The sequence below is a fragment of the Peromyscus californicus genome, unplaced genomic scaffold (assembly GCF_007827085.1).
Source record: "Peromyscus californicus insignis strain IS unplaced genomic scaffold, ASM782708v3 Scaffold_2__1_contigs__length_46816999, whole genome shotgun sequence".
NCBI lineage: Eukaryota > Metazoa > Chordata > Mammalia > Rodentia > Cricetidae > Peromyscus > Peromyscus californicus.
This window is the reverse complement of record NW_026294540.1, coordinates 4,016,200-4,242,505: the sequence shown is the minus strand read 5'-3', so window position 1 is coordinate 4,242,505 and position 226,306 is coordinate 4,016,200. Positions and strand designations below refer to the sequence as shown.

General features: G+C 51.5%; 6 protein-coding genes and 1 long non-coding RNA gene across 11 annotated transcripts; 3 read left to right on the top strand and 4 right to left on the bottom strand.

The window, feature by feature from the left end:
* Positions 1 to 17,810: 17,810 nt before the first annotated feature.
* Ung (uracil DNA glycosylase) lies at positions 17,811 to 31,129 on the bottom strand. Its single transcript, XM_052755065.1, has 7 exons — positions 30,989 to 31,129; positions 30,319 to 30,525; positions 29,039 to 29,134; positions 25,317 to 25,414; positions 24,902 to 24,990; positions 23,751 to 23,929; positions 17,811 to 22,503 (listed from the first exon to the last, which is right to left on the bottom strand). Exons 1-7 carry the CDS (start codon positions 31,106 to 31,108, stop codon positions 22,363 to 22,365), a joined length of 930 nt encoding a protein of 309 aa, XP_052611025.1. The 5' UTR covers positions 31,109 to 31,129; the 3' UTR covers positions 17,811 to 22,362.
* A 2,109-nt stretch (positions 31,130 to 33,238) lies between these two features.
* On the top strand, positions 33,239 to 38,475 carry Alkbh2 (alkB homolog 2, alpha-ketoglutarate dependent dioxygenase). The gene is made up of 4 exons (XM_052755064.1): positions 33,239 to 33,569; positions 33,652 to 33,951; positions 36,032 to 36,230; positions 38,148 to 38,475. The coding sequence occupies exons 2-4, from the start codon at positions 33,738 to 33,740 to the stop codon at positions 38,452 to 38,454; spliced, it is 720 nt and encodes a 239-aa protein (XP_052611024.1). The 5' UTR covers positions 33,239 to 33,569; positions 33,652 to 33,737; the 3' UTR covers positions 38,455 to 38,475.
* On the bottom strand, positions 36,028 to 38,265 carry LOC128120847 (uncharacterized). The gene is made up of 2 exons (XR_008221961.1): positions 37,178 to 38,265; positions 36,028 to 36,185 (listed from the first exon to the last, which is right to left on the bottom strand). It is a non-coding gene; the product is annotated as an uncharacterized LOC128120847 (long non-coding RNA).
* Positions 38,476 to 38,811: 336 nt separating the features above from the next.
* Positions 38,812 to 67,459, bottom strand: Usp30 (ubiquitin specific peptidase 30). Its single transcript, XM_052755063.1, is given in 14 exon segments — positions 38,812 to 41,010; positions 41,466 to 41,586; positions 44,599 to 44,698; positions 44,701 to 44,820; positions 44,912 to 44,992; positions 46,804 to 46,890; positions 47,675 to 47,734; positions 51,700 to 51,794; positions 54,383 to 54,428; positions 54,940 to 55,038; positions 58,860 to 58,963; positions 63,830 to 64,012; positions 65,361 to 65,470; positions 67,302 to 67,459. Coding segments are annotated over 14 exon segments (1,554 nt in total). The 5' UTR covers positions 67,385 to 67,459; the 3' UTR covers positions 38,812 to 40,745.
* Positions 67,460 to 74,045: 6,586 nt separating this feature from the next.
* On the top strand, positions 74,046 to 139,800 carry Svop (SV2 related protein). 2 transcript variants are annotated; one of them, XM_052755060.1, is made up of 16 exons: positions 74,048 to 74,276; positions 99,081 to 99,241; positions 100,871 to 100,956; positions 102,776 to 102,874; positions 105,690 to 105,761; positions 111,501 to 111,625; positions 120,851 to 120,914; positions 123,623 to 123,748; positions 125,705 to 125,833; positions 126,965 to 127,038; positions 129,964 to 130,040; positions 133,995 to 134,102; positions 134,886 to 134,997; positions 136,111 to 136,192; positions 137,654 to 137,743; positions 138,256 to 139,800. In XM_052755060.1, the coding sequence occupies exons 1-16, from the start codon at positions 74,242 to 74,244 to the stop codon at positions 138,460 to 138,462; spliced, it is 1,647 nt and encodes a 548-aa protein (XP_052611020.1). In that variant the 5' UTR covers positions 74,048 to 74,241; the 3' UTR covers positions 138,463 to 139,800. The 2 variants fall into 2 exon arrangements, with proteins under 2 accessions (XP_052611021.1, XP_052611020.1); XM_052755061.1 differs by lacking the exon at positions 102,776 to 102,874 and having other exon boundaries at positions 74,046 to 74,276.
* A 1,291-nt stretch (positions 139,801 to 141,091) lies between these two features.
* Positions 141,092 to 160,286, bottom strand: Dao (D-amino acid oxidase). Its single transcript, XM_052755062.1, has 11 exons — positions 159,959 to 160,286; positions 155,655 to 155,856; positions 152,834 to 152,948; positions 151,826 to 151,902; positions 150,425 to 150,490; positions 148,371 to 148,425; positions 146,937 to 147,041; positions 145,839 to 145,921; positions 144,472 to 144,589; positions 143,413 to 143,511; positions 141,092 to 142,478 (listed from the first exon to the last, which is right to left on the bottom strand). Exons 2-11 carry the CDS (start codon positions 155,843 to 155,845, stop codon positions 142,347 to 142,349), a joined length of 1,041 nt encoding a protein of 346 aa, XP_052611022.1. The 5' UTR covers positions 155,846 to 155,856; positions 159,959 to 160,286; the 3' UTR covers positions 141,092 to 142,346.
* A 9,099-nt stretch (positions 160,287 to 169,385) lies between these two features.
* Positions 169,386 to 225,963, top strand: Ssh1 (slingshot protein phosphatase 1). 4 transcript variants are annotated; one of them, XM_052755057.1, is made up of 15 exons: positions 169,386 to 169,502; positions 174,047 to 174,087; positions 194,564 to 194,667; positions 198,774 to 198,838; positions 199,216 to 199,337; positions 204,807 to 204,875; positions 206,192 to 206,257; positions 208,129 to 208,323; positions 209,773 to 209,866; positions 211,614 to 211,742; positions 214,042 to 214,088; positions 215,188 to 215,334; positions 216,748 to 216,948; positions 220,454 to 221,006; positions 223,188 to 225,963. In XM_052755057.1, exons 1-15 carry the CDS (start codon positions 169,434 to 169,436, stop codon positions 224,400 to 224,402), a joined length of 3,117 nt encoding a protein of 1,038 aa, XP_052611017.1. In that variant the 5' UTR covers positions 169,386 to 169,433; the 3' UTR covers positions 224,403 to 225,963. The 4 variants fall into 4 exon arrangements, with proteins under 4 accessions (XP_052611017.1, XP_052611016.1, XP_052611018.1 ...); XM_052755056.1 differs by lacking the exons at positions 169,386 to 169,502; positions 174,047 to 174,087 and adding an exon at positions 190,405 to 190,691; XM_052755058.1 differs by lacking the exons at positions 169,386 to 169,502; positions 174,047 to 174,087 and adding an exon at positions 190,760 to 191,520.
* Positions 225,964 to 226,306: the final 343 nt, after the last annotated feature.

Below are 226,306 nucleotides of genomic sequence, written 5' to 3'. Positions count from 1 at the left end.
CCTTTGATCCCAGCACTCCGGAGGCAGAGGCGGGTGAGAGATCTCTGTGAGTTTGAGGCCAGCCTGGTCTACAGAGCGAGTTCCAGGACAGCCAGGGCTACACAGAGAAAACCTGTCTCGAAACAAAGCAAAACTTAACACAAAAACAAAAAAAAACAGGTGGATGGAGAGAAACAACTCCCAGGAAAGTTGTCTTCTGCCCTCCATAGACACACCACGCACACACACCAATAAATAAACCTTTTTAAAAATCTTGACTTGGACATGTCTCCACATCTTTGAACCAAATCTGCCTGATGAGGCTGTAGCTGACGGGCGGGTGCTAGCCTAGCGCATGTTCAGCCTTGGGGTATCCCAAGCACTTGCAAAGAAGAAATAAATGAACCAGCGCTGTCATGGTGATGTCCCAAACACCACAATCGGACGCGTGGCTCAGGCAGATCCCTGTAGAGTTTAAACTGCATCTTCTTTTGTGATTTCAACAAAACGTCCTTTAGGGAAATGGGAAGAGTTCTTAAGCTTTCCTGGAAATGTGGGAACCGTGTAGGAACCTCATGACCTCTTGGCAGCTGGATCCCTGAACTGTTGGCAAGGGTGTAGTTCTGGGTAAGGCACAAACTTGGGTTTTATTTTCTTTCAAGGACATCAAGTTTCTTTTTAAAGAAAAGAGAGCCAAGGGGCCTGGAGAGATGGCTCAGTGGTTAAGAGCCCTGGCTGCTCTTCCAGAGAACCAGGGTTCAATTCCCAGCACCCACATAGCAGCTCACAGCTGTCTATTATCAGTTCCAGGGGATCTGATATCTTCACACCAATGCACATAAACTAAAGTTACATAAATCATTTTTAAAAAAAAAAGAAAGAAAAAGAAAAGCGAGCCAAGAGTGACTCAATGTCAAAACAATGAGTCTCAACTGACACACACACACACACACACACACACACACACACACACACACACACACAAAACAAAAAAAAAACAAAAAACTTGATAAAATCCAAAATTTGTTTTTTTCTGACTAAAAAAAAAAAGACATTTAGAGAACCAGAAACAGAAGGGGGCCTTAAAATAACACTGATGTGCCCCCCTAAGATCAGAAACGAGACTGGGAGAGACACCTGTCCGGGAGTTCTAGCCAGAGCAAGCGCCGACACCAGAGGGGAAGGAGACATAGGCTCTCAGCAGAAGGTTTGCCCCACGGACGGTCCCAAAGATGGGGGGCGGGGGCAACAACAGAGTGAGAGACAGAAGTCCAGCACTACTAGAGGAAGTGAGTTTAATTTGTAGGACCAACAGTCATCCTCCCAGAATTAACCGTGTTCCTCACACCAGCAACCAGCAAGCTGAAATTCAATTAAAAATGACATATAAAGAATAAAGTGCATGGGAAGGAATGTATCCAAGGAGGTGAAAGGCACGTACACGGAGAACTAGAAAACGTCGCTGACAGGAACTCATCAAGTGAACAGAAACACAATATGCTCAAGGATTGGAAAACTCGCTGTGGCTGAGCTAGCCTCCTCCCCACCCACAGTGACACACCGATGGATGAAAAATTGTATCCGATCGGCAAAATAATGCTTCAAAGAGCAAAGGGCTGAGGACGGGGCTCACGGGTGGTGTGTCTGCCTAGCATGCACCAGGCCCTGGGTCCAGTCCCCAGGACCGTGTGAGATTCCATATGGTGGCACAGGTCTAGAATCCATGTGGAAGGCAGAGATCGAGGATCAGAAGTTCAGGATAATCACTGGCCACACGGGGATTTTGATGCCAGCCTGGGCTAATGAGACTTCCTACGGGGCCGGGGAGATAGCTCAGTGAGGAAAGTTGCTGACTGCCGAGCCTGATAAGGTGAGTTCAATTCCCAAAGCCCCTGTGGTGGGAGGAGAGAGCAGACATCACTCTGACCTCCACGTGTACGTGGGTACACACACACACACACACACACACACGCAGATAAACAAATGTAATTCTAAAAATTAAAACCTTTTGTGGAAACTAACAAACAAAACACCCAGATGCCTGTAATGCCTGCAGGGGCGGTGGGGGAGTGGAGCTGAGAGCAAAGGACTGATTTCGTCGTTTTTGTTTTTTCTTTAATTTTGGCATGTGTATGTGCATGTGGTGACGTGTGCCTGTGTACACATGTATTCGTATGTACATGTATGTGGAGGCCCGAGGTTGACACTGCATGCCTTCCCAATCGCCCTCCACCTTACACACCGAGGCAGACTCTTTGGTTTGGTTGGTTGGTTGGTTTTTCGAGACAGGGTTTCTCTGTGTAGCCCTGGCTATCCTGGAACTCACTCTGTAGACCAGGCTGGCCTGGAACTCACAGAGATCCTCCTGGCTCTGCCTCCCGAGTGCTGGGATTAAAAGCGTGTGCCACCACCGCCCAGCTGAGGCAGTCTCTTCCTTGAACCCAAAGCTTGCTGATTCCACCATCTAGCCAAACAGATTTAAATACAAATTCTTCCTGTGCTCCCACCTGCAGGAGTTAAGGCGGGTGCCATGGCAACCAGGCTTGTTTATATAGGTGCTGCGGTGCAAGTCCTCATACTTGCATGACAAATACTCTACCCACTGCACCATCCCCTTGGCCTCAAGGACTGTGAATTCAAGGCCAGTTTAAGCTGTCCGGGGAAATCCTGTCCCAAATAAACCTAAACAAACCCCTAGACCTTATGACTCTCAGTTTACCATTGGGAAACTAGAAAGATAATCCATGAAATAGGAAAAACACCTGAGAACCATATTCTGATGAGAATGAGTGTCCAGAATATATAAAGAGCTCCTACAACTCAACAACAAAGAAGACAGTGGGACTTGAGATGTTTCCCAGAGGAGATGCACCAAATGTCAGACGCCGGACCTCAGGGTCCAAGAGCTGACTCACAGTTAGATCACTCACCCTTGGTGTCAGCCACTGTTCTATTGCTGTATGCAGACACCATCAACAAGGCAGCTGATGGAAGAAAGCGTTTAATTGGGGGGCCTGTGTACAGTTTCAGAGGGTCAGTCCATCATGGCCGCAGGGAGGCAGGGGTGGCGCTGGAGCAGTAGCTGAGAGCTTACATCTGATCCAAGTGTTGGAAGCCAAAAGAGCTAGGCCTGGCCTCGGCTTCTGAAACCCCAAAGCCCACCTGCAGTGACACACCTTCTCCAACAAGACCACACTTCCTAAACCGTCCAACACTGGGAACCCAGTATCCAAATATATGACTCTATGGGGGCCATGCCCATTCACACCACCGTATTGTTCTTGCAGGAAATTCAAGTTCAGGTCCCAGCACCTGTATCAGGCAGATCACAGCTGCCTGTAACTCCAGCTCCAGAGGCTCTGACACCACGCCCCCTTCTGGCCACCATTGGCATTGCACTTAGGTATACACGTATGCACACATATACACACCTACACACCAAATATAACCACAGTAGGACTGGAGAGATGGCTCAGAGGTTAAGAGCAGTGTCTCGTCTTCTAAGGACCCAGGTTCAATTCCCAGAACCCACACGGCAGCTCACAACTGTCTGTGACTCCAGTTCCAGAGGATCCAACACCCTTTTCTGGCCTCTGTGAGCACCAGGCACTCCTGTGGTATAAGACATACATGAAGACAATATGCCCATACATAAAAATAAATAAGTAGCCAGGAGGTGGTGGCGCACGCCTTTAATCCCAGCACTCGGGAGGCAGAGGCAGGCGGATCTCTGTGAGTTCGAGGCCAGCCTGGGCTACCTAGTGAGTTCCAGGAAAGGCGCAAAGCTACACAGAGAAACCCTGTCTAAAATAAATAAATAAATAAATAAATAAATAAATAAATAAGTAAAGTAATAAAAGGAAATAATTTTTAAAACAATCCACAATGACACATCCAATGGGACGGTCCTAACAGGAAGACAGAAAGCACCCATGAGCTCATGCAGCAGTTGGGATGGGTGCTCCCTGTAGGTCCCCAGGGTGGTGCTCCTTAGAATGTGTGGAATCTCCAGGAGGTGGGGCCCAGCAGGAGTCACTGGGTCCCAGGACATGCCCTCCAAGGCCAGCACTTCTTATTTCTGTCCTGGCTGAGGTGAGCAGTGTGCTGCACAGTATGTTCCACGTGCTCTGCTATGACGCTCTCCCTTGTCAGAGGCCTACAGTGGGCTGGGAATGTGATCCAGTGACAGAGCAGGAGGCCTTACATTCTATCCCTACCCTAAAATGACAACAAATAAACCAAAGTGAGCCTCAAAGCAACAGGGACACTCGACGTTGGACTGGTATCTCCAGTGTGTTGAGCCCAAATCAACCTTTTCTCCACACTTGCCTCAGTCAGTTCCTTATAGCAATGGAAAGCGAAATACACAGGGGCGAAATAACAAGTGTGGGTGAGGTGCGTGGCCCGCTGCTGCTGGGAATTTAACGCAGAGCCAATGCTGAGGAAGACTATATGGAGAGGGTCCTTAAAAAGAACACTGCGTAAGGCCTGGAGGGGTGGTACATGGGGAAGCGGGTGAGTCTCTGTGAGTTCAAGGCCAGCCTGGTCCAGGTCAGCTAGGCCTACGTAGAGAGGCCCTGTATAAAAAAACAAAAAGGGAACACAGTGCCAGGCGTGGAGGTGCATGCCTACCTTGCCAGTAAAGGAGAGGTGGAGGCAGGAGGATGAAGAGTTGAAGGTCATTCTCGGCTAAGGTGAGCTGGAGGGCTAGCCCACCTGGGACTCTATCTCAAATACATAAATAAATGAAAGCATTCCAGGCTTCTTCCTGATGCCGGAGCCCCACCCCCAACCCCAACCCCGGGGTTCTCAGTCTTGGTGCCACTGACATTTGAGGTAGTCCCCACAAGACTTTACAGTATACATCCCTGCTCTGCCCAACAGACAACAGTAGCATTAACGCCCTCAGTTGTGACAACCAAAAATATCTCCAGGGCCAGTAAGGTGGTTCCACAGCGAAGGGCAACTGAGGCCACACTTCCTTTGTGTGTGTGTGTGTGTGTGTGTGTGTGTGTGCGTGTGCGTGTGCGTGTGCGTGTGTGCGTGTGTGTGTGTGTGTGTGTGTGTGTGTGTGTGTGTGTGTGTGTTTGAGACAGGGTCTCTCTACATAGTCCTTTCTGTCCTGGAACTCACTATGTAGACCAGGCTGGTCTTGAACTCACAGAGATCCACCTTTGCCTCCTGAGTGCTAGGAATGTGTGTCACCATGCCTGGTTGGGGTTTACTTCTAACACTGTCTTTCCTGTCCTTGGTAAATTGTCAGAAAAGGACAATAAAAACATCGGCAAGGCAGGCTACCATCCCGAAACTGCTGCTTCACACAAGCCCTCAAGCTACGGGCTGCAGGAATATATCATAAGAACTCAGGTGGTTATGGCAGAGCCACTACCTGAAGGGATCAAGGAATTCCATCAGAGGAAGCCAAATTCCAAGGAGTTTTTGGTGTTACTTGGCTTGTTATATATCAGCTGTCTTCTGTTATGAAAATCTTGTGTGTCTTCATAGCTTTCCCAATTGATTATTTCCTAAGAATTGCTAACAGGGTGGACTGATCACTATTTGTACATATACCTTCGAGGTATTTGGAGAATAAACCTTAGGAAAGACTTCCTTCCCTCAGGCCCATCCGTTTCTTCTCCTTTTAGTGCTGGAATCAGATATCTCCCTTAGCCACATTCAAGGACTAACAGGAATAATAGTCCAAACCACCACATAATAAATCTCCTGAATTAAGGCAAATTCCACATGGAGACACTGTCTAGGTCAGGTGGACGTTAAGTAATAGCTTCACACAATTCAGCTCGGACCCTCCTTTTCTTATAGCCTTACTAACTTTATAGACCTCTAACTCCTCACCTAACCACTTCTAGGAATATTTAAATAACCTTCTGCACTGACAGCTATGCTCAGCCCGAACCCCAGTCCAAGCCTCCCTGTAATTATCATCATTGGCAGCATCCGGCCAGGTCCATCCCCAGACGGAGGAAAGTATCATATCAGAAATAACCTCTGTACTCTCTAGAACAGACTTAAGCATCCAGACTACCTGTTTGAGAAGGCCTGGCGGATATGCTAATTAAGCTTAACCTTTTCCTTTCCAAAGTCTTATCTCTAGCTTTAGATCCACCCTTAACAATTAACTCAGAACTAAGGGGTTCCAGCTTACAGGTACATCTAGCTGTGATGGAAGTTGCCTAGCCAAGTTGCCTAGCGATGGAGCACACTCGCCAGAAACGGCAGGAGCAGAGAGAGCTTGGAGAGATAAGGGTCAAAGGGGTAAAAAGGCAGTTTTATTTTCAGAGAAGAGCTTAGAGGTACAAGGAGACAGAGAGGAAGAGAGGAGAGGAGAGCTTGAGGACAGAGAACTGAGAGGGACAAGGAGGATTTTGACCAGAGAGAATGTGTGGACGAGATGGAAGATGGGGAAGAGCCAGATGGGGAAGTACTAGCTGGGTAAGAACGAGATGAGAAGGACCTAGATGAGGCAGAATTAAGAGGAGAGACTTAAGATAGAACTTAGAGGGAACAGTAGATAAAGGTAGAGAGAAATCAGGCAAGAAAGGAGCTGGGCACGAGAACAGAACTGAGGCTGTGTAGACAGGATTTTATCTCAGAGGAATAAAGTAGACGGACAAAGAGCTTGGTGTACTTAGATTTCCCGAAAATAATTCTTGCTGTTTGTAGTTTCTCTCCTGAGCCCCTGGGAAGTGTAATATTAAAGCCAGTCCTTTTAATATTATACAAGACCCTTGGGAGAAGTTCTCCTGGGTCCACCGACAGATAGCTTTGCCAAAAGGTTGCAGAAGCGACCCTGGCGCCCTCAGAGGTCCAACAGGTTCCTCAGGCGGGCGGGTGTGGCAGGGGGTCAAGGGTTCTCCCATCCCTGGCTTCCGCTGAGAGGCCACTCCCACCTCACACACCCTGCTGGCTGCACACTCAAGCACCCTCACAAGCAAGCAGCCATGCTCTCTCTCCCTGTCCCTTTTCTCTCAGGGATCAATCCACCTTTGCCAATGGTCCCGTAGGCACAGATTCCATCCTGATGATCGGGGAGGGGGGTCAAGGATGAAAGATATCTTCATCTTCCTTGACAAGGTGGCCCGCAGGGACATTCACTTACAGATCCTTGTGCCCGGCATGGTACCAAGCATATAGTAGGTGTTTAATAATGGCACTGAATGAATGAACCCATGCACACACTGAGCACCAAGCAATGGCATGAACCACGCTGGACTTGTGCATTTTAGAGGTCTAGCTTCTGCAAGTGCACCTGGGATTGAAGAAATGAGTGGATGTCACCACCACAGCTCTGCAGGAGGAAGCCAGAAAGAGAGAGAGAGACCCTGATACAGGCAAGGGCGCTGTCTGGCAAGTTCCACATGTGTACATATGAAATCGTGTCAAGCTGGAAAAAACGAGCGTGTGAAAAGTATTTAAGTTGTTGCTGAGGAAAGAGCGTGATGGGGGAAAATAATTACCCTGATGGAGTGAACCTTTGGTGAGCTAATGACCACTCTTGGTGCCCATCCCACTGGGAAGCCTGGGAGATGGCGCAAGTGTTGTGTTATGCAAACTCCATGGAACCTGCTTAGGAAATGCTTGCTGCCTGGGAGAACAGTGGCCTGGGACTATGGCTACGCCACCGCTATGCCCCTAAAGGGTAATGTGCTGGGAGTCTATCCCCAGCTGGAAAGATGTTGGTGAGTACAGGGACCTTTAAGAGGTGCAGCCAGTGCAAGCTAATCCACCATGGGGACACGGACCATGAAAGAGACGAGCGCTGGTCTCCAGGTGACTTGTGGGAATGAGGTGCCATAAAAAGAGGGAGCCTGGCTCCTGAATCCCTCTGCCCTCCTGCCTCTCCATATTCGTGTGTCCCATCAGGATGCCGTCTGCCATATTGTGACGTCACTAACTTTGACATCCAGCATCAGGTGCTTTGCCACGGCCACAGAAAGCAAACTGACACAAATGGCGGACACAGCGGTGGCGGGTGACGGCCGTGGTGGGCCAAGCTGCCACACTCAGATCTGGAAACTCTAATGAACAGAAACCAGCCCTTCCCAGGGGCTGGGCTCCTCTCACTTCATAAAGTCAATCCTGTTCTGATAGGAAGGCGTGATTCTAAAGCCAAGCTTTGCCAGGGTTACCCATGTGGAAATCTTCAGGGTCTTTTCCTTATTTAGTGATTTATTTATTTAGAGACAGGGTCTCACTATATAAGCTCTGGCTGTCCTGGAACTATATAGTCCAGGCTGGTCTCAAATTCAGAGATCCGCCTGCCTTTGCCTCCTGAGTGCTGGGATTAAAGGTGTGCACCACCAAGTCCCCCCTCCCCCTGTCTCTCTCTTTCCTTCCTTCTTCCTTCCTTCCCTCCTTCCTTTCTTTCTTATTTATTTATTGATCATAGCATAGGACCCAGAGGTCACCAGGACAGAAGTTTTCCAACTGATTGCAAGAGAGGAACTGTTTGATAAAGCTACCAAGACTCCCTCTGGGCCTGCCCCCGACCCCCATTTAAATGCAGAACCTTCTCCTTGCCCGGGAGTTGCTCTCAGAATGACATCTCCGCACACACTCCGTTTACATACACTTGTGCCTCCTCAGCCAATCCCTCCAATCCCAGAGCATTGCGGTCGCATTAGACTGTCCTTACCTGACTTCCACATCATAGTTTGGACACCTGAGGCTCGGAGCAGCTCAGTCAGTCACTCAGCCCAGCTCAAATCCTGGCCCAGCACCCACACCTCCTTCCCCCGCTCAACACACAGATACAAATAGTTATCACGTGACCCAGGACACTCCAAGTTGTGCTAAGATACCACATCTGGTTGTGCGCCTTTAAGAAGGGGTGGCAGACCAAGGTCTCCACTAACAGCTGCCAGCGAGGGAAGTGGTCTGAGTTTCTGAGCTCGTGAACGACAGAGACTAGAGGAGCCTGCCAAGTGAGCCTCTGTCACCCAAGCGGTTGCCTTCCCCTGAACTGCCGCAGCTGATGCCCAAACCGGATGCCAGCCAAAGTTTTTATTTAGTTCCTTTTCTTTCTTTTGTTCCCCAAGGCTAGACTCAAACCCAGGACCTTGCATGAGTGAGGTAAGTGCTCAGCCACTAAGCCACACACTTAAGCTTATTTTTTTTATTTCTTGCAATTCAAATCCAAGCAACAGCAATCTGGTGCCTGAGCCACGAGCCTCCTGTGACCGGTGCAGGAATAGGCTCCAGCAAGTGGTGGCCGGAAGCCAGCACCACAGTGCAGCAGGTGGAGAGCATGCATGCATTCCGTGCCCCCTCCCCCCAAAAAAGCCCAACACATTCACCACGTCTAGGCGAGGTCTTGGAGGGACAGCAACAGCATGTCGGTGTCCTGAAGTCCCCATGTATACTTGGATTTTTTTTCCTCCTGCCACCGAGTTTCGCTCCCGAGTGTTTGGGGCCACTTACCCACACTGGGGACACAGCCACCAGCTCCATTCTCATCTGAGGCTCACAAGTGCCCACAGGGTGACTAAGGGAACCCAGCCTACCAAGTGTCACCTTTCAGCAGGAGGCTGTGGTGTGCCCGTATCAGGCCACAGGGGAGGGGTTTGGCTGGTGCTCCCGGGCAGAGCGGGGTTGGAATTCCCTTCAGCACACACACCAGCACACCCTTACCTGCCACCACAGTTCTGGCACTGGTTCAGTCCTCACCTGCCTCTCTCCATGATCTGGCGCTTGCCAGAGGACCACCTCCGCTTGGCTTTGCCACACTCCTGTACTTTGAACTCACGGAGATCTGCCTATCTCTGCCTCTGAGTATCGGAATTAAAAGCATGGGCTACCACGTGTGGACATTTCTCTTTTCCTTTTCTTTTTTGGGGGGTGGGGTGGGATAGGGGTAGGGGACAGAGTCTGGCAATGTAACCATGCTGGCTTTGATTTTTTTTTTTTTTTTTTTTTTTTTTTTGGTTTTTCGAGACAGGGTTTCTCTGTGTAGCTTTGTGCCTTTCCTGGAACTCGCTTTGGAGACCAGGCTGGCCTCGAACTCACAGAGATCCGCCTGGCTCTGCCTCCTGAGTGCTGGGATTAAAGGCGTGCGTCACCACCGCCCGGCCCATGCTGGCTTTGAATTAACAGTGGCCTCCTGCCGTAGTCTCCCAAGTACTGAGATTACAGGCATGCGCCATCACACCTAGCTCAAAAAGTATTTTTTTTAAAAAAAGATTTATTTTTAATTCTGTGCATGTGTGTCTGTCTATGCACATGAATGCATTCGCCTGCAGAGACCAGAAGAGGGCATCAGATCCCCCTGGAGCTGAAGTTACAGGCGGCTGTCTGTTGCCTGATGTGGGGTGCTGAGGATCAAACTCCTTTACAAGAGTCAGCACATGCTGAGCCGTCTCTCCAGCCCCTGAAAGTATTATTCTTTCATCATTTTAAAGAAGAGACCCCGACAACCAGAGAGGTGGAGCGGCTTGCCTGTAGTCACACAGCTTGGGGGCACGTGGATGACTTAATACGGAGAGGGACCAGGCTGTGGACTCAGTGATTCGACTGGCTAAGACGAGCCTGAGTGTGGTGGTCCCTGTGTGGCTGAGGCAGATGATTGCAGTGTGCTTGAGCCAGCCTGGGCTTCAGGGTGGGCTCTTGTCCAGGTGGTCCCCAAAGAAAAACAACCCACAAAGAGCAGGAAAAGAGGAGCCAGGATGAGGCCCTGTCAGAGTCAGCGGCTCCCAAACTGAACCCATGCCAGAGGACAGGTCTCCAGAGAAGGCCAGCTGACAGGCCTGGAGCAAGCAGGAAGTAAGCAGGCGCTTGGCTGGTGCCAAGTCCACTGGGTGCTGGAGCACGGGGCGTGCGCGGTGTTGGAGGTATTGGGACGTCGGAAAGGAAAGCGCAACTGAGAAAAACCTGTGCTTCTTAGCCACAAAAGTCTCAGGGGATTGTACATGCCAGGGCACTCTGGGAGAGTTGACTCAGAAAGACACAACCATGGTGCCCATTCATAGGTGCCCAGTGAATGCCAGGCGAGCCCATCTGAACTTCAAGCTGTAGGAGAGTTAAATGCGAGCCTCAACTTCCCTATCTGCAAAACAGGGTCAGGGAGAGCAGCAGCCTCACCAGCCTGTTGGGTGATGGCGCTCACCAGGGTGAACTGCCTACCCTAGCATGAGCACAGTTCATGCCCACAGTGACCGTCATGACAGCTGTACTTTGCTCGCTCACACTGTTCCTCAAGGTAGCGCTGGCTGCCCTGGGAAACCTCACCCGTTGCTTTACCTGGTATCAGCTGGTGGGTGGGGAGCATCTCTTCCACCAAACCAAGTGTGCCAGCTGAAGCCTCCCTCAGGCAGGTCCTGGGGCTGAACTATTGCAACACACATAGCCTGTGTGGAGTGGAGTAACCTCCAGGAGCCAGACCGAGAAGACCCAGGACTTTCCGCCAGCCTCGGAAACTGAGGTATCACGGTCGGTGGGAACTGAGCCCCGCGGCGAACGGTCTCCCTAAGGAGGAACAATCTGTCCCCCAGCTTGCCCTTTCCAGACACAAAACCAAAAGCCGTTCTAGATCCACTTCCTGGGGTCAGAGCTCTGCACCGCTGCCAGCCAGGCAGATTCAGCACTGACTATCTGCAACACAATGTGCGGCAGGCAGCCTTCCTGTGCTGACCTGCCTGCTGTGGGCATGGCAATGGAGCTCGGGAGGGCTGGAGGGTTGTGTAAGTCCAGCACGGTGGCTCCTAAGGCCACTTCAGCTTGGCAAGGTCAGTGATGTGGAAATTCCAGGTACAAGTATGAAGTGTGACCCAAGCCCTCAAACTCCAGCTGGAACCCCTCTTCTACCTCACCAAGTGGGAGCAGGGTGGCCCCACTGAGGGAGCAGGGTCTGTGTCAAAATTTCAAAAATAGGGGCTGATGAAATGGATCAGCGGGTAAAGCCTGACAGACCCGAATTCCATCCTTGGAACCCTCATGGTGTAAGGAGAGAACTGCCCCCCCCAGGTCATCTTCTGAACACACACACACACACACACACACACACACACACACACACACACACACACACGCTGTGGCATGTGTACCTCCTTAATTTGTTTAATGAAAGCATAATAAAAAACAAGAACTCAGCAGGCATGGTGGCACATGCCTATAATCCCAGTCATTAGACCAGAAACCCAGTGCCAGCCTCTGCTATGTCCAAGTCTGAGTCCAGCCTAGGCCACACCAGACTGTCTCAAAGAACCAAACCAAACACCCCAAGAGCCCCTTGGCCGGACGACACATCGCATGGTGTGCCTGGAGGGCCTGGGTTCAAGTGCTTCATCATTCCTGCGCAATCCTGAGTTCTGGCCAAGCTCCTGAATTTTGTTTTCCTCACGTACAAGAGGAGGGTGGATAGCAGAAGAGCTGGCTGACACTAACCGGGTTCACCAGTGCTCCAGGCACCAGGCTAAGCATATAATCTAAGGTCAAGTTCAAGGGGCTGTGAGCCCTTGGGTGTGAGCCCTTGAGTGTGAGCCTTTGAGTGTGAGCCCTTAGAGTGTGAGCCCCTGGGTGTGAGGCCTTGAGTGTGAGCCCTTGGGTGTGAGCCCAAGCCTGTGGCCCATCTCCCTGTCTCCAATCCGGTCCATTGTGCACAGAGGAGCCAAAAATAATCTCCTAACAAAGTTCCAGACCACTGGGTGTGGTGGCAATCCCAGGCACTCCAGAGGTTGGAGCAGGAGGGACTCACAAGAGGCCAGTCTGGGTTATACAGTGAGGCCCTGTCTCAAACACCAGCAACCTCAGAGGAAATTCACAGGTGTGCCTCGTAGCTGAGATACTAAGTCCTTTCCCCACTGAAACAAATGGAGACCCTGCAAGAAATGGCTGGGGCAGAAATGCACATGGTAAGCTAAGATATCTTATCCTGAGTAAGACCAGGGGTTCCCGTGCCAAAGAAAGAGGTGAAAAGAATGATAACTGTGGGTCAAAAGGCGTCACCCATCTTTCCAGAGATCGGGACGTCACGAAAAACGAAAGCGCAGATGATTCCCCATGACTCATTATTCTGAAAAAACTTTCAAAAACCTTTTTGTGAGTGACACGTGAGCATGTGTGTGTGTGACATGCATGAGGTGGTCAGATAACCTTCAGGAGTCATTTCTCTCCTCCCACTGTGGCTTTCTGGGGATGAATGTCAGGCTTTCAAACTTGCATGGCTTGTCCCAGATGGCAGCGGTGTGGGCCACTGTTCTATGTACGTGGATCTCCCAGACTGGAGGGTAAGCTCCGTGAGACCAGACAAGGTTTAAAACCTAGGCCTGCCTCTTCACTACAGAACGTCCGGTTGACGGGCTCTGCCCAGCCCCTTTCTACCAAGATACTTGAAACGCAACTTTGAAAACAATTCCTTTCGCAGGCCGCAAATCCAGTAGCCTCAGAGGCACAGAGCAGACACTCAGGATGCACACAAAGTCCTGCTGATGACCGAGTGCCGACTGCAGGCGTCACTAGCACCTCTCATTCCCCTTTAAACGTCCACAGACACTGACCTCATGCTCCTGACCCCTGTTGCTCATGAGGCCTAGGAGGACCCATCCCCCACTCCCCAAGGAAGGACAGGCTGCAGCATCACAGCAAAATCCACGGATCGTTCTGACTTCTGCCAGCTGCACGGCTGGCCCAGACCCGCTGGAGAACAGCTGCTTTCTCTCCCGAGCCTGAGCCTGGCCAAACTGTAAATAGGTCTGTTTCCTTTACCGGTCCCTGCTTTCCAATGTCTTTTGGAATACAGAGAAACTAAGGCATCAGATCATGGATCTGCATGTTGGTAGCAATGTCCCCAGGCAGTAGGAGAGCTGGGACTGAACGGGGTGAGTGAAACAGCATAGGCCTCCCATCTAATTCTGTTCTGTTCTTCCTGTCCTGATCCAACCAGAGGCCTCGAGGAACGAGCTCCCGCCCACAACCCTCACCCATGCCGCACCCGTCTCCCAGGACCCTGCAGAGAAAGAAGAAAAGCAGGAAACGAAACTGTACAGAGGTCCCCAAGATCCTGTGAGAGGGTCCTCACCTCTGCCATGTCGCATTGTGCAGGATCCCTCAGGATGCTCCATGAGAAGACTGAGAGGTCCTGCCTGGAAGGCTCTGTGCTCCCAGGCTGGTCCACAGCCTGGCTCCACCTTGCTCACCCATTGCCTCAAGCCTGATGGAAGGGTGAAAATGAGACCAACCTTCCTTCGTCAGAGTGAGGAAGACCTGCCAGCCAGGTGACTGCAGTTCCCTACACTTGCCAATCCTGAGCTCAGAATCACCCTTCAACACCACTCTTCTTCATGAACTATTTTCACTTCACAAGACTGAGTGAGGACCGACGACGAGATGGCTCAGCAGGTAAAGAAAGGCACACTTGCTGCCAAGCCTGATGGCCTAGGCTGAGCCCTCTGACCCCACGTGGTGGGAGGGGAGAACCAGCTGACCTCCGCATGTTCCACACCTGCGCAAATACATGAATGTTAAAACGTGTTCAAGGAAGAGAAAAAGATGGATGGATGTCAACCTTGGGTAAGCTAAAGGGACCTTTCCTACAGAGTGGCTTCTCCCATGAACCAGGCACAGGCATGGAGTAGCTAAGAGGCCACCGAGCAGGGCAGAAGCAGGGTGGACCTGGGTGGGACCTTTCCCACCCACCACTTGACTGGCCTGAGCCATCACGGAAATTCTCTGCAGCTTGGCTTTCAGACCTGGGGCCTGGAAGAAGTAGCACCTGGCGCTTCCCCTGCCCTCAGAATCTCGAGGTCATGTCATTGAGCACGCTGCTCGTACCTGCCACGCAGTGAGCAATCCCTCAGCTTCCTGGAGTGCTCAGTCTGGACTCTGGATTCCTAGAATGAAGGTGCAGAGCCTATGGGCCGGGAGCCATCCTGGCCATCCCCCCCCCTCCCCCGGCCACAGTAAGTTCACTGCAGTCAATGCAACAGCTGAAGAGAAGAGAACGTGGAATAGGTGCCCTTTCCAGGTTGCTGCCATTTGGGACTGCTTCCACACTCCACTAGGAACACATGGGTCCACCTTGGAGGTGAAGCTCCTGACTCAAAATTCAGAGGCACTGTTAAGAACAAGAGATAGCCAAGATTCTACGAGAGGAAGATCTGGAGGCCACCTCCATTTCCAAATACTAACATGCTCACATCCCTGCACAGCCGAAAAACTGCATTTGATGTTGCCGTCATTTCCGCATTGGACCGAAACATGATTAAAAAAAAAACCACGAGGTGGTTTGCACAACTCCTGTATATGGACAAACACACCTCCAACACCTTCTGGTTGAAGTCATGGACAAAGGAAGTCCCAGACCTGCCCTTAGGACTCCACGGAAGATTCTGAGGAGCCAGGCTGTTTGTTTGTTTGTTGTTTACAAAAGGCAGGAGGGCTGTAGTGAGTGCAAGGCCAGCCTAGATGACTTCGCAAGTTCCAGGACATCCCGGACCAACAAACACTAACCAAAGACACAATAAAAGATAATTCCGAGTCTCAGGAATTACCCTGTCCTGGACGAGCTGAGATGGCCACCCGCCTCCGTGGAACCCCATTTGTATTTTAAAAGAATAGTAACGGCGGCCATGACATGGGAAAGAGGCATGTACTACGTGAGAGTCCAGAATCAAGACTGGCTTTTATAACTAAGTGTTCAGCAGCTCCCTCGGCGTCCCCTAAAGCTCTCAAGTGGCTGCGTTTGTCTGAGGCAGACACTACACTTCACACACACACACATTCTCTCTCTCTCTCTCTCTCTCACACACACACACACACACACACACACACTCTCTCTCTCACACACACACTCTCTTACACACACACTCTCACACACACACACACACACACACGGGGTGGGCTCACTCACTGCCTTAGCACCTTGGCCTTGCTCTCCCCATAGCTCCCCAGCTGGGTACTCACGGTGACATTTTTCAGGCTCCTTGGTGGCTGAGGCCCGGATCTGAGCTGCTGGCAGCTCACGGCTGTGTCCGTAAATGTCACTTTTAGATTAACCAGCCCCTGCTGTTTAAAAATATCCCCCAGAGCATTTAACCTTCACGGCCCTGACCGGCAACAGTGACCCGGGCAGGGCGGAAAATGATCCTTCAGCCGGGCACCCGGGCTGCACCCGACTCCCGGGGAACTGTCCTACCCTCAACCCCACAGCTCACTTTATTATTTCAGAATTCCCAGAGACTTAAACAGGAGCCATCGCAAGCCCGGGGTGTCATAAGCAATAGGAGAAAGGTCACTCTGGCCTGTGACATTTTGCTGGTCATTAGAGAAGAGAGCCCCCAGCGAGAGGGGAGGGACTCCAAAGATGGTCTGGCACCCCTCCCCAGCAAGGTTTCAGGAGGCCCTCTGCAACCATGCCCTGTTCATGAAATATTTCTAATATTTCCTGGGACTTGGGGATTAAAAAACAAGGCTGCCTTATTTGGGATTAGCTAGCTCGGGATAGAGCTGAGTACAACAGAGGAAGCCAGCCCATGCTGCAGTCACGGAGTGTGCTGAGACATGTGGGCCAAAGGCCACCTCCAGGTCCCAACCAGAACTGGCAGTAACCAAGGAATCGGAAGCCACGTGCCAACACTGTGCTCAGGCAAAGAGGGGACAATAGTAGAGTGGTCCTGAATTCTGATCCCATGACTCTGCTATGCTACAAAGCCCGTGGGGAGCACGGAGTCAGCACAGGAGGGTTCAGGAGGCTCTGCTATGCTACAAAGCCCGTGGGGAGCACCATCAGTACAGGAGGGTTCAGGAGGCTCTGCTATGCTGCAAAGCCCGTGGGGAGTTACGGAGTCAGTACAGGAGGGTTCTGGCTACTCTTGGGACACCTCTTACCCAACCTGCGCTACTTCACTTGTGGGCTTATTTTCCAGTTCGGAAAAGTCAACGAAGACTGGGTTTCTCGCAGGTGGTGGGGTTCTCCAACGGACTTGGGAGCAGGAAGCGGACTTTGAGCCGTTATCTTGTCCTCTTCAAGCTGCGGTGTCACTGGCCATAGACCTGTGCCACAGGCACACAGCTGGGAATGGAGAACGCAGTCGGGGCTAAGTACACCTGACGCTGCAGTAGCCTAGCCTCGTCCTAAACTGTTAAAGGAGCTCACATGCTCCCGAAAGAGGTTCCTTGGAAAGTGCATCTCCTGGAAAGCCGCGTGCGACTGAAGGCATTTCAGATAACCCCCTCAAACACATTCCTTCTCAGGCTGAGGATGCAGCTAGCAACACACAGCTCTTGCTTAGTGTTTCCAGGGCCCTGGGCACTCTCCCCGCCCTCCTCCCTTCCTTCCCGGTGACCTTATAGTTATGATCTAGGCAGGGGGTTGACAGTGACAAGATCATTGAGCTCTGTCATCAGGTTGATGTGAGTTCAATCCTCGCTCAGTTATTCACGACCCTGAGGTTGTGTGTTCTCACCTGCCATTTCACCATGGGGTTGGAAAAAAAAATGATAATGCTAGGCTCCCAGCAAAATGGTTTACTTGTCACCCCACCCCACCCCCGTTGTCTCTGGTGTGCTTTATAGGGACAGAGTTGAGACTGTAGCCCACGCTGAGTGTAACTCACACGGCCCAGGCTGTCCTGGAACCTGTGGAAATCCTCTTCCTCAGCCTCTGTGGTGCTGGATGACAGATGTGAGCCCCACTTGGTTGATCCTTCTAATGAAGAGCACCACTTCCTGTCAGGGATGGTGCCTCACTCCTGTGATCCCAAACAGAGGCCGGAGTGCTGAAGTTTCAGGCAAACCCCAGGTCTACACATTGGGTTCCAGGACAGCCAGAACTACCTCATGAGACCTTGTCTCAAAAAAACAACCAACAGAAGCCAGGCAGTGGTGGCGCACACCTTTAATCCCAGCACTCGGGGGGCAGAGAGGTAGGTGGATCTCTGTGAGTTCGAGGCCAGCCTGGTCTACAGAGTGAAATCCAGGACAGCCAGGGCTACACAGAGAAACCCTGTCTCAAAAACAAAAACAAAAAAACCCTGTGCTGGGCATGGCTAGGGAAGGCGGGTCCGGTGGGGAAACCCGGAGGGAGCGGACTGCGTGGACACAGTGGATTTTCAGAGGGAGCGGACTGTGTGGACACAGTGGATTTTCAGAGCGCAATGGCTGGCCAATGTAGCCAATCAATGAGTTTTAGGTTCAACAGCAGACCCCAACTCAATAAAATAAGATAGAGATAGCCCAGCGGATAAAACATGCGAGCATGAAGACAAAAGTTCTGATTTAAACTGGGTGGCAGCTCTAGTGGCCTTCCTATAATCCTGCAGCTCAGACAGCAGTGGCAGCTAGTGGTAGAGCGGGCTGGGCTACCAGTGAGCTCTGGATATGGCAGCTGACACCTTGCCATAGCGAATATGGTGGAGTGCTATGCAGGAGGGCTCCTGATGCCAACCTTAAACCTCCACACATGTAAACACGCATGCATATACACCACATACCCAGCAAAAAGCACTAGACACATCCAACAACCACCTCAGCCACCCCCCGCCACACACACACTATACACACTGAAAATGTCACAATGAAATCCATTATTTGTACAACTGATATGCTCATGTCTCAAAAGACGTATTTTCTGGAATACAAATGGGATAGCTAATTCTACTGATGGAAAACAAGAATGTTAATAGAGTGTGTTCGTCTCCTCGAAAGTCTCTTAGATTCAGACACACGCGTTCCAAACGGTCGTGAAGGCTAGGTGGCACAGGGAACTAGATACCTTAAGTTCTGAGACCCCAATTGAAAGGCAAGACTCTACAGAGATATCTTCAGTGAAGCTTCCCATCTCTGCTCAGTTTGAGCTGGGAGGTTCTCAAGTTGACTTGGGCCAACTCTTGTCTCTCCGCTGCCCGTCCATCAAGAAGTTTTGGCAAGGCTGAAAAGTCACTGGTACCACATACCCCACCCCCAAGTTCTGCTTCTCCACTGGAACCCGAGACTTTATCCCAGGAGAGGAGTGGAGACAGCAGGGGATTCAGAGAACGGAGAACTCACCAGTAGAACCCACATCCGATTTTGCCCTGCTGGGCTCGGGTCAGAACCAGGGACTTTCACACAATTAGTGTATAACTTGGGGTTCCCAGGATGACATTTGTATAACTGACTTCCTCACCCCAGGGGGAAGTGACAGGAACTGCTTTTTCCAGGCCAGTCTTCCCAGGCCTCCCACACTGCCACACAGAGCCTTCAGATCTTCACACAGAAGGGGCCTCGGCTACCTGGCTGTGTACACGACCAACGTACATGTGTAAAATTGTTCCTCCTGTCTCGCCAGGAAACCTTCCTTCTATCCCCAGCTTGACCAGAACTAGGGGATCACTTCCCCCAGGCATTTCATTCCCACCCCATCAGCAGAGCACACGGGGGTCATCAAGCTGTCCCAGGCAGGCAGTGTCTACATTTATCATGTCGGGGTCGGGGATGCTACTGGGCCACATGGAAATCAGGTTAAATACACATTAGCATCTACGCAGCATCACCGGCTCCCTTACGCTCTCTCAAGACTCCAGCAGTTCCCAGACTGGATGGCGGCAAACTGGAAACACTGAAATCTCCCTGGCCCACCCCATTCTGTTCATTTTCGTACAGTACCGAGGAACAAACCTGCAATGTAGAATCCCCCCAAATACTACTGCCACATTGCTCGTAAAATGAGGCTTTTGCTGTTACATAAAAAATGATGAACTTATGTCGTCTTTTCAGGGGGTGAAGTGGGGAGGGCCATACATCCTTTAAGACGCTCAGTCAGGCATGGTGGCCCACACCTGTAACTCCTGAGCTTGGGAAGCTGAGGCAGGAGGATTGGCATGAGTCTAAGGCCAGTGTGGGGTAGAGAGCAAACTCTCAGCCAGTTCACCTTCCAGAATGTTGTTCTGTTTCCACACCTATTTAACATTATTCTTTGTGGGTTTTTTTTTGAGACAGGGTTGCTCTGGGAAGCTTTGGAGCCTGTCCTGGAACTTGCTTTGTAGACCAGGCTGGCCTTGAAGTCAGAGATCCATCCGCCTGACTCTAGTCACTGTCTGACTTGTGCACTTTCTTAATGACTAATGTGGGAGGCCCAGCTCAGTCCACTGTGGTGCCAGCCCTGGGCTGGTAGTCCTGGGTGCTATATCAAGCCAGCTGAGCGAGTGATTAAGCAGCATGTCCTCATGGCCTCTCCACCAGTTCCTGCGTCCACTCTTCTCTGATTCCCCAGTGTGAGATGAAACAAACCTTTTCTTCCCCAGACTGCCTTTGGTACTTTATCACAGCACAGAAACGAGTGTTTTATCTGCACATGTATGCCCTGGAACTGGAGTTTTATGACCCAGGTCCTCCTTCCTGCAGGGGCAGCCAATGCTTCCAATCACTGAGCCATCTCTGCAGCCCCTGTTAAGAAAGGGTTTCTCTATGCAGCCCTGGCTGCCCTGGGACCCAGACCCACCTGCCTCTGCCAGCCCAAGGTGGTGCCACCACTGCTGGGCCAGCTCTTTAGTTTATTAAAACTCATCAACGGCTGCTCCTTGCCTCTTTGAAGATAGCTCTCCTCTTACAGCCCTGCCCAGGGAGGTGTCACCCTAGCAGGCAGAGATGGAGCATCTCACTTTGCCTTTGAGCAAGGGAGCTAGCTCACTGCAGCTTCTGGGAGGAAGTCCCCTGAAGTCCTCTGGTAAGGCCTTACTCAAGGTCAGCAAGTCTGAGCTTGCTTTACCCGGCAGGGCTGCATAATGGGATGATTTGGCCAAGGGCACAGTTACCAGGTGTTTGGAAGGGTCTACACTCGGTACTTTACACATCGACCTTGAAAGGTCGATGTATAAAAAGCCCACAGTGATTAAACTCTGGTGACTGGGTATTGACCCAGGGCCCTCCCGAAGCTATCCTGTGTCTTTGTTGTGTCTATATTTTTATCTAATACTTCCTCATTCCTCACTCCTCCCCCAAGAACCTTCTGAAAGGTCAGAGCTGGTCTCCAACACTCAAGGAGCTTATTTATGACCCCAAACATGGAATCTTAAAGCCACCTTCTATAGACAAGGAAGGAAGCACCTCCACCCAACTGTGCGTGTAGCTACTCTACACCTTGGGGACTGCGGTGTGCACCCACCCGCACCAAGTAATCCCTGTCCCTTGATGCATTTGGCTTCCTTCCTCATCAAACACCAGTGAATCACACTTTTATCTAGACAGCTGCTTGGGTCAGTTAGGATGGAATTCAGCCAGGATGGGCAAGCCAAGATCGCCAGAGGCTTGACTTTCCCTCCAGGAAACTGTCTTCCAGGTCCCATCAGACCCCTACCTTGGCCAACCTGCCCTTAGCAGCAGTGGACCAGGCTGGCAGTGGGTGACCCCATGGAGAACTACAAACAGGGCACAAGGACAAAGGGCTGCCTTCCCTGCAATCAGTGGTTGCCACGGTGACAAGAGAAGCCCCAGCACCTGCAAATAAATGCTGAACAACAGTCGGTACAAAGACAAACTCCAACGATCTTTATGATCCTGCTCAGGCAGGATCACTTCTCTAACCAGCGGGATCCACTGGATCCAGGTTGAGGTGTGAACTCAGTAGATTGTCTCTCTCTCAAAGGAAGGACTGAAAAAATAATGTATCTGCCTACCTTGTAAAAGACACAACATTTTCCAGCGTTGCAGAGAAATATAATCTGTGTGAATTCAGCCCATAAAAAAAAGCAGCACCCTGGAGTTGGTCCCCAGTGTCACACACACAAACCAACACCTGGCAGTCTGCTGTGGGAACCCCAACTCCACAGGCACTACAAGAAAACCTCCCACCCTCATTTAAAACAAACACAAACCCTACCCTCTGCTCTGCTCAACTTTACACTTGCTTAAGGCAGAGGCCCGGACAAGCAGCAGGACGGATGGCAGCCACTCCTCCTGGGCCAGGAAAACACACCCGCTCCCTTTGTAACAGGAAACAGATCCTCAAAGACTGCAAAACACCCAAGGGCTCCTGGAGACAGAGGCCCTTTGAAGAACACACCTGGACACCTTGTAACCACTACGTCTAAAGGCAAAAGTAAACAGCGGCAGACACCAAACTTAGCTCATCGAAACCATCTCTCCCCCAACCCAACACAGCTCACAGAGGACAAGGACGTGACCACCGGTCTGGGAGAAGTGGGCGTGTTCGGCCAGGCCACCTTGCCTGGCCCGGAGACTTCAAGCCTAGCACCAGTCAATAGAGCTTTGGCTGCCTGCCGAAGCTGTGGTGTCTGCGGCCCAGCTGGCTCATGACCGCTTAACATCTTGTTCTCTCCATTTTCTTCACTCACACGGGAACTTATGAACAGGGCATTTTCAGTGACTTCTATGGCCAATGCTTCAGCGGCCTCTCAGCAGGTCTGCTGGAGACAGGCGGCCTGCACTGCAAGATCACAGCTCCTTCCAGTTGATGGGCCTCTTGCCTGACTTCTGGAGCAGTTCATTGGCTTTAGAAAAATGTCTGCATCCAAAGAACCCCCTGTATACCGACAATGGGGAGGGATGGGCCGTTTGCAGGACGTGGTGACGCTTCTGAAAAAGAACAGAGTTCAGTGTGGCAGCTGGCACCTTCTCAACATAACCACGGCCATTGTGCCTCCAGACAGCTGGGCACGCTGGGCCTGCCCACTTTCTCAAGTGTATTCACCCCTGCACTCACAAACCCTGAAGCTCACGTTTGCCGGGCTCTGAGGCACAGGGCACCGTCTGCAATGATAGTGGCCACACCTTCTCACCCAGTTACCACCGCTGACTGTACTCAGGTCAGTTTGCTGACAGGTGCTGTGAGGCATAAACTACAGAGGGGCTCAACAGCAACACACGCAGCTGCGCTGGGACAGAACCTCGGTCCTCTCGAAGAGTAGTTAAGTGCTGACCTGAGCCCTCTCTCCATCTGAGGCTGCTAGCCCCATGGCACGGGGGACTGTGTCCCCACCTTCAATAGCCCCTCTGAGATTACACACCCACACCCATCCATCCACACCAGGTTCAGTCCCGCCCAGTTCTGATGCACCTGCCCCCTGGAGATCCCCCTGGTAAGCCCTCCCCTCCCCACCTCTGCCCCACTGTTTACATCCACCTGCAGCCATCACTAGAGAAATACTGGCATCCAGCCCAGGAGTGAAGACAGAAGCAACGTGAAGCAGTATTGGGACATTTCAGGGACATAGGTGACTGGATTCACGGGTAAGACAGGATTGAACGGCAAGAAGGGTAAGAGGGTTCAAGGAAGATACTGGCTCAGGCTTCTGCCCCAGTGACGTGGTGACAGGCAAGTGCCCAGTCTTGAAGCAGAGACAGGGAGGAGAAATTCACAGTGCTCCGGTCCTGCTGGGCATTCACAGTGCTCCAGCTAAGTGCTCACTGCTCACGGCATCTGAGTAAATCGTATCTGATTCAGTGGAATGCCTGTTTTCTGTACGGTCCCAAGTTTCTGGGAAGCAGGACACTTGCCTTATTCATCAAGCATTGCATCAGACGTAAACATGGTGCCAGGGACCATGGTGTCCTTCTACAGGGCAGGTTAATGCGTCTATTAGATTACCAACCGCAATGAGGCACATGAGCATCCCACTGTGTCTGAACTTGTCCAGCTGTCGGGGGAACCTGACTCCACTTATAACGGATTTTACACTCTCATTCCATAACCCAGGCTGGCCCACAACTCAGAGCACCCTTCCCACCTCAGCCTCCTAGGTACTGGGGCCACATGAGCCACCACAAGTAGACCTTCTACGGCTATGCACACAGGCAGCAGGGACCCCGAGGTTCCCACGCACCCTATCAATGGCACTGCCCTTCTTCTGGGCGTAAGAGCCCCAGAGCAGGAAGACAAGGCCAGTCAGGTTCTGATTTAGCCACGACACAACTGCATCCGTGAACTGCTCCCAACCCCGCTCCTTATGGGAATTGGCTTGGTGGGCGCGGACGGTGAGGACAGCATTGAGGAGCAGGACACCTGTGAACACAGTGGGGGCAAAGGTCAGGAGGCAGCACAAACAAATTCCAACAGCAGGTTACATGTGGCCAAACTGCTCACAGCAGACCCGGGGCAGAATGAAATTGGGTCATGAAGAGTTACAGCATGGCCAGCGGGACATCTGAGCCAGATTCAGGACGTTCTGTTCCCTATCTGCCCTCTCGGCATCTTCGGGAGTTTTGGGTAGGAAACAAAAAAACCAAAGTGTTCCCCCCCCCCCAAAAAAAATCCTAAGTGATACTAAAGAATCAGAGAGAAGAGGAGCCAAAACAGTTGACGGCAACAAAGTCAAACTGTTGGAAGCCAAGAGCAAGCATGCTGAAACTAACTACCATGGTTAAGAGTGGCTGAGGAGGGGCTGGACAGATGGCTCAGTGGTTAAACGCGCTGAATGATCTTCCAGGCGACCCGGGTTCAATTCCCAACACCCATATGGCAGCTCATGACTGTCTGTAATCCTAGTCCCAGGGGACTCAACACCCATGGCAAAACACCAATGCACATACAAAAAAACAGGAGTGACTGAGGATAGCACAGGTGTAACAAGCCTCCAGGACCTTATCAGAGGCCCCTGCTACAGGATGGCCAACTTTGAAAAACAGAGCGATGGGACTGGAGATGGCTCAGCAGTTAAGCGCACACCAGCTCTTGCAGAGGACCTGAGTTTAACGCCTAGGACCCATGTTGGGCAGCCTACACCTGCCTGTAACTCCAGCTCCAGGGAATTTATTGCCTCTGCCCTCCACCAACACCAGCACTCAAGTACATGTACACACACACACACACACACACACACACACACACACACACACACACACCTACATACATGGGTATACAGGGAGGAAGGGAGGGAAGGAAGGACAGACAGATAGACAAAAGCAAACCAACAAGAGGCAGAGAGAGAGCAGGATGCCAACACTGATCCAAATACGCCTAGCTAGGCTTGGTTACCTTGTCTGGCCCACCCCGATAAATCCCCGTGGCCAGGATGAACAAAACCATCGATGTCTGTGGACAGCTCCTTAAAAATGTTTTCCAAACTGAAAACAAGGCAAAGAAAAGCACAATGAACCAGAATCTCCAGCAGTTTCTAAACTCAACAAAGGTGGATGTGAAAAGGTAAGAAACACAAAGCCAGGGTGGGAGGGCACAGTAACTGTGAGAGACAGCCACCCACAGCCGTGACCGGCCATCCGCCACAGACCTCACCGTGGAAAGCCTGAGTATGGCGGCCACAAGCCACCTTCTCTTTCTATGTTTATGTACAAACCCCCCGAGCAGTGCCGAGCCTTGTGGCCCAGTCCACACGACAATGCCACCTGATCTTGACGCCTCTGGACTGAAGCCAGCTGCACCGTGGATGTACCTGGGCGGAGGTGGAACTGGTCTTTGGACACTGAAGCAGAGCCCGTGAGCCTGATTAGGTCCGTGATAGGGATCCTGTCCCAGAATGACAACTTTCACCTGTGAGTGGGAAGATCAAACAGCGTGTTCAGTTCAGAGGGACACGTGGTGGACACACGGAACCCAAAAGGAGCAGCCCACCACACCCTAGCAGCCACATTAACAACCCATCCTTCAGGCAGGGGCCTCGACGCCATGGCCCACCCACTTAGGACAGTTTGGTGATTCTCACACAAAGGAACACATGGAACCACTCAGAAACATACCGAGGGGGGACCATCCTACCCCATCCCGAGCTAGCGCCACAATGGGGTGGGGGAGGTGGTCACCGCAAGCGAGTCACTTCTCAGTACCTACGCAGGAGTCCCTGCAGCACAGGGACCACCTCTGCTGACGACAATGTCAAAAGGCTAGACACTCCCGGGCCTGCTACCACTTACTGGGCGGCCTTTCTAGGCAGTCAGCCTGGCTCTCATTGTGGGAAAACAGAGCTTTCCCAGCCCTGCGCCCAGACTCCCCCACAGCTGATGCCCTGCAGGACTGATGGGCAACACTAAGAGAAGGAGGCCAGGTCACAAGTGTGGGAGCAGCTGGCAAGTCACGAAGACTGGTGTCTTTCTCGGGTGTGGCAAGGCTGATCTCTGGACACAGTCCCAGCTCTGTCTTCACGCTTCTGCTTCCCGTCCTTTCGAGCACTTCCTCTATGGCTCACTGCAGACTTGTATTCCCACTGAGCAGCTCTGTTTCGGTCTCGGTTCCAAGGAGTTGGCGCATCCTCCATGGTGAAGAACCGGGGCACACAGAACTTTGCTTTCCTGTTCTAGGACTCCGGGGGTGGGTTAAGGACAACTGTGGACAGAGCACCTGGTCTTCCTGAACCTGTGTGCTGCCCCCAGAAGTCCCCAGCAGACACTGAGAGGACCCAGGTGTCTAAGAACCCAAGCATGAGGAGCCCCATGTTCCATTTCCTGAGGCACAAGCAGTGGGGTTTGCTCAGGGTCAGGCTGCAGCATGGCGGCTCACTCATCGACTTTACAGCCACGGGAGTATGCCATTCACTGACTCCTCAAGATCACGGAAGGCAGGGGCGGACCAGGGCGCAGACACCCCTGCTCAGAGAGCACCTGTGTGCTGCACTTTCCCGGTTCAGACAGCCTAGACACACACTGAAGCTCCAGCAGGAGCGGACACACAGCAAGAGCTGATGGAGACAGGCAAGCGGAGAGAGCCCACAAGGGGCACCCAGGCCTCCTGACAGACCGACCGAAACAGAGCAGGTTCACTTGCAGCAGCAGGAGCAACGCCTTTTCTTTTCTGTTTTTTTCTTTCTTTCTTTTTTTGAGACAGGGTTTCTCCGTGCAGCTCTGACTGTCCTGGAACTCACTCTAAACCAGGCTGGTCTCAAGCTCAGAGATCCGCCTACCTCTGCCTCCAAGCGATGGGATTAAAGGCGCAATCTCTCACCACCTGGCAAGGACGAGCAACTTCTAACGCTCCACAGCACACTGTAGTAACCGCAGTCGACAACAATTACATAAACACTTCAAAGTAGGAGCAGGGACTGGAACGTGTCCAATACAGAGCGAAGATAAGGGCTGGAGATGGTGCAGCAGTTAAGAGCATCGGCTGCTCTTGCAGAAGACCTGGGTTCGTTCCCAGCACCCACACGGCCCTCTGCTGGCCGCCAAAGGCACTGCATCCATGTGCCACACAGCACACATGCAGTCAAAAATGCAGAGAAAATTTAAAGTCTTTACTAGAAAAAGGAAAACAAAGTAAAAATAAATGTCTGAACTAACACACATGTCAAACGTACTGCAATGTCACCATACCTGTACAGCATGTACAGTCAGTTGTGTTCATTAAAAGTAAAAAGTGTGGCCGGGCGGTGGTGGCGCACGCCTTTAATCCCAGCACTCAGGAGGCAGAGCCAGGCGGATCTCTGTGAGTTCGAGGCCAGCCTGGGCTACCAAGTGAGTTCCAGGAAAAGGCGCAAAGCTACACAGAGAAACCCTGTCTCGAAAAACCAAAAAAAAAAAAAAAAAAAAAAAAAAAGTAAAAAGTGTGGGGTTGAAAAGGTTCCATGGGTAAAGCTACTTGGCTCCAAGCCCAACCATCTGAGTTCAATCCCAGAACCGGTGGTGTAGGGAAAGAGCCGACTCCTCTAAGTTACCCTCTGACTACACAAGTGCAGTGCACACTCCTACAAATAGACAAAGATAAATGAAAAAAGATGTACTTACAAAAGAGAAAGGAGAGCTGGAGAGATGGCCCGGCAGTTAAGAGCACCGACTGCTCTTCCAAAGGACCCAGGCTCAGTTCCCAGCACCCACATGGCAGCTCACAACTGTCTGCAACTCTAGTTCCAGGGATCTGACTCCCTCACAGACATACATGCAGGGAAAACACCACTGTGCATAAAATAAAAATTATTGCCGGGCGGTGGTGGCGCACGCCTTTAATCCCAGCACTCGGGAGGCAGAGCCAGAAGGATCTCTGTGAGTTCGAGGCCAGCCTAGTCTACAGAGTGAGATCCAGGACAGGCACCAAAGATACACAGAGTAACCCCATCTCAAAAATTTAAGAAGAGAGAAAGGAAGGATGCCGTACACCGAGGCTCCTGAGAACAAGACAGTGCAAGGGAAAGCCTCAACCTGCAAAATGCCGAGCTGAGCTAGGACCAACCACACTCGGGCTATGATCCAGCTACCCGAGAGGCCGAGGCAGCGCATGAAAAATGTAAGACTGTGGCACAATGGTAAAGCACAATAACCGAGACCATGAGTTCGATTCCCCAGCACGGCAAAAACCAAACACAACAGAAAAACAAAATTAAAGCAGAAATTGAAGGTCAGCCTGAATTACAGAGTATGTGCAAAGCCAGTCTGGGCGACTTAGATCTGGGTCAAAACAAAATGGGCACAGCTCAGTGGTGAGCACTGGAGGTCCTGGTTCAATCCCCAGCACAGCTAACAACAAAGGCCATGACAGACAGTACTGGAGTCACTGAGTGGTGTGGCCCTCGAAGCCCGAGGCAATGTAGTCTCTACCCAAATCCACAGGCCCAAGAGTTTAGCAAGTTGTGGCTTCAGGGCCCAGGCTTAACAGGGGAGTCTGCACCTGGGCAGGGGTTGTGACACTTAGATGAAGGTTTGGAAGTGATCGGCTAGGCAGGCTACCTGAATCAAGTACCCCAGGCTACCCTTCCTATGTCTGAGGTATAACAGCACTTGTTCTCAACTTTTGTTTTGTTCCATCAGGGTCTCAAGTAGCCCAGGCTGGCCTCCAACCCACGTGTTGAGATTACGGGCATGTGTTGACACAAAGATTCTCTTTGCATTTCCCCCACATTATGAACAGAAAGACCCTCACTTCTCCAGTCCCACTGCCTACGATCAAGAGACCGAAATAACTTTGGGGTTACGATACTAACAAAGGAACAATTTAAAAGAAAAAAAAATGAGCATGCAATCAAATGCGCATGTGTATTTTTCCTTTTGTTATGGAAACAGCAGTTATGATTAAAAGAATACACAGCTGGAGAAACACAGTGGTGAAAGGGTTGGGGCCGAGCGCCTCAGCCCCGCACAGCTCCCAAACCTCACAATTTCAGGGTTCTTCACTACCAAACCATTGCCTGTTGGTAATTAGGGAACATGATTTGATTCTTCCAGCTTCACTTACATCTCGGATGTCACACATCTGGGTCCACGTGAACACCTGCTCCGGGGGTGGATAGACCTTGTGATGTTTTCTTTCTTCAGCAACAAATCCCATGAGCTGATTAAAGATAAACGGGGCTTAAAAGCAGATTCCCACCGGACATCATAAGAATTAGGTTTAAAAACCCTTTTAGAGGCCGGGCGGTGGTGGCGCACGCCTTTAATCCCAGCACTCGGGAGGCAGAGGCAGGCGGATCTCTGTGAGTTCGAGGCCAGCCTGGGCTACCAAATGAGTTCCAGGAAAGGTGCAAAGCTACACAGAGAAACCCTGTCTCGAAAAACCAAAAAAAAAAAAAAAAAAAAACCTTTTTAGAAAACGTGTTTGAAGTCTTGTTTGGGTCTTTGTAGGATTTAAACCCAAACTTTTTTTTTTTGGCGGGGAGTGGAGAGGGGTGGGGTTCTAGACAGGGTTCCTCTGTGTAGTTTTGATGCCTGTCCTGGATCTCCGCTCTGTAGACCAGGCTGGCCTCGAACTCACAGATCCGCCTGCCTCTGCCTCCCGATTGCTGGGATTAAATTCGTGCACCACCACCGCCCGGCTAAACCCAAACTTTTTTTTTTTTTTTTTTTTTGTTTTTCGAGACAGGGTTTCTCTGTGTAGCTTTGCGCCTTTCCTGGAACTTTTTTTAAACACCCCAAGTCAGCACCTGCCCCCCTCTGAAGCAGCTCCATCCCATTTACTCTGGGCTGGATCAAGGCTGATTTGCCAAGCTACTTTCATTTCAGTGGCCCCGCCTCTCTTTTTTTTTAAGACCGTGTCTTTGGTAGATCAGAGTCTGCACCACCCCCACCCCGTCTCAGCTCCTGACCCTCCAGGCTACAGCTCTCAAGGACTGGGATTATAGCCCGGGGCCTCCGTCGTCTTTCCCTGATTTAAAAAAGGCCAAAGGTCATGTCATTCAGTCTGGTTAATGGTTTACTACGCCAGGGTTACCCGGCGAGCCAACCAAGTGGCGGGCGCCCGAGCGCGCCAACCAGAGTTCCAGCCCCGACCCACGTGAGCGGGAGACACCCCCCCCCTCCCCCGAGTTGTCCTGCATACTCTCTCCCGGATCAATAATAATAAGCCAGGAAACCATTTTCCAGTCCTAACTTTAACCCAAAGACCGCGGCGTTAAGTTCTGCACGGAAGGGGGAGGGAAAACATAGGAGCTGAACGTACAACCGCCCACGAGCGCAGGCTGCACCGCGCGATGCAGCGCAAGCCCCCCGCTCCCCTCTGCAAGGGGCTCGCCCACCGACCTTAATGAAGTACGGCTTCCCGAACTCTCCGCACAGTTGCTGCTTCCAGCTCTCGCCGAAGCCGGTGGGCACGTTGCGGGCGGCGAGCCTGAGCAGGGCCGCGGCCTTGTTCCTCTGGATGCGGACGAGCTGCTCGGCGCTGAGCGGCGAGGAGGGCGGCGTGGCCTGCTCGTCCTGCCCGACCCGGGCCTTCTTGGCGGGGCTGGCCTGCCAGGAGTCGGGGGTCGCGGGGTAAGACTCCGCCGCCGGGCCCCCCGCGGCGCGCGCAGGCTCCGCGCCAACCCCAAAGGTCGCGGCCCGAAGATGCCCATGGCCGAGCCGACCGGGAACGAGCCGGAGCCGGAGCCGGAGCCGGAGCCGCCGCCGCCGCCGCCCTCCGCCCGCCTCCGCGCCCCAGGCGCACGCGGCCTTTTCGCGGCAAAACTGCTCCCGCCCCCTGCCGCCTGCGATTGGACCCCACGGAGGGAGGGGCGGGAACGCTGCACCCCGATTGGCTCGGCGGCGGCCGGGCCCCGTCCCCATTGGCTGGCGTCTCGGCATGGCGGCCGCCGACGCGCGCGGCTGTTTTGAACCCGTAAGGCGGCCCCGGGTGCGCGGTGCTCCCGACCGGAACCCCGCCGCTCCCCTCCTCCCCCGCCCCCCAGGTCCCGCACTGCCCCGCACGCCTCACCGTATCGCCGCTGTCCTCGGCCGCCACGCCGCCCCCTGGGGCCGGCTCCGGGCTGCGCGTGCTCCGCTTCCCGGTGGGGGTCGGGGAGAAGAAAGAGTAGAGGGTCTTCTGGCCGATCATGCCTGCACCGAGGACCGAGCTCCGGGACGCTTGCAGCGATGCTCGCGGGCGGTGCTCACAGCTGGCGCTCAGCCAGCCCGCGCCAGTTCCAAGTGGGGGCGGGGAGGCTGGCAGGGCGGGGGGCGGAGGGGCCCAGCGCGCATGTGTGGGAGGGGCTGCGGCACCGCCCCTGGCGAGGTGGGGCTTGTGAGGCCTGTCCTCGCTGGTGCACAGGTCTTTCTCCGGGTCTCGGGGACGTCACAGCTCACGGGAAAGCCTGGAGACTTAAGAAAGGCCTTGGAGGTGGTTACCGCTCCTGCCCAGATACACCTCCCCTCCTTCCTCCCTCTCAGCCTTGGGGATTGAACTCTGGGCCTTGATGCATGCTGGGCAGCCACTTGACCGCCGATCTGTACACCTACCTTCTTGTGCTTCATCTCATGCACTTAACCCCCACATTCAGCCCTTTAGCATCCTTCAGTTATCCCCGCCCCCCCCCCACCCCCACCAGTAGAACCTCAAGTCTAGACTTGAACGATCCCAACTTCCCAACTGTTCTTTTCTACTGAGTGATCTTTTGAGGGTGTAGATTAAACCTTGACTAGCAGCTGGGTGGTGGTGGCGCACGCCATTAATCCCAGCACTTGAGCACTTGGGAGGCAGAGGCAGGCAGATATCTGTTGAGTTCGAGGCCAGCCTGGTCGACAGAGCGAGATCCAGGACAGGCATCAAAACTACACAGAGAAACCCTGTCTACAAACAAGCAAACAAACAAAAAAGCCCTTGACTAGTGCCCAGGAAAACCCTCCGGTGCACCCTGTCACCCCAGCATCTGGGAGGCCGAGGCAGGAGGATCAGAATCTCAATGCCCATCTTGGATACATAGATCTGTTAGAGGCCAGCCTGAGCTCCAGCTTCCCAATCTTAACCGACTAGACTCCCAACATCTAAGCAGTTCTCCAGGCTGCTCCCCAGCTGTCCCTCTGAGATCTTCACACCTTATAGACTTTGTCCTGTCTCTGGAAAGCTTCCGTCCTGGTTTGGGACCCTCCCCCGGGTGGTCTTCTGCCCCACCCCCACCCCCACCCTGTCACCCCCTGCTCATAACTTCCATAACTGTACAAAGTAATCTGATTTCTTACATTGTCCTTTTTTCTGTTTCCATCTCCAAATTACAGTGTGGGTGAACCAGGACCCGTGTCTAGCTGGAGGGTGCAAGAGTCCAGGACAGGAAGTGCTTTTAGGGACAGGAAGTGCTTTTAGGAAGTGAGCCGCCATCTCGGAGCAGCATGTTCTCCAAGAGCAGCAGATCCTAGAGACATACACTTTCCCTCTGGCCGCGCGACCCCACAACCACCCTCCTAGGCGTTTCCTCAAGTGAAGTAAAATCCTTCACGGAGAAAGTTTGAGCATGCATATTTATAGATTTTGCTGTGTCACCTAGAGCCAGAAACGACTGCCGCACGGTCTTTATAGTGTGCTTCATCCAAACACCAGAATACTAACCAGCAATGAAAGGGGGGCGGGGGAACTGGTGCAAATAGCATATATGGTTATATATAATATAGACACATAATGTCCGTATTGGATGCTAGAGACAAAAGACACGGTTTTATCTAAAGGCATTGTTGTAACTGAAAGTTTGTGTGTGTGTGTGTGTGTGTGTGTGTGTGTGTGTGTGTGTGTGTGTGTGTCCCACCCAGTCCGCAGCCCAAGTAAAAAAAAACTTCAACTACAGATTGTGCTTACACAAAGAAATCAGACAGGAAAGACTATACAGCATATAATTCCACTTATTTGGAATTCTGGGACAAGCAACCAGGAACAGCAGACAGAGCAGGCAGGTAGGGCGTTAATTTGGTGCCTAGAGGAGGACTCTCTGGGATGGTGAAATTGCTCTCCATCTTGACTGTTGTGGTCAGACAGTGCTGTGGCTTCGTCAGATGTGCAGGTTTATACATTGTTCCCCCGACACACACGAGACAGTATCCTGTACGACACTAGGCTCTTGGGCCCCCAGTGGGTGACCCCAGAACCAGTCCACCACCCTCAACACTGCAGAACCATCCGGGCAAGGCAGCATCCTGCGGTGCGCAGAGCGGCCGGCAGGGGGCGCTGGGCCGGAAGTCCCGCGCCGGCGCGGGGGGCGGGTGTGGGCGGGTGTGAGCTGCTTGTTGGTGCAGAGCCCTGGCCAAGCGGGGCACGGTACCCTGCGTCTCTCCGGTGGAGCACGGCTACTCGCCCGTGTCAGTCCCTTCCCCGCAGGGCGCAGGGACGGAGACACCCTGCTTTTCCGGATGACTTTGGGCGAACCCCGTGCCTCTCTGCGCGTGCGTCTTCCCATCTGTAGCCCGAGCAAGCGAATTCCGAAGGGGTGGGGCCTGGGGCTGTGCGCCCGCGATCCCAGCACTTGGGCGACCGAGGCAGGAGGATTATGTGGTTGAGGTCGGCTTGTGCTACGAAAACGTAAACTAAAGAGCAGGTCTGTGGGATTTGCAAGCTCACCACCTGGTTAAGGACTGCCAAGCAGTTCCTAGTTTTAATACCCTCTGTTTCCTTCGTAGACGTGTCTGTGGCACGCGGGTGGAGGACTAAGCCCGGCACCCGCTCGCGTGGCCATTCACCTTCAGGGCTGTGAAGGGGCGGCGGGATGGACAGGTTCCTGGTGAAGCCTGATCAGGACGACCTCCGAGGGGAAAGGGAGGAGCCAGCCCCGCCGGGAGGAGCCTCGGGCGGCCAGCCGAGCCCCAACTGGCGGCACCTTCGCGGGCAAGGTCTGGATTGTGACTACACTGTCCTGTTTGGTAAAGCCGAGGCAGACGAGATCTTCCGAGAGTTGGAGCAACAAGTGGAGTATTTTACCGGTAAGCGGAGGACTTTAGGTGTTAGGCTTCGGTGATGAAAGAATGCGCCTCTGTTAGGAGAAGCGTGAACTCAGGCTGTGACAGGGTCTAGAGCGAAATTACCTGGCTACTGATTGGAATTGCCTGGGAAGTTAAAAAACAAAAACAAAAAGCAAAAAAAAAAAAACCCCAAACCATTCTGGGTTCTCTGTGATACCGAGTCAGAATGGCTGGAGGTACAGCTGTCTTCCAGGCCAGTGGTAGAGTGTTTCTGTAGCATGCACACAATCCCAGGTTAGACCCCAGCACTATCCAAACGAACAAACACACTCATGTGCAGCCAAGTTAGTTTCTCACTGAAGGGTGGGTGGTTTAGCCGAATGCCTGCTGCCGCTCAGAACTCTGATGGCTCCCTGACCCTTGCAGTCCCGTGTCTGGAGAGTTTGCAGGTGGTGCTGATGCTGTTGCCTGGAGACCACATATTGAGAAGCTGTGATGAGCACAAAGGGTCTGTACCAGCCTCAGCTGCAATAGGCCCCATCATGAATCCGTAGGCCCCTAGTGCGGACACAAAACCATCCAGCCACAACTCCACCTCACCATGCTCAGAGCTGCCTCTTTATGCTCCCACTTCAGTTAAGGCAATGGACATACAGTTTTAAAAACTGGAGCCAGGGTATGGTGGTGTGTGCCTGTAATTTCAGAATTTGGGAGGTGGAGGTAGGAGGAGCCAGAGTTCAAGGCCAGCCTTTAAAGGCCATAAATAAATAAATATATGAGGAGTTGAAAGATGACTCAGCAGTTTAGACCACTAGCTGCTCTCCCACAGGACCCAGGTTGAATTCATAGCACCACACGGCAGCTCACAACCCTGGGTAACTCCAGTCCTAGGCACTTCCAGCCTTGGAGGGACCAGACATATACAGGGTGCACAGACATTAATTACATGCGGGCAAAATAAAATACATAAAAGTTTTTTGTTTTGTTTTGAGACAGGATCTCACTGTGTAGCCCTGGCTGTGCAAGAACTCACCGCCTGCCTCTGTCTCCCAGGTGCTGGGATTAAAGGCGTGTGCCACCACCACCCCACTACATAAAACAGTATTTTTTTTTTTTTTTTTTTTTTTTTTTTTGGTTTTTCGAGACAGGGTTTCTCTGTGTAGCTTTGCGCCTTTCCTGGAACTCACTTGGTAGCCCAGGCTGGCCTCGAACTCACAGAGATCCGCCTGGCTCTGCCTCCCGAGTGCTGGGATTAAAGGCGTGCGCCACCACCGCCCGGCTAAAACAGTATTTTTAAAAAGAAAGGAGAGATGAGAAAGATGGGGCCTCAGCTGCTCATAGACAAAGTCATCTGCGGTTTGTTGGTTTCTGTTTTTTAATTCTTCAGTTTCATGTGTGTATATGACATTTTGGCTATTTTGACACACTACCCATTCTTTCAGCCCCACTACCGTAGAACCCTTCTTCCCAAGCCCCTGACATGCTTTCATGTCATTTTGGTTTTGTGGCATGTGTGTCTTTATGTTTTGTGTGTCTGTGTACATGACGAAGCCAGGGAGCCCTGCCCAATGTGTCCTTAGTACACTCATTTGCATCCCCCCCCCCCCCCCCCCCCCCCCCCCCCCCCCCCCCCCCCCCCCCCGTTGTATAATGCCCAGCCTGGGACCCCCTCATTGTTTGAGATAGGGTCTCTTGCAGGGTCTGGAACTTGCAGCTCCAGCTAGAGCAGCTGGCCAGGGAGGCCCCCCCCCCCCCCCCAGCAGTGGGATCTGAAGTGACGGGCACTTCGCCGGCTGATCCACCTTGCCAACCCTTTGGTTTTTTGAGACACACTAGCCTTGAACTTGTGCTGTGCCCACTTCAGCGCCAGGGTGATGAGATTACAGGGGTGCGCCATCATACCCTTTCATGAAAATGAGAACAAGCCACCGTGGCATAGGGGAAGAGGTCCCCAACAGGGCATTCATGCCACAACACGAGGAACAGAGGAAATGCCATTTCACAGTGTCCTCCCTTTTGAAGACCCAGCCAATGCGTGTATGGGACTCATCTGCCCACATCCCGTGAGGGTCGGGATGGAGCTGCCATTTCATCTGCACAGGTGCTCTGGCCAAGGTCCAGGTGTTTGGAAAGTGGCACAGCGTTCCCAGGAAGCAGGCGACCTACGGAGACGCTGGGCTGACATACACGTTTTCCGGTCTCACGCTGACACCGAAGCCCTGGATTCCAGTTCTAGAGCGTGTTCGAGAGCGAATCTGCAGGGTGACAGGACAGACCTTTAACTTTGTGCTCATCAACAGGTAACATTTCCTCCACGGGGAAGAGCTCAGGACTCCATCATGCGTTGTTCACTCGTGACAACCTTTCTGCACTGGATGAGGGCTGAGGGCTTTCTGGGACCGGAGAGATGGGGCTGCTGCTCTTGCAGAGAACCCAAATTCAGCTCCAGCAGATCCAACCTCTAGCCTCCCTGAGTATTTGAACTCCCATGCATGGAACCATACACAGAATTAGGAATTTTTTTTTTTTTTTTCGTTTTTCGAGACAGGGTTTCTCTGTGTAGCTTTGCGCCTTTCCTGGGACTCACTTGGTAGCCCAGGCTGGCCTCGAACTCACAGAAATCCACCTGGCTCTGCCTCCCGAGTGCTGGGATTAAAGGCGTGCGCCACCACCGCCCGGCCCGGAATTTTTTTTAATTTGGTTTTTTGAGACAGGGTTTCTCTGTGTAGTTTTGGAGCCTGTCCTGGAACTCACTCTGTAGACCATGCTGGCCTCGAACTCACAGAGATCTGCCTGGCTCTGCTCCCGAGTGCTGGGATTAAAGGCGTGCACCACTACCACCTGGCTAAAGTTATGAATCTTTTTTAAAGGTAGGCGTTTCCAAGGAGCTCACATGTAGGAGGCAGTGAGGGGTTGGGGGAGGTTATTGGGAAAGTTAAACTGATGGATGGGGCTGAGGACGGGGCTGGGTTTGGGGCAGGGACTTAGGATGGGTACACCACTGCTGACCTTTGGCATCAGGAAGTACTTTTCTGTGTGGGGTTGACCTGTGCACTAGGACACTTAGCACAGCCCTGGCCTCCACCCAGGAGGTGCTGGGAGCACCCTGTTTCCGTGATTGCAACCGACTGTGTGTTCTGAGGACGGAACAGCCAGGCTGCGAGGCCTGGGCTAAAGGGAAAGCCATTTGGCATGGGGTGGTTAGAGGGGGAGGCCCTCAAGGCAGTGACATTTGACGTGGAACTACCTAGAGCTGGAGACACCAATGTCTGGAGTTGAGCCGAGGGAGCGCATGGTGTCCATGGAGTGGACATCCCTTTGGTGCGGCTGGGGATCAGGAACCGGGGAGAGAAGAGTATGAAGAGCGGGGCTGGACTGCACAGGGTGACGGTTGGTGTGTGTGCAGGAGGAACAGGGCAGGCTTTCCATGCGTGAACCCGGTGACTGGAAGGCGTGGCTAGTTGATGTGATGTGTGAGGTCTGCAGGCATCACAAGTAACTAAGTGTCCTAGTCAGTGTCCTGTTGCTGTGAGGAGACACCATGCCCAAAGCAACCCTATTAAAGAAAGCATCTCCTTGAGGCTTGCTCACTGTTTTAGAGAGTTAGTCCATGCTCATCATGGTGGGCAGCAGACAGGTGTGGCACTGGAGCAGTAGCCCGGAGCTTGACGATCTGATCTGCAGGCAGCAGGCAGAGAGGGACAGACACTGGGCTTGGTGTGAGCTTTTGATTTTTTTTTTTTTTTTTTTTTTTTTTTTGGTTTTTCGAGACAGGGTTTCTCTGTGTAGCTTTGCGCCTTTCCTGGAACTCGCTTTGGAGACCAGGCTGGCCTCGAACTCACAGAGATCCGCCTGGCTCTGCCTCCCGAGTGCTGGGATTAAAGGCGTGCGCCACCACCGCCCGGCCTGGTGTGAGCTTTTGAAACTTCAAAGCCCAACCACGAGGACACACCTCCGCCGACAAGGCCACACCTCCTGATCGGCCCCAGAGTTCCACTGACTGGGAGCCAAGCATGCAGACCTATGGGCCTCTGGGGGCCTCTCTCATTCAAACCACCGCACTTGGCGAAGACATCCAGGCTGGGCTCCCTGGCCTCCCAGGCTAGGGGTGTGCAGAAGCAGTACGCTGCTTTGGGCTACAAGAGGATGAGGCTCCTGCAGCATCCGCAGGGGAAGGAGAGGGTTTCTTCGGCATTGGGATTGTTTTCCCACGACAGGTACAAAGATGGCAGCGACCACATCGGCGAGCACAGGGATGATGAACGAGAGCTGGCCCCCGGGAGTCCCATCGCGTCTGTCTCCTTCGGGGCTTGCAGAGACTTCCTCTTCCGGCACAAAGACTCTCGAGGGAAGAGGCCCCGGCGGACAGTGGAGGTCGTCAGGCTGCAGCTGGCCCACGGGAGCCTACTGATGATGAACCACCCCACTAACGCCCACTGGTACCACAGTCTCCCTGTCCGCAAGAAGGTCCTGGCTCCTCGGGTCAATCTGACTTTTCGGAAAATTTTACCTAGTAAGAAATAAAACATGTTTTTATTATTTTTATTTGTATGTGTGTGTGCCACATATGTGTAGGTGCCCAGGGAGGCCAGGAGAGGGTGTAAGATCTCCTGGTGCTGGAGTTACAGGTGGTTGTGAGCTGTTTGACACAGATCTCTGCAAGAACAGCAAGTGTTCCCAACGGCCAAGACCTCTGTCCAGCCCCTAAAACCCTGTTCTAATAATCAGCACTTTGTTTTCTCTTTGCTTGAAGAGGGGGTTGGTGTTTTCTTTACCCACAGAGAACTCAGGAGGTTTATGAAAAACCTAGGGCCCAGCACACAGCACCCAGTTCAGGAGGATGCTATGTAACATCCACAATAAAATACCACCACTCAGGCCTGGCATGACGGCACATCTTTAATGCCAGCCCTCAGGAGGCAGAGGCAGGCAGATCTTTGAAAGTTCACAGGTAACTTGCTGTACGTAAACCCACACTCGAGTGTTTACTAACAAAACCGTCTTTATTGCTATACTACACAGCAGATACAAAAGTGCCTTTAGCAGATCCACACTCAGCAGCCTACGGCGTAAGTACTAGCTTAACTTAGGTTTTCCAGGAAGAAGCTACCTACTGTGAATAACTTAAAACTAGAAATCATCATTGGTTCTATCTAATGTCTAATAATTTACAAAAAGAGGAAGTACATTAGCACTCGGTCAGGTTAACACATTTACAGCCTTGGCTCAAACCCAGGCTCTGACCACACTTGTCCTTTTGGTCATCTCTCCCTGGCTGACCTCGGAACGAGTAGCAGGACTCTGCTAAGTGCTCTAAGACCACATGTGACCGAGCGCCTGTGCGTTCACCTCAACCCGAAAGCCAGGTCTGCAGGGCCCCTGGGCCACACCAAATGGTTCAGCCGCTCCTTTTGTGGGAGCTGTGGCTTGGAGGTCCAGCACGGCACAGTCTCAGAGTCTCAAGTCCTCAGGATGCACAGTGAGACCTGATCTCATAGTCAATGCCTAGGCACATCTGGAATGTCTGCCAGCTCACTCCTGCAGAGAAAACACGTCCTTGGCTTTAACCTCAGTGACCTCTGGATAGGTCGGGTTCCAAATCTTACATCGGAAGAGTCCGTCCGAATTTGGTTTTTGTTTTTAAATCACAAACTTAGCTGAAACAGAGGTGCTATGGTGCCCTCGAGATTCCTTCATCCCTGGCTATTCGTGAAACTTCTCTGAAAACGGAAGAAATGCCCAGCGCGCCCTGTGCTTACAAGGTCAGTGGAGACACTCTTAGAACGTGGTCCTAGAGCATATGGGCAGGATGCATTGGCTGCAGTTCTGTTCAAACATCACGCTGTCTTCCTCACTGTGGGCTCTAAGAAGCAAGGCCAGAGAGCCTGCAGCCCTGGGCCCGTGCACTCTTCCGCCCAGCTCAGCTCTCAGGCTGCCCTGCCCAGGCTCTTGCCTGCAGACCCCGTTATGGGAACTAATAACACAAAGCGAGCCGTCTCAAGAAGCAGGATCAGCAGACGGTGTAGACAGCACAGTTTTGGAAAAGGCTCAGGGGTGGGACTGGCCGGTGACCTTGACTACTATAAAGAACTGAAGATTACAAAAGGCATACCCAAAGGTGGGGAGGTGTTCTCCAGGCTTTTGGGGAGGAGACTAGATTTTATTATGTAGCCCAGGCTGGCCCGTAACTTGCAGTGATCCTCCTGCCCAGCCTCTGAGTGCTGAGATTCCAGGCATGAGCTACCATGCTGTTTAGGCATCCTTAGATGTTCTTCTGACCTCTAAGTAACTTGGAAGGACGAGGGCTTTCCCAACATTGTGCCTGTGACTCTTAGGACATGCCTGTTCCCAGAACAACCAGAAGGGAAAGGCACTTTTTCTTCTGAATTGTTGCCTTCAATAATTTAACTAATTAAAAAAAATAATAATTTCACTAATTCTTGTCGTAATATTTAGGGCCTTCTTATTAAAAATAAAGATCTATGCTGGAATGTCAGAGGACCAGACAAAGGCAGTGCCCTCTGAGAACACCTAGCATGTTACAGTACAGAAAGGGTGGCTGCTGGAGTCTGTGTCTTTTAATGACCTGTGTCAGATGAGGAAGATGTTCCAGACACGATGGAGGCTGGCCTCACGTGAGGACACCTTCCAGTACACCCTGGCAGCGCTGCGTAGACAGGCTCCCGTGTGGAGCCTGCTCTCACAATACAGAGGGCTGAGGGGCTCTAGAGGGGCTGCTTGCACGCGTACACGTGGCATGCCTTCTGTTATCCTGGACATGGCCCTCACCACGGGCCCTGGCTCCGGGCTGCCCGTCACTCCTCAGCCCTGTACTCCCGCCCCTGCTGCTGTACCCTGGACAGAACTCGCTCGTAGAACAGCAGGTAGGCGCTAGAGGACAGGACCTCCTGCAGGCTGGCCTTGCGGACGGTGTCATCAGAAATCCACAGCCACTGGTTGCTGGTTGACAGAGGGTTCTTGGCCGAAGGTGGGGACCGTCGGTAAGTGACGAAGTGTCCAGAGTGCATGTCCCCATGGTGGACGACAACTGCCATCAAGCGGAACAGGTATGTGGAGGAGCTGATGGGCAGGAGAAATGCCAGTTGTTATGACAGAACCAGGCCTTGTAGGCGAAGCCAAACGTGAACCCTGTGTGCTGCACTACGGGAGCCGAGTGCAATGGTGCAGATGCACACTCTTCGATGCAGCTCTCTGCCTGCGGCACAGCAGCATGCACTCTGCTATCATGGACACAGCATGCAACACGCTTCCAACAGAGCTAAGGGCTACACAGGCTGCCGAGCTGGAATCCCAGGGACCAGATCTCCTCACACTTTACACACGTGCACACACACATGCAGATTTCATACATTTCCATAATTTTTACTTTACATGGAGTAACAATGTTATTCTACCTTGAAATGAAAGAGAAAATTACTCTGTATTTTCTTTTGTTTTGGTGAAAAGCTTGTTTCGGACACTGAGAACAGCAGAAGCAGTGAGCGGACAGTGGGCTCCTCAGCCCCCCTCCTCACCTGTAGTCGGGAACCACCGGCAGAGAGAAGGCCATCGGGGAGTGCAGGGCTGGCAACAAAGATGGGGAGCAGGCGCCATTCATGAAAATCTGGGTCTTGGGGGCCCCCGGCTGACTCAGCCCTGTAAGAGACAGTCACAAAGATGGGCAGCTGATCTGTGCAAACAACAGGTTGTGCTTTCTGTGTGGTTGCAGACAGGGTCATGCGGTGCAGCCCAAGCTGGTTCGGAAATGCCTCCTTGGTGCAGGTATGGGCAAGCAGCACACGCCATCACCTGCATCTGATCACCCTGAAGATGCACTCCACAGCAATCACCTGCATCCGATCACCCTGAAGATGCACTCCACAGCACTACTCGCACTGGACTGATGGGTGAATTCTCCCACATTGTTCAGTGTCTGTGGGGCAGCAGCTGCCCTGCTTGGGGACCCTGAACCTGCCAATGACGTGTGTCAGCTGAGCACCAGCTGCCCTGTTCTGATGTAAACCAAGGCTCTCACTGTGCACTATCAACATCGAGGTGAAGCTGTGCTGTGGTGGAGCACACCTTTAATCTCAGCACTCGAGAGGCAGAGGCAGGCAGATCTCTGAGGCCAGCCTGGTCTACAAAGTGAGTTCTGGGACAGCTAAGGCTGCCAAAGAAACTGTCATGGAAAACCCAACCAAACAACAGCAGCAAACCCCTGTGAGGTGGGCAGTTCTGTGCCTGAGGGAACTCAGAGTCTGGGGTGCTCCAGCCTCCACTCTCCTGAGGCCAGGAGTATCCCCCCCTGAGCAGTAACCACCAGAAGTGTCTCTTACTGCTTCAGGGTACTACAAGCCTTCTCGTTAGCTCTGTCAACTTGGGACACCTGCTCTGAGTGTGCACAGCAGTCCAGATGTCATACATGTGGGGCTGCACACACTAAGGAGCTCACTGTTGCCCTCTGTGGTCACACCCACCATGCTCTGAACATTAGGGACCGCCCTGCAGCTTGGGAGAGAAAGCAGAGGAGATCCTCAGCATGGACAGGGGCCAAGGCTCTCCCTGCCTAGGCTGTTCCCCATGTCTATCCAAGGTCTTAGTTAGGGTTTTTATTGCTGTGAAGAGACACCATGACCACGGCAGCTCTTACAAAGAAAACATTGAATTGAGGTGGTGGCTTAGTTTCAGACCATTATCATCATGACGGGGAGCATGGCGGTCTGCAGGCAGACATGGTGCTGGCTACATCTTGACCAGAAGGCAACAGGAAGTCGACTGTCTGTCACACTGAGGGAAGCTTAAGAAAGAGACCTCAAGGGCTGGAGAGATGGCTCAGAGGTTAAGAGCACTGCTTGCTCTTCCAAAGGTCCTGAGTTCAATTCCCAGCAACCACATGGTGGCTCACAACCATCTGTAATGAGATCTGGCGCCCTCTTCTGGCCTGTAGACAGACATGCAGGCAGAACATTGTATACATAATAAATAAATAAATCTTAAAAAAAAAAAAAAGAATCTAGTTTAAAAAAAAAAAAGAGACCTCAAAGCCCCTCCCCCCACAGTGACACACTTCCTCCAACAAGACCACACCTACTCCAACAAGGTCCTCCCTTTGGGGGCCGTTCAGACCACCACACCCAGAGAGCTAGTGAGAGCAAACCTCAGTCTCCCTGAAGTGACATCTTGTCAGGCCATGCAACTGTAGCGAGGAGGGGTGAAGTGAGGGGATGGAGGGGAGGGGAGGGGAGAGGAGAGGGGAGAGGAGGGGAGGGGAGAGGTGAATTGAGAGGAGGGGAGAGGAGAGGAGAATTGAGGGGAGAGGAGGGGAGAGGAGAATTGAGGGGAGAGGAGGGGAGAGGAGAGGTGAGGAGGGGAGGGGAGGGGAGGGGAGAGGAGAATTGAGGGGAGAGGAGGGGTGAAGTGAGGGGATGGAGGGCAGAGGAGAGGAGGGGAGGGGAGAGGAGAGAGGAGGGGAGAGGAGAGAGGAGAGGAGAGGTGAATTGAGAGGAGAGGAGGGGAAAGGAGGGGAGAGGTGAAGTGAGGGGAGGGGAGGAGAGGGGAGGGGAGAGGAGAGGAGGGGAGAGGAGGGGAAAGGAGGGGAGAGGTGAAGTGAGGGGAGGGAGAGGAGGGGAGGAGAGGGGAGAGGAGGGGTGGAGGGGAAGAGGAGGATTGGGAGATGGCTTTGGTCAGTCAGCATTTGTCTTACAAACACGGGTAGCTGAGTTTGAGTCTCCTAACCTATAGTTTTTTAAAAAGCCAGAAGCTGGGTATAGTGTTAGACCTTTTTTTAATTTTTAAGTTTTATTTCATGTGTATGTGTGTCTGCGGATCATCTGAGTGCCTGGTGTCCATGAAGGTCAGAGGATGACACTAGATCCCCGGAACTGGAGTGACAGGCAGTTGTGAGCTGCCATGTGGGTGCTGGGAATCAGGAAGAGCAGATAGTGAGTATTCTTAACCACTGAGCCATCGCTCAAGATCAGTGAGAGGGGAGGGGGTCAAATGACCCTTTCACAGGGGCCACATATCAGATATCCTGCATATCAGATATTCACATTAGGATTCATAACAGTAGCAAAATATATACAATTTTGTTGCACTATCATAACGAAAATAGTTTTGTGGTTGGGGTCACAACCCGAGGAACTGTACTAAAGGGCTGCAGCATTAGGAAGGTTGACAACCTCTGCTCTAGCCCCTGGCACATGCCTTTAATCCCAACATTTGGGAGGCAGAGGCAAGTATGAGGCCAGCCTGGTCTACATTATGACCCTGTCAAAAAAAAAAAAAACCATTCATAGAGGCGCATGCCCTTGCCATGGGGGGGTGGGGGGGGTGGGCGGGTAGAGATGCGGAAACTTGGCTCACTGGCCAGCCTGGCCTACTTGACAAGTTCCCGACAGTTTCGGAACCACATGTCTCATTACTGGGTAATCTGAGCTCTTTAGGAAATGTTGGCTGGCCATAGCTCAGGGGGAGCGTTTGCCTAGCGGAAGTGAGGTGTTGGGTTCGGACTTCAGTGCTGCAAAGAGGAAACACCAAGCCCTGCCCCTTCCGCCCCCAATCCTGCATTTACGAAGTCAGCCGACCACTGCACAGCCAGTGTGCGTGCCCCAAGAGCCAAAGGTGGGGACCCCAAACCCTCCCTGTGCAGCGTCCCGCAGCACACACCTGGCTTCGGGGCCGCTTGTGTGTCCTGTAGTTCCAGGGCGGACCCCAGGTTCTCACTGGCTTTGGGGCCATGCTGACTGGGTTTGTGTCCCAGGAGGCGGGGTACTTGTAGAAGTCCATCATCAGGAACTCGTTAAACTGCACGTGCTCGTGCCGCTTCAGGGGCGTGCCATGGCTGGACCAGCTGAGCCGCTGGAGGTGGATGCAGAGGCACTGGGGCAGCTGTGGGCGGAGAGGAGAGTGCGGAGCTGAGGGGTGTCAGGAGCCGACAGAGCCCCCAAACATGGCCGACCTCACGCACAGGCAGGCTCACCTTCCCTAGCTTCAACTGTTTAATGAAAGTGGTCCTCTGGTGTTCCACCTTCTCCCCATTCAACGTTCCTTTTGCTTCAATCTGCAATAAACCAACAGCACACGTCTGAGGACTGCAGGAGCAGACGCCTAGCGGGGCTGCAGGCTGACCTCAGATTCCTTAGTCACTAAACGACAGGAGCCGTGGACGGAAGACAGAGCGGAAACCAAAGCCTCAACGACTTCAACTGTGTCTTCACAGTCTCCGGAGAGAGGGCTACAGAGACCTGTCTCAGCAGTTCAGAGCACTGGCTGCTCTTCCAGAGGCCCCAGGTTTGGTTCCCAGCACCCACATGGCGGCTCACAACCATCAGTCATTCCAGTTCCAGGGGATCCAATGCCCTCTTCTGACTTGCACGGACACCCACACTCACATGGTGTATGGACATACATGCAGACAAAGCACTCACATACATAAGTAACTCTACAACACAAATCCTGAGTGGGTTCCCTGGCCCCTCTCCTCCCCATTCACAGCAGGAGGCTTAAGAAGTCTGGGTGACATCCAACCCTGTACCCTTGGCTCACAAGTCTCACTTGAGTGGCTTCTGGGGACAATGACAGATGCCTTGGAGCTCCCTGCCTCAGAGCCTCAGAATCACTCTGCTGATTGTGGGACTGGGGCAGGAAGTGGATTTCAGCTCCTGTGGCCCCGCCCAAAGCAGAGACCCTGGAGGTGGAGCAGCAGTCAGATCTCTACATGGACACCAGAGGGCGCCCGTGAGCACTCCCGCCTGGTTGCTACCCAGCATCACTCCAGGTTCCACTTCCTCCAAACTAAGGCTTCCTCTTCTGAAGTGTACAGGGAAGCTCAGGAGGCCCTGGGAATTCACAAGGACATGCAAGGCTCAGGAAGGTCACCGGAACTTCCAAGACTCAGGAGCCCCTACACCCACCCCAGGGGAGGACATAAATGGAGAGGTTGCTGGGAAAGAGGGGACTTCAGTGAAGCTGCCTGCAGGTGAGCAGGAAGATGAGGAATGCAGCTCTAAGGTATCATTATCCATGCTGGTGTGTGCGCGCATGTGTGTGTGTGCACAGGAAGATGAGGAATGCAGCTCTCAGGAATCATTATCCATGCTGGTGTGTGCGCGCATGTGTGTGTGTGCACAGGAAGATCAGGAATGCAGCTCTCAGGAATCATTATCCATGCTGGTGTGTGTGCGTGCAGGAAGATCAGGAATGCAGCTCTAAGGTATCATTATCCATGCTGGTGTGTGCGCGCATGTGTGTGTGTGCACAGGAAGATCAGGAATGCAGCTCTCAGGAATCATTATCCATGCTGGTGTGTGTGCGTGCAGGAAGATCAGGAATGCAGCTCTCAGGAATCATTATCCATGCTGGTGTGTGTGTGCGCGTGCGTGCGTGCGTGCGTGTGCGTGTGTGTGTGCAGGAAGATCAGGAATGCAGCTCTCAGGAATCATTATCCATGCTGGTGTGCGTGCACGTGCGTGTGTGTGCGTGTAATATGCAGCTGTGTGGACTCATGTCAGGAATCATCATCCATGCTGGTGTGTGTGATATGCAGCTGTGTGGACTCACCCCGTCAGCCCCCCAAAGTCTATGTATTTCCTCTGGATTCAGAAGGAAGTCTGGCACAGCTGAGAAGTTGGACACAGATGATAGGAATGGAGAAGCTACAAACCAGAGTGGGTGTGTCTTAAGATGTTTTCTGTAAACACCGTGGAAGAAACAGAACTCAGCTGGGAAACAAACAAGGCAGCCATCTGCAAAGGAGGCAGGGGAATGGCAGCGCCTGAAAGATGCCCTGGGCACGGGCAGTGGATGCTCGGGGTGGCATGAGGTGCCCCAGAAGCACCTGTGTCAGCTGGGTGGCGGCACTGGGATGTGTACCTTTGTACAGTTGTCGCACACGACGTCTCGCACCGACTCGGATGAGATGAAATGATGAAGGCAGTGGTCCAGCGTCAGCGGGTGCCCCTAGAGCGGGAGTGGGCGGTTAGAACAGCTCACGGGAGAGCTGTGCTGAAACCAGCAGGCCGCAGGCCGCCTCCCAGGCCTGTGTCTGGAGTACACAGCTAAAGCTCCACAAACACACCCCAGCGTCCTTCAACCCCTATGCTGCTACTGCTGGCCGACTCACGAGGGGCAGAGCTGTGGGGCTGTGCACCTGCACAGACCCGGGGGAGGGGTGGAGCTTTAGAGACTGTGCACCTGCACAGGCCTGGGGGAGGGTGGAGATTTAGAGACTGTGCACCTGCACAGGCCTGGGAGGAGGGGGGAGGGGTGGAGCTTTAGAGACTGTACACCTGCACAGGCCTGGGGGAGGGGTGGAGCTTTAGAGACTGTGCACCTGCACAGGCCTGGGGGAGGGTGGAGATTTAGAGACTGTGCACCTGCACAGGCCTGGGGGAGGAGTAGAGATTTAGAGACTGTGCACCTGCACAGGCCTGGGAGGAGGGGGGAGGGGTGGAGCTTTAGAGACTGTGCACTTGCACAGATGGGGTGGGGGTGGAGCTTTAGAGACTGTGCACCTGCACACAGAGCTACAGTGTTATTAGAGTTTGAGGTGTGTGCACAAAGCACAATATGTCTTCAGTGAGGTGAAGTGTCACCTTCCCTCTCCCACAGTCAGGCCCTGACATCAGAGCCAGAACGGCTTAGGCAGCCACATGTCTGCATGACACTTAGTGCCTGGGCCACATGTCTGTGACACTTAGTGCCTGGGCCACATGAAATGCCTCAGCCACAGATCAATACGTACCCAAGTGGCAGCTGGAATACTGAGGGAAAGGCTGTCAAAGGTATCAAATCGAACAGGACTCTGAAACAAATATTGCAGAAAATCCAAAGAGCTTAGAGTCAACAGATGGACAGGTTAGTGTTCAGCTATTAAATTAACACAGTGGAATACAATGCACCACAACTGTAAACAGCAGAATGAAGACAGTTCCAGAGCACGCACTCAACCCAGCAGCTTGGACACACACACACAAACATACACACATACATACACACACACACACACACACACACACACACACACACACACACACACCCCCTAAGGAACTGGTATGAACTAGCAGGATTTCCATCAGTGCCCTGGACAGCATCACAGACAGGAATAGTTGAAGTCTAGGAAGTTATCAGAAAACCGCAGATGTCCACAGAGTGAGGCTGTAGGAACAGTAACGCAGTGGACCCCGTGAGTTCCTGCACAGATGGCCACGCTGCCTTATGAAGCAGTGTCCCTGTGGGAGGTGACGGGGTAGCCTGGACCATTTGGACAGAAGTGGCCCCAGGTGAGGTCTCCCGCGTACTTTGCACAGCACTAGAGAAAAGTAGCACTGTGTTCAGGACTGCGATGGTGGAGGACAATCCAGGGCGGTCACAGAGAGGGGGAGCCCTGGACTCTGTATTCCTGTCTGTTCCACAGCTGCCCACAGAGCCACACAGCTGCAGGGGGACCGTGAGAGTCTCTGCAGACATAACATCCAGAAGTAAATACAGAATAGGGCATTTGTTATCTAAGGGAGGAGACAGGGTTTGGGATGTGAGCCAAAGTAACTACCTGTCAAAACAAATCCATTTTCTTTGTGTGTGTGTGTGTATGTGTACTCGTGGGGGTTTACATGGGTCTCATGTAGCCCAGGCTGGCCTTGAATTCACTATGTAGCTGGGGTTGGCCTTGGCCTCCTGGCCCTCCAGGCTCCCTCTCTTTATAGCTGGGATTACAGGTGTGCACACCTGCCTACAAAACCCATGTCCTCCAGGGACAGCAGAACCCAGAGTCTCCACTGCACTGATACACAGTAGAAACACCTGGCAACACAGGGAAGGGGAGGCAGCAGCCAATGAGAAGTGAGCCTGGGGTGACACTGGCACACTGTGCTACAGATGTGGTGTGAACACGCTCCAGGGTAGAGGGAAACAACACCGCCAACGGACAGACAGAGAATCTCAGCAGAGAACTTACTGCAAAGGAGGAAAGGAAACTTTACACTGTGCGTGTGCGTGTGTGTGTGCCTGAGTGTGCGTGTGCGTGTGTGTGTGCCTGAGTGTGTGTGTGTGTGTGTGAGTGTGTGTGTGTGCACACTAGTGCACCTATGTACAGGGTATGCATGCACCGGACAGAGTGTTTGTGGGAGTCAAGTCCCCATCACTGTGAAAAATAAAATAAATAATAAAATTTTGTAAGATCTCAAGACACAAAATGGCTCAACAAACAACTGCAGTTCTATGTGCTGGTGACCTAGAACATAAAACATTCCTAATTCCACTTGCAACAGCTTCAAAATATAAATAAAGGAAAGGAAAAGTCAGAGATGAATGGGCAACACAAATCAAGAAATTAAAACATACAAACCTTATTTTAAAAAAGTAACATGTTAGTCATAGGTGATGTCAATCAAAACAAGGAAAACACTCGCCAAAAGGCAACTACCGAGTAAGAGGAAGCATCTGTAACCACACCCCTGAGGAGGGTGAGGTCCACAGTATACAAGGGACTCATAAATCAGCAGCATCCCCCAAAAACCCTAAAACAAACAAAATTTTTAAAAATAAGCAACCAAGTGTGGCAGCGATGCCTGCAATACTCCAACTCGGGAGGCAGAGGTAGGAGAATCAGTCAGAGGCTAGCCTGGGCTACACGAGACCCTGCTCCAAAAACAACAACAAAAAAGAAAAGGAAGGGAAGAAAGAGAGGAAAGGAGGGAGGGACAGAGGAAAGGAAGGAGGGAGGGGGAGAGAGAAGGAGGGAGGGGGAGAGGGAAGGTGGGAAGGAGAGAGGGAAGGTGGGAGGGAGGGGGAGAGAGGGGAAAAGGGAGGGAGGGGGAGAGAGGGAGGGAGAAGAGGGAGGGAGAGAGGGAAGGAAGGAAGGACAGAGGGAAGGAAGGACAGAGGGAAGGAAGGAGGGAGGGAGAGGGACAAGGAGGGAGGGAAAGGGGAAAGGAGGGAGGGAGGGGTGGAAGGAGGGAGGAAGGGAGAAGGCAGCCAGAACAGAAGGAAGGGAGGGAGGTTGGCAAAGGACCCCCCCAAAAAACAAAACAAAACAAAACAAAAAACCATTTTCCAAGGAGACCCAGCATGGCGACAGGAACATGGAAAACTCCAGCTGTCAGGAAACGCTGCCTATCAAACCCCAGGGACACATCTCTACTTAAACGGCTGCTGTGAAAGACAAGAGGGTGGCTGTCAGGATGGCTCAGTGGTCAGGAGCCGGCCCTGCAAGCATGAGGGACCCGAGTTCAAACCCCAGAACCTACATTAACAAAAAAAACCACCCCAGAACCAGAAAGGTGGAGACAGGCTCACTGGTTGGTCAGCCAAGCCGATGTGGGAAATTACAGAGCACGAGAGGCCACGTCTCAAGAAACACAAGGCTCACAAGTGGTGTCCACTCAGACAGGCACAGATGCCCACAAAGACAAGACATGTTGGCAAAAGGGTGGAACAGAAACTCCTGTTACACTGTGGCAAGAGCCCAAACTGAGGCTGCCACCGTGGAAAACAAAAGGGAGAGCCTTCAAAAAGTTACCATCAGCCAGACATGTCTGTGCACACCTGTAATCCCACCCTCCGGACACGGAAGGCAGGAGGATAAGAGTTCCAGGCCAGCCTGGGCTACCATAGCCACACCCTGGCTCAAGTCAACCAACCCACCAAGAGCATCACTGAATAATGGATTCAATCTCTCTGGGGTGGGTACTGGAAGGAGATGAGCTCAGTGCCTCATAAAGCCACCTGGAGGGCATCACCACATGACCTCGCCTGCAGACAAACGTACAGCAGCCCGGTGACTGTGGAGGTGGAAGGTAGGACGGGGAGACACTGGCACAGACCTCAGGGACGTGCACACAGCACGGTGATGACCGTTAAAGCATTCTCGAAACTCGCCGACAGGGGCCGTGAGAGAGCCCTCACCACCCCCACACTAAGGTCAGGACCCCAGATGGGCTGGCTGGACGGTGGTCATCACTTAGAGAGCATCAAACCATCACTCGGCATGCCTCAAACCTAGGTAAAAACTTCCGTGTCAGTTACGGCCAGGGAAGCAAGCGGAATCCTGGAGCGGGGACTACTCTGTGACCGCAGCGAAGGATGGAGTCCGCGAGTCAGACAGGACAGTGCTGGCCCCTCAACTGAGCATGGACAAGATACGCACACATGTCAAGGCCACGTGACAGAGCTGTCACTAGGTTCTAACAGCAGGACATGCTCATGTACATACCACAGAAGAGAAGACCCTGCATGCAAGTGAGTTAAATGAAGGAGGCTGCCTACGGCAGGACTCTGCTCCGGGAAGTCTAGACTTTGTCCCCCACCAGACAGAAGTACATCAGTGGTTGTGAGGAGTTCAGGAGAGAATGATCATGTGTAAGGTTTTGGGGTATTTTTTTTTTACAGGGGGCAGGGCAGTGTGTTAAAAATGTTCTAAACTTGATGTAACAGCTGTAAAATTCTCTCCTTGTATTGTGTTGAAGCTTTTCCATAAAGAAAGGTTTGAACCCTCAAATGCAAAGCTAAAGCCCTCCCACTCCTCAGATCTGCTGCGCGCATCATGAGCAGGCAGACTCGCAAGCTTAGGACCTGAAATCCTGCAATCAATGGCACACCACATCTGCTGCTCCCAGGGCAGATGTCACCTGAGGGTCCAGTGACACCGGCACTGACCCAGGTGACCGAGTACAGGCAATCACCAGGGCTCCCTGAGGCCAGCCTACACTCTGGGCCCTCTGCTGCAGCCTGACTCAAGTGCAGTCTCCTGGGGGATGTCACGGCGCTTACCTGGTGTTCACAGTGTTTGCACACCATGTTACTAGTTAGTCTTCCGTGGAAAGGGTGTTGAGACTTCCAGTGATTAGACGTGGGGTGAGGAGACCCTGGGAACAAAGCACATTTTGATATGGCACATCACCCAAGACCCCATCAGACTCCACCCTCCTCAGCACAGAGCAGACATTCCTCCCATAGCAAACTGTTCCTATGAAGCACAGTGAGTCTTCCTTGCTGACCTGCAGTCTCATCCTCACAGAAGAGCCTTAAGGCTCGTGTGTAAGGCTGTGTACCATGGAGCAGACACCAAAAAGGATGCTAATGAGATCTGCAGATGCACACGCACTGTGGAGAGGGCAGGAGGAGGAGAGGATGCTAATGAGATCTGCAGATGCACACGCACTGTGGAGAGGGCAGGGGGAGAGGAGGATGCTAATGAGATCTGCAGATGCACACGCACTGTCGAGAGGGAGGGGGAGAGGATGCTAATGAGATCTGCAGATGCACACGCATGTGGAGAGGGAGCAGGAGGAGGATGCTAATGAGATCTGCAGATGCACACGCATGTGGAGAGGGCAGGAGGAGGGGAGGATGCTAATGAGATCTGCAGATGCACACGCATGTGGAGAGGGCAGGAGGAGGGGAGGATGCTGATGACATCGCAGATGCACACGCATGTGGAGGGGGCAGGAGGAGGATGCTAATGAGATCTGCAGATGCACACACATGTGGAGAGGGAGCAGGAGCAGGAGGAGGATGCTAATGAGATCTGCAGATGCACACGCATGTGGAGAGGGCAGGAGGAGGGGAGGATGCTGATGACATCGCAGATGCACACGCATGTGGAGGGGGCAGGAGGAGGATGCTAATGAGATCTGCAGATGCACACACATGTGGAGAGGGAGCAGGAGCAGGAGGAGGATGCTAATGAGATCTGCAGATGCACACGCATGTGGAGAGGGCAGGAGGAGGGGAGGATGCTGATGACATCGCAGATGCACACGCATGTGGAGGGGGCAGGAGGAGGATGCTAATGAGATCTGCAGATGCACACGCATGTGGAGAGGGAGCAGGAGCAGGAGGAGGATGCTAATGAGATCTGCAGATGCACACGCATGTGGAGGGGGCAGGAGGAGGATGCTAATGAGATCTGCAGATGCACACGCATGTGGAGAGGGAACAGGGGGAGAGGATGCTAATGAGATCTGCAGATGCACACGCACTGTGGAGAGGGAGCAGGAGGAGAGGATGCTAATGAGATCTGCAGATGCACACGCATGTGGAGGGGGCAGGAGGAGGATGCTAATGAGATCTGCAGATGCACACGCATGTGGAGAGGGAACAGGGGGAGAGGATGCTAATGAGATCTGCAGATGCACACGCACTGTGGAGAGGGAGCAGGAGGAGAGGATGCTAATGAGATCTGCAGATGCACACGCATGTGGAGAGGGCAGGAGGAGGATGCTAATGAGATCTGCAGATGCACACGCATGTGGAGGGGGCAGGAGGAGGATGCTAATGAGATCTGCAGATGCACACGCATGTGGAGAGGGAACAGGGGGAGAGGATGCTAATGAGATCTGCAGATGCACACGCACTGTGGAGAGGGCAGGAGGAGAGGATGCTAATGAGATCTGCAGATGCACACGCATGTGGAGAGGGAACAGGGGGAGAGGATGCTAATGAGATCTGCAGATGCACACGCACTGTGGAGAGGGAGCAGGAGGAGAGGATGCTAATGAGATCTGCAGATGCACACGCATGTGGAGAGGGCAGGAGGAGAGGAGGATGCTAATGAGATCTGCAGATGCACACGCATGTGGAGAGGGCAGGAGGCACAGGCATCCCATATAGCAAGGGAAGCTCAGAATAAACAACTTCTAGAGAACTGGGCTGCTCCTTGATTAGGATGGGGGTTAGTGAACAAAACGCTTGTGAGAAATTCTCCCTCTAGAATCAGGCAGTCCTCAGTGAGGTCTTGAGTCTGCTTATTAGTCATGTGATCTGGAAAATTACTTCACCTCTCTTCTCAATCTCTCTTTTTGAGACACAGAAATATGGTCTTATGCTATAGCCCGGGCTGACCTGAAACTCACTATATAGCCCAGGCTAGCCTTAAAGACACAGTAAATCCTCCTGCCTCAGTCTTGCATGTGTGGGAGTTACAGACGTGAGCCCACCCTTGGCTCCTGTAAATTTCATTTGATGGAGATGGTCACTGTCCCCTGTATCTGCTGTGGCCTCCGATGAGAGGCCGCACTGCCTGGGGCTGCCCGGGACTGACCGCCAGCCCGGGACTGACCGCCAGCCCGACTGCTACTGACCCAGAGGCTGTGCTGATTTCAACTCTTGAGAAAACAAAGATTTCTCAAGAGACCTAGGATTCTCTGTGGTGAAAGCTGAAGGACAGATTCTGTTTACTGAATTTTTCCCCGGGACCTAAAACTCCAGGGGAGGGGCCTCAGTAAGAGGAAGTGGAGGGAGAAGCCGAGTCAGGCTGGGGCTGGAGGACTCAGCTCCTCATACAAAGCTGTTTCCAGAACACTCCAGGCCCTCAGCAGGTGCATGGAGGTCCAGCGCAGGCCCAGCTGGACGCAGGCAGCAAGAGACACACACACAGAGCTGTCCTATCTAAAGGCACACAGTTGCTCTCTGTTTCCTCAGAAATACACATTGATCAATGGAAAGTGACTACCTCTCGTGTGGCAGGTGACTTGTCTGGGAGTCATTTCTGACTGCTGCTGTAGGGAGAAAAGAGAGACAAAAACTCAACTGCAACCCTTTTAACCGCCCTCACCACCCAGGAGCCTCATGAGTCCCCAAGCCACCTCTAACATCAAAACCAACGTTGTCCACAGCCCACTTCCTGAGGTGGCACCACCCGCCCTCTGGTTGGTTTCTGACGAGTTCCTTTACGGTGGCCGCAAAAACATGTCTCTTCTCTCTGGGATCCTTCCCTTTACCAGTCAACTCTACACTGTTACAGGGGACGAGCACTCACTCAGGGAACCCCGTGGCCCTTGCCCCTCTAACAGAGAAAACAAGCCCGTCTCTCCTCCAGCACAACCCAAGCTGCAGCAATAGGCCTCTTAAGGAGCCTGCCACGCCCAGCGCACACACTGCCGGGAGTGTGCAGTTTAAGGGTTGCCGGCCTCGCACCCCCGTCACTGGGTCTCGCACTCGCGTCTAGGCCTTACAAAGACCGTGTGTCCTGCACTCACTGAATGCGCAGACAGACACTGAAGCCATTACCTCCAGGGAATGAACGTCAAACAGGTGAGTGACTCGAGGCTGCCGGTCCCGCTCGTCTTCCAGTGAGGAGGTGATGACATGGAATAACTCGTGAGCATCCTGTCAAAGGACAAAGAATCCTTGAGAGAGGCTCCTGAGGCAAGGCCAGGCTCATTACCCACACCATGTGCAGCAGACCCGACCCTTACTCAGGGTCCCACTCACTGAAGGAGACCTGTACCCCACTCCAGGGGGGGAGCTTTTTTTGTTTTGTTTTTTGTTTTTGTTTTTGTTTTTTGAGACAAGGTTTCTCTGTGTAGTATTGATGCCTGTCCTGGATTTCACTCTGTAGACCAGGCTGGCCTTGAACTCACAGAGATCCACCTGGCTCTGCCTCCCGAGTGCTGGGACTAAAGGTATATGCCACCACTGCCCAGCCTGATTTTTTATTGATAAAGATTAATTAGATTAACATTTCACTTGCAGCGCTCCGCCCGCTGGCTTCTGTGAGGGATTATGCTAAGAATGTAAATGCATAAACACCTGCGTGAGTCTCTGCTTACAATTCTTGGACCGTGCCCGGAGGTGGCACTGCTGGGTCCTATAGCAGGAAATGCCTCTAAGGAGCAATCTGAAAGCCCTCCTTCCCAAGCTGCTGTAGCCTGCTCGCTGATCGTGGCTTCTTCTCTCCCTGCACAGGCTCTGGGCTGCAGGCCTGTGGATGCCACCCCGAGTCTCACCGCACACGGGTCCAGGTGACCGTTTTACACTGGTTAAGTGCAGATCCTATACTTGAGCTCAGCTTCAGGCCATAGTAATCAGATCTTTCAGTTTTTATTCACTTTTTGGCTTTGCGGTGCTGGCTTTGGAAACCAGGGTCACATGCATGCCAGCACACTGGACACTGAGCTCACCCAGCTTCTGAAAGGTCCACATCCAGCCGGTGATGGCCAGCTCTGACAGAGAAAGGCCTCCCCTGACCTGCATGCAGGGCCTTCTAAGAAGAATGAGGCCCACATGCTCCTGAGAACTCAGACAGGCTCCAGCCCTGGCTTCTTCTGTGTTTCCACAGCACACCAAGCTTACTCCAAGGTCAGGCTTGCCCTGACCTTCAGTGTTCCCCCTCCCCTTCCCATCCTTCAGACCTCCCACCCCCACCCCTGCTCTAAAGGACACCCTGACAACAATCCAGTCACTCACTGCACTCTCCTCCCCACCATCCACTAGGCCAAACCAGCATGAAACTTGAGGCCCCAGCTCCTAAACACACCCCAAACTCCAAACCTCTTCAGGCCCTGCCTAGGCCGCACCTGAGCTATACCGTTCTGGGCTGGGTCCCAGCAGCAGCCTCCCACCTTTCCTCAGCTGCCAATCATGCCCTGACAATGCTTCCCTGCTGTGCTGGCTACTTTAATGTCACCTCCACACAAGCTGGAATCATCAGAGAGAAGGGAACCTCAACTCAGAAAATGCCTCCATAAGACTGGGCTGGAGGCTGCAGCTGGACAGATGGCTCAGAGGTTAAGAGCACTGGTTGCTCTTCCAGAGGTCCTGAGTTCAATTCCCAGTACCCACATGGTGGCTCACAACCATCTATAATGAGATCTGGTGCCCTCTTCTGGCCTGCAGGCATATATGCTGGCAAAATACTGTATACATAATAAATACATCTTAAAAAAAAAAAAAAAGTTTGGGCTGTAGGCAAGCCTGTGGCGGGCATTTTCTTAATTAGTGATTGATGGAAGAAGACCCAGCCCATTGTGGGCAGTGCTGTTCCTGGGTTGGTGGCCCTGGGTTCTATAAGAAAGCAAGCTGAGCAAGCCATGGGGAGCAAGCCAGTAAGCAGCACCCCTCCATGGCCTCTGCATCAGCTCCTGCTTCCAGGTTCCTGCCATGCTTGAGTTCCTGTCCTGACTTCCCTCAATGATGAACAGCATTATGAAAGTGTAAGCCAAATTAACCCTTTCCTCCTCAACTTGCTTTTGGCCATGGTGTTTCTACACAGTATGCAACAGTAACCCTAACTAGGATACTCTTCAAACAGAAGTCACAGCAAACCAGAACACTAGTTCATAATTTTAAATTTCTAATTTAGCCAGGCAGTGGTGGCACACACCTTTAGTCCCAGCACTGGGAGGCAGAGGCAGGCGGATCTCTGTGAGTTCGAGGCCAGCCTGGTCTACAGAGTGAGATCCAGGACAGGCTCCAAAGCTACACAAAGAAACCCTTTCTCGAAAAACCAAACTTTATTATTTTATTTAATGTAATCTGCAGTACTGGGGATGGGATCTGACTGAGCTCCATCCCAGTCCTTTCTGCACTTTTCATGTGGAGACAGCATCCCACTAACATGTGCAGCTCACAGCCTGGGCTGCCCCACTGCTCCCCCTTTCACCCTGCCAGGCTGCAAGCGCTCACCCAGGGGCAGGTGTGGAGGCCGCCATTAGCCAACAGCCCAGCCCAGCCCTGTCAGGGAGGAGAGGCAGCCGACAGCTGGCTTCTCCTGTACTCAAGCAGGCTGTGCCAGCCGGTCTGCAGGCTACTCGGGCTGTGAGGAAAGCGGTAATACTACAGAAGAGGGTCGGGGATGCGTGTGCACCTCAGTGCCAGACCCTTCCAATCCCGGCTCTGCCACTGACACAGCAGGTGACTGGGCAAGTCACTTTGCTCCTCTGAGCCTGTGTTCCCAACTGTCCCCTGACTCCTTACAGGGCTGGCACAGGGACGCAGTTAGGTAACACACATGAAGGACTGAACCTCGCGCATCTCTTACAGCTCCTGGTTTAGACACAAAATGGGCTGCCCACCAGCGTGATCTGGTTCTGGACTTACCAGATGGCAAGATGGTGCAGATGTGGGCAAGACCTACAGCAGGACCGATGCTCTGTCTGCTTTGAAGATGCTCTCCCCTCCCTGTGGCTACATCACTACTGGCCCATCAACTGCTGTGCACTGACTTTGGGAAACAGCCCCAAGGGTGACTTGGCTTAAGCAGGTCCTTGACAGAAAGTTGGGACTTACAATGTCCTTGGAGACTGACCTGAGAGTCTCTCTCTCAGCTAGGACACAGGGAAGGACCGCTGAGTCAGTCCAGCAGCTGAGGTCATTTCCAAACGGAGATGGAAACACATTCTAGCATACAAAGCAGCCAGCAAGAGAAACCGTCACACACTCATCACCCACTGTGTGTTTGAAACACAGCACAAACATGGCTTCCGATCGGGGAGGAACAAGATAAATCTGTGAGATCAAGGGTGGGGGCCACTCACCCCTTTCCCATGTTTCCACAGCCCCTCATCCAGCCCCAGGGTGGAAGAGTCTCTGAGGGGCTGCCCCCCTCCATACACAGTGGGACCAGGCCACTTGGAGACGCAGCTGCTGAAGCTGGGCCTGGGTGCCGGGGAAGCAGAGGGTGTCACCCTAGGGCCCAGTCCTGCTGGCCGCAGCCTCGGGGTCGCTCTAGGTAACAGTGGTCAGGAGGAGGTGTGCCAGATTCCAAAGACCACAGAGAAGGGGCAAAAGGAAGCACCAGCGTCCTGAGCCAAGTCCTGTGGCCGGGAGGGACACCTGCTCAGGGCCTGGGGACATTTTAAGCCCCCTCTGAAGACGGGTCTTTTAGAACAAGGGTATGGGCCGGAAGGTCTCTCACCACCTGGAGTGCAGAGTCAGAGAAAGGCAGAAGCTCTCCCTTGGGACACGGTTTCCGTGCCAAAGTGACAGAGAGTTTGTGTCCTCTCTAATCAGGACAGCAATGAGACACTGGAGCTCTGCTCACACACCACTAAAATGTCACAGAAAAGCAAGGGCTATAACTCAGTGGGAGTGCACCTGCCTAGCATATTCAAGCATATTCAAGGCCTTGGGCTTGATCCCCAGTGGCACGCACACGCACCCAGTCCCTAAGGAAAGGGGCTCTCCAAGGCTGAGCTTAGAGTGCTCACCTGTTCTTCAAAGGAAGAAATCTGCCACCTGTACATCCTCAGGACATCCAGCAGGCAGCTTGCATCCAAGACCTCATCCTCGGTGACTTCTTGGCAGGACAAAGCTGGGTATGAGAAAGAAAGACAACTGAGTCAGAGCAGAACCAGCCAGGAATGCTGCATACCACATGCAAAGTGACGACCCCGCCAGGTGACACCACAGCCCCCTCTTCCCTCACCTCTTTGGAGCCTCACACACTGCTGAGTCAGCAAGGAGGCATAACATGTTTGGTGAATGAATCTTTTTTTTTTTTTAAAGATTTTATTATTTATTTATGTATATGAGTGCTTTATCTGCATGTATAACTTAATGCCAGAAGAGGGCATCAGATCCCAATCCCACTAGAGATGGTTGTGAGCCACCATGTGGTTGCTGGGAGTTGAACTCAGGACCTCTGGAAGAACAAGCAGTGCTCCAAACTGCTGAGCCATCTCTCCAGCCACTGTTGAATGAATCTTAAGATTTCAGGAAGATACAAATTACCATCACTGATAAGGGGAGATGTAAGTCAGTTGAGTGTGATCTGAACTCATAATTCTCAAGGACTCTCACTACTAGGCCAACCCCACACCCGGCGTGGGTCACTTCTCCCCAGGGCTCTGCCATGGCTTCTCAGCCTTCGCTCATGTTCATGTGCTTCTGACCACCAGGCACCAAGTGTGTTAGGATGCATAAAGCAGACGAATGCATTACTTCGTAACCAAAAGTACAAAAACACCCAAAAGTTTGTCTAGCATAGTGCATGGGCCACAGTCCCAGCTACTGAGAACTGCTAAGGTAGGAAGATTTCTTGACCCCAGGAATTCGGGACCAATCTTGGCAACAGAACAAGGACCCATCCCAAATAATAGCAATGAAGAATGTAAATTATAAAAAGATAGAGTTGGGTCAGGTAGGGATTCACGGCTCTGTCTACACCTAGGGTCAGCTCCTTCTCCCTCGGGTAGCAGGCTGTCCAACTACTCGGCTCCGTGGGTGAAGCACAGAGGCAGGCACAGGCAAACGACACACACAGACTGGACACTGACAGACAGACAGACAGCCCAGGGCTGGAGGGGTCTGCAGTGGTTAAAGGCACTTGTAGCTCTATCATGAGGCCTGGAGTTCAGAGCCCAGCACTAACATCGGTGGCTCTCCAGCTAAGGGATCTGGCGCCCTCTCCTGGTCTCCAAGGATACCCACACAGATGCACACAGACACAAAAACAACAAAAAATAAATCGAAGCTGGGTGTGGTGGCGCACGCCTTTAATCCCAGCACTCGGTAGAGGCAGGCGGATCTCTGTGAGTTCGAGGCCAGCTGGGATACATAGGGAACTCCAGGACAGCCAGGGCTATACAGTGTCTGTCTGTCTGTCTGTCTGTCTGTCTCTCTCTCTCTCTCTCTCTCACACACACACACACACACACACACACACACACACACACACACACACACAATCAACAACGACAGAAGACAGGGAGCCCTGGACTGGTCACAGGCCACAGAGTGCTGACTCTCATTCTGACCAGAGGCTTCCAGGCACAGTGCGCGGGGCCATGTTGCTCAAGTGGCAGATAAAGGAAGGATCTGCAGTCTCAGGTCCTGTGATCCACACATAACACAGCGCAGACCGTTTCTACCCCTTGGTGTGCAGTCAGGGCTCTGACTCCAGGGGTGAGAACACTGCTGACCTCCTGCCCCCAGCGCAGCCCCATCTGAGCTGTCTGACATGGCCAGAAGCTGAGGGCCAGGGCACGGGAGGCAGCTACCTATGAGGTGAGCACCTTAGCCCAGCTCTTCACCCTCCAGGACAAAGGCCACAGAGCCGAGAAGGAACCACACTCCTGGGAAAATGTCAACGACTGCCTGGAACACCGTGAGGCAATCTGGCAAGGTCACCGGCAGTTTCATAACCTGCCACCCCCAGCACAGCTCCTCAGTCTACCTGAAGAAACACCTCTGTGCACCAATGGCCATGGGCAGAGACGCTTGCCGCAGCCTGGAAGAAGGCTCAACAGCAGGGATCACAGACACCCTGAGCTGAGAATCGAGGGAGGTGCAAAGGTTAAGGAGGAGGATGCACAAGGCGCCAGGGCCGGAGAGGCCGCGCGGCAGTTAAGTTCAGTTCCCAGGACCCACGCCGGGCAGCTACCACCACCTGTAGGTCCAGCTCCAGGGGACCCAATGTCCTCTTCTGGCCTCCACGACACCCACATACATGCGCCCACTCCCCCACATACACATCAATTTTTAAAAGAAAAAAATTCTAATAGAAAAGTACTCCTAAAAACTAACAACAAAAACCCTAAACAACCCAACTCACACCCAGGCAGAACCCTGAGCAGCCACTGCTCCTAAAACAATGGCCGACAGGCAGATGAAGAGCTGCCGTGATCACTTAATCACCAGAGAAACGCCAATGCCAGAAAAAAATCACCACCCCATGTGCATGTGTGTAGATGTGTGTGTCTATGGGGGCCAGAGTTGGACATCACAGCACCTCATACACATATATGTAGCTGTGTGTGTCTATGGAGGACAGAGCTAGATGTCCAGCTTCTTCCTCTACCACTCTCCACCCTATTTTTTGAGACCGACACACTCACTCAACCTGGAACTCATTGATTGGCTAGACTGGCTGGCCAGTGGGCCTCGGGGCCTCGCCCGGCTGCCTCGCATTCCTACGACTGCAGCTCGCGCCACCACAGCCTTTGGTGGGGGTCCACACGCCCGAGCAGTGAGCGCTCTGCGGTGGACCCTTCTCAGCCCCTTGCCCCGACTGTGAGAGCATCAGGTGCTTCGGCAGCGGGACAGCAGCGTGGTGCGTGAAACTGTCCCTAACTGCAGCACGGCACCGAGATCACCTCCGTGAGACTTCTTCCTAGAAAGCAGCCATCAGCTCTTACGTCGCCGAAATGAAACCACACTGTATTTTCTTCCCGCTCCTTTAACTTAACATTATTCCCTCTCCCAAGTTAAAAGAGAGCAAACTGGTAAAAAAGCCACTGGCCCCTCGGCCTTCTGTTCGGCACCCACAACCCTGGGTGTTTATGAACATTCTGGAGACCCTTGCGCATGCACAGTGTGTTATCCAGATTTTAACAAGTGCCATCAAGGACAGTTCAACAGTTTAAAAGAAAAAAACTTTTGCTCAGAACTGAGTTTGGGATTGGTAAGATGGCTTGGCAGACAAGGGTGCTTGCCACAAAGTCTGATGCCCTGAACTGGATCAGGAACCAAGGGGCAGAAGGAGAACAGGCTTCCACGTGTTGTCTTCTGACCTCCACACACGCCATGCCATGCGTGTGTACCCAAACACAAACACACAGGTAAATCAACAAATGTAAACCTTTTTGCATGTGGATTTAGAAATAATGAGGCTGGACAGGAGACTTCAAATCCCTAGGGGCTGGAGGGATGACTGGACAGTCAAGAGCTTGGCTGCACTTACAGAGGACTCAAGTTCGGTTCCCAGAACTGCCAGTAACTCCAGCTCCAGGGGACCCGACACTATCCTGGCCTGCACAGGCACCCATGTAGACACAAAAATAAAAAGCACTTCACAGCCGGGCGGTGGTGGCGCACGCCTTTAATCCCAGCACTCGGGAGGCAGAGCCAGGTGGATCTCTGTGAGTTCGAGGCCAGCCTGGGCTACCAAGTGAGTTCCAGGAAAGGCGCAAAGCTACACAGAGAAACCCTGTCTCGAAAAACCAAAAAAAAAAAAAAAGCACTTCACATCTTTCCCCAGACACTCACAGCAGCCACCAGGAAGACTTCTGGCCATGAGATGCTCAGGCCAGATGGCACCGGCCATGGTGCAGGGCTCCCAGGGCGCTTCTACAGCACATTCGAGAAAGGTCAAACTAAACGCCACCCCATCGCAGTGTGCGCACCCCGGCTAACAGCTGCCAGGCTCTGGGATTCGCAATCTGCTTTTTAATCTTTTCTGACAGGCAAAAAGAAACAAATCCTAAGAGCCTTTATTTGTATTTCTTTCGTGAATGATCTTATTTCTTGGGCCAAAACACTCACTTTTTAAAAAACTTCTTATAGTTGAACTGCTTGTGTGGTATGGATTTATTTACTTATTTTTGGTTTTCTGAGACAGGGTTTCCCTGTGTAGCCCCGGCTGTCCTGGAACTACCTCTGTGGACCAGGCTGGCCTCGAACTCACAGAGGTCCGCCTGCCTCTGCCTCCCGAGTGCTGGGATTAAAGGTGTGCGCCACCACCCCCAGATAAACTGACAATTTTTTAAATAGATGGTTCCATTTTATTTTATTGGTGAGAAGGCTTTGTAAGTCAAGACACCTGCAACCAAATTCACAACCTGAGGTCAGCCTCCAGGACCACACAGCAGCAAAGAACCAGAGCTGTCCTGACCGTCCTGTGCGAGCTGTGTCACACAAGCACATACACACACACACACACACACACACACACACACACACACACCGACCGTCCTGTGTGAGTTGTGTCACACAAGCGCACACACACACACACACTGACTGTCCTGTGTGAGCTGTGTCACACACACACACACACACACACACACACACACACACACACACACGCATGCACGCACACACTGACCATCCTGTGTGAGCTGTGTCACACACACACACACACACACACACACACACACACACACTGACCGTCCAATGTGAGCTGTGTCACACACACACACACTAAATACAACTTCTTAACATTTCTGACTGATTTAATTTGAATCGAATTGATCTTAATAAAAATTAGTTAGAAAGTAAATTTTAATCTGATTTCATCTAAACCTCTTAGGTTCTGAGTGCCACCCCCCTCCCCCACCCCTCCCCTCCCCCACCCCACCCCTCCCCCACCCCCTCCGCCGTGTCCTTCTCTACAAAGTGGCTCCTAAGCCCTTCTCTGTCATCTAGTCACTGAAGATGCACACCCCTCAAGTCCCCACTCTACCTTTCAGGAGGTTCAGCAGCGTCAAGGACAGGCACTGGTGTGTGTGGGGCCCCTGCTGGTCCCTGGAGTACTGGGTGGTGAACTCTTCCAGCCACTTGACGAAGGCGGGGCAGGCAGACAAGCCCTGCAGCAGTGAGTTCATGAAGCAGGTGTTCCCTAAGTTGACGAGCCCAGGCACGAGCCCTAAGGGAGCGGGAGGGTAAGAAGAGGACAGTGCGTCACGTTGGGCCGACCTTCTCTCTCCCACCTGGGACCCTGCGTCTGCAGGGGAGCCCTCAATTGAGATCCGCCCTGAGCAAGACTGGGCACCGGGCATTCTCTGCTGTAAACTCTGAGCCACAGGAGAGCCCTCTGTGCTGTGTCCTCTCTGAAACCCTTCCAGGTGCCTGGCACAGACAGTAAATGGACAAAAGCAGCAGCCACGCCCTCCTCGTCACCCTCACCCCCTCCTCCTCACCCTCACGCTCCCCTTTAGTGAGAGAACAGTGTCCTCACAGCAGCTGCAACTGAACTGCCTCCCAGGACAATGCTTTGTTCTCGCCAGGGACCAAGAAGACACTGACTCTGGTCAGTCTGCAAAGACAGCAGCCCCAGCTGACAGGATGCCCTCTTTTCCTCTTCTGCCAAAACTCAAGAACTCAGCACATAGAGCCCAGGCTGGCCTTAGCCTCGGAGCCTCCTACCTCGGCCTCCTGGGTGCTGACTGTGTGCTCTATCAAGCCTTGCTGGATAGGAAACTTCTCAGACACCCGTGAAAACACATACCGACCCCTTGTTTAACAAGGGTCAGATTTTGTAACAGACTTTGCTTCCTCCTCCCCCTTCTCTCCTGCCCTCCTCTCTCAGAAAAACCACTCCTGTGATGTAATGGTCAGCTGCAGGACTGAAAATACAATTACACATTAATGAGAACCTCAGACAATTGAGCCACTTGAAACATAATTACAAAGCATGTTTCTCCCCCCCCCCCACCTGACCCCTCCCCCCCCCACCTGACCCCTCCCCCAGGTCTTGCCTATGTAACCCTGCCTGGGCTGGTACTTGCTTTAGAGCACAGGCTGGATTTGAACTCAAGGCAAGGCATCCTCTTGCTCCAGCATCCTGAGTACTGGAATTACAGGCATGAGCCACTGGGCCAGCACAAAGCATGTCTTAAAAACAAGTGCAGGCCGGGCGGTGGTGGTGCACGCCTTTAATCCCAGTACTCAGGAGGCAGAGGCAGGTGGATCTCTGTGGGTTCGAGGCCAGCCTGGTCTACAGAGCGAGATCCAGGACAGGCTCCAAAACTACACAGAGAAACCCTGTCTCAAAAAAAAAAAAAAAAAAAAAAAAAAATCAAGTGCAAAAAGGTGCTAAAACAGAGCCTTCCCACCACAGGGTGGGAAGCGGGGCTCTGCAATGTTCCACTTCATAGACCACAGCCCTCACTTTCAAGGTGAGAGGACCAACCACCCAATCCCCCGGCCTCCTCTACTGCCTTCAAACAAAAAAGGGTCAAGTCAAAGACCACGATGCAGGGCCCCAGCCCTACCTTTTCTCCGCTTCTTCCTTTCTGTAATGGGACCCCAGATAACATATATTCCCGCTGCAAGAGCAGCGGCGATTCCGCCTATCACTCCCCAGTTCTTCATGACTTTATATCTAAAAAGGAAAAGACGGTGCTGTCATTTGGTCTCACAGCAGCAGGTGGGTACACAGATACAGGGAGAGGGGCATTGTGTCAAAATAACCCCCCAACCCGCAAGCTTTAAATATACACCAGTCAGATTGTGTTCTGAAGCGGGGCAGTGGTGGCACCAGCCTTTAATCCCAACACTCAGGAGGCAGAGGCAGGTGGATCTCTGTGAGTTTGAGGCCAGCCTGGGCTACAGAGTGAGTTCCAAGACAGCCAGAGAAAACACCAAAAAAAGAGATTGTGTCTTGAAAATCAGGATTGCTTAAGCACTAAGATCCAAAACTGGGGGTTGGGAGTGGGGATGCCCCTGGGAATCCTCATCATCACACTATCTACCTTATTCCTTCAGGCGGGGCCTCATTTGAACCCAGAGCTCCCTGACCTAGCTAACCAGGCTCCCTTGCCTCTTCCTGCCAAGTGCAGGGACCATGCCAGGCTACCTGGTGCTCACATGGCTTCTGGGGGTCTGAACTCCGGTCCTCACGCTTGCTGCTAGTGCAGGAAGCTCCCGAACGCCTGAACCACCTCCCCAGGCGCTCCCTATTTATCTCTTTATTTACATATCTTTTCAGACAAAGTCTCCCTCAGTCACCCAGACTAGCCTTTAACTCACTCTGCAGCCCAGGCTGGCTTTGAACTCAGAGTCCTTCCGCCTCAGCCTCCTGAGCAATTGGAATGACGGAGCTGTGCACCACACCTGGCTTTAGAAATGGATTTCTCTTTGAGAATACTAAACAATGCAACAGCGATCTTCTGTAAATTCACAAAATTAAAGATTCCTTTATTTCAGGCTTGACTTGAACCCCGACACCATTCCTCTACTACAGATAAGGAAACTGCAGGAGTATCCAAAACACAATTTTAAGGCAAACCACACATACGTGTAACATGTACCCACACATGTGTAATACATTTTTACCCTAATGTTTGGACTGTATGAAGTGGATTTTCCCCTCAGTACCAGGGACTGAACCTAGCTAATCATGAATTTCAAATCAATTTTTGTCCTTCCAGGATGAGTGCATAGAATGGCACAGAGCCTGGCTGGAAAAAAAAAAAAAAACAGTCTGCTGGAGAAGGAGGTCACAGCACACCTGCCTGGCATACACTCAACGGGAGAAACTGAGGGACACAATGTTCACTGACAGGTTCCTCTACAGAATGGTATCATAAGGCGATTAGGAGACCCTGGGAGCTGAGCCCGGCCCTGCTCTCAGGTCAGCTTGTTAGACGACAGGCAAGACCTATGCAAGGCTTAGTTCCCACCGCTAGCATGCCGACACCGGACAGGTTGGACACTGGGGGCGTCCAAGCAGGACAAGGCGCTGTTAACCTGCCCCAGTATCCCAGGAAGCCAACTCCAAGCAACAGGTCCCAGCAGTCAGGGTGAGCAATGGGGGTGTGGCCCCAGGCCTTGGGAACATAGACGTGGACAGGCTGGGGTACAGGCAGGGGTCCTAGCAGGAACGAGGAGCCTTAAGTTGGCACAGACCGGGCAGCCTCGCAGAGCCGAGGGGCTCCGACAGCTTGGAGACCGGCGCGGTCTGAGACGCAGAAGGGAGAATTGCCAGCAGAGCAGAGGTGGGAGACTGGCATACAACAAACAGGAGGGGACGTGCAGGCCTGGGAAGACTGTGGGCCTGGGGGTCCGGGTCTGGGGCCACCGCCAAGGGCTGCGGGGCCTCGCAGGCCGCGGCCACTGCAGGGACGACAAGGCGGCGCTGGGCCGCGGCCTCTGTCTCGGCCGGGTTGACGCAGGCCTGGAGGCCCCGGGCCCGCCACTCTCCGCCCGCTCACCTGACGGCCGCCCCGGTGCGCAGGAAGCGCTGGAGGGCCTTGTCGGCCGCCGTCCTCGCCGCCTGTGCCCGGGAACTCAGCATCACGGCCGCCGTCGCCGCCGTCGCCGCCGCCGCCGCCAGCCGCCGCCCCCCGCCCGCAGCAGCGGAATGAAGATCCCAGTGCGCGAGGTTCCCGAGGCGGCGGAACCCGCCGTAGCGACCCCGCCTCGGATGGGGGGAAAAGGAAGAACGACGAACCGGAAGTTGCTGCCACCGGACAGCAATAGTGGACGGACGAGCTCTCCCCGCTTCCTTTTCTCTTAGCAACCGCGACCTGGTTCGTTGCTAAGGGAGGCTTCCCGGGGCCCTGGACTCCTTCTGAAGCTGTGAGCCCTCTTCTTTGCTCAGGCTTCATTCAGAAACGCAGACGCTCCGCCTTCGGGGCAGAGCTCGGGTCGTGTTTCGTGTGGAAAAGCTGTTATTAAACTGAGAATTAAAAAAAAAAATGGTTCCTGGCGCACGCCTTTAATCCCAGCACTCGGGAGGCAGAGGCAGGCGGATCTTTGTGAGTTCGAGGCCAGCCTGGTCTCCAAAGCGAGTTCCAGGAAAGGCGCAAAGCTACACAGAGAAACCCTGTCTCGAAAAACCAAAAAAAAAAAAAAAAAATGGTTCCATCTTTGATTTAGGGCTGGCGAGATGGCTTTATAAAGGCACCTGCCACCACCAAATCTCACAACCTGAGTTCAGTCCCCGGGACCACACGGTAAAAGGGAACCAAAGTTGTCCTGACTTCCTTACACACAACACGCACACATACACACGCACACACAACACGCACACATACACACGCAAATGCACATATACATTGTTGTCATAAAACAACTTGAGGTACTTTGTTCTCTCCTTCCAACACGTGGGTTGAAACCCAGGTCATCAGGTTTGGCAGCAAGCGCTCTCACGGGCTCAACCATCTCGCCAGCCCTGTTTCTTAAGTGTGCTAAGTTCGGTGATAGGAGGAACATACTGACATTTTCTATATAACTTTTATATTTCCCCAGTCAGGAACCTACTAAACAGTGATTTCCCATTCCTTTCTCTCCACAGTATCTACTTTATATTTTGTCCGTATGGGTGTGTCATTTCTACATGCTGTGTGATGAATTCAATTATCTGGCCTTTTATGCCTGGCTTTTTTCAATTAGCATAATGTTTTCAAGGTGCATCCGCAGTGTAGTTTCCATCAGACTTCATTCTTGGTCAGTGAACACACATTTGGTGATCTGGAGACCCAGATCGTCCTGCCTCCACCTCCTGAATGCTGGTCTTGCAGGGCCACCATGGCCACTTTTGTGCACTGTCGGGAGTTGAACACGGGGCTTCAGGCATGCTAGTTGAACACTCTCCCAACTGAGCTACACCCCAGGTTCCCCTTCTCGGCTTCAGTGAATAGTGTTGCTTTTAAACATTGATGCACAAGTATCTGCTGGAGTTCTTGCTTTTGCTTACATTGAGGAGAGAGATGGGAGTCCAGTGGGGGGTCTGTTCTAGTTTCACTTCTTTCGCAGTGATAAACTATCCTGACAAAAAGCAACCGAGGAAACGAAGGGTTTCTTCTAGCTCCCAGTTCCAGGCTACAGTCTACTGTTGTAGGGAAGCCACAGTGGTGGGAACTTGAGGTAGTGAGTCTCTTCACATCAACAGCCAAGAGCAGAATAGATGGCCAGGCTCTGGTGGTGCATGCCTTTAATCCCAGCCCTCAGGAGGCAGAGGCAGGCAGATATCTGAGTTTGAGTCCAGCCTTGTCTACAGAGCGAGTCCTAGATGAACCAGAACTACACAGAGAAACTCTGTCTCTCAAAACCAAAAGAATAATAATAAAAATAAAATTAAAATAAAGACACATAGGGCATACTAATGTAGACAGCTGCTGTTGAGACTCACTTCCCAGGTGACTCTAGGTTGTGTCCAGGTGATGAAGCTAATTATCATGGGGTCACATATCAACTCAAGAGCATTTGAATCTATCATTGAGAAGATAGAAGATGCTACTGACGAGCATTTGCATGTCATGTCATTATATGATGACACACACACACACACACACACACAGAGTCATATATATAATTTTTGGAGGAGGGCCTTAAGCTCAATGTGTAGACAAAGACAACCTTGGATTCCTGCTCTTCATAAGTGCTGGGATTACAGGCTTGCACCACCGTACCCAGTTTTATTCAGTGCTGGGGTTGGAACCCAGAACTTCATGCATTCCAGGCAAGCCTCTACCAGCAGAGCCGCATCTCCAGCCCTGCACGGGATACCTTTAGGATAGTGTCAACCTCGTGGACCACTCAGCTGAGGCTAGGACTCATGCTACCCAATGCGGTATAGTGCAGAGGTGGGGTCGACGTCACAAATGAGTATGGGTGGGACAAACTGCAACTAACAGGTAACTATGAGGTAAAAAGTAGCCAAGAGAGGGTAGGGAGTTGGCTCAGTGGGTTAAGTACTTGTTGTGCAACCATAAAGACCACAGTTTGGATCCCCCAGAACCCATATAAAGTGCCAGGTGGGAGTGGAGGTGTCCCGGAAGTAAGTCCTGGCATACAGGAGGTGGGTGCAGGGTATCCCAAGAACAGACCAGACAGACTGACTGAAACGACTAGCTCTGGAATCAAGGGAGACACTGGATGTCAACCGTGTGACTCCACACCTGTGCGCACACACACAAGTGCATGCACCTGCACACACACGTGCAACCCCACAGATGTGAACACAAGCATACACATACACCACAAACACACACAGGGAAAGAAAAGTGGTTATGAGTGAGTTCATAGAGATGGCTGCAGGCTGTTAGGCACAAATATCGCTCGGTCAATAAACGCTGACGGGTAATAGTTTGGAGTTTTAGAAGTCATTTTTCTAGTTGAAATGTGATGTCCCCCAAAGGCCTATGTGCTCAAAGCATGGGCCCCCAGAGGCTCCTGATGTTGGAAGGCAGGGAAAATGTTAGGAGTTGGGGCCTTGTGGAAGGGACTAGCTTCTAGGAGTGTGCTTTTTACATTTTTGTATTTATTGTTTGAAATTGTGTGTAGATGTGTGTGTGCAGTACTTGAGGAGGCCAGAAGAGGGCATCAGATCCCATGGAGCTGGGAATCAAACTCGGGTCCTCTCGAAGAGCAGCAAGCGCTCTTAACCATGGAGCCATCGCTCTGGCCCATGGCTTTCATGGTGTTTTGTTTTGTTTTGCTTTATTTAAGTTCCCAAAGTGCTGGGAACGGAACTGGGGTTCTGCTTTCTCCAGCCCCTGTATCATGCTTTTGAAGGTTGCATTTGGACTCCAGACCGTTCCTCTCTGCCTCCTGGCTGCCTTAAAGCAAGTTGCTGTTCTTTGTCACCATTTTCGGCAACGATGTTGTCTTCCCATCCCAGGCTGAATGGGCATGGATTGACATCCCTGAACATTTGAGAAACACACACACACACACACACACACACACACACTATACATACACTACACATAGACACACTTTTTAAGTGTTCATCACAGGTATTTTGTCACAGCGTTACAAGCTACCACACTATACTTGGTTTCTCAGTTTTGAATATATTTGAGTTATCCAGTGTTTTAGTAACTCAGAGCCTTCAACTACACTCACAAATGTAGTGGGTAGCCACCCCCACTGAGGCTTCAATAACTCTCATGCCTACAAGGCGGAGAGAGGACCCTGAAGACCCGAGTTCTGGATGGGCTGACTCTCTTGGTTCTTGGATCCTGGACGCTGGAGGTAGACTGAGCAGAGTTCTTCAGAGAACACCACTGGACTGCACTTCACCTTTCCCAGACCCTGTTACCTATCCCTTCACTTGTAAGTTACCCCACAAAATAAACCTCCCTTTTAACTACGTGGAGTTGCTGTAATAATTAAACCAATACACAAAGGATGGTTTTGTTTGAGAATCTCAAAGAAAGCCTGGAGCCTGAGGGTGCAGTCCTCAGAAGCAGACTGAGCTTTAGTTTCAGATTGACCCCTACCTGGCTGTGTGTAAATTATTTATGGTTCTGAGACCTGTTTCCTCATGTCACATGGGGATAGAGCATAACCTGTTTCACGGGAATGTTTGTGAAGAATCTTGGAAACAATGGATGTTAAGAACACTGCAGGTACAGAAGGCAGGCAGATCTCTGTGAGTTCGAGGCCAGCCTGGTCTACAGAGTGAGTTCCAGGACAGCCAGGGCTACACAGAGAAAAACCATCTTGAAAAAAAAAAAAAAAAAAAAGAACACCCTGTGTTTGGAACACTCTGCTCTAGATTTTCAAGGTTTTTGTTCGATTGTTTAATTTTCAGTTTTTGTTGTTTCGATTTAGTTTAATTTTGTAGTGTGTGTGTGTGTGTGTGTGTGTGTGTGTGTGTGTGTGTGTGTGTGCATCTGTGTGCAGGTGACTGTGGAGAGCACCAGATCCCTTGGAACTATAATTATTATTATCAGTTGCGAGCCATGCAAAGTAGGTGCTGGGAGCCAAATTCAGGTCCTCTGAAAGAGAAGCAAATGTTCTAACCACAGAGCTATCTCTCCAGCCCTTGGCTTTTATGTTGTTTTTGTTTGTTTGTTTGTTTGTTTGTTTTCGAGACAGGGTTTCTCTGTGTAGCTTTGCGCCTTTCCTGAAACTTGCTTTGGAGACCAGGCTGGCCTCGAACTCACAGAGATCCACCTGCCTCTGCCTCCCGAGTGCTGGGATTAAAGGCATGCCCGCCGCCGCCGCCGCCACCACCACCACCATGTTTTTGAGACAAGGTCTCACTCTGCTGACCTGGCTGGCCTCCAACTCCTGGCTAACTTCCTGCCTCAGTCTACCAAGGGTGAGTGAGGACCACAGGCCTGAACCACCACACCTGGCTCTGGGTTCTTCTTTAGTGTGTGTTATCTGCTTGTCTGCTTGTCTGCTTGTCTGTCTGTCGGGACTTGAAGATGTGTTAGATGATGATGGCTTCCAGTTCTGAGATTGGTGTCCTTGCATCCTGTAGCAACTCCTCTTCCAGTTTGTTAACAATAAAATTTTTAAAAAAAATTAAGAAAAATAATAAAGTGGTTGGGGGAGGGGACTACAGAGATGGTTGGGAGCACTGACAACCCTTCCAGAGGACCTGAGTTTGGTTCCCAGCACCCACATGGTAGCTGATAACCATTTGTAAATCCAGTTCCAGGGGGGAACTGACGCCCTCTTATGGCCTGTGAGCACTGCATACATGTGGTTGTACATACACACATGCAGGCAAGCACCCATACACATAAAATAAAAACTGTATGTTTAAAGGTGGTGGGGGGCTGGAGAGTTGGCTCAGCAACGAAGAACACTTGCTTCGCTTCCAGAGGACCCATGTTGGAGGCCTGAGACTCAAGTTCCAGGGAATCAAATACCCTCTTCTGGCTTCTAGGTGCACACACACACACACACACACACACACACACATGCACATGCATGCACATGTGCACACACATACATTATAAAAAATTAGAAAACACTGTTTCTCGCTTTTTTCTGTCTCTGGGATCTTCCATCCAATCATGGCTCTTGTATATAGGAAGCATGGGAGCTGCCATCTTGGTAGCTGAATATTTTTCTCTTTTCTCCATTTCTTTACACTAGGACCAGAAGCTTCCACTCTAGGCTTCTGAGGACCTCTTTAAATGTCCAGGCACCAGGCCCACCCCCAGGAGGCTCAATAGCCTTGGATGGAGTCAAGTGATTATGGACAACTTGAATTGAGGATCACTCACTGGTGATATTCTCTCTCTCTCTCTTCCTCTCTCTCTCTCTCTCTCCTCTCTCTCTCTCTCTCTCTCTCTCTCTCTCTCATCACTCTCTCCCTGCCTCCCTCCCTTTATGGCATCTCACTCTGTAGGCAAAAGAACTCACAGAGATTCACCTGCCTCTGCCTCCAAGTGCTGGGATCAAAGCTGTGCGCCACCAATGCCCGGCTTAACTTTTTTTTTTTTTTTGGTTTTTCGAGACAGGGTTTCTCTGTGTAGTTTTGTGCCTTTCCTGGAACTCGCTTTGGAGACCAGGCTGGCCTCGAACTCACAGAGATCCGCCTGGCTCTGCCTCCCGAGTGCTGGGATTAAAGGCGTGCGCCACCACCGCCCGGCCCGGCTTAACTTTTGAGACACGTTTTTGATAGGCACCCATCTGTCCTTGAGCTTGTTAGTAATGCAGGCTGGCTTTGAACTCACGGTCCTCCTGCTTCACACTCCCTTGTGCCACCACACCCAGCCATGGTGGATGTTTTACCGAGGATGCTCTGTGTGCCTGGCACACTCTTCTGGGCACCTGGGATACATCCAAGAAAATTCAAAGAAGTTTTGGTCAGGCTGTAAAGAATAACCGAGATACCACCTTTCCTCCTTCTGGCCTTCAGTACCCAACGTGTTCCTTTCCTAGGTCATTTCATCAGGCCCTCAGCTCTTTGATAACAGTCATTTCAAAGTGTTCTGCCGACAGCCTGTTACTGTGCCTGGCACCCAGTAGGTGCCCAGCACACAGTAGTGTAATACATGGAGTACATTTCAAAACCTATACTCTATTCCAAAGCGTAAGCTTCCAGAAACATCATACTGACAACGCTAACATTTCTACAAACATTCAGGGAGGGAGGCATCATCTGGCAGGCGGGGGTGCCCCGCAGACACCCCCAGTCAGCGGAACCGTGGGCTCCTGGGAGCAGCAGGGCTTCGCCCCGCCCCCTCTACCGCGCAGCCCTCCCCTCGTCCTCCGCCCACTCCCGTCGGTCTCCCGGCGGCGGCGGCTTTGTCTCCCCGGCCGGGCTCCCTCCCCCAGCGGCTGCCCAGGGTGGAAGCGGTGGAGCTGTCCAGCATCCCGGTGCTGAAAGCCGGCGCGCGCCGGCGCTGCTCCACCATGTAAGGGCCATGCCCAGGCTCGCCCTGGCGCAGCGCGGACATGGAGGAGGACCTGTTCCAGCTCAGGCAGTTGCCGTGAGTACCGCGGGGGCGAAGGGAGGCAGGCGGGGGTGTCCTTTCCGAAGAGCAAAGCCTGCAGGGGTGCATCCCCGCACGGCCTCTTGAATTGGAAAATGCTGTTACAGACGGATGAACCGGGCCTGGAGGAGGAAAAGCCATTTTCCTAGCCCAGTTTCTGTTTCTGATTTTTTTTTTTTCTGGATCTGTCAGGACCTTGTGGGAATCCTTAGTTTCCGTGTTTTCCCTTGAAAATCGCTCTCAACCCTGAAAGGTTTTTGAGGTCTATGCTGTGAGAACGTGGTGGATGCCATTTGGAAATGTGGGCTGAATTAAGGAGGGCTGATATCTGTCCTTACCAGCCTGTCTCTCACACTGTGCAGTTCCTGATTTTTTTTCCCCCTGCAAGGTCTTTTGGAAAGGAACGACGTGATGTTGCAAACTGCTTTCTAAACAGCAAGGATGCCTTCCTAGCTTCCTAGTGGAGAGGCTGGGGCAATCGGTTGTTTGTGAAGCATGTGAATGAGAGGGCTGTGAGCCTTGGCTGGAGACTCTTGCCTTCTGAATGAAAGGTTTGGGGACGAGCAAGCTGGAGTAAGCCTCAGCGTTGGAAACACTAGGAATGCATTCCTTTGAGGTCGGGAATTGGGGGGGGGGTACCAGTTCACTCTAAGACTCTTGGGGGAACACGGAGAGGCAGTGGAAAGGACAGAGGCCTTCAGAGGGGTTCACAAGTATTTTTCCTGCCACAAGCAATAGTGGTTTATTAAGCAAATTCCAAGAGTCTGAACGGGGGCATTAAGAAGGCTATTTCCAGGGGTCCCTGTTTTATCTTTAGTCATCTGGCAGCTGGAACTCAATTCCATTTGGGTCTGTTGGGGAGGGAGGACTGATTATTGTTAGCTTGTGTGTACCCAACTGACTTTTAAAATGGTGTGGGGGTCCCCCCTCCCCTCCTCAAGCTACTGAAGAATTCTCCCAAGTGACTTTTGGAGTGTCTGACGCGGCTCTGAGTGATCATGGGGGTTGTCATATTTACTCCTCAATTCATAGAAAATTAATTTTGATTACACAGTATTCATTCATTGAAATTGTACTTTTCAGCTTTTGTTAATAGGTCCATAAATGCCCCCCCCAACTAATGACGGCACTCACTTCTAATATACCAAAGTCCGTGTACCAGACACAAAAACATAAATGTCAGCGTACAGATCCCTCGAGGAACCCATGCCACTTTCACTGAGCTCAAGAATCGTGTTCACAGAGCCAAGCGATGACCCCAAATAAAAAAATAATAATCCGCAAACTGAAACAAAAATTTCACCTTATTCTGGGTGTTCAGAATAAGAACGTGTATTGGAATATCAGCCTTAGTGGAAGGAATTTTCAAGCACTGTCAGAGCATGTGAATTTGTCAAAAGATGTATGTGCTTGTAGCTTACTAATATAGAGATATGGCATTACACACTGATTCTTTCCATAACTGAAAAAGAGTGAAGACAAGGAACCGTGGCACAGCTCATTCAGAGCACTTGTGTTCCATGCACAAGGCCATGGATTCCACCCCCAGCACTAACTATACAGAAAGAGCCAGTGAAAGCAGGGAAACTCATATCTGTAATTAGCTGAAGCTGGGGTTAGAGATGCAGGCTTGGAATCCCAGCAATTGAGGGAGGGACTTAAGTTCAGGAAGTACACACCCTGGACCAGCCTGAGTCCCAATCCTGTCTCAAAAATATAATAATGATAATACTACAACTAATAATAAGCATTAGTTTTACTTCAAATGTAAATATATTACAACGGTCCAATATACACAAACAAGATGCAGTGATTACAGTTTGCAGATCGCATAAGAAGCCTCCATCCTGTTCCTCAGGGTGGTTTTAAATTCCCCATCTGGATATTTTATAGAGAGAAGAACACGAACTATCTGTTGGAGAGGTTAAATGGTATACTGTCAGAGAACACTGGCTCTCGGCCAGCAGATTTGGGTTCAAATCTTGACCTCAGGTCAGTTAGCTTTTCTAAGACTCAGTTTCACTAGCTATAAAGAGCCAGGGGCAGATGGGGATAGATGGACAGGGGCACAGTGTGTGGATCGCATACTTGAGCACCCAGGTTCAATCCCTGAAAAGATGGCTGTCATAACACTTGATTCACATGTTTATTATGAAGGTTCTATGCGATGGGTGCTAAGTGCTTGACAACACAAAGCATTAGACAGGAGCTATCTACTGGTCATTACGGCTGAAACATTTATAAAAGGTAATTATGTAGGTTAGTGTTGCTGGACTCCCCAAAATGGCTGCTCAGAAAACCCCAGAGGCTGGAGAGACCGTTCGGCTGTTAGGAATACTTGCTGCTCTTCCGGGGGATCGAGTTTGGTTCCCAGCACCCAAGTTCTCACACACACCTGTAACTCCAGCTCCGGGACATCTGATGCTCTCTTCTGTCCTCACGTGTGGCATACAGGCTCCCATACGGGTAAACGAAAACAACAACAACAAAAATCTTTTTAAAAAGAAAGCCCCAAAATACACTTGAATGAAGTCATTAGCCTGTAAATGTGTTGACCTCCGTTATAAGAACGAGGAAGCTAAAAGAGAAAGAAACCGGCAGCCGTGTGAATCTGAGTGGGCTACACATCACGACTTAGATGTTTCTCAGACCGTGCCCTGCATATATTATGCGCAGATTGCAGGCAGCAGATTTCCTGAGAGCAATATGGTTTAAAAAAAAAAATTCAGAGTGCTGGCAGTGCTGGACTCTGGAACAGACTGGGCCCTGCGGGAGGTTGGGTGTTCATGGGCCCGAAGCCTCTAAGCAGATTGCAGGGATGGGGAGGGGAGCGGGGCAAAGGTGTCTAAGAAAGCAGTCCTCTGGGGCACCTGGAGGCTGCACAGCTCTGGATGCCCCAGTTAAGACCACAAACATTGTTCATCTGCTGTCTGTGGGGGACGTGTGTGTGTGTGTGGGGGGTGGTATGGGGCAGCCAAAAGTTTGTGTCCTGCTCTTCCTTATCATGTACCTGTGCGAGGCAGGCTTTGTGAGAGTTCTCTTTTCCAGGATAATTTTTCTTTTTGGTGATGGGGATGGAGCCCAGAGCCTCATACATGCTAAGAAAGAACTCCATCACCGATCTACACCCCCAGCCCTCAGATGACTCTGTCTTTTCCTGGAATTCACTATGTAGACCAGGATGTCCTAGAGCCCACAAAGATCTGCCTGCCTCTGCTTCCTGAGTGCTGGGATTAAAGGTGTGGGCCACCACACCTGGCCACTCAATAGTTTAACTATTGAAACCATCCTTGGTACAAAGCAGTGGATGGATGATTCAGATAAAATGGTCCATACGTTGAAGGAGCTGTAGTCTACAGTCACAGTATAGTAGCCACTGGCCACATGTGGTTAATATAAATTATATAATTTACATGTGAAATAATTTATGCAATATAACATTGTTCTACTTATCTTTCTGTGGCTGGGCTAAGACACCCTGCATCATAGAGGAGGGGAGGGCTTATCTGGCCTCTGCTCCTCATCACGTTCCATCACTGAGGGAAGCCAGGGCAGGAGCTTGAAGAGGCATGCTTGCTGTTCCATGCAGCATTACCTCCCACTGGGAAAGTCACTTCACAACCAAATGACAGCAGGAACCATAGAGGATGCTGCTTGCTGACTCACTGACCAGCTTATACCCAGCTAGCTTTCTTACACAGTTCAGAACCACCTGCCCAGGGACTGGTGCCACCCACAGTGGGCTGGACCTTCCTATGTCAAATAACAACCAAAACAGTTGCCCATGGAGAGGCACACAGGCCAACCTGGCCTTCCTCTCAGGCTGCGTCCAGATGACAGTTAAAGCTGACCAGGACAAATACATAGTATAAATAAATAAACAAAAATCTGCCCCGTCTTCAAAGGCTCACCACATTTCAATAGCTACCTGTGACTAGAGAATACCACTGTGTGCATCTATGTCTAGCCCATTTCTGGAGCGGCACTGGTTGCACTGTTCTATTGTGCAGCCCTGTCCTGGGAGAAGAGGCAGAATGTGAGTGTGTCACAAAAAACAGCTATGAGAACTGTTTTCAGTGTTCTCGGACTGTGGAGGGATTCTGATTCTAGATGATGATGAGATCAAGGAGAGCTTCCAGATATAGGTAGGAGCCATCCAGAAACACAATGCCAGTGTGGAACGTTCCAGAAAGAGGGGGACTTTGTGAGGAAAAGCCCAGCGTGGGTCGAGCACGATGTGGCTCAAACTTATCCAGCAGAGCGTGATAAATGAGCATCTTCGGAGATAACTGCAAAAGACCACAGGGCCAGGACGTTCAGGGCCCTAAAGGATGCTGCGGAGTTAGGTCTCCAGCCTCCATGTGCTCTGTCCATCCTCTCTCCTCTCCGACATTTCTGTCTTTGTGATAGCGTATGCACCTGACACCTCAGTGAACCCTTCTCTCGTGTCTGCTGGCCTCAGTAACTGAGATAAAATGGGGGATTGGAGTCAGGCAGTGCTGGGTTCAAATTCTGCCTCTGACCCTTACCACTAGGGTGGTTTTTGGCCTTTGACCTCATCTTCCGGAGGCAAGATGCTCATCCGTGAAGTTGGGAGCCTGCTTCCCCTGCATGGCTGACCTGACGTAGGAGCAGAGGAGATAAGATAAGCAGACACTGGGCAGTGGAGCTCCAACGAATGCTTCTGGCATTTCTTATCCTCTTCTGCTTTGGCTTGGGTTCCTGGACCTCACTTTGTTCAGGAAATAAAGCAACGCCTGCAGTGGTGTGGCAGCATGTGCCTGAACTTGAACTCTTTAAAAAATAATAATAATAATAAAATTTGTTATTTTTTAATGTATGTGAATGTGTGTGTGCCTGCGGGAGTTCTATGTGCACTTTGTGCATAGAGCCCTCAGGGGCCAGAAAAGGGCTTTGGAGCTCCTAGAACTGAGTTCCCGGAGGAGATTGTGACCCTCTTGACAACGTAGTGCTGGGACGCGACCCCTGATTCTCTGCAAGATCAGCAAATGACCTTAGCCACTAAGCCCTGCTCCAGCCACTGAGTTTGAGCTTGAACTCATGATCCCTCCTCTTTCAGCAGCTCCCATTCCCTGGTGGCCACACCTCCAGTCCCCGGCGGCCAAACCTCCAGTCCCCGGTGGCCACACCTCCAGTCCCCGGTGGCCACACCTCCAGTCCCCGGCGGCCACACCTCCATTGCAAACTGTTGAGGTCAACTCTGGCTTTCTCTCTCACAAGCACTTTCAATCTTTAGGAAATTTTGCTGCTCTCGGTCCCAGTGTCATCCACACTCCAGCAGCCTGCTTCTCTCCACAGTCGCCAGATCCCACAGGCACATCCCCATCTGTTGTCGGCAGGACTTAGCTCCCTGCTGGCCTCCCCACTCCTGACCTCGCTTCCTAACAGTCTGCTCTCTCAATACATCAGCTGGAAGATTTTTCCTTTAGATTTACTGAATTTAAAAAAATTTGTGTGTGTGTGTGTGTGTGTGTGTGTGTGTGTGTGTGTGTGTGTGTATGTGCACATGAGTGTGGGTGTCCACAGAGGACAGAGGGGACACTGGGTCTCTTGGAGACGGTGTCATAGGCATTGAGAACCATCAATCTCAGGTCCTCCACAAGAGCAGCATGTATTCTTTTTTGTTTGTTTGTTTATTTTTCGAGACAGGGTTTCTCTGTGTAGCTTTGCGCCTTTCCTGGAACTCACTTGGTAGCCCAGGCTGGCCTCGAACTCACAGAGATCCGCCTGGCTCTGCCTCCCGAGTGCTGGGGTTAAAGGCGTGTGCCACCACCGCCCGGCGCAGCGTGTATTCTTAACGGCTGAGCCATCGCTCAGTCTCAAGAGGGACTTTGTTAGATATCAGATCACGCCATCACCTGCTCAGAGGCTTCCTGTGGCTCCTGTCCACACTGCCTCGAACAACTGCAGCTCTCTCTCACACACGCCAGTTGGGTACCATAAGCCCTAAACCAACAAAATCCTAAACCAGAAGATGCAGGCAACGAGATCCTGTAAAGGTCAGCGTTCCTCACCTCGCCTATAGGAATGGGAAATGGCTTGGCTGCTGTGGAACAGGGAGGTGGGGCCTCAGGAACTCAAGAATAGGGGTCTACCTGCTCGAGCTGTTCTACAGGGGTCTGTACCCACAGGACCGACCAACCGTGGGCTCAGAACACAGAAGAGCCTCGCTTCCTCACGAAGCACTTGCAGGCTGGTATTGTCGTCATTCTCTCAATGACACAGTCTGCTTCCATGATGCTGACCCTGTGACAGGGACCATAAGTCATTAAGGGATGCGTTAAAGTATACAGGGGGATATGTGGAGGTGGTGTGCAAACCCCATACCATTTCATATCATTTGAGGACCCAGACTATGGTGTCCATGGAAGGTTCTGGAACCCCCTATAGCTACTGAGAGATGGCTGGGTACCCGAAAGAAATGGATATGGGGTCTCAAAGAGGCTTTACATCACCATGTACATCATTGTGCTGTTAACAGTAGCCAAAACGTGGAGACAGCCGATATCCATCCACAGATAAATAAAGTGTGGTATATCTAGTCAACTGGAATACTATTCAGCCCTGAAAGGGAAAAACATCCTGGTCCACGCTGTAGCATGAGTGAACCCTGAAGTCAGGATGCAAAGTGAAATGGGCCAGTTATGAGGACTCTGTGAAGCTGCTTGGAAGGCATGCTCAGAGCAGGTGTGTTTTTGGAGACACAGGGAGCTGGTGGGACAGTGGGGGACAGGAAGCAGCACCTGATGGGCACAGACTGAGGGATCTGAAAAGATGTGTCGCTGGAAGCTGGTGGCAGCTGCATCACTGTGGGGCTGTGCACAGAGGATGGTTAAAATAGGAATTCTTTGCTTTGCTTTTTTGGATACAGAGTCTCATATAGTCCAAGCTGGCCTTGACTTCACTATGTAACCAAGGCTGGCCTTGAACTCCTGAGTCCTCCTACCTCTGTATCATGGATGTGGTGATATTTTGTTTGTGATCTAACAAATAAAGCTTGCCCGAAGTTCAGAGTGCCGAGCTAAGCCACTAGTTAGCCACAGAGGCCAGGCGGTGGTGGCACACACCTTTAGTCCCAGCATTCATTTAGAAGTTTTATTATTATTATTATTATTATTATTATTATTATTATTATTATTACATGTCCAGTTGGAACCTCCAGCTCATCCCTGCATGATCCAGAAAGCCCCATTCTCTTTCCAAATCCTGCCCACTCAGAGAGTCTGAACAAAGAAAAGGCACCAAAAAGCCCAGCTCTGCATTCTTGACACCTATCACAACCTTCCTCCCCTGTTGCCACCAACTGCCCAAACCCCCAGCCGAAGCGCTCAGCTTTGGACCACACTTAGGTCACAAACCCAGCTTGTGGTGGACACGTCATCACCCCTCACCGACAACCTGTAAAGTCTCCCTGCTTTAGTTCTGGTCTGTGACTTCGCTGGCCTCGATCTCTGGGACCAGAGAACCTGCCCGGGAGCTGCTTTGCTCAAATATACCTGTTATACTTTTTTAATTTGCCTTGATCTGGCTTACTGAGTCAGTGGAGAAACCTATTATGGGCGTGGAGGGGGGCGGGCAGAAAACCACTTATTATGTGTGTGCATAATGTGTGGTTAGGTGCACACACGGAGACCAGACTTATGCCATCAGTTCTCTCCTTCCACCTTCCCAGTGGCATCCCGGGGATTGAATTTGCATCTTCAGGCTTGTGCAGCAAGCCCCTGTACCCGCTGAGCCATCTCGCCAGCCCTCGCCTTCTAGAACTCATTCATTTTGGTGCTGGCATTGAACCAGGGGCTTGGCCATGCTAAGCACATGCTGCGCCCTGAACCACACCCCACTGTCCGGTGTGTTTCCTCTGTGGAGAAAGGTTTGCAGGGAGGGGAACCCTCCTGCATTCCAAGTGTCAGGGCAGGGCTGCGGATTCCACCCCACCCTGGATTACTGGGCTGCAGGGTAGACCCGTTTATGCAGGCCAAAGGTTTAAGACAGCTTTGTGATGAGAAAAAGAAACAAAAACAACCCAGAAAAATCCATGCAGTGGCTGAACTATTTTTCTGCCCGTTTTGGGATAGACACAGCGGGAGACTCCAGTCACCCGGGAAAACCAGATGCAGATTTCTTGTTTATTTATTTATTTCTCACAGATTCCCTGCTGCCAGGATATGTTTGTTACATCACCACACACCCAAGACAACAGAGTAAACCAGCCATGAGCTATCCCAAGACAAATTGAAAAATTATTATTTCTATTTAGTGTGTGTGTGTGTGTGTGTGTGTGTGTGTGTGTGTGTGTGTGTGTGTATGTGTATGTGTGACACATGTGGAGGCCACAGAACAACTTCTGGGAGTGGGTTCGCTCCTTCCACCCAGTGGGACCAAGGGATAGAACTCAGGTCATCAGGCTTGGCAGCAAGCTCCTTTTAGCCGCTGAGCCATTTTGCTGGCCTGATTGTAACCTCCCTAGCTGGGTGTGCCGGGTGCCGTTCTGTGTTCAGTGATTGTTCCTGTGTTGTTATAGTTTCTCTTTCACTCTTCCATCCAGACAGGTTACTAAGATTTCCTTAGTTCCGCAAAATTACCTGAGGAAACAAGCTAGACCTAAGAAAGACCGTTGGCTTATGGTTGCAGAGGTCTTAACCCATGGCCAGTTGGCTCCATCATCTTGGGATAGCCTGTGGCTGGTTGGGTCCATTGTCTTGGGATAGCCTGTGGCCGGTTGGGTCCATTGTCTTGGGATAGCCCATGGCTGGTTGGGTCCATTGTCTTTTTTTTTTGTTTTTGTGTAGCTTTGCGCCTCTCCTGGAACTCACTTGGTAGCCCAGGCTGGCCTCGAACTCACAGAGATCCGCCTGGCTCTGCCTCCTGAGTGCTGGGATTAAAGGCGTGCGCCACCACCGCCCGGCAGGGTCCATTGTCTTAAGTAGCCTATGGTCGGTCAGCTTCATTGTCTTGGGATAGCCCATGGCTGGTTGGGTCCATTGTCTTGAGTAGTCCATGGTCAGTTAGCTCCATTGTCTTGGGATAGCTCATGGCTGGTTTACTCTGTTGTCTTGGGTGTGTGGTGATGTAACAAATATATCCTGGCAGCAGGGATGCGTGGTAGAGAAGGCCTCTCACCTCAGGGCATCCAGGAAGCCCAGAAAGACAGACAGGAGCATGGCCAGGCCCCCCGGGACCCCTTGAAAGGTCTACCTCCAATGACCTAACTTCTCCCCGCAGGCCCACCACCTCCCAGAGGCTGGTGAACGAGTCTTTAACACGGGACTTACAGGGACTCTCCAGGTCCAAACTGTAACGGGCATTTCTCCTCAGCATGATTGACATTTTAGGTCAGATCTCACTGTTGGGTATTTAGCCATGTCCTGACCTGCTAAATGCCACAACCTACCCCTCCACCCACTTCTCATCTTCAATTATGAGAGTTGAAACTGTCTCCCAACATCGTCCATGTCCCCGGGAGGGCACCCCTATCTTAGACGAGTTACCTAGTCAGGGCCTCCAGAACACCTTCAGATCTCCCCCTGGAACCCCAATTCTATCACATCGAATCCTTCATACTTGCTTCCTCAGCAACACCTGAACCATCCTTGACCACCACCACCACTACCCCATGTCCTTTAGTTAAAAGACTCTGGGAGCCACCGGGGGCAAGAACTCAGCCTTACAGTGAGAAGATCATCACTGCACAAACATCGTGTAGTCACAAGAATAAAAACTTCCAGCTGGGTGTGATGGCACACATCCGTGATCCTAGGAATTGGGAGGCAGAGGCAGGAGGACCTCTGTAAGTTAAGGCCAGCCTGGTCCATGTGGTGAGTTCCAGGTCAGCCAGGACTATACAAGTGAAAGCTTGTGTCAAAGAACATAAATTAAAAGCTTGCCATGGCAACCACCGGGCGAACTGTAGCTCAAGCCCTGCCTCCTCCTCCTCCTCCTCCTCCTCCTCCTCCTCCTCCTCCTCCTCCTCCTGCTCCTCCTCCTGCTCCTCCTCCTGCTCCTCCTCCTCCTCCTCACCTCTCTACTGATGGCCCGCCTGGGAGCTATGTCTGGGCATCATGCTGAAGCAGACCTGTTAACTTTGTGAGACTATTGGGCAGGTTGTATTTCCTCCCAGGCCTCAGCTGCACCGTCTGAGAGGTGGGGACAGTAAGGAGCTCCACCTTCAGGGCCCAGTGCCTTCTTGAGTGGGCACTCATGAGTGGGTGCAGAGAACATGGTATGGGCCTCATCGGCACCCTCCCGCTATCTGTGGTCATTTCTACTGTGGTTGGGATGTGAAATGCCCCCTCCCCCCCGCCCCCAGCTCATTCGTTTCAACATCTGGTCTCCGGTTGATGGCTTGGGTTTGGGGGTCTGTGGCACCTTCAGGAGGTGGGGCTTAGCTGGAGGATGTGGGTCACTGGGGAGTCAGCCTTGAGGTTTATAGCCAGCGGGGAGGGGGAGGGGGCTGCGTCTGGCCTTCGTTAGCCTTCCTGAACCCTCCAGATGTGAGTGAGCGCCGGCCAGTACAGCTGTGCCACAGTGATGGGCAGGATGCCCTCAGATCATGAACCGAAAGAAACCCTTTCTTCCCTGAGGTGTTTCCTCTGGGTGTTTCACCACAGCCGTGAGAAATGTCACCAACGCGGGAAACCGGTTCCGGAAGTGACTTGCTGCTGTGCTCAGCCTGACCAGAGGTTCTGGTGCTTCAGAACTGGTTCAAGGCAGGAATGGGGAAGACTTTGGAGCTCTGGGCTAGGGAAGCCTTAGAATAGTAAACACAGCTTGGCAGGAGGGAGATTCTTCTGGGAACTGTGGGAGACCAAAATGGCAATGGGAATGCAGTCACTATCTAGGTTCCGGTGCAGTGACCACAGTCTCTTAAACCTCACCTTACTTGTGAATCAGTTGGAACCCCTTAGGAACGAGTCCATAGTACCCCAGGTTTCCCTCTGGCCCATTGCTGCGATGCATGCATATTTAAGTATCACCCTTGACCCAGTCACGTGGACACCCACCTGTCCAGAAAGCCTCTGTTGCATCCACCACCCCCTAAAACAGCCTTTTGATCTCAGGGCCTTTCTGGCTGAACAGGGGCTCCTTACACCGGCTTCAAACCTGTCTCCCACCTCCTCATCCAGCAGAGTCATTCTTTGGGTCCACACTGAATGAAAAGGGTTTCCTTCCTCATATCAGAACCTCAGCTATTGAAAAGAGAGGTCCCTTCCCTGGTCAGCCTCTTCCCAAACCACAACAATCTAAGAGCTCCCTCCTGGGGGCTTCCTGGAGAGATGGCTCAGTGGTTAAGATCCCTGGCTGCTCTTCCAGAGGACCCGGGTTCAATTCCCAGCACCCACGTGGCAGCCCACAGCTGTCTGTAACTCCAGTTCCAGGGGATCTGACACCCTCAGACAGACAGTCACGCCTGCAAAACACCAATGCCCATAAAATAAGAATAAATTAAATCATAAAAATAAAGGAGGGCCTCAGGCTGGCTCCGAAGGAGATCGGGCAAGGGCCATTTGTCAGTGAACTTGGCAGTTCCTGTCGCTGGAATTGCAGTGTCTAGCCCCACTCCTCAATGGCCGTCAAATTCCAGCGGCCCAAGTGCCAAACAGCACAGGCACCTGGGACAAGGTTCAGGGGGGCTGTTTGTGTGTGACGAGGATCTCAGTCCGCCAGTGGCCTGTTTAGCCTTACAGATGTCTCTCCAGGGAGACTTCTTGTCAGACTGGAAGGGTGCAGAGGCAGACACAGTCCTGAAGGAACACTCCCACTCTACTGCACAGCCCTCTGGTCCGACCACGGTGACCACACAGCCCCCGCCCCTGGTCCCCCTTCCCCTCTCACCGTCTTCCAGTATTAACCATGTTGGCTTCCTGGATTCCAGCATCTTCGACGCCTGAGAGCCCTGTCACCTGGGTCGGGTACCTTTGCCGTGATCAAGCGCCCGATAGGACATCTTCATAAATCTTTTATTTTTGTCTCACCATCTCTGAGGCGTCCAGGCCACCATGGTGAGGGAGGAAGGGTGGGACAGCTCAGCTCACGGGGACAAAGGCATGTGGTAGCTCTGTCAACATCGCAGAGTCCAGGAAACAGAGGCCGTGACAGGAAGGAGCCAGGATAACGTGCCCATAAAGACCCGCCCCAGGGGCCTCCTTCCTCCTGCTAGGCGCCTCATGCTGAAGGTTCCTGGGCCTCTCAGAAAAGTACAGCAGCTGGAGCAAACCCCATTCCAAACAGGAGCTGGCAGGGGGAGGGGGCGTCTCAGACTGAAACCACCGCGACATCCCTTCTAAAGGAGTCATCCTTAGTCAGCAAAAGCTCAGCTGGCATTGGGTCGTGAGGCCCCTACCGGTCCTGAGGTCCTGTCCCTAGTCACCTCCCTTCTCTGGTTCTCAGCCTATGGACCACATCCACCTTCTCCCCTCCCCGCCCCCCCCCAATTGCTGTAAGCAGAACACATCCTTTCAATGGGCGTTTAACCTGTCCATACCTCAACAACAACACAGCCTGTGGTACAGTCATGCTTGTGTGGGGGGACCAGAGACAACGTGGCTGTTGTTCCTCAGGTGCCATGTCCCTTCTGTTTGAGACAGGGTCCCTCACTGGCCAAGAACTTGCCGAGTAGCCTGGAGTAGTTGTCAAGTGAGCCCCAGGGCTCCACCTGTCTCTGGCTCCCCAGAACTGGGGATTACCAACACATGCCCCACACCTGGCTTTTTAAAACCTGGGTTTAGCCGCTCAAATGTGGGCCCCCTCTTACTCTTGAGGCGAGCACTTCAGTGACAGCCACCTCTAAGGGGTCCCTGTATCTTGCGATGCTGCGAGCGCATAGTCCTCTTGTGAGAGAAGACACTCTGGCGACCTCATCACAACAGGGGTGAGAACCACATGACCTTTGTCTGGAGCCAGCATCGGGCATACCACCAGCCCTGGGTCAACACTCAGTGAAATCACCAGTCTTTTCAAGACACTGTCTACCCAGGGATACCTTCGGTCCCCATGGCAACCCTGTGAGGTAGCAACTCCCATCTCTACTTAAAATCCACGAAACTGACCCAGAGTGGTGAAGTAACCCACGCAGGGTCACACAGCTCGTGAGCAGACTGGGTAAGGAGAGTCAAAGCCAAGACAGTGTGAGGTGGCACCAGGCTCTCTTCTAAGGGGACCCCTCTGTCTGCAGAACCCTCAATGCTACCCTGTGATGATCACAGATCATCAAGCTTTGGTATTCAGCCTGGACTCAAGGAATTAGGGTCAGAGGCTCAGACGGAGAGGGAGAGAGAACATGACCAAGCACCCCGGAGTCATAGGCCCTCCTGTAGGGTCCCTGACAGGGCAGATCTCACTAGACAGCTGTCTCTTCAAAGCTCTTCCCCTCCTTAAGTAGCAAACTTAGATAAAACAAATGTCTCCGGCTATTTTGGTAAATTATAAGCTATATATATACATATATATATATATACATACCTATATATATTATGTATTTAAATGCCAAGAAATCTGAGCAGCAGGAGCCAGCCTGCCTTCGGCCCACCATATATTCAGCATATGCTGCTGATATTTGCTTTTCTTTCACAACCCCCTCCTCAGGAAATCTTGGCTCATACACTTGATAAACATTTTTTTTTTTGAGCCCAACAGACTCAAAATATAGCCTGGCTGACTGCATCTAATTTAACGTCATCAAAGGTCTCTTTTTCATATCTATCTGAAGACAAGTTGTAACAATCAAGGTTGCTTCTCAAAGGTCACCAGGGAGGGATTGTGAACAGAGCCTGTAGGGTCTATTCACCCTCACGTTGGACCCACCAGTCCATCGCTCCCATTTCACGAAGTCATGTACGAGCATCCGCAGCACAACACTAACCCGACTCCGTACTCAGGAAATACATGGAACAGAAGCAACCTGACATCCCAGTTAAAAATGCCAAAAATTCGGGGCTGTGATGGTGCACTCAGGAGGCAGAGGCAGGCGAATCTCTGTGAGTTCCAGGCCATCCTGGTCTACAGAGCAAGTTCCAGGACAGCCCAGGCTACCCAGAGAAACTTTGTCTCAAAAAACAAAAACAAAACAACAACAACAACAAAAAAAAAAACCAAGCCAAAAATGAATGAATCCAAAAGGAAAGGAAAATGGTTTTCTCCTCTCAGGAGACCCCATTCCCCTCCAACCCTCCACCTCAGGACAACGCCTCAAATGTCGATTCAGTAGGGTGGGGCCAAGACCTGATACTCTTTTTTAGGGGGCGATGGGGCTTGAACCCATGACCTGGCTACCCCTAGGCAGGAACCATACCACTGAGACACAGTTCAGCCTAGGCTCTGCAAGCTCCCGAGGGAGGCAGAAAGCCTGGGTCAGGACCGCACTGAAGTCTCAGTGCCCTGTTCTCACACATCTACCAAGGAAGCCCCACTGGGTTCCCGTTGGCCAGTACAGACCAGTTTGTGTGGAGGCATGTGATGCTGATGTGGGAAAGCTTGCATAATGTAATGCATGCTGTCGTGGTTTGAGTAGGAATGGCCCCATGGACTCCTGTTTGAATGCTTGGCCTGTAGGGAGTGGCACTCTTAGGAGGTGTGGCCTTGTTGGAGGAGGTGTGTCCCTGTGGGGGCGGGCTTTGAGTTCTCATATATGTTCAAGCAATGCTCAGTGTGGGACAGTTCACTTCCTGTTGCCTGTGGATCAAGATGTGGAACTCTTAGCTCCTCCAGCACCATGTCTGCCTGCATACCACCATGTCCTGCCATGGCGATAATGGACTAAACCTCTGAACTGTAAGCCACCCCAATTAAATGGTTTCCCTTATAAGGGTTGCTGTGGTCATGGTGTCTCTTCACAGCAATAGAAACCCTAACTAAGACACATGTCTATTGTAGAAAAACATGCACAGAACTATTTTGATATTTCGGAGGACAGTGGATAACATGCAGCCACCATCATATCCCTCCCCAAAGCTTTGCATCTCCTCCCTTCTCATGCTCTGTGCTCATTAAACACTGACCCTTGAGCTAGACGTGGGGGCCACACCTGTAGTTCCAGGCAACAGTTCTGAGGCAGAAGCATGATGAGCTCAAAGCCAGCCTGAGCTACTTAATGAGACGTGGTCTCAAAAACCAAGAGCAAGCAGTAGAACAGATAATAAAGCCATCCACTCCCCATCCCTCTCCTTCCAGTCCCTGCGAAGCACGGTTCTACCGTTGGTCTCTGAAGTTGCCTGTTCTGGGTCCCTCCTCAGAGTAGACTCACAAAGGGCTCGTCCTGTGTCTTTTTATTCTCCTAGTGCAATGCTTTTAGGATTTCTCTAAGCTGCACAGTGTCAGAATTTGCTTCCTTTCTAAGGCTGTTTAATATTGCACTGTATGGACGTACCACAGTTTATCTATCTACACACCAACAAACACTTGGGCTGTTTCCACCTTTAATTAGCGTGATGGCACGTTGCATGTTGTGATATACATTCTTTTTTTTTTTTTTTTAAGATTTATTTATTATGTATACAATATTCTGCCTGTGTGTACGCCTGCAGGCCAGAAGAGGGCACCAGGTCTCATTACAGATGGTTGTGAGCCACCATGTGGTTGCTGGGAGTTGAAATCGGGACCTCTGGATGAGCAGTCAGTGCTCTAAACTGCTGAGCCACCTCTCCCGCCCATGACACACAGTCTTTTTTTTTTTTTTACTTTTTTTTTATGGTTTTTTGAGACAGGGTTTCTCTGTGTAGCTTTGCGCCTTTCCTGGAACTCACTCTGTAGCCCAGGTTGGCCTCGAACTCACAGAGATCTGCCTGCCTCTGCCTCCCAAGAGCTGGGATTAAAGGAGTGCACCACCACCGCCACCACCCCGACCCAGCTTCTGTGACATACATTCTTAAATGAACAATCCACACATAGATAAGTCCCTCCCCTCCTGAAGAATGTTCCAGTTTTAGATACGCACAAACAAAACTGACAGCAGCATGCTCTCCCAGAAGAGACACGTCTGGGAATGGAAACTCTGAAGATGGCTGAACCAAAGCCTAGGGAAGCCACTTGATGTCAGACATGGAGTGAGCTCCCCGACCCTCCGAGCCTAGGTGTCCCCCTCGATAAAATGGGGAGAGCGAAAATTAAATAACTCATTCAACCCCGGGCCTGACACGTGACAAGTCTTATCGGTCCACATCACAGTCACCCATAGCAACCGTCATCTGTACAAGTGTGGATCCCTGTCATGAATCACCAGCAGAATGGCTCCACGCAGCAGCAATATTCACAGTTACGGTCCCCAAAAATTTCACCGATCAATGTTGGTTACAGAAATTGGGAGCCACTGACAGTCCTTAGAGAGAGGATGTGCAAGGATGTTATCAGGCCCCAAATGCAGAATCAGGAGAGATCTGCTGATCTTCCCTGTATCTCCAAAACAAACTGATGAATAAATACATTTGTAAATAGATGTAAAGGGTTCCCTCTCCTCCCTGTGGTGGTTGGTCAGCTGCAATTGTCAGCTTGACACAACCTAGAGTCACTTGGGAAGAGTCTCAGTGAGGGGTTGTCTGCACTGGGTTGGCCTGTCGGCGTGTTTGTGGGGGACTGTCTTGTTACTCGAGGCAGGAAGCCCCAGCCCACTGTGGGTGGCACCATTCCCTAGGCAGGGGGTCCTGAACTGTGTAAGAGAGGAGTGATGGAGCACACAGGCGTTCATCTCTCTCTGTTCCCGACTGTGGGTGTGGTGTGCACTAGCTGTCTGAAGTGCCTGCCTTTTTGGACGTCCCCCAAATCCTGGACTGTAACCTGGAACTGTGAGCTGAAATAAACCCCTTTCTCTCCAGAGCTGGTTTTTGATGGGGTATTTTATCACAGCAACAGAAATTAAACCAGACACTCCTTCAGTAATTACGTTTTCATTTTTTTGTGCATACTATAGGGAACAATACACACACACATACACATACATACACATGCACGCACGCATCACACAGGGTAGGATGGATTTGGTTTTGGTTTTTGAGATGAGATCTCACTGTTTTGCCCTCCTGAGTAGCTGGGACTTCAGACACATGCCTGCCCTAGGCCAGCTATCTGGCTTTGTGATGTGGGTCCCCTCCCAGGGCAGGGTGACGATGATTGGACAGGTCTGCCCATTTCCTGTTCGCTTTTATAATAATGCCAGATGCACCTTTCAGCCTGGCACAGTCCTCAAATATTTGTCGAATAAACAAACGTTGGCACTCCTGTGGTGCCCATGCAGTGTGAGGGTTGAGAGTCTGGGTGGCCCTGTGTTCGTCTCAGGTAGAAAAATAAACATAACACAAAGTTTATTGTTTTAACGATTTTAAAATGTACAACTCAGTGGCGTTTCAGGTATTCACAAAGCTGTATCGCTCTCACCCCAGATGGAAGCCTGGTCCCCACTTAGAAGTCACTCCCTGTTGCTTGGCAACTGTCTGGCTCCTGGCAACCAGCAACCTGCCCTTCTGTCTCTCCAGATACCCCAGCTCTGGACGCGTTATACGTGCACCAGGCTTACAAGGCCTCTTGTGATTGGCTTCTTTGTCTCAGGGTGAAGATTTCGTGTGCTCTGGAGCCTGTGCTGGTCACTGGAGGACCTTCTGAGTTCACAGATTGCCACACTGGACCAGCTGTCCAGGGGCACGCTCGCTTTTAAACACTCAGGACATTTCAGAGCCTGTTATTTACCCACTGGTGGCTTGAACTTGGCCATCCATCATGTCACTGGAGCTAACAAATGGTCCAAACAAGATGGGATTCACGAAAGCCGGTTTTCAGCAAGGTCCTGGCTTCAAAGGCCTCATGTGGTCTCTACCAGCAGCCCCCAAAGTTGCCCCATAAACCCAAACTCTTAGCAAGATCCGGCTCTTTCTGGATAGTTGCTTCTCAAGAGGGGCATGCAGTCCCCTCTCTCAGCTGTGTCCCCGTCAAAGGCAGTGTTCCTCTCCTCTCCTTTGCTCCTAAAGGACACCTGCCATCCAGCTGCATGGGACACTCCAGCTCCAGCCTGATGGGACACTGGTCCGAGTCCTGTGTCCTTGGCCCGCTGTAGATGTTCAGCCCATAGGGGACATGGAGGTCCCTTGGTATTGGCTCTCCCTGGTAGCCCTGCTTCATGGTGAGAGGTCCCAGGAGTGATGGGAACTCTTGTCTGATTCCAAGCAGCTCCCAAGAACTTCAAAATGAAGTTTCTCCGTCCCCAGGGGAGACCTTTGGGCCCAGCCATCTATGTTGTAAACAGCTTGAGGGTTTTGGCGAGCCCTGTACCATGGTGACACTCTGCAGAGGTCAGCAGGCTGGGACTGAGCTCTGTGCTTGGACTCTGGCTCTAGAATACACCATTCTCTGTGTCAGGATAGCCAGCTTGCTCTAACCTGCTCAGCTCGGGTCTCACACATTCATTTCCACACGGTAGATGCTCAGGGTGACTCTGACCAGGAGCCAAGTGATTATAACTCAGGGCTGCGACTGCAAAGAAAGCCAGGCTGGAGGTGCAGCTCCTTCAACCTGTGTGGCCCAGGGCAAGTCCTGCATCCCTCTGAGCACCTTATTCACATCCGTGAACTAGAACCAAACTCTTAGGTTGGTTGTCATGGAAACAGGGAATGACTTTTCTGAAAACTAAGACTGTCAGAGGCTGGGGAGAATGGCCCGGTTGGTAAAGTCCTTGCTGTGCAAGCACGAGGACCTAAGTTTGGTCCCCAGCACCCACGTACTGTGAACCTGTAATCTTGGTGCTGGAGGTGGAGACAGGCACATAGATGCCTGGAGCACTGGTCAGCCATGAGCTCCAGATTGAGCGAGAGACTGTCACTCAAAAAAAGAAGGCAGAAGGGCTGGGGAGATGGCTCAGTGGCTAAGAGCACTGGCTGCTTTTCCAGAAGACCCAGGTTCAGTCCCCAGCACCCACATGGCAGCTCACAACCATCTGTGACTCCAGTACCAGAGGATCTGATGCCTTCTTCTGGCCTCCAAGGGCACTGCATTCATATGATGCAGACATACATGCAGGCAAAACACTCACCTATATAAAGTAAAAATAAATAAAATCCCTCCCCCCCAAAAAAAAACCATTAAAAACAATAATGTGAAAAATACAAGAAGGCTGGTCGGTGGTGGCACATGCCTTTAATCCCAGCACTCGGGAAGCAGAGGCAGGCGGATCTCTGTGAGTTCGAGGCCAGCCTGGGCTACAGAGTGAGTTCCAGGAAAGACGCAAAGCTACAGAGAAAACCTGTCTTGAAAAAAAAAAAAAGAAAGAAAGAAAAGAAAAGAAAAATACAGGAAGACATTTGATGTTGATTTCTGGCCCCCATAAGTGTGCACACACATATGAACATGTACACATGTAACACACACACACACACTAGCAAGAGCTCCACACAGCTCCTAACTGATCACCAGCTGTGTGACTTGAGGGAGCCGACTCAAGTGTGATATTGACAGCTCATTTACAGGGGACACAGATTCCTTTCCTGGGCTGACACATGCCCAGCTGTTTCCAGTGTTGGCTTCTCAGAGGTCCCCTTCCCATAAAGCACCACCCTTGGCCGAGGGTGGCCATGGAGGTCACACGCTTTGAACCAGAGGTGGTGTAGCCCAAGACTGACCCGTACATGGGTCCCCACAGCTCTGAGTGGGGACGGTCCATGCTGCACCCTCCCTAGGGACGTGGGGGAGTCTTTGTACCGCTTCTCTTGCTGTCTCCCAGCCCCCCAGTGTGCAGTGGACGTTCCCCAAAGAGCACTTTATCAGTAAATCATTGGCCCCCAAATCCACTTTGCATTCTTCTCAGAAATGGGCAAATCCATCTTAGAAGTCACATGGACACCCGGGGGACACCAGAAAGCAAACACCATGCATGTTTCGTGGGTCCTGATAGCAAAATTAATATCTATTTTTGTTATTTGTTTGGGGTTTTTCAAGACAGGGTTTCTCTGTGTATCCCTGGCTGTCCTGGAACTCACTCTGTAGACAAGCTGGCCTCAAACTCACAAAAATCTACCTCCCATGTGCTGGGATTAAAGGTATGTGCCACCACTACCTGGCTCAAAATTAATTTAAAATATTTAAAAAAAAAGAGTTGCTACAAAGCTATGCGGGTCACACCCGTGTGGACTTGCCTCCACAGACAGTTAGTAGAATACAAAGCCAGGAGAAACCCTGAAAAATGGATGGATTTCAACAAGGTCACACAACTGCTTAACAGGGAAAGGACTGCAGAATGAAGTCAGCCCTAAACTAACACCATCTGAAAAAACTATCTCCAAGGGCATCAAAGACAAAACCCACAAACCTTTAGAAAAGGGGCCGACAAGATGGTTCAGTGGGTAAAGGTGCTTGCTGCCAAGCCTGAGGACCTGAGTTTGAACTTAGGGACCCACATGGTGGAAAGAGAAGGGACTCCTGCAAGATGTCCTCTGACCTCTGCAGGTATGCGCGCGCGCACACATACACACACACACACACACACACACACACACACACACACACACACACACAAAATTAATAAATGGTTAGAAGAGAACAGAACATTCCATGATCTTGGGTCCCGTGGTGACTGTTCTGGACACCACAAAAGCACAGGCAATCAAAGCGAAACCAGATGTTAGACCACGCCAATGCAGAACCTTCCTGTGTCTAACAATCACACTCCAGTGGAAAAGCACGGGCATGGACTCAAGAAAAGATTTGCAAATTAGATAGCTGGTGAGGGTCTGCCAGGAGGTGTGCTGACACGGGCTTCTAACCCCAGCACTCCGGAGGCTGAGGCAGGAGGATGGTGAGTTTGAGGGCAGAATGGGCAACGCAGAGAAAATCTGAAAAGCAGATATTTAATTGAAAACATTTGAACAGACATTGCTCCAAAGTCTGTTTCCCAACAGCCTGTGTGAGCTCAATGTCAGAAAGATGCCAAAGAAGGGCCGGCAGGATGGCTTAGGCGGTAAAGGCTCCCGCCACTGTCCGGACAGCCTGAGTTTGGTGCCTGGGTCCTCCATGGTAGAAGAAGAGAACTGACCCTTGGAATTTGTCTTCTGACCTCCAGGCATGTGATGTGGAGTGTGCATATACACACCTATTCAATTAAAAAATTTTTTTTAAAGATTTATTTATTTATCATGTATACAGCATGTATGCCTGCAGGCCAGAAGAGGGCACCAGATCTCATTACAGATGTTTGTGAGCCACCATGTGGGTGCTGGGAATTGAACTCAGGACCTCTGGAAGAGCAGCCAGTGCTCTTAACCTCTGAGCTGTCTCTCCAGTCCTTGCAATTTTAAATTTTAAACATATATTTAAAAGGGAAAGATGCAAATGAAAGCCACAGCATACTCATCAGCTGTCTGTGTTCAGACCACATGGAAACGAGCAATGATTGGCAAGTACACGCAGAAACAGGAATCTGTGGGAATATTAAGTGGTGTGTGAGTCACTCTGGCAGTTCCTCAGAATTTTAAACATTGTTTATACCCCAAAGAAGTAAAATCGAGGACTCAGACAGGAATCTGTATGGTCATGTTTGCCACTGTGTTCTTCACAATGAATGGAAAGATGGGAGCCATCCAAGTCCCTGTCAGCTGGTGAATGGACAAACTGTGGTATGTCCATACAGTGGAATATTGCTCAGCCCTTACAAAGGAGTAGGGGGCTGGGCTTGGTAATGGTTCAGGCCAGTAACCTTAGCCATTCAGGAGGCTGAGGCAGGAGGGTCACAAGTTCAAGGCCAGCTAACATTAGCTACAGAGTGAGTTTAAGGCTAGCCTGGTATCTTCAAGAAACTTTGACCATTTTGAAAGCAAAAAGAGAGTGATGGTCTTATCTCAGTGCTTGACTCTTATGCACAAGGCCCTAGAGCCAACCCCCAGGACTGAAGAGGAACAGGGATAAAATTCTGAGTCACTTACGTGAGCTCTCCAGGGCAGCTGAGTTCGCAGAGACAGAGAACGACAACCAACCACTGGGTGCTGGACGCAGGAAGAGATGGGGAGTTGGGGTTTAAGGGGACAGAGTTTAAGACGTAAAGATGGAACAGGTCCAGAGATGGGGGAGGGGGAGGTGATGGCTGTGAGCATACTTTATCCTGCTGAATGGGACGCTTAAAATGGTTAGGGTGCCCACGGTTAGGTTATGGGCATTTCACATCGTCAAAAACAAAACAGAGGAAGAAGGAGGGATAAGAAATGAAGGCCCCGTTTTAGGCGGTACTTCCGGAAAACAGCACAGCTGTTCTAGGCCGTGTGTAAAGATGTAAACGGCCTCCTGAGGGGATGATGACAGGCCCCTGTCTCAGGTTGTTTCGAGGGTTAAATTGAATAATGAGGCACATATGACTGACAAAGAGTCACCTGTGAAAACATGTGGGGACAAGTCTGTGACATCAACTGAATGACACCCCAGGGTTGGCAGCGTGTCCTGGCTCAGCCTGAGGGAAGCGTTGAGTGGAGAGGAGAAAAGGGATTGCTGTAGAGTTTTATAGACTTGAAGTGGTTTAACCTAAAGTGTTTTCCACAAAGGTTTGGCATGTATGGGAGCTGTGGACAGACCTGGAAAGACATGTTTAGTTTGCCTGGAACGTGAGACTTTGAGCCAGGCAGACCGGGGATGGACCCCTCGTTCCATGCCTCTGGAGTCCTGTGACATGGACTTGGGTATGTCACACGATGTCAGGGCCTCAGCCACCTCACAGAGCTGCTGTGCAAACCAAGCCTGCAGGAAATGCCAGCCAAAGCCACCCAAAGCACACGGGTCCCATACTATTCCATGGAATGCCAGAGACAGAACTCCGCCACCTCACCCTGCCCTTGGCCCCTTTCCAGGCACAGTGTTGCTAAGGATGAAGCTCCTGTCTGTCCTCACATCCCTATAACCCGGCATCTGTGTATTCTAGAAGCTTCCCAAGCAGGGCAGCTTCCCTGTGCTTCTGAAACAAGCATGTTCTATGCCAGAGCACAGCGAGTCTCCACGGGTCCACAGAATAAATCAGGAGTTCTACACAGCAGGGCGGTCAGCTGGGAGAGCACCGGCCCAGCATATGTGAGGCCCTGGGTTTGTCTCAGCATAGATAGAGTGTGTCGATCATCCCATCACTCAGGGGTAGAGGCTGGGAGATCCGAAGTTCAAAGTCATCCTCAACTGTATAACTAATTCAGGGCCAGCCTGGGCTATGTAAGACCATTTCAATAGTAGTAGTAGTAGTAATGATGATGATGATGATGATGATGATGATGATGATAATAATAATAGCAGCAGTTTGTACTGAGCTTGCCCACCTCTTCAGCCTCTTTAAACCAAGGGTTCATTTTGCTCAGTTGCTCACATGACCTCTTTGCTGTTTGTGATTTTTCAAAGTCACATAGAAATAAGCCGCTCACACTGGACAGTTCTCTCTCCTGGAGCTGGGAGGCACATTTGACTGTCAGTGCCGTGACCCTCAAACCTGGGGTGACAGACAGCGGGGGTCTTGTGTTTGGGAGGGAAAAAATTGCAAGGAGACTGTTCACTCTGTCCAGAGTCTCAGGTAAAGAAAGAGTCTTTCATAAACACCGTGTCTCCACCCAGAGAGATGAGAGATAGCCTAGTCTGGACCAGGAGTAGTGATGCACACCTATGAAGCACCTGGCGGCTGAAGTGGGGGGATCAAGAGTTCAAGGCCAGCCTGGGCTGTATAGTGAGGGAGTGGAGGAAGGAAGGGAGGGAGGGAGGGAGGGAAGGATGGAGGGAGGAAGGGAGGGAGGGAGGAGTACATAGTTTGAGGAGTGAGCGGCAGAGTGTGGAGGTCTGGGGAGTCTCAAATTCAAATGTCTCCAGGGTCAGGAAAATGGGCAAAGTGGGAAGTGAGGAGAAGCAGAGGAGCGTGGAGATGAGATCACAGCCCTCAGGGCTGGAGGTCTTTAGAGAAAAGAAGACTGAGGTCAGGATGGAGTTATGTCCCTGTCACAGTCAAGAGACCTGAGAATGCGGCTTTTAATGTGAATATCCCCAATTTAAAGTTTTGGGTGGTCCCTTTAAGTCAGCAGTTCTCACCCTGTGATATCAGAAACCTTGCATATCAGATATTTACGTTATGATTCATAACAGTAGCAACATTCTACTCAGGAAGTAGCAATGAAAATCATTTCATGGGTGGCCGTCACCGCACATGAGGAAAGGGTCACAGCGTTAGGAAGGTTGAGAAGCCCTGCTGTAAGTCCAAGCGGGGCCAGAACAGAGCGACTTTTAATCATAACCCTTGTGTGTGTGACCCAGTCGTTGCCTGTTACAGATGTGTCTGAAGACCCAAACAAATAGCCCTACACTGCACACACACACACACTCACACACACACACACACACACACACACACACATTGCTCAGTGATGCTCTTGGACATGTGACAGTGAACCCATGAAGCTAGGTCACTTCGTTGCTGTCTGTAAACACACACTATGATGTCCCCACAGCTAGGAAATGGCCAAGGTGCATTCTGAGAACTATTAAGCAATGTGTGGTCCTATGTCAAAACAGAACTCGGGCCTGGAACAAAGGCTAGTCATGCACATGAGAACGGTACTGTGCAGTGCCGGTACTGTTCACCGCCCAACTGTCCAACTGTCAAATGATCAATAAACTCCCAACATCACCACCCCCACCCCCATTTCCCATCCAACCAAATTCAACATAAAATGCCAGCCTACCTGCCTAGCCCTCCAGATGGTGAGAAAATGCTCTTTACTTGTCTTGGGTGGGGAAGTTGTGCAGCAAGGCCGTCCTGAGGGAGCTCTAGCCATCCTGATCACATTTATTTGCGTTCTTCTCTAGGGTGGTGAAATTCCGCCGTACAGGAGAGAGTGCAAGGTCAGAGGACGATTTGGCTTCCGGAGAGCATGATGTCCAGATCGAGGGGGTCCGAGTGGGCCTAGAAGCAGTTGAGCTGGATGATGGGGCTGCTGTGCCCAAGGAGTTTGCCAATCCCACGGATGGTAAGAAAGCCCATCGGCTCAGGCATTAGCCTGGCATCCTGTGTTGCCTGCCTAGGTGGTGGTCTTAGAAAGTTCTTGTGAAGGGGCAGTTGGGAAGACACAGACCACCCAAGGGTGGCCCTGGGAGGGTAGGCTGGGACTACAAGGCTTACTTCAGGAGGCATGGTTACATCACAATCCCTGCTAGGTGCATCATTGCACACTTGACTGAGACCAGCAACAGGGCTGATGATGGTGATGGTGGTGATGGTGGTGATGGTGGTGATGGTGGTGATGGTGGTGATGGTGGTGATGGGGATGGGGATGGGGATGATGATGATGATGGTGATGGTGGTGATGGTGGAGATGATGGTGATGATGGTGGTGATGGTGATGGTGATGATGGTGGTGATGGTGATGGTGATCATGGTGGTGGTGATGATGGTGGTGGTGATAATGGTGATTATGGTGATGACTATAATGCTGCTGCTGCTAAGGGTGGTGGTGGTGATGATTCTGATGTTGGTAATGGTTGTGGTGATGACAATGGTAATGATGGTGACTATGATGTGGTGATGGTCGTGGTGATGGTGGTCATAATCATGATGCTGGCGGCTGTGGTGATAGTAGTAATGATGGTGATGGTGCCCGTGGTGGTTGTCCTAGTTAGGTTTTCTATTGCTGTGAGGAGTCACCATGACCACAGCAACTCTTGTAAAGGGAAGCATTTGTCAGGGTGTTCTGTGTTGTGTGGGTCGATTGAAGAAAAAGGTCACTCCAAGATGAAATGTTAAGGTCTCTGGCAGCAGGAAGGACCAGCCTCTGATGAACTGAACCCCCAACAGCCGTACAAAGGCACATTGATTGGTTGTTACACAAAGTGGGTTTTTTTAGGTAAAGTATTTCCTCATACCCAGGTCCCTAATCTAATCTGTGTCTCTAAAGGAGAGCATCACATGCCCTCACGGCTTGAGTTCTTTACTGTGCAACATTTGCAGTACATAATCCAAGAGCCTCAGGCGGCTTGGGACCAGTCAGAGGTGATGCCCCTTCAGAAAAACAATTCCACAAATCACAGAAAACAATCACTGTTTTTCCACAACGATTCTTCAAGGTCAAAGTACTTCTAGAAAGCAGCTATTGATTCTAGTATCTATCACAGATACAGCAACTCTGCTAAATTCCTACAACAAACATTTAATTGGGGTAGCTTACAGTTCAGAGGTTTAGTCCATCATTGTCATGGCGGGACATGGCAGCGTGCAGACAGACATGGTGCTGGAGAAGGAGCTGAGAGTTTTCCATCTTGATCCTCAGGCAACAGAAGTGAACTGTGTGCCACATCAGGTGTAGCTTGAGCATAGGAGACCTCAAAGCCCGGCCCCACACTTCCTCCAACAAGGCCACACCTCCTAATAGTGCCACTCCCTCTGGGTCTTTGAGGGACATTTTCTTTCAAACCACCACAGTAGTGGTGATGGTGATGATCATGACTGGTGGTGATGATGGTGTTGATAAGAAGGGTAATGGCTGTGATGTTAGTTCTTGAAACAGCACATGCTACAGTTAATTAGTCTGTCTGCGGACCGCCCCAGATGCCACACTAGACAAATACAAGATGTCTTGATTCCCCTTCTCCTCCCCTCCTAGACACTTTCATGGTGGAAGATGCGGTGGAAGCCATTGGGTTTGGAAGATTTCAGTGGAAGCTCTCTGTTCTCACTGGCTTGGCTTGGGTAAGTATCTGGCCACAGTACCTCATGGACACTCCAAGGATCCCCTGAAGCTCAGCTGGGTACCATGGCCACAGGAATAGCACAGTTCTCCCCACATATAACTTCTGCCTGAATGCCAACCAGCAAAGCTCACATATAGTGTTGGCCCAGGTGCATGCTGGGAGGGAGGTAGACATGGCTGGCATCACCCTCAGGAAGCATCAAGCTACAGAAGAGGATCTCTGCCCTCGGGGACTCAGGGCTACTGTGAGGTGATGGTATTGGGTCATATCTCCGCCCAGGAAAACAGAGCTCATAGGAAACATTTGCCGTCTGGGCTGGGAGTATAGTTCCAGGTGTTTGCCTAGCTGTGGGCAACGCACTGGGCTCCACCCCCAGCACTGCAGAAGTAAAATAAAGAATGCTTTCTGATTCAAGGGGTTCACAACCCCTCGCTGAGGACCCCTTATGGAGCTCCAACCCAAAGCACATCAGGTCTTTAATCCAGCTGCGATGCTTCTCTGAGCATGATGTGAGAAGTGACCAAGGCCTGTGTTTTTCAAAATGGACCATCCATTCCCTCTGCCATGTCTCTAACTAGAAACAGACCTTTCCTGGGCCCCACACTCCCATGGCCTGTGTGTGGGTCTGCTTTTAACCTTCCAATATTCTGTCTAGTCATAAAGTAGAATCAAGACATTTAGTATCTGGGGCTTCTGAATATATGCTAATGTATTCAAACACTGTGTTCATTAAAGAAGCAGACAATTCTTCACGAACACATGACCTACCGACCAAAGACAAAGGAGTAACTGCACTGGAGAAAACAGACCACACTGTCTCTCTGCCTCTGTGAAAATGTGTGCTCCGCTTTTAGACACGTGACCCTTTCTCACTTCATCTGGGGAGCACCTGTATTTCTTACCACATTTTTATAGTGTGTGTGTGTGTGTGTGTGTGTGTGTGTGTGTGTGTGTGTGTGTGTGTGTGCCGTGGTGAACATGTATGTGGTGGTCAGAGGACAGCTGGCAGGGACAGGAGTTGGCTCTTTCCTTCCACCATGTGGCTCCTGGGGATCAAACTAATGGCCTGAGGCTTGGCAGCAGGCTCCTTTACCCACTGCGCCGTCTCATTGACCCAAGAACCTGTGTTTTTAAAAACATGAGGAAATGATGCTGTATGTGGGGGTACATTACACTGGTGTAATCCCAGTGCTTGGGGGGCAGAGGCAGGAAGATCGCTGGTTTGGGCCAGTCTGGGCTGCATAATGAGACCCTGTCTCAAAAACAAACAAATAACACATAAAGGGGCCGGTGAGATGGTACACACACACACACACACACACACACACACACACACACACACACACACACGTAATTTTAAAAACTGACTGGAGAGATGACTCAGTGGTTAAGAGTGCCTGTTGCTCATCTGCAGGACCCAGGCTCAGTTTCCACAGTTCCCAGCACCCACACAGCGGCTCACAACTGCCTGTAACTCCAGTTCCGGGGGCATCTGACGCCCTCTTTTGGTCTCCAAGGGCACTGCATGCACATGGTCCAGAGACACACGTGCAGGCAATACACCCGCCCATATGAAAGAAATCAATACAAAATTTAAAAATAAAATCCGAAAGCAAGCAGACAAACACAGTGTGGGGAGACACACCAAGCACGCCAGCTGTCACCTGGGTCCCTGTGTTGCCGCTCACCGGTTCAATCCCAGACGCTTTCCCATGGGACATCTGGCCAGGTCCCAGCAGGAAGCAGAGGGGATGGCCGCTCTCTCCGAGGCCAGGGCAGGACGCACTCGGTCCTCACAGTGTCCCTTCCTCCCACAGATGGCCGACGCCATGGAGATGATGATTCTGAGCATCCTGGCCCCTCAGCTGCATTGTGAGTGGCGACTCCCCAGCTGGCAGGTGGCGCTGCTGACTTCGGTAGGCAGCCCCGGCGCTCACAGATTTCCCGGATGACCTGTGGGATGTTGTTGCCCGTCTTCCCATGCTTTCCGTCGCTGGGATGGGCACCGGGACCTAAAGCAACGTCGGGGAGAAAAGGGCTTGTTTCAGCTCACAGTGCCACATCACAGTGCACCCCTGAGGGAGTCCGGGCAGGGACTCAAGGAGGGAACCTGGAGGCAGGAGCCTACAACTGTCTTTCTCCTCGTGGCTTGCCTGGCTTACTTTTCTACAGCACCCAGGATCACCTGGTAGTGATCATCCACAGTGAGCCAGGACCTCCCACATGAATCATCCATAAAGAAAATATACCACAGGCTAGCCCACAGGCCAGTCTGGTGTGGGAATTTTCTCAGCTGAGGTTCCCTCTCCTGAAATGACGGTAGCTTGTGTCAAGCTGACCCGGAACTAGGCAGCCCACTAGCCCTTTACGGAAATGCTAACGTCAGCTCTCTTAGTCACCCCACCCCATCCCCTCTTCCTCTGTGACCTGTCCCTGCAAGTTAGCAGCCAACTCTACCCATCCAGGACTTTAGCTTCTTGGGGACCTCAGAACATCTGGAACCCACCAGCCTGTGTCATGTACACTCTAGGGGCCTCACCTCTCCTCGCTGCAGATAGGAAGTGCCATCCTTCCTCCCAGGAGGGCAATGTGAGGGCTAGAAACATGGCCCCTGATGGGTAGCAGTAAGTGGTGTGCTCTCTGGAGAGAAGCTCTGAAGATGGGTGCGGCAGACCCCTCCCTTTTTGCTCTGGGAATTCTGAGGAGGGGATAAGGACCAGGAGAGAGGGCAGCAACAACAGCTAATGCTCCCTGAGAGCCTGATGGCCAAAGGGCGGGAGCCATGTTGGATACAAGTGTGTGCCTGTCTTCGCTCCTAGCCTCATTGCTATGACTGTAACCCCGACAAGAAGCAATTTAAGGGAGCCAGGGTTGACTTGACAGGTGGTCTGAAGAGATACAGTCCATCTTGGTGGGCAAGGCATGAAGCAGGACTGAAGGGCAGCTGGTCACATGACATTCCGGGTCAGGAAACAGAGATGATTGCTGGTACCCATGTCTCTCTCCCTCTGACTCAGTCTGGCTCATGGGATGGTGCCATCTGTATTTAGGAAGGGCTTTCCCACCTTAATCAGCCCGGTCTAGAAACCCCTTCACAGGCATGCCCACAGGCTCAGCTCCTCGGTGACTCTAGACCCTGTCAGGTTGGCAGTCAACGCCAATGACCACAGCACAGTCTCCCTCATGCCTCTTAACCCTCCTATCTCTTTCTGCTGGAGTGGTTTCTCCTGGTGGGAGACGAGGCGCAGATAGATTAAGCTGCTCACTCCAGGTCACGCAGCCCAGCTGTGGCCAAGTGCGGTGGCTCATTAGTGACGGATCCCAGGACACTGTGAGTTTGATCATGACTGTGGGTTTTATCTGATTGTTTGGGGGGGGTGCTATCCCAGGCAAAACACGGCTGATTGGAGCAGTGAGGTCACAGCCCAGTGGGAGTCAGGTACAGCTCACTCGCCTATATTTTTGTGGTTGAGGCGCAGCCTTGAGTAAAAAAACGGTGGGGGCAGCATGGGGGGGGGGTTGTTGATTAAATGAGAGCGATTCCTCCCTCCACCCCCCCCCCCCCCCCCCCCCCCCGCCACCCCCGCACTCTCTCTGGAGAGTAACAGGCCTGTCTTTTCTTGCTAGTCTCTTTCATGAGGTTTGGGCTCATAACTGAGACTCAGAAGACCCTGACAGACCCTGACGGGCCAGGCCCGGTGCAGAGGGTTTTGTATATGTTGTTTCTCTAACCCTCTCTGTCCTGTGGAAATGGCTCTAAGGCTCTGAGATTCCTTAGAAATTCATTTTTGTGGAGAAGGAAACCAGGGATGAGAGAAGTAAGAAGTAAGAAGCCTTGTATAGAAAAAAAGGAGGAAGAGAAGGGGGCGGGGGAAGGAGAAGAAGAGGATGAGGGAGAGGGAGAGAGAGAAAGAAGAGAAGGGGAGGGAGAGGAGCAGGAAGAGGAGGAGGGGAGGAGGGAGAAGACGGAAGAGGGGGAGGGAAAGGTGGGGGAAGAGGGGGAGAGAGAGGAGGGAGAGGAGGGGGAACGGGAGGAGGGGGAGGACTATGACAGAGCAGCCATGCACAGTGCTGCCCACCTGAAAACTGTGACCAGAGGATTGCAAGTTCAAGACCAGCTAGGGCTATATAGGCAGACCCTGTAACAACAACAAAAATCCAGACATTTTGGCACACTTTATTCCCAGCACTCAGGAGGCAGAGGCAGCAGGATCTCTGGGAGTTCAGGGCCAGCCTGGTCTACATAGTGAGACATGTACTTACATACTTAACGGCTGTGGGAGCCCACAGGTGGCTTTCCTTTACTGAGCCTCAGCGTCCTCATCTAAGAAATGGGGGTAACAATGGCACACCCCCTCCCCCCAAGGTGATTGTTGGGGAACCTGCCTAAAGGTAGGTGCGGTGATACCCACCTGTAACCCTGGCTCTCAGGAGGCTGAGGTAGGAGAATTGAGAATTTGAAGCCAGCCTGAACTACAGACAGACAGACCCTTGTCTCAAAAAGAAAAAAGAACCATGTCTCAGTGACAGGTTTACCCGCTCTGTGTGTGTGTGTGTGTGTGTGTGGTGTGTGTATGTGCGTGTGTGTGTGTGTGTGTGTGTGTGTGTGTGTGTGTGTGTGTGGTGTGTGTGTGTGTGGTGTGTGTGTGTGTGTGGTGTGTGTGCATGTGTGGTGTATTGCTGTTCTCTGTCACTCCCTGCTGCTAACAGAAACCGTCTGTCTGCCCACAGGTGGTGTTCATCGGCATGATGTCCAGTTCCACGCTCTGGGGAAACATCTCGGATCAGTACGGCAGGAAAACAGTAAGTCTCCTCTTCTAAAAGCTCACGCTCCGCAGTCCAGACAGCGGGGGAGGGGTGGGGGGTGGCGGTGGGGGTGGGGGGTGGCACAGCACAGTCTGATGCTTTAGCAGGGGCAGGATGTGTTTGTGCCCTCTCCTGAGCTGAAGAAGGAGCATCTGAGAGGCCAGGGGATGTTCTTGATGCCAACCTGTGTCCCTTACATGAGGCCAGGGCAGACAACGGATGGTAGGTGACATCAGCTTTATTATCCTAGAGGAACAGGCCCCATCTCAGTCTACCAAGTCAGGAGCCTTCCCTGGCTTGCCTTCCATATCCACTGCCCTGATGGGATCACTGCCAGGTTTAAATGTTTGAGGTGGGCATGCGGTGAACAACTGTAATCCCAGCATTCAGAAGGCCCCGGCAAGAGGATTTCGATGAATCTGAGGTCACTCTGGGCTACATAGAGAGAGCCTGTCTCAAGTGAAACAAAATGCCATTTGTGCTGGACTTAGGTCAAGGTCTGTGTTAATGATGTGAAAAGGCATTACACACAGGAGGGAAGGGAAAGGCAGCTGGAGTCCCACTGGGTACCTCCAAGGCTTTGGATGAGCGCTTCCCTCTTTTTTCTTTCTTTCTTTTCTTTCTTTTCTTTCTTTCTTTCTTTTCTTTCTTTCTTTCTTTTCTTTCTTTCTTTCTTTCTTTCTTTCTTTCTTTCTTTCTTTCTTTCTTTCTTTCTTTCTTCCTTCCTTCCTTCCTTCCTTCCTCCCTCTCTCCCTCTCTCCCCTCTCTCTCTCTCTCTCTCTCTCTCTCTCTCTCTCTCTCTCTCTCTCTCCCTCTCTCTCTCTCTCTCTCTCTCTCTCTCTCTCTCTTCCTCTCTCTCTCTCTCTTTCTGTATACAGTGTTCTGTTTGCATGTATCCCTGCACGCCAGAAGAGGGCACCAGATCTCATTACAGATGGTTGTGAGCCACCATGTGGTTGCTGGGAATTGAACTCAGGACCTCTGGAAGAGCAGTCAGTGCCCTTAACTTCTGAGCCATCTCTCCAGCCCCACGAATGGGTTTTCAATAGTGATGTTTACTAAATCTTGTAAATTATAACCCCATTTTTGCATCTTCTAGAATACTACTTCTCAATACAGGAGAGGGGAACATTTGACAATGTGTGGGACAGACTGGGTTGTCACAACGAAGGGAAGAAGTGATAATGGCATCTCATAGGTAAAAGCTGGGAATCCCATCCAGTCCCCCACAGTGCACAGGGCACCCTGCACTACAACATGTGATTGGCATTGAGGGAGCGGATCCAGAGAGAGTGTGCCAGGCTTCCCAACATTGCTGTCACCTGCGGAGTTAATTTCATGCCCCCCTTTTCCATCACCTGAGATCACTAAGGCTTTATCCAAGACCCACGCGGTTGGTTCATTTTGGCAAACAAAGAGGGAACATCTCTCTGTGCAAAGCATGGGCCTGAACCGAGCTGCTTGGGGTCAGGTCCCAGCTGCTCCCCATACAGAGTCCTTGAGCCTTGTGTTCTCATGCAGATGTGGGATGGCTCAGACACGCCACGGAGTGATTTCAAAGAGTGAGGGACCTTGCACACGAGGTCTTGGCACAGAGAAATCATCTCATAAATGTCTACTACTATTCTTGCTGCATGCCAACCTTGTCCCCATTCATTGCGGCCAGCCTTCACACATTGGTGTCTGCCTCCAGAATCCACGTCCTTCACCCTGACCTTGGCTGCTGGCAGACCTGAGTTCTCCCCAAAGAGATCAGCCCCAAATAAACGAGGCTGCGTGGAGGGCTGCCCATTACGTGCTCTGCTGGCTCTGCTCCCAGGCTAGCTAAGTTTCACACCCAACAGGCAGCTGACTTGACCAGAGAGAAAGGAGACGCGTCTCTCAATGGCGTTTCCTCCCACGATGGAGTTTCTGTGCAAACTCAGGAAGCAAGGAGCAGGCTGTAATTAGGAAGCCTCCCCAGGCTCCTCCAGGGGCCTGGGCACACCAGGCAACCTACCAGCCGCATCAAACACAGAGGGGCTGTGTCTTAGTCTTGGTCCAGGAGGCAGATTTCCATGTCCACATGGGTATCTGTTGTTATGCCCAGATTGCGGGGACCCCCAAAAGGCCACCAAAGAGACCAAATCTCACATGTAAAAGCAAAGAGCCTTGATTTCAAGCTCAGAGTTTGGGCTCTGTCCGATGCAGTGGTCAGAGCAGAGAGCCCCGAGCCCAGCAGAGCGGGGTGGGGTTTTTATCATAGCAGAGGTTGGGGTGAAGGGATTTCCAGGGTTCAGGACCCTGATGGGCTGACATTTGTCTAGGGGTATAGGGGATGTTTGGATGTCAGGTATTTTCCCTTAGATGCAGGCCCTCCCTGGGTGGGGTCAGCTCACGGCTTCTCCTGGATCCAGGTGTTGCCTGCCTGTGACAGTAAGCCTGTCACAGAAGCTGTGTCTAAGCTGGTCAAGGCAGTTGTGTGGTCAAACTGTTTGGGACTACCTCCCCCACATCTGCATTAGGGTTCCGTGAGACACTTTGGTTCCTATGGAAGTCCCTAATGCCATGGAAAGGTGAGGGCAAGGGATGCTTATGTCCCCATCCTATCCTCCCACCCCATCCCCCCGCCCCGTCCCATCCCACATCCCATCTCTTCACCCCATCCCCCCACCCCCTGGAGCAAGGCAAATTGTATCACCTCTCTGAGCCTGAGTTTCCCGGCATGCAAAGGAAACACAAAGGGGGGGTTGTCCAGAAAATGTATTATAGGGCTGGGGTGCAGCTCAATGAATCGAGTGCTTGCCCAATACACACAAGGCCATGTTCCATGTCAGCACCAAATGAACCTGGGTCTGGGTGGCACAGGCCTGTAACCCCAGCCCTTGGGAGGGAGCAGGAGAATCAGCAAGCAGTTCAAGGTCACCCCTGCTACACAGTGAGTCCAAGGCTAACTTGGACTAAATCAGACTATCTCAAAATACAAAATGAAGTCTGTGGCATATGCATGGGTGTTTGCCAAGGCGTGTTAGATCATTCTAGTTGTAATTACCACAGGTCAGAGCTGTGGGTGGTGTAATCAGGTCACCCAGTCAGAACCATCCAAGAATGCATCCCAGGCTTTCTGGGCTATAGGTTGCAAACTGGTAACCCGGAGAAGGGCATGTGCTGGTGCAGTCCAGATTTTAGTGCTGGGCCTTGATCCCAGGGCCCGAAGCATGCTAATTGTGCATGCTAACCCTGAGCTAAACCCTACCCTATATTTTATTTATCCTCACAGGGTTCTATGGGGTTTTCAATTAGTTGCCTCTATTTAAAAAAAAAAAAAAAGATACATTTTGCATTAAAAAATGTGGCTTATGGCTTCTTCGGAAACCTGGGTTACCTAGTGACTGGGACTCATGATCTGTCACGGTGACTTTTGGCCAAAGCTGAGTAGGAACCCATGAAGCGAGGCGAGCCCTCTCACTGACACAGTCCTCACCTGTCCCTACTGTATCACACCTACCTGAGGAGTTCACTGTCTGTTGGACGTTAAAGAGAGGTACCGAAGGCCCCGGGGGGAAGGGAGTGGCTCCTTCACAGCTCAAGTCTCAGGTGTTAGGAGCTCTGGCTGAGGGTTTGGCCCCGCCAAGTGCTGATTTGGGCAAATCACTCTTCCATGCTGTCGAGATCATTCATAAAACAGAGACGAGAAAAATCTTCTTTCTGCAGGTGTGCTACAGTGAACCCACATAATAGTACAAGAGCAGGTTTTCAAATGCAGACAAGAGTCCTGTGACGCCAGAGACTCCTCAACTGTCAGGTCCCTTCCTGCAATTCAGTACAGCAGAAAACTCAGTACACACATGCCATGTGATGGGTGGATGGATGGATGGGTGGATGGATGGATGATGGATGGGTGGATGAGTGGGTGGGTGGGTGGATGGATGGATGGATGACGGATGGATGGATGGATGGATGGATGGATGGATGGGTGGATGGGTGGATGGAAGGTATATTCCAGTAGTTCTACGGCTAAGTACACAAATGGGTGCTCAATATATGCATATTGAAGAAAAAGATGCATAATGTGTGTGTGTGTGTGTGTGTGTGTGTGTGTGTGTGTGTGTGTGTGTGTGTTGTTATGCTAGGCACATAGTAAGTGTTCAACATACATATACATTGAATAATTAGCCAATGAATGATATCTGTCAGTATCTGTCATTCCTTAAATAATATTTATCCTGAATTTGTTTCTCCATCTCTAAGGGTAATTAAAATGAACACTTTCTAAACTTGGTACCATGCCTGTCCTGATGTCTCTGGCTGATTCTCAACCCCAATGAATGTCATGTCCCCTTTACTTAAAGCTCATAAACAATATGAGTCACACTGTTAGCTGGTTATCCTCTGCTATAACAAGTACCTGAGACAAATCAGTTTATAAAGATAAAAGGTTTGTTTGGCTCACAGTCTGTGGAAGTTCTGTTTTCAGTCTGTGGAAGGTTCACGATTAGCTTTGGTCCAAGTGCATTCCGTCTATGTCCCCTCATCCTGTGAGGTAAAGAAGAGTGAATGTGCCGGGTGGCGGTGGCACACGACTTTAATCTCAGCACTCGGAGGCAGAGCCAGGCGGATCTCTGTAAGTTCGAGGCCAGCCTGGTCTACAGAGCGAGATAGATCCAGGACAGGCACCAAAACTACACAGAAAAACCTTGTCTCAAAAAACCAAAAAAAAGAGAAACCCTGTCTCAAAAAACCAAAAAAAAAAAAAAAAAGCCGGGCAGTGGTGGCGCACGCCTTTAATCCCAGCACTCGGGAGGCAGAGGCAGGTGGATCTCTGTGAGTTCGAGGCCAGCCTGGTCTCCAAAGCGAGTACCAGGAAAGGCGCAAAGCTACACAGAGAAACCCTGTCTTGAAAAAAACAAAAAAAAAAAAACAAAAGAAAACCAAAAAAAAAAAAAAAGAAGAAGAAGAAGAGCCAACAAAGCATTTTTCTACTGTGTGATGATCAGGATATTGGGGATGACGTGAGACATGGAGCCATCTGTGTGCCTCATGCCTGACCCTCTGGACCCTGACTGGCACTAAATGGTGATCAGTGGACACCCAGGATGGCCCGGTCTGCTTGACAGCACACAGAGCACACCCAGCATCCCCCTGCCTGTGCGAGTTGCTTGTAAAGTGAGACCATTGATAGAATCTTGAGATTTTATTGATTTTTATTTTATATGTATGGGTGTGGCTTTGTGCCACGTGCCTGCTGTGCCCAGGGAAGCCAGAAGAGGGTATCGGATCACCTAGAACTGTAGTTAGTTAAGCCACCATGTGAGTGCTGAGAGTTGAACTCAGGTCCCCTAGAAGAGCAGACAGCACTCTTAACTATGGAGCCATCCCTCCAGCTCCCCATTGGTAACTTTTTAATTAAAAAAAAAAAAAAAGCAATGCCAGGGATGAAGCCCAGAGCAGGTGCTATAGCTGGGCTGCATCCATCCTTGATTGGTAGCTTTTTGTTTTGTTTTGCTTGGTTTTTTTTTTTTTTTTTTTTTTTGAGACAGGGTTTCTCTGTGTAGTTTTGGTGCCTATCCTGGATCTCACTCTGTAGACCAGGCTGGCCTCAAACTCACAGAGATCTGCCTGGCTCTGCCTCCCAAGTGCTGGGATTAAAGGTGTGTGCCACCATCACCTGGCTGATTGGTAGCTTTATATGTTCATAGACACATGCCACCTGGATGTGCCCAAGACTCTTGTGACTTCCTGTCTCCTTCTCCATAGGGGCTGAAGATCAGCGTGCTCTGGACCCTGTACTACGGCGTCCTCAGTGCTTTTGCGCCTGTGTATAGTTGGATCCTGGTACTTCGAGGCCTGGTGGGCTTTGGGATCGGAGGGGTGCCCCAGTCGTAAGTAAATACCCAGCTCTGGCCTAACAACCACCTTCTGTATGCACAGGTTCAGCCACCTGGGATTTAAAAATACTCAGGGAAGAAGTGATCAGGCCGAGCCTCCTTCCTTGTTACTAGTCACTAAAGAATGTACGACGGTTGGCCATTGGGTAGCATTTGTACTCTGGTCTGTGCTGGCAGCAGCCACAGCTTACAAGGGTGTGAATATGTCTATCGAATATTACGTCACTTCATAGGATGGAGCTGAACAGCCCCAGGTTTAGGTTCTGGTGCCTTGGAGATAAGGGGGATGGCTGGGCTGTGTGCCTTCATTGCCTTGGACTTCATGGGGATGGCTGTGCAGGGCTTCTAGAACCTGGAGTCACCGTAGGACAGGCGGTATTAACATCAGTATCCTCCACACCTGGTACCTAGGCCCATGATCCAATCATCCTCTTATGCAGCCCTGCTGGGTAAAGCAAGCTCGGATTTCACTAGGAAACCTCTGTGCACCCAAACAATAGTGCTTGTGCATATGCTTCACCGGGGAATACTGAGAGACATCCACGGCACCACCTGGGTGACCCAATCACATTATGATGTCCCCACAGGCTCCCGACTGTTGGGGTCAGTTCTCTCGCTGGCAAACAGCGGCTCCTGTGTTTGCTTCTTCCTCTCTTAAAATGTGGAGCCCAATGTTACCAGGAGGAAACTGTTGCTTACCGTCCTGTGGGACTTCAGATGTGGTGACACACGCCTTGATGCCAGCACTTAGGAGGCAGAGGCAGACAGATCTCTATGAGTTTGAGCCCAGCCTGGTCTGTATAATAAGTTCTAGGCTTGCCAGGGCTAAAGAATGAGTTCCTGTCTCAAATCAATCAATCAAACAAACAAACAAACAAACAACAACAACAACAATAAAACCCCAATAAGAACAACAAAACCTGTCTTATGGGCTTCTTGAACTGTCTTGGTACGAAAGCTTTCTCTCTATAAGAGCCAAGACTCTAGAAGATGCTGAGGTCAAGGCCACACAAATTTACCCTATAGACTCTATGACAGCAACAAAGACCACTCCTACGTTAACCCTTTGACTTCCAGAACCAACTATTCTTTCCAATGGGAACTCAGCCATCTAATGACTGCTGGTTTTAAAAGCATGCTGCATGCTTCATTTTTGTTTGTTTGTTTTTGAAACAGGGTTTCTCTGTGTAGCCCTGGCTATCCTGGAACTCACTCTGTAGATCAGGCTGGCCTCGAGCTCACAGAGATCCACCTGCTTCTGCCTCCCGAGTGCTGGGGTTAAAGGTGTGTGCCACTACCACCCAGCGCATGCTTCATTCTTAAAGAGTGCCATGTCCAAGCTGGTGCCTAGCCATTGCTCAGGCCACCAGTGCCAGGTTGGCACAGCATGTGGTACATATGTCCCATGGACTCTACAGTCCTAAACTGCCTGCTAGGCCACCTTTGGGACAATCCGGAGACATGATCTCTAGAAAGGGCAGGTTCATCCTGAATCAGTGTGGTTGGATCCTGGGCTCTGAAACCCAGAAGACCTGTCAGGTCACTGATGTTTTTCTATATGTCATTTTATCAGCACCCACCCACTTGATGGGTCCCTGAGAGCATTATAATACCACGTATGAAGTGCCCAGGATGATGCCTGGGGGAGTTCTCCCTTCCTACCAAATATTCTCCTGGTCTACCACATAGATTCTGTCAAATTCTGGGTCACTTCATATGAAGGACTCAATCACCCTGAGGTTTGCCTGCCTGGTATGCCCTTGGTTTGATCCCCAGCACCATAAACTGAGTGTGGCCCCTCATTCCTGTGATTGGAGAACTGAGGAGTTGGAGGCAGGAGGATAGTAAGCTCAAAATCATCCTCGGTTAAGTAATCATTCCAAGGCCAGCTTGGGAGACTTACACCATGCTTCAAAACAAAGCAACACTTTCCTAAGAAGTCAGAGCCTGGCAAGCACCCAGCTTCCCAAGGCATGGATAAGAAAGTCACAGGGTGTGGGGGTGGATCATAGACGGACTGTAGTGTGAAGGGCAGACTGACCACGTGGCTCTCACACCCTTTAGCCTCCTGCCTCATGGCAGGTCAATGCCGTCTGTCCACTCTTTCCCCTGGTCTTCTGTATGGCTTCATCCAGGGCTCTGTAGAGCTGGCATCCGGCATGCTTTCCTGGAGTGGAAAAGCCTGACTTCACACTATTTAGGAATTAAAACCCATTGGAGCTCTAAGCAGAGGCCATTAACAGAGACACAGCCATAAATCTGGGCTGGCAGCAGCTGGTAACCAGATTGTGGCCCAGTTCCAGTGGCACATGAGCCACTGGCCACACAGCAGCGCCCCCTGGTGGCTGGAGGAACTGTCCTGCCTCAGGTCAAATGCCTTCTCCAGGGATGCTCAGGGAGGCTAGAGCAGGGTTCCAGGTGTCGGGAAGAGATGTGCCGCACCCTGAACTTCTGCTCACAGATTCCCTGGAAATGACATAAAGGTAACAGGAACCTTTAGTGGAGCTCATAAGCAAGGAAAGGATGCTGTCCAACAACCAGAAATTTTGAGAAACTTCTGGAAGCCTGTGAGTAAATGGAATTACAAGGCAGGGTAATTAGAACAAAGAGAGATTACACCCCAAACCAGCCACAGAGGACCACACGATGAAAAGGATTCCCAGAGTCCCCAGGACAGAGAAGGGAGAGAGGACACCAGGTGCTGGGAGACAAAACTTTTCCTGGGGACACAACACACGTGTCGACACACCCCACAGAGGGATCCCACTACGGACCAAAATACAGGCGCCACCCAAGTCCTACTTGGTGAACCAGTGAGTTTTATTGGGGTCACTTATAGGAGCAGAAATGACTCAAAGTCAGCTGTATCACCAAGGCCCGCTCCAGCATGGGCGACAGCTCACAAAGTCTAGGACCCTGGAGCACACTGCACAGCCTGCAGGCAGCTCAGCAGGTTGGAGCATGTCCCTTCCTGGTGCCTCAATTGGTCTAAACCTCTTCCTTTGCAGCTCAGCTAGGCTTTACTCCTCTGGGAGGGTCTCTGGGCTTTGATTGCTTACTGTGGCAGGGAGGGGCTTAGTGAGTCTGGTCAGTTTCAGGGACTTCCTGAAGCTACTTTGTTTACCTTCCTGCTTAAGGAGCTTCCCTGAAGGATGGAATGTCTCAATCTCTGAGGAAACAGTTACACAACACTCCACCTCTTCCTCCAGCTCTTATAATCTGCCTCCTCTTCCTAAATGATCCCTGAGCCTTGGAGGGGGTGACTATAGATGTCCACCTATGGCTAAGACATCACCCATCATGCCACAGTAACAGTCACTTGTTCCCAGGTGCTTCACCGGTGGTTAAGTTGAGGCTGATAACAACTGTGATCTATGGATGTCAACACACACGTTTAGAAGGCAGTTTGGCTGGGACATCACATCCATCTAGAAAAACCATAGAAGTTGCTTCCCCATTAGGTCCGATGACCTCCCCTCCCCCAGGCCATGGGTTTTTGTCCCGGATGACAGCACCAGATGTGAACTCTCTCTTGTGGAGCGGGCCTTAAATGCAGTTGGAAGGCTGCTGGTTTTACCCACCATAGTTGAGCCGCTACTGCACAGGCAGGCACATCCTGCCTGGAATGGTGGTGTTTTAGTACGCAGGATCCACAGCCAAGTGGGAATGTTGGCGACACTTCTCCACCATCAGCCTGCATGGCCCTTTCTGTCACTTTTGAAAGCCAGCCGGCGGTTGGGAGTTTCCAGTTCAATCCTAGCTTGATTTCTCCATGTTCTACAGTCAAAGCAATAGGGTCTCACTGTCTGGTTCTGGGATACAACCACCACCACCAGCAGCAGTAGCCTTCATGCCTAGCGGCTCACAGGGAGGTAGCACACCCCAGCCATTGAGGTTGTCACTCAATAACCTTATGGCATTTTGGAGTGTCCTTTTCCATCCAGATGGGTACCTTTTGGACTTAAACTTGGTAGTTATTGTTTTAACAACCTATATTTTCTCTCAATTAGCCCAGCTCCAGTAGGGTTGTAGGGTGGGTAGAAGTACCCGGTTGTCTCTCCAATGGCTTTCCAAATCTGCAAAAACACTCAGAAGTCAGCATTCTGTCACCTCTATAACAACCTTTTCCAGAGGGCAGGCAGGGCAAGGCAGCATCCCAAACTGCCATCCCATAACAAAGATAACCCCGGTGAAGCATCCTGAAAGTCTGTGGTCATCCGTTCTCAGGAAGAGTCAGGTGATCCCAGAAGTTCACAGCTAAGAAGATAGCAAGGTCAAACATCAGCGAGGTCTAGGAGAGCACAGGAAGGGTCCATCCATTTGTATCAGTTGCCTCCTCCGCAGAGGGAGGCTGGGCACACAGAGGTGCTAAGTTGATTAGCTCACCGTAACCCTCAGTCATTCGCTCTGAGTCGTTATATTTCCACATCCTGGAGTTCTTCCACGGAGCCTCCCTACCTGTCTCTATGCCTGATGAATTCAGTGGGCCTGACTTAATTTGCTCAGACCTATCCAGGACCAAGAGGGAGCGAGGCCATGCTTTCTGGGGTGCACCTGCTGGCTCCCTAAGACAGAGCTGCCCTGGATTGGCACTTGGATGTGGCATTAGCTGTTGTCTCTCTGGTCAGCATACCCGGCTGTTAGGGGAGTTCCTGGCTGGGTAGGCCATCTCCACCCCTTGTGTTAGTCTAATCTAATAATCACCCACCCTGGGTCAGGCCTGGTGGGCTTCACCTGGACTGTTCTGTCAGGAATATCTTCCAAGAACTGCTCCACGGGCTTCAACGCCTTCCCGTGACTCTTTAGCATGCGGTTTGACTTTCTGTCGATTTTCTCCTTAGGAACTCCAGCTCAACACCAACCTTGCCACAGTTGTCTTCAAGTAACCCAGACAGACCCCCTTCTCTGTTTTACCATTTTTTAAAGAAAATCCCTCTTAGGGTTATTTTCTCACCTATGGGCACTCCTTTCATCATGGTCTAAGTCACTGAGATCTGCCAAAGCCTTTCCTACTTTATAAAGATCTTGTCCCACCAAAGGGCTCAGCAAAGCCAGCAAAGCTCCATACACATATGCCAGAAAAAGGGGGGTCTGGGGTAATTTATGTGCCCTAAGTCCCACAGCTAGTTAATGGCTGACCTGAGACTTACTACAACTTACTCATTTCTGCAACTAAAGAGCTGTTTTGTCTGTGAAGAATACAGGAAAAACCTCAAGCAAAATTACAGAAGAATTACCAAGCCACCTGAGAGGGCTTGGGCTCCTTAGCACTTCAGATGGAGTCATTTACATAAACCTAATTATGTCTTAATTAGACAGAGCTCTTATCTAGTTATAAAGATAGCTCCCTTAAGTGCTTTGTTGGGAAACATTTAGGTGACAATATTTTCAGGTAGTTAGGTAATATTAAAAGTTTCTATTCATGCTAGGTGGTGGTGGGGCACGCCTTTAATCCCAGCACTCAGGAGGCAGAGCCAGGCTGATCTCTGTGAGTTCGAGGCCAGCCTGGTCTACAGAGCAAATTCTAGGACAGGCTCCAAAACTACACAGAGAAACCCTGTCTCAAAAAAAAAGTTTCCATTCATTTACAGTAACTTTGCCCATCCAGAGCTCCTCAGAAAATCAGAAGAACAACATCTTGGGATATAGTTTTAAAATAAGTCAACAGCCAGAATGTAATGGTAACAGCTGGTTTGCTGTTGCGAGAACACAATGCCACAGGTGGCGTAGGTTATAAAGAAAGGAGGTTTATCTCAGCTCATCGTCCAGGCTCAAGGCTAGGGGCCACATCTGGAGGTGGCCGGTCACCTTGCTGGCAGCCACTGAGCTGGCTCAGACATAACCTGGCCAGAGACAGGAGACACACACATGTCCCCAGGTCCCCTAACCAAACCTCCAAGATTCAAGGTGAACATGGTAACTCTCTCCTGTAATCTGAGTTTGGGGGAGGGAGAGCCAAGGAGGATCACTACAGGTCTGAGGCCAGTCTGGGCTACATAGTGAATTCCAGGTTAGCAAGAACTAACATACCCCACATAAAAGTCCAGGATTCAGGGCCGGGCGGTGGTGGCGCACGCCTTTAATCCCAGCACTCGGGAGGCAGAGGCAGGCGGATCTCTGTGAGTTCGAGGCCAGCCTGGTCTCCAAAGCGAGTTCCAGGAAAGGCGCAAAGCTACACAGAGAAACCCTGTCTCGGAAAAAAAAAAAAAAAAAAAAGTCCAGGATTCAATTTAGGGACTGGCCCTAACAATATTATCTAACCCTGATCACCTCCCCTAGCCCCGAGTCCCTACCCCCAGACACCACAATTGGATCAGGTTGAGCAGGATGAGGATGAGGTGTCAATACATGAAACCCCAGGCGTGTGCGCCAGACACCCAAACCACAACAATGTGAAGATGAATTACCTGTAAGGAGCCCTCTTCTCTGTCTCTGCCCCCGCCCCCTTCATTCCCCCCTTCCCCAAACACACATTTACTTTGGTGACGAGAGCCACAGTACTGAGCGTTCATTGTTGACATTGATGACACCTGGGAATCACAGGACAGCTGTGTGATGTGTCCTCACACAGAGTTTAGCTCAACCCTAACTAATTAGAAAACCCAGCTCACGGAGGCTTGATCAAAGTCGGGTGCTCAGGAAGCGAAGGTGAGAGTGAGCTGCTGCTGGGCACGGACCGCCCGGCAGTCAGGGTTTACGGCCAGGATTACTTAACTCGGTTCAGCGGTTGGGTGGTTCAGCTGTACCAGTGGCGCTTGCTTATGTTTTCAGTCAACGGGTGGATTAGATGATCAGATGATTATATGACCTGATGAACCTAGAAGGCTCCATCTGGCTCCACCCAGGCACAGCCACCTGGGATCCAAGACAGGAAGTCAAAGCCACAGAGTCTCCTGTAGCCTAAGTTCACAGCCAGCGGTGCTGGGAATCAAACCCAGGGCTTACAGCTGCTGACTGAGCCATGCAGCCCTGAAATCAACTCACGATGGGAAGGGCAGCAGAATCAGGCCCCAGAGTAGCAGGGACAGCAGAGGGATTCCCGGGGCTGCTCTCCCAGGCCGGTTGCAGCTGAGTTCAAATCCAGACCTGGCTGATGCCGGACAGTGTCTGTGTAGGGCAAATACTGCACGGCGCTGTGCACTTACACAGTGAGATGAGCATGTTGCTCACGGAGCCTGCCCTACTCGGAGGGTGATGCCAGAGGTGTGGAGCTTTTCCCCGCGGAAGGTTTCTGTCCTTTTTAAGGCAGGATAGAGAAGTCACAGTGAGATGCTGAGTAATCTCCCTTTATGTCTATGGAGAGCGTAAAAGAGTTTGGTTTGGTGCGGAGAGATGGCTCCGCGGTTAAGAGTGCTCACTGCTCTTGGAGGGGAGTCGAGTTTAATTCTCAGCACCCATGTTAGATAGCTCGTAACGACTGTAACTCTAGATCCAGAGGATCCAGTGCCCTCTTCTGGTCTGTGAGGGCACTGCACATGTGCAAGGCACATGCACAGACACACACACACACACACACACACACACACACACACACAATAAAAACAATTCTTGTAAAAATGTTAGATTTGGTGGCTTAGGATCTAGCTCAGTGGTAGAGCATTTGCCCAGCTTTGCACATGGCCCTGAGCGCAATCTCCAGCATCAAAGGGAAAAAATGGATTTAAAATGATTTATGTGTATGTGCACCATGTGCATGCAATACCTGCAGAGGTCAGAAGAGGGCGTCTGATCCTCCCAGAACTGGAGTTGCAGGTGGTTGTGAACCACTGCGTAGGTGCTGGGAATCTAACTCCGGTCCTCTGAGCTCTTAACCACTAAGCAATCTCCAGTCCCAAGATTTGGATTCTAATTTTTTTTTTTTTTTTTTTTTTTGGTTTTTCGAGACAGGGTTTCTCTGTGTAGCTTTGCGCCTTTCCTGGAACTCACTTGGTAGTCCAGGCTGGCCTCGAACTCACAGAGATCCGCCTGGCTCTGCCTCCCAAGTGCTGGGATTAAAGGCGTGCGCCACCACCGCCCGGCGGATTCTAATTTTTAAAGTGGAGTTAAACAGTGCTCTGTATCTATTATTACAAGTGACATTTTGGGTTATAAAGTGCAAAAAAAAATGGACAAAAATCTCACTAAAGCTGCAAGTGTCCTTTCACTTGCATAAACAAAATCCAGAGGGTGACAGTGATAGTAGATTTTTATGTCCAGTAGGGGGAGCTGTGAGCATCCACAGAGCATCATTCAGGTCAAGTGACAGATGGGAAGAGATGCAGGTCCAGGGCACCTTCCAGGTGATTTAGTACACAGTGGAGGTCAGAAGACCCCTTGTAGGATTCAGCTCTCTCTTTCTACCATGTGGAGTTACAGAGATCAAACTCAGGTCATCGGAATTGGCAGCAGATACTTTTATCCGCTGATCCATCTCGCCCATTCCAAAAGTGCTCTTTCTTATATTAGGAAGTGATTAACAAATGAAAAAAAGAAAGACAAATTAAAACCACAATTCATCACCAATACAGTCATGGTCAGTTCAAGTAGAAAGAGCCAGTAGCTACAGCTGGTGGGTCGAGGTTTTGTGGAGAACAAGATACTGGGAGATCTGAATATGTCCTGAATAGTCATCAGTGTCAAAATGATACCTTAGAGTGGGGACATCTGTCTGATACCAACTCCACCCATCTATGGAGATTGCCATACCAGGGAGGGAGCAGGCTGGCATCGGACACCATGGATGCAACTCCTGGGAGCAACTTGACCTCACCTCTGGGGTTGTCCCCAGGGATGCACAGACAGACATCAGGGACCCAGGATGAGGGTGTCCTCCAGGACAAAAGGCCATATATGACGCAGGGATAGCAACAGCTAACACAGCTGCCCGTAAACCCATGACCAGACCTTCCCCAGATGCTGCAGCTACAATCGACCTCCACGGAAGCATGATGGAATCTGAGGATGGTTTGGGGGAGATGCTAGGAGCCTGGGACCCCAGACTCTAGAAGAGATTCACACACTTCTAGAACGCAATGGTGCACGCAGGCAACCCAGTACTCAGGAGGTGGAGGCAAGCGGATAGAGAGTTTGAAGGTAGCCTTGAACCACCATAAGAACCTGTTTGTTTTCTGACTTTAGCCGTGATCCCAGGAAATTCTGACGTAGGATCATTATTGGAGGATGTGATTCAGAATCTGCCGTCTTCCCACCCTCTTAGTCCCTGTCTCTTTGCTTGCCTAGGGTGACGCTGTACGCTGAGTTTCTTCCCATGAAAGCCAGAGCCAAGTGTATTTTGCTGATAGAGGTAAGGAGAGGGTGACGGTCTCTGGGGAATGCTAACTGACTGGCAATCAGTTCTCGGATGTATGGAGCCACAGGACTGCAAAGGGGAGTTTCAGAAAAACGTGACAGACTCAATTGGCAAATATGTACATGAATATAGAGTATATTCCGCCCCCCCTCTTCCTCCCCCTTCTCCCTGTCTTTCTTTAATTGGATCAGCAGTTCTCAACCTTCCTAAGGCTGCAACTCTTTAATACAGCTCCTCACATTGTGGTGACCCCCCCAACCATGAAATTATTTTTATTGCTACTTCATAACCATAATTTTGCTACTGTTATGATCGTAATGTAAATATCTGATAGGCAACACCTGTGAAAGGGTCATTTGACCCCCCAGAGGGGTCGCGACCTACAAGTTGAGAACCACTGATCTAGAACCTCACACACTTTGGACAAGGGCTCCACCTCTGAGCTACACCCCCCTCCCCCCTCCCACCCCCCTGTTCCCAGCCCTCTTTGGCCTTTTTGAGACAGAGTCTTGCTAAATGGCTCAGGCTGGCCTTGAACTCCCTGCCTTGCAGGGACGGTGGAAGCTTTCAGGTGTTCTCAGTGCTGACTCCTCAGTCACGTGATCACACCGAGCATAGCTATCACTGTTCACTGTGCCCACTGACTCAGACCTCCCAACAGCTGCCTCTGATCCATCCGAGTGGCCGACTCCCACCTGCCTGACACAGACGTGGATAATCTGTTGTGTGAATACTGAATCTATGTGCTTGTTTGTTTCCAGACAGACTTTCCCTAGGTAGTCATGGGTGGCCTAGAACCCGATACGTGACTCAGACTGGCCTTGGACTGGCGGCAATCCTCCTGCCTCTGTCTCCTTAATGTTAAGATGCCAGGCATTTACCGCCATCCCAGCTAGTTGTTCCGATGACAGAACACGCCTAGGCCAGCTGCTCTTGAAATCGGGCTAACCCTGGTCCCACTCAGTTCTCTCTGAGACTTCTCAGGATCCAGCAACTAAAGCTGACAGTGGTGGTTCCGACCTGCAACCTCCAAACTCAGTAGGCGGAGGCAGGAGGATCGCTGCTAGTTCCAGCCCAGTCAGGACCACATAGCAAGACCCTGTCTCAAAAAAAAAAAAAAAAAAATTGTTTTAAGCTCATACCTGGTTGAGTGGCATGACTAATATCCATCTTAACCGGCCAGTATCCTTAACATACCTGTCATTAGACATTTTAATCATCACCTGTGATGGTTGACAACAGAAATGGATTGTGGCTCCTTTAAGTGAAGCGGGAGTGGGTGAGTGGGGGGATGGAGGTGGGAGGAAAGGGGGTGGTAGGGGGTGGGTGCTAGGAAGTCTCTGGGCCCTTAGTGGGGCCCTTTGAGGGGTGGGCTTAGTGGGGCCAGCTTAGCGTGGGCGGTGCTTGCAGATAGAGAGTCCTGCCTGATACAACAAATCAGTCTGAGGAGAACTTAGAAAGTCACCATAAAGTCCCCGATGAGCCTGGTGGACCGAGCTTGTCATCCCAGCTCCCGGGGGAGGCTGAGGCGAGCGTCATAACTTCCAAGTCTGCCTAGGCAACTTAGTGAGACCCTGCCTCCAGATGAAAAGCACGAAGGGGGCTGTAGCTCATTTGGTAGAGGGCTCGCCTCACAAGGCCCTGGCTTCAATACCCAGTACTTCAGATACTAACCATAACAACAGGGCCAGTGAGGTGGCTCGTAAAGTGCTGCAACCAAGCCTGATGGATGACCTGAGTTCCAAACCCAGGACCCAAGTTACGCAAGGAGAGAACTGACTCCCGAAAACCATTCACCACTCCCTCAACAAACAAGCAAACAGATAACTGTAACTGGAAAATAATAACAGCAGTAAAGTCTCCCCACGAGTGTGTTACCAAGCCCAGTCCTGGAGGACCAGGAGGCAGCAATGAGCTGCTGCCTTTCAGCTGGGCCAGCCTGTGACCACCCTGCAGGGGAGGGGCCAGGACAGTACATCAACCCTGGTCTCTCGTCCACCCTGCTCTCCGTCTCATGCCCTGGGCTTCCCTACTAGCAGCACACAGTGGGAAGCCACAGGCAGAGAGCCTGGTGGTGGGATCCTTTCAAAAGTAGGAAAAGATGGAGGGTGACTTGGGGAGGTAAGGGAGAGATGATTCCAAAGGAGGATGCTGGAGCCCGTGGGGCAAGGGAAGTAGACGTCAGTAGACAAAAGCCAGAGTGTCGATGAGTGTAACCATGTGCAGAGCAGGTGGAAGCCGTCACGTGCCCACCAGTGGAGACATATGTAAGGAAGATGTGGTAGATCCAAATACGATGGAATAGTATCAGGCCCTGAAAAGGGAGAAATTGTGACTTCTGCTACAACATTGGGGAGCCACCGGGACATTACGCTTGGTGAAGTAATCCAGACATGGTTAGGAAAAATTGGAAATAAGCCGAAACCAAAGTCCCTTGAAATGCCCACTGTCATACCTATATCACAGAATACTGGTCCTTTCCACCTCCTTCACTGTGGCGACATATTGCACAGTCCAGCCAGAGTGACGTGTGTGTGTGTGTGTGTGTGTGTGTGTGTGTGTGTGTGTGTGTGTGTGCGCGCGTGTGCATGTGTGTGTGTGTGCGTGTGCGCTCTGATCTTCCACTCTCATCCACAGTACCCCACAGTTGACGCTGTGTGGGCCCCACCCCCCCACCACTGACTCTCACTCTCCTGTGCCAGGTCTTCTGGGCCATCGGGACAGTGTTCGAAGTCCTCCTGGCTGTGTTCGTGATGCCCAGCCTGGGCTGGCGCTGGCTGCTCATGCTCTCGGCGGCCCCGCTGCTCCTCTTCGCGGTTCTGTGTTTCGTACGTATGTTTAAAGACGTCATCTCCTTGCCGGTCTGGGGGACATGGTATTTTAGTGGGAAGCGAGTGGAAGACAACACCAAAGCTCTATCTCTTCAGACTATTGTTTATTAGCAGGGCATGGTGGCGCATGACTTTACCCCCGGGAAGGAGAGGTGGGCCGATCGTTGTCAGTATGTGAGGCCAGCCTGGTCTACAGAGCAAGTTCCAGGATGGCCAGGGCTTTTACACAGAGAAACCCTGTCTCAAAAATGAATATATGCATATATAATTTTTTTAATTGTGAAGTGAGGCCTGGAGTGGCCACAGAACTCGGTGTTGGAGTGCCTGTATGCCATCTCTTTTGAGATGTTTTCTGTAAGACTTAAGCTTAGAGTGACTTCACTAGACCCGCTGGAACTCTTAACATCACGTGACAGACACAAAATTCAAAGTGACTTGAGTAAAACACAGGAACAGACACGTGATAGAGGAGTCTGTGTCTGGCTTTCAGGCATGGCTGGATTCAGGAGCTCAGTCTCTTCAGCCCACCCTGAAATGAGAACATGCCTCACTTCTTCTTCTTCTTCTTTTTTTTTTAAATTACTAACTGTGTGACCTAATGGCTCAGGCTTCTTGCTAGCTAGATCTTACATCTTAAATTAACCCATTTCTATAAACCTATACCTTGCCACGTGGCTTGTGGCTTACCGGTATCTTTACATCTTGCTTCTCATATATGCCTCACTTCTTACATATTGTGTGTAGAGCATGCATATGCACTCTTTTGTACACACACACACACACACACACACACACACACACACACACACACAGATCACTGAGCTTAGCTGTGAGGGAGCCTGTGTGCTAGGCTACTCACACGCATTTGATTCTTTTTTCTGTCCATAACCATGTGGGGAAGGGCTGTGATGAAGCCCATGTTCGTTAGGGTGACATCTGTTCTTGTGACAAAGCCACCAACTCAGCAGCTCCATGCAGAAGGAGGTTGCTTCTTTGCAGCAGAATAGTCTAGAAAGTGCATTCTGGTTCCCATGGGGGATCTCGGCTCAAGTTTTGTTATTTTTTTTTGTTTAATCTTGTTTTTGCAGCCTCTGGCTCAGCCATCCCCCAGGACACTGGGGTCCGGGGGTGGGGGTGCGGGCAATGGGCTTAGGGAACAAAGCGGAGGCTCACACCCTTGCTTGTTTAACATCTGCTTACTGTTGGTGATTGCTAGTTATATGGGCTCACTAATTGCAAGGGAGGCTGGGAAATGTAGTCCATGGCAAGGCAGCCATGTCCACAGAGAATTCCACACAATAAAGTGAATTTTGGTGGGCATTGACAAACTCTGCCCCGTCCTCATTTTACTAATGAGGAAACTGAATTCCAGAGGCCAGCTGATTTTCCAAACATCAGACCGTATTTGAACTGGCTGAGTCCCAGTCCCACGGTTTCTCTACTAAGTCAGTGGTTGTACAAACCACTATTTCCCTTCACAGGAATGCACCTGGAGCTGGGACTTAGGCTTAAAACTTTCTGATTTCTCTCTCTCCGACTTAGTTTGCAAGATGATGCTAAGCCCAAGAAGGCAGGTTTTCTCAAGAGTTGAGGGGGAGATTCTTTTGATGGTGGTCATTATTTACTCTGCCTCTCCCCCAAACTCTAAAAGCAACCACGACAGTGATGCATTACATGAACCCACGGCAGCTCTTCACCAAGCTCTCTGCTTCTATGATCCCATTTAATCCTCTAAACACCTGAAGGTATGAAGGAAGAAACAGGCACAGGGAAGTGACGTCACTGCACAGGCTCCTGTGGCCATGTAACATACAGAGGAGTCAGCATTTGAAGCCAGGCCTCTGTCTCCAGAGACCTAATGCTCAGAGAGTCCCACACAGATGAGAGAGTGTGGCCTGGAGAGAGTGCTCTGGTCTACACTAACAAGCCACATTGGGTCTCCCGTTCCCTCAGTGGCTACCAGAGAGTGCGAGGTATGATGTGCTGTCCGGGAACCAGGAAAAGGCCATTGCCACCTTGAAGCGGATAGCAACAGAAAATGGAGCCCCCATGCCTCTGGGAAAGCTCATCATCTCCAGACAGGTCAGTGTCTAGAAACTCTGTGTGTGTGTGTGTGTGTGTGTGTGTGTGTGTGTGTGTGTGTGTGCGCGCACAAGGAGTAACTGATTACATGAGACCAGTATGCCATGTGTGGGCATATGTGTGTGTGCATGCATGGAAGCGATTGCATGAGGCTGGCATGCATGGGTAGGCACATGTGTGTGTGCACTCAAGGAATCAGTTACATGAGGCTGGCATGCATGTGTGGGCACATGTGTGTGTGTGCACTCAAGGAAGCGATTACATGAGGCTGGCACGCATGTGTAGGCACATGTGTGGGTGAGTGCAGATACCTGGTGTAGCCCTACATTTGTGTTTGTGCGTGTCTGTGTACTTAAACTGGGAAGCTGATGTGGAACTGGTAAAGGGGATTTGGCAACTCTGATTGGTAGTTTGACTGGCAAATTCTGAACTACCGCTGGAGAATCTAGGCAGCGATTAGGGAGACGTCCTGCCAGCCAGTGCGTCTTATAACTGCTTCTGTTTTGCCCCCAGCTCGATTTTTAAAAAGCATTGTTAAGCAAAGATTTGAAAAAAAAATTTAATGCTAGTAAATTCTTTAAATTCTTGTGGAATTGCCAAATGGGTCAGTTAGATAGTCAGTCTTTGGGCACATTGGCCTATGTTGAGTTGGCTCTCAGCACATGTGCTGTGGTGCCCCTGACCAGGAGCTGGCTGTATGTGTGTGGAACGATTTCATATCCCTTGCGCTGAAACAGACCCAGGGGCCCATAGTGCCCACCTCAGGGGTCTGCCTCCTGCTCCATGTTGTAAGCACAGAATGATGCTGGTCTGTGGTAATCAAGGTCTCAGCAGGAAGGAATGGGATGAGTCTTGGCTTCCCAAACTTGTGTCCTCTTCCCCTGGCTATGCCACTAACAGTGTGTGTGTGTGTGTGTGTGTGTGTGTGTGTGTGTCTGTGTCTCTCTGTGTGTATATATCTGTGTGTATGTCTGTATGTCTGTCTGGGTCTGTCTGTGTATGTGTCTGTGTATCTGTGTGTCTCTGTGTGTGTCTGAGTGTGTGTGTGTGTGTGTGTCTATCAGACCCCCAGCCAAGGCCCCTATGCACTGGGAGATAGCCAAAAACCCACATGTCCTTGTCTTGAAACAGGAAGACCGAGGCAAAATGAGGGACCTTTTCACACCCCACTTTCGCTGGACAACTCTGCTGCTGTGGTTTATATGGTAAGAGCTGCTGGTCACCCACTGTGAGCCCCACCCACCGTGAGCCCCACCCACCGTGAGTCCTGCCCATTGTGAGGCCTGCCCACTGCACACAATTGGGACTTGAGATTTATTTTGCATGTATGTGGATGTTTGCACATATGTATATGCATATGTATACATGGGTCACCCAAAGATGACATCAGGTGTCTGCCACAGTCTCTCTCAGCTTTATAAATCAAGGCAGGGTCTCTCACTTGGAGCTGGCCAGCTTGCTATAGAGACCTGGTCTTTGCCAGATCTGGAATGCTGAGATAACAGGCTGGCCACGATGTATGCTGTCAGCGTCACGCTCCTGATCCCATCTGCATCGAGGACCACATGGGCTGTTCACCTCTTCTTGCTCTGAGCTTGACGTGGAGCTACTCAGATACGTAGCTTTTAAAGGAGACATTTCTATTTCTGCTCTTCAAGAAAATGCTTAAACTGCAAGCCATCCTTAATGATGCTCTCGAAGGTAGATACGGTAAAGGAACAGAAAGAACACTTCTAAGGGACCTTTCTACAGGAGGCCACTGTTTACATCAGCCAGGGCCTACCTCTCTGCACGTGTTGTCTTGGCTACCGCCGGTGGTACACAGCCCACCCTTTAAAAACCAAGACGTGGTCCACACAGCCATTCATGAGAGTCCCCCAGCTCCTGCCCGGTTTAATTTTTCTTAAGTGACAGGCATAGGAGGAGACTGGAAGGGGGGAGGCAAATGCACAGAGTGATTACCTCCCTCTTTGTAGCAAGTCCAAGCACAGTCGTTCTTCTCTCTTTCCCAGATCTCGGCCACAGCAGCGCCTGTGCAGGGCACTGTGCGGCTGGAGGATTTATGTTCTATTTTTAACCTGCTTCCAAGCTTCCTTTTCACTTTTGAACAGAGGCATCGATTATGAGAGAGGTGTTCCCAGCATGGTCAATTACAGGGGAGAGGGAAGAAAGGCTTGATAGCATGGAGCCAGGCTTGAGTTCTGCCTCCGCGTTCCTAAGAGCTGAATCAATTCACCAAGCACTTATTAAACACCTGCTGTGTGCCTGGTACAAAGTGGTGCCCGTAGGGATTTTAGTAAGGGGAGTTAGACAGAACTGAAATACCTGCCTTTGAGAATCTATAATTCCAAAGAAAAAATTAAATAATTGTATTAAAGAATCTGTAATTCACTTGAATTGATTTTGAATCCCAAGGGCAATTTGTGAGAGGCTAATTTTAACCCTGTCAATGTCAAACCCAGTTCTTTTTTTTTTTTTTTTTTTTTTTTTTTTTTTTTTTTTTAAAGATTTATTTATTTATTATGTATACAGTGTTCTGTCTGCACATATCCCTGCAGGCCAGAAGAGGGCACCAGATCTCATTACAGATGGTTGTGAGCCACCATGTGGTTGCTGGGAATTGAACTCAGGACCTTTGGAAGAACAAGCAGTGCTCTTAACCTCTGAGCCATCTCTCCAGCCCCAAACCCAGTTCTTACCTCAAAGAGAACAGAGCTTATTCAGAAGCAATACGACGTGTCCCCATGTGGCAGTGGTTAAATAAAGAGCTATAGTCAAGGAAACAGGAAGGCCGTAAAGCAGGGCGTTTGCCGAAAGACTCCTCTGGCCAGCCTCAGTTACTGCAACCTGATGACATTCTTAGCTCTTTTTTCTTTTTCTTAAATATTTATTTATGCATTTGGCGGAAGTGAGTGGTCTGCCATGTTAATCCATTCCAATGGTTTTACTTGATAGTTGAATGGATGTTGGGTCAAATATAGATGCCGGGTAAGCACATGGCTATTAAGGTAGCCCAAGAAGATTTTGGCTCTGAGTCTGCAATGTTCCAACTCTCCACAATTATTCTCTCAGCCTTGTAGGACCTTCAGCGTGGCATTTTGTTTGTTTGTTTAGTTTATATTTCTCCATGTTGACCCAGCGTCACGTTTTGTATAAGCGGAGGCCAAGTGTTGATTTACATCCTGTGGCACTAGGGGGCTCATTCCTAAGATTTGACGGACTGAGACCGGGCAGGCAAGAGGGCAGTTGTCAGGTGACAGGGCAGTCGCTAGTAGAACCGTGATGGACGAAGCCTTCTGACATCACTAGCCATCATGAACCATGTGAGAAATCCCCCCCCCACCTTCTGTATCTGACACTTAACATGTAACATATTACAGGAATGTTATGCTTGAGGTTATAATGGTCAAGAACACAGGATAGACTAAAGAAATAGATATAGGCCAAGCCGTGGTGGCGCACGCCTTTAATCCCAGCACTTGGGAGGCAGATCCAGGCAGATCTCTGTGAGTTCGAGGTGAGATCCAGGACAGGTACCAAAACTACAAAGAGAAACCCTGTCTTGGAAAAAAAAAAAAAGAAGAAGAAGAAATAGAGAAGATGAAGGAAATGGAAACGGCATTATAACCTGTCAAAACAGCTCCACTTTAGTCAGGCTGACTGAACCATAGCAGCTGAGGTTTGCAAGCATCATTGTAACCTGGGAGACTCACCTTCAGCCTCTGTTGTGTCTGAGTCCCCGTGTGGCTCTTTTACAAATATTCTAGTTCTGTGTGCTCTGAATGCAAATTCCAGGTCCATGCAGGAGTGAAGAAGTGTCATTGCACTCTGAAATCCTAAACATCATGTTCAATCCCCCCAGTGTTAGCCCAGGAGCCCCTGTAGATGCCAGTGGGAATGTCATGCTCTCCATCTTGGGATGTCACACAGTCCACCTTGGTCCTTCGAAGAACACAGGATCATGTCCCTCTATCCCATCATGATGCTTCATGCCAGCCATCTTTCTGCTCAGGGTCCCCAAAAGCCTCCAAGACCCCACCAAGACTAGTGAGGGGGTAGACCCCCCCGCCATGGCTGGAAGGAGCCTTGCACCCGTCTGATGATGTCTCCATCCTGACTTCCCCCCACAGGTTTTCTAATGCCTTTTCTTACTACGGCTTGGTTCTGCTCACCACGGAACTCTTCCAGGCAGGAGATGTCTGCAGCAGTGAGTATCACTTCCCTCTGTCTTCACCCTCCACCCACCCCCATGGACACAGTCAGTCACACTCTCTCCCCTGCAAGGTTCTGCCATCATTGCTGTAGAGTAAATTCCAAGTTCCCAAGACTCTGGGCAACTTTGCGGTGACGAAGATGACATGTGCCCAGTCCCACCCTAAGTCAGGGCTCGGGCTCTGAAGTTACCAGCATTGACCGATAAACTGAGGCATCACTGCTCAATCTCACTTGAGGAAGGAGCAATCTGTTTGCACCCCGCTGAAGGGATGTGAGGGACACTTCTATCTCTGCCAAAAGACCCGAGGAGAACACATTCTAGGAGCTAAGGGACACTGCCACTTCGCATGTGTGACAGCCTGGGTTCATTCCCTACCACCAAAATAACTAACTAAATGAAATAAAGATCTATTTTTGTTTTGTTTTTTTAAGGCAAAGGCTGGCCTCAAACTCACGAAGCTCTTGCCTCAGCCTCCTAAGTGCTGGGATTACAGGCATGCACCACCACACTTAGATAAATGCTGGATTACAAGAATGGACCATCATGCCTAGTTCCCTAGGAGGCTTTTATGCTTTTAGATATATAGCCCTGGCTAGCCTGGAACTCTTTTCGTAGACCAGGCTGACCTCAAACTCACAGAGAACCACCTGTCACTGCCTCCCAATGCAGGGATCAAAGGCATGCACCACCATGCCCAGCCTTCTCCTGGATTTTTAAGAGCAGTTGTAGAGCTGGGTGGTGGTGGCTCACTTCATTAATCCCAGCACTCGGGAGGCAGAGGCAGGTGGATCTCTGTGAGTTCAAGGCCAGTCTGTCTACAAAGTGAGTTCCAGGACAGCCACGGCTACATAGAGAAAGCCTATCTCAAAAAAAAAAAAAAAAAAAAACAGTTGTAGATTTGGAGAAAACCTCATTCTACAAAACCATGCATTATGTTTCAATGAATCTCCTGGGTGAAATTCTGTCCCTTAGCCTGGGGGCTCCCTTTGGTACAGGAAGGCTGGAGCTCACAGAGGAGCAACAGCTGCCCCGCTGCCCCAACAGTGAGACAAGGAAAGGGCTGATTACCTCAACGGCAGGTTGGAGTGTCCTGGAACCCTTCCAGACCTGCAGTGTCTGGTTATTTCGGAGACTCAGCCATTTGGAGCTTGTCTACAGAGGATCCCCAAGCACTGGGCTGCCTCAGCCCTGGGGCCTCCTGATCCATTTTTCACTAATAATGGCCTTTAAGTCGTGGATTGGCACAGAGCTGAAACAGTCTCCAAATCCCCACAGTTCCTGGTTTTATGCATGTGATCCTGGGCAGCGGCTAATGTGCCCTTCTCCTGTGAGAACAAGTCTGCAGGGCGGAGCTCCACCCCTGCCCTACTAGGGGATTTCCCACTGGGGATGGAACCCAGGGCTTCCTACATGCTAGGCAAGCAGGAACTTTGACACAATGCCAGTGCCATTTAAACCCTCTCCAGACAACTTTAATCAGCATGGGTGAGGTTCATGCATTAGTCAGGTTTAAAAGCTCCCCGGGGGATTGTATTGTGAAGCAGGAATCACCAAATTAAAGAAATAAAGAGAAATGTGTGCGTGCAGATGTGCAGCCTTCCAGTGGGTTCTATTTGAAGGCAACACTGGGATTCTGACATTGAATTCAGGGCAGAGGGTAAAAGAACCAAGTTTCTTCAGGGTTTGCATGTAAAATCTAAGGGATCGTGGGTGACAAGTTTCATACACGCTGGGTGCTGGGAAGGACCCCAGTGGTAAAGTATGCATTTAGCAAGCCCTGAGGCCCTGGGTTCAATCTGTCCAGCACAATTCATTACATAATTCATTCATTACAGGTCTTAGATGATACAGCCCCGTGGTAACAGGGTATTAATGAGAAGCTAAGTTATGCAAAAGCACCCCAGCTGCAGATCTGATTGTGGAGGGTTGGTACTGACTGAGCAGAGGGGATGACCCTCAGGCAGTGGACATTTGAGCTAAGCTGAGGGTCCACTGCACTGTCAGAAGACAGAGGTTGGCTGTCTTTTTCTGTCAAGAGCCACATGGTGAATGTTTCAGGCTTCAAGAGCTATACGACTCCGCTATGCCTAGCAGGGAAGCAGCCTTGTACAAGAGATGTGTGCATGCATACATGCATGCATGCATGTGTGTAAATACTTTTATTTGCTGGGGTAAACCAGCAAAGGTCCAGTTGTCACCAACAATAGGAGACACAGTAGATGGGTGCTTTGGGGAGTAGCAGCCTAGGAGTCCTTTTCAGAGGCCTGGTGAAGCCTGGATCTTGTCCTGGCTGTACAGTCCTTCAGAATGATTCGGTGTGATCTGAGCGCTAGGATGTGTTAAAGACACTGGTACGTATCCCAAGGTGGTGTGGGATTCTCAAGAGAGAGGGTGCTGCATCCACACAGGTGGACTTTTAGACAGCTTGTTTTATGGGTCAACTTTGGAGTGGGGGATGTTATTCAGCAGTTAAGGTGGGGGAGGGGAAAGGATGAGAATTCCTGGACCCAGTCAGGATTTCCCCAAAGAGGCTTTAATCCTGTGGGTTTTTCCCAACACATCATGCTGTGTTGGGAGCAGGCAATTTGGGGAGGCTAATTACATGGAGGGGGTCATTATCCCATGGCAGAAAGCAGCAGTCACCTTAGTGGGTCCTTGACTGTTGTAGCGGGGTCTGATGTAACACAGCTCTGGGATTGCATTAGCGGCTAAGCAGTCTACCTCTTCCCTCTATGCTTACACAGCCTACTCCAAAATAGGAGAAAATGCATCAAAATTCACCAGGGTGCAGAGGGGTTTACACCTGAGCCTGTCTGTCTCCCTGGCTCTTTCTGTGGTGTCTCAGGTCCAAACTGCAAACTCTGGAATTTTGTGTTGTTGTTATTGTTTTGTTGAGACAGAGTTTCTCTGTGTAGCTCTGGCTGCCTTAGAACTCACTCTGTAACCAGGCTGGCCTCAAACTCAGAGATCCACCTGCCTCTGCCTCCCAAATGTTGGGATTAAAGGTGTGCGCTGCCACTGCCTGGCCAGACTGTCATCTTTTACAGTCAGTTACCCAGCCGACTGTTCACAGGCAAGAAGGGATGTACCAGGCTTTATCTTTTGGGCCACCAACCAGCTCTCAAATCATGGCACGGAGACTTATTAGTTATAAATGCTTGGCCTTAGCTTAGGCTTGTTTCTAGCTAGCTATTTTTTTCTTTGACTTAAATTAACCTGTTTCTCTGCATCTACATTTCACCCCAGGGCTTTTTACCTTTCTTTCTGTATGTCGTACTCCATGTCTGCTGGCTAGTGGCTGCCTGGCTGGCCCTGGGTTCTTTCCTCTCTTTTTCCTCTTGTTCTTTTCCTCTAGCCTTAGATTTCTCCTCCTCCTTATTCTCTCTGCCCACCAGCCCCACCTATCCCTCTCCTGCTTAGCTATGGGCAGTTCTGCTCTTTATTAGACCAATCCGGTGCCTTAGACAGGCAAAGTGAAACAAATGCACCACCTCTTTACATCCTTAAACAAATGCAGCCTAAACAAATGTAACACACCTTTACATAGTTAAACAAATGCAGCATAAACAAATGTAGCACACCTTTACATCCTTAAACAAATGCAGCCTAAACAAATGTAGCACACCTTTACATCCTTAAACAAATGCAGCCTAAACAAATGTAACACATCTTTATGTAGTTAAACAAATGCAGCATAAACAAATGTAACACATCTTTACGTAGTTCAACAAATGCAGCATAAACAAATATAACACATCTTTACATAGTTAAACAAATGCAGCATAAACAAATGTAACACACCTTTACATAGTTAAACAAATTCAGCCTAAACAAACATAGCACATCTTTACACTGTACAAGTCATTTCCACAACAAAAGGCTCGGGTGCAGGAAGCTGTGGTGCAACATTGCGTGACCATCCCTGCTCTTCTCTCCTCACCCTAGTCTCCAGCCGGAAAAAGGCGGTGGAAGCCAAATGCAGCTTGGCCTGTGAGTACCTGAGCAAGGAGGATTACATGGACCTACTGTGGACCACCCTGTCTGAGTTCCCAGGTGAGGCTGGGGCAGGAAAGCCTATCATCTGTTTAGGATTTAAAAAAAAAAAAAAAAGAAGCAGCAGGACCTGAGATATTTTTCCAGCTCTTTGATACACATTACAAATTATGGTGAGAGGCCTGAGAGTCAGGCCCTGCCTGAAGGCTAACAAGTCAGGCTTCCTAATTTCAAGCATTCTGTTAAAAGAGCCAGACTCCTGGGCTATTGCAGCAAGCAGCCACACACTGTCACAAGAACCCTACTGCAACTCTGGCCCACAGCAAGGGTCACATACTGATGTCAGGGCCCATTGCCTTCGTCTGCACCCATAATAAGGAAGGGCCAGGCAGAAAATCTGCAGCTCAGGTGTGTGGGAATCGCTTCCCCATTATGATAATGGAATACCTGAGGTCATGTACTTTATAGAGAAGTGTATTTAGTGCACAGTTCTGAAGCCTCAGGCTCCCGTGGTGCCTGTATCAGTTGCCTCTTTCCTTTTAACAACAACATATCACTCTTTCCCTGAGAGATGTGAAACAGTACCCACTCGTCTCCTGGTTGCTCTGAATAGATCAGGGACCTGGAAGTGGCTTCCCAGGTCCCCCGCTTCACTGAATCTCACAGAGATGCAGCAGGCCTTGGCCCAGAGTCTGCTGTATTGTTTGAAAGCTGGGCTGGACCAGAACCTGGAGCTCATGGATTCGGCTCAGCTGGTCCAATCTCAGGAGTGGAAGATGGCACAGGGTGGGTCATTAGGAACCAGCTGAGGAGCTGCCTACCATGTCCCTGCTCTCCTGGCAGGTGTCCTTGTGACTCTGTGGGTCATCGACCGCCTGGGCCGCAAGAAGACCATGGCCTTGTGTTTCATCATCTTCTCCCTCTGCAGCCTCCTACTGTTCATCTGCATTGGAAGGTGGGTATCAGGAGGAACCCCAGTCCCTCACCAGCATAAGGCTCATGGCACTTTATGATGAGCAGATGGTCAGGTTCAAGGTCAAAGCCTCTGCCAGGGGAGCAAGGATATGTCTCAGTTTCATTTCTAAGAACATCAAGTTTAAGAGTTCCCATGTGTCTTAGTCACTGTTCTATTGCTGTGAAAAGACATCATGACCACAGCAGCTCTTATAAAGGAAAACATTTAACTAGGGCTGGCTTATAGTTCAGAGGTAGTTCATGGCAGTCAGCATAGTGACATGCAGGCAGACAGGGTACTGGAGAAGGAGCTGAGAGTTTTACATTGGATCTGCAGGCAGCAGGAAGAGAAAGAGATGCTGGGCCTGGCTTGGGCTTTGAAACCTCAAAGTCCACCCCTAGTGACACACTTCCTCCCACAAAGCCACACCTCCTAGTCCTTCTCAAGTAGTGCCACTCCCTGATGACTAAGCATCCAAATCTATGAGCCTATGAGGGCCATTCTCATTCAAACCACCACACCATGACTACCCCAAATAAGAGTTCAATGTGGCCACAGAAGTTGTGCATGTGTCAAAGTGATTTGTCTGATGGAAATAGACCTTTTTTTCAAAAGACCCTACTGAAGATACATTTCTCTAGTTTCCCAACTTCTAAGAGCCCCTGAATATAGATGTGACCCCTGAGGGGCCCCCAGACCAATCTCAGTGAAGAATCAGTGGGCCACAGGAGGAGGGAGAGGTGGGGCTTAGACTGGGAAGGGTTGGTCGTCTGGGTCATCGAGGGGGACAACAGAGCCCAGAGTTAGGGATCTGGCATGCCTAAGGACAGCCAGCTGCGGTCCTGCTAGAACCTCACACATGCTAAGCCAGTGTGCTGTCACTGAGCCTCAGCTAGAATTTCAACCATTCAGACCACCGTCCCTTTCCTCATCCCCAGCTGTGTACCACAGGTGTTCCCATCCGTCAGCTGGGTGTGCTGGATGGAGAGCAGGGTACTGTAAAGCAGAGCTTTAGTCACAGCCCTGAGAGAGAGTCTGTGCAGATGTGCTGGGTTGGGGGGGACCTTTGCCAGAAAAAAAAAAAACCCTCACCTGCTGTTTTCTCCTTCCCAGAAATGTGCTCACCCTCTTACTCTTCATTGCAAGAGCATTTATTTCTGGAGGCTTCCAAGCGGCCTATGTTTACACACCTGAGGTAGGAAGGGCACCCGAGAGTGGGGTGGGGGTGGGGGTACTGTCAGACCAGAACATCAGTTCTTCTTGGCTCTGGGTGGCCCCTGTGGCCCCCTCATGACTTCCACTTATCTTTCAATCATTTTTTTTTTCTGCTCATACAAGCTTTAAGTGCAGTGTAAGAGTTCCAGAGGTTGCCTAGGTGTGTATCACCAAAGCGAATGGGGTGGGGCCCACATCCTCACTTCCTGGAGACAACTTTCTGCAATGTTTGTGAGCTGGACATGCAGCTCAGTGTTAAAGTGATGGAGGTCCTGGATTTGACCCCAGTACTGTAAAAAAAAAAAAAAAGGAGAAAAACAAAATAAAACAAAAACATATTTTTAAAAACTTTCACGTTCTCTAAGCCCGGCTAAACCTCAGCCAGCTGGCCATTGGTGACCCTGAAGAACTAATTGAATAGGTGACAACCCATCCAAGTGGTAGGTGTCTGTGTAGCCTGTGAAAACCCAGACTAGGAGCTGGAGAGACGCCTCAGTGGTTAAGAGCACACACTGGTCTTCCAGAGGACCTAAGCTTGATTCCCAGCCCCTACATTGGGCAGCTCACAATTGCCTATAACTCCAGCTCCAGGGCCTCCGACGCCCTCTTCTGGCCTCTAAGGGCACACACACACACACACACACACACACACACACACACACACACACACACACTCGGCAGTCATCCACCCAAACACACGCTCAGAGAACAAAATAAGAAAGAAACTAACAAAACTAGTGTAGAAAGCCAGACACAGGTATGGGAGAGGGCCAAAGGCTTTTCCAACAGAGTGAAGCCACTCAAAACGGCACATGCAGAAGCGTCTTGGGGTGCAGTGCACCCCATCTGTGTCCTGCTTCCATTAGCTTGGGAGGAGCAAGAGGTGCATGCAGTGTGGCTGAACTAAGTACAGGTCACAGCGCCTGCAGGAGAGCGGTCATTGCTGAGTTCAGCTTGGAACTCTTGAAGCTCTCCAGCAGAGAAAAACAGAACTGTAGTATTAATTAATCCCTTTCTTCTTCCTATATGGAGTACCAGCCATGTGCTAGACACCTATGTATAATCAGTAATTATGTGTATGTATTGTGTATTATACATGGTGTCCAGCGCTCCCTACTGAACTGTATGCATAGCTTTTCCCACTATACTGGGATGGAACCCAGGGCCTCATCATGCCAGGCAAACACTCTGTCTACACCCCACCCCCACCGTTGTTAACTAGAAAATCCAATTGCGGAGTACCTCCCCACAGTGAAAAACAAAGAGGTAAATGGGCTCCTGCTCAAGGCCAACCTTGTGCTCTCTGCCCTGGGGGAACCTCCTACCTCCTTTGCCCATTTCCCATCCTGCCCAGGGGAGTTAGTCCTGTCTATCCTGAGTGGGAAGGGGTGAGGGATTTCTGCATTCCCCATGACATCTGGCTGACACACTGACATTCCAGGTGTACCCCACGGCGACGAGGGCACTGGGCCTGGGTACCTGCAGCGGCATGGCGAGAGTGGGCGCCCTCATAACTCCGTTCATTGCTCAGGCAAGTGTTGCCCCAGTACAGACCCAGGAGGCAGCCAGCAGTGACTATAGTCTTGTTTGGTTAGTTTTGTTTTTTTGACCCAGGTCTTACTGTATGTCTGGGACTATCTTGGACTCAGGATCCTCTTGCCCCTACCCTCCTGAGTGGTGGGATTCAAGGTGTGCACCACCACTGCCCGGGCAGTGTACAGAATCTTAAGACAATGAGTTCAAATCTCAGCCCTATCCTCATTATATAAGCTTGAATATGCTCCTTAGGCTATCTGTTGAGATATGTCTTATTCTGTAGCTCAGGCTGGCCTTGAACTCACATAATCCTCCTGCTTCAGCCTCTCAGTGCTAGGATTAGAAATGTGCATCACATACCTAGTGGCTTATCTATCCTCTTGAGCCTCAGTCTCCTGTGTATGAAACGTGTGTGTGTGTGTGTGTGTGTGAAGTGCTCAGCTTGCTGTCTGTCACATGGCCCGCCTGTGGCTCTGAGATGTTCTCCACCTCCCTCTCCCTCCCTAGGTGATGCTGGAATCCTCTGTGTACCTGACCTTGGCCGTCTACAGCGGCTGCTGCCTCCTGGCTGCCGTGGCCTCCTGCTTTCTGCCCATCGAGACCAAAGGCCGAGGACTGCAGGAGTCCAGCCACCGGGAGTGGGGCCAGGAGATGGTTGGTCGGGGGACCAGCAGTGCGGCTGTCCCCAGGTCGAACTCTGGCTCTCAGGAATGATGACCAACCCCTGGGGGTTGAGCTGGTCTTTGAGGTTAGGGAGCTGGCAGAGCCCAACCAGGCCATTTACGGTCACTGCCGACACCGAGAACTTACCCAAGAGGGTGATGTGGACCAACAGGGTTTTGTGTCTTAGCTGTATTTGGCCATGTTCATCGAGGGTCACCCGCCCCAGGAAGACGGGGGTGGCATTCACTCCAGGGGGTTCTCTGTGGTGGGGGAAGGTTTGTACATCACTGTGCATCTGCATGGGGAAACTGCTACTGTGGGAGGGTCCCAGGATGCTCAGGGCCAGCTGAGCAGATGTCATATAGTTACCCAGTCATACCCTTGGGGAGCCACCACCCACAGAGCTCCGTAGATACAGTCCAGGCCCAGACCCCTGTGACACCTGCCATTTTGTCCAGTAGGTTTCTTCTGCTCCCTGGCCCCAGGCTTTCTTTGGAATTAAGGTGAGCTAGTGTCTGGCCCAAGCAGCTTTTATGGAGCCAGAGATGCCCACTGCTTCCTTGGCTGGGCCCTTCCAGATGTCTCTCTGGGGCCTGCCGGATGGAAACTGGCAGATAAATGTGCATCTGGTTTGAACCAAGCAGCCCCCCACCCGGCCCCCTCCCTCTGGAGTTGCTATCTCTGGCTGCAGAGGGTCCTGTTATGTCTCTGGGGAGAGCTAGGTGCCCACCAGGGGATCATCTCAGAAAGCTGTTACCTTGTTCCCCAACCTGGAAATTGGAAACTGAGGCCGAGGAGAGAGTCAAGTCCAAAGCCAGTCTCTGCTGAAGCAGCAAAGGGCTTTCTGGGCCCTCTGTTCTGGCTCCCTCTTCAGCCCTACTGAATGGTGAGCCCCAGTTTACTCAGGCTTCAGGACCATGCTGTGTGAAGACAGCTGCACGGGCTGAGGGGTCTCCGGGTGAAGCACCTGCTGCAGGCCACTCAGTCTTGGGGCCAGAAGCCCACTGCACCTCCCGGGTCTGCTTTCTCTCATGCCCCGTCTGTCAAGGGCAGCACTGGCCCTACAGAGGCGGGTCCTGGGAGGATGCCTTGGCGCAAGGATCAGAAAAGTCCATGTCAGAGGGGAGGGGAAAGCCATTGTCTGGGCCTCGGGAGGAAGGACGGGAGGGAGGTCTCGGCAGTCCACGTGTACTCCCAGATTCCAAAACACACGAGCCTTCTCCCAAGGTTCGGGGAGGAAACGCTTTTGGGGAGGGAGGAAGGAAGGAAACTGCCAGGCCCCATCCAAGGCCAGAGGAAACCGACCCACGGCTCGATGCGCACACTGCAAGGAAGCCGAATGTGCGTTGTGCATTCATCTCTTATTAAAACGTTGGTGACGGACCATGACAGGGCCTACGTCTGGTCATTGGTGACAGCTTCTAGTGACAGTCCGCTCCAACGTCGGCTAACTCGGTCCATCCAAGGAAGTGCTTTGATACAATCTCCTCTCCTGTGAGGTGCAGTCACCCGGCTGCGGGCTGTGTCGGGAACTTGAGTTTGATGGGGACACTGTAAAGGGAGGAGGGCATGGCGGCCTCTTCATGGAGACAGTTTGGCGTCCAGCCCTTTAACCGTGTCCTCACAGTCACGTTTTCATTTATTGTGGTTATTATTATTGTTATTATTATTATTGATAATTGAGACAGACTTTCGCAGTGTAGCCCAGGCTAGCCCCATTCCCTTGATCTTCCTGTCTCAGGCTCCCTACTGTACCACCGCTGCCCAGCTCAGCCACATTTCCTTGAGTCTTGAATTTCTTGAAGTATTTCTGGGCAACTCAGCTCTCCTGAGTAATAACTGGCAGCCTGCACTTTGCTTCATCTCCCTTCCCTTCCCCTCCCCTCCCCTTTCTCCCCTCCCCTCCCCTCCCCTCTCCTCTCTCATCCTTTCCCCCTCCCCTTCCCTTTCTCTCCCTCTCTCCCTTCCTCCCTCCAACTGGTCATTTTCACTTCTTCATCCTCAAATAACCCAGCTCCAGTGAGGAAGAAACTCACAGTCAGGGCAGGAGTGTTCTCTGGGGGCCTAAAATGAAGAGAGTTGTAGTTTCTACCCAAGTGTTTTTTCATTTTGTTCTGTTTTTCGAGACAGGGTTTCTCTGTGTAGCCCTGGCTGTCCTGGAACTAGATCTGTAGACCAGGCTGGCCTCGAATCACAGAGGCCTACCTCTGCCTCCCGAGTGCTGGGGTTAAAGGCCTGCGCCACCACTGCCTGGCCTCTTGAAGTGTTTTTGAGTTTAAAGTTAAGTACATACCTGTAATCCCAGCACTTGGGAGGGGGAAGCAGGAGGGTCAGAAGCTCAAAGTTATCCTCAGTTACACAGTGAGTTTGAGGCCAGCCTGGGCTTCATGAGACCTCCTCAAAAGCAAAACACTCACACATGCACACATGCACTCTCTCTTTCTCTCTATCTCTTGCACACACATGTGCGCCCGTGCGCACACGCACGCACAGCTGAGTGACAAAGAGAGGGAAACAGGGAGGGAGGAAGAGAGAGAGGGACAGATTCTACTTTACCTGGGCATGACTCCATACACTAATACCTAGGAAGCAGAAGCAGGAAGACCGTGAGTTCAAGTCCAACCCTGGCTACATAGAAACCCCAACTTAAGACTTCTCAACACATATACACAACAAATAAGAGACAGGGTTTCTCTGTGTAGCTTTGCGCCTTTCCTGGAACTCACTCTGTAGCCCAGGCTGGCCTCGAACTCACAGAGATCCACCTGGCTCTGCCTCCCGAGTGCTGGGATTAAAGGCGTGCGCCACCACCGCCCGGCTAACTCTTTTTTTTTTTTTTAAGATCAGTGTTTTTGAGCAGTGCGAGGACTTCCTCAGAGCCTCCATGCCTCAGAAACACACTGGACCCGGAGCAGCAGGGCTGGGGTCTGATTTGAAGCAACCCTGTTACAGACGCCCTGTTTATTAGTGGGGATGTCATCTGTTTCTCTCCACATGAGAAAGTATTTCAGAAAATGTCGACAGATGTTCAGTAGGCTGGTGAGGTGACGCTGCCAAGCCTGATGCCCTGAATTCAATCCCTGGAACCCACAGGGTAGAAGGGGAGAACTGATTGCTGCAGGTTGTCCTCTGACCCTAAGACATCATGACCATGGATGCTCACACCCACATACATGGACAGGACAGATTAACAAACGTAAAAAAAAGTTCTTCAATGTACCAAGGCTGTACACTCCTCTCTCTGATTTCAGGTCTCAAGAGGATGGGGTTCGGTCAGTGGTGGAGCACTTGCCTTGCACGCTCAAGGTCCTGAGCTCTGCTCTCCCCCTTTCCCTCACCCTCACACATACACATACAACCTAGATCAAGTCTTCTCAAGACCACCGAGACGCCCTTTGTGGTGGTGAGGAGGAGAGGAAAGCACGTCTTAGGACCAACCCTGAAGAGAGTTTGGATATCCAAAGAGTGTTTTAATAACGTTGACCAGCGGAGTGCCGAGGGCGGGAGCCCCCCCCCGCCACTCCACCAGTTACTACAGGTAGACATCAAATGTGAGGCGAACCACTCATCAGAGTTCTAAGCAAAGGTTTCCAGACCACTCCTAATGGACTGAGCACAGACCCTGCCACCCAGTACTACCAGCCGTAGTACCATCATTCTGTTGTGAGAACGGGATTGCTACATGATCTTGGATCTTGCCTGTCTCGGGTAGACTAGTTTAGGACCAGCCAGGATCCCTGCAGATGCTTTACCAGATGGGATGCATGGGAAGGACCAGGCCATGATGGATGAGTGGAGCATCAGGGTTTCCTCACACCTTTGCCTAAGAAAGCTGGGGAAGGGGAAACTGCAAAATCTTCAAGAAGACAGTGTCAGTTAATTGGCTGTATGGCACTGGGGTGTCCTCATGGGGCAAATGATAGTCACTGGCATCCTCAGAGGTGGGATGGCGGCATCCTGGACAACTTCTTTTCTTCTAGAATTTCTCCAAAGAGGTTGGCTGCCTCCATGGCACAACCCCAGTGAATCGTGAGCCCGTAGCCTCCATGACCATAGTTGTGGATGACCTGGGGAAGCAAGAAAGATGGTGGCCAGGTACAGAAGGGACATCAAGGAGTGCTCAGAAAAGCTTGGCTACACTGGAAGACTGGGAACTTTCTAAAGAGCCTTGGTGAAACCCAATGCCATGAGCTCCACCAGTGTGTTAGCGGGATGTTGGGCAGGGCCTGGGACTAGCTTAAGGGAAAGTATTTGAGGAGGGGTAGGATGGTACCCTAGACTCTTGCTTCATCCCCTAGCACAGGAGATGCGGAACTGTGAAACCCTGAAGTCAGGGACATCTGCTACATCGTTCCCTTCATCATCGTTCCCCACACACTCACACAGCTCTGTAGAGACATACACGGCCCCTCTATACACTCACCTACATTTGTGCCCCTCTGTCTACATGCACACAATGTTCACACACATACCCTCCACACACTCCAATCTGTCTAAGAGGAGAAGACTAACCTTGGTCCAGGGGTCGCTTCCAGCCCACACCTGCTCAGCTCAGTGTCTTTGGCACGGAATAACCAATGGATTCAATGCTCTCAGCTCCCACCCCCCATGAAAGATAATAAATAGTACAGCCACAAAGTGAACATCCTAGAAATGTCTCAAGTCGGGTTCAAGTTATACACAGCCCTGCCTGTCACCAGTGGTCTGGCTTAAGCAAGGTGACATCACCAACGGAAGTCTTGTTTTTTCTCAGGAGGGCAGAGAAAGCTGTTCCTATCCAAAGAACTTCAGGGTAGACTAGGGAAGGTTATGAGTCTGTCTTGCCACTTGGCATAAAATACCATTTCTCTCTACTCGGTCCTTCCTCATCTCGTCCGGGTGTCCCCATTTATGGGAGGGGGTGACCACCACCTGATCTCCATCAGTTAGTGGCTTTTCTTGGGAAATGGCAGGGTTGTTGTTGAAGTTGGGGCAGGCGTCGCTTCCCTTGACTCAACACACCTCCGCACTTGAAGATCCAAAATGAAGCTGTTCTCTTTCTAGCCGAACCTGAGGCCGGACTGGCCGGAAGCCAGTGAGTTCCCCAACGATTCTTGCATTCTGGGGAGAAAAAAATGCTGGCAACTTACCTAGATGGTTTTCTCTGTTGACATTCTAGGAAGCTGTGAGTTAGCTTTTAGAATCTCAGCACCACCCCCTTCATTAGTCACCACACTGTTTGGTCACACATTATCAGTTGCCGCCCCCCTCTTCCTGTGTGTGTGTGTGTGCCTGTGTGTGTGCATATGCATGTGTGTGTGTGCATGTGCCTGTGTGTGTGTATATGCGTATGTGTGTGTGCCTCTGTGTGTGTGTGTGTGTGTGTGTGTGTGTGTGTGTGTGTGTGATGTGCATGCATGCCACAGTGGAGGTCAGAGCACAACCTTAGGTATCAATCCTCACCTTCCACCTTGTTTGAAACAAGGTCTGTTCACTGCTACATGTGCGAGGCTAGCTGGCTCACAACCCTGAGGAATCCTGGTCTCCACCTTCCGAGTCACCATAGGAGTGCTGGGATTGCAGATGTGTGCTGCTACATCTATCTTTTCAGGAGTTCTGGGGACCTGGACTTGGCTATGCCGCAAGTCCTTTGTTCCCTGAGCCATCTCCTTTACCATCTGCCACCTCATACTAGCTTATCTGTGTCAATCACCACCCACCACTGTCCTGGTATAACCAACGGTTCCATCTTATCACCACCACTGAGGCTCTGTCACTGCCAACCCCAACACTGTCTCCCACCCAGCTCGCCAGCATCACCATGATCAGGCAAACACAAAAATGGAGGCACCAAGGACACCCGCTCTCTGTGAAAACACTAAGATGCCACCCTAAGAAGGACGTTCTCACAAGGACCAATTAGGTGTCATTAGCGCATAGCGAGGACTTCTCTGAACACTGTCAAATGCTGCTGCTGCAGACTCCGGTATCTCTCTGGGGCTAACTTGCACACTTACCCCAATAGAGATATCCCCCCATCAGGACCAAGCTGCCCTGGTCTAGGGCACTGACACCCCTCACCTTCAGGGTGGGCTCCAGTTTGCAGCAGCTCTTCCAAATGGTGTTGTGGTCATGGACGCTGTTTAATTCATTCCAGTTCCCCAGCTGGAAGACACCTCCGAGAGTAACTGTCTTGAACCTAGATCAAAACGAAGAGTTCTAAGGAAAATAAGGCCTGGCCAAGAGAGGCATCTCTCTCCTCTCCCTCTCCCTCACGATCGTCTCCACTGAGTCGTCCACTCCTGTCAACATCGCCATCCCCGCTAAACACACCCCACTGCCATTGTGATCTCCATCAACCCACTGTGCCACCCATCCCCGGCACCATCATCGCCAACAACAGAGATGCTCAGCGGGCAAAGGACTTGCAGCACAGCAGTGAAAACCTGAGTTCAGACCCCCAGAACTCATGGAAAGACAGATACAGCAGCACATGACCAGCAGCAGCATCAACACCAACCCAGTCACCCTGTATCCCACCAAAGCAACATCACCATGACATTGCCCTCTCCGCCACGCCAATAAAATCACCTTCCCTCCCAAGGCATCCAGCACCACCACACCACTCACTGCCTTGGAAATCATCATCTCCATCATGCTAGAAACATGGTTCATCTTCATCAACACCAAATGCCATTCCCCTCCACCACCATCACCACCATCACCAACGCTGATCTCCTTAACATCGACGCTTTGACACCCTACGCTTGTCAACGTCCGCATCAGCACCATCTTTCCCCATCAATAACCATGCCACTGTCATTCAACACCAACAGCCCTGCCAACCTCTCAACACTGCCCCATAGACGCCATCACCTCCGAGGTCAACATTATCAACACCGTCAACACCATTGCTCTCCCCGCTCCCTCTGGGGCCATCCCCACCACCTTCGGTGTCACGGCCTGTATATCCAGGGTCTTTGTCCTGGCTCTACACCACCGCCACCCAAAGGGATGCTCAAGGTAAGGTCCAGTCAAGGCTGAATCCCATCATCCCAGGGATTTCATTGCCCAAGCCCATGTATAAAACCTGGAGGAGAAGCCGGGCAATGGTGGCACATGCTCTTAATCCCAGCACTCAGGAGGCAGAGGCAGGCAGATCTCTGTGAGTTCGAGACCAGCCTGGTCTACAGAGCAAGATCCAGGACAGGCACCAAAACAACACAGAGAAACCCTATCTCAAAAAAAAAAAAAAAAAAAAAAAAAAAAAACTGAGAGAAAGAAAGAAAAAGAAAAACGAGGAAGAAAAAGAAAGGAAGGAAGGAAGGAAGGAAGGAAGGAAGGAAGATAGAAAGGAAACCTGGAGGAGAAACCCTGGGCAGGTGGATGGAGTGTTAAGAGGCCGTGAAAGAGTCCCCTCTATGACCTTAGATCAGTCAGAGATTTACCCTGGGATGATGTACGGGGAGTTGTAGATGCCGAGGGCTGGGTCATGGGTGAGGATGTAATGCTTCATCCAAGGGGCCTCCACCTGTTGATTCAAGGCAGACACACCTCGTCAGGGAGCGAGGCTGATGGTCCCCCCTTTCATTTGCTCCCCTCATTCCCTGACCCAGAACTGCATGAGGATCACCTGACAGACAGCTCCCCTTGTTCCCTGGAGTATCCTACGTCCTCACCACACGTCTATAGAAAAACCTTAGCTCACAGGAGCAAACACACACGCTCATCAATCCCACAAGGAACACACACACACACACACACACACACACACACACACACACACACACACACACGTGCACATGTGCATGTGGCCACACCCATCAGTGTGCCCACAAATAGGCAAGCATGTACATATATGTCCCCATGCATCATGAGAAGCATGGGACAGTGGTGACACCCACAGAGCAGTTGACCCGGGTTCTAATCCCAGTCTCACTATTTTCCGCTGTGCATTCTTGCACGTGTTACTTGACACCTCTGTGCTCCAGTTAAGTGGCAGTGTGATATGATAGGACCATCTCAGAGGGCTGTGGTAAGGCCTAAATGATCAACTCTGTCAAGTGCTCAGGTGTGAATCTGGCCCTTGATAAGCACTTCATAAAGGTTCGCTGTTTTCTTAATAACTCAGGTCTGTGCTAGGACTCTCACATTGGAAAAACGTCTCAACATGCACTTTGCTATGGGTAAGAAATTCCAAAACACAGCTGGGTGGTGGTGGCGCATGCCTTTAATCCCAGCTCTTGGAAAGTAGAGGCAGGCGAATCTCTGTGAGTTCGAGGCCAGCCTGGACTACAGAGTGAGTTCCAGGAAAGACACAAAGCTACACAGCGAAACCCCGTCTCAAAAAACAATAAATAAATAAATAAATAAATAAATAATAAAAAAATCCAAAACAGAACATTTGGGGTACAGGGGGTAGGTTGGTCCCTACTTCTTCAATAAGTCACCTCCTCAAAGGTTGGAGTCGCTCAACACCGCCGTCCACCAGCTTTGGAGTGGTGGAGGCAGGCAGGGCCAGCTCTCCGTTGACCGCAGCATCTCACCTGAATGATCTGGCCCCGGCCTGGCTGCAGCGAGGCATCTGCCTGCAGCGCCCCAGCCCACACCCCGGTGCAGTTGATGATCACGTCCGCGCCTCCTCTTGCCACCTGGCAGCAAGGACAAAGGACAGGGAGGAGTGAGGACTGTGCCGTGCCCTGGCCCCTTCAGACTCTCACACCACTGCTGTCTGCTGCCTGGGGGGCTGGGTGAGGTGTGCTGGTGATCTGGGGACCTTGGTTAAGAATGTCCTTTTAGCTCCTTGAGGCTCAACTGCTCTGTACTCTCATTTGACAATAATTTTCTCTCTCTCTCTCTCTCTCTCTCTCTCTCTCTCTCTCTCTCCTCTCTCTTTCTCTCTTTCTTTCTTTCTTTCTTTCTTTCTTTTTTTCCAAGACAAGGTTAATCTATATAGCCCTGTCTGTCCTGGATCTCACTCTGTAGACCAGGCTGTCCTCGAACTTACAGAGATCCACCTGCCTCTGCCTCCTGAGAGCTGGGATTAAAAGTATGTGCCACCACCACTCGGCTGACAATAATGTTCACAGGCTACTGTGAGGATGCCGTGTGACCCTGAGGAGAGACTGCTGGACAGAGAGTCCTGTAGAGGGAGAACCTCCCTGAAACCTTAAAAAAAAAAACAAAAAAACCTTCCTATTAAGCCAAGATGGCGCCATCCTTCATCAGACCCCTTTTAAGATCCTCTTACCTTCTCTCTGCCAGGACACTGGCTTCGGCTCTGCCTATGCCCCAAACGCTTGTCAAGTCAGACACAGTAAGCACCCCCATGCTTCCAGCCCATGCCTGGTGACTCCCCTCAAGGCCATCATGGACACATAAACTGCTAAGTGTGTTCTGTCTTGGAGCCACCAGGAAGGGGAGCTGTGTCAGAGTCAGCCCAAGTGTCCATCTGGGCCAGACCTGACCCCCAGGAGCTCAACACTAGCAGTTGGAGGTGCCGGCCTTTGCCTGTGCCAAGCATTACTCTGCATCCTGGGACTAAGTGAAGCCGCGTAGCTGACCTGATAGGACGTGCTGGCCCTGATCTTATCATTGCTCATGCTGATGGTGTGCCTGTGGTCCCAGCTGAGTGCCTGGGCGCTGCAGAAGTGTCAACCCAGGTGTCAGTGGGAAGCAGGGAAGGGTCTGAACCATGGAGGGGAGTAGAGCTGACTCTGACTTTAAAACCCACCTGGGACCAGGCAAAGCCAGTCCCGTCTGGCCGCTGTGATCTCACTGTTCCCTTCTCAGCACCGACATCAAGACTGACACCTCCTCCCTCAGAATGCCCAAGGCCTCCTGGGATTGAGACAAGGCTTAGAGCCTGGGGCAGGCCTGCAGGGACCCCGGAAGTCTAAGAAGGGGTCTCCCACACAGCAGCAGGAAATATCTTCCCTTCCTCGCTCCCATGTCCTTCCCCTCACACCCCTGCCACTCACCTCTTCGAAAGACTCCACCTTCCGATGGAAGAACTCCACTCCCCTCTCCTTTAACCTGGGATGATGAGACACATCAAAACAGCCCCTTCTCCGCCACATCCCTCCTAGAGGGCAGCACGGGGGACATTCCTGTGGACAGAGCCCCACGAGATGCTCCTAGGTAGCCATTTAGTTCCTGGGCACCTGACTGGACCAGTGGCCTGAAAATCATCCTTTTGAAAACAAGGCCCTCTTGGATGGCCCCAGTTGCTCACTGAGAGTTGGAGAAGGGTCTTCCTAAGAGTCACAGAGTGAGCAGTGCACCGAGAGATTGGGACATAAGCCCCGGCCTCTTTCATTATATTCTCCTGTCATCATAGGGCTTTATATCAAAAGGGACAGATTTCAGGGGTGTGGGGAGAAGAGGTAGAGTTGGACCAGTGTCAAATGCACCTTTGCAGAGCATGACACCAGAGACAGTGGGCCTGAGGATACCCATCCCTCCCTTTGAATGTCCCAGAGAAGGATTCAGTGGTGCCGTCTCTGCCCAGACTATTCGAGGCCCTGGGTTTGATTCTGGCACTGAAAATCCATCAAAAGAGCGAGAAACCATAACTATCTGGAGGGTTCCCTCAGAAGAAGTTCTAACTACATAATTTCTTCACGATGGGACACCTGGGAAGAGGCAGGTCAGGGGTCACAATGTCCCAAGGACAAGAGTAGCCGTGCCGGCACAATGGTTTGCTATGGTGCATTTCCCTCAGATTTGTTAACATCCCCTCCCTGGAAGGAGCAGGAAGGCTCCTGAGACAGGAAGTTAATGAATGTCACATGACTTGGGAAGATGAAATACAAGATTCATGAGGCCCCTCCCCCAGGTTACACAATCAATACCTGGCTAAGGGAGGAGACTCAGGCCAGCTGAGCAGCCCAGGGGAGATCCTCCCAGCCAGGCAGCTGCCTCGGGGATGAGCTGAGAGCCCCGGGGTGGCAGCTTTCACCCGTGCGGGGCTGTGCTGTTGGATGATGCTGTGTCTTGGAGTCATTCTTACTCCTGTAAATGACCCCTTACCCAAACTCCTGTTGCTAACGCAATGCATTCATTGGTTTTCACCAAACTGGACTTTGATCCTGTTGTGGGTTCCCTATCTGGGGTGAGTAGTCACGTGTGTGTGTGTGTGTGTGTGTGTGTGTGTGTGTGTGTGTGTGTGTGTGTGCCTCTTCGGGAAAGCTCTCACACGACACGGTTCCCAAGTTTGGCTGAAAGCTACACTCACCCAGGCAACTTATACAAAATTCTGGACCTACTAGACATGAGACTCTCCATTAATCCCAGCACTTGGGAAGCAGTGATAGGTGGGTCTCTGTGAGTTCCGGGTCAGCCTAGTCTACATAGAGAATTCCAGGCCAGCCAGGGCTATGCGTAGTGAGACCCTGTCTCAAAAACACAAAGTCGAAAACCAAATTCTGGACCGTTGCTCCAGGGGCTTGGACTCAGCAGGTGTGGAGTAGGATCCTGAAAGCTGTATTTTAAAAGGTCTTCTCAGATCACAAAGTCTCCATTCATTTCGGAGTTCTTCAAAATCTTAATAAAATATAGGAACTATATATAGTCTCCTTTAATGTACACGATCCCCCCCAGCTAATGTTCGCTAACGAGGAACATGACACGATCCTTATTAAAACAAGACGGGGGCATCCGTTCTTGGCTCCATCACTTCGCATTGTTCTAGGGATACTCGCAGGAGCAGTTAGAGAAGAAAAATGAGAGGGAGAGAAAAATTTTAAAAAAGATAACTCATGCACACTATGTAAATCCATCTAGAAAAACATTTCAATCCATTTTATGAGCATGAAGGCTTGCGTGATGTTGCTAAGAAGTACAACAAATGAAAATCTGCCCAGATGCTCTGCGGGGGGTGCAGAACCCTTGCCTCCGCCCACAGCGGGGGTCAGGACCAGGGACAGCTCCCACATAGCACCCGGGGACTTTCCTCAGCCTTTGTCACCATGACTACTCTTCCAAAGCTTGGTCCCTGGGACCTGTCCTTCTCAAAGGGAGCTTTCGGTCTTACCTCTCAGTCAGCCACGGCAGGTAGCTCTTCCCCTCCAAAATCAGGCTTGTGTTGAACCAGCCATAGCTAGAGTCAGAGCGAGGGAAAGAGGTCAGAACCTGCGCTTTGAGGGTTGGCTTGGTATTATTCTGTGAGTCCCCAGTGGCTAGAGCTGAGCTACCAGGTGGCATCTGGGGGGTGACGGTGTGGGAGTTCAGCTCAATGCAAGGAGGAACTTCCCATCAAACCATGCCATCCTGGGATATGCAAATACATAAAGTCGGTGGTTTTGGGGGATGGGGTCAGGTGAGGAGAGGACCAGAGGGCAGGATCGTGGAAGCACACAGGCTGAGCTGGAATCCGAGTGTGGTCACATGGCTCTGTGGCCCTGGGAAGTCATTTAGCCTCTCGGAAGTTCTGTTTCCTCATTTGAGAGAGTGGTTTGACAATGTGGAGTGCCATGGTTCTGTGGTGGTTTGAAAGAAAACCCAAAGGGAGTGGCACTGTTAGGAGGGGTGGCCTTGTTGGAGTAGGTCTGGTCTATTTGGAGGAAGTGTGTCACTGTGGGGGCGGGCTCTGAGGTCTTTTTCTCAAGCTTCACCCAGTGTGACAGTCAGTCAACTTCCTGCTGCTTTCTGCTCAAGATGTAGCCAGCACCTGCCTGCACGCCACCATGCTCCCTATAATCAACCTCTGAAACTGTAAGCCACCACCTCAATTAAATGTTTTCTTTGTAAGAGTTGCCATGGTCATGGTGTCTCTTCACAGCAATAGAAAACCCTAACTAAGACAAGTTTAAATGTTGAACATCCCTCAAAGGCCATAGGTACAGGCTTGGTCTCTGAGGTGGTAGCCCTTGAGAGGTGATGGGATTAGAAGGTTTGGTTAGAAAAAGATCCTTAGCCGGGCGGTGGTGGCGCACGCCTTTAATCCCAGCACTCGGGAGGCAGAGCCAGGCGGATCTCTGTGAGTTCGAGGCCAGCCTGGACTACCAAGTGAGTCCCAGGAAAGGCGCAAAGCTACACAGAGAAACCCTGTCTCGAAAAACCAAAAAAAAAAAAAAAAAAAAAAAGAAAAAGATCCTTAAGCCATCAGCGGCCTTTATGTGGGACCTCATCGTCCCCTCTCTTTGCTTCCTGGATTACGACAAGCACTCTCATGAGCTAAAAATAGGCCTTTTTTTCCACAGGTAGCTTTGTGTCTAGTATTTTATCATATGGATACAAAGTTGATTGACATTTCCGCCCAAAGCCCGGTGTACCAGGAACCCCAGGAAGGGGCTGGACATCAGAAGGACAGGGTATCAGGGGCTCTAGGACTGAGATGGGATAGCAAATTGGTGCTTCTGTTCTTGGCTGCCTTCTGGACAGCTCTGTTTGAATTGTCATGCTCCAATGTCTTTGCCCATGACAGGAATCTTACCTGTAGTCAGGGAATATGTCCATCTCTCTGGGGGTCAGCTTCCGAAATCCCAGAACTGTGTTTCTCCAGAAAGGATCCTGTGGAAGCAGAGACAGGCTTACAGGGATAGGTGGACTTGACCATCAGGATAACAGACACTCACAGAATGCTTGCTGGGTGACAGACAGTCAGCAGCATTTACTTATCTGGCTCTGTTGTTTGATCCTCACAACCAGCCACTGAGGCGGATGCTGTGCGCATCCTTACAGATGGGCCAAATGACCTTAGAGAGTTTGTAACTTGTCTAAAGCCACATAGCTAACAGGTAGAGCCAAATTGTGTGAGCTCAGAGTGAGTGGTGGGGTAAAGTCTGGGTGTAGGGGAGAGACAGAGGTTCTCAGTGGATCTGAGGCTGGGGTGTAGCTCAGTGACAAGATACTTGCCTAGCACGTACAAAGCCCTGGTCCTCAACTCCACCAAAATAGATAGATAGATAGGTAGATAGATAGATAGATAGATAGATAGATAGATAGATAGATAGATAGATCTGATTTGGACCCGTGTCTGTGACCTCTGAGTGCTCCCCCAGCTCAGGGCCCAGCCCCATCTGTGCCCTGTTAGATCCAAATCACCCACCCACCCACACGGCAGTGCTGGTGATATTGTCCTAAACAGAGGACTTTGGCGGGTAAGCAGATAGGTTGTTATTGGCTAAACAAGTCTAAAGGTGGCTTTCTGGGTTTCTGTTCACCAGAAAGGCAGAACAGGGAACACCCCTACTCTTCCAGGAAACTCCCTTCACCTCCCCTCAGAGGTCAGCTACCTCCGGCAAGGACATTAGTTCCTGCTCAATCCTACAGCCTGCTTTCCTCCCATCTTGCTTTTCTCTCTGTCTCCCTGTACACCCCGAGAGATAGCCTTGGCAATTTGGTCCCAGTCAACCTTTCTTTCTACCCACAGAGTGGTCTAGCTCTGTAGTGTCTCTGCGCCATGGCTTATTGCCCTCACAGTCAAAGACTCTCCGCTCACCGGAACTTCATCTCGGAAGAGATTGTAGCCTGAGATTAGGGTCAAGCCCATCTTTTCGGCGTTTGGAGAGTGGATGTGGTTCAGCAGGTAGTCGAAGGTTTGCTGATTCCACTCCCTGGAAGGGTAAGAAATAGCACATATGAGTCTCTTCTACCGATTCCTGTAAAACCTGAGTTTAGGTCAAGGAATTAAAATCTCATTTGCTCCCCATCTTGTAAGACCTTGAAGGAATTTGACGATGACCTGGAGCTGAGACCCCCCTCCCCCTTTGTTTCCTGTGCACCAATTCTTTTTAGACTACCCAATCGAATGCCAGCACTCCGGATGCAGAGGCAGGTGGATCTCTGTGAGTTTGAGGCCAGCCTGGGCTACAGAGCGAGATCCAAGACAGCCAGGGCTACCCAGAGAAACCCTGTCTCAAAAATCAAAATCAAAAACAAGCAAACAAACCACATACACACACACACAAAAAAAAAAGAATCAGAGGTTGGACCCCAGCCAATGGGGAAAAGACACAGTCACCACTTGAGTTAGAATAAAAATCGAATGCGCTTCCTGTCTGTGTATGTTTGGTCTTCTGAGCACACCCTCTACATCAAGATAAGGGTTGCCTTGTCCAGACACTTCACGTGGAATATTGGTCTCTTGTGACTCCAAACTTATTCCTAATCAAAATGGCACCAGAGTCTTGGTCACTCAGCGGCGCCCTGGACAGAACTGTTGAGGTCAGCTTGTGTTGCACTGCGGTGAGGCTGTGTGCAAAACCAGACATCCACGGGGCCCACTCCCCCAGTGCTCCAAACAGCTCTAGACCCCCGCCTGGCTTCCCAGATGGAAACCCAGGAAGAAAAGCGTCCCTATTGTGAACTCCTGAGGAGCATGCCTGGGGCTTGGGCTCACACTGCTTTGAGAACTGGGAACCACACAGTGCAGCCTGGAACTGAGCACCCCCACTGTGAGCACAGGATGGGGGTGTGGGGAGGTGGGACAGACACTGGCTTGCTGTCTCTCTTCTCAGGCCCACAGCTGGTTCCGATCCAGTCAGGCTGTCCAGTGCGTGCTGGCCGGAGCCTCTGTGAATGGTCAGTCCCTTGTTTTCTCTGCAGTTACAGGTCCTCAAGCAGCTAACATCAAGGCTCTCTGTAGGAGCACACACCTTTAAAATCCTAGGAGGCAGAGGCAGGCAGACCTCTGAGTTCCGAGGCCAGCCTGATCTACATAGGAGGTGCCAGAGCTACATGGTGAGACCCTGTCTGGAAAAAAAAAAAAAAAAAAAAAAAAAAAGGAGACATCCTTGTAAGTGACTTTGGGAGCTGTGTTTGAGGATAAAAGACCGGAGATGGAGGCAACACCATTGACGGAAACATGGCTTCAGAGTTTCTTGACAGGAGTGAGCCTTAGGGTCCGCGTGATGCCATTCACTGTGGGGTGGTCGTTGACACCTGTCAGCTGCTAATCACACATCATGGCCTTCGTACCTTCTTCAGTCAACATCCTCAATGCTCGGGCTCTCTGGATTCATCAGTGCTGTGGCATTGCGAGCCACTCAGCTCAAGGAAGAACAGCAAAGGTTCCAGTTCACAGAACTCATCGCAGAATGAGCCATCCACAGTCACTAGCACTATGTATCTATTTCCTGTGCGTGCGCGTGTATGCGTGCGCGCGCACGCACACACACACACACACACACCCCTACCCCTGCTGTGGTCCTCATGGGAAGGTCCAGACAACAGCTGTGGGTGCTGCCCTGGTCTTCACCTTGTTTACCGTTTGCCGCTGTGTGCTCCAGGCTAGCTGGGCTGGGAGTTTTGGGTGATTCTCTGGCGTCCTCCTGGAGTCTCCCCAGCGAGGACAGCCTGAGGTTACTGATGCGAGGGACTACGTCCAGCTCTGAAGTGGGTTCTGGGGATCTGGCCCCCGGGTGGTCAGACTTGAGCGGCAAAGGCTTTGCCTTCTGAGCCATCTCCCCAGGCACGCTTTGCTCCGGTTTCAGGGACCAGCCTGTGGTGATGCCTTAGAGGGCAGAAGTTTAAATCACTGTGCTTAAGAGATCCATAAAACGGAAACGCCTCTAACCTGTGAACCCAATTGCCCAAGGACAGAGAACTTTTGTTGCTCTTCAGGTAAGAGGACCAGCCATGTGTTTTCACTTCTGTAACAAGGTTGGTTGCCCCAGTCGCACAGGATGTACTTGATCACACACAGGCAGGAAGTACATCAGGGGGTATGCGGCCATTCTCTGGGAATCCCGGGTATGGACCTGGCCAGTGTCCATCATCTTAGCCAGTATTTTAATAATATTGTGGTGGTGCCGGGCGGTGGTGGCGCACGCCTTTAATCCCAGCACTTGGGCGGCAGAGGCAGGTGGATCTCTGTGAGTTCGAGGCCAGCCTGGTCTACAAACTGAGTTCTAGGACAGTCAGAACTGTTATGCAGAGAAACCTTGTCTCAAAAAACCAAAGCAAAACAAACAAGCAAACAAAAATACAGAGTCTCCCTATGTACTCTTGGCTAGCCCAGAACTTTAGACCAGGCTAGTCTCCAGCTTGCAATGACTTCCCCTTCCTCTGCTTCCTGAGTTACGGGTTGATGGGTAGGTGCACTCCCCTGGCTGTTTATGTTTTAATCTGAGTCTCGTGTCGCCCTCAATGACCTCAAACTTATAACCCCCTCCCCTCTGCCCCCAAGCGCTGGGACGCATGTCGTCAGGTCACAGCTTCTACAAAGGACTTGTCCTTGGTGATGGGGACTGTGATGAAAGGCTCCCTCTGTGGACTCAGCTTCACTGGCCCCCAGACTACCCCATGGGACCCCCACTCACACTTCCTGTGGGTTGCTGGGGTCCGAGAGATAAGGCTGCCAGAAGCCCGCAGCCACATCACTGGTGGTGAACGGGGTGAAGCGGTCCGCGTAGATCTTCATGTGCAGTGGCTGCCTCGGGTGGTAACGCTCATGAATGCAGAGGGCCGTGGACAGTCCAATGACTCCCGCTCCAATCACTACCACACGCATCACACCAGCCTGCAAGAGGAGAGAGTGGACTGAGGGTCACTGTCGTCACCGCCACCGTGGTGGGCTCCCGACAGCTCAGAAAGCACCAGACACGCTGCCGAGTCGCTTCCGTGGGTGATGACTGAGAGTCCAAGATTCTAGAATGTAAGAGGTCGTTTCCCAATTTTTTTTTTTTTTTTTTTTTTGGTTTTTCGAGATAGGGTTTCTCTGTGTAGCTTTGCGCCTTTCCTGGAACTCACTTGGTAGCCCAGGCTGGCCTCGAACTCACAGAGATCCGCCTGGCTCTGCCTCCTGAGTTCTGGGATTAAAGGCGTGAGCCACCACCGCCCGGCCGTTTCCCAATTTTTAAAATGTGTTATTTTCTTTTATTTTATGTGTGTGTGTGTGTGTGTGTGTGTGTGTGTGTGTGTGTGTGCGTGCACCTGAGTGCAAGGTGTCAGTGGAGGCCAGAAGAGGGCATCAGATCCCCTGGAGCTGGAGTTACAGGTGGTTGTGAGCCCCGAGACCTGGACTTGGGTCCCCTGGAAGAGCAGCACATGCTCTTTGCTGTTGGCCATCTTTCCAACCTCCATGTCCCTGCTTTGCAAGTAGAAGCGTGGAGGTGTGCAGAGGCAAATCACTTGCCGAAAGTCACTCAGCTGATAATCGCAGTAGCTCCCTGGGTACCGCACCACCAAGGTGGGTCCCAGCCACCGGTATACAGGGTAGTCCAGTGGTCAGGGGCACAGTCTCAGCCCTGCTAGCTGTCAACCCTGGGCAAGCTACTAAATTGCAGCCTAGCGAGACACACCTCAGGGGTGGACAGGGGCGACAACAATGGCAAAATAGGTCGGTGCAGAGGAGGGGCTCCCATGCTGAGGGAGCACTTACTGTGCTCCTGCCTCCTAACTACAGCTTCACACCTACCTACAGCTTGAGGTCAAGGCTGCTATTTTTAGTCCCACGCTACAGATAAGGCCCTGAAGTGCCTCACACAGCGCGCCACCAAGTGGTGGTGCTGGAATTTAACTCAAATGCAAGTACATGCAGCACACATTTGCTGCACCCCTACTGTGTGCCAGGCTGCCAGCTAGCCGATGCAGCTTTGAGCATGCCTGATGCAGGGTTTGCCCTCAGAACTCGCTCTTCCGGCAGAGGAATGGGACTGTCTTGGAGTACTGAGCTGGCTGCACCTTCAGATGTTTTAGGCCTAGCAGCTTTTGACCTCGCGCCATTCAGCCAGCTCCCGCGAGGCAGAACAAGGGGGTTGTGTGTGTCCGGAAGGGCCAAGCTCAACCTCACCTCCTCTGCACTCAGCTGGCCTCCCACAGACCCCAGCTCTTGGCAACACGGGCCCCGGGCCCTGGACAGCGGAACATTCTCAATACGGCCTAGTTTTGCTAAGGGGGATGGCTGCAGGCCACAAAGGCTGGACTCGGCAGGGGTTTCTGACGCCAAATTGGGGACTGAGTCCACACACAGAGGGCGGCAGCTTGAAGTCTGCCCCTGGGTGCTGGGGGTTTAGTGAGCAGAACTTCCTATCCCCCTTCTGCACCCCCACCCCCGAGACAAGACCACTTCATTAGTAAAACAGGAGTCACTCCAATCTCATCAGCTGCCTTGAGGATTCAACTCCAGGCTCTGCAGTGGTTCCTGTTACGGTGCCTGGTGGGCTTTCAGTACATAGTACCCAGTACCCAGTGCAAGTACTCAGTACACAGCACACAGCACTCGGTACTTGGTACACAATACTTAGTATATAACACTCAGTACTCAGTACTTAGTATAGAGCACAGTACTCAGTGCACAGTACTCAGCACATATTACACAGTACTCAGTGCACAGTAAGTACTCGGTGCACAGCACACAGTACTCAGTGCACAGTACATAGTACTTAGCACACACTACACAGTACTCACCACACAGCACACGGTACTCAGTGCACAGTTCACAGTGCACAGTACACAGCACACAGCACTCAGTACTCAGTACATAGTACTTAGTATACAACACTCAGTACTCAGTACTTAGTATACAGCACAGTACTCAGTGCCTAGTACTCAGCACACACTACATAGCACACAGTACACAGAAGCTCATAGTGTGCTGGATTAGCAGGGCGGACATGCTCAGCTTGGCCTAGCTCTGACACACACTGATTGTGTGAGCCTAGCCGGGTCACTGGACCTGACTGGATAAGGGAGAGTAGCTCCCAGCCTGCCCAGAAGAGGGAAGGTTCTGAGTCCCACGCAGTTGTTTTAGAAGCACGTGCTAGCAAAGAATCACATTTGACGCCGACATGGGTAGCTGTTATTGGAGTGTGGTATAAAGGCGTGCGGTCCTCATTAGGAGCAGGAGCCAGACTATAGAAGCCGTGGACCCAGCCTCAGGTAAGTTCATCCACGCCTGCAGTAATGAACTTCTGGCCTGCAAGTGCACAGTTCTGTTATTAAGTCAACCGTTTCCTGGCGGTTGCTGACATTTTTATGTTGGAGATGCAATCGATGCTTCTGTTTTGGGCCAGTTACTATAATCAAGAGTGCTTGGAGTGTGTATCCTCTAAGATGAACCAGTGGGGCTATTGCCTTTATCAGAGAGAGACAGAGACAGAGAGAGATAATGAAGTCAGTATAAGCATGCCACAGGAGAGCCTCTTTGGACCCCACCATCAGGAAGACACAAGCCCTTCATCCTTACAGCTGGCTGCTCTAGGAGATGTCCTTTATTGCCATCCTACGCCAGGGACAGAAGTTGAAGGAGAGGAGGTACAACTGACAGCCACACCCACCGCCTGTGGGGGATGTGCTCAGATCTCATCCAGTTCCGCTTGCCTGTGTCTCACTGCACTCTGTGAATCTTTAAGCAGACAGAAATCAGCTGGCCCGGACTTTTCCTTTTTGTGTCTCTGCGTATAACCTTTGTCCCCTACAAAGCAATCAGAGGAGGCAGCTTGTGCCCTTGATTGTCACGTGCTCTCAGCAGAACATGAAGGACTTGTAAAACCAAGAAGCCAGCTCTGCCTGGCCACACCATATATATGGCTTGTGCAGCGGCTATTTCCAGTTCGTCTTTGAACTGGGACAGCCGTTGGATTGAGAATCAAGCCCCCCTCCCTAGCATGATGACAAAGACCCGTTAGGGTGTGTTTATTAGGCTCAGCTCAGCACCAGGCATTTTTTTTTTTTTTTGGTTTTTCGAGACAGGGTTTCTCTGTGTAGCTTTGCGCCTTTCCTGGAACTCACTTGGTAGTCCAGGCTGGCCTCGAACTCACAGAGATCCGCCTGGCTCTGCCTCCCGAGTGCTGGGATTAAAGGCGTGCGCCACCACCGCCCGGCGCACCAGGCATTTTATATCCAAACGCCTTCTAATTCTCAAATTCACCCTGTAAGATGAGTCAAAGTCCCACATCCCAGAGCCTTCAAGACAGCTCCGCTGGTGAAGGTGCCCACCAATGAGCCTGTGTGTCACTCCTGAGACCCACCTGGCGGAAGAAGAGAAGTGAGTCCCAGAGTTTTCCTTTGGCTTCCCCATGCAGAGTGCAGCATGTGCGAGTCCCCCATACCAAATCAATTAATCAATACTATAATAAAGAACTTTGTTCAAAGATTCTGAGGTCCGAGCCGGGCTGTGGTGGCGGCGGCGGCGGCGGCGGCGGCGGCGGCGGCGGCGGCGGCGGCGGCGCACGCCTTTAATCCCAGCACTCGGGAGGCAGAGGCAGGAGGATCTCTGTGAGTTCGAGGCCAGCCTGGTCTACAAAGAGAGTTTCAGTTCTATAAAGCAAAAAAGAGAGAGAGAGAGAGAGAGAGAGAGAGAGAGAGAGAGAGAGAGAGAGAGAGAGAGTGAGTTAGAGTTAGTTTCAGGACAGCCAGAGCTACACAGAGAGACCCTGTCTTGAAAAACAAACAAAAGATTCCATGTTTCAGATCAGGGGAAACTGAGGCTTGGAGAGGTGGCATTCTTAACCTGCTGTTCCCATATGACTCCAGGGGTACAGTGCCATCTCTCTGAAGGATGTTTTCTTGCCTGTCCCTTTTTTTTTTTTTTTTTTGGTCAAACACAGTTGTTGACCTGGGGAAGATGCCCTGTTGCTCTGTCCCCTGCCCCCGGCTCAAGCATACATCTGCCACTTACCCTCTCGTGCCGGGTGTCTGGAGAAGAAAGATGTGGGATTGCAGGTTCTCGGTTCCCGCAGGAATGCTCCCAATTCTGTGTTGACTTCAGCCCTCTGCCCACCAGCAAGGACTGGAACACAAGGTCAAAGTCTTTGGCAGTGGAGGGGGCACAGAGCAAGGGGTGGGGCTGGGCACCGTGCTGCTTCCAGGGACAGAACTCAGTCTGGCAAAGGGACCTCATGTCCCCTGGCTCTAGTGAGTGGCCTGACTTTTCTGGCTGATCCCCAGCCCCTTGTGGACAGGCCTGTGGGGAGGGAGGGGTTCAGGGGCACAAGAAGACGTATCTCCCTGGCCAGCTGGAGATGAGCCCCCCCCCCCCCCCCCCCCCCCCCCCCGCTTTCTTGCTGCCACTCAGCAGAGGGGAGGATCGTTCCCTGGGCCCACTGTGGCCCAAAGACAGAGGACAGGGACTTCCAGGCCAGCCAGCCAGCTCACCGAGGAGGGACGCCTGTCTGGGCAGTGAGGATGTGTGACTCTCTGTTTCAGTATCCCAGAGACGAAAGCCCTAGGACTCCAGGCCTTCTTCTGCCAAGGCTAGACCTCCAGCCTGGCTATGGGAGAACAAAACTGGATAAACTGTTTATCGTCTGGATAAACAGATAAGGATCCTGAGGCTCAGAGACGGGAGGGGAGCTGTGATGGTCCAGCCTCGAACACCAGCCTCGACTTCAGCAACACTCACCACAAAGGAAGATGGTGAAGGAAGCATGCATGACACGGGAGAGAGCCCAGGGCGGCATGCATGCTGGGCAGGTACCCTGCCTCCGAGGTACAGCCTCAGCCTGCTCTTAGAAAACTACAAGTGCAAGCTGGACGGCGGTGGCGCACGCCTTTAATCCCAGCACTCGGGAGGCAGAGCCAGGCGGATCTCTGTGAGTTCGAGGCCAGCCTGGGCTACCAAGTGAGTTCCAGGAAAGGCGCAAAGCAACACAGAGAAACCCTGTCTTGAAAAACCAAAAGAAAAAAAAGTGCACACGGCAAAGCCCCTTCTCACTGAGTGTTCTGTCTCCATCTTGGAACAATCACGTGTGTCTCTCACACCTGGCAACCCCGGCTCCTCACGACTCCGATTCACTGCACAGCCCTCGGAGGTTCACAAGAGCGAGCCCTGTTGTATCTGCTTCCTGTTCCCATCCCACGGCGCTCGATGTTAAGCTCATCTGAAGGGACCGGTTCTGAGCCCTTCAGCTGGACCAGTCCTTTACGGAATTTACCATTGCCATATCAGAGCTGGGGTCCAGTACCCTCGAAAGCCAAGTATGTGCCTGCCGAAGACCTGACGCTGGCCCAATTCTATTGCATATGCCCATTGGAAGTTAACACACACCCAGTCGAAAAGCTCATATGAGAATACCCTTGGCCCCAAACTAGAAACAGAAAAACTAGACAAATTACAGCTCACCCTCTCTCCCTCCCTCCCTCCTTCCCTCCCTCCCTCTCTCCTTCCCTCCCTCCACTCCCTCTCTTCTTCTTTGTCTGTCTCTAGCTCTCTGTCTCTTTGTCCCCCCAACCCTCCATTCTTTTGGTGAGAAATTATCTCCCCAGGTATCCCAGAAGAGGCTTAAACTAGTATAATCATTGAAATCAGAGGCACCAGAGCTATGAAAGCAATCTGTGTTTATTTGGCCAGAGCTACAGGAGTAGAAGGGTCCTTCTATCCTCTATCTACCTGGTTGATAAACAACACGATTCCCTTATCCTCTAACACACTGAGGCCAGGGCAGAACCTGAGAGAATTCTCAAGTCAGGGTAGGAAGGAGGACATGAGGTCAGAAAACAAGCCCTCGCCAGGCGGCAGTAGCACACGTCTTTAATCCCAGCATTCGGGAGGCAGAGCCAGGCGAATCTCTGTGAGTTCGAGGCCAGCCTGGGCTACAGAGCAAGATCCAGGACAGGCACCAAAACTACACAGAGAAACCCTGTCTCAAAAAAACCAAAACCAAAACCAAAACCAAAACCAAAACCAAAAAAAAAAAAAGAAAAGAAAAAGAAAAAGAAAGAAAAGAAAACAAGCCCTCTGATGGAGTCTGGTCAGTCTCACGTTAGCCGGATTGGCCTCCAGCTTGCTGCTGAACTAAGGACGACCCTTAAGAGCCGGTCCTCCTGCCTCTGCCTCCCAAGTTCCGGCATGTGCCAGCATTAAAGGTGTGCTCGTTTATGATGGTCGATAGCGCTGAGGATAAAACCCTGGGCATCCTGCACGCTGGTCAAGCATGCCACCACATGGCCATCTCTGTCTCGTTTGTTTTGACTTTTGTTTGTTTGTTTGTTTTGAGACAAGTTCTCACTAATTAGTCCAGATAGGCTTGGCACCCTCCATCCTCCTGCCTCAGCCTCCCGAGGCTGGGACTGCAGGTGTGAACCACAGTGCCTGGCTTCCTTTCTTATTTCCTGATTCGTCAAAGTCATCCTGGATGTCCTTTCCAGCCGGCACCTTTGTTTAACTGCTGCCCTAGGATCAGCTCCTAAAAATGTAGCCACTGGGCCAAGCAGTTTGTACATGTGAAATCTGATCCACTGTGCCCTCCGGTGGGGACAGGGGGGGGCTTTGTCTCTTTACAAATGCAGAAGAGTATTCACCTCAGAAGCCACCTGTACTTGTCCCACCTGGACAGCAAGAGCTTCCTTAGAGTGTACACTGCCTTCCTTGGCCCAACCCTGACATAGTTTCACATCCTGGTTGACCTTTGTAGCTACTTCCTCCTAAGGTGCCTCCTCTTTGGCCCTCCTTTTTACACGGAGGCATGTCAATTATTTTTCTTGTGGACTAGAGGGCACTCTTCCTATGTGTATAGATGTTATCCCTCCCTCGGTTGTAAATGTTACTTATCTAGCAAAGACTTAAATTCTATTTGCTTTAGTTTGGAGACAAAGTATCATTATGCAACCCTGGCTGGTCTTGAACTCGCTACATAGCCGAGACTAACTTTGCACTCCTGATCCTCCTACCTCAGCCTTGAAGTGCTAGGATTACAGGCATGTGCCACCCCCCGCCCCCACAGCTATATCTATATCTCTATATTTTTACTTAAGTCTGTTTTTAGGCAGCATGGTGGCTTATATCTATAATATAGCACTTGGAAGGCTAAGGCAGGAAGATTGTGCATTTGAGGCTATCCTGGTCTCTGTAGCTAGATCCACTCTCAAAATAATTTTGTTTAATCTGCTCTTTTTTTTTCCTTTATAATTTTTTACCGTTAATTCCCTACGTAGAAACTCTCCCTGCAATGTCCAAGGAGATGTGTGATGTCAGAAATTATATAGATTTTCTTAAAACGTATTATTATTGCTTTCTTAATAAGACAGGCTTTGAACACAGGGACTTTGAATGGATGGGCAACGCTTCCCTCAGAAAACATGGATTATTATATGAAAACCTCAGTGCAAGATGTGGGATACTTCCTTTGGAGTTATTGGTCAAGGAGGTGACAGAGGCTTCCCAAACGACACAGGGCACCATTGTTCTTGGCTGCCGATGGTAAAACCAATTGCAAAGACACAAACACGCTTTGATTGCAGGACACAGAACAATCAGGTTGAAATTTACCTGGAAATTCCCTCCCTTGTGGGTACTTCTTACAGTACTGAAAGGCATTCTAGGTCAGGGGGCCAGGAAAAGACAGCTACGGTCGTGCATCCCACACTGCTGATCTGCCCGGTGAGAGGTGTTCACTGGTGCAATAATGGTACAAGGGCTATGGAGGCCACCAACGGCTTTTGCATTGGATTTGAGCCTGCCACAGGAAAGATTTCAGGCTCTGTGCTGATCAAAAGCCCATGGCTCAGGAGGTCAGGGGTCATAGGGAGGAACCTACTATTGACAAACTACCTTCCAAATATTGATGCTTATATCCACGGATTAGTGGTTTCTTCGACCTTGGCTGGAGACACTTTTTCATGGGATGGCCAACACTGAGTGCAGAGACTCCTAACTGGTCCAAGTGCTGAGAATAAGAGATTATTAATAGAGACTATTCAGCCCCAAAGGGGGCTTCTCTATAAACCTCCCTCCCTACCCTCACCCTCACAGGCCTAGGGAACATCACAGAATGAACTGTTGGGCCGTCTACTCAAACCCCATTCGAACATCCTAACATTGTCACCTCGGCAGCATCCCCTTTTTTTGTAACATAGCATGCCTACACTCATTCAACATTGAACACATGTGCTGAATCCAAAAGGTGATATGTTCTGGGGACTGGGATATGGACTCTTCCCCCCTCCCCCCCACAGGGTCTTTCTGTATAGCTTTGGAGCCTGTCCTGGAACTGGCTACTTGTAAACCAGCCTGACCTTAAACTCACAGAGATCCACCTGCCTCTGTCTCCCAAGTGTTGGGATTAAAGGCGTGCGCCACCACTGCCTGGCCTAGGATATGGACATTTTTATGGGCTGTGATTCAGCCTTCTAGGGCTGTACTAACTTGGAATTTCATTTCTGAGCATGCAGTTAAAGGAGGAGTTGCAAACCATTTGCTCCTAAAATGTAAAACTATCAGTAGAGTTTTCCTCCCTTCCCCTTCCTAAGCTGTCCTGAGGGAATGGCTATTGTTTGAATTCTGAAGCAGAGCCACAGGGCTTCCCCCTTTTCTGGTACTGTGACCTTTAGTGAGCAGCTTAACCGCTCTACTTAGCTACTTCCTCATTCATGAAGTGAGATTCACAGCAGTGTGACAAGAACCAATATCTCTTGCCAGACCTGATGGTGCTAGGACTTTAGTCCCAGCACTCAGGAGGCAGAGGCAGGCAGATATCTGGGAGGTTGAGGCCAGCCTGGTCTACAGAGTGAGTTCCAGGTCAGCCAGGGCTGTTACACAGTGAGACCCTGTCTTGAAAAACAAAACAAAGAACCAGAAGACACACAGGGCAGGCCCCAAACATTGTTGCTATCAGACCCAGCCAGAGGCCAGGAAAGGCTTCCTGGAGGAAGTGATGGGGTGGGGGGAGTTGGTGTTTGTGGCGATGCCACGAACTGTTATCTGTTGCCAAACTGCATCAATAACACATGTGCTAAGCAATGTTTTAGATAATGCCTGGTGAGAGCTGACAGTTCAGTAACATTGTGTGGGGATGTGCACACGTGCAGGTATGCTCGCATATATGTGGAGACCAGAGGTCTTAAGGTCTTCCTCAATCACTTGTGACCTTGCATTCTGAGAAAGGGTCTCTCACAGAATGCCACTGGGCTAACGAACTCCATAGATTCTCTTGTTTACTTCCTCAACCCTGAGTCTGGGGTTACAGATGCCTGTTCCTACACTCAGTTTTTGCCTGTTCCTACACTCAGTTTTTGTTTTGTTTTTGTTGTTGTTTTTCCGAGACAGGGTTTCTCTGTGTAGCTTTGGAGTCTGTCCTGGAACTCACTCTGTAGCCCAGGCTGGCCTCGAACTCACAGAGATCCACCTGGCTCTGCCTCCCAAGTGCTGGGATTAAAGGCATACGCCACCACCACCAGGCAGTACACTCAGTTTTTATGTGGGTGCTGGGATCCAGACCCAGGTCCTCGTGCTTGCACGGTAGACAGACTGAGCTATCTCCCTAGCCCCCCAGCATGGCTTTTAGTAGCTATGAAACTTGCTAGGCATGGTGGCTCATGCCTGCAATCCCAGCACTTTGTCAGAAGAGGCAGGAAGGTCATGAGTTCAAGGCTAGGCTGGGTCATTCAGTGAAGCCTCGCTGAGATCAAACATGATTAAACAAGTTCTAATTAAGAAATAATAATACAGAAAGAAAATCTGCAGGATGCAAGGAGCCTCCGGAGTTCCTCCTGCCCACTGGTGCCCTCTTCGGATCCTTGGAAGTTGCTTGGACAGAGCTGTGGAGAGTGTTGGCAGAAAGCTGTCCTTTATCTCCTCCCTACTGTCTTACAGGACTCCAGAGCCAAGCCACATGCTGTGCCCATGGAAGGGGTTAGGAGAATCAAACTTTTAGAGTATTTCTCCTTGAAGCTTCTCCCATTCCTGGGTGTTCTTTCTCACTTTTCCTTAATAAATCTATGCTCATTCTTAAAAAAAAAATTCAATCTTTAAAAAATTTTTAATTCATTTTATTTTATGTGCATAGGTGTTTTGCTTGCTTGCATGTCTGGGTACCACATGAATACCTGGTGCCCAAGGAGGCCAAAAGAGGACATCAGATCCCTGGAACTGGAGTTACAGATGGTTATGAGCTGCCATGTGAGTGCTGGGAATTGAACCCAGGTCCTCTGCCAGAGTAGTTAGTGCTCTTAACCACTGAGTCATTTCTTCAGCCCCAAGACTAAAATGTTTAACTCAAGACAGAATCAAATCAATAAAGTGCCTTGCTGAGCATACAGGAGCCTGGGGTGAAATAAAAAAAAATCCCAAACTTGGTGTTGATATTGTATTTTTAAGTTTTGATGTTTTGTTCCTTGCAGATTTATATATTAATGTTGCTATCCTAAAATTCGATCTCAGGGCTAGAGAGATGGCTCAGCCATTAAGAGTGCTTGCTGTTCTTGCAAAGGACCAGAGCTGGGCAGCTGGCATCCGGCCTGTAACTCTAACTCCAGAGGATGTGGTGCCCTCTTCTGGGCACCTACGTGCATATGCATATACCCTCACACAGACACATATATATGCAAATGAAAATAACAAATCATCACAGCATCTGTCACTGAATTTGTGAGGATATGTTCTTAAGTATTTGGCACCTCCTCTCCTCACCCACACACCCACACACCCACACACCCACTCCCAGCCTCCTCTCTGAGACCTTCCTTAGGGATGTTCCTGGCTAAATGCCGGAGGTACAGAGGGATCGATACAGATGTAATGGTAATGCAGGTTAGTGCTGTCAGGGTGGAGGTGGGGCAGGGCCGTGTAGTCCTGGAAAGGACACTGTCTTGGGGCAGGGAGGTGATGCCTAAGTGTGGGACAGGAACCTTTAAGCTGAAGGAGGAAGTGAGAAGGGGTGGGGCTGGCCTTGAGAGGGGTTCTGTGGCAGGATGAAGTAGTAAGACCAGGGCAATGGTATAGGCAGGAATGGTCCCTACGCCCATAGGCAGGAATGGGTGTAGGGACCAGCGGCAGTGGTATAGGCAGAGGTTAAAACAAGAGCATGAGAACTAGTCCTGGTCAGAGACTGGGGAGACAGATTCACCTTTTCGTTAGGGTTTCTGTTGCTGTGGTGAAACACCATGACCATGAGTAACTCAAGAAGAAGGGGGTTTGTTTGGCTCACACTTCCACATCACTGTTCATCTTTGGAGGAAGTCAGGGCAGGAACTCAAGCAGGGCAGGAACCTGGAGGCAGGCGCTGATGCAGAGGTCATGGAAGGGTGCTGCTTACTGGCTTGCTCCGCCTGCTTTCTTATAGAACCCAGGACCACCAGCCCAGGGGTGGCCCCACCCACATTGGGCTAATTAAGAAAATGCCCTACAGGCTTTTGTACAGCCAAATCTTTTGGAGGCACATTTTTCTCAATTGAGGTTCCCTCCTCTCAGATGACTTTAGTTCTGTCAAGTTGATATATAACCAGCTAATACACCACCTCTAAGCAAGCCTGGGGACTGTCTTCTCTGGGGACCCCCAACTATGAGGGCATCAAATAATCATAAGGAAACCATACTCGCTGCCGACACAGAGGCATGGACACAGGAAAGATGTCTCAGAAGACTGTGCCTGATGCTGACCAATGGCTGAGAAGATACTCCCTGTTCTCTTGGATCACATCCTGGACCACTCATGGTCATCGGTCAGTCAAAGCGTAGCTCCAAACTGAGGCGAGACCTGCTGAGAGGCGTTGCCATCCAAAACCTATTTTACTTAAGGCTGAAAAACCTGTGGACCGCGTTCACAGACAAAAAGTATCCCCTGCCCTCTGTTTTGGCATAGCTGCTTTCTGAAACCACAGAGGATACTTTGTGTCACTGGTCGACACTGGGGCCACTCTGGAATCTTTATAAACTTGACTGTTTGCACCTAACAGGTGGCTTTTAGAAGTGAGCGACTGGAAACTTCCTTCCATTGCAGCGGAACCCCAATTTCAGGGGGTAAAGGAGCCTGTTCACCAAGGCTGACTCCCTGAATTTGATTCCTGGAGCCCAACGAAAGGTGACTGACTCCACAGAGCTGCCCTCTGACCTTGAATGCCCGTGTTCACATGCATAGCACCACACACACAATGATATATATATTGTTTGTTTGTTTTTTCGAGACAGGGTTTCTCTGTGTAACAGCCCTAGCTGTCCTGGAACTCGCTTTGTAGACCAGGCTGGCCTCAAACTCACCTGCCTCTGCCTCCCGAATGCTGGAATTAAAGGCATGCGCCACCATACCCAGCAATAAATATTTAGGAAGAAAGACAATCCTTTTTAAGGTCCAGGACTGTTAATACTCCCAGGACCTGGAAGAGGCAGAGAGGCGCCAAACGGTTTTCTGGCTTTCCGCTTGGGCTTTGAGGAGGAAGGTGGAGCCGTCTATTAAACCCCAGGTGGACGAGAGGGATTGGAGACCTATGATCAGCAAGGCCTGGGCACCACAGGATGTCCAGGGTAGGGGTGGGGGCTGTACGAAAGAGAAGTTGCTACCAAGTCGCCCACAACCACCTTGCTGGAGTCCCTCCACCCCTTACAGGCGCTGGGCACCTCATCCTGCACTCCCTCCACCTCAGGGCACCGCAGTTCCACTGGCGACCTCTCCAAAGCCAACTCAACGTGCCCGCTCCTTCCTGTCGCCCTCCCTGGGCAGGCAGGCCTCTGGTCGGCCCACAGTTCCCTGCCGGATGGCTTCTCTCTCCCTTCGTCGGTTAATCCCGCTCACAGATCCTGCAGGACTCCATAGAGAAGCCTTCCTTCCTCCCACCGGGCTCCCTAGGTTTCTAGACACCAGAAGGAATTCTTAGATTAGATCAGCCCCTGGTGGTGCCGGGGCTGGAATCCAGGACCTGGAGCGAGCTGGGGCACCCTGCTCCAGGGCTACACCCGAACCCCATGCAAAGCAGCTCTGCAAGCGGATTGAACAGTCCCGGAGGGCACGCCTAACTGGCTTCTGGATACGCGAGGCCCCACACTCAGTAGGAGCGGAATGATTTTCCTGAAAGAATAAGCGGGTGCGTTTTTTTTTTTTTTTTTTTTACAAAGCCTTGGTTCGGCCAGCCTCCGGGGCCTCAGTTTCCCCTACGCGGCGGGCGAGCCGGGCCTCGGAGGCGGGGCCCACGCGGGATGGACTGCAGCAAGCCACCGCGGGGGCGCGCGCGCGCGGGTGGATGGACGTGACCGCGCGGCGGGGCCCGCCCCAGGCCGGCCACCGGCGCATGCGCGTCACTGCCTGCGCGCTGCGGGCCCGGCGGACGCGGGGGCGGGGGCGGACGCGGGAGGGAGGGAGGAGGGAGGAGGGAGGAGGGAGGGAGGAGGGGCGGGCCCGGCGCGGCTGCCCGGCCGGCTGCTGGAGGCCCCGGGCCGGGCCCGCGCCGCGATGGCCCTGGTGACCCTGCAGCGCTCTCCCACGCCCAGCGCCGCGTCGTCCTCCGCCAGCAACAGCGAGGTGAGCCGGGCCGCGCCCTCCCGCAAGGTGTGAAGCGGAGGCGCGTCCGCCCTTGGGGGTGCGGGCGTCCCCGCGTCCCGGGGACTGAGCATGCGCGGGGGTCGGGGTCGCGGGGAGATGCTGCTGCCAGCGCGCCGGGCACCGGGAAAGGCTCTGGGTTCGCTGGGGGCCTGGGCTCGTGCTGCTGAGAGTCGGGGTAGATGGGCTCCGGCGCGCCCCCGGGTCCCCAGGGCGGCCTGCCCTGGGCTGCGCTCCCCCGGCCCGTCTCAACCCCCTCCTCCTCCCCTGATGAGCCAAAGGCCTGCGAGTAAATGCCTGACGCCCCAGCCTGCTGCAGGGGACGCCTCGCTGTGCCTGGACCAGCCCCTGCAGGCCCAGGAAGTTGCCAGCTGGAATCTGGGCCCTGTCCCCCGGGTTGTGTCTGTCCCTGCCTGAGACTCTGGCTCAACACCCCTGGGTCCCCGTGTGGTTGGCGTTTGGGTCTCCGTCTAGCCGGGACTGGCAGGCACGTTGGCTGGGTGGCTGTGAGTTTCAGCCTCCAGGGTCCCTTCTGTCTGAGGCTCTTTCATGAGTTTTATCTCCAGGCAGAAGGTTCTGGTTGCCTCTTTTTTTTTTCTTCTTCTTCGCACACAATCAGGCAGGGCAACTGAGAAGTTAGATTGTAGTAGAAACTCTCTTCCCACACAGCTCGGTTCTCCCACATCAGTTTACAAAGTACTTTTTATCCTCTTTATCTCATGTTCTTCCGACAAAACTACAGCGGCTTAGGGAAGAGTGTGGCTTCAGGGGAGGGACTGTACCGGCCTTTGCAGCCTGGATTTCTCTGTCTGCCTCCCTCCCTCCCTCCCTCCTTCTGTCCCACCGCGTAGCCCTGGTTGGCCTGGCACTGTGTGGACAAAGCTGGACTCAAACGTGGGATTGGCCGCCTGCCGCTGCCGCCCAGGTGCGGTATTTCAGAAGGGCCCACCGCACCTGGCTTTCAGCCTGGATTTCTGACCAACTTCCATATTGTGTTTGGTGATTTAACACCTGATCACTTCCTGTTCCTGCCTTAGGCACAGTTTTAGGTTTTCAATCTTTTTTTTTTTTTTTTCAGTTGAGATGTAACTCACAGCCTGTGAATTTACCTTTGGGAAGTATGTAGTTCAGTTTTAGTAGATCACCCCTAAGTCCAGAAGCTTTTCAGCACCCCACCCTCCTGAGTCCCCACCAGCAGAGGTCTTTGCCCCACCCCCACTCCAGGCGGCCCTTCACCTACTTTCTCTACATTTGCCCATTCTGTGCATTTCATATAACCAGAAACATACAGTATTGCCTCTGCCTGGCTTCTCTCTCTTAGCACAATGGTTTCAGGGTTTATCACGTGTCAGTGTATCATTTTATGAGTGAATGATCCATTACATGAAGTTAAAAGTTTTTCAGGATATTCATTAGGACATTTTTATTATTTTATTATTTTTTAGTGCTTAGTTTTGAACCAGTGCTGTGTGTGTGTGTGTGTGTGTGTGTGTGTGTGTGTGTGTGTGTTTTCCAGCTCCTGTGTATTTTTTTCCAAAAAAATTATTTTAAAGCCAGGTGGTGGTGGCGCATGCCTTTAATCCCAGCACTCAGGAGGCAGAGGCAGGTGGATCTCTGTGAGTTCGAGACCAGCCTGGTCTACAGAGCGAGTTCCAGGACAGGCTCCAAAGCTACACAGAGAAACCCTGTCTCGGAAAAAAAAAAATTGTGTATGTGTCAGTGTCTGTGTCTGGATTGATGGATGGATGGATGGATGGATGGATGGATGGATGGATGGATATGTGCATGTGAGTGTAGGTGCCCACAGAGATCTGAAGAGGACGTTGGGTCCTGTGGAGCTGGGGCACCGGGTTTGTGAGCTGCAGGATGTGGGTGCTGGCATCTGATTTTAGGTCCTCTGGAAGAGCAGCAAGTGCTTTTGACTGCTCAGCTGCCTGCAGCCCTGTCCCAGCTACATATTAAATTATTACATAAGACTTTTGTCTTGTTTTGTTTTCAAGACAGGGTTCCTCTGTGTGGCCCTGGCTGTCCTGGATCTCACTTTGTAGACCAGGTTGGCCTCGAACTCACAGACATCCTTCCTGTCTCTGCCCCCTGGGTGCTGGGATTAAAGGTGGGTGCCACCACCACCTGGCTATATAAGACAGCTTTTTAAAACCAAGTTTCAATGACCAGTTAACAGAATAAAACTCAGCCAAAGGGCTGGGAAATGGCGAATCCTGAAAGTGGGAGGAAGGGGCCAGGTGCCCAGACCCCACATATCCCAGGGATGTGAGAGGTGGAGACAGGAAATCCTCAGAACAAGCTACACCGCCAGACTAGTGGAATTAAGATTGGGTTCAGCGAGGAGACCCTGACTCAACCTGGAAGACAGTATCATAGTTTCCAGCATCCACACGTATACATGTACACACACACACACACACACACACACACACACACGCGCGCACACACACACACGTACACACGCCTCTCACACAGGGACACAAAAAGCACAAACGGAAACCCTAAAATTCCAGACACCTTTTCTCTAACTTTAGTACGTCAACGGCATTTGTCTGCAGTGGTAGAACAGGCCGGGATGCTCCTGGGATGGCGAGGCTGCCTCCCAGATATGCTGAGGCCCGGAGCAAGGCCGAGAGGAGCTAGCAGGTGCACCTTGAGTTGGGAGACCCGGGTCCAGATGGGCAGTGCCTCTGGCCCGCCCTTCCTCCACTTGGCTTCCTGTCTCCGAGTCAGCTCATCTGAGAGGCCTGGATTACTTCTTAAGGAGGATGGTCTTCGCTGCCTCTTCTCCTCCGGCATTCCTGGCCTTACATCACCTTTCGATGGAAAAACCTCAGAGGGTGACTGAGAAAGAAATGGCTGGGGCGCCTGTTACACGCCCCCTCCCCCCTCCCCCCATCACCACCACCACCACCACGTATCAAAACGCCACTTCTCTTATGAGTCAGGGACACAGTCGTTTCCTGACACAGCAAGGCTAGCCTCGAAGCCTGGGAACCCAAGAGAAATCACAGCCCTTGGCCCTACAGCAATCCTGTCCTCTAAATTTGTGTCCCGTCTGCACCCCCACCCCACCCCACCCCTCCCCACCCCACCCCTCCCGCCTTTCTTTCCTTCTGGATCTTTAATCATCTCATGCTTCTTGTTTCTCTGTTCACCTTATCTGAACTCCCCTGTGAGAACAGGGGAGCCGAGAAGAAGATACAGCAGCTTTCCCGGGAGCGTATAGTAACATTGTTTTTGACAAATGTACATAGTCTCTCTTTTTTTTTTTTCTCCTAGGCACAGGCAGGTCTCCAGACACTTTGGGCTGGGCCAGGGTTTCTCAGCCTCGATGCTGGCACCAACACTCGTGGCCAGAGCCTTCTCGTTCAGCAGGATCCCATGTTCCACCCACTAGATGCCAGTAGCATCTTCCAGAAATGCCCCAGTGGCCCTTGGTTGAACAAATGCTGACATGTTGATCGCAGCTAGCTTGCTTGCTTCCCTCTGGCCCTGTGGTGTGTGGAGCCTTCGCTGGTTCCTTCTCCCTTACAGCCCCAGAGCAAATGTGGTCCATTCTCAGTGTGCGTATCGTAAAGTCGTACACGGAGTCTTCATACAGGGAGGATGCCAGGGCTGTAGGGTGTGCTCATTCTTGGTTGAAGTTGCCTCCTCTTGCTGTATGACCCTTGCTGCCTGTTACCCTTCCTACCTTAACTCTACACCCGTTCCCTGTTGCCCTTGACCGCTGGCTGGATTGACTCCAGTCTGGTGTCAGTCTTGGCCATCACACAGGTCCCCGTTCTCTTCCATTCAGTGGGTACTTAAAAAACACACCAAGTCCCCCTGGGGCAGCCTTGTGTTTTCTTCTCATTTTATGTTTCCTCTCAAAAAGAAAAAAAACAAATAGTGATGGGGTTAACATGTATACATTTAGAATTCAGTGCCTGACTACCTTCTATGGGATGGCTTTTTTTTTTGGAAGGGCCTGCTTGCTAGGTTGTCTGAGCTGCTCTCTCCTAAATTCCCAGCTCCAGCAGTCCCCCTGCCGCAGCCTGTTTCATAGCTGGGATGACAGGTGTGTGGCCCCTGCTTTGGAATGGATTTTTTTAAGATGGACTAACTAGCGCCTGGCTTGACAGAGAAATAGATTTCCTTACAACATCACCCCGTCTCCCTTAAAAGCTAAACCAACGGAAGGCTCAGAGCCAGCTCAGAGCCAGCGAGGCCAGAGCAGAGGACTGAAGGAATGTGTTGGGGAACTCTGCCTCCTAGGGGCTCAGCTCCCAGGCAGCTCTTGATAGACTGACGGGAATTGGGGGTAAACATTTGGGAACCTGAAAACATGTGGCGGGAATGACTCAGAGGAACAGCACATCAGGTTGGCAAGCAGAGGGCGGGGGTGTGTCTGTCGCACACGCCAGCCTCCTTCCTGGATGCCTTTATCTTTTCCCGGCACCCGGGGAGCCCGCTGTCAGGGCCGATGATAGCAGAGTCGTCGGCGTCGGTGGGGTTACATTCTCTTTCTCTCTCTGCAGTTGGAGGCTGGCAGCGATGAAGAGCGGAAGTTGAACCTCAGGTGAGTCCACTTGTGTGTGTTCTTAGGTCTCACAAGCAGGTAAGGAGCAGTGTTTCTGTGCTTGGAAAGCCTGGTGTTGACCTGTGGGAAAGCGCCTTCGTGGAAGCTGGGAAAGGTGCTGTGCGTTTGTTATCTCACCCCTTGGGAGGGACGTGGATCGCTTGAGTTCGAGGCCAGCCAAGGCTACCTGGTGAGCTACGGCTGTATAGGTTACTGGTTGTAGTGCACACCTGTAATTCCAGCAGTTGATAAGGGCAGGTGGTTTGCAGGGTTTAAGGCCAGCTTGGGCTGCATAGTGAGAACTTGCCAACATATATATATATATGTATTATATATATATATATAATACATATATATATATATAATACATATATATATAAAATACACACACACACACACACACACACACACACACACACACACACACACACACACACATATATATATATTGAGTTGGATGTGGTGGAATCCACCTGTAATCTCACCGAGACAGGACTGGGAGTTGGAAACCAGCTTGGACTACATAGTAAGACCCCTGTCTTTATAAACATAAAAAGATGGAGGTGTGGCTCGGTGGTCTGCTTTAACTCTTGCAGAATAGACATATGTCTAGTCTGTCTCTGGACTCCATGCGTTTGAGTGAAGGGAAGGAAGTCTTCGTATTGTTTGTGAAGATGATGTGTGGGGACGCCTGTCCTGCAGAAAACAAAGTGGTCGCTGTAGCAGGTGCCAGATCCTTGTCGCTCACGTTAGGCTGGGAGAAGGACAAACTGCCTCTCCCGCCCTTGGTGTCGAGCAGCTTGTGGCCCAGGGTAAGGTTCCAGGGCTGGAACTCCTGGGGGCAGTAATGGGCTGCCTTTTGCTCCATGGCGTCTGTGCGTAGGAGGAGGGCCTGTGGAATCTGGATGTTGGGTGCAGGCCCGGAACTGGGAGGAGAACTTGATGAGGGGAGTGGGGCCCCCAGAGCCTCTGCAGCTTCCTGTGCCTTCCTCCTGCAACCCTTCCCTAGGGTCAGAATTCCTTCTACCCTCCACCCATCCCTTCCTCTCTGGGCATTGGGCCAGAGAGAGCCTTGAGCTTGTTTTGTCTTTAATTGCCCTTAATTAGCAGAATGCACCGTGCTGGAAGATGTCGGTAGCCAGAGAACTTAGAGCCGTGATAAGAAACTGTGTCTGTGGTCTTTGTGTCTTGCTAATGAAAGGGAAAGCTGCTTGGTTTGGAGCTGGGGGGCTGACACAGGATGAGGGTTGGTGTCTATATTCCAGGTGATGAATCCGAACCTTAAGTCTTGATACTCTGCAAAGTGAAGCATCTGTGGCATGGCGGGGCAAGCCTGTCCCCCCAGCTCTCTCTAGAGGCTGAGGCGAGAAGATCTCTGGGGCCTGCAGAGTTCAAGGGCAGCCAGGGTTACATCCCAAGACCCTGCTGAAACACCAAGTCACACATGCCGGCATTCATGCATGCACGCGCACGCACACATGCGTGCACTCCACAGGCAGGCACTCGAGGCCAGTACCTCCAGGCTGATAGCCCAGGGGCCCTCTGCCTGTCCAGATGAGTCAGTTCCTTTGGACCCACAGATGAGGGAACTGACTGAAGGCAGTTCCAGAACCAGAACCCAGAACTCCCCTCGACTTCATGGCTCCTGGGATGTCGGATCCAACCAGGCGGAGCTGGACCCTTCTCCCAACACAGGATCCCAAAGCCATCGGGGCCACAGGGAGAGAACGCCCTAACTGGAGTGGGATGCCAGGTTCCCGTGTGGGGGAGGGGTTGCTGGCTGGCTTCTGTTTGTGCTACCAGCCTTCCTTTTAGTCTTCTTGACTCACCTTGATGGTTTACGCCCCCTTTTCAGGCGGAGGACGGCAGCCTGCTTTCTAACAAGGAAGTTCTGTGTCTCGGTCTGACCTTTGACACTGCTCATTTGCATGTCCGCTCTCCTCTCTCCAGTCTCCTAGAAAAACAAAACAAACGTGGACTGGTGGACCCGCCCGCCAGGTGGTTTTGTTTGAGGCGGAAGAGCGAGGGAGAGATTTTGCTTTGGATTGGTCCAGAATGGTAAACAGCCGTTATTCAGTTTCTGAGGTAGAAGGAAAGCCGGGGAAGCCTGCGGGGGTGGGGTGGGAATGCTCCCTTCGTTCTTTGCTCTCTGGGGGTTACACTTGGACCTCTGTCGCCTTGGGTTCTGCATACTGGTGTCAGCAGCTGTGGCTGGCAGGTTTCAGTGTTACATTGTTGCTGGCATGTGCTTAGGCCTAAGGTTTAGCCAGCGTGCACAGAATTTTTTATTTGTTTAACTGTCATTGATTTCCTAGGCGATATAGTATGTGACGGTTTACCCCATTTACATTTTACTACAGATTACCACAGAGTGTGCACACCTGCACGTTTGTTTCTGTGGGAGTGACACCTCCCCTTATCCCTATAGATACGGGGGGGGGGGGGGACACACAGTTGTGATGGTGTGCTTTTCAGGGTCATGGAAGAGATTAGATTGGCTCATCTCTTTGCAGCACGTTGGTGAATCCCATTCAGTCTTCTGGGTCCCCCTGCCTCCTTCTTCCTATGTCTCTTGAGTAGTGCCATCAGCTAGTCCTGCCGTTGGACCTGTCCCAGGACCACCTGTCAGTGCACCCCGGTGAATCCCCCCCATGGTCCTTCCTGCTTCTCTCTCCCAGTCCCCCACATCACCGTGTTCTGCCTTTCCTTCCCTCGTCCTGCCCACATACCGGTTTTTTTTTTTTTTTTTTGATCCGATAGGACAGTTCCTGCTCCCTGACCTGGTTCCCTAAGCCATGTCATTTTCAGTAGGCTCCGTTCCTCACTGCCTGCTGAAACGTGTTCTTGTCTCACGTGGGACTGTTCCGGTACCAAAGAGAGCAGGTGGCCCTCCTCTTGTCTCTCTGTGATGGAGGCTGGTCTCGGCCCCGTGTGCTGCAGCTCTGTGTGTTTTTTTTTTTTTTTTTTTTTTTTGGTTTTTCGAGACAGGGTTTCTCTGTGTAGCTTTGCGCCTTTCCTGGAACTCACTTGGTAGCCCAGGCTGGCCTCGAACTCACAGAGATCCGCCTGGCTCTGCCTCCCAAGTGCTGGGATTAAAGGCGTGCGCCACCACCGCCCGGCTCTGTGTGGTTTTTATCAGGCTGTCAGGGCACTTATTACTGATCTGACCGAGTTCTCTTCCCACACACGGCGTTTACATAGTTGTAGGGGATGAAGATCGGACTTTGTAGTTAATTATAGACAAGAGAGGTATGAGTGGGCTGTGGGTGATGAGCATATGGGGCCCTGAGTCGGGTAAGTCCGTGTGTGGATCCCGGCCCCGCCACTGTACCAAGCTCTTTATCCTGAGAGGTCTCTGTGGGGCTTACCTGCGGACTGGAATGTAGCATGAATTTTAGAGAGTCTTATTAATAAAATCAAACCTGAGCCAGGTATTGGTTTGAACACTGGAAGATCAGAGAGACAGAATAAGCCACAGCTACCTCACTGGCCAACTTCTCAGCTGGTCTTGTTTCCTCAGACTGGAAGCCTGTGAGTCCTCATCCAGAATGAATCTCAGCTGAACTGTGTTGCTCCAAAGCCTGAAAGCTTAACCAGCCAAATGCTTCTAGTTTCTGGTCCTCACGCCTTATGTATCTTTCCTTTCTGCCATCACTCCCTGGGATTAAAGGCGTGTGTCACCATGCCTGGCTGTTTCCAGTGTAGCCTTGAACTCACAGAGATCCAGATGGATTTCTGCCTCTGGAATGCTAGGATTAAAGGTGTGTGTGCCACCATTTTCTTGCCTCTATATCTAGTGGCTGTTCTGTTCTCTGACCCCAGATAAGTTTATTAGGATGCACAATATTTTGGGGAACACAATACCACCACACTGGAAAATAGCCTTCTGGTTAGTAGCCTGTGGAAAGTTCCTCGTGTGGGACCAGATGAGTGTTGGTTGGTTATGTGTGACCTCAGTGTCTTTCTCGGGTGTGGCTGCCATGAAGGGCTGCTGGCACAGGAGAATGAGTGGGCCTGTATGTATGTGTCCCAGCCTCAGAAGGTCACCAAGGGTGGCCTGGCTAGGAGCAGCCAGCAGCCCACACCTGGCTACATTTCTGTGAGATGCTGGGGCACCAGGGGTCTAACTCTGAAGACATTTGGAAAGTGACCAGGCATCGAGATGAAGGAGATGGATGCCAAATGGTGCCCGCCACCCTCCAGCCCCATAGTGACCCCCTGGCCTTCTGTATATGTACCTGGCTGCTGGCCTCTTCTGGAAGCAGTGTGATTAAGACCATGGGTGTCGCCAGGCGGTGGTGGCACACTCCTTTAATCCCAGCACTGAGGAGGTAGAGCTGGCAGATCTCTGTGAGTTCGAGGCCAGCCTGGTCTACAGAGCGAGATCCAGGACAGGCACCAAGACTACACAGAGAAACCCTGTCTCGGAAAAACAAAACAAAACAAAGACCATGGGTGTCGGCGAGCATGTGGCCCTCCAGCAGTGTCTCCTGGATCCCTCGCCATCCTGGGAGCCCCTCAGGCTGGCATGAGGCCCAGTAGTTGTGTGCCAAGTGGGGCACTGGGGAGAAGACACGGCTGTGTCACCCCCAGAGTGTGGATCAGAAGTGGGGGGCTCGTCTTTGTTCTTGTGTGTCTGAGTCTGGGCCACAAACCCGTTCATTTTCTTTTGTTCGAGCACCTGCCCCCTGGATGTCCGGGTCAAGGCAGCAAGCTTGGCCTTCTGGGTTCCTTTTGGTTTTGGAGGTAAGCCATGAACTCTCTTACCTCTCTCTGCCCTTCCTCCTGTGGTCTTGACTTGGGGTTCCCTAGGGGATTCCACTCTTCGGAGCCGCTGGGAGTGTGGCTGCCCTCTGTCCCTGCCCTACAGCGTCCAGCTGGGCTAGCCTGTCCTGCTCGGCAGACCATTTTGCCACTTGCCCTTTGGAAACGCTGCTCTTGGCCTGCCCACGCTTGGGTGTCCCCCTGCTTTGCTCGAGGGTTTATTTCAGAGGGTTTTCGAGCCTCTGTTGACACTCGGCCAGGAGGAGCCCTCTGAGGTGTGGACACCCACTTGGTGCTTCATGAGGGAGATGTTGTGGGCAGGAGTATAGGTCAGTGTTATCAGTCACCTGCAACTGAGTAACAGGTTGCTAGAAACTTAACGGCTGAAGCCATCCATATACCTTTGTGGCTCAGTGGTAGCAGTTTGTGGCTGTGTGAGAAATCAGCCCTGCCCAGCGGGGTCGGAGATACTTGAAGGACTCTTGTGACTGGCTCTAGCCTTGGTGCCTGGTGTGCCCTGGGTGGCCTGTGGAGTCCCATAGGTCAGACTTGCTGTCTTATGGACTGTGATCTTGAACTACCCAGGGGACAACAGAGTCTTTTGACATTTCCCTCTGCACTTTGGTGACAGACACCTGTTGGTCAATCTCTGTATACCTGTGTCCCAGTCTCTGTATGGTTGTGTTCCAGTCTGCACCCGTGACTCAGTCTCTGTACACCTGTGTCCCAGTCTATACCCATGACTCAGTCTCTGTACACCTGTGTCCCAGTCTGCACCTGTGACTCAGTCTCTGTACACCTGTGTTCCAGTCTGCACCTGTGACTCAGTCTCTGTACACCTGTCCGTCACTGTACACCTGTGTCCCAGTCTCTGTACACCTGTGTTCCAGTCTGCACCTGTGATTCAGTCTCTGTACACCTGTGTCCCAGTCTGCACCTGTGACTCAGTCTCTGTACACCTGTGTCCCAGTCTATACCCATGGCTCAGTCTCTGTACACCTGTGTCCCAGTCTGCACCTGTGTCCCAGTCTCTGTACACCTGTGTCCCAGTCTCTGTACACCTGTGCCCCAGTTTGCACCTGTGTCCCAGTCTCTGTACACCTGTGTTCCAGTCTGCACCTGTGACTCAGTCTCTGTACACCTGTGTCCCAGTCTGCACCTGTGACTCAGTCTCTGTACACCTGTGTCCCAGTCTGCATTCATGGCTCAGTCTTTGTGCACCTGTGACTCAGTCTCTGTACACCTGTGTCCCAGTCTGCACCTGTGACTCAGTCTCTGTACACCTGTGTCCCAGTCGGCTTAGGATCCTCTTGCTAACAAACACCTCCTGAGCACCTGCTTTGGAGACAAGACGAGGAGGAAGATGAACAGGTCCAGTAATGGTGTGTCACACTCACGGAGGAGAATGGTACAGCGGGATGGAGAGGCTTAGGCCACACTCCGTCCTGCTGTTCGCCCTGCATCCAATATCTCATCCCATTTACACAGAAGTCTTGTAAGGAGAGCACCGTTCTGAGTTCCGCCTAAAGCAGGCATTTGTCATGTAGCCCTCTGCTCGTGGGGTAGCCAGGGCAAACCATGCAGAAATAACAACCCTCTGTTTACTGGGAGCCTGTGTGTGGGCCGTGGGCTTGAAGCGGCATCTGTTCTCATGGTGTTCTGATAGCACGCGGATCGGTTACTTTCCTTACCGATGAGACAAAATACTTGATGGAGCAACACATGGGGGAGGGTTGATTTTACCTCAGTCTGGAGGCGTACAGTCCCGCCATGGTGGAGAAGGCACAGCTGTGGCCAGCTGTGTGGCGGTAGGAGCGTGGGGCCGCCTGCTCACGTTCCAGTAGATGAGGAACATTGAACCAGAATTGCCGCCTGTCTGTAGCCCTGAAGCCCCGCCTCTGGGCCCAAGGGCCTCTTGTCCAAAAGCCTTCCATTCCAGAACAGTGCTATGAGCCCGAGGGGTCAAACGTGTGAGCCCGTGAGGCATTTCACATTCAAACCTCGGCAGCACACGGGGCCATTTCTTACCTTGGGAAACCGCTCTAGGGAAGCTGTGCAGAGGTCGGAGCCAGGTTCTGAAGGTGACGCCACACCCGGAGGCCTGCGTGGTGCCCTCACTGCAGATGTACCTGTTTGTGTTCAGCCTGCGTCTTCTGCACCCCGACACGGTGTACTTGGGGAGGTCAGAGGGAAACTTTTGGGTGTCTTCTCAGATCGCTGGGGATCTGACTTGGGTCATCATGCTTGACAGCAAGTGCCTTTACCCATTGAGCTTTCTTGACAGACCAGAAGATTTTTTTTTTTTTTTTTTTTTTTTGGTTTTTTCAAGACAGGGTTTCTCTGTGTAGCTTTGCGCCTTTTCCTGGAACTCACTTGGTAGCCCAGGCTGGCCTCGAACTCACAGAGATCCGCCTGCCTCTGCCCCCTGAGTGCTGGGATTAAAGGCGTGCGCCACCACTGCCCGGCTCCAGAAGATTTTATTTTAAACTCAGAATATATGTATAAAACATTTAAATTTAGAGCGCCATCATATAGTGGGGACAAAGGAGGACAGAGGTGAAGAGTTAAATTGATTCTGCCAGAGTTTAATTAAATTCATTGTTGCAGTTAAAGTGAATTACACTTCAGTGGGTTTCATTAAACTTGTGAAATGCCAACCCTTAGACTTTAAGAGCACGCCGGGGGGGCCGTTCTTATTCCCGTCCACTCCACTCGAGCGGTGCCTGTACAGATGCCTGTGTTCACGTGTGACCGTCTCGGTTTTCATGCTCCCGTGAGGCTGTGAAGCCAGACGTGGCGGCCCATCACCTTTGGTCTGGGTGCTTGGGTTGTGGAGGCAGGAAGATCCAAAGTTCCGGGTCAGTGTGGGCTGCACAGATGTTGTCTCACAAACTAGAGAAATGGGGAAAGACACTGAGAGTTTCAGCCCTGGAACCCACGTGGTGGACGGAGAGAACCAACTGCCCAGCTCGTCACAGGTTGTCCTCTGAGCTCTGCACACGTGCCTTGACATTCATTCACACATGGACAACACACACATCACACACACACACACACACATCACACACACACACACACACATCACACATACACACACATCACACACACACATCACACACACACACACACACACACACACACACACACACACACACACACACACACACACTAAACAGAATTAAATACTCAAAAAGAGAGAGAGTCGTGAGAAAGTACCAGAAGACCGAGGTTCTTGTGAAGGAGATGTCTGCCATGCCACCTGAGGCCGGTCACGTCACCTCAAGGACAAGATTAGGTTCTAAAGTCACCGGTCACCAGTCTCATTCTGTGAGGTGACCACGATAACTGCTTCATGGGGGAGCTTCGTGCCAGCCTCTGTGTGTCTGTGTTGAGCTTCTAATCATCCTCTAGACTTGTAACACGTTCAGGAGTTCGAGACCCACCGTGAACGAGGTCAGACATTTTCAGTGTGTGGCTGGGTCAGGGTCCTGGTCCAATCTGGAAGGACCTGGTTTGACCACTGAGGATTTGGACTGTGTGTTCCCACCAGGAACCCTTGGCTGCCCCTCAGCTGGGCGCAGAGCCACCAGCATTAGGAAGGACTCGAATCTTAGCGCTCATCTGTGGTGTATATGGTCCTGTGGGCAGCCCTGGGTGCCGGCAGCTCTGTGATGGCGGGGTGGTCCAGTCAGCACCCCAAGTTTGAGGAAGGAAGCAGCCAGGAGTAATGAAGGAGCCATTCCTCAGGTGAGGGGGGGGGGCGGGCAGTGAGCCAGCCACAGGCTCCCATTCCCGGAGTGGTCAGTGTGAGATGCTTCCCACGGGGGCGGATGCAGCGACCGCTCTGGCTGTCCTGGTTCATCGTTTAAATGGACTGCCCTAGAAGCACGGTTGGCAGCAGATAGGCTCCGTGTGGGCACAGCAGGGTCTCATAGTTGGGGTGTGCCACATCCCTTTAACCTAACCTGTGCGGCTGTGACCTTGGGCCAGCCACCTGCTAGCACCTCACTGAGAAAAAGCCCTTATTCCCAACCTTGGTGAGGTTTAGAGAGGGTCTTGTCCTGGTGTGGTGTTGCCCTGCCCTGGTGCGAAAGAGAGATTATTATTGTCATCCACGGTGTCGTCAAGAGCCACTCACTCCTGCTACGCTGCAGCTGAAGTCCAGGTGATTTCCCCCGGGAAGAACCCGGACAACCAGGTGGAGCCTGTGCGGGGAACCCCAGTGCTTGGACGGTTCCTCCCAGGTTCTGCTGACTCATGCACCGTTCCGCCCAGGTTCTGCTGACTCATGCACGGTTCCTACCAGGTTCTGCTGACTCACACACTCTTATCTTTCTGAGCTTGGAAATAGCATTCTCATGCACCTTTGTTTTTACAGATTTACTTCCCTTTCTTTTCTGGATTAGTTATTTAAATTTCTTTCTTTTTTTTAATCTGTTGTTACAGTATTTATTTATTTATTGCCTGTATGTGTGTGTGAGCAGTTGTGAGCCCATGGCACAACTTACAGGAAGCAGTCAGAGGACAGTTTGAAGGAGTTCTTATCGTCTACCATGTGGGGTCCCAGGGATTGAACTTGGGTCGCTGGGCTTGGCAGCGGGCACCTTTACCCCTTAAACCATCTTTCTGGCCCTTAAATGGCTACTTTTGGAGGTATTTTTTAAAAGACTTAAGAGGTCCATTAGATGTGAATTGACTCTGGCTGTCTCTGCTGAGGATGCCCTATGACTGCAGAGTTCACTCCCAGGCATGGGCTGACCATGAGTTCTCTGGGCAAGTTTCCCAAAACCTGGACCTGATACGAATGTCTGCAGAGCTCCCATGGGCATGGGCTGTGGTGAGCAGAGCTGGTAGCCACCGTGTGTTGGTCTGCTGCAGGTACACGCCTGGAGTTGAGGCCACTGACTGTGTAGCAACACCGTGTAGCTCAGTGGTGGAGCACTTGTCTAATATACACAAGGCCTGAGGTTCAATTCTCAGTACCTCCCCAAGGAGCCCACTTCCAGGAATTCCTGATCAGCCGTCCTATGTGTATGGGACAGTGTCCCATGCAGAATAGCAACGAGTGAAGCTACCTGGTGATGGGGTGTGTTTTGTTGGGTATTTGCTTGGTTATCAGTGAGTGTGTGTTCAGTATTTGTGGGTTCTGCATTGAGTGCTGGGGATACTGTGTTGAGTAAAAAACGGTCGTTCCCCCCCCCCCGCCCCCCCCCCCCCCCCCCCCCCCCCCCCCCCCCCCCCCCCCCCCCGGGATAGCTGAGGCCATGTCAACCACAACTCCTTCCAAAAAGAGTTTTGAAACATCTTACCAATCAGTTCATAGAGCACAACAGAGCTTAACATTAGTGAAGGGCCAGTGAGATGTCTTGCTGTCAAATCTGATATCTAGAGTATGTATGCACTCATGTGAGCATGCTTGTGCATGCGTGCATGCGTTGTTGGTTATTTTTTCTACTCTTTTACTGTTTGGTCTTTGGTTTTTTGGGGGACCTGCCACCCAGCTCCCAAATAAATCACAGAGGCTTATTCTTACTTATAAATGCCCGGCCTTAGCTTGGCTTGTTTCTAACCAGCTTTCCTTAACTTTAAATTACCCCGTCTACCTTTTGCCTCTGGACTTTTTCTTTTTTTTACTTCTGTAAATCTTACTCTTACTCCATGGCTTGCTGGGTGGCCGGGTGGCCGTGTGGCTGGCCCCTAGCATCCTCCTCTTGTTCTCTTGCTCCTTCTCTTTCTTCTTTTAACTCCTCCCAGATTTCTCCTCTGTTTATTTTCTCTGCCTGCCAGCCCCGCCTATCCTTTCTCCTGCCTTGCTATTGGCCGTTCAGCCCTTTTTTAGACCACCAGGTGTTTTAGACAGGCACAATAACACAGCTTCACAGAGTTAAACAAATGCAGCAAAAGAATGTAACACATCTTTGCATCATTAAATGTTCCACAGCATAAACAAACACATCTTAAAATAATATTCTACAATGTGTGTGTGTGTGTGTGTGAGCGTGCCTGCATGTGTGCCCGCATGTGCACCTGCATGTGTGTAAGAAGGAGGAAATAAAGTGGGGAACCTTACGGGAGGAACTTGGGACACACTGATAGTTACCAGAGGAGTTTGGCTGCATGTCTGACTTCGAGTTTTCTGGTCATCAGAGTCGAAGGAAAACATTTGTTGCCTGACTAGTGGTACCCTTAGACACCAGCAAGTCAGACCACCAGGTGTGATGATGTATAGCTGTAGCCCCAGCTACCTAGGAGGCTAGAACAGGAGCATCACTTGAGCTCACTGGTTCAAGACCCACCCTGTGTGAAAACCAAAGCTCAAGCCTGTCAGCTCCTCGGAAGGATGCTTCCTATCAGACACACCTGGAGATACCCAGAGGGAGACCCAGGAGGATGGCTATGCAGCAGGTTGCCTTAGGTGTGGCTCTGAGCACTGATCTTGCCCATCCTGCCAATTAACCAGGACAACTTTAGCCCTCAGAGGTGAGGACAGCAGCAGTAGTTAGTGCCAAAGCTGCAGCCACCCCAGACATCATGAGTGGGGTGCTGAGACGCTTCCTGACAGGTTCCAGTACTCTGCCCCTCATAATGGGAGGTTGCGAAGTTCAGACTCTCCCCCCCGCCCCCCACTGGTCCAAACCTGTGGTCTCAGAGCAGGAAAGTGGTGAAATTAGTTCTTACATAGACCAGGAGGAAGCTCTCGAAGTCTGGACTGTTAGATCAAGCAGAGAACTCCAGCTTATGTGCCAGGAAACATCAAGTAGAAAAAGGGGCCCAGGCAGGAGGCCACTAAGCCTGAAGGTAAATGACCTGAGTTGTGGAAAGGGAAGCTGTGATATATGCCAGTTAAAAAAATGACGATCTGCCAGGTGGTGGTGGTGCACAGCTTTAATCCCAGCACTCGAGAGGTAGAGGCAGGCGGATCTCTGAGTTCGAGGCCAGCCTGGTCTACAGAGTAAGTTCCAGGACAGCCAGGGCTACACAGAGAAATCCTGCCCTGAAAAACAAAAAGGACAATATGGTGGTACACACCTGTCATCCCAGCCCTCAGGAGGTAGAGGCAGGAGAATCAGGAGTTCAAGGCCAGCCTGTGCAGCATAGCGAGATGGTGTTTCAGAAAACAAGATGAAACAACCAAGAGATGATCTGGTAGTTGGACCCGAGTGTGGCTCAGCTGTAGAACTACCTTGCTTCCAACCTAGGGTTCAATACCCCTGCATGGGTGGGACGTGGGTTATAAAATTGTTTATTTTTTTTTAATTTTGAAATCATTTCACACTTACAGAAAAGTTATTTCAATGACTCCCTTTGTAGAAGAGAGTCCAGGTCAGGGTTTCTCACTGCATTTACCTGTCCTTTCCATCTGGAACATTCCATGGTCTTTGACTTTCATGACCTGGACTCTTTGTATCCAAGACCATCATTTTTTTTGTTGCTGTTGTTATTGTTACTTTGTTTTGTTTGTTTGAGACAGGGTCTCACTATGTAACCCTGGCTAGCCTGGGACTTCATATGTAAACCAGGCTGGCCTGGAACTTACAGACATCCTCCTGCCTCTGCATCCTGGATGCTGGGATTAATGGTGTTCCTTGCTGAGAGCATAATTTAGTAATAATGCCCTTTGAGTGACTGAGTTAGTAGTTCCTTCTGATTAGGTTTGTGTTGAGGGGGTGAAGGAGACCAAGCCTTGACCCGTGGGTTGCTGGACTGTAAAATCCCCTGCCCCACCCCGTGGTGTGAAGTCTTGGTGGCGGTATCCTTGGGAGGATACTTCCCAACTGTGTTAATATCCTGTCCTCCGGAGGTACTTTCCAATTTAGTGAATTAGTTTGTTTGGTTTGTTAATGATGATAGATGTTTTTCTTGAGTCAGGGTCTCATGTAGCCCAGGCTGGCTCAGACTTGCTGTGTAGCAGAGGGTGACCTTGAACTCTGATCATCTTGTTTCCCTCACCCAAGTGCTGGGGTTCCAGGTGGGGTGTGCAACCCGACACCTGGCCTGTGCAGTGCAGGGCTTTGTACCGACTGAGCTACATCCCCAGCCCTCTGGTGTATTTATTCAGTACAGTCTGGGCTTGTGTTTTTCTTGTTCATTCAGTGTTTTCAAATCTGTTAATGTTAGTGCCTGGGATAAGTGGGTGTGTCTTGGCCGCTGCATCCAATTATCAAGTTAAAAAATACTGGCAAGGCAGCAGTTCACAACCAGTGGGTCAGGGAACAGGATGTGGAAAACAAGGCTTGGACTTTGACCTTGCACCAAGGACTGGTACAGAGAAGAGCTGTGATTTTCTCTGTCAAGCACCCTGTGGGGAGGTGGGTGAGGAGTCTGTGCACAGAGCCCTGGAGTAGACAGGTTTCTGGGGACCACAGGAGAGGAACAGCAGAGTATGCACCGAGGGATGTGGGAGATCCTAAGTTAGAGCCTGACTCCAAAGTCAGATGCATGGATGGTACGTTACATGGAAAGGCCGATTGTGGCTGCTGTAGGTGGGTAGTTAGCTCACATTTAGTTCTAGATGGCAGCACGTGGTAGAAAGCTCTGGGGCTGAGGAAGAGTGTGGACATCAGTGCTTAGGAGCCGTGCAGCCCTGGCTTGCGGCCAGAGACAGGCAGAGTGCTCCCATTCCTTGTAGCAGCTAACCCCGTGTGGAGGGTGGGTGCTGAGGGCTGAGAGCTGAGGGCTGACCTCCGGGCTCAGGAGTACACAGCAGGCACCCTACCACTATCTCCTTTTCTTTTTTCTTTCTTTTTTTCTTTTGGAGACATTGTAGCCCTTGATGGCCTGGAATGTGTGTAGACCAGGCTGGCCTCAAACTCAAGAGACCCACCTGCCTCTGCCTCCCAAGTGCTTGGACTAAAGGTGTCACTACATACCATCTATTAATGAAACACCAATTCAGTTCTTTGGGCACACTGACCGGGTTTGAGTTGTGCAGTAGGTTCTTAGGCTAGCATGTTGTACTCACAGAAATGAAGAAGGCCAGAGCCAGGTGGTCCTGGAGCCTGAGGAAGGAAGGATTCTTGGAAAGCTTGTGCCTCACTGACTAATGAATGCCCTGTGGGGGGCCTCACACCACAGAAAGCCACGAGTACCTGCGACAGCTGAGATCATCCATTTTTGGAATTTTTGAGTTGTTTAAAAACTCCTGCCTTCACGTTCCTGTTGATTCTGGCTGGCTGGGTTGCTTCTGCTGCTGTGGAGTCCCTATACAGTGCAGCCTTTATACCTCAGCCTTTGGTAGAAGGCTTAGGGCCCGGCCTACCCAATGAGGGAAGAGGTCCAGGGGCAGGCTGTCCGCAGGCCTGAGGGCTCTTGAGGGTCACGGATGGACTATCTTAAGGTTTACAGAGCTGTGTCCAGACTCACTGGCCGTCTTACCTGAGCAGAGACAAAAGTCTTGCTCCTGTGAGCTTGCTGATAGTCCTAGCTGCCTGCTCCTGCCAGCAGGGTATGAAGGAGGGCTATGTGGCTGGCCCGGAGAATGTCTCCAACTGTCTGCAATGCCTCTGGACATTCCTTCTCTCTGAGGGAAGCCTACGCCTCCAGCCAAACAATACACGACTCAGCACCAAAGACATTAGCAATTGGCCCTGCCAGCATTTTTTCCTCCATAACCCCTTTCCAAAACACCATGCCCTACAGAGAACCCCAGTGTCCCCCCCCCCTCAGGGATCCATTTGGGGCATGGGTTGAAGATTTGTCCCCAGAGCTTGTTTTCTTACACTCTGAAGAAGGTATTTGGAACCAGACCCTGCCACGGGCGCGTGAAGGCAGAAAATAAAGATGTCTAGGACAGCCAGGGTTCTCTTTGACATTTAGACATCAGGAGGATGCCATGGAGAAACTGGAGAGAATTTTCCATCCCATTCGCAGCCTTTCCCTGATCTATCTCCAAATAGTCTCTCCATCCTTCTTTACATCCTGAACTTCACGTTGCCAGGACCAGGGCTGTGAATCCATCTAAATGTCCAGGTGTCCCTCAGCTGCGGGACAGACAGCCCTGCTGTCCTGGGGATGGGGCAGGTAGGGCGTGGAGCTGGGAGCGTCTCCAGCCCCTCCTGTTCCTGTTTGCTGCACAGTCCCAACAGTTGGTTCTACTCCCATTGTGGATCTTTTATCAGAAGAACGGCATTGTAAGAATTAGGTGTAGCGGTGGAAGGTGAACTCTCTAGATTGCAAAGCACCCTTCATGGTCACTCCCAGTGCCTGTAGGGACCGCGCACGCCGGTGCTGAGAACTTCTTGGGGCTGCACCACCAGCCAAGGGTTTGGCTCACAGCTTTTCACGTGTCACAGCTTGAGTTTATGCGTTTGCTCGGTGATCAGGGTCTAAGTAGCATGAGAAACTTGCCTTGAACACTGGATCAGCATATCCCCGCTGCTCCCACAGTGTCTCTCCATCCCTGCTCAGTGAAGAAGGACTGAATGATGTATCCTATCCCACAGCCGTGGTGGAGGTGGTGGTGGCGGCAGTGGGCAGATGATGTGACCGGTCCTCTGCCTTTTTGATTATCCCCTGGGCACACGGAGGCGTTCTGTAGCCAAATCTTCCTAGCCTGGAGTTGTTTCTCTGAGCTGTTCCTCGGCCCTTGCTCTGTGTTCTGCGTCTGGATGTTTGGAAGGGGGACCGGGGACACAGTCTCTGTCGCCTGTTCTTGCTGACACTGTGGTGGGCCACCAGGGCAGGTGTGTGCAGAGGCTGCAGCTGTGCCGTGGTGCAGGTTCTTATCTGGAGGAGCAGGAAAGCCACCCTCTCGTGGGGCACGTGGATGGGAGTCAGTGGCAGCGGTCAAGATGTGTGTGTGTTCCTGGATGAGCGATGCTTTACACACCAGCTGAACCAGAAGTGTGTGATTCACTTATTCCTCCAGCGAGGGCTAAATGATCGTTTGGAGCTGGGAGAGGCTTCCGGACAAGACCTTCCAGGGGCTCCTGCTCAGTGCTCCTTCCCCCAGGGACTGGTCCAGGTCCCCAGCTCTTCCTGTTTCACACCCTGCCAGGATCCTGTGCTTAACCTACGGTGGCGTCTCCAGCCCTTTGGGGTCAGAAACTTGCTTTAACTTCGGAGCGTGGCCTGCTGGGACACCTCACACCTCTTGAAGATCCTCACAGAAGCACATGGGATTCCCTCCTCCATCTGCGGTGTCCCAAGCTGAGGCCACCAGGAACTTTAAGTAGCTACAAATGTAGAAATGGGACTGAAGCTTTTTTTTTTTTTTTTTTAATAGGATGTAGAGCTGCTTTTGAAAATGCCTTGTTCACTGCCCGCGGCAGCCGCCCACGGCCCTGCCTGGTGGGATGGGTGGGTGGGGATTTGAAAGAAAGCGATGCCCTGCCACCTCCTCCTGTATGTGGTTTTGACCCAGGATGGGGTCCTCTCACTGGGGTTTGGTACTCGGTGGCCAGCTGTTTTCCCTCCTGGTTCCTAATGCACACCCATTGCTTGTTCCAACGCCCGCAGTAAAGCCCGTGGGAGCGCCCTGACTGTAGAGCCTTCAGCTGCTGTTTCCTCTGAATGGACCCTTTCATCAGGGAATGCTGGGACAAGGGCCTTTTTAAGCCAAAACATCAGAAAAAGACAAGGGCCACAAGAGCCTCTTGCTCTTTGGGTAGGACCTTCCTCTGAGGAGGGACTCCACTGTTGCTCTGGAAAGCCCCTCTGCCTCTGGCCGGGCTGGCCTGTGCCTTGTGGATGGCTGGGCCTCTTCAGGCACCGTCTTGTTTCAGCAGGATTACTACGGATGTGAACGCCGCGGCCATGGAACTCTTTTATCTTTCTGACTTCTGTGTCTTCCTTCGGCCAACCCAGTACCTCTGCCGTCCAGAGGTCTCCAGCCCACATTAGTACGTAAGCCATAAGCCGCCGCCGCGGCTGACTCCTGTTCTCCCTGGGAGCTGGTTCGGATGGCACTCTCTGTCTGTGTGAGAGCCGGGGCTTGGGGCCTGAGGGTCGTGTTTGTCTTCCCTACACGGTCTTCTCGAGGGTAGCAGGCAGTGTCTGAGAACGGACTTGTGCTGTGGAGATAAAAGCCTTGAACAGGGCTGTGGGGAGGGGTTGAGACTTCCTAGGGTAGTGGAGGAGGATGCTGCCTCTGTCTGGGTCAGACTTTCTGTAACTCTTAGGACTCTAACATCTCCTGTAAGAAGGAGGATTTTTTTTTTCTTCTTCTCACTGTCTGGGATGGATGGTTGGTAGATTGGCATGCATCCTTGCCCTGGGTACCCAGAGAAAGGTGTGCGCTGTGACTGATATGGATGTCTGAGAGGGTCATGGGGTCTTGAGCTTCTTGGCATCAGGAGCTCAGCATAGAAAACTGGGTGCCGACTTCAGCCACCTTTGGACACCAGAGGCCCCGTACCAGCCGTGGCCGTGACACATCCTAGGATCCAGGCCATGAAGTAGCTTCATCTTGTCTGCTGTCTCCCATCCTCCCCACAGCATCTCAGGTCTCAGCCTGAGGGTCATCTTGGCCTCTGGGTTCCGCTGTTTCCTGTGTATTTCCAGGACACAGGGGACCTTGCAGCCCTCAGAGCAGTGGGGCTCCCTGCAGCATTCCGGCTGGCTGTGGACAGTAACGGAGGTGGCTCCAGGGCCCTGATGAACCCCATGAGTGGAGGGGGAGGCCCCTTCTTATCAGCCAGAGGAACAGCTGACTTCAGAGCAGGTCACAGGGTGAGCGCAGCCTGCTCTTTATCATTGTTTCTTTTTTTCCAAAGGAAATACGAGGGAAACCAAGGGGAATTTTTGCTCTTGGTTTCCAAGGCAAAGGTCACTGTTAATGGCTGGCTGTTTCCAGCATGCTCTGGTTTCTGGTCAATCTGAGTTGGGTTTTTTTTTTGTTTTTTTGGTTTTTTTTTCCGTTTTTGTTTTTCAAATTAGTGAACAAAAGGAGTTGATGTTGCCTTGAAAATTAACTCGGCAGCTGCTTTGATCAAACGTTGGCTGTTTTAAGTTTCCTGGGCTCGGTGGCTCTTGGAGATTCGGATGGGTGTAGTGGAGCTCAGAATAGTTCTGAAAACTTAGTTGTAGAAATGAGCAGGAAAGGGTTGGGGATGGGATTCTGCAGCCCATAGAAGGAGACAGCGCGGCTCTCGCATACAGGGTGTTGACTGTGAGCGCCGCTTTGCCTGGGAGTGAGCCTGCACAGAGACTCCTGACTGTTTATAACCCTGGCTTCCTGGGTGCAGGTGTGTGACAGACAGCGTGGGTGGGACAGTGCAGCATGTATGCATATATCCTGAAGATGACCCTCCTGTGGGGGTCTGTGACGACACTGGGTGTCCCGGGGCTCGTTACCAGGTTGTCGGTGTTCACAGGTCGGTGCTTGAGAGGGTTCTTCAGAGTTGAACAGTCTCTTTTTACCATGTTTGTTTGTTTGTTTTCTTTCAACTTTTTTTTAGTGACTTTTTATTTTATGTGCATTGATATTTTGCCTGTATGTATGTCTGTGTGAGGGTGTCGGGTCCCCTGGAACTGGAGTTAACAGGAATTGTGAGCTGCCAGTTACAGGAAATTGTAGATGCCGAGAATTGAACCCGGGTCCTCTGGAAGCACAGCCAGTGCTCTTAACCGAAGAGTCATCTCTCCAGCCCCCTTACCATGAGAACTTAATGAGGAGAAGTTCAGGTTTTAATGAATCCACTGTCACAGAAGCCAGGTTATCTCAGAAGCCGGTGGCCTGCATGCAAGCCCAAATGGTGTTTTCTTAGCACTTAGAATGACATGCTAGATTTAGCTTGCTTTGAGGTAGGGTCTTGGTAGCCAGACTGGCTTCAATTCACAGTCCCACCTTTTTTAAAAAAATAATAATTTATTTAACTTTTTTTTTATGTGCATTGGTATAATGATGTCAGATTCTCTGGAACTGGAGTTACAGGCATTGTGAGCTGCTATGTGGGTGCTGGGAATTGAACCTGGTCCTCTGGAAGAACAGCCAGTGCTCTTAACTGCTGAGCTGTCTCTCCAGCCCCCAGTCTTGCCTTTTAAGTGTTGAGATGTGGGTATGTGTAGCCACTCCCAGCTTCCTTCGAAGGAGCCTTTAACTGTAGATCATAATGTTTAGCCAGTAACACTGGGTATCAAAGATGAGCTTGCCTTTTCGTATTGTAGATAGTATCTTCCATTTCTACAGGAATTTTTTTTTTTTTTCCAGAGCTGAGGACTGAACCCAGGGCCTTGTGCTTGCTAGGCAAGTGCTCTACCACTGAGCTAAATCCCCAACCCCCCAGGAATTCTTAAATTTAAGGTTTTTTTGTTTGTGTTTTGTTTTCCAAGACAGGCTCTCTCTGTGTAGCCTAGGCTGTCCTGGAGCTCATTTTGTAGACTCACAGAGATCCGCCTGCCTCTCTGCTTCTGCTGGGATTAAAGGTATGCACCACCACCACCCACCCACCTGAAGACTTTTTTTTTTTTTTTAAGATTTTTTTTGAATTTTATTTTTTGTGTGTGGTCTTTCGTGTGCACTAATGATTGCATACCACACATATACGGTGTCCTCAGAGGCCAGAAAAGGGGGTGGGATCCTCTGGAAGTGGAGTTACAGGTGCTTGATAACCTCCACATGGGTGCTGGACACTGATCCTGAGTCCTCTGGAAGAGCAGCCAGGGCTCCTAACCACTGAGCTATCTCTCCAGCTCCTGAAAGCAGAAAATTGTTAACCAAATTATAAGTGGAAAACTGCAAAAATGTGTTTTGTTGTTGTTTGGTTTTGTGGTTTGTTGTTATTTTGTTCCTTCTCTGCCTTTTGTACATCCTAGCCTTATTACAGGGCGCGTGTGTGTGTGTGTGTGCGCGCGCGCGCGCGCGCATGTGTGTGCACGCACACGTGTGTGTGTGTGTGTGTGTGTGTGACAAAGAGACAGAAAGTTGTGTGTGTGTGCGTGCGCGTGTGTGCGTGCGTGCATGTGCGTGTGTGTGACAAAGAGACAGAAAGTTATGCGTGTGTGCGTGTGTGTACGCGTGTGTGTCAGAGAGACAGAAAGGTGTGTGTGTGTGTGTGTGTGTGACAGAGACAGGTGTGTGTGTGAGAGAGACAGAGAGGTGTGTGTGTGTATGTGTGTGTATGAGAGACAGATAGAGGTGTGTGTGTGTGTGTGTGTGTGATAGAGACAGAGAGAGACAGAGACATGTGTGAGTGACAGAGACAGAGAGGTGTGTGTGTATGAGAGACAGAGATAGAGGTGTGTGTGTGTGTGTGAGAGAGAGAGACAGACAGACAGAGACAGGGGTGCGTGCATGTGTGTCACTAGGGATTAATCGTGGGTCTTTTGTATGTTAGACAAATGCTCTACCCCTGAGCTCTCTGTCCCCAGCTCTTTTTTTTTTTTACTCTCTATTTGCCCAGGCTGGTTGTATAAGCATCAGGAATCATAGGCCTGCCCCTCATTCTGACTTCTTTTGTTGTTGTTTTGTTTGTTCGTTTGTTTTCGAGACAGGGTTTCTCTGTGTAGCCCTGGCTGTCCTGGAACTCACTCTGTAGACCAGGCTGGCCTCGAACTCACAGAGATCCTCCTGGCTCTGCCTCCCGAGTGCTGGGATTAGAGGCGTGCGCCACCAAAGCCTCACTTGCCCCTGAGAACTGCGGCAGCAACCCTTGCGTTCCATCCCATTGAGTGTCATGTGCCATTTGTCTGTCCTGTGTTCCGTCTGCAGCATGTCTTGCCTGTATTTCTCGAAAAAATCACTCTAACCGGGCTCTGGTTTTGTTCTTCCCAGCTTGAGCGAGAGCTTTTTCATGGTGAAAGGAGCGGCCCTCTTCCTACAGCAGGGAAGCAGCCCTCAGGGCCAGCGGAGTCTTCAGCACCCTCACAAGCATGCAGGTGACGGAAACGCTTTAAGTTGGGACCCTTTCTGTGCCACAGGAGAACCTTCCACAGTTGGAGGGAAGTCTCACGGCCGGGGAAGCCGTGCATCGTGGGTTTGTAAGGACCAGCACAGTTGTGGACATGCAAAGATTCCCTGTGTGTTCTCTATCTGTTAACTGAACATCTCAGCTTATACAGTGAGACTTGAACAAATGGACCAGCATGCATCACAGCTGTAAATGGTCCTTTTGAGGCTCTTTGTATCTCACCTGAACATCTGAAAACCCCTCGATGGGGCGATGTAAGAGCCTTTGGCGCACTCCTGAGCAGTCATATGACAGGATGTCTTTATCCTATAATGGCTACCTTTTGGAAAGGACAGAAGTGATAGAGTTGGGGTCAAATTGGATAATAATGTAGGTCCAAAAACAGACTGGTGGACATGCCTGTCAAGTACCGAGGCTGGATTTCTTAGGCTGCTTGACTCTAGAAATGAAGCCAGATTGAAGGTGAAACGCAAGAGGCACCTGTACACAAGGGGACCTTTGTCCCAGGCCATGGCCCTGGGGTCCTTCTGAGGGAGGCTGCTGGAGTCTGAATGTCCACACGGTAGGGAGGCTCCTTGTCAGAAGAGCCGATTTAAGACCAAGGGAGCACCTAACCCCTGTGATCACTTGGTGTGCCTGGCCTCTCCTCACCCAGCTCCATCTCAGGTCTAAGTGCCGAGGTAGAGTTTTCCACGCTGGAGTTTATGTCAGATGCCGGAGCTCAGCCTGTGTTTTCACATCCTAATCCTGTCAACCGAAAGTTAGGTCTGTTGTCATCTGAGAAAATCATTGCCGCATACAAGGAGACAGTGTGGTGTGTGGAAACGATGTCAGCCCAACACTCGGGGGTGGAGTGGAAGCAGGAGGATCATGGGTTCAAGGCCAGCCTAGGCTACATAGTGTAGTCAGGACACCTCAGTCACTTAGTGCAACCATTCTGTTAAACACAGACAGACAGGGGCAGGAGAGATGGTTTATCTGTTAAGAGCACTGACTGTCAGAGGACCCGGGTTCAGTTACCAGCACCCACATGGCAGCTCACAGCTGTCTGAAACTCCAGTTCCAGGGGATCTGATACCTTCATGCACATAAAATAAAGTTAAATAAATTAAAACAAAAACCAGACAAACAGGCCTTTAGTGCCAGCACTCGGGAGGCAGAACACAGATGTTGTGCACAGTCGTGCACCAACTTTTCCAGTGGGTGGCGTTGTGAGCTGCTGTGAGTGTCACCACAGTGGCTTACAGTGTGATTAAACCAGCCATCCCTTCCGAGTCTGCTGCTGTCTGTGTCGTATACGGCGATTCGAAGCTCAGGCTTTGTTTCAAGTGTGAAATGTGTCCCTGCCTTGAGTGGGCTTGGGCCGCACGTACGAAGCCGCTTTGTGTCAGACCCTGGGAAAGCTCGCCTGTGTGTCCCTTGAATGCACGCAGGCGGGAAGGCAGTCGCTGGCTGAGCGGGTCTTCTGTCCTTGAAGCCCAGGACCAGTGGTGAGCTTAGGAAGGCAGAGAACCACTGGCTGGCCTGGGATGGCCAGCAAACAGCTTTGGGCTCTTCCTTTTCTCTATTGCCTCCCTGGCCACCGTGGAGAGTAATCAGAGGGTTAATCTGTGGGGTTGGGTCGATTCAGCCCGCCTGTCGGTGGAGGGTCTTGCACTCCAGGGTTCTGCCCTCTGATCTGTCTGGATGTCAGGCTGGGATGTCAGCAGTTTATTTATGTGCGAAATGCCTCTCTCACTTGGACATTTATCAGACGTGGGGGTGGGATTACTCTCATCTCTGTGACTTGGGGTGGATGGCGGGAGCACCCAGACAAACAAAAGATCCAGCCCTTGGTGACTGTGTAGCCCTGTGGCATTAGAAACCCTGTAGGCCCTTAAGAGAAAGCAGGGCAGGGAACTCCCGATGTGAGCTAGGATCTTCAGAGCCGTCCTGGCAGGAGGGAGGCTGTGTTCCTCCTTGCTGAGTCCCGTTCTAGAAGGATCAGATAGGAAGCACTGTGGCTTTTTTTTTTTTTTTTTTTTTTGGTTTTTCGAGACAGGGTTTCTCTGTGTAGCTTTGCGCCTTTCCTGGGATTCACTTGGTAGCCCAGGCTGGCCTCGAACTCACGGAGATCCGCCTGGCTCTGCCTCCCGAGTGCTGGGATTAAAGGCGTGCGCCACCACCGCCCGGCCACTGTGGCTTTTTTTTGTCTGTGTTTTGCCTGTCTTATTTATTGTGGGGAGAACACTTAGCATGAGCTGTGCCCTCCCGACTACAGGGGCAGGTTCTAAAAACCTGGTTTTCTCTGAGAGAGAGGAAGTGCCATTTAGACGTCACACGTCCGTGCCTTGAGAGGACCGTGTGCTTTGGCAGCAGGCATGCGGTAGCTGTGGTTTCCCGGGCCGTTTGCTTACGTAAGCAGCTTTGTCCTTCCAGGGTTCCTGGCATGGAGAGAATGCTTTGCAGTGTTGATGCTTCACTTTATCTCCTGTGTTTGCAGCGCTGGGCCTCGAACCCAGGGCTGTGCACATACTGGACAAGTGCTGTGTACTATGGCTATGGCGCCGTCCATACCCTCGGCTCCCTATCAAACAAAAAAGATAATGGGGTTTCTTTGGAGCTCTGCACACCATTGGAAAGGGTGGTTTTGCTGAGTTATTTCTTGTACCTTCATCCAGGGGAACATCTTCACAAATGAGCCTTTCCTCAGAGGGCCCGCAGGCCTCAGGGCATGGAAAGGCAGGACTGGGATCCCTACATCTACTTTAGCAACACTGCACCCCGTCCTGGCTCTCACACCCCTCGAACGCCCTCCTCCCATCCTCCAGTAGCTTGCTGCCTGGCCCTGCACACTCTCCAGACCCTAACCCAGGGGTACTTCCCAGAGACATTGGCATCCCACCCTAAGAGGGCTGTGAGTTTGAATCCGGACTGAGCTGTGTAGACTCTGTATCTAAAAAGGGGGAATGGAGTGGGTCTGGAGAGAGAGCGCAGTGGTGAAGAGTGGGTGTTGCTTTTGCAGAGGACCCAAATTCAGTTTTCAGCATCCTTGTTGGGCAGCCCGCAACCACCTGTAACTCTAGTTCCAGAGGATCCAGCGTCCTCTTCTGGACTCTGCAGGCAACTACCTGTAGACGTACACATAACCCCACCACACAAACGTACAATGCATTTTAAAAGTCTTTAAAAAATAGCCGGGCGGTGGTGGCGCACGCCTTTAATCCCAGCACTCGGGAGGCAGAGCCAGGCGGATCTCTGTGAGTTCGAGGCCAGCCTGGTCTCCAAAGCGAGTTCCAGGAAAGGCACAAAGCTACACAGAGAAACCCTGTCTCGAAAAACCAAAAAAAAAAAAAAAAAAAAAAGTCTTTAAAAAATAAAAACTACTTTCTCTGGCTGGAAATGGTAGTATGTACCCACAGCCCCAGATCCCAGGAGGCTGAGGCAGGAGAATTGCTGCTTTAGATGACTATATTTTTACTTCTCTTAGCAATGAAAAACGAACAGATTAATAATTTTTTTAAAAGATTTTTTATTATGTTTACACTGTTCTGCCTGCATATATGCCTACACACCAGAAGAGGGCACCAGATCTCATTACAGATAGTTGTGAGACACCATGCGGTAGCTGGGAATTGAACTCAGGACCTCTGGAAGAGCAGCCAGTGCTCTTAACCACTGAGCCATCTCTCCAGCCCTAATAACTTTTTTTTTTTTTTAATGAAAAGAGAATGATAGATTGTTTTTCCTCAAATCATTTCTCTGGACACCCAGCATGTGGCTGTTGTCTGTGGTCAGATAGGCTCCCCCGCCCTCTTCCGCCAGGTATGGAAGTAACATCTGGCTTGTGTGGAAAATGCCCAGGAGTTTGATGAGGGCAGGTGACACTCAGTCCTTTTCCTCACAGTTCAGCCCTTGGCAGGCGCCTCCACAACCACGACTGTAGTTTCTGCCTCCCCGCCTTGGCTATGAAGACATTCTCCTGTGGGCCCACATGTGTCTTCCAAAGTCTTTGTTGCAAATACCACTGACCACCGCGTTGCCCCAGCCTTGGAACCGGCCTTCCATTTAAACCTCTCCTTGTTGGCCCCCCAGGTGACCTGCCTCAGCACCTTCAAGTGATGATCAACCTCCTACGCTGTGAAGACAGAATTAAGCTGGTGAGAGCTGAGGGTGGACTCCAAATGCAGTGAGAGTCCTTCTCTAGCTGGATGTCTTCTCTTAGTGGTAGAGGCATCGCTGGGATGTAGGATGTCCTGGGTTCCTTGCCTAGCACCCCAAAGGGGCCAGCAGAGACGTCACATCTCCATGGCGTCTTATGCATCTGTGCTAAACGTGAATGTAACTTGCACATTTCCCTTGTGCCCCACTGCATGTAGTTGGCCGTCCCCTGTGCCAGGCACACGCTCCCTCTGGTCTTCCTCACAAGCACTTGGTCTTCATGTGGGTGGGGGTCAAGAACCGAAGCCCTTGGTCTTGGTTTGGCGGACAGAGGAAGGGAGCAAACCATCGAGGTGACCCCCTCCCTTGTTCACAGGCCGTGCGCCTGGAGAGCGTCTGGACTGACCGTGTCCGCTACATGGTGGTGGTGTACACCAGCGGGCGCCAGGACACCGAGGAGAACATTCTGCTGGGAGTTGACTTTTCCAGTAAGGAGAGGTGAGTCTCGGGGATGGCAGTTCCCATCAGAACAGGAGAGGAGTCACTGCTGGCAAAAGGCCTTCCTGGTGTCCTGGGGTGAGTCCCTCTGGAAGATGGGGGGCCACCCAGGCTCTGGCAACGGGGCATGCTTTTCTGACTCTCGCTTCCCTGCTGTCGGTAGCCCGCTGGAGGATGCACACTGCTCAGAGCCAGCGGCTGGAGAGGAGACGTGTGCCTGCTCTGTCTCTGCTGCTCTCCCAAAGTCCCCGGGGAGTTTACAGAGGAAAGGTGTTTATTTGGCCTGCTCTTTCAGAGGCTGCAGGTCTTAATGGGAGGCCTCTCTTTGGCCATGGGGATGACATCACAGTACTGGGAACACGTGTAGAAGAGATCACGTGGCGAGACAGGAAGCCAGCTGCGGCGGGAGCTAGGCTAAGCCAGCATGAATTCCCTCCGAGGGTGGAACCCGGTGCCATCTTCTACTGGGTCTCAGCTTATAAATGTACCACCTCCTCGATGCTGCCGATGTGGGGACCCAGTTTCTACAGATAGAGAGATTTGAGGGAGCCCTCCAACTTGTAAAGGAATCCTGCACAGGGAGGCTTCCTGAGTGTGTGTGTGACAGCGACTGTGAGCGTCAAAGGACAAGCTGGAGTCAGCCGGGAGGATGCCTCGAAGACAGACAGCCTGCAGAGGGGGATGTGCCTCGTAGGCCTTGTGTGAAGTGCTGGGTCCACTGGTGGTCTTCCGTAGATTGATGTTTGTTTTTGGAACATCCTTATGTGGAAGCTTTAAGGTTTGCAGTTCCCCAGGACTGGAGGCCAAGTAAATTTCAGCATGACATGAAGTGACCCTTGTGTGGGAGGTCATTGCAAACCCTAGATCTTCGCCCGTTACCCCTACTCGTTACTAAGTGGATGGGCTTTTGTCCTACCCTGTGCAGGAGGCAGCAGGCTAGGCCCCAGGTCAGCCGAGATGTCACAGCGCACATTGAGCTTAGCACAGAAGACCATGTCACCCCCCCCCGGGAAGGCGAGAGGCCAGGCTTCTGTGAGAGCACAGGCAGGTGGCCAGGGTGGGGTTTAAGGTCCAGTAGGCAGCGCGGTAAGGTCGGGTGTGTGGGGCGGCTGCTGGACCCGCATTGTGGTTCAGGCAGAGTCGGTAGCAAGAAGAAAGTGCCAGGGGCCACATGACCGCAGTTGGGTCTTCTTGTGGCCAAGCAGTCGTGTCATAAGCTGGTGACCAAGACTGTACTGCATGAAAACAAAGGGGGATAAATCATTCTGTGACTCCTCTTCCCGTGCCTCCTGGCATCGGGAGAAAGTTCGCTGTGGCACAAGGAAGGGAGAGGAGCTGCGTCTGTGACTCTGTGTGCCGAGGAATGATTTGGAAGAACAGCCGATGTGCTGTCTGTTGGTGGAGCAACTCAGAAGAGCCGCTGTGGGGTGGAGGTGCCAGCGAGAAGGTGCTCATAGAAGTGGGCCAGGCCGTCTTTTTGAGTGTGTGTGTGTGTGTGTGTGTGTGTGTGTGTGTGTGTGTGTGTGTGGTGTAACTCCTGATCCTCCTGCTTCAGCTTTTCATTTTCAGACTAGGGCATTCGTGTTGGGCAGTGTCGAAGTTACGGTTTTTCAGATGATGGCCCAGCCCTGTAGGAATCTTCTGGGGCAGGAATTTTTCTCACTCCATGGAGACCATTCTGGTAACCTATTCTGGTCCTGAGCAGGGGCCTGTCTCCTGTAGCCTGTTCCCCCATGTAGTAGTAGTTTCTCATCAGACCACCAGCCCACTGATAATGACTTATGGAGACTTATTATTCATTATGAAAGCTCGGCCTTAGCTTAGACTTGTCTCGTTAGCCCTTATAGCTTAAATTAACCTGTTTTGATGAATCTATGTTCTGTCGCGTACCGCCCATCCTGCTTCCTCCGTGTCCTCCCATCTCTGATGGACCTAGATTCCCCCCTCTCTCTCTCTACTCAGAAGTTCCGCCTCTACCTCCTGCCTAGCTGTTGGCCATCCAGCTTTTTATTGCCTCAATCACAGCAAGACACCTTCACATGGTGTGCAAATATCCCACAACACCCCTGCTCTGGTCCGTGCTGCGAAAGCCTCACGGGCCCAGTCTCCTCCTGGTCACCTCTGTTTGTGCAGCAGAGCACAGTGCTGTCCCCCAGCTCATCCCATGCACCCCATGGTCCTCGTTGTGCTTCAGGGGCTCAGAAAAGCTGAGTGGATGCACCAGGGTCGCTCAGGATGCATGGGGCGGGACTCAGGCTCAGTAGACCCCATTTGCATTAACTTTTCCTCAGGGGATGCAAATGACTGTCCAGTTGTCCCAGATGGGCACCAGTGGCAGACCTGAGTATGACCTCACCAAAATCCAGTTTGCTGAGTCCAGTGAGTTTATTGGACTTTCTTACAGAGCACTGGTGAGGGGGTGTAACCCCTAAACAGTTCCATTACCACCAAGTCCCACCTCGTGATGGATGGTGACCTCATGGAAACTGTGTCCTAGAGGCCGCTTTCAGTCAGCCATTGGCTTCTATGTAGACTCTGGCATCTCCCAAGGTCATGTTGGGCGGGGCAGCTAGAATCCCCAGTGACAGTCTCCTGGCCCTCCCTGGCAGTTCTCGTTACTGAAGATCTGCCTACCACCACACTGTTCTGTTCCAGTTGCTGTGGCACAGGGGCACCGTCTAAGAATGGCATCTTGTGACCGTAGGAAACGGTGCCGTATGACACCCTGTGTCTCTGCTGACGTTTGCAGTTCTCTGTGCATCCCTTGCTCGTTCACTCATTCGGGGACGTGCGTGTGCACTTGTTAGCCCTCCTCATGTGCTGGGAGTGCAGCCGTGTCCCAAGAGGCGTGGCCTGTACCGTTGCAGTCCAAGGTCACAGAAGGTCGTTAAACATGCTCCTATGCAACACAGCTTCATGCCTCCAGCTGCAGTCTGTGGGCTCCCACCCTCATCCCCACCCCATTCTGAGGCGTCCTGCCCGTCCTCACCACCTCTCGGCCTCTGGCTTTGGTTCTCATGGGTCCCTCTCTCCCTGTGGTCATTTTGCCTCTGCTGTGTGTCCACTGTCTCCCTCTCTAGGCCCTGAGCTAGAGCTACAGCCTGGCTGCAGGGTCAACCCCAGCGCAGTTGTAGACTTGTACAGGGCTGGAGAGATGGCTCAGTGGTTAAGAGCGCTGGTTGCTCTCCCAGAGGTCCTGGGTTCAGTTCCCAGCACCCACACGGCTGCTCACAAATGCCTATAAAACTGTAGTCCCTTGAGATCCGATGCCCTCTGCTGGTGTGCAGACAAAACACCCATACATAAAAGATAAGTAAATAATTAAAGTCAATTTTAAGAAAAATAGAAAGGGGTCAAAAGAAACTAAAGCCTTTTCTACAATGGGGACAGAGGCAACTGAGATACAAGTTCCCTATGCCTGGGCATGTCGCCAGGGAGGGGTGGGTCAGGACAGGACCGGCCTTCTCAGCTGCTTCTGTAGCGCTGAGTATCAGATTCCTATTCTCCCTGGGCCTCCCCAGAAGCCACTGCCCCACGAACGTAGTGATTCTCTTCTTTTCCTGAATTCTTGCCATGAGATTTTGTTTTCTTGGGGTGCTGTAAGTGTTAACCCCTGAGAGCATTCTCATGAGTTCCCAGGGAGAGAACCCACAAGGACCGTGTTTAAAAGGCTGTGTTAAAGCTGTGGTGGCTGCAGTCACCTCCTGGGACCTTCTCGGGGCTGACCTGGGCTTAACTTCTGTTTCCGGTTCAGGGGCAGGTTGAGTGCCGTGAGCTGGTGTGCCGCCCTCGCCCATCATTTCTTCCTGCTTTTGTAAAGACCATCCACCGCGGGGCTCTCTTCCCAAGCCTGTGTCTCCTGCTTGCACCTCTGGCCTGGCCCCGGTTCAGCCAGCTTCTTTGTTCTGGACCCACGGGGACCTGGGACCTGCTCCCCTCTCCCCCGGTTGCTCCTACCTGCTTCCTCCTTCAGGGCCGTTTGTCACTTGTGAAGATGCAGTTTCCCTAACCCAGTCCCTGCCCCACTTCCTGTGTGTCACCCCAGAGCTGCCTTCACTGTCCAACTTCATTGTGAGTTCCACGGGAATGCCCGAGAGTCACGGTAATGACAGCCGTGGCGATCGATGTTCACGAATTCATGAGATGGTTGCCATTACTGGTCAGAGTCACATAGCACACTGAGCCCTAGTCCTCCAGGGACATCTGTGCACTGGTGTGCCAATCACCTGCTTCTTCCACAAGGCTGGGTCTGAAGGAGGCCAGCTGATAGATAGAACTGTCTCATGTTTACAGTTTCAGCCTCTGCTTTCCCTGGCATGTTCCAGACCTGCCAACACATCCCAGGGTGCATACCCAAGCAATCTCTGTCATCCTAGGGCATCCGAAGGATGCCTTCTTGGCCTTGACACGGCCCAGTAGTCTTCAAAGCCCTGTGGGGCTCAACCGGCATCTCATTTTGCAGCCCCCCAAAGGAGATAGAGGGAGCCCTTTGCAGAAGGGTAGGATTGTAGGGGGGGTGGGGACGGTAGGCCATATCTCAAGTGGGAGTCCACTCCCTGAGCCCCAGAGCTCTAGTCACCCAGGCACAGGAAGAAGTAACATCCCACCCCCACATCCCACCCCCCTGCCTCCCTCACCACTACCCCTGCGCCCAGAGCTGTAAGCCATGCAGAGATAGACGCTTGGAATTTCTGAGAGCCGTGGGGCTGCCCTGGCAGAGTTGCAGCAGCTTCTCAAAAGCCAGCTCTTTAAATGCCTGGAGAGTTTTCATCACAATCTGAGGAGCCCCTCTGATAAACCTTCCCCTCTGTTTATCAGTGGCGCCAGTCTCCACCACCATCGTCGTCGGTGAGTATCATTTCACCGCTAGGATGGGCAAAACAGAACCGGATTGAACTGGCTTGCGGAGTGACAGGAACATAAAAGGCAGAGAGAGAGAGAGGTGTGAGCAGTGGAGGTGTGGGGACCCTCCCATCTCCTGTGACCCAGGACAGAAACCAGGAAGGGGCTGGCACTACCTGCCTGTGCACTGCCGTTGGGTGTGACACTCTATGCAGCGTGCGTGCGTGCGTGTGTGCATGAATGTATGTGTGTGTGCACGGTGTGATCAGATTGTGTGTGTGTGTGTGTGTGTGTGTGTGTGTGTGTGTGTATGTGTGTATGTGTGTGTGATCAGTGGCTTGCCCCAGGACCCCGAGAGCCCCCATCGTTGTGGAGTTAAAGCCACACCAAAAAACGGTTGAGATACTTTGTCACGCCCACTAGCAGGGATGCTCTAGGCCTGCGTCTTCTGGAATCCAGCAGTGAGTGGACACTGCACAGACAGCCTGGGAGCCCCTCCGCCCTACAGACCCCGCAGTTGGTGCCGGGCCAGGTGCTTGTAGCCTGAGCTGCTGGGCAAAGACACCGAGGGAAGACTGCGTGTACACAGGCAGATACTGACTCCAGTGTCTTCTCTTCCCCATGTAGCAAAAGCTGCACCATCGGAATGGTCCTTCGCCTGTGGAGCGACACCAAGATCCACCTCGATGGGGATGGGTACGGAAACGCCTTTAAAAGATTCTTTCCTGGGGGCTGGAGAGATAGCTCGGGTTCAGAGCACTGGCTAGTCTTGCAGGAGACCTGGGTTTGGGTGCCAGCACCCATGTGGCAGCTCATAGCCACCTGTAACTTAAGTTCCAGGGGATCCTACACCCCCCTTTTGACTTCCGTGTGCAACGGACATGCACTTGATAGACAGACCTACGTGTATGCAATCACACATTGACATAAACATGTTGTATACTTCATTATTTCCCTCTACACCGAAGCACCAACAGAGCCTGCATCTCTGGATAGCCTGGTGTGTGAGGTTACAGTCTAGTTGGGCCCAAGGGAAGGCCGCTCTGGCTGTTCTTTAGGGATTTGCTCAGGAAGTAGCACTGCGTGGTTGTCTGCACACCATGTCTGTTGCCGTGGAGCATACTTGCTGTGTTGGGTAAATCCTTCTGGGCCCTCCCAGGGCTGTGCCCCGGGAGTGCCCAGGTGAGTGAGACACCCCAGGGTAACTCCCATTTGGGGCGCCAAGGATGTAGCTGGCAGACACAGCGGAGTTCTCTGGGGGCCGCAGAGGAAGCATTCCCACCTTGGCCTGGGCAGGTTGGGGGCTGCAGGGCTGTCCATGCCACCTGCACTTACTCCTGGGGAAGTGCAGTGTCCATGTAGACGAGTGAGAGGGGAGCTGCCCTTGCAGTAGGGTTCTGGGACGGCCTCACAGCGAGAGCAGAGGGAAAAAGAAAGATCTGCTCAGGGCAAGTGCTGGGATCACGGGGGTGTTTTTTTAAGGTGGTGGTGTGGCGTGGTGGCGGGATACTTTAGATCTCGGCACCACCAAAAAAAAAAAAAAAGATACTTTTTTCCATTAACTCCTTTTTTTTTTTTTTTTTGAGCTGAGGATTGAACCCAGGGCCTTGCGCTTGCTAGGCAAGCGCTCTACCACTGAGCTAAATCCCCAACCCATTAACTTATTTTTATGTAAGAAAAAGAGGTGAGTGTATGGTGCTAGAGGCAGGTGACAGGACACTGGAGGCCACCCTGCTCACACTCAGCTTGGAAACAAGTCCTGATCCAAAGGAGTCTTTTGTCCCTGTCTGATGTGGCTTCTCTGCTGTCCCTTGTCAGACAGCAGGAGGCGTGCTGGTCCCAAGCCTGCTCGGGGTGGGGACTGTGGGGGGGTGACACTGTACCCACAGTCCGGAAGGTGACTAAGCATGCTGGTGTCCGATCTGGGGGCGTGGAAGCTGTGCCCAGAGTCCGGGAGTGACGTGACTGAAAGCCTGAATCCTCACGGTGTCTTTCCCGTTTTCCATTCTCAGCGGCTTCAGCGTGAGCACGGCCGGCAGGATGCACATCTTCAAGCCCGTGTCTGTCCAGGCCATGTGGTAAGTGTGCTTCGGGGGACTTTGAGCTCCTTGGAAAATGGTTCCTACCTGACAGCGTGATTAGAAAAATCACTTCTGTTTGGAAGTGTGTGTGTGTGTGTGTGTGTGTGTGTGTGTGTGTGTGTGTGTGCGCGCGCGCGCGCACGCGCTTGCATGAGGGACTGCAGGAGTGCACAGAGGCCAGAAGGGGGTGTGGGGTGCCCTGGAGTTGTGAGCAGAAGACCTGGGTTCAGGAGACTGAGGTTTTTTGCATGAGCAGCACATGAGTTAGTTATGTTTTCCTAACGACTGTTGACACTGACCATTTTCTCATAGGCATTTTATATTTGTGTGTCCCTGTTGGGAAATGATCTGTTTAAGTTCCTTACCCATTTTAAAAAATGTGTTAGTGCTGAAGAGGCAGCTTGACCTGTCGACCTGCTGAGTGCCATCCTGGCACAGACTCTCTGGCTCCGTCCACGTGGCGCCCAGTAGGTGCTTTTGTCTGTGCAGTGAAGGGACCAGCACTCTCCTCCGCTGCTGGAGCGGCCAGTGGCGAGGGGGTCATAAGAGAAACGTGAGACTCCTCTTGGAGTTTAAAGTGTCTTGAAGGGAGGTGCTCCGCACACGTGAAAGAACTTGTATGTCATGCCAGGACAGCTGGGCGGGTGTCCTCGTGGTGGTCAGGCCTGAGAATACCAGCTGTAAGGCCTGGATCCCGGCCGGGGAAGGGGAAGGCTGCCCCGACCCTCCGTAATGGCTGTGGGTGAACATGGCAGTGTCCACAGTTTCCTGAGCCAGCCTCCTCTTACAGCTCTGTCTTAGGCGTGTCCAGCCTGGGGTCCTGGGGCCACACATATTCACAGTGTGTCACATTGAAGTGTCTAAAAGTTGGACACACCTGTGAGCTAAACTGTTCTTGTAAAAGGGCTGCAGATCAGTTGGAATAAACGAGGAAAGACTTGGAGCTCGAGAAGCATCAGATACGCGTTTCCAAACGATTCTTGTCCAGGGCAGGGAGAGTCAGTCCGGAAGAGTTCTCTCACGGGCCACCTTAGTGCCGTCCCTCTCCTCCTCTGTTCCCCTAGGCCAACTCCGCTCAGGGTCACTTGAGGTGGGTGGGGGTAACGAAGTCAGTGTCCTGAGGATGATCAAACCAGTGATTGCCCCAAATGTTTCTGTGGGCCGCTGCTGCCTCTTTTCTCTCCAGCCAAGTTGTTATTGTTGTTATTATTATCATTATCATTACCATTATTTTGGTTTGTTTTGTTTTTGCCCCCATTTTTTTTTAATTCTTAGGAACCAGAACTGAATGTAATAAACGGTGGCTCAAGTTTCTTTCCCCCAACCTCGTTATGGAAAACGAGGCTGCTTGGGGTATCTGTGCACTGTCATGCAGACCCCCATCTGGTGACGCCCTCCCCTCAAGGGCCACTTCTGCCTTGGCCGACACCTCCCTCCCTTGGCAGCCTACTCACTGAGGGATTTTCAGCCTGAATTTTAAAGACCTTTCTCTCCCATCAGTTGGTGCCTGGAATACAGCCCTGCCCATACTCCAGGCTGCTGTGCCCTCAGAAACAGATCTCTGGAGTTGGTTGCTGGAATGTGACCCAGCCAGCTTGGGAGAGTTAGGGGCTAGGGGGTGGGGCCTGCTGCTGCCGGTGTTCATTTATTCCTTTAGAAATGATGAGGGTTATCCTGTCCACTTGTGAGCCTAGCTGACGCGGCCTCTGGGAACTGAGAGTTGTCCCTGGCTGCCGTGTGTCCCTCAAACACCTCGCGGGCAGAAAAGAGGCCTTTCTGCGTGGCCCGTCCCACTGCCGAGGGCTGAGTGTCCTTCGTGAGCTGCAGAGCCCACGCCCCGATTCCTGAGCATCCCTCTCCTCCCCCAGGTCCGCCCTGCAGGTGCTTCACAAGGCCTGCGAAGTGGCCCGAAGGCACAACTACTTCCCTGGGGGTGTGGCGCTCATCTGGGCCACCTACTATGAGAGCTGCATCGGCTCCGAGCAGAGCTGCATTAATGAGTGGAACGCCATGCAGGACCTGGAATCCACGAGGCCAGACTCCCCAGCACTGTTTGTGGACAAGTATGTGCAGGGGCTGCCTCCCCACACTGCCCAACCCGGGGTCCTCTCAAGGTCACACTGCCCAACCCGGGGTCCTCTCAAGGTCACACTGCCCAACACTGGGTCCTCTCAAGGTCACACTGCCCAACCCGGGGTCCTCTCAAGGTCACACTGCCCAACCCGGGGTCCTCTCAAGGTCACACTGCCCAACCCGGGGTCCTCTCAAGGTCACACTGCCCAACCCGGGGTCCTCTCAAGGTCACACTGCCCAACACTGGGTTCTCTCAAGGTCACACTGCCCAACCCGGGGTCCTCTCAAGGTCACACTGCCCAACCCGGGGTCCTCTCAAGGTCATTCTTCCCTGCAGCCCCTTGACTGAGAGCCCCTTCCTAGAGCAGGTAAAACTTAACCTGAGTCTGTGGCTCTGAAGCAGCGGTTCCCAACCTTTAATACAGTTCCTCACAGTGTGGTGACCCCCAACCATAAAATTGGTTTCATTGCTACTTCATGCTGCTGTTATGAATCACGATGTAAATATCCGTGTTTTCCTATGGTCTTAGGCGACCCTAGTGAAAGGGTCATTCACCTTCTAAAATGTCAACCCACAGGTTGAGAAACGCTGCTCTAAAAGAAGGGATTGTGTTCTCTCTCTCTCTCTCTCTCTCTCTCTCTCTCTCTCTCTCTCTCTCTCTCGTACTCACACTTGCACTTTAAAAACCATTGTGGGGGGCACTCCTGGACTTCAGTCAGACTGCCACAGGAGTATGCCGCTCTGTATGCCCCCTGTATCTGTTTGTGCTCTGGGCCCAGACCTTGTCCCCACAGGTGGGTAGTAACAAATTCAGTCCAGTATGCTGGTGTCTTGGTTCAGAGGGCTGTGTGCCTTCACAACTTCCTCAATAGAGAGAGTGACCTGAGGCCGTGCTCTCTGGCTTTTCAGTGATCACAGTCCCTCAGAGGGAGGTGTCGGCTGGGAGACTAGTTTTAAGAGAAGAGTTGCTCAGATGACCCGACACCACCAAGAATTTATGAGAGGAAATGGAATGATGATGGCCCCTTGAGACCTTGGAAGTCACTGGGGAAAGGATTGTCCCAGTCTCCATGGCCCTGGGAGTTAATTAGCAGGGCTGGCGTGTAGACTTCACAGGGATTTCACAGACTTGGGTTCTGTGTGAGAACTCTTGTAGCAGTGGCCCAGGGAGGAGTGTCGGGTGGAGACTGATGGCCCAGGGCTGCGGGATGTTGGCGGTTACAGTGTGTGGCCTGTAAGGAGCCCGTCCCCTCCCTGCCCACTGCCCTGCTTTCTTTCCACACCGGACTCCTCCTGTGGGGACTGGAGGTGGGGCTTCTCCACACCCACCCACCGTAGCCTGTGCCTGCACAAGCTGAGGTCAGACCCGCGAGGGTCCGATGTCCCTCTGAGGCTTCCGTCTCTTAGTTCTACAACTTCCTGTCCATTTTCTTCCTAGGCCGACTGAGGGGGAACGAACTGAGCGTCTCATTAAAGCCAAGCTCAGGAGCATCATGATGAGCCAGGACCTTGAAAATGTGACCTCTAAGGAAGTAAGAGTCCCCTTCCCTCCCCTAGCCCATCGCAGGCCCAAGCCCAGGACCTTTTGGTTTTCCCATGTGTCCGTTTGTCCGCCCTGGGGGCTCCCCTGTACTTTGCTCTGTGGTGGTACTAAGATGTGGAAAGCCCAGGCTTAAGAGTTGGGCTTTAGTCTGATTCTGGAGACCACGAGCAGATTGTCGGCCCTCTCTGAGCCCTGGGGACAGGTGTAGAAGGTCCTAAGTTCCTTGAAAAAGCCTCAGCCTTTCCGTAACCTTTCCTGCTTTTGTGTGTCCCCTTGGCCCCCTGCCGTATAGGAGATTCAAATCTCGGGCTGCTCCCTCTGCCTTATAAGCCCTCTCTGATCAGTTTTTCTGTTGTCCATTGCTTTGGGGGTACGGGGGGGATGCTGCGGGAATTAAAGAGATGGCTTCTTGGTTAAGAGCATTAGCTGCTGTTGCAGATCATTCCCAGGAGATAGCTCACAACCCCATCTGTAACCCCATCTCCAGGAGATCTGACGCCCTCTGCTGGTCTCTGCAGACACTGCATGCACACGGTGCACAGACACTCCCTACAGGCTGAACACTCGGGCCGTTCTAGAGGCTGTGCGTGGGGGGCTAGAGGCTGTGCGTGGGGGGCTAGAGGCTGTGCGTGGGGGGCTAGAGGCTGTGCGTGGGGGGCACACACGTTAATCCTAGCACTAGGACAGAAGTTCTCTGTGACTTCAGGACCAACCTGGTCCTACATAGTGAGACTCGGTCTCATAAAATAAAAATCTTAGCCGGGCGGTGGTGGCGCACGCCTTTAATCCCAGCACTCGGGAGGCAGAGGCAGGCGGATCTCTGTGAGTTCGAGGCCAGCCTGGTCTACAGAGCGAGTTCCAGGAAAGGCGCAAAGCTACACAGAGAAACCCTGTCTCAAAAAAAAACCAAAAAATAAAAAAATTTTAAAAAAAATCTTAAATTTAAAAAAAATTTATTGTACTTATGTATATATTTAACTGGGGCCGGGGTGGGGTGGACAGCGCATGTGAGGGAGAGAAAACAGCTTGCAGGAGTTGGTTTTCTTCTTCCGCTGTGTAGATTCTGGGGCTCGAACTCAGGTAGTTGGGTTTTCGTGGCTGGTTCTTTTTACCTGCTAAGCTCTCTTGACGTTCCTATCTGTTGTTGTTCATTTGAAGGATACAGTAAATTATAGGAGGTTTAAAGGGCCCATTCATTTATTTATTATTTTGATGTTTTTTGAGTCAGGATCTCCCTCTGTAGCTCAGGCTGGCCTGGAACTCACTCTGCACCGCGCCCCCCCCCCCCCCCCAGGCTTGCCTCAACCTCAGTCTTCCTGCCTCAGCCATGAGTCCTCATGTTTAACTGATAATTACTTTAAAAAAATCATAATGTGATACCGTCTCCAACAGGAAAGTGACATTACCTTCTCGCTGCAGTATTTTTGGTACTTAATTGTGAAAAATGAAAATGTTTTAAACTCAGTAGAAAAGATCTTAGGAAGAAAACAAAATCTAATTTCCTTGTTGAACACAGTGGGCTTCCTCCGGTTGGGTTCAGTTGGAGGTGGAGGGAAGTGAATGCCCGCAGCCCACACAGATGTGCTACCTGTGTCTAAACGCATTGTCCTGGGCAGAAGAAAGGGGACAAACCCACCCTTTCTGTGACCAGCACTGTGCAGAGGTGGGCGGCTCTCTGGGCAGATCACCCCTCCTGGGTTCCGCCCAGCATCACCTCTGCTCTGTCCCACCCACAGATCCGCAATGAGCTGGAGAAGCAAATGAACTGTAACCTGAAGGAGTTCAAGGAGTTCATCGATAACGAGATGTTGCTCATCTTGGGCCAGATGGACAAGCCCTCCCTTATCTTCGACCATCTTTATCTTGTAAGAGGCTCAGCCCCTGGTGGATGCTGGTTTGGGAACCGTGCTCAGAGACACGTGCTTACAAATTACAAAGCCCCAGAGTTGTGCCTTGGCATCTACCTGAAACACAGCGGAGCTGCTCCCCTCTGAGCCCTGCTCCCAGAGCCCACTGAAGGGTCCAACCCCCCCACCATGTCGCCCGTGATGCCTGGGTACCTCCGGCTCAGTGTCTTCATGCCATAAATCTCCATAGAAGGCAACTGGCCAGTTTTCAAAGGCAAGCAGGTTGTTAAAGTTAGCCAGGAGAGCATGCGGTCCAGTTGAAAGTCAGACCTAGCAAGGCCAAGGTCCCCCTCCACCACCTCACCTGCCCTGTGGCCCGTGGTGAGTCCTCTTGCCTCTGCACTTCGTGGGGTGATAGTGATGGTTAAATAAGATACATTCTGGGGGTGACAAGTGCAGTTTCTATAGGCCTGGTTTTGAATATGAATGGTAACTATGGTTAGAAGAGTAAATGTTTCTTACAGGAGCGGCTGGCCTCTGAGGAGAACAACCTCTTCATAAATACATAAACACACACACATGTATATGTGTGGGCTTGTAGTGGGGACAGAGGGTTTTTGAGACAGGAGCTCACTCCATAGCTCAGGCTAATCCAGAATTTGTGATCCTCTGCCTCAGCCTCCTGAGTGTTGAATGTATGTACTTTTTATGTTCGTGTTTATATGTGAATCTCCCTGCATGTACAGATTGCATGCTTTATCCACTGAGATGTGAATGGGTGGGTTTGAATCACTTCGAAAGACAGGCAGGGTGTGCTGGCAGGCCGACCTGAGGGCAATGGGAAGGCCTGTCCCTCCACTCTCTCCACTAGGTGGTGATCATGGCCAGAGGACTCCCAGCTCCCCTGGAGCTGCTGGAGTTTGGGGAGGCTTGGTGCCTTGTGTCATTCTTTCCATGAGAGATATTAAAGGAATTTTGATGAGTGAGGCTGTCCCTCAGATATGGAAATCCAGCTCACATTGCAGGATGCCAGCATGGTCAGAGCCCGGGTCGCAGTGGACCTGGGAAGCTCAGGAGACGAAGTCAAGAGGAGACTGAGATACCCGGGCATGCTTGCCAGGACTGCAGGCCTCCGCATTCTCCGTAGTAGCGATGGCTTCGTTGTGTTTCTCGTCTGTGTTCTTTGAATGATCAGGAAGAGAGGAGTTTTTAATGATACAGTTTGTATAAGTATACAAGTATCCAATCCTAGAGGAGTTTTTAATGATACAGTTTGTGTAAGTATTCAAGTATCCAGTCCTGCGTTCTGCAGATAGTTGGGAATAGAAATCATGTTAAGGATTTGAAGGGTAGTCCCAATCTCCCATGTTGAGGTTGTCACTCATAGCATTTTGATGTGTTCATTTTTCCAGTTTTCAGTTTCTTGTAGTGTTAGGATTGGAACTCAGGCCCTGAGCGCTGAGTTCCCCTGATGCCTGTATAGAGGGACTGTGCTCACTCTGCTCGGGTGGGTAGACACTGTTCTTCTTTGTTTATTCCATTTTTCCTTACCAACATGATGATTTATTTGTTTTATTTCTGGATGGTTTTTTTGGTTTTTCAAAACAGGGTTTCTCCGTGTAGGTAACTCCAGCTACCCTCGAACTCACTCTGTAGACCAGGCTGGCCTTGAACCCAGAGAACCATCTGCCTCTGCCTCCCAAGTGCTGGGATTAAAGGTGTGTGCCACCACCACCTGGCTTGTTTTGTTTTGAGACCAGGTCTTACTGGATACTCCTGGCTGGCCTTCAATTTCGAATTCATGGCAATCCTCCTGCCTCTGCCTTTTGGAAGTGGGATGGTTTCTTTGGAAGAGCCCATCCTAAGGATCTCTTGTCATTTATCTTATGGTTTCATCCTGGTAGACCTTTGGGTCCCCGTTATTTTCCTGTGAATAACCGTAAATGCCGGTGTTCCTAAGTCTCTGTGTGAGCTCCAGTCATCCCTCAGGATCAGAGGGTGAGGACTTTAAAATTAATACCAAAATACCTGCCAGGAAAGGAGCAGGGTCCCCTCTGTAGCTGATGATGAGGTTGTAGGTCACTGCCTGTGGTGGCTGTGCCCATGCTGGCTAAGAAGACTGGGGGGACGTGAAGCAAGCTTCCATGAACTGGGGGGTTGGCAGGGTCTGCTTCCTCTTAGACTCCTGCCTCTCCCTCTCCTGGGCCTTTCTGGTCCTTCTTTCTGCTCTGAGGCTGAGGCCCCACTCTCAGGGGCCCTGTGCATCCCACAAGCAGCTCTGTGACACTCACAGGGGTTTGTGTGATCTGTCCCCCAGGGCTCCGAGTGGAATGCATCCAATCTGGAAGAACTGCAGGGCTCAGGGTGAGTCTGCTCCCCACATCCCCCATCGCTCCAGGCAGCTTAGGCGGTCGCTGCTCTGTCGGGGAGGTTACGGACCTTGGCCCGCCCACCCTAATTGCCTCAGCCTGGTCTCTGCAGTGGCTGGAGGGTCTCATGTGCTTCAGAATGCTGCCCAGAGTAATCCATGGGTTCTAGATTTTTTCCTGGAGTCTTAGGTGACTTGGGGGAGGTGGGGATTTGGGAACAGCTTAATCACCCTGGGAATGGAGGATGGCCTGGCCCTGGGCAGGCTCTGAGCTCCCTCCCACAGCCTCACTCCCCAGCAGAATTGCTGAGAACCCTAGTGTAGACGCACATCTCTGTTGGCCTTTTGGCCATCAGCAACCCTGAAAACTGGACCACTCCTGGCAATACTTGGTGCCTAGTGGGACTCTTGTGACTGAATACTTCCTGCTGGGCAGAAACTTGCCTGTCTCTGAGAAATGCTCAGCTGCCAGAGTGAACCTTTAAACCAAACCCTTCGAGAAAACAGTCACAAAAGCACCGTTCTGTGGTCTGATGTGCCTGCCAGCCTTCTGGAACTTACTGCAGTTGAAAACCGAGACTAAACAGAGCTTAAAATACATCCTTAGAACCTCTGGTCACAGTGTGTCCCCCACCCCCCAGCAGAGTCGTTGTCCAGTGAGAGGCTAGGCTTCATGCTTCCGTCTTACTGGAAATAAATACGTGATTCGTTATCATTTATGGCAAAACCTATTTGAGACATTTTCCAATGACCAAAATTGTTTTGGTTTTCTGGAAATGAATGTACTGGTTAAGGGTGAGGGGCTGTGGCGTTTGGGTTAGCAGATGCTCTCAAATAGAACCTGAGTGGTAGAAGGACACACTCTGCTCCTTAACAAAATTAGAGTGGAGGCCTCTTGTTTTTTTTTTAATACATTCTTGTCATGTGGAGGAAACACACGAAGATGACTGTTAAGAAAAAAAAAAAAAAATCTCACCAGGAACATATGCTCTTTAGTGTGTATATAAATTAATTTTTCTCCGCCAGTATTTTGTTCCTTTATTTTTCCCCTTCCTCATTCTGATTCTCTAGGCTATTTGCTTCTTTCCTCTGCAGGGTTGACTACATTCTTAATGTCACTAGAGAAATAGACAACTTTTTCCCTGGCTTGTTTGCGTATCATAACATCCGAGTCTACGACGAGGAGACCACAGACCTTCTTGCCCACTGGAACGAAGCGTATCATTTTATAAACAAAGCGAAGTAAGTGTTCGGGGAGCTGGCCTTAGGAGGAACAGGCGGACAGAAATGAGTGGCAGGCTAGGTATGGAAGCTAGCCCCGATGTGGAAGTAAGCAGCCTTGCTCCTGGGGTAGGTGGTCGAGATGCAGAAGTCTAGTGCCGGGAGAGACTTTGCTGTCTGATGGATCTTTGGCTTTAGCTGCAGGACACCAGGCACAAAGTGGGGAAGTAATGACCTCCACAGGATGCCCTCATGTTCTCTCCTGCCTGCCCATGATTATGACATTGAGCCCAGTTTTCATCATTAACACTGATGCCAGGCCAGTGTCCAATACCAAGTGCCACTGGCGAGCTCTCTGGGGCATCCCGGAAAGGACCAGCACATGCTGGGCCTTGAGTTCTTGGATAGTTCCCCCAGAGAATACAGGCTGTAGTTCTGTGTTCCTGTGTGCCTAGAACAGGGCAGTCCCAAGATGGGGCCATCTCCACTGTCCCTGAGCCCAGGCCCCTCCTTATTCTCCTTTGGAGCAATTGTGTTGAAATCCAATGCATAGACACCCCATCACCTACCCCCCGTGCTATGGAGAAAAGCCCTCTTCCGCTGGAGTCTCCCAGTCAAAGCTACAAGGTGTGTCCTTACCAAATGCTTCTTCTCTTGCTTTCCCAGGGCACAGACTCCAGGCTCCTTGCTTATGAATGTAGAACTCAGGAAAGAAGGGTGCTGTGGGGAAGGGATTGAACACCTAGTGTAGGAAGCTGGAGCCCACTCACCCCCACCCCAGCTTTTCCCAGATGCAGCCTCTGCCAGCCTGGCATGCCTTCACCCTCTCCACCAAGGAGAGGGTCATTGTCCCCTGTGTATCTCGTAAATCAGCTGCACCCGGGCCAGCACCACCTCCTTACAAGTACCCGGATCGATTGGCCCCATCTTCCTCCTGGCTCGGTTCTCTCTTGGCCAGATTGTCTCTCACTCCCTCCGGGCGCTCACTGTCTCCCCAGGGTGTAGCATGTTCGCCTTGCTGACCCCATTTTCTATAGTCGCTCACTCAGGGCCTCCGTCTGCTGCAGCAGCTGAGTGGCTTTTGCAGACATCCCTTTAGCTGTCCAGGTGCTGCCGAGGAAGCAGCTGTAGGTGGCCTCACAGATTCCCAGCAACGAGGGAGACTGTTTTGAAGCAGGCCCTGGGATGTTGGGACAGGCTGTGCGGATTCATCTGTTCTCCCATTGTGTGCTAATTGATTTCACAGTGGAGTTATTTCCTTTAGAGGGTGTGTGAGATCTGTTCCATAAACATTAGGACAGAGAAGGGTTGGAGCTATGTGATAACTTTAGGGCTTTTAAAAAAAAAATCAGGTTAGTAAAACCCAAGTGGTAAGTCAGGGAAGGCTCTAAATCCTTGCTCTTAACACTGCCCCTCCCCCCAAAATCCCTGCAGAAGGAATCATTCCAAGTGCCTGGTCCATTGCAAAATGGGCGTCAGCCGATCCGCATCCACGGTCATAGCCTATGCGATGAAGGAATTTGGCTGGCCCCTGGAGAAAGCGTATAACTATGTCAAGCAGAAGCGTAGCATCACACGGCCCAACGCAGGATTTATGAGACAGCTGTCTGAGTATGAAGGCATCCTGGATGCAAGGTGAGTGAATACCTAGAGACAGGCTGGCAGACCAAGCTGGCCTCGCCAGCCTGGGCATCCCACTCTTCTCCTGTCGGCCTGGCAGGAGCCTCCACAACTAGAAGCCAGCCTCTCAGGGGAGCTGGCTTGTAAAAAAGCAACTATTGTTTGGGCTGTGATTAGTGGTTTCCAGGAGGGATCCGTTTTGATTTTGTTGGCACGCATAGAAAACCTGTCTTGCCGGGCGAGGGAAGGTGCCTAACTGCTCATCCAGGGCATGGCCTGGTATGTGGTGTGGGCCTGAGCATGTCCATTTCCTAAGTACCTGCTTTGTGCCAAACTCAGGGGCTGAAGAGGCCCATGGGTCTGGTTCACCACAGACGAGCCTGGTAACCTCCTCCAAGCCCAGTCCCCTGTTCTGCGTGAAGGATTTGACACCCAGGTTATCTATCAGATGCTCGTGGCCCCTCAAAAACCTAAAAGTAGAACCATTGCATGATCCAAAAATTCCACTTTGCCGTGTACACCCAGAAGGCTGGAAATCCGGAGACTATAATGGGGTTGTTTGTATTGATGATAGTGTTATTCACAGTAGGCCAAAGGTGAAGGCTGCCCACGAGTCCATTGGCGGATGGGTGGGTAAGCAAACGGAGTGCATATAGGAATCTTCCTCTGCCTGCTGAAGGAGCTCCTGGTGGTAGGTGAGGCTGCTTGGGGAACTAAAGCTAGAAGATTGCCTGCCCCAGAAGTTCAAAGCTAATCTCTCCCATCTCCTTCCCGCCCCATAAAGAGGAAGGAAAGGGAAATTTTGGCATGTGTAGTACACCCTGAACAAACGTCGGAGCCACCAGGAAAAGCTCTGTGGCCCCAGAGGTGGAGAATGTGGTGTTGGTGGCCACAGGCTGGAGAGGGGACAGTTCAAGTCCGATGGCTGGTAATGTTTGTTGTGTACTGTGAACAGTTGTGGAGAGGGATCACGGTGCGGTGTTGTTGAATGTGTCCCGCAAGGCTGACATAAAAATGGTCAGGATAAGCCGGGCGGTGGTGGCGCACGCCTTTAATCCCAGCACTCGGGAGGCAGAGCCAGGCGAATCTCTTTGAGTTCGAGGCCAGCCTGGTCTACAAAGCGAGTTCCAGGAAAGGCGCAAAGCTACACAGAGAAACCCTGTCTCGAAAAACCAAAAAAAAAAAAAAAAAATGGTCAGGATGGCACGGCTTACTGCCGTCTTAAAATTGACGGGGCTCTGTGAGGTGGCACCAGCAATCACTACAGGTCCTTGGCAAGCTAACCGCTCCTAAGTTAATACATGTGGCTGCTAAATCTGTCTCCCACCTCAAAGTTCGGCTCCTCGTTTTACAAGCGAGCAGAAGAGGCCAACGCTGAAAGATTAACCTGTCTCCTGTCACAGAGTCAGCTTCTGGGTGCCAAGAGAGAGATTTACACCCACATGTGTTGACTGCTGTAGGAGGCAACACTTGATGAGCGGGGGGGGGGGGGCCCTGTCAGGGTGGTGAGGGTTCCCCAGCAGTCCCAGGCTGCTGGGACGGATGCCAGTATCGGAGGACTCACTTTCTCCCTGCTCGATGTCCAGTCTGGGCAGAAGTAGCCGCCTGATTGTTTCTGAGTGGGGTTGGAAGGAATCCAGAAGCTAAGTCCTTCAGCTCCTCGGGCAGGTTTAGGGAGGTGGGACTGCTCCGGCAGGGATGAACAGGCACGGAGGTCCGCTGCAGCCATCTCTGGACCGTTTTTTGCCGTCATTCATTCGGAGCGTGTCCCTCAGGTCCCTAGGCAGCGGCAGGGAGAGGAGGGAAGTAGGCACCCTGCTCTCCCTTAGCCTCTCAAGTCCCCGACGCCTTCCCGCGCCACAACCCAGCTGAGGGTCTCCCACGGGCCCACAGCAGGCACAGCGTGGAGCCTGGATTGCAGCCGGTGTCTGGTCTGTCAGGGGGGCACACAGGGCGACGGACTGTGACTGTGATGAGCCCCTGCACTGCAGGACAGCAGCGCTCCTCAGTGGGGGGTGCTGCTGTTGTTTCTCCATCACACCCCCACAGTGAGGGTTTTACTCCGAAGTCCTCGGGAGGTGGAGGTGACCTCAGCAATGGCCTCTGTCACTCGAAAGTTTTTTCTCTCTTTCATTCTTGGCTTATACCTTCAAACATGTTATTTGCCCCTAACGTAGCAGCTGTTGACAGTTGATGGCTTCTGGGGCAGACCCCTGGGCCGCCCATGTTCTTGTGGATCCCCTACACCTGTGAGTAAAATGGCAGCTCAAACTGGGCTTTGGAGCCTGTTTTTTTTGTTGTTGTTGTTGTTTTTGTTTTTCCGAGACAGGGTGTCTCTGTGTAGCTTTGAGCCTGTCCTGAAGCTCGCTCTGTAGACCAGGCAGGCCTCCAATTCACAGAGATCCACCTGCCTCTGTCTCCCGAGTGCTGGGATTAAAGACGTGCGCCACCAACGCCCGGCGAGCCTGTTTTAGAAAAAGGACACAAACTGGGGGCAGTGGAAGCTGGGGTGAATATGATAAAATATACGGTATGAAATCCTCAATAATTTGTTTTTAAAAAAATACTGTCTTTTTTTAATGCCATAAGAATGAGTATGTAGCCCAGTGATAGAACACTTACCTGTAAGGCACACGGCCTTGGATTCTATCTCCATATAAAAAAATAATAAAAATTTCAGAATTCATTCAAGCCAGGCATGTGATCCCAGCAATTGGAAGGAAAAAGTAGAAGAACCAGGAACTGGAGGTAGCCTTGGCTACTTAAGTTTGGGGCTAGCCTGAGCTACATAGACCTTGATTCTAAAAAAAAAGAAAAGAAAAGAAAAAGAAAAAAAGAGGAAATCATGGAAAACGGACCTGTGGTTTCTGCCTGAAACAAATACTTATGGGTTTTCTGGGATCTTCCCTAGTAAGGTCATGTTCACCTCGATACCCTAGTGTACAGAGAACTTGACACCCCCTCGGCTTTGACCCCTGAGTTTTCTCACACTGTTACTCTCATGGGTCATAAAAACTGAGTGAGAGCCAGGTGGTGGTGGCACATGCCTTTAATCCCAGCACTCGGGAGGCAGAGGCAGGCGGATCTCTGTGAGTTCGAGGCCAGCCTGGTCTACAGAGCGAGATCCAGGACAGCCAGGGCTGTTACACAGAGAAATTCTGTCTCGAGAAACCAAAAAACACACAAACAAAACAAACTGAGTGAGCGCCGTCGGTGACAGGACTCGACTCACACGGTAAGGTGAACACAAGCACGAAGACACCGACCTCCCGTCAGAACTCCCTCTGCCACGTTGTCACCACGGGGCAGATGTTGTCACCACGTGGCTAACGGCCCCGAAAGGCTCCTCATGTGGGTGGTGGTGACGGAGGGTGCTCTCCTCCCTGCGTGCCCAGGTGAGTGGACGGAGGGGAGCTCTGCCCGCTGATCCCGTCTTGACTCAGGCTGTCCCCTACCTGTCCTGCCAGGACCTGCTGCTGCCTCCCTCTCGGCTCACCTCCTGCTCTCTCTCTCCCCACAGTAAGCAGCGGCACAACAAGCTGTGGCGCCAGCCGCCTGCCGAGGACACTGCAGCAGAGCCCAGCGTGTTCTTGCCAGAGACCCTGGACGACACCCTGGATACCCGGCTGCCGTGCGTGGAGGATACCACCCAACCGGGGCTCCCGGGAAGCCAGGCCCCGGGAGGACCCTCTCTCCCCTGTTGTTTCCGGAGACTCTCGGACCCCCCCCTCCTCCTCCCCCACCACGATGACGCGGGCGGCCTGGTCCACTTAGAGGATCTTGAGAGGGATGCTCTGTTGGAGGATACAGCTCCGCCCACAGAGGTGCACAAGCTGGTTCAGCATCCTCAGGAAGGTGCCAGGCTCTGTGAAAAGGACGTAAAGAGGAAACTGGAGTTTGGGAGCCCCAAAGCCCGAGGTGGCCCTTTGCCACACGTGGAGGAGATGGAGAAGGGGGCTGACCAGAGAACAGGGAGGTGGAGGCGGGCCTCCACCCAGCTCGATAGAAGTTTGCTTGACCAGGAAAACCTAAACAACAACAACAGCAAGAGAAGCTGTCCCGAGGACTTTGAGGTAGGTGGTGGAGGAGGGGACCGTTGTAGTCCGGGAACAACATGCCACATCGCTTCTGCCCCACCCCGCAGAGCACCTTTCTGGCCTGCCCTGCGGGGCTGCTGTTCTCCCTTCAGCCCACAAGAGTTTATTTCAGGGGGGGACTGCTGCTACCTGACTCTGTAGCATGTGCCTAGCTAGTGGATATGCCGTGCGTGAGGGGTATCTAAGCCTTGTGATTTCAGGGTCTTGGGACACTGAAGTAGAAAGTTGGTTTGTAATTAACATTCTGCTCCAATGCTAAGCAAAAAAACAAAAACCAAAAACACCTAACCGCCCCAGGCGGTTTATCTGCTTGCTGGCCTCTTAAGTAATGAAATACGTTCCAGACCAGAAAGGAACTACATGCCCCCGACACGCACACTGCCCGCCACTTCCCTCAAAGAAGACAGATGACATAAAATGCCTTTGTCTGGGACAGTGGTGCTGTGGTTAGGTCCAGTGGCCTGACTGTGAGTCACCGGATGGTGACCAGGGAAGCAGCGTGGTGGGGGCTCAGTGGACTCAGCACCAGGACCCACGAGGACTGGACCTGGAGACAAGCAGCCGTTTGTATGTCCGACTCGTATGAACTGTGGTGTGCTGGGCTGCCCTGTTCTGTGTCTCTTAGCCCCACGTGTACTGGGGGAGGGGAAGGCAGACTTGTGAGGGAGGGCACAAGGGAGGACAGAGCTTGACCCGAGGGGGCGGTAGGTCCGTCATGGCCTGAGGGAGGGCAGCTGGCTAGGGACAGGCTGAGAAGCAGTGCTGTCTTGCAAGTCAGGATCTGGGCAGCGAATCCGGTGTGAGGGACAGGAGCTGCATGTCCGTGTCGTGGTGGGCAGTGGTGAGAGGTGCAGGTGGGGAGTGGCTGGGGCCTCCCTGGCGTGTTGGTGAGACTCTGTGTGGTGTTCTGGGGACACCGACAAGCCAGGCTGGTGGACAACAACAGAGCCTGTGAGCCCGAGACTGGAGTTGGCCTCACAGAATGGTATTAACCTCCTGGAATCATCGGAAGAGCGTTCACCCAGGCTCAACCTGTAGCAGAGTTCTAAGACGCCCTCCACAACCGTCTTCTGGAAGGCTCCTTTTCCCGCCAGCTGTGGGCTCTCACCGTCGGGCAGCTGGGAACACGCTGGCTCCCTCAGCTACCTTTCTCCTCACCTCCTTCATCGTTGATCTGCCTTTGAGCTGGTGCAGGGTGGTCCTGCTGGGGAGGGCAAAGAGAGAGACGTCCTTGTCCCATTCACTGAGGCCCCAGTGACCAAAGGGCAAAGATGTCCTTGGGAGACCGTGTAACGTGTAGTTTCATGTGTTTGAGTTTTTGTTGGAGACAGTCCGAGAGCCATTTCTGCCGGGCCACCCGTCATGGTGAGACCATGGCAGGTTGGTGGTTCCCAAGTTAGGCTTTAGGCTGTCCGGGAAGGGCTCTGTCTTCAGACCGCAGTTACCCCGGTTCAGATCCCCCCTCAGCCAGGGAGAGCCTCCCCTTCTGTGCTGCGTTGGATTTGTTTGCTTTTTAAATTCTAGTCGCTTTTGTTTTTAAATGTTATTCTGAGTGACGTGGCGGCGGTGTGTGGGTTCATACACGCAAGTGCCAGTGCTCGTGGGAGCCAGAGGCGTTGGCTACCCCGCAGCTGGAGTTAGACCACGAGCTGTCTGACGTGGGTGCTGGAGATTGACCTCAGATCCTCTGGAGGAGCATGAGCTGGCTCTCCAACCCTGTCACTCTGTCCTCCAGAACGGATGATGGCTAGGGCAGGGTCAGCTTGGCGGATGGTATAGACAGATTGAGAAGGGAGGGTGCTAGGAGACTCTGTCCCAGCCCTGTGGCTTAATTAAGGTTTGCCCAGGACGTCGTCTTGACTTGTGGAAAGTCAAGAAAGATTGACCTCTCTTAGGCCACTCTGACCTCTGTTCTTCATGATCCAGTGTGTTCTGATGAAGGTCTCTAATCCTGAACAAATGAAATGAAAGCCGCTGCTCCCCGCCCCCCTACACACACACACACCCACACACACACACACACACACACACACACACACACACACACACACACACACACACAGCCATCCAGCCCTACCCACCCCCTCCACAGAGGACCTCTTTGTGCTTTTCTTTGGCTTGGGATCACGTTTGCTCATGGTACTCTGTCTCTTGCAGCGCGATGCCGTGTTTGGGATCCTCAGTAAAGTGAAGCCTTCCTACACATCCTGTGCTGACTGCATGTACCCCGCGGCTGGCGGGGCTCCCGAGGCCTTTGCGGAACGGCATGAAGACCCCGGTGCACCTGCCATCTGCACCCAGCCAGCCTTCCTGCCCCATGTCGCATCCTCCCCGGTGGCCCACACGAGCAGCAGGTCCCAAGCTTCAGAGAGGCTGGCCTCTGGTCCGGCCAACACCCCCCCATTCCTACTACCAGCAGGCTCGAGGAAGCCAGACGTTGCAGTCGGTGGATCTGCAGCTGGGGCTTCCCCAGAACCACCACCGGCAAGCCTTCTAGAGCCTTCCAGAGAAACCTCCAAAGCCCTTCCAAAGTCCCTCCTGTTGAAGAACTCTTACTGTGATAAGCATGCCGCCGTCAGCGGCGTGGAAATGGTGAAGGAAGAATCGCCAGCTAAGAAAGACCCGAAGCCCGCAAAGGACCTGAGGCTTCTGTTCAGTAACGAGGCGGAGAAGCCGACCACCAATAGCTACCTAATGCAGCATCAGGAGTCCATCATCCAGCTGCAGAAGGCGGGCCTGGTCCGAAAGCACACCAAAGAACTGGAGAGATTGAAGAGCGTGCCTTCAGACCCACCATCCACCAGCAGGCTGGAGGCTAGCATCCCCGAGGAGGGCCAGGAGCCTTGTCACCCAGCCCTGTGCAGCCAAGCAGGGACTGAAGAGAAGCCTCCAGAAGGAACCTTGGTGAAGAGCCCTACGCCTACCCTCCTCCGCCTAGATCACACCAGTAACTTCTCGAAAGACTTCCTGAAGACCGTGTGCTACACTCCCACCTCCTCCTCCATGAGTTCCAACCTGACCCGGAGCTCCAGCAGCGACAGCATCCACAGCATCCGAGGGAAGCCCGGGCTGGTGAAGCAGCGGGCGCAGGAGATCGAGACGCGACTCCGGCTGGCGGGTCTCACTGTGTCATCCCCGCTGAAACGTTCCCACTCCCTGGCCAAGCTGGGAAGTCTCAACTTCTCCACGGAGGACCTGTCCAGCGAGGCGGACACCTCCACCATCGCCGACTCGCAGGATGCCAAGTGTGCACACTCTTCCTTCTCGCACGAACCCCGGGCTGCCCCGAAGGACCCCACTGCAGCCTGTAAACCATCAGGGAAATCTGTCCCAGAACACTTGAAAAGCCTGTCGAGGATGAACAAAAGCTGACCCAGCAAGCATTCTGCCGCGTGGGTTGAGGTTTCCGTGGTGTCCTGATCCACCGCCACTCGCCACTCACGTCTTGATTTGTGTTAACTTCAGTCATCCAGGCTTTCCTCACTCTTGCCGAAATGAAGGGGAGGAGAAACAGAAGTACCATAGCGCACGTGAAGATAGACCCAGTGTGGGGCCTGGGCGACCTGGAAACTCAGGAGCCGGACAGCTCCAATCCCAAAGCCCTGTCTCTGGGAAGAGAATGGACACACAGGCTGGGGCTGTGTCTGCGTTGTTCAAGTCTTGCCCACCACACGCCACGCCCTGGGTTTGATTCCCCAGCACCCCATAAAACCAGGCATGGTAGTGCACCCCTATCATCCCGGCACTGGAGGTAAAGGCAGAAGGATCAGAAATTCAAAGTCATTCTCAGCTATAATAGTGAGTTTTAGGCCAGCCTGGTGGAGAGAGGAGAATGAGTCTGTACATCCAAAATATTTAATTTGCAACCTGTGAGAGAAGAACCGTGGTGATGTCGACACTGTAGCCCACGTTCCCGGCTCGTTCCTGTCCTCGAGGGAGAATTCTCAGACGACGACGACACACAAGTTCTACCTCTTGTTCTCACTGTGCATTTTGTTTTTAAAATAGTAACGACCAAGGCTCGTCCTGAGGAACAATGCTGTGTCTGAAAGGGGTTTTTCCAAGAGAATCGTGGGGGGGCTTGGGGGTTTTGTTTTTGATGTTTTGGGGGAGGGTGGGGACCCCCAGAAGTTTCAAGGCTTTGAACCCTGACCATCCCAAGTACAACCAGGCGAAATCAACAGAGGAAGGCGTGGCGGTTGTCTGTGTCGCCCTCCATCCTGGCACCTGCCATGGGGTACGTGGGGTCCTCAGCTGCTAGCATATCACCCAGTCACGGGGAAGGACTCCGGGCATCGCTGAGCCACATCTGCTGCTAATAGGCATTGTTATGTATGGGAATGGGACGAGCTCGTGTCCATGAGGTTGTGGGGCTGGGATGTGGATTTTCCTATTGAGACACTGTGACCCCCCTCCCCACCCCAACCCCCCGGCTCATTAGGTGCCACCTCATTTGGTGAGAGGAAGGACGTGTCAGCAATGGGATGCTTTCTCGTGGGTCCCTCTCCAGGAGCTACTGTTGGAGGAGTGAGTCTGTTGAAAAGGCCTCGCAGGTGTTTACAAGATTCCCTTCCCACCGGAGAACACTCCCTCCTGTCAGCAGAATACTGCTTCCTTTTCTCCAGCTCTCCCATGCAGTAGTGATGAGGCCAAGGAGGCGGGCCACAACACAGGTGTTAGCACAGCTTAGCTCAATGCATCAGGAGGCCTGGGCACGCTGGGTTTAGATTAAGCACCTTGTCTGATGTTTACCAAGATGACAGTGCTTAAGTATTTTGAAGAGAGAGCAGAATGACCAGAGGAAGGGCCTGGTTTGGTGTTTGGCAGACTGTGATTTATTTCTTGGGGTTTTGTTTTGTTTTTTTGTTTCTCTCCTTTTTTTCTATTTTTTTTTGTTTGTTTGTTTTTGTTTTGGTTGGTTGGGTTTTTTTTTTTTTTTTTTGAGACGGTTTCTCTGTGTAGCCCTGGCTGTCCTGGATCTCACTCTGTAGACCAGGCTAACCTCAAACTCATAGAGATCAGCCTGCCTCTGCCTCCCGGAGTAAATGTGTGCACCACCACTGCCTGGCGCGTGCTCACGCTCTCGCTTGCGCGCGCGCGCTCTCTCTCTCTCGCTCTCTCTCTCTCTCTCTCTCTCTCTCTCTCTCTCTCTCTCTCTCTCTCTCTCTCATTTGAGATAAGGTAAGGTCTTACTATGTAGCTTCCGCTGTCCTGGAACTTGCTATGTAGACCAAGTAATCCTCAAACCCAGCAAGGCCTCCCTGCCTCTGCCCATT

Excerpts from the sequence above, each read along its gene's own strand:
- Ung (XM_052755065.1), bottom strand. The coding sequence starts at position 31,108 with ATGATCGGCCAGAAGACCCTCTACTCTTTCTTCTCCCCGACCCCCACC. Across the intron at positions 29,135-30,318 it reads GGAAGCCGTACTTCATTAAG|CTCATGGGATTTGTTGCTGA; the intron begins GTCGGTGGGCGA and ends ATCTTTAATCAG. Across the intron at positions 23,930-24,901 it reads ATCGGGGTGGGCCAGACAAG|GTGTCCTGCTCCTCAATGCT; the intron begins GTAACCAAGCCT and ends CTGTGTTCACAG.
- Alkbh2 (XM_052755064.1), top strand. The coding sequence starts at position 33,738 with ATGGACAGGTTCCTGGTGAAGCCTGATCAGGACGACCTCCGAGGGGAA. Across the intron at positions 33,952-36,031 it reads ACAAGTGGAGTATTTTACCG|GTGCTCTGGCCAAGGTCCAG; the intron begins GTAAGCGGAGGA and ends TCATCTGCACAG. Across the intron at positions 36,231-38,147 it reads AACTTTGTGCTCATCAACAG|GTACAAAGATGGCAGCGACC; the intron begins GTAACATTTCCT and ends TTCCCACGACAG.
- Svop (XM_052755060.1), top strand. The coding sequence starts at position 74,242 with ATGGAGGAGGACCTGTTCCAGCTCAGGCAGTTGCC. Across the intron at positions 74,277-99,080 it reads TTCCAGCTCAGGCAGTTGCC|GGTGGTGAAATTCCGCCGTA; the intron begins GTGAGTACCGCG and ends GTTCTTCTCTAG. Across the intron at positions 99,242-100,870 it reads GTTTGCCAATCCCACGGATG|ACACTTTCATGGTGGAAGAT; the intron begins GTAAGAAAGCCC and ends CTCCCCTCCTAG.
- Dao (XM_052755062.1), bottom strand. The coding sequence starts at position 155,845 with ATGCGTGTGGTAGTGATTGGAGCGGGAGTCATTGGACTGTCCACGGCC. Across the intron at positions 143,512-144,471 it reads AACTGGAGCCCACCCTGAAG|AATGCAAGAATCGTTGGGGA; the intron begins GTGAGGGGTGTC and ends TTTTCTCCCCAG. Across the intron at positions 142,479-143,412 it reads TTGGATCTTCAAGTGCGGAG|GTCATCCACAACTATGGTCA; the intron begins GTGTGTTGAGTC and ends TTGCTTCCCCAG.
- Ssh1 (XM_052755056.1), top strand. The coding sequence starts at position 190,540 with ATGGCTGGGCCTCTTCAGGCACCGTCTTGTTTCAGCAGGATTACTACG. Across the intron at positions 211,743-214,041 it reads TCTTCGACCATCTTTATCTT|GGCTCCGAGTGGAATGCATC; the intron begins GTAAGAGGCTCA and ends TCTGTCCCCCAG. Across the intron at positions 216,949-220,453 it reads GAAGGCATCCTGGATGCAAG|TAAGCAGCGGCACAACAAGC; the intron begins GTGAGTGAATAC and ends CTCTCCCCACAG.